Source organism: Erithacus rubecula, assembly GCF_903797595.1.
Source record: "Erithacus rubecula genome assembly, chromosome: 10".
Taxonomy (NCBI): Eukaryota; Metazoa; Chordata; class Aves; order Passeriformes; family Muscicapidae; genus Erithacus; species Erithacus rubecula.
The window spans coordinates 5742131-5952576 of NC_136662.1; the positions used below are offsets into that span (position 1 = coordinate 5742131).

Sequence of the window (210446 nt, forward strand, 5' to 3'; positions counted from 1 at the left end):
CCTGAGAAATGTCACAAGGATCTGTGACCCTGACTTAGGGACTGAAAATAGACTTTAATCAATCTATTTTATTGTGTGTGTCAAAGTGGGCAGCTCTTAGTAGCTGGCTCTGAAGCCTGAGAAAGAGAGGGCATTTAAGAAATGTGTAACTGAGTTTACTGCTGGTGATTGGATTTAAATCCTGGATCATACTCATGTAAAAAAAGAACACAAAAAGGTAGTTGTTTTTTCTTTTTAGGTTACCATATTTTTGATAGCATATAGGTAAAATAGATTGAAGCAATGCAAATGGCTTCTAGAGTTTTTGAACAATTGTATATATTGAGGGAAATATAGGTTACTAATACTGTAGTTAATTCAAGATGTTCTGCCCTTCTATCCAAATCTGAATTATGCAATCTACTGTAATCAAATTATTGGGTTAGGTTTTGATATTTTGCTCAAAACACTTGCAAGGTTCTCTTTTTGATTAATCACTTTAATTACTGACACTCTCTGGGATGTTCTTTAGTGATGGATGGTATTGATACCTAAAATTATTCAGGTAAAACAAACTTTATTGGAGGGAGTTAGAGAAGCATCTTGGCAATGATAAACTGCTCCATTTCAGCTTCTGAAGGTGTTGCTGGTCCTCAGCATTGAGGTGCTGAAATAGTCCAGCCAGACACAGTTCTGCCCTGTCCCCTCCATTCCTTTTCAAATGTCTGCCATGACTCAGAGACTTGTCATCCCCAACTGAGTTTATCCTCCCAACCATTATTTTTATTCTCCTCAATAATAGTCTGAGGTTGGAAGAAGAAAAAACACTGGTAAATATATATATATATTTTTTATTTTTTATTTTTTTTTAAAGGGTGAAGGAGGATGAGGCGTTTATGGAGCAAATGCACAGTAATCCTTTTAAAGAGTCCTGTAACATGAGTAACTTGTATTTATTGTCCTTTCAAGGCTGGTATTGTCTGGATGGCATTCAGGTAATTCAGCAGACATGCAAAAGGCATTTTGTGTAAGGTGTAGTCTGGGCTGCAGTGGAAATTCCCTCTCTGCAGAGTTTGTGTGCTTATTTTTTATTTGTCTGTTGGTTTTACTAAAGGGTTAGGCAGGCTGAAAAAATTGATTGGCTAAAAATAATAAATCAGGCTCATTTTGAGGGTTTTTTTTTCCCCAAGTCTTTCTTTTTTAAAAAAATTTATTTTTCTTCCCCGTAATTAAGAAGCATTCAGATGGTTTTGTTGCTATTTGGGAACCTTGGAACTCACATTTCTGCCAGGTGATCAGTTCTCAAGTATATCTGTGGCTTTGGGTTTAAAGCTAGAACTAGAGTACTGACAGTGCTGGCAGTCCAGGGAACAGTTCTGCTGCCTCTGGCAGCTGAATAGAATATTTAGGGACTCAGCATTTGGAGTTCAAAAATTATTTGGGGTTTAGATTAGTAAACTGTACTTCAATAATATTTTATTTCCTTTGGCCGTAGTTTCACTTCCAAAACAGTCTGTAGAAAAAGCATCATGACTATATCCATTAAAATGTTCCTAGATGGAAGTCTGAAGAGTCCTTGCTGATAAATACTCTTTACATAGAAAACTGGATTTCAGCATTAAGAAAGGTATACTTCTCAGTTAGAAAGCAACATTTTTTTTTACTTTTTAATGAAATTTGTTACCATCAGTTTTGGGGTTTTTTTTCCCTGGGGCTTTCAGACCATCAACTGCAAAAGTAATCTGAAATCTGCAGTATAGGTGCCTTATCAGTCTAAAATTAGGTGTGCTAGACTGAGTCTCAGCATCCTGGAATCTGAATAGATCTGAGAGGCTAAATCAGATCAGGAGCAAAACCTGATGAGAGGTGTGTTTTGAAGACACTCACTGTTTACCTACCTTGGTACAGGATTGTTATTTAGTGGTGTGGAGTGTAGGACTAAAGACTACATCAGTGAATGTCTGAATGGATTTAAACTTATTGACTGCAATTTTGAGTTTTTAAAACTACTGCACACTGATAATCCTTAGTGATGGACCTTGGCCAGGATGCCAAAGGGGACATTGAGTTGGAGGAGGGCAAAATGACTTGGAAGTTCTGTAGCCTTTGGTTTACCCAGTATTTGTGCTTCTTGAGGCTGAAGGAGAAAGCAAAGGGAATATTTGTAGAGCTCACAGCACTTTCAGATTGTACTTTTAGATCCTTACCTCCACAATATCTTGTTCTTGCACATTTTCTTCATCTAATCTAAAATACAATTTCTTAGGCCCACTTTGTGTGTCAGTTGCTGTTGGGTGAGGGCAGCCTGTTTTATCTTCCCCATTTTTGTGACCATAACACTAAATCTGCTAGATCAAGGAGCAGCTGTTTATTTCCATTTCAACTCCAACTGCATGGGCTCTGCCTTATTCTCTTCTGTCATTTCCTATTCAGTGGTTACTTGTCTTGCATCTTTCCCTAATAGCCTCTGTTGGCAGACATTATAATGTGAAAGCATCATCATTTTCTTACTTCTCCCTTGCTGCAAAGGAATTGTCACTGCAATCCCACTCTTCCCTTTCACATCCCTTTCTTATAAAGGCCTTGCTAGAGAGTTAGGGCAACATGAACTTGCTGGGTTTATCCCTTTATTTTGTTTGCTAGTTCAAGCATACTTTTGTTACACCTTACTGGATTCTTGGCTTTGTGGATAAGGCCCATTTTTGGTTTATTCTCAATTTTACAGTATAGTCTGGGGTTGAGATCTGAGTATTACCAGATAAAAAAATGACAGCGTAGCCCTGTAAATTTCTGCAGAAAGAAATGCTTGTGTCACCTCCTTGCTAGGTAGGTAGCTGAGTTGTATGCTGGACTGGTAACAGGGAGAGTTGATGGTAACTTTAATTGTCCTTTAGGAAAATGCAGCCACTGGGGGAATACTACTGATATGTAATAAAACTTTGAAAAAAAAAATCATAATTTTTTACAAGCTCCAGACTGCTCTATGCTGTTTTTTGTTTTTTAAAGGACTATTTCTTTCTATGCAAGTTTTACCAGTCTTATATGCCTTTAAATCTTTATTTATCCTATTTACTTTTTATTGTCTGTTTTGCATATCTCTTTATTTAATTGTCTGATATGCCTTCCAGAGTGCAATGCTGCAGAGTTTGAAATTGTTTAAACTTCAGGAGAAAAAATGTTCTTGGAGTCCTCCTATCTTTCCACTTAATGCCTGTTTTTTTTAAATGGCTGCACAGTAGCAGTCTGTTCTCCTGGCATGAAAGGTTTGATAGTGATTCAGAAACAGTAACAGACTGAAATAGCCCAAAGTGAGAACAGAGTTTTAAGGTCACTGTAAAGCTCCGAAGCTAGGGCAGAGAGTGAAATGAATGATTTCAAATGTGATAATTCCTCTGAAAGCATTAAAAAAAAAAAAAAAAAAAAAAAAAAAAAAAAAGGAGATGTTTTCATGTATCTAATTTAACTGCAGTGTTGGTAGGTGGAAGGCATGTTTTCCATTGCCCAGTGAGCAGGACTCTGCACTGCAAGCACGATCTTTAGAGTTGTTCCAGACACAGGGCATCCAATGTGACCTGATCCTTTTATTCTTCTGTTGTGAGCCATCACAGAGCAGATCTGGAAGGGACAGTGCACATTTCAGGGCCACAGGGGGCCTGGTGCCACCCAGCCCTCTGGCATCTGTGGTGCCCTGGAAAGGAGCTGTAGGAACAAGGGAACAGCAGCACTGCGTCACGGGCGAGCAAACTGCTGGGAGTGGTGATAACCTGGGAATTGCCTTCCAGTACATCTTCACTTGGCTGCGAGTAGGAGGACTGACTTCATTTAAAAGTAGGGTTACTGACAGCTGCTTTTATATAGGAGGAGAACATCTTTTTTTTTTTTTTTTTTTTTTTTTTTTTTTTTTTTTTTTTTTTTTTCCATGCAAAGAACATCTTTTCAAGTAATTTTCACTTCACTTTTTAGTATAGAGCACCAAGGCAGGAGAATGAGGTGGTACTTAAGCACTAGTGATGAGAAGTGGGTTTATATTACTTTTAGAATTGGACATGATCTATCTCCTGTCTAAGCACGTGCTGTTATCTAATTTACCTTAGAAGAAGTTGAAGGACTATTCCTGAAGAATTCCTAATACTGTGTTTCTGTATGCAAGGATGCTCCCATGACCCATTCTTGGTCAAATGGCCTGAACAGCAAAAGCTTTTAAGACAGGAATGCAAATTCTGGCATCCAGACCTGCTTGAGAGTGCCTGTGCCACAGCTGATCCTGTTAAAGAGGATGACAAACTGCTAGGGAGTTACCAAGTGAGCTCTGAAATGAGGGAAGGGCCAGTTTGGAAAGAAATGTATGGGACAAATGAAATTGGAACTGTGTGTTCAGCTGTGGGTGGGTAGGTGCACAGCTTTGCCTGCATGATTACAACTTTGGGTGATTGTGAAGAAAGGTTCTTTATTTATCATATGTTTAATAACATTTTGTTTAACAGCACATTGCCCATGCTGAACCTGGAAGTGTATCCCACTGATTGCTGGTTAATTGTGTTCTATTAATAAATCAATGAACCAGTTTGATTATTATTTGGTTTAAATGAAGTAAATTGTGCAGTTTTTCCCTGTCACACCCTTAAGTTGTGATTGTAGCAGTTATGTGATGTATTCATGTAATTATGACTTACAGAAGTTGTGTGCCAGTGGGAGGAGAGACAAATATTGAGGTTGCAAAGACAATCTCACTATTAATACAGTGGGATAGGGCATTTTCATGACAATTGTGGGGCAAAGCAGTGGCTGATGCTTCTGTGAGCTCTAATTAAACTCAAGTGTGACAGCAGCATGCTGTTAGAACATGTTGAAATTGTACTGGCCAGAGATGCTGTTTCAGCTGTGGCTAATTAAGCTCCTATTACTAGTTATCATTAGCCCCCTATGGAATACATTGACTTCCTCAGACCTGTTTTCCTTACACAAATGGCTTCCAAACACTGTTTTCAGAATTATTCTGGTTTGAGCAGACACTCTAAACTTGATGTTAAGCCTCCATGTTGAGTAAGGAACTAATAAAAATCTGAGTAACTTATTCTGACCTCAGAGTGACTCTGCTTTGTGGAGGAGTTTTGGGAAAACTAACTTGCAACCTGTGCTTTCCTATGCTCTCACACCTTGACATGCAGTTTTGCTTGTACAGGGAATATGTGGTGGTATTGTGGCTGTCTGGCTGTGTCCACAGCAGTATTTTGAGTGCAGCCACACCAGTTCTCAAAGCAGTAGCTCTGCTTCCTTAGATAAAATCCAGCTGTCTTTGGTTGCATAACTACTTAGATGTTTCTGCCTTTCTCATGAGTAGGAGGTAAACTCTAAAGATGAGTTTTTTCTCCTTGCCTTAGAGGTCCTGAGGCATGGTTTTCCTGTGTGCTCTGTTTTGGAGCAGACTGGAGGTGGCTAATAAAGTGAGACCCAATTAAAGACAATTGATTTTGAACTGATAGCCCATGGAAAAGGTGAGGAAGGAAAGAATTAAGCTCCTGATTCTATTTCCATTTGCCATGGGTAAGTTTAAGACCTAAGAAGATCATAAACCAAGACTGGAAAGAGCTGAGTCTGTCCCTTGCTTTGTGATTGAAGATGGTTTCTTTGCATAGGCCTGTGTTATGCATATACAAATATTCCTTCAAAGCTTCACCAGCTGAATCTTCTAATTTTCAGCTTGGATTTATTCACAGACATTCTATATCTGCTTTTGCATGCTGATGTTGTATTTTAGCTTAAATAGTTTTAGCAATGCCTGTATTTATAGAGAGCAGTCAGGAAATGTATGTTACCATTTCAATTCCAATTCTGGTTCAGCTGTACCTGAAAGTATCTTTGACTGTATTTCAAGCCAATAATTATTTGACAAGTGGTTTAATAATCCAAAAGCAGTTTGACAAAACCTGTTTGAGCTTGATGACATCAGACTATTTAATACTTAAAACTGCAGAAATTGCAACTTTGACAGGTGCATGAAATATCTGATAAGGTGTGCACCAGTAACTGCAAACTGGATGCAGATCGATGATCACAGGGTCATGGAGCACGGTGAGAGTTCATTCTCCACAAGAGTCATTTGTCAAGGGGAAGGGAAAGGAAGAGACATTTTGCTCTCTGAAGTCATTTCTGTAGGAGAAACAGCTGAATGCAAGTTTTTCTTAGACTGTTTCTTAGAACTGGTGACTGAAAACACAGCCTGAAGTTAAAAATTTCCACCTGAATTTTATGAAGAGAAAAAGTTTTAGCTGCTGTAAGTGCTGAGGAAGTCAGGTTTGATTTGAGATCTCGTTTTTATCCTATGGCAGCACACTAACTAAGCTAGTGATTTTTAAGGATATGTTATGTAGGTTTTTGGAAACATATGTAAGATGGATGTGTATTCCATCCAGTCAGACATCACCACTGTGGGGCATCTGGCCCGTAGCTGATTTATATCCTCCTCCTATGAGCACTTTGTACTATTACATTTTTCCCCCTAATTCTTAGTCTCAAGTAATTCTCTTCATATGATTTACATTTCCACTCGAGAGCACTTGTAAAGCCAAGACATTTCATGAAACTGTTGATAAGACCATTGTTTACATAAACCCATGGGAAGTTCCTTTGTTAAACATATAGTTATTTTTGCATAGTTTTTTCTTTTTCTTTGGAAAGTTCATTATCTGTGATACAATCCATTCAAATCTTCTCCATCTTATCATTTCTCATGTGATACTGAAGTGCTTCAACATCACCTGGGTTTATTTAATGAGGAATATGATCAAATACATTTCCTTTGCTGTGGGTAGTTGGTTATCTTCTATAAGAACCAGTGAGTGACCTGTAAGTCACTCTGTGCTTTTGCCTGCTTTTTGATTGTTTGCAACATATATTTTGAATTATATGTGTAGAGAAGTTCATTTTATACACACAATTAACATGAATATGTTTTCTAACTAAGCATACAATACACAAGGAGTTGCAAAATAATTCATTTCTACAACTTTTAGGTATCAAATCATATAACCTTATATGATCATGGAAGGGATAAATTTGGAAAAATGTGATGCAAAAACAAGCAGACCACAGGGAAAGGAATGTGTCGACCTAAATTGCCAGGCATTTGTTTATTTATTCATTTAGCAAGGTTTAGAGAGGGGGTTTAAAAAAAAAAGAAACACTTGTGTGTTGCAAGAGGTTTAGGGGAAGTGACTGCTGTAATCAGAGTATAAATGTTTTGCAAGGTCAGTCCATGGACCAGTTAAGTAAAAAAAGGATTGGAAATAACACAAAGTAATGGAAAAAAAGTAGGCCACAATACTGGATGTGTTTGCTGAGTTTTTGAATCTCTAGAATGTCGTTCTTGGGCTACACAGCTCTGCTCCTGTGTTGGCTGCATTGTGCTGCACAGAGAGGTAAGTTTAACTCCTGTCTTGGGGTGCTTATGGAGGTGGTAACTAAAGCAGTGTGCAAAGGCATTGTAGGGTTTTTCCATCAACTTCTGGCAATAATTGGCATTTCTTCTGGCAGCATTCAACACTTCTAGTATTTAGTGTCCTGTCAGAGAATTGCTTCCACCTATTTATTTGAATAATTACTGCTGTTATTAATCTGTTGCTAACTTTTTAAATGATTGGTGTCTCACTATCAACTGAGTCAGACAACTAATTTTCTATTAATTATGTTTGCTAATTATGCTAATATCTAAAACCAGGAAGCAACTGGTAGATTAAAATAGAAATGCACATTTATGAAATATTTTGTTTCTGTCTGGAATAACCAGTGAGGTGATCTGAGGAGGATGAATGATTACCACATTGATGGAAAAACTCCTAATATATCTATTTACTGACTGATTTTAGTCTAAGAAAGGAAATAAATATATACAGGTATGCTTTTTCATGTTTAAAGATGTAGGTAGTGTTCTCTGTATCTTTTCAGAAACCTTTGATGCTTTCTGTTTATCTGTTCAATGTATTTTTCTTGGTTTGTGTTTATATTATTTAGTGTATCCTTAGTCATTTGTTTGCTTTGTGTCTGAATTCCTTTGCATAGGATGTTGTGAGGAGGGTACTGTGTGGTTTTGAGCTAGTATGTCTTTGCTTGGTGCAGGTTGGTTTTAATTTTAGTTGAAAGTTATGAAGACCTTATTAATCCAAAAGATCCAATGGATTTTGCTTTGAAAAACTGAAAAATCGGGAAATAAATTTATGTCCTGTCTTAATTAAATATAAATAAATATTGCCTCAAAGCAACTAATAGTCTGTTTTGTTTGCAAAAATGTGCAGAAAATCCTGGAATTTTAAATTAAAGTTTGCCTGAATCTTCACTTTTTCACAATGCTTTCTTTAGGTCAGGGAGATTGGAAAGAAATGTGAATGTAGCAAAATTTGATTTATCCAGGGCAACTATTACCATGGGTCATGCAGGATTCTTGTTTAAGCTTCATGCTGCAAGTCTGTGAGAGTTGTTCTCAGAGCTGGGTTTTGCTGAGGGACTGAAAGCTGCTTGTACCTGGATTTGTAATTGTGCTTGTACTTTGTAGAAGCTGCTACCAGCATATTATGGGCAAAAAAAAAGCAGCTTGAGCTATTTCTAACTGATGTCAAGTCACATGTAAAGACTGAATGAGTTAATTCCAGCTCTCCTGGTCTGTCAGTAAAGAATTTGAAGGTATCCATTCAGTGCATGCTTCTTAATATAGAAATAAAACCTTCCAGTATTGGTGAGTGCATGATGGAATTAATATAATTTTGAAGTACAACCTGCCAGTAGATTTCTTCACCTCAGGCCACTGAGAAACTGCATACACACACACACACACACACACACATATATAAATATATAGATATGTATATACATAGTCTGACACTTGATGGTAACACACCATCAGGGCAGGAGTGGGGAAGAGTTGAGCTAAAACCCAGCAAGACCCAACACATCTTAGAAATGATGAAGAGACTAAGGAGATTTTCTTGTCTTGTTTTTGTTTTTTTAGTGCAAGCAAGGAAGAGTTAAAAGGCTGCATTCTGCACAACAGACAATAAGAATATTGTACAGTTCAGAGGGAGGAATAAAGAAGTTTTCTCTGTACTCAATAACCTATTTTTCAAATTATAGATTTCGGTGCATGCTCTCAGCTTGCAAACTGAAAGTGCTAACTCAAACAAGGTCTAATTGAAAATATGTGGAATTAGAAGCATTCTTTTTCTCACCATTCCAAAGGACTTTTTGGGTAAACTAACCATTTTTAACACACTTGAATGAACCAGCTAGAGGATTCCTGTTGATTTTGTTTTTTCCTACGTTTTGCAAAAAATGTTGTTAGAATTTGTGTCTGTCTTTTCTTGCTAAAAGAAGTCTCTCCTACATTTTCTAGAGTAGCCTAGTACCCTCTAGTGCACAAAACCAATAATTTTTATTCAGATGTAATTATTCATACAAGGGAGAATACTTATCAAGCTAATTGGAAAATATGTGAATGTATGGGACCTTCTTCCTTTAGCACATCAGCAGAATTGTCAGTCTGTCTAATTCTTCTGGCTACTTAAAACAGTCAAACTAAAGTTATTAGTTACAATTAACATTATTTTCTTTATATTTTCAAAATGCCATACTGAGCACTTAAAATTATACAGTTTTTCCTTGCAACAAATATTTTTTTTTCCATTTAAAAAAAAAAAATTATAAAATTATGCATCTAATTTGGTTGGTACTCCCCTGACTGAAATATGAGTGAGTTCTCACGGGTGTGTCTTTGTAAACTCAAGCAAAACTCACTTCCCACACTTTGGGATTTCTAACACAAAGTGAGCAGCTAAAATACTCCTCCTTCCACATCAGCTATTTATTGTGTGATGTGATCTCTGCAGTGCAGTTCAGTGAGCTTTAACTCCACATCCCTCACACCAGGAAAGATCCCAAAGATTTTTCCTATAGTCCTTTTTCCAGGCAGCCCCTGGGCAGCCCGTGGGGAGGTTTCAGTGATGATATTTCTTTCTCAAACCTGTGGCCTTACAGCTAAACTGGGGAGAGGATATCTGTGCCAGGTCTCTGCTGAGTAATGAATCTGCTCACCAAGGGATTTCCTTCCCTGGTGGACATGTCTTCTCCCATTAACTTTCTATAAAGAGATTTAATTCCTTTTCCAAGGCTTTATTCCTCAGGGCTTTTTTTATTTATTCCTGATGAATGCTTTCATGTTCAGATGGAAAACAGAGTCCATTGCATTTAATTAACTAGGCTGGTCAGACTCTTACCCAGAGTGAGGCTTCAGCTTTCAGAATAGGCACATTTCAATCACCCAAGCTCCAAAATCATAACAATTATTTCTTGGCAAAATCATTTAGTCTTCCATTAAGAGTCTTCCAACATTTTCCTCTTTACTTCTCATTCTCAAGGAGTTGAGGAACTTCTTAATAAAATTAATTTAGGTTTATTTGTTGTAGTTCATATGCACTTAGCTGTTCATTTCATGTGCACTGAAGAAGGCCCAGAAAGGAGCTTTTGAACAAGGAGTGTTAATATTGTGCTGATAAGAAATACCAGACACCACCATCCACTCCCCAAACTGAATCAAAAAGCTTGGAAGCTACAGGTCAGAGTGAATACCCAGAATTAATTATATTGTGTAATAAGGAACTTGTAGGTAAGGAACACGGGGAAATAAGTTTTGGGGTATCAGGTGATGTGGGCCTGGAGAGAAACTTTAGGCAATGTAAAGATGAGAGAAGGTTTGGCAGAACTTAATCAAATGACACGTGAAATAACGTCAGTAAAGGTAGTGGTGGGTGGAGAAGAAAATAGTTTGGAAGGGAAGTCCAGAGTGCACAGAGTTATTCTCTGCCCTGGAAGGACAGGCCTGGAGCAGCTCCTGCAGATGGAAGGGTAGGAGGTGAGAACTAGGACACTGATCTCCTCTCAGGCTTTATAACTAAAATCTAGTTCAGGAGCCACCTGTGTCCTGGCTGTTCCCATGTCCTTCTATTCACATTCCTACAAAATGTGGATCCTTGCCAGTTTCCTAATGTGCTGATTCTCTAGAAAACACTCTGGTTTGATCACAAATGGCTCCAGGATTTCTCCCTACATTTCCTATTGCAAGATTGTTTTGGTGTTTGTAGCATGTATTACAGTCACCAATGTTTTAATTTAAAATTTTTAGCTTGTGAAGAACCTCCTCCTAGGAGGGTAAAAGAAGTGCCTGCTAAAAGATGGGACAAGCCTCCCTATCCACATGGGACTCAAGCAACATACAACTGTCGGCCTGGATATGTAAAAATGGGAAGAGTTGCGTTTCGGTGCACTGATGGAGAGTGGAAGCAGATGCCCCCAGCGGCAGAATGCAGGAGTAAGTGTTTACACAAAGTACCTGCAGACATTTGATCAGGCTGACCATATTCCTTGCCAGTGATGTCAATGTGAAATTGTACCTTTGCTTGGAAATTACTTCTTTTTGCACTTTTTAAAATACCACGTTAAAAAGGATGTGTGAATAAGGGAGCTTTTCTAAGTTCCTTTTCTCCAGATCACAGAATTTGTTTTGTTTTCTTTTCAGAAGATCTTATTCTAGGCAATGTAATTACATTACATTATTAAAATAAATTATTAAGTTCTTAGAATCTGCTTTCAAAATTTTTTAGTAAAGCACAAACCCAGCTTCTAAATGTGAGTCAAGAGACAGTTTCTTCAACTAGTTCTATGAAAGATATCATTTCTTGCAAGTGGGAAATTATTTTTCCCTGCCTTTTAAGCTGTAATTCACAATTAGGATGAGAGCTGCTATTTATTATCTCTAGCATACTGTGCTGAGAGTTTTCAAGTATCTCACACCTTCATACAGACTTCATTACTGAAGAAATTGAAGTTTGTTATCATTAGGCAGTAGATACTTCTTTTCTGTAATAAATGAGCTTTAAACACAAAGGAATTTTGGAAGCAAGGTGTTATGCTTGTGTATCTAACATACAACATTTTTACTAATACAATATAAATATTTTATTTGAGACTATAAATCCTGGATGTTGTTCAGAGGTTGATACATACCGTGAGTAAGAACTAATAAATTACTAAAAGCTTTTTTTACATTTTTTTACTTTGTCTCAGCGTTTAGATTTTGTTGTGTAATTAGTCAGTGAACACGGTGAACACAATATTGAATAAAGCACAATAGTGAACACCATGCACAAACTTTGGTGTGGTTTGTAGCATGTTTTAGCAAATGCTGCCACCCAGTGAGAGCTGCTGCCACCGGCAGGGAATGTGCAGGGAGGGAGGAGGATGCTGTGCCACAGGCTGGGGGAACATGGTCCCACGGCAGGACAGAGGACAGACACACTGGCCAGGGGTTTCCACTTTCTCTGAGTCCCACTGGACTTGTTTAGGGCCTACCCAAATACATCTCCATTGTTAAAAACAGAGGCCCAGGAATTAAATTGCCTTGCTTGACAAGAATCAGGAAAGGTTTCTGCTGAGGAGGGGTAATAGGTTTGAGCTATGCAGTTTATTTTGCAGCCATACTGTGAGATCAGATAGGGATGAGTGGGAGGGATGAGTGCTCAGCTTTGCCACTCTTTTGGGAATCCAAAACAAAGAGTTAGGGAAAGTCCTGTGGGGAGCTTTGTGCAGCAGGCACTGAGGACCAAAATAATTCCTGTGGCTTCAGATGGCCCCACTTCACTTAGCAGAATCCCCAGCAGATATAGGAAATTTAATTTCTAACCATAGACTGGAGGTTTTGGATCAGATTATGTCACAAATTGTGTGAAAATTGCCATAAATTTGTCATAAAACAGAATATGAATCCAGCCTTTTTAAAGGAATAAGGCATGCTAATTTGTTTTTGGGGGTTGTTGTAGGTAGGTAGGCTGATTTTTTTGTTTGTTTGTTCGTTTTTAAATAAGCATATTCCAGCATGTTAACATTGAAAACTATGAAAATAGTGATAAAAAGGAGAGGTTAATCAAACTTATGCTGAACATTTCTGAATTTTTGAAAGCCCTCAAAGACCCATACTCACTACTAATCACTGGAAAAATGTTGTCTTTCTCTTTGTCACCTTCCTCTGTATGGTATAAGTAAGGCTTTTTCCTTTTTTTTTAATTTTTTTTTTTTTTTTTTTTAACCAGATAAGCCCTGTGGACATCCTGGAGACACTGAGTATGGTTTCTTTGAACTTACCATTGGAAGTGAATTTGTGTTTGGTGCCAGAGTTGAGTACAGATGTAACGATGGGTAATATTCATTTAATTCAATATATGGGAATTGACAAAAGGTGTTAATTATACTGACAGTTAGAGATTTGTTCTCTGTAATACAGCTTACTAATATTTAATGCTTGCTTATGTGCTGTAAAAAAATATTTGACAGAAGACACTTCTGGCAGACTCATTCACATGTCTTCACTGAATGCTTGAAAGAAATCCTCTATCCATCTCCTCCAGTGAAAATTGCAGCAAGTCAAATACATGGTATTGTGCCTGTATCTGGATATTTTATTCCTGAAAAGCAAATCAGCTTTGGTACAGAGCTTCAGCCATGCTTTTGCAGTTGGAATCTAGCCTGAGTTCCACAAAGAGAGTTCCAAAATCAATATTCTCCTCAATCCCTTCAGTTCCTCACTGTCATTTCAGAGTAGCTGTCCCTCCTCTGAGTGCATTTGATAGAGCAAGCCAAAGCTTGCCATCTCTGTAATGAAGAAGCCTTCTTTCTTATTTTTTCCTACTCTCTGATTTGAATTTATATTTTCCCATATGCAATTAAAAGAAAGCAAATAGGGAAAACACAGCTAAGAAACTACTCAGTGTCATCACATTTTGGTTATTCTGTGCTGGAACACCTGAAACCCTCTTCCTTTGCTTCAAAACCAGCAGCACTGTTGTTCCTGTCACATAATGAAACTGTATTTCAGCATTTTTGCTTTTTATTTGGTAAGATACCAGATGCTCAGCCAAAGGAATTACCGTGAGTGTCAGGCAGATGGATGGAGCAATGATATCCCTCATTGTGAAGGTAAATGGAGTTTGACATTCAATTCTCTATCAAATTGTCTTTTATCTGTCTGATGCTATCTAAAATAATCTGTGATTGCTTTACTAGTATTAATTCAACTATGTTTAAATTCAAGTTAGGCAGCAGTGAAGCTCTTAGAGTGACTGCTCAGCTCTTTTAGTCCAATGAGCTTTTGTTAAAAACCCTTCAAGAAGTGGAGTCCTGTCACTTCCAAACTGGCTCAAAGCTCTTCCTCACCTAAACACCCTGATAAAGTAGTTACCTGCAAAACATGGTTGCAAATGACATTTGGGATGATGAGTTTCCTACCAGTGTGAAGGCATGTGTGTTTTTAGCTACTTTCCTCCTCCATCTTTGTGAAAATCCTAAGCATTAAGATTTTGTTAAGATCTCCCTGTTAGACATTCAAGTAAGAGTGACAGCAAAGGGGACACACACATCAAGACTTAATAGACTGGGTGCCTCAGATTATGGTTTTAGAAACTTTTTTATCAGTTTCAAATTTGTATGATCATGAATATAAGGTTCCTGTTCTTCACAGGGATAATTTTTACTGCTTTATTTTAACATATATGGGCAGCAGTGACATTTTTCTTTGGGTTAAGCTTCTGATGTCAGGAAAGGGTCTCTAAGAACAAATGAAAGTAGATGTCTTTACTAGACCTTGCTGCCTGTGGTTTGATTTTCCTTGGATTTAGATACTTTGCATTTATTTTACTGAATTTTGAGGCCCCTCACACTTGGGTATTGAGGTCTGTCTGCACCATATGGAACAAGGGTTTTCAACATTTTTTGTCATGTCTCACCAAGATACTTCAGTTTCAAAGTCCTCCTAAGTTATCTCTGTAATGGTTGAGTTTTCATTGAAATATGATTGCCTGTGAAAGAATGTAGAATATCCTAAATGTGAAGAACCCAAGAGGCAGAATATGAGCTCATGGAAAAGGCAGATGACTTTTAAGATGTCAAATGTCAGAGAGAAGTAGCTTTGGTAGACAAAACAGAAGCCACTTTTGTACCTGCTCAGTGGTATCCATGTAAGCATCTCAGAATGAGCTTTGATAGTCATTTCCTCCCTTAATAATACATATCTGATGACATAAATTAATTCTTCTTTTTTTCTGCAGGTACAAAACTGGGAGGTACAAGAGCTCTAATTAATGTCTACCACTGTTTGTTTACTTTAGTAATATAATTGCTCCAATAACTTTAATTAGAATTTCAGTTAATAAAATTTAATTGAACTGTTGTAGGCAGTGTGTAATGGAGTGCTGTTCCAGATTTCTGTCCATAGCAAACTCAGTTTGGCACAACTCTAAACAAAGTCAACTGATTTTGGCCAATTTTAATGGTGTCAGTCAAGGCTCAGCTAACCATTCATAGAATGCAGGATCCTGGGATAATTTAGACTGGGTGAGGTCATCTAATTCAGTGGATGTTCTGTCTTTAGCCTTCAAGGGTGGAGAAGAGGATTGTGAGAGAGGGTTTAAAAGCTTTTTTCTATGTTATGCTGTCTTTTTGCTTAGGGCTTTGTATTACACTTGCTGCAAATGGTATCTGAATACATAGCTAGAGTGTATATTTTTTAAATATGTAAAGAAATTAGAGTGATTTTTCTGTATTTTAACTTTGTGTGTCAGCTTATTTTACAGACTAGATGTCAAAATTACTGGGATTTTTTTTTTTTTTTTTTTTGCCTTTCCTTGTTTTGTTTTTCCAGTAATAAAGTGTTTACCTGTACAAGAACCTGAAAATGGAAGGATAATTATGACAGGTGCATTTGAGCTAGGCCAAGAATATTCCTTTGGCCAAGTTGTAAATTTTGAATGTAATGCAAAATACAAGCTTGTTGGAGCTGGAGAGATTGTTTGCTCTGCTAATGGAAAATGGAGTCATGATGTGCCTCAGTGCCAAGGTAAGAAGGACACTATTTACTGTGTGTCATTAAGAAGCTTTGTTCTCACAGACTCCTAAATCATGGTTGCCATATGGGAAGCCACAAAGTTTTCACTTTATTTCACAGCAATTAAGCATAGTTTATCTGTAAACAGTGTCCACTGCATATATGAAAAAGTAGGATAAGAAAGAAATATAATAGTATTGGATACTAATATGATGATAATAGACCATCTGTTTGTTCCACATTTTTCCTACAAGCTCTATCTTTTGCCAGGCTGCAGTCAAATTCTTTGATATGTCTGCATAAGAGTCAACCACTTCAATGTTGATTTAACCAAAGTAATCAGAAACAGCTCTGAATCTGTGTGAACCAAGTTTAGTAAACAAGCAGGATTTTAATTCTCAGGGTATATAGAATAATAATAAAAAGTTTGATTTTTCTTTCCTCACACTAATGTGTTTGGAAAAGTTGGAAGGTTTGTGTTTGGTTTTTACAGAACCCCAGTATCAGTGAGGTGGTGTGGGACTTCTGAAGGTCCCTCAAAGCAATTAGCTGGGGCAAGTTCCTCAAGAATGTATTCAGTCAGTTTTTGGTATCTCCAAGGATGGAGATCCACAGCTTCTCTGGGTGGCTCACTGCAGTGGTTGAACTGTTTTCAGTAAAAACTGAGAAGTGGCATTTCCTGTATTTCAGTTTGTGCCCATTGCTTCTCACTGTATGGCCAGTGAGAAAGGTCCAGTTCCAACATCTTTACTTTTGCCTGCCCTACTGGAGCCAGGAATTTACACATGTAAAAAAGCCTGTCCTTCCTCCCCCAAGCCTTCTTTATTCCAGACTCTCTTAAACCTCTCTCTATCTGTCAGTTTTTCCAATCCCTTTATTATCTTCCTGTCCCTTGCTGGATCTGGTCCAGCATGTCCCTATTCTTTCCTCTGCTGGGAGTTCTGACCTGGAAAAACGTGGAGGGGCAGGATCACCTCTTTTGGTCTGCTGGCAGCATTTTTCCCAGTGGAACCCAGGGTGTTTTCTTTGCTGCAAAATTCCACTGCTGGCCCCTGTCCAACTTATCCATCAGGACCACCAACTTTTTTTCTGCAAAACTGCTTTTCAACCAGTCAGTCCCACACTGCCCTGCCTGCAGCTGGTACTGGTGGATGGGATTATCCCTCCCAGTTTCTAAACAAAGAGTGGATGGGATTGGATTGTCAGGGTATGAAAATGAGTCCCAGGAAGATTATGGTAACAAACACTTAAATATTCAGAACATCAAGTTTCTTAGATTATTTCTATGTTATTTGATCATGAAGTATGTATTTAGAAGAGCAGAATACACATGTCAGAATAGCAAATACATTTATGATTTGTTCACAATTCCAGTGCTGCATTTTGCTGCTTTGAAACCCCCAATTATTATATTTGTACAGCATGAAGTGGAATTAAACATTTATGCTTGTAACATTTGCAGAATATAATGAATTTCATTAAACAATGACAGTTCCCATGAACTATATTTCATTCCAAACATAAAGTAAATTCAGTAAAAGAATGCAAGAGAACTCTTTGATGTCCTATTCTGTGACCTAGGAAACAAAACATTTAATAACTTCTGGCTTTATTGAATGCATTTTTAGGAACTGCAAGATCTTGGTGATTTTATTTGGTTTGACAAGGAACTGGGAATATTGATGTTCTTTTAGAGATATTAAGCATTCTAGTATCATTTTTTCAGATACTGTAATTATTTTCTCCTTTTGATGTTATCATTTAATTCATAACCTACTGGCTCTGAGAGCATGTGAGGTCTGTTGGAAATCACAAAGAAATTATCTGAAAAATAGAAAATCCTAAATTTCAGTAGCCTAGTGTCTTATTTTGGAAGGTCTTCTGCCTTATCTCTTGATTCTAAATCCATTAAAGTCCAAAGCAAAGCCCTGAAATCTGTATCATGAACCAATTTGCAATTGAAGCTGTGCTGCACCACATTTTCCACCTGAAGCCCAGAATCAAATAAGTGCTCAAATAAGTTTCAAGCAGCTTCCAAATGTGAAAGTTTTTGTGAATTTAGATGAATACTCCCCCTCCCCTCACCAAAAAAACCAAAAAAAACCAACAAAAACCAAACAACCAAGAAATTAAACAAACCAAACAAAAAAAACCCCTTAAATTTTATTGTCATATAAATCTATTCTTAGGAAGTAAAATTAAAATACCTGTATTTTTGCCTGTTTCAACTTCAGAAATTTCCTGTGACGTGCCAGAAATTCCGAATGGATATGTCCGTTCTCAAAGGAAGTCTTACAAGGAAAATGAAATAATGCAGTTTTTCTGTAAAGATGGATACAAATATGGTAACAGAGCAGATGCACTGTGCACTGTATCAGGATGGAATCCACCTCCCGTTTGCACTGGTCAGTCTTGCCTAAAATGGTTTTGCACTTAAATTGGGTTTGGAAATAATTTTAGAGATTAATAAGTTCATTCATAACAAAATAAATCCATCCACATCATGAAGATACTCATGAACACTGGAAGGATTAAGTTCTGAGGAGACCAAAAAACTGGGTAAGAGTTTCCCATGAAGGGCAGTAGCAAAACCAGAATCTTGTTGTGAATCTTTACACATTAATATATTTACAATGCTAAAGCTCCCTGTTGTTTGTTATCTCTCAAATGCCTTCTGAGCAGTTCATGTGACATGAACATGCAAATCCACAGTTCCTGAGGCTAGTCCTGTTTGACATCAGCCCTCTGGGTCATGGATTTTATCTTAGTTTAATTCAATTACAGCACTTGAAGGCTGTATTTAAATATCCAAATATGCACATAATATCCCAACTGAAACAGTTTGATTAAATTTTGGGGAACTTATAAGTGGCTTGAATTTTCTTCAAGAAATTGCCAAAATCTTGAAACTGAAAAAAAAAAGTTGGCAACAGGACAACATTGTAGGATTTTATGCACCACCCACCTTCCTGGGACCTCTTCCAGAAAGACTCCTTTAGAAATAAAGACTTGTTGTCAGTCTTGGGGCCCACTCTGTCCTTTCTGATTCAACATTAGTAATTATACCAATTAATATGCATTGCCTGCAGTTTTACAACATACTGCTTTTGAGGAGTGCCAAACAAAACATTCTTCTAGACACTGGTGTGCTGGGCTCTGGTACTTGGGGTGTACTCAGTGGTTCTGGGTCCTACTGGTGTTATCACTGGACCTAGAGGATTCAGCAAGGCATGCATGAAAACTGAGTTACCCATCCTCACTCCACAGCAGAAACAACCTGTAGTTACCTTACAGTCATCCCCTCCCAGTCCTCAGGGTGTTGGTGGTGTTTTATGTACATAAAAAAGCCCCAAAAGACAGGCTCTGGTTTATAAATATAAAAATATATTTATAAATATAAATGTTTCCCTGACTGCTCTGGACATAAAGATATCTTGAGTTTTCTAGAATAAGATTCTTGACTTTTTTCAGTTGTTGAAATACTTCCAGTGTCAATAATAAGGACACTAATCTTAATCACACAACCTTTGAATGATCAGTTCCTAGTCAAGTATAATTTTTTCTGCAGTTAGGACTTGCCAGTGAAACTGCCCTCCTTTGGGACAGTGTCCATAAATGAGCCCAGCAAACCCAGCTGCAGAATGATCTGGGAAAAAATTAGGTTCAGTTTAATGGCTTCCAGTTCTTCCTCCAACCATTCTCTTTGCAATTAAGTTTTAATCTTCTAATTAACATTAGTAACATATGTCACTCTTCTCTTACAGAACCATTCATTTCTAAGAGTGAGGAAGAAATGTAATCTTTTCTTTAATAAAATTCTAACAATTTTATGCTGTTATGACAATTAGACCATGAACTTAACGCAATAAATTTAAACATATTCTTTTTTTTTCTCTCTGTTTTTATTTAGAAATTATATGCTTTCCTCCAGTAATTTCCTCTGGGAGCTTCAGACCTCAAAAAGACAAGTACATACTGGGTCATACAATCACAGTGGAGTGTGAAGCTGGGTTTCATTTTAAAGCAACAACTGGCAGCACCACAGCTGAGTGCACCAAGAATGGCTGGCAGCCTGAGCCAGCCTGTGTCCGTGAGTAGCTCTCATGAATGAAGTCTGGAAGTATCTCAGACAAAAGAAGTTAAGAGCAAAACTTGAGGAGCATTAGATACCACACTTGTTTGTTTTTTTGGTTTTTTTTTTCTTTGTACTGTAAAGCTTAATTTGATGCTTTAGAAAAATCACCTGGAAAAACAGTGGTGTAATCCAGATTTGCATTGTGTTTATTAACACACATATTAGCTCTTACTGTATTTACAAATCTGTTAAAACGTGCTACAGTCAGCTCACCGTCAGGAAGGTTTGTGCTCCATCTGAGGAATAACATCCCAGTCAGGATTAGAGGACATGGGGAGTTTAAAGTAGCCAAACCACAGGTAATGACTGGAAGATGGCTTTCCTTGTAGTATCACAGCTCTAGATTTTTACATGGTATTGTAATTTGGTATTATGGACAGTCACTGAATTTTATCTATTTCATAATCTGTCAGATAACAAAGCAAAGAATTCTTGATGGTTGATGAGTTCTTTCTTGGGTTCAACTTCCCATAACTGCTATGATAGTTTTGCCTAGTAGGCACAGTATAAAAAAATAATTATGTAAATTAGCAGGTAGCTTCATAATTTAACACTCTTTGATATTTGATCACTGAAAATAAAGCTTAGAATGTGAGAGAAACCCTGATGAAATCAGTCTTCTAAAGAAACCTTTGGATAAGATGATTTGAGCTATTTCTGAAACATGTTCTTTTAGTATCTGAGGTAATGTTTTCTCTATATCAGTTGGGTTCTAAAATTGTGGTGTCATTCTGAGCCCACTTCACTCGTTATTGAATGGTCTGTCCAGTGGGTGATCTGCTCTGCCCTGGCATGTAGGCTCTGGGTCAGAACATTTTGGGAGGAACCTGGGTTAACTTGCATGGAAGCTTCTGAGAATCTCCTCCTTCTATCCTAGACTTGCCCCTGGAAAGGATCAGTTATTTTGTGGAACCAAGCAGAGAAAATAAAAGTGCTGCAGCTTTAAAATAAAAATGAGAAAAGGAAGAGAGTTTGCTGCAGGATCCCAAAACCTATAAATGGAGATGGCAGGAGTCATCTCAATTTTAAGAGTTCACAGTTCAGTTTCTGTATCTGAGCCAGATGACTGGCTCTCTTTATGGTCAGAACAGTAAATTTAATCAAGACCCTCTACAGTGTAATCACAAATCATCCTCAGGAGTCTGCTGAGACTGCTGGCTGGATTTCTGTTGGTTGCAATGCAATTGAGGGAAGTAACAAAGGCACTGACAAAGACCCCAGGAGCAGAGCATGATTATTCCTGCACCTCTTAGGATCTGCCAGGGTGTGCAGTCCTGGTTCTGACCATTTCTCATAACACTCAGATGAAGAAGCTGAATCTGAATTGTGCCCTGAGCTTTCTATCATGCATGTGTTATATATATTGTTGCTCTTACATTCTGTTTCAAGGGAAACCATGTGACTACCCAGTCATAGAAAATGGCAGGTTGAGTAGTACCTATGAGAACTACAGACACCGTTACTTCCCAAAGAGATATGGACAGACTGTAGATTACTACTGCCTTGATGGCTATTCAACCCCCACTGGAGATTCCTGGGTTCGAGTCACCTGCTCTGAAATAGGCTGGTATCCACAACCAAAATGCCTGAGTAAGTGCATTTCTACTATTTACTTAATTCTGGTTTAATTCACTCTGATTTAATCAAAGGTCTGTTCAGCAGAACTTGTTCTGATGCAACACAAGATGAAAGTTTCTGGAAGTCAAACTGCTTTAGTTGACCCCTGGAACTGCACACAGGCTGTCTCCCTGTCTGCAGAGCACAAACTGTCAGCTGGGGACACTGAAATTATGCTTCTGGATTTTGAAGATTGCTTACTCTTGAAAATATTCATTAGAGTAAGAAATGCATAGTAAACCTTCCTCTTCTCTGGCTTCTGGATAACATGCAAGCACATACTTTCATCTACACCAGAGCTGCACACACAGAATTTCTACTCTATATATTCTCCCTTAAGTGGCTTAGGCACTTTGGCACTTAGTCTCCATCCTCTCTGAGAAGCTATGCCTGGTCCCTTTGGAAAGCTTTTAGAGCTGAAAAGGTGTCACACTTTTGCAATAAGCTGAAATTGATCATGCTAACAGCAAGAGAACCACATACACTGACTCAGACTTAAAATTAATCAAAAACAGCGAGATGAGCCCTCCTCCCACACATCTTCAGTCACAGCAAAGCTCCTACCTACTGGTAGGGCACAAAAGTGGATTCCAAAAGGTTGCTCATTGCTTGTTGCCCTCAGTGGAGTGGTGATCAGTGCAGGAAATGAGCGGAGCCCTGCCTGGAGGAAAGGAGCAGGCACTCAGATAACACAATATAACATTACTTCAGCCATCTGCCTTATGTCTGGGCTCTTGGGAACAGAAAGCCTTAGAACCAGTGTGCTAAGCTGCTGCTAAAGTCTCTGGAATTAGTTTAAGAGGCTGCTACACTTCCATAGAAAAGATGAAATCTGCTGGAGGCAAATGCTGGAGTTAACTCTGGGCATACATCAACATTTTAGAGATGTACCAGAGCATACTGATGTGAGAAGCACTGAACTTATTGCTTGTGAACACAAGTAAGAGATTTTTTGCTTACTAAACCACCTCACACCACTTTAAGTAGTAACTTCCACTTCTATTTCTGTGGTCCATTAATTACAAAACATGCTTTCATTCAGATTTGCACACAAGTATGTTTTTGCCATACAAGGCTACAGAAACGTGCTTGGAGGCCTGTTTGTTAGTAACACTTGTTAAGAATTAATTTCCCTCTGTTCTTGCTGTAGAAACCTCTGTGGTTAAATGTACTTTCCTTCCCTTTTTAGAAAAATGTTCCATCAGAGTGCTGGACAATGGATATTTCACAGGCCGTGGCTGGAGCGATTTTTACAAGGAAGGTGAAAAAGCCAGATATGTCTGCTACAATGGCTACCAAGCTCAGCATCAGGAAGTCACATGCACCAGGAATGGCTGGGCACCTCCTCCAAGATGTATCCCTAAAAGTGAGTGTGCTTGCCCTTTGGTGAGGTCTCCATCTGAAACTATTTGTTGTAGTGGTAATTTCTGAAAATGAAGACTCTCCTTCACAGAATGATTTAGCAGTAAAGAATTTAACATACTATGAAAGTTTTCTCTCAGAATTTAAGATTGAAACATCCAATCAAGGCTTACATCCATTTAAATAACATATTAACATGTCATCCTTCTGCTGTGATTTTTATGCACCTAGTTTAGCAGTGCTTTACTTGGAAGAAATCTTGTCTGTCTCTTTCAGAAAAATGCCAGAATATCGGTTTTGAGAATGGCTCCTTGAACACAAGGAGGACAACATTTGATTTAAAAGAGAAGATCCCATATCAGTGTTACCCTGGTTTTGTGACTCCAGAAGGACAAGAAACAGGACACACACAGTGCCACGAGAGTGGCTGGACTCCACCTCCCAAGTGCATCAGTGAGTAGCTAAAGGTTTCAGAGCTCCCTGTTGTTGTCACCAGTGTGTTCTGTGGCTTCAGAGATTTGTCACCTTGATTTGTAGAGGCTTCTTACTGGGCAGAGGGATACTCAGATAAAGGGCTGATCCTCCAGAGATTAACCTCTCTCAGGCTCCAAGAAATAGAGAGAGAATGTAAAGGATCTTTTTGTATCTCTTAGAAATAGAGAGAGAATGTAAAGGATCTTTTTGTATCTCTTTAGCACTGAGTTAATGACAATCACTGACCCCTTCAGTAGTTCTTACCTGGTGCCAATTTATGAAGCAACATCTGTGAACTGAGGCATTCTGCCAATCAGAACTTTATTGAAATGTAACCAAACTAGAGAAAAATAGGATTCATTATTTCCAAATTCCTTCCTCTCCTGAACACTGGTATAATACAGTAAGAGACTTAACCTTGAATTGTTGTTTGTTGGCCGTAGTATTGACCAACTTTAGCTGCTATTTTATCTGGTCCTTTTGTTTCAGACTGCCTTTACCTAGGATTTTGTGGCTTTTTTCTAACTCTCAACTGATCATGGGAACAGCAGTACAAACCATTTGCTATGATGCCTAAATTAATAATGATGCTAATAATATGTAGCAAAAGGAAATAATTGAATCTAAAGAAGAAACATTTATCCTAAATATTACTTCTTGACAAATTTTGGAAGATTAATACATTAGATAATATGTGAATATTATGCACATTCTACAATAATATTCTGACAATGCAGAATTATTGATGTTTCCAATATACCTACAGGGATGCTGCTTCCAAAGGGCAGCATTTCTGGATAACTAAATACACTAACTTTGTTTTATTCTACAGAATCATGTGAACGACCAGGCTATATTTCAGTTCACCACACACAAAAAACTGTGTTCATGCCTGAAGATACAATTGAGTATTCATGTTTGGAAGGATACAAAACTGTAAATAATATGCCAACTGATACCACAGTGTGTGGCAGAAATGGAGAATGGACTCCAGAGCCCCAGTGTCATGGTGAATATTTTTGTTTTTTCTCTGTCTACACTCTGTGAAGCTTTTTTCTTCAAGCCTTCCTTTGGTTTTGTTCTACCCAGTAGCATTTCATGTGCTTTCTGTGGATTGTCCACTATAAGTTAAAATATTTTTTCTCCATAGAAATCAAATGTGCACCACTGCCATTGAGTGATGGAGATTTCTCTCCTAAAGAGAGTAAATACTTCAGTGGGGATGTTGTGAAATTTACCTGTGCAAAAAACTTCATAAGGGTGGGAGCTGCCTCCACTCAGTGCTACGACTTTGGATGGTTTCCACCACCACCAGTGTGTCAAGGTAATTCTTCTGCAATGCTAAATTGAGCTGGTAAATGGATTGCATAAAATATTAATCAGGTTATTGACTTTAGTGTTTGGAAAACTTTCTACTGTTCAAAACTCTATAAATAATGTGCAGCATGGCAATGATTAATTTGAGTAGTGACCTCTCTTATTGTATTCCAAAGGTCCTAGTTTTCCCTTTGCCTGATATTGACACCCATGAGATATTGCATCCTGTGTTCTTTTTTTTTTTTTTTTTTTTTGGTGTTCACATGAAATTGAAAGAAAAAATGGTATTGGAGATGACACAGAGCTGGACCCAAATAAAAGAAACCCAGGGAAGGATTTTCCTGTGAAATCATTTCCCTTTCTTCTCAGTCAATCAGCTTTTTTTGTGACTTTTACTCTGTCATCCTTTTTGCTCAAAAATGCATTTAAAAGCAAGTCTAATTTCATATATTTAGTTCTTTAGCTCAGGAGCATTTTAAGCTCCCCTAATAGGGACTTCACCCACTGTATCAAAAGTGAATTCCTTTAATATACAGGGTATGTATGTGTGTATGCATATATATATTTAATATTTTTTTGCTGTTGTTTAGGACATAGATTATCCCTTGCAGAATTGTCAATTTTCTCTTAAAACTGGGTTGGTTTCATCAACCACTTTTCTCAGAGCAGGCATTGACAGTGCATGGAAGTGTGAGACAAGAGTGAGCCTAAGTCACCTGTATCTGTGATCTCCAGCCCAGCATGAATCCAGATATTCAAAGGCATAAATCACCTGCCTGTTTAACCTGTTCCACTGATTTTTCTTCACTTTAAATGATACATTCCATTTGTTTTATGTTGTACTTAACATATAACTGTGGTGAAAGTGTGAGTTTTGATCTCTTGATTTCAGCCAGTGTCAGAGGCTGTGGACCTCCCCCTGAGATTGCCAATGGAAGTTTTGTTAATGGCTCCGTGGAAGAGTACCAGCATGGGGACAGAAAGCAATATGAATGTGACAACGAATTTAAGTTGGTTGGATCAAAGGAAATAGAATGTATTGATGGACAGTGGTCATCTCCTCCCTCTTGCATTGGTAATCTACACAGCTCTTACTTCTGAGAAGTCAGTAATTCTCTGCAGGCTATTACATCATAGATATTTTCACAATTAAAAATACGTATTTGCAGATGTAATGTTCTGTTCAAGATAAAATTGCATGACAAGCCATTACCTTGCGCTGTCATTACCACTGCAACAGTGCCAGTCCAAAGCAGGAGCTGCAGTTCTCACAGAGAGCACCTGCAGATGTGACAGCTCTAAGAGACTTTACAATGGGTTTCAGTTCTTGTAATAATTCTGACTGAAAGGGCACGTTGCAAATATGCAGGTATATGATCAATTATAATTTTATCTGATCAGAATCAGTGATTCAGGTGACTTGAATTAATTGAAATTCTTTTTACCCTTTATCATTTATGTACCAGCAGTTTGGGAATGTACTGTCCACTGAAACTACCTGTGGATCATGCCAGTGTTGGAAAAATAAGGGAAAAGACAGGAGAGCAATTTAGCAAACTGGAGAAAAGATTTACATACTCCAGTTGTGTTGAAATTTAGTTGCTACAATTAGTGGGTGTAGGCTTGTTTTACCAAATGCAAATATAGCTATTTTTATTTAAGTTTTTTTTTTTTCAGCTATTAATACGTGATTGATGTATTATTGTGGAATACTTCTGCTCTTTTCAACAGAAGACAAACTGCCATGTGAATCACCTTCCTCTATCCCAAATGTTGTTCTGCATCAGGCAGACCAGACCCACTATTCACATGGGGATGAAGTAACTTGTGGATGTAAACCAGGCTCTGGCAATACTGAGGAAATGAAAATAAAATGTCTTAATGGAGAATGGAAGCCTTTACCTGTTTGTGCTGGTAATCTGTTTTCATAATATTTGAGATGTGAGTGTAGCATAGTTGTATACAAAATTTGAAGGACTTGAGCCATCAGTATGCAGCCAGATATGCTATAGTTTCATGTATCAAAACTAAGGGATTTTAATTTACTCCTTTTAAATAGAAGCATGACCTTCATCCTGGACAGACTCTGCACCTACAGCTTTGTAAAGGGAAGGAAATAGGCACTAGCCCAGTGGTTGAAGTCAATTATTAAAAGGAATTCAAAGTAATATTAATAGCCACAATGTGTTAGGCATGTCCCACCCTAACCACTTTTATGTGGGTTAGTCCTTCTCACTGAGTCACAGAATGAGTAAGGTTGGAAGGGACCACGGGGGTCATCTGGTCCAGCCTCCCTGCTCAAACACCCAGTAAAGTTCTTCCTCAAATTAACACAGAACTTCTGTATGACTGATGACATCTTCATCAGTACATCTTGTCTGATCTAAATCTCTTTTTAAATCTGTTTATTTTTTTCTCAGATGCATCCCCTCAGTGTGTAATTCCAGAGGATGTTGAGCTGGTACGCTCTGGCCAGTATCCCATGCCAAGAAGGAAGAATGGGTTCTATAAAGTTATACATTACAAATGTATATTAACTGATCAAGATGTTAAACAGGCAACTTGTGTGTCTGGGAGATGGACACCAGAGATTGCATGTACAGGTGTGTTTTCACATTTGGATCATTTCTTTTGATACAGGCATGATAAATGCTCATTATTAAGGATTCTGAGCATTGCTGTATCACTAGGCTGGAATAGAAATATTTACTTGATCATATGCTAAAGGGTAGTTGTGGCCATCATTTGAGCAGTTAAGTAAATTTAGATATTCACCACTTCAGTAAGGCAGACTTAATGCTCTCTACTCTGACAATTGGAATGGTTGTCACTGGCACTTCTGATCTGAGAAAAGAGAAATGATAAATTTAAGCTCAGTTCTTCAAAAGGGCTTTGCTCTGATGCAAAACAGAGAGCACGAAATTCAAGCTCCAGTCAAAGCTCCTTTATTTCCTCTAAATATTCTAAATTTTTCTATTCTGTTTTTTTCTCCATTTCTCCAATTGCTTCCTAGTGAAACAATGAGAAAAAAAGCTGAGCTGGCCAGTGAAAAACCACAGACCCAGAGGAGGCTTTCCATATGTAACACACACCAGAGATCAATGTCTTCAGGGCTGCCTTTATGCATGGCAGAGCAGGATATTGTCTGTAGAAATCATGATTGTAAAACAGCCATTGCCTCATTCCTCACTTTGGTACACCTGATTTATGGGAGATGATGGCTGGAAGTGGGAGAAGTATGGCAATTGCTGTCCCTACCTGTTTTCTACAGCCACTAGAAACAAGAAACCAAGCTCAGGAATACCCCTCAGATCTCTGTCCTAGATCATTCTCTCCTTTACTTTCCTTTGGCAGAAAGAATCCTTCATTCCTGGAGTGAAAAAACTTCAGCCTATTTCTTACTTTCCTTTTAGCTTTCTCATTTAGCTCTATCAGCTAAGTCTGAAGAAAGAACTCCAGATGTTGGTTTAGTTTTCCTAAAATAGTTCATTATAGAGAGAGGAGCAGGAAAAGCACACAAGACTGTGCAGCTGTGTGAGAAAGAAAGGTGGGACTACAAGGAACTCCATGTTATCTTGGTGTAGACAACTGTGACTGTCTTTTCTATGCCTCTGAAAGCATATGAGCACCTGAAGGCAGCTCTGTTGTTTCTGAAGAAGAGCAAAATGATCATAGTATTAATTAAACTGAGGTAGCTATTGGAGTTATCTAACATCTGTGTTGTCTTGGTTGTGCTGTAATCTCTGCTGAACTGCTGCACTCTCTCTCTGTTCTATTGTAACATGAATGTGTGTCCTTAGCTGCAGAAAGTGAGTGCCCACCCCCACCTCAGGTGTCTGGTGCTCAGCAGACAACAGCAGGAAGAAACTACAGGAGTGGCAGTAAAGCAGTTTTTTCATGTCTTGATGGTTTCCAGCTCGTTGGTGCAAAGGAAATAACCTGTACAGAAGGGAAATGGCAATCACCACCTCACTGTGTGGGTCAGTACTGGCCTATTTCTTTTCCATCATTTTGTTATAATATCTGTGTTACTCATTTGCAGTCATCATGAGCAGGAGGCTGCTGTTTAAGATGTCCAGGTGCAAACAACTGTAGTCTTTTCATTTACAGACTTACCTGAGATGGTGTATACAATTTTCAGGTAGTCCCTCAAGAGCTGTGTGCTTACTTTGTTTGTTTTTTTTTTTAATATATTGCATAACAGAGTCTCAGTTTTGACTGGGGGCCTTAAATAGTAATCTGCAATCTGTGAATTATTTATTATTTAGTTACAGTTGCAATATTGATTATCTTGCATTATTGTTTATCTGTGTTATCTGTGTTTTTTAGAAAGACCATGTTTGTCACCACCATCTGTAGAATGTGCTGATGCTCCCAGGCTGGAAAATCCACACTTAAAAATTGAAAGAGAAGGGGAAACAATTTATCTGGCTGGTGCTAGATTTAAATATGTTTCTCATTCTGGATACATGTTAAATGGACCGACAGAGACAAATTGCTCTTTGGGAAAATGGACTGAAGCTCCTTCATGCTTGGGTAATATCAAAAATTACTGGTTTTTAAATGCATTTAGCAATGAAATGGAAAAATTTTAAACTGGAGGTTGATCAGTAAAAACTGATTTATTTTCCACTCTATATTTTCCATATTGGAATCTTACCTTCCATCATGGATGTCTTCAGAACAATCCTGACGGCATGCAAAACTGACTTTCTGAATGCAGCTTAATTTTTCAATATTCCTTCATGTTCTTGTAGCCTTTGTTCAATTCATATCTCTGCCAGATGAGTCCTAGGCATATCCTCCTGATCCAAGGATCTCTTTTCTACAGAGTCCACTGACAACTAGAAGTTGCTGTGGTGCCTCAGGGATGGAAATCACATCAGTGTAGCAAGGGAAAAAAAACATTGAGTAAAACTTTCTGGCATGTTTAGAAACAGAATTGGTGTATTTCAGCAGCTGAAATCTGTATATTTGGGGGAATGACTTGTCTAATCTTCTGTATGCCACCTTTTATACAATTATTAACTAATTATAATTATACAATTATATAATCCACTGTCAGATGACAATGCTGGTGTTAGGAACATTTCTCTAAAGCACCTGTTTGATGGAAAAAATACAGTTCTTCAGTGTGTATCCCAGTAGCATAAGCATCAAATTTCTGTTACCTTTTCAGAAATGCCATGTGGAAGTGTTCCAAAAGTTGCCAATGCTCAATTTGAAGGCAGACAGAAGACTTCTTATGAGCCTGGTGAAACAATCCGCTACCAGTGTGATTCAGGGTTCCTGCCTGTTGGTTCCCCTGAAATTATCTGCAGAAGGGGAAATTGGACAGCATCACCCTTCTGTGAAGGTAGAGATTCTACTTCTGAGTAATCCATGATCCTTCTTAGCATTTCATGTTGCGAATTAAAATAATTTTTACTTGGGCATGCAGGTGAGTCAGGTCAATAGAACCAAAGGTGACTTGCTTTGAATGGGCTGCCACCACACCTGTTTTTCTGGCTTCTGGGAAACAACAAGCAGGGTAGATCAGCAAAGCAAGCATCTTCCTGTGGGCTGGAGCTGGTAGCTGAATCCTGGCTCTCTGTTGAAATCAAGCAGGCAGATATGGAGGAATGTGTGCTGACTGCAAAGAGCAGATAACTGTAGGGTAATGGATCTTATTTTCACATCACTAAGAATGTCAGTTGCTGACAGGCACCTTCAAATAATAAATAAACTATGCCACTCTCCAAACTGGTGGCACACGATGCTGTGCAATACAGCTGGCTGATCCCTCTTTTTGGTTACTTTAGGTAAACAATACTGGATGCTGAAGCATTGCAGAATGAACCATATAATATATCAGAATAAACCTTCTTTTTCTACCTGTAGAAAATAATGTGCATTACTCAAAGTGCTTTTGCTCCCCAGGAGCTCTGGAATGCTCTGCTGTGTGAGTCTTTTGTCTCTCACTCTCCTCTCCTCTCCTCTCTTTGCAGATGTCAGCTGTGGAGCTGCCCCTGAGATCCCCAATGGGCACATTGCAGACTCTCTTCAGGAGAGGTATCTGCCTGGGGACATAGTGCACTATCAGTGTGAAAGCGATTTTCTGATGATAGGTGGAAATTACATCTTTTGTTCAAATGGTCAATGGTCAGAACCACCAGTTTGCAGAGGTAGGAATCTGTGCTCTCCCTTTGCCTGTTAACATGGAGGCAACCAGCTCTCCACCTAACTACTCTGAAGACTTTGCCTTTTTTACTTGTCTTCTTTGGCTACCCCAACTCTGAGCTTGCTATTAGTCCCTTGCACAGCACTTTAATTAATTCTTTAATTTAATTCTAGAGATACTGGGAATATTTCCATCAATAGCAGAAATGTTCCTGAAGCAGCAGGCCCTAAAATGTGCTGCTCTGTCATTCTCCTGGGTATTTCCCCAGTGTCCACCACTTCAGTGACTTTCAGTGGACAGACATGTAAGGGTTTCTCTCTTGTGTTCAAAGCTGAATGGAAGCAGCTGTAGGACAGAGAAGCAGCTTTCCTTCTGCAGTGCTCTACTCTGGCCAATGCAGACCCCAGCAGAGAGCCAGATCTAAACCATGTAAGACCTGCTAGGGCCATGGAAGTGGATTGTTCCTGCGACAAGGAACATTCAGGAGCTGTCCCCCCTCGCAGTCTGTGTCTGCAGGGTGAGCACAGCTCTGTGGAGCTGGCTGTGCTTACCCAGCCCAGAGCAGCACAGGCTGACAAGCTCCTCCAGCACCACCAGCCCTCCAGAGCTCTGCACTTCAACAGGGAATCAGTTTGGCTGCTACCCCTGTGGTTTCCAGGAAGGCCAGGGCTCCCCAGGGAGAGACAAGGCTGGTGTGGTTCTTCTGCATGAGTACAGAAACACTGGCTTTTTCTAGAAACTCCTACTGACCCTGCCATTTCCTGAGAGTCCCAGTGTTCTGTTGCCACAGCCACAACTCGTTACCTTCCCTATGGTGAACTTGTGACCCACCTGAGGCAGAAAATGTATACAGAAATTATAGCAAGGCTAATTCCTTTTACTTCTGGTTGTATAGATGAACATCTTAAAATCTGCAAAGGTAACTACAGCCATATCTGTTTTCAGATGTGACATGTGGACCTCCTCCAGAAATTGCTGGTGGTAGAATTGAAGGCATTAAAAAGTCCAGCTATAGCCCTGGGGAGAGTGCAAAGTATCAGTGCTGGCAAAATTTTAAGATGACTGGGGATTCCACTGTAGTGTGCCAGAATGGGAACTGGACAGAGCTCCCAAAGTGCAAAGGTAATTTCTCTTTCTCTTTCTATTCAGTCTGCTGTCAGTGATAGCATCATAAAGCTGCCTCATTGTCATTTAGCATCTCTGTCCTCATGATTCACAGCTGCCAAGGCTCTGGCACACTCAGGACAAGGCTATTTTCCCAGGTCTCTGTTCAGATGGGATGTTTACCAAGCTGTATGACCCAAGTGGCTTCACTCAAGAGGGCCCATTGCCACATTTTATGCAGGGCAAGATGAAATCCTGCAGCCAGTTGCAAGCACTTAAGCTGTGCTCAGATAGAGTGAGCTGGGAGTTGTGAGCCTGAACATTGGAGAAATGAGAAACTTACTCCTGCCAGCTGTTTGGTTTTCTCTCTGCTTTCCTCTGCTTCTCTTAGTAGTGCCAACATAGAGTGGGTGGGATTTCTGACCAGACTTTCTCTGCAGTCAGACTTCCTCTCTGACTGGGAAATTTCTTTCAGGACAAGCTGGGAGGTGTGGTGCACCTCCATCTATTCAAAGTGGAGAGCTTCTTGTCTTCCCCTTGCAAGAATATCAACAAGGAGATACTGTGGAATACAAATGCCCGAATTTCTACAACATGAAAGGACATGCAACAATCACCTGTCTTAATGGGCAGTGGACAACCCCCCCAGTTTGCCTGGGTAGGTGGGAGCCTGTGCTGGATGGCCAGAGGCTGTGTGACTGCTCCTCTTGTCTTCTCAGACCCCTAGGGCAGCGCTGGTGCTGGGGCCACAATGCTGGCAGGGCAGGATGGCAGTGAGCCCTCCTGTTTGTCCCAAAGGAGTTTCTTCTTAAATTCAGCTCCTGAGTGCTCTGGGGCTGGGGACATGGCTCCACCCAGCAGACTGTAAGCTGGGAGGATGGGTCTGCATGTGTGGCAGTGCTGGGGAAAGCCAGAGGTGCCTCTGTGATGAGAAAACAAATTTAGAGAAGTACTGAGAAGAAGACAAGGAGGGATCTCAAAAAAATATATGGGGAAGTTCATTGGTGCCTGGTGCCTTCCCCACCTGTGCTTCATTCTTGCCCTGACTGTCCCTATGACAAGACTGCTCCCAGGGCTTTTCACTTCTTCCCTTTAGCTTGGATGTGAATGTCTTTACTGTTGCAAGTAACAGTGCTTCAGAGCACATATTCAGAAACATTTTTTGATGTGAAGAACTCCTGTAGGCTCTAGGGGCATCAATTACATGTGATATGTCTGTATGAAGTGCTGAGACTCTTCTCATGACTTTTTCAAGCGGCCTGTACGGCATCAGAAGAAGATATGGACATCAACAACATTGAGCTGAAATGGGTTGCACAGAACAAGCTGTACTCCACCTGGGGTGACTACATTGAATTCCGCTGTAAACCGGGATATTTGCCAGACCCGAGCATTTCCAGCTTCAGAGTGCAGTGTGTGCAGGGGACCCTGCAATACCCACGGTGCACAGCAGGAAGTAAGTCCTGCCCTCTTCAGCTTTGCTGCATTCTTAGTGCTGAAGGGAAGCAGAAAGCCTTTCCTGGCTGAGCCAGCGTGGGGCAGCCTCCTGGAAGCTGCAGGTGGAGGGGCAGTGCTCCCAAGGAGTCAGGGGCCAGCACACCTGAGCTGGGAGAGGCCCTTGGGGCACTCAGGGGGTGCCAACAGAGCATCAGTTGTCCAGTGTGAGATCCACTGGCTAATATCACAAGTATTATTTTGCAGGGAGCTGTGTCCTGGATAGGAACACTATGGACGAGAACAACATTCAGTTGCAGTCAACCCGCCAGCTGAGCCGCTCCTATCCCTCAGGAGACTCTGTTGTGTTTGAGTGCAAGAGAGGGTACCAGATCTCCCAGATAGAGAAACTCAGAGCTCCGTGCCTGAATGGAGTCGTTACATATCCCCAGTGTTTTAAAAGTAAGTGCTTGCTGCCAGAGACATGGGGCAGGGCTTGCAGAAGGCAGTTCTGCTGAAATTGCCTGCTCACTGCTCTGAAGAGCCCTTGGGGTCTGTCAGGATTGGTATTCATGTCTTTCCCCCCTTTTTTTTCCTCTTTATACAGAAAGTTATTGGTCTGGGTAAATGGAAATGGCAGGAGGGAGCCCAGCTCTGGAAATGGAAGAGCCCTCAACAAACCCGGTGATTTGAGCTCAGTGTTTCCTGGTCTTTCCCATTTTGCTGTGCTTTGTTTGCAGCTTAGCCAAGCTTTTGTCTTGGAATTTGTTCTTGTTTTTATTATTGGATGGTTGTGTTTGCATATTATCCACATTAGATCTAGTTTTGTAAATGTATTTACATTTTATGCAGCCTAAGGGTTGTGCTTGCATTTTATCCATTCTATACTGATCTCACTGTTATTTTATTAACAATTGTGTCCTGAAACAGGCTTGCTTTGGTGGCATACTGAGACAAGAATTAAAGCTGACAGGTAATTTGATTATCAGCACACAAAGCGTGTTTGGCCTTGTCTATTCCTACCTTCTTCTCCATGCACTTGCTTGGGAATGAGCCTGAGCAGAAAGAGCAAGTGGAGTCTCCTTTGAACAACTTGTGGAAGGCTCTAGCCAGAACCAGTTCTTCTGGGGGAACTTGAGCCAGATCTTGCCTGCAAAGGCAAGATGTTGGGGTGCAAGTAATTGGGATATCTAGGTGACAGTGGGGACTAGCTCCTGGTCCAGGTCCTGGATGCACCAGTCTATGCTGCCCCATCTGCCCTTCACAAACAAGGAGAAAGTGCTGTGGAAAACAAAGGCAGCCTGGCTGTGGTAGCCATGGACTAATGCACTCCCTGCTTCAGAAGGGAGAGAAAAAAGCAAGTACCAGAGTACAAATCATACACCTTAGCCAAGCAGACTTCAACTTGTTTAGGAAAAGAGGAGATGGGAGTGCTTGGGAGTCACAGGAGTCCAGAAAAAGCTTAGAGGTCTTGAAGCACAGAATCCTGCAAGCACAAGATTATTCAGTTCTCATCTTCAGGAGGAAATCTACCAGTCCATCTACCTAGACTGGCATATCTCATCAGAGACTTCACAGAGAGCTCTGAAGCAGAAAAGAAATCAATTTACAGGGGACTGAGGCAAAAACAGGCTCCAAAGTGAGCTGTCCATGACATTGATGTGGCATGCATGGATAATGTTAGGAAAGATGAAGCTCAGAGTGGCACTTACAAGGGACATCAAGGGTCACATGAAGATATTCTATTGCTGCACTAGGATTAAAACAATAAGAAGGTGGGGCATGTCACCAAAAAACAGATAGGTGAGTTTGCAGCAGCAGCCCCACATGAAGCTTGAATATTTGATGCATTCTTTGCCTCAAAGTTTATCAACAAGATGCTGCCTTCATTTCTGCAATCTCCCTCATCCTGTGCTGTGCTCACAGCCACAGCCAGTGTTGTGTGCACATCCAGAAGTGATGGAAGTGATGGGGGTAAATGAATTCTACTTCCAACAACTGTTCCAGCAAAGGCCTTTTAGTCCCTTTTGCTCCATTTCCCTCTGTTTGCTCTGTAAGAGGAAGGGTGTTGCTGTTATATACACTGTGTAAAGTGTTTTTATCAACATTTTTTCGACCTATTGGTCACCTGGGTTTTCACTAAATAAGCAGAATTTGTCTATTCCTGAATGCTTTCCATTCTTTTTCTGTCTTATTCATTACTGTAAGCCTTGGAAACCCACAGAGAACACCATACATGCAATGATTTTACAGACAGATGAGACATAAGACACAAGACACCCTTAGAGCTGCTTTTTTTATTAAAACAGACTAAAATGGATGCAAGGCAAACATTGTCCATATTCCTGGGTTTTCTTCATAGATGTAGCCACACTTGTTCTCAGGCAGAACATTAAGAGTTCAATATTTAAGTGTCATAGGAAATCATACAAAGTACTTGGATTTTAATATTCTTAAAATAATTTTAAAATAATTAACATCTCAGTAAATGTGTATACTTCTAGGTTTAAAGTAGTTTTATAGATCCCTTAAAAACTTATTTTAATACTTGCTGTTTTCTGTTGTTCCTTAAGCTCAGTCCTTTAGAGCTCCTTCCCTGTGAAGGGAGACATGATTTTTGTTAAGATGTACAACTCCCTCCTCCAGCTTCCTCCATGTGCATGCCAATATTGCATCCCTGTGCTGCCCTGCTCATCCTCATCCCTGCTGTCCCCCTGCAGCTCAGACTCAGCACTCATTTCCCAAAACTGAGTGGAGTGACCTGGAGAACATGAGGCCACCCTAATTCACCTGTTAATAACAGATAAAGAATGGGTACATACCTTTCCCACAGGCTTTCCTCAAGTCCATACTTGCTTTCCTTTTTCAACACACCTTGGATATGCCAGCTGTCCCCTCTTACACTGTACTTGAAATAAAGTTGTGCCAGATTCTGCTCCAAAATGGTTCTCTTTACAGTAAAATCCAACATAATCCCCGTGGTAAAAGTAAGCTTGGTCTGCATAGAATGCTTGCAGCAGCACATTATTTTTCTCCATATCAGTTTTTGATAAAGTGCAGGGCTCTAGAAAAGAGACACTTGATTAGTGCTAATAAATTTATTATTTTAGGAACAGAATATTTTGACCAGGCTACACTAAAATTGTAAATTATTTCCTACTATCTTATTATACTGCAGGCATATCATAGTTATGGAAATGAGCTTAATGAGCAGAATGAGCTTAACTTGCTTCTATTAAAACTTTCATATGTCACTGAAGACCCTGAAATTGAGATTTAAAAATTCTAGCTGATAATACTCAATTTATAAATTGTATCTGCTTTTAGAGACAATTGGGGCAGTTCAGCCAGGCAAAAGAAGGATTGAGGGAGACCTCACTGCACCCTTCCAGAACCTAAAAGAGGCTTATAAGAAAGATGAAGACAGACTTTTCAGTAGAGCCTGGAGCAATAGGCCAGGGGGTTATGGTTTTGAACTAAGAGAGCATTGGTTCAGCCTAGATATAAGGAGGATATTACCACCAGTGAGAGTGGTAAAACAGTGGAACAGTTTTCCCTGTTTTCCTTTTTTCCAGAAAGGAGTGGTTGCCCCATTCCTGGGGCAGCCAAGGTCAGGCTGGACAGGGCTCACTGCAGGGCATTGGACCAGATGGCCCTTACAGGTCAGTACCAGGCTGCTCCTTCAGACTATGGACTGTAGAGAGAAATAACTGCTTATTTATCACACCTACCTATACAAACTGGTGGAGAAGTCCATTGTCCTTCAGAGCAGTAGATTCTCTCAGAGCCTTGCAAAAAGTGATAGTCAGAGCAAATATACTGAACTGAAGAACCATTGTCATACTGGGGCAGCACTGGGAGAGTAAGAGCTCCATTTGCAATAGAGGGTGGAGAGCCACATTTTTCTGCAGCAGCTGCAATAACAATAAAAACATTTAAGAATAAGAAACTAACAAATTGACACCTTTATAATAAATCAAATTAACATGAAGGTTTTCTTTTACAGCTCTCTTTCTACAGAGCTTTCAGTTTCCTGGGCTCAGAGAAGAGCTTCCTCCTCCCTTCTCTGCCCAGCAAAGGAAGGTGTAGCACTTTTCCAAGCTATATTCAACAAATAGTTGCCTTGTGCATCTATATTGTTGAAGCCTAAGCACTAATTATTTACAACAGTCTCCAGGCCCATGCTAAAAGCAAAGCAAATAATTTCTAAATAGGGCCAAGATGGATTAATTAAAAATGCAATAAAAAATTCTTGCTTTACCTTGAATAACACATTTTGGATATTTCAGTCTGCCCTGGTCACACTGTGTCCTCCCAGGAGATGGAGTGGCAGTCTGGAGAAAACCATATCCCTGTTTACATTCAAACTCAATGAGATCTCCATGTAGGAAAATTAATTCTTCCCGTCTCCACTTCAATGTTAAGTTGTTGCTGTCCATATCAGTTACATTAAGAATACATGGTTCTAGGAAATAAAAATGAATCTTGATAAAAAGCCACCTTAGCTGATTTCTTAGCTCCCTTTTGTAGGAGTGAAGAAAGAGAACCCCAAATCAATAGTTCTAAAATGTTTCTGAATCTTGCAAGGCAAAGAACTACAGATGCATAAAAGAATCCAAATGGAAAGAAATGGTCTGAAGTGACAACAAAAACCAAATACATGCAAAAGGAAGGGAGTTTTTCTGACAGGTTCTTAAAACCCAGTGCCAGGATCACATCAGGGAGTGTAGCTTTCCATTAGATGATTAACCTTGTGTACTTCTGAAACCACTGTTCAACATCACTAAAGCCTAGCAGAGGGTCACCTACAAAAATAAATTTCTGCAATGAGAATCATTGGCTGATTAAAGCCCTTAGTGATGCTTTGCTGAGGGCAAGGCAAGGAGAATTCAGTTACTGGCAGTCTGTGTAGCACCAAATTCACATGGAATTTTCCTGAAGCTAACATCAGCTTGTGCTCTTTCTGGTCTGATTAGATGAGTGTTGAAAAGAGACCTCAGAAAACATGCAAAGGATGATGGGCTTATTGGGATACTTAAGAGACAAATAATGCCCACAGAAATGAGATTTCATTATTTCACAGCATTTGTTAAGTTTGAGTAATCAGATCCAAAACAAAGACCTGGACCTTTCAATTTAGATGAGGTAACTTCTGCTCATTTAGAAATAAGCAATTAAAACTACACTGATTGTGTATTTTCATTTTCATGGTAGATTACAAACTGAAAGGTGAGCCAATTTAACAAAGGATGTTAGTAAAATCAAATTATTTCATTAGAGAAAGGAAGGAAAGATAAACAAACAACACTTGTTTGTATTCCTGCTACCACTGGTAATTTTCTAGTGGGAGTTTTATACATTGTTTTGAGCAGGATACATAAATGCAGCACAGAAAAAAAATTTAAATGTCCAGGCCAGGATGAAACTACAGATATAAAAACACAATTAAAAAAAAAAAAAAAAAAAAAAAAAAAGCCTGAAAGTTTAAAAACAAAAGTTCAAGAAGTCATTGCTAATTTTTTTTTAATTGCATCTAAAAGCCATTTTGGGAATGGCCACACCATTCCTTCTAATCATCTATTGAAAGACAGGAAGAAATTAAGTGAATAAACAATATGGAGGAAAGAAATTGGAGAATCCTCCCAGGAAACAGGGATAGCTGTATACTAGAATAGCTCACTCAGGAAACAGAGGAATCTATTTAATTCTGTGGTTTTAAGAACAGGCCAGAGGATACCCAGCAGGAGAGGCCTGCTTAAAAATCTAATTTTGGTTCATCCTCATATTTCTGGAATCTTTATTATCTCTGAGAAAAGATGGTAATGAAAATATATTTAGAGGTTGCTTCCAATTTTCCCTTTTTATATTTCATATTACAGACCTTGCTTTTCCTTCCAAGACTCACCTAAGCAGGTTGGTGGCTCTGTCCAGTTTCCATGGTCACAATAAACAATACTGGGCCCATCCAAAAAGTGATAATGCTGACAACCATATTCTACCCAGGAACCATTTCTGTAACTTGCCAATAATGGGCCCTGGACACCCCCATTTTTAATCACAGGTGGGGAGGCACACTCTTGCTGCATTTCTGATATGGGATAGAGAGAGAGGCAATTAGATCTTGATTAGATTACAGCATTGTTAACACTGCTGAAAGGATTAGACCAATACTTGACTGAGTATAAAAACTTGCAAACAAATAGAATCTAAACCAATATAATTCCTTTCCTAAATTTCATTTTCAGAAACTCTACACTTGCCTTGCTGAATTGCAGACATGCATTTAATTTGCTTCTACACTGTACATCTATGCCTACTTTTGACTCTTGCTGGTTTACATTCAATACAGATTAGATCTTTTTATGTCACCCAGACCATCTTATTTGTTAATTGAAATGTTTCATCCATATGAGGTTCAAAAAAAAAAGCAAAAGAACCCTCTTTGGAAGTATTAATCAAAGGAACAACAAAATACTCATGAATTTGCATGTCCAAATAATGTTAAAGGCTACAAAATGACTGAAAGTGCTCTGTATGAAATAAAATTACAAATACAGAGCAGGCTTATTGGTGTAATTGAGAAATATGCAACAATGGCCTTTTATTTATTGGCTCCATTGACATCTGCAGCTCATGCAAGCATTCTCAAGAATAAGGAACTGTCCTATAGCAAAAGAATAAATGTAGTGATAAAATGCCTCTAATTGGATTGGAGAGTCCCTTTTAAATAGAAGAGCAATGTTCACCTACTCAAATCTTCATCATGACGTGTTTGGCTTGTCCTTATTTCTGCACCTGCCTCAAGTGGTGGTGATGCCCCAGATTCCTGTTTATCCACAGCTCCTGTAACCATAGCAGAGACTCAGAGCTATTTTAACAAAAACAGCTCATTTTAAAGTACTAAAACAGACAGACATGATGCACTGTAAAATTTAATAATCCCAGTTTTCCACAGAAGAGGTCATAGGTGGCAGCTGGATTCACCTACCTCATCCTTTTTAATCTGGGAACCAAGGATTGCCTGCAAAATATGCAGCACCTTGCCTCTCAAGCCTTTTAAGAGAGGAAGGATAAGAGTTTTGCAGATACAGAAACTGAGACTCTCCAGAAAACTAAGGCATGGTTTGAAGAATCATTTCAGTAGTCAGCCTCCACAGAACTCACCAATGCAGATGGAGGGTGATGTCCATTTTCCTCCTTCACACTGGATTTCCTCAGATCCTTTCCTTCCCAAGGTACACTGTACATGAACTTTGTCTCCATTATGGTATGTTCTTCTGGCTGTGTTGATATGGCCATGAGGGAGTGGTGGTGGAGGACATTTATTTTTTACATCTGAAAATAAAAAATTGTTTTCTCTCTTACCAAAACCACGTACACAATGAAGCTCACCATACACAATGTAAGCCTAGCACTCTAAAGGCTTTTTTTGGCAAAGCCAGTCATATCTTAATAAAATTTTCCTAATTTTTCTTAATACAATGAGAGACCTGAACAAACAAGTGATTTTGCATTCCACTAATATAAAATAGAAGTACTACGTCACTGCTATAAACAAATCTGTAATTTCTCCACAGAGACTTAATAAAATGTTCTTTATAGGACTCCAGGAAATAGAGATCTCCCATACCCTCCATTCATATAATATTTAAAGCAGATTATGTATTAATTCTAGTGCCACAGAAGAAGCAATAATCATAGTCCATTTCCTATCTCTAAATTAGGTTTGTGATTACTGTATCCTCAAAAGTAGATTTAGGCCTTGTTTTCAGGCTCCCCCTGAGCATCTCCACCTTCTCTGCACTCACTCAAGAAAGTTCCTGCTGTGTCATGAGAATAAGCACAAGGCTGGAGTCTGAGCTGTAGTAAAGGTTGTTTTGTGCTGCTTTCTGCTCTGTTCTATATCTCAACTCTTTCACCTTTCATTATTTTGGAATTTCCCTTACTAAGACTCTCCATTATCCCTCAGTGACTGCAGAAGTGACAGCAATTGCTAAAGATGTGTTTCTGTCCTCAGGACAATTTAATTAATTAATTTACAAAACAAGTAAAGTTTGGGGAGGCTGCACAACTCTGAAAAGAACGACAAGCTAAGGAGGACCTTGTCACAAATTTCATTTTTAATGCCTCTCAAGAGGCACATCCCCATCCCATGAGGCAGGATTAAGCAGGTCTGGTTAAACCTTTCTATATTCTGAACAGTTATTGAGCTTCAGAGTCTAAAAAAATTTCCCTGCAACTGTTGATTCCTGCTTGTCCAGGATACAACTTGGAGAAGCAAGAGTAAGAGACAGCATCTGCTCTGCTGTCAGAGTTCATTGAAATGTAGTTCCAATTACCATTGCCTCCCTTCCTGCTACCTTGCTCCCTCCCCTTTGACTGACACCAGATTTACATTTAGGCTACAAACTGGTACAAACCCTATATTTTTATTTTGCATTCATAGAGCATTTCTTAAAAGAAGTTACAAGCTTCTGAGAATTTGACACAACAAAACTATAGAAACAGGGTACCTTCACACACCGGAGGGTCTGGATACCACCCAAAATTATAGCATTGAATCAAATCAAATCCAGTGAGAGAATAAAGCTTGTCACAGAAAAAATGAACCACATCTCCTTCTTCATAGATCTTCTTCACAGGATAGAACCCTCCATGAGCTACTTCACTCAGAGTGGAGCAAGTTATTCCTGGAGGGGGGATGAGAACACAGCAGTGAACCAGCGAGGGAAGGGTGCTGGCTGATTTTGGGGCATGGTTTTGTTTTTGCAGGGTGACCTACCGGGGCAGCCGAGCCCCGTCCCGTGCGGCCGCTCCCGCCCCGCGCAGCCGCCGCGCACCCGGCCGGGCTCTGCAGGGACAAAGCACAGCCTGGTAACTGCCCTGCCTGCTGGAGCCATTCCAGAGTTTCCTTAGAATCCTTTAAAGCGGCTGTATATAATGAATAATTACAAATATAGTTGTTGGCACAAGTTTCCCACTCGTCATTAAGAACAGAAAGTTTGTACGGCAATGGGTTTATTTGAAACTGTGATTTCATCTCTGCTGATTCATTTTACATATATTTTACATACCTTTACAAATGCACCAAACCTGGCAATTTTTTTCCCCAGAGGTACAGCTGAGAACCTGCTTTAGGAGTACTGGAATGACAGAGGCAGCTTGGCCCTATATGTACAGCAAAGACAGTGAAATTATACACATCTGGAATAGATTAGAAAGGAGAAAAATGCAGAAATTACTACCAAGTTTTTTAGTACAGCTTGGCTGGAAGGACCATCCTTGTGGCTGACACTGCACTGCATCTTCAGCAGCACCGCTTGGGGTGTGGTAGCCTGGGTTACATTTGTATTGCAGTTTCTCATGGATTTTGAAGTCCATTTCTGTACTGTAAAAAGAGCCATTTTCCAAAAAAGGCTTGGTGCATTTTCCTGAAGGAATGAAGACAGCTTGATCAGAAAGAAAGAATGCAATACTGTACTGTATTGATCTAATCTGATTTCCTCCACCTATTGAAGAAACTCTGCTCCAATCATCAAACAATACATCAAACCACCAGTAACCACATGGGATACAGCCAAGGAACCAAGAGCTAGGGAGACTTGGGAAGTTATACATCTAAACTAATAGTTTTCCCAGACTAAGAAACCTGGATAACTTTATATCCTTATAAAAAAATACAAATAGTAAATGCCCTTAGGATATTTATTATTGTAAGAACATTCCATATATAAACCTATGTAGTCTCTGCATGAATAATTGATTGCACCCTGTACATTTTATCCCTTCTGTTACTCAGCTTGTATGTCCCAGGAAAAGCAGCCAGGAAATGTTCCTGCTGGAAGCAATGAGATGAATACAGCTAACTCACTGTAGCATTGTGGCACTGGAGACCATCCTTCTGCTGTACAAGTTATTCTTCCCTCTTGAGTCCCACTTTCAGTTGTGTAACCAACCACACAAGAATAGGAGAGCTTTTTTCCTTTTTGCATAGGGAAATAGTAATTTTTGAAACTGTAATAGTACTGGGCAAGGTTTCCATTTTCAATCTGTGGCAAATCACAAGGTGTATCTGCAAAAAGATCAATATATTTCCCACTAAAATTTCAGCCCAGATATTAATGGTTTTGCTTTAATGTAGCTAGTATCAGCTTGACTGATTCAGGCTTTAAACAGGTACAAAATTCTGAATACTTACAAGCATGAAGGGCCTTTTAGGACCTGCTGAAATGAAGATATACTACAATTTTATCAGCTTTTCTTCTTAGGGTTCACAGAATATCAGCTGTAGAATAAAACCTCCTAATGTGAACTGGGTAAAATTGGTGCAGGGCACCTTAACTTTCCTCTCTTTTGCCCAGAAGCATGACAACCCTTTGCTGCACAAACACACCAATGCCTACTGTAAAATTCAGTGACAAGTGTCAGGACTAGCAGTGCCTCAGCTCCTAAATTCAGAAAATGCCACCAGAAAAGTAGGACAAGCTGCTAGGAGGAAATATAAGTGTTAGGCTTGCTTAAGGAAAGGAATTTAAGAACAGTCAACAGAAAAGAAAAAAGAAACAGATTAAGGAAAAAAAAAAAGTGGAATGGCAACTAAAAAAAAAAAAACAAAAACCAAACAAAACAATCCCCAGTAATAGGAAAAACCTTTTAAAGAGTAGTGCTGAATATGACATTAGGTTACTTAAAGAAACCTCAAAATAACAAAACAAACAAAAAACTCAAAAACAAGTAAAAGAAGAAATCAGTGCTGAAAATAGGGATAGAAAATGCAGGACCACCCCAGATTAACTTCTGCAGGTTCCATTTAACTTCCACTATTTTGCTTTGTAACAAAGTGAAAATATTTAAATCCCAAGACAATTCAACATATAAAATGTTTTAGTAGTACAAACTTCAAATTGTTTAAGTGCCTTGAAATAGCTCAAAGGCATTTGTAAAAAATTTTTTCTGAACTAAAATCTGAACATTTCAATATGACAACTTTGAGGCTTTGACAGGACAGTTTAGCAACAGCTGAATTGTGATCATCAGCCATGTCACAACAGAATTGCATTTAAATTTATAAACCAGAGTTTACTCAGTAAAGAGATAAAAGACATTGCATTTAAGTTACCAAGATTGCATATTCTAGATTCAATGTACAATAGAATTCAGTGTATTTACCTTCTGCAAGGAGTTTGCCTGAACACACCATAACTAAGAAGACAAAATAGCTTTTAAATCTCATCTTCATTATTCTCTCCATCTACAGTTTCCATCACCTGTGAAAACTCCCAAGTATTACTTTTGTAAATAATTAACTGAATTTTCAAAGTTATTCAACAAATGCCTTACTGTCTATGGTATTTTGTAACAAGTTAATTCACTGGAAAAACAATTTTTATTTATACTGGTTCTCCAAAGATCTTAGCACTTAGACTGGCAGGATTCTACTTCCATTTGACACACTTTGCCATTTGTAATTTAACATTTTACAGTGAAATCAGGCAACGAGTTTATGAAACAATTTAAATTTGCTGATCACTCTTCCCCTCACAACCTCCAGAGTCCCAGGTTTAAAGGGCATTCTGTTATCAGATTATTTACCTTGGCTGAAATCAGAGGAGATAGACAATTCTCCCATCCTCCAGCCTAGCCCCTGAGTAAACCAGGCAGTCACATGCTATCAAAATTCATGACTTTGGAGTTTCTTACATGAATAACAGTCACTAGTATTATCTGTCTGAGTTGTGTTGAATACAGCAAGCCTCTTCCATGCATTTTTTTTGAACAAAACCAAAACAAAAAATGAACTTCATTTACAGTCATCTCACTGACTATATATATATATATATATATATATATATATATATATATATATATATATAAATAGCTATCAGGTGATTTAGCATCATTAGAGATATAATGCTTAAATTTGTGAATGGGAGGGTATAATTTTACAGTTTGCATTATCTTGGCCTTTCTCTAAGAAAATGCAATTCTGAGAATGAAGCAGAGAAGAGAAAGAACAGGGATGCTGTGATGAACAATCTATTCAGCCAGAGGAGATGCTTATATGTATTCCTCACTTGATAGGAAGAAAAAACTCACAGACCACCTCTCATAAAATATCAGGTGAGAATTTCTAAATTCACCCTTACAACATCACTATCTTGCAATGTTTACAAAACAGAGAAATTGTATTTTCTTTTCTTGCTGCCATACATGTTCCTTCAAGTCACTACTGAAGAAGACTCAAGCTCCCCAAAACCAGCCAGTTTTGAAATCCACAGCCCAAGCCTCCCTTTATACACCTCTCTAGATCAGACATTACTGTCTCCCACAAACAACTGCTTTTAATAGAATTCTACAATATCTAATCAGAGTGAAAAATGTGTTTGCAATATTCATAGTTGTGTGACAACAATATATTAGTGCACCAGTGAAATTTCCAGTAAAATCCAGTTTTATTGTACAATTTAGTTTGATAGTAGTACAAACCAGGGTTTAAAAACTGTATGTAATACAAAAAGTTACCAAAATGTTAATGACAATCTGGAAAAAAACATTTCCAACAGTAGTTTAACAGTTATTTGGTTTTTTTAAAATCATTTATCTATTTTACTACATACATACTGTACAAATATATCTTCTTATACATCATTTACATTTCAGAAGCAGGCAATACCAAGCGTGTCCATCACCATCTCAATTGCTTGCAGAGGATCCACGACTTCTTGCACTTTACCTTTCCTCAAGACCCAATCTGGTTTAATCCTGTGAAAAGATTAGTGGCTTGCATTAAAATATTTCAATGACACCAGAAATAGAAGACTAATTTTTAAGCACTTACCTTGAAACTGTTTTTATTCTTAGAGGAGTTACTGGAATAGAGCAGTTCCCACCTAAGGCAGTGTTTGTTTTCTGCTTCACAAGTGTTCTCTCTGCATCCATCCTGTACTTCCGAGCTGTGAGTCTATAGAGGCTCTGGATGCAAGGAACAGTTCTTGGCATGCCTCTGATTTCCTGAGGAAAGGTGAAAACAACACACAGTCAATACTGCAGCTTCAACAGCAGCTTAAATCAAGAAAATATGAGTGTTCACCATCTTGAAAATACGTTTTTTTTAACCAGAGTTTAGTTGAAATTAATATTACAGCCATATCAGCTGTGGGAGAGAAAGAAATTACAAACACCACCAAAAGATGCAAGAAAAGGATATTAAATTAAACCATTAAGCCCAAAACATTTAGGTCTTACCAAAGCTCTTTTTGAGTCCTTTGAAAGGATGGCCAGCAAACAACAGGTCTTTGTGAAAATGCTTCCTCCTTTCTCTGAAACTTTGTCCCCAGCTTTGCTTCTGTACATTTTCAGTAGGTCTAGTAAAATGTCTATAGAATTTTCAGCTTCATAAACTGCTCGAGTAGTTCTTTCATGCTGTTAAATAACAAAGAGACAAGAGAGCTTCTATAGACAGATCTTTAAAATATCCTTAGTTCACAGATTACTATTTAGAGGTTAGAGAAAAAAAACAAAGCTCATATTCTCCCCTAGAATAAATTTGTAGCTAAGCTGGTATCCAAGCAATACCAATTGCTTCTGTATTTACACAATTGTAACAGATTATGAAAACGTGCCTTTTGTGTTTCCTCCATTGTTATGAAACCACAGAATCTCATTTTATATTTAAAATAAAGAAATAACAGTGAAAAATCAGAACCTATTTTTATTCAGAACTACTACTTTTGTTGCTCCAGATTTATACAGAAATTTTGTAGATAAACAAGTACTATAATAAAGTAGCTTATTGTTTATAACCTGCAAAAGAAAATATCCAAGTTACCTTTGAAACATTGAGTAGAACCTGAACTGAGTATGTGATCACATCCATGCAGGGAACACTTCGGTTGCAGCTTTGAATCAGAATGAAAATACTGAAGATTGCTCTGCTTTGGGCCATATTTTCACAACACACTGGGGACAGCCTGGTAGCCACCTCTAAAACAATTAAAGAAAAACAAATAGAGAAAACTCTGAAGTTTGCAAAATTACTGTAAATCAGGATTTTTCTCTGTTTTTAAGTAAAACTGCAAAGTAAAAACCGCAAGTATTGATTTAAGTAAGTGTTTCTAAAGCAATAGTTCTAATATTCCAGACTAAAAAATTAGGTGTAGCACTACAAGGACTGACAGGAAATTAGAGTAATCATGCAGGATTTCCTTTCTCTACATAACCATTTGAATATTGTTCTTAAATCAACAATCTAATTTTAGTCTGGAAACCCCCCCACCCTCGAATGCTCACATTTTATAGTCATGCAGAAAGCCCAAATATCATTATGAACTCTCCTCAGCTGAAAAAAAAAAAAAAAAAAAAACCAAAAACAACCCAGTTTTTATCATTCTGAAAAAACATCAGTTACAATAAAAGAAAATACTGACCAAGATCCTTTAGTGCTGCAAGAATGTAGGAAATATGTTTGTATTTTAGAAGGCGGTCAATTGCAATTGCAGTTCTGTTGCCCAGTTTGTTTTCTTCCGTGCACTTTTCATTGGCCTTTTGTAAACTGCATCTTAAAGCTCTGGTTTTTGCTGTGTCAGTCTTCTTTCTCCAAGAATATCCCCTCCACAAAGCCTATGGAAAAGGAATTCCACAAAGAGAAAAAGTTGCAAAGGAGAGACAAGACAACTTCCATCACCATTCCAAATCAGTTTTACCCAAGTCTGACAAAGTATTGAATGACCTTAGGTATTCAATTTTGTCATTGACACTCAGTGTTTATCTTTCAAATACTGGACTTTCAAGACAAAAGGCAAAAAAATCCCATGCATATCATACTCCCACCTCTGATCTCAATCATTATCTGCTTAGTATTCCTTCATTGATCTGTTTGCCTCCAGCTTTCACGGCTGAACCGCAGCTGACTTGACTGATAAAGTGAACACCAAAGCAAAGACCTTTCCTCTCCCCAGAAACCCATGAGGGAAAAAAACACCCAGACAACAAAAATAACCAACCTCAAACCTGCTCTTTTGTCACAGGAGGTGTTACCTGCAGTTTGGTGGCTGCCGCCGTGGCGCGCGCGCTCCTCTGGATGGCGGCGGCGGCCGCGCCCCGGCGCCCCAGCCAGCGCCGCACCGCGCGCTGCAGCTCCACCACCCGCCGCCAGTCTCGGACAAACCTCCTCCTCTGCATTCTTCCTCTGAACCATCTCTGTTTGAAATGAAAGCACCTCTCTCTCTTTATTTGGAACTCTTCCCCTACGCTCCCGTTTCCCACCCGAAATGAGCGCTGGCGCAAATGGAGTGTTTTGACACGAGCGTAATAAATGTCACCAGTCACAAATAAGCTCCGTGACTCTTACTGGCCTTGTGGAGCTGAAATGCAGCACTGCACAATGGAATCTTAACCAGGAGCCTCTAGGGAAGCATTCTGAGGAGAGCAGGGTAGAGGAAGGGATAGACAGAATGGCTTCAGTTAGAAGTGACCTACAATAATCATCCAGACCAACTGTCTGACCACTTCAGGGCTGACCAAAAGATAAAATATGTAACTCTCCCAATTTATACTTGTGTCCAGCATTCCTACACCCTGAGTTCTCTTTCCCTTGGTTGGCTTTTAAGGAGAACCATGACTCCACTTTTCTCATTTCCCAGCTCTGTTTTTTCCCAGACAGAGTACTGTGTTGCAAATCGGAGCAAAAAAACCCTTTTCCATCCATTCTCTCTTGCCTTAAAGGTAAAATCTAATTTATGGGGAGAAATAACAGATTTGTATATACGGAGAAGTAGAAGGTCAAATTTTGCCATGACATCCTTGACCAGAGAACAGCTATTTCAGAGCTCCTCCTTCAGCCTCTACATTTATCCAGTGCTGGCCTCCCATACTGGAACTAAGTTAATGGTCACTTTGGAGACCTGAAAATGATTTGTACAATTTGGTAGTGCTGCAATACAGACTTGACTTTGATCTTGTTTTTAGATAAGTAAAACCTGGTTTTATTAAAATGCTGCAATCTATGCAGGCTCTGGTACCACTGGCAGATCAGAATCACAGTAACCCAAGGGATTTGTTCATTTAGGGAGATGCTCTACATTTCACAAACCTTACAGGTTGTTGTGGCTGGTCTTTTCTACCTCCAGTAGGATATAAAGAAATAGGCTAAGACACCACTCAGATTTCTTTAGCAAGATTGAGAGTTAATGGAATGAACAAAATTAAAAAGAAAAATATCACATCAACAGGAACAACTTTTAGGATTTCCATATCTAAAATACTAAAATTATTTAATTTCTTATAACTAGAAGATATTTTCAAAAGCAAGTGAAACATATTCAGGGAAATACCACAAATGCCACTCTTTAATGTTAGTCTGCAAAAATAACTATATCGTGAAGAAACAAATACAAGAGATTAAAAAACTCAAACAAACACCCAATAAAAACCACTTTTATGATTACCTGAATTGTAATGGCAGCTTTTGTCATTTGATGGAATCTGTGTTGATCAATATTTCGCATCTGATGGGCTCTGTAATGCTGCTGTATTAACACAGCAGAAAACTTGCACAGAAGATATTCCTGTCTCTGAATAAATCCACAGAAAAGACAAACTTGGAATATTTCACCACTGGCATCGTATCAACTGGGAATATTTGCATATTTCTATGGACAACTGCACTCACTGGCTTGTTATAAAAACAATTATATAAATAAACATATTTCCAATGTCAAAACTAATAATTTTTTTCCTAGCTTTTAAGGAAACTAACCATCCTTATATTGTTTGGGATGTAAAAGATAAACATTCAGAAAATAACTAAGCAGCTACCAATCCCCCCAAAAATGAAGGATGAGTCCATCTATCAGTTAAGCAGAGCATGTGGTCTCCAACAAGAGGGTAAAACCAACCCAAGAAATTCTCAGAGAATTCTAGAATGGTTTTGGTTGGAAGAGGACTTTAAAGATGGCCTAGTTCCAATCCACCTAACATGGGCACTTAACATTAGATCAGGCTTCTCAGGGTCAGAAATTATTATGAGAGACAGTTTATTTCCCTTTTTTCCTGGATTTGGGGGAATGTCCCTCCTTACACTCCTTTTCAAAATGTTAGTTAGCCACTCTGATTAGTCTAGGGCCAATTACTAAACCTAGGAGGACTAAGATGATTGATTTACTCACACCTTCCCAAACACTAGTCCTTAAGAATGTAACAATCGTGTTTTTTGCCATTTATGTCACTTTATACCCACTACCAGTGCCCTCTCATAAACACCAAGACAGCTTTCTTTCATACTCCCATCAAAGAAAACATTCAGCCACTAATATTTAGAGGTGAAATTCAGTTTTCTCAGAGAACCTTATTTCTGTGTATTGTGGCAGTAAGCTTCATACACCTGCTCCACAGTACACTCTAGAAACTGATTCTACTTTAGCTTTAAACTGTGGTTTGCAAGAACAGTAAATCTTTAGAACATCTACAAATGAAAACCAAAGCACCCAAATCCCAGTATCATTCACTCAAAAGTACCTGAATTTTGATTGTGCTGTCTTTCATTTTGTGAAACCTCTTCCTTTGGATGTATCCTCTGACTGTGGCCTGCATGAGGATAATGCTGCTCCGGGTTTCCAAGTAAGCCAGTCTCTGGTGCTTCACAGCCAGGTGGGACCGGTAGTGCCTCTGCAGGACAACTGCTGCTCTTTTATAGCTCATATACTGGGATTTACATTTATACATTAAGTAATAGGATTGCAATGTAACAGCTGCTGCTCTCAGCTGGAGGTATTTTCTCCGCTCCACAGCCATCCGAAGGAAAGACTGAATCTTTCTTGCAGCTCGTAGCTGCCTTGCTGTTCTTGCTTTCATAGCTCGGAATGCAGACTGAATAACTACAGCTGCCTGTGTTTGAGCCAGGTATTCTGCCCCCTGTGAGGGAGCCCTGAGACAGGGGCTGTGTCTCAGCTCAGCTCCCTGCCGTGGGATGGCGCGCCGGATCGGCACGGCCGCTGCCTGCTGTGCCAGAGAGCGCCTCCGCTCCACGCCCATCCCCAGGAACCACTCAGTGTGCCCTGCAGCAGCGCTGGCTTCATACAGCTGCCTGGCTTTCCTAGCACGAAAAGCAGCTTGGAGGCAAATGGCAGCCTTTCTTATCTCTGCATAATTTCTCATGGCAGCTTCTCTTGCCATTTTGGCTCGGAACCTCTGCTGTGTGACTGTGACAGCCCAGCACAGCTGTTTGTAATACCTACGTTGCAGGTGCATGCGATAGCTGGACTGTATTACAACTGCTGAAAGGTGCAGGACTTTCAGTTCCTGCCGTGCCTTCATGCCTCTGTATGCTGCTTGAATAACAAGAATGGAATTCCTCATTGTCAGATACTTCTTGCGTTGGTTCTTTCCTTTCAAATAGGCTCGATAGTGGTTCTGTATAACCACAGCTGCAATTCTCACATTCTGATAGGCCCTTCTATCCCTGAGCATTCTGTAGGCTGCCTGTATTGTAGTGGCAGCAGAGTGCATGTGCTCGAGACTCCTCCTCACCCTGACACCTCTGTACACAGCCTGGATGTGAACAGCTGCTCTGCGGAGAGAGCGATATTCCAAAGCACGCTGCCTTGCCAGAGCCAAAGCTCGGTACCTTCTCTGAAGGACAAGAGCAGCTGCTTTAAGAGAGAGAAATTGCTGATGCTCTCTGAAGGCTTTGAAGTTTTTCTGAATCACAGTTGCAGCACGGTGCATTTCTCGCTCTAGTTTTCTCGCTCGCATGTCTCGAAAAGCCCTCTGGATACAAGTTGCTGCTTTCTTTAATGAAGTGTAATGCTCAACAGCAATTTTCCTGAGCCTGTGGGCTCTGTACCTCCTCTGTATTAGCTGGGCTGCCCACTTAACTCTTCTGTAATGACAGTACTGCCTATACATTCGGTAGTTTCTCTGTATTATAAGTGCAGCCTCATGTTGTCTCTTCAGGAAGCATCTTGTTTTCATTCCTCTGTAGGCAGCTTGAAGAACTAAAACAGAATTGTACAGTTTTAGGTACTTTTCTTTCTCACGCTTCCCTTCTCTGTAAGCTCGATAACGTTGCTGTATGACTACTGAAGCAAGCCTGAGAGCTCGATAAGAAGTGTAAATTTTATGCATTCTAAACATTGCTTGAATAACTGTAGCAGCTTGATGCATTTGCTGCATTTTTTTCCTTACCACAAATCCTCTATAAGCAGACTGTATGATAACAGTGGCATTAAGGAGAGAGATATATTTTTGACGCTGAATATTTGCTAGTTTTGTAGCTCTATATTTTCTCTGAATTACAACAGCAGCTGACTTCATGGAAAGAAAACGTTTTCTTTCAAGGAAAGTTCTAAACCTTCTTTGAATAATCACAGCTGATTGATTCATGGTTCTGATGAGTCTTCTTGTTCTCATACCACGGAATGCAGCCTGGATGTGTAGTACTGCATTTTTCATACTCACATACTTGTGAACTTCTGCATCTCTCTTCTTACAAGCATGGAACCACTGTTGAATCTGCCTTGTTGCACGCAACAACTTTCTGAAATCCCTCTGTTGCTTGTGCATCCGATAATAGGACTGGATTATTGCTGCTGACTGGTGCATAGTTTTTAAGTCTTGTCGGACTTTCATGCCTCTGCAAGCAGCCTGGAGGATAATAACAGACTTCTTTAGCTCCAAGTACTTTTTGCGTTGCACCTTACCCAAACAAAATGCTCTGTAATGCCTTTGAATTCTTATTGCTGCCATTTTCATTGACTGATATTTTTTGCTCATGAAATACATCTTAAATGTGGCTTGGATGCAAACAGCTGCTTGGTGCATACACTGAACCTGTCGCCTCACTCTTACACCTCTGTAAATTGCCTGCACTTGTACTGTGACTCTTTTTAAAGACAAATACCTCTGCCTCTCACATTTAGCATGAATTACTGCACGGTAACGCCTTTGAATGGCTATAGCTGCAGATCTAAGTCTTTCATATTCCTTCTTGGCAAGGTAAGATTTGAAGGCAGCTTGTATAGTTGTAGCAGCTTTGTTTAGTTTGTTCAGTCGTCTCCTCACAGTCATCCCACGGTAAGCAGACTGCAATACTAACACAGCTGCCTTGGTTTTCAGATAAACTGCACGTTGGGTTTTCTTCATACAGTAGGCTCTGTAGTAATTCTGAATCACCAAAGTGGCTTGTCTTAGTTTCTTGTATTTTAGTTGATTTATGTGCATTCTGTAATAGGATTGAATAATTGTTGCAAGATGATGTTCCCTCTGAATTGCTCTTCTCACAGCTTTCCCCCTCCATAGTGCCTGAAGTTGCACTACAGCATTTTGCAGCTGAACGTATTCTTGCCGTTGTCTCTGGCCTAGAACCTTGGCTCTGTAATGCCTTTGGATGGTTAGTACAGCATGCTTCACAAGCCTGAATTTCTTCACAGCCATGAATCTTCTGAAAGTAGACTGTATCCTAGTAGCAGCAGCATGCTGTCTTTGAATCTGCTTTCGCACCTTCCAGCCACGAAAAGCTGCTTGTAAAGAAAGCACTGCTGCTCTTGTCATTAAGAAGTTCAGTCTTTGCCTCTTACCACCCTTACAATTTCTGTACCACCTCTGAATCACAATGGAGGCCTGAACCATTGCCTTGTATTTCACTCGTGCAGCATGAGCTCTAAAAGCAGTCTGAATTTTAACAGCAGCTCTGCATTCCAGTTTCAGCCTTTTGCGTGTTCTATAACCCCTGTAGGCTGCCTGTAAGCACACAGCTGCTTTTCTAACTTGCAAGAACTGCTGCCTGTGATGCCGGCTCTCTTTGCAGGCACGATAACGCTGTTGAATGACAATGGCAGCACTGTAGATCCTTAAGTACTGTTGCTGGTCCCTTTTCATTCTGTAGCAGGCCTGAATTAATATTGCAGCCTCCCTCCACCTCTGCATTTGCTTCCTGACCAAATAGCCTCGAATTAGAGCCTGAATTCTTATGCAACCTCTCTTCAACTTCCTATAATCTTCCTTCACTTGAAGAGCATGTCTCTGAGAGCGATACCTTCTCTGGACATAAAGCACTGCTGCCCTCAGAGCACAGTAACGCTTACGGACTCGCCTCATCTTCGCAAGGGCTTGAATCTTCACTGCAGCATCTCTCAAGCTTTTAAATCTCTTCCGGGCGACATAAGCCCTGAAACTGGACTGAATTGTGATCACAGCTCTCAGGATCCGAGCCTGCCTCCTGGCTTGCATCCCCCTGTATGCAGCCTGGAGAACAAGGGCAGCCAGGCGCAGCCTCTGGAAAGCAGCAGCTGCTTTTTTAGCGGCCACATGTGCCCTGTACCAGGTTTGAATTATGGAAGCAGCGCTTTTAATCTCTTTGTATCTTTTTACTTGTTGGTATTTTCTCACGTGTGACTGCAGTGTAATAACAGATTTTTTCAACTGCAGGAATCTTTGCTTCTCTCGTTTCATTCTCCACAGTGATTGAATAACACACGCTGCTTTTGCTTGTCTGTACTGCTCCCGTGCCTTCATGCCTCTAAAAGCAGCTTGGAGAATTATCACTGCTGCACGCTTTTGCAAATAAGACTTTCTCTCAGCTTTGCCCAGTTTATAAGCTCTGTAATACTGCTGAATTATCATTATTTTTGCCCTGTGCTCCTGGTAAACACGTCTGGCCAGCTGACACCTGTACCAAGCCTGAATCTTGATAACACTTTGCTTAACATGCAGATAGTGCTTCAGGTCTCTGTGCATCCTGTACCAACGCTGTATGACAAGGGCAGCCCTCCTCCTCTTAGCCAGTTTTGAAGATTGCCATTTTCGGAAATAACTCTGAATCACCAAAGCTGCTTTAATTTTCTGTTGAATTTTGTATCTTCTCCATCTTCTGAATGCAGACTGAATAGTAAGTGCTGAAGACTTTAGCATTTCGTATCTTTGCCGATCTATTCTTGCCAACTTAGTCCCACGCAGACGTGTCTGAATTGTAACAGTAGCCCAAACAATTCGTTTATATGCTGCAACAGACCTTACCATCCTTATTCTGGCTTGTACAAAAATAACACAGTGTCTTAGTTTTAAGTATCTTTTCCTTGCAGAGTATCTCCTCCAATAAGCCTGCAGGTAAAAAAAGAAAAAAATACAGTATTTTCTTCATAATATGTTAAGCATGAATGAGGACTGTCATCTTCAGACTTCACAAGATTTCTTATTCCTATACTTATGAGAGTACCACAGAGTATTATTCTGAGTTGGAAGGGACCCACAAAGATCAAATCCTACACTTGACTGAATGGCCCATATCAAGATCAAACCCATGACTTTGGTGTTTCTGGCAGCATACTCTAACCAAACTCATCTCTGTGTCTTAATCCGTCCAGAAATCTACTTTAAAAAAAGAGAAGGAAAAAAAAAAACCAAAACAAAAGCTAAATGGTTTTTAAGCATTTTAAATGCTTGGAAAAGCCTCAATTTGCCCTGGCAAGAGCAGATTTCTTTTTACACTATCTGATAAATGAGTAATTCTTTAATATCCATTTTAAAAAGTCTTAGGAGTGCAGTATTTATCTCTGGGTAACAGTGGTGAAAGTATCTTGAGAAAGTGAATTAACTGCCCCAACTATCATTGCCATGTCTGCCACTCAACGCCCACTGCAGATGACACAACACTAGGAGAGTAATTTTAATTTTTTTTTAAAGTTTCTTTAAGCAATGTTCAGCAGCTGAAAAGAAGAAAACCAACACAATCTCATCACTCCTTACATTAACTGTTTAAGGTCCTGTATTTTAATGCTTATTGAAGTCCAAAATATTCACCAAGAAGGAATAATGGTTAATTTAATAGCACATTACCATATTTTTCTAGAGAGAAAAAACTTAATAAACCTCTCAAAAGCAAAGGGGGAAAAATAACAAAATAAATATTACATTTCATGACAGCATTAATTGCTGCAAGCAGCACAGATGGTCCTGAGTGAGGTTGTTTCTTAGAAAGAAAGGTTCTTTCAGGGTGTTTCCTTGCTGTGCAGTCTCACTTCAGATCGCATTACCTGAATGACTGTGGCAGATTTATTTTTGACTCCCTCCAGCTTTGCCTTTTTCAGATTGAAGAGAGTCATCCTGGCCAAGTACCCTCTCCAGTGCTTCTGGATTAAAATGGCTGCATTCTCTTTCCTCAGGATGCGTCGGCGAGCCAAGAAGTTCATTGCAGATTTTTGAATTATCCGAGCAGCTCTGTCTCTTTCCTTCAAAGAGTTGAATTTCCACTGAACATTAGCTATGGAATTTTCACTCAAAGTTTTGATTTGAGTAACTATCTACAGCAATGTCATAAAATTATAATACATATGCACACATTGTAAGATTAATTACTAAAAATAATGCCTGCAATTTTTTAGTGGTTTTGGTTTTGATTCTTTCTTTGCAGAAGTTTAATTACTCCTCTTATCTTATAGACATTAATAGGAATTAACTACCCTTCAGTTTTAAGGTAACAGTGCGACTATTTGATATTTGAAATATTGGGAGAAGAGTTTAAGGGGTGACACACCAAAAAAACCAGTAGCCTCTAAACACCTGCAATTACTTCAGAAATCTAAAAGAGAAGTGAAGTTTAGTAGATTACACCACCAAGAAGGCCACATATTTTGCTGACAGAAATGGCACTCATTAGTGTAAATGCCAATATTTGTCCAACAAACTTGTATTTTCCATTAAATTTATATTCTCTTTTTTTTCTTAATGTAGAAGCTTTGAATATTGCACAAGCAGAGTACCTGAAAGAGTTTCAGCTCGTTTTTCAGCCTGTAGTTCCTCCAAGCAGCCTGAATTAATCGTGCAGCTCGAGTTTCTTGGCGAAGATCGAGAAGCCGCGAACACAGAAATGACAGGTAGGTGATGACAACCTACAGAAACACAGAACACAGCAGGGTAAGGGCTGCACAAAAGAGCAAGACACATTCACAGGAGGGCAGAGCATGCTTATATCAACTCTAAAGGCATTTTACCTTCTCATCAGGAATTGTATTTGACATGTCTGCATGATGAATCATTGCTGGTATCCCACCTAGGTCAGAAACTGCAGCATTGATCAGCTGGAAGTTTTGCTTTTCATTGTCCAAGAGTTCCTTGTAGAGGACTGAGGGAGTTGGAGCTTTGCAAAGACAAAACATTAGTCAAATCAAATTGTGCAAAGAAACAGAAGTAAAATGAACTTCTGTACATCAAATAACTCACTTTGATCAGACATTTCTTCCACAACATTCAGAGAAGTGTCAGACTCAGATGAGGTGGAAGAGTTTAGTCCCACTGTAACAGTTCTTGAACATTCCACAGTTTGAGTTGTTCGTTGGCACACAGCTTCCAAAGGCATGTAACAGGGGTGATAGTGATGAATCAAATGACACAAGACTCTGCCATCTGAGAAACAAACTGTGAAGTTTTCCACCTGTTAAATAACATAAAATACGAGTTTCTTGAAATTTTGTTACTAGTCAATTGGTATAAACTTGACATAGAATTTCTTCTCTTGTACCTTTATATGACCAAGAGCAAAAAAGGAGCTAGTGCTTCCTTTGAACATTTACTGTACAGTGACATACAGCTATGAGAGCCCAGAAACAAAAGAGGTGTGAGTCATTATCCAGTGAATCTCCAAGGAAAACCTTTATGAAACCAATCTTTCTACAGCAAGATCTCAAATAAACTTCTATAGGTACCTTTACACTAGGCTTCAATGCAGAAATAAGTTCTGAATTTGCATCAGTCCTAAGAACTGTTTCACCCTTCAGAAAGTCTAGCAGCTGCTACTGTATTCTGACCAGTCAGGTCTCTGACCAGGGCTTCCCTTCTTGGAATGAGCAAACACATCCCCTCTAAACAAACATCTCTGAGGAGATGAGCTGACCTTAGCCCAAACATTAGTTTAATTCTCAGTTTTTATAAACACTGAAAATTCTACGCACAATAACTTTTTTAATGGAGGCCCAGAAAAAGTCCACAAACAATTTCCATTCCAGCAAAAAATGTTAAATTTTTAAGGAGCATTTTTTTGCACAAGACTAAACTTGAAACAGAATTTTTTTGCTCAGATTTGTTTAAAAAGAGACGTGCAGCTAAACTCACAGAACGATTGTTATTTCAAATCAAACAAAGTCGAGAAGAGTATTTACAAATAATTACCATTCACTTCTACTAGATATTTGATGGTTTGAAGAACTCTGTTCTGTAAAGAATAACAACAGCAGAGTGTACTTATGGAAGTGTACACAGAACTGTTTACCTTCATATTGTAAAATCTACAAACAGCATTAACCCATGCCATCAGCAGCTTCACATTTTCACTGTAAGTCTGAGATGAGAAGTTACTACTGTCTTCCTGTACTTTAAAATCATTTTTAAAAGTCTTGACAGCACCCAACAGTGCTTTTCTCTTGTATGTGTTCTTCAGAAACTCAATTTCTTCTTTTAAATGTTCCACATTCAGAAAAACATCCACCTGTTGGGAAGAAAAACAAAACAATGGACACATTAACAGTCTGACATGTCCTGCCTGCTTTAGGCATGGCATTTCAAAGAGAACCCACACTCACTTCTCAGCAGTACCTGCCACACAGAGTAGATAATCTGGACTTGCCAGCATAATGGTAGATAAAAAAACCCTAAATCTACCCTTCCCACTGTTCTGTGTAAAACACTTACTGCATTAGCTAATAGTTGAGAGAAACAGGGAAATTCCCTGTGTAATTTCAATGTGCTTTCAGGGGAAGAAACAATTTCTGAGTCCTGCCTGCAGTTCCACTGAGCCCATGTACCAATCCCCCTCTTTAATGGATTCCAAAAGGACTTGAGCTGGTTGGAGAACAAGCAGCATATCCACAGGGCTTGGATAAAGCCACTACTTACTCAAGCTATTTCTCTAATCAAAACCAATGCAACTATGACACATGCATCAGACTAATTAACTGAAGGAATTTAACTACTTAATAGTGTAACAGCATTTAAAAAAGAAAATAATCACATTTGCCTTTTATTATGTTGTTCTATTTTACTGATAGTTCTGTGGCTGAAGTTTTTAATTCCTTCTTTACATATACTTAATTGCACTTACATTCCTGAACTACTTAGTAGTGAAATTCCACCTCAACATTTATCTTATTTTGCCTTTCATACGTTATGTTCCTTCCAACTGGATTGGTCAGTTGGATACTTATTTTTAAAATACCTCTGGCTCAAGTTAGGGAGTATTTTAAAATACCCTCTAACTCTTAAAACAGTCTTAAGAAACCTATTTTTACTTCTTCTACTAACTTTTGAAATGTCATTGCAGTAAGGCCTAAGAAAGCTTCATTCTTATCTCAAGAATGTTTCTTCAACTCTTTCAGGTAAAAGGAAGAAAAAGTAGAAGAGCTATAGCTTCAGAGATTCCTCTATATTGTCTATCAGTGTAACCCCAAAATATCCTTTTAAGTTGCTAAGTCTACCTGTAGTTTGACATCAACATTATTTTACTTTTAAGTATTAATTCTGCTACTATACAGCATAAACTCAGAAGTTCATTGTTTTTTTCAAAAGCTTGAACAAAATGTGTAAGAAAAAGCACAATTAAAACATCCAAGCTGTATTGCTAGGGACTAATCAGCAGTTTAGTAAAGTTTATGTGGAGCTTTGAATGTACAAAGCAAATTATTTCTGTCTAAAATTTGGTTAGTAGAGGCTTTCACATACATCAAATAATCCTGAAAGAGTGGTGTTTTCATTATTACTCATTTGTAACTAACAAAAAAACAAACAGAATCAGCAATTGAATAGTACCTGGAAGGCAAAGACGATTTTCCACAGCAGTGCTAAGGTTCGCTCCCTGTGTCTATCCACAATATCCCTGGAGTCAATTGAAGCACCTATCAAATAAAACAAAGGATTAAAGTATGCACTAGCTATCTGGTGCATTTAGAATAACCCTGATTTCTAGGCCTCACCAGTTTCATCTTTCAAGTGCACTCCTCGCTCTTTAAGGACATTGAGAACAATATCAACATTATGCATCTTCTGTAGCCGGCTTATGGCAGGAACTCTCAGTTGTTTTGAAAGGCTCCAGTTTTTGGTTAGAAGCTCCACTGTCCTCCTAACAAAGATAATGGAATGGTTTAATGCCTCTGATGAGCTCACATTAAGTATGATATTAAAAAAAAAAAAGTATTTTAATAGAATTCTGTATGAACGTACACAAGACGAGTGCCACATTGTAAATCCACAGCCAGGTTTGTTACAGCAAAATCAAATTCATCCAGTGGAGTTTGAATATGGCTGACAGGTAGTCCCAAGAAGCCCAGATGGCGGGAAAGGTCACCTTCACCACTCAGGAAATCCCGGGAAAATGCAAGCAAGAGGTCTTTGCTAGCCTAAAGTTTAAAAAAAAAAAAAAAAAAAATCTTAAAAATATATTATTTATCAATCAGAATACAATTTTCACCCCTTGACGCTCCCAAATTACATTTCATATTTCCTTGTCTAATTCTCAAAATTACATATTTTGTTTAAAATTATTTTAGCAAGTCAAATAGATTAAAAACAATTAAAAAGTCAATACTGAGTCTGAGTCTTAGAACAATACTGGAGGGAGACATTTCATCACAGCTCTCACCTTGAACTCTGCATCTTTACAAAAGAGGCAGGGGTCATGGTCAATTATTCTGGACCGTTTGGCACAATCCAAAAAGCAAACCAACAGCAGCAATTTTTTCAGTGTGAACTTTGACAAAGCTTCCTCATGACCTAAAATGATAGAACTCAATAAGTGATAGTTTAAAAATTAAGTGCTACAAAAATAATTATTTTGGAAGTAGTCGTTACCTTCCCGGTAAAGGTGGGGCACGACGGGATGTCTGTACTCAGCTGCAATGTCAGGGTTCCACAGCAAGCGATTAAGGATAAATATTGCTAAACCCATAACATCACTATTACTCTCCAAAGCTATCAGTTCTCCATAAATAGTCTAATATGAAAGGAGAAAAAAGCAGAAGTAAGGTTTAAAAGTTACTTTAAATACTATGCAATTTTTTTTTTAACAATATACATTTTTTAACTTCTGAACTAATAAATGGCAGTTGGTGTCTAAATATCAAACACAAGTGAGTCCCTGGAAGGTAAAGCCAAAGGAAATTTCAGATCTATTCTCATATCAAAACATGTCTGATGATCATCTATGTCTGAGAAATCAATCAGAAACTTCTTTAAGACAACCACATTCTTCTTCAGTTCAGTAAAGTGAAACTGAAGGGAAACGCTTTTGTGTAATTGGTCATAGAATTATTTTCCGCTATCCTTGATTAAATATTTTCCTTCTTAATAAGGTAATCACTTTTTTAAAGCAAGTATGTTGTGACAATTTTAAATATATATGCATCATGCTACAACTGAATTCTACCTACATGAATTAGTATGACAGAAAATATAAAGAAACCCAAAACAACCTCTACTAAAAAAAAAGTTAAATATCCATTAAACTTATACTATGGATTATAGACTACACACAATGCACTTACCTCCAGACCTATACGCAGCCATAAAGGGTTGTAAGATAAAAGCCAATTAAGGACTTTCTGCCTTTCTCCTGCAAGAGAGCATCTTTTAATATTAAATCCAGCAAACATTACATATTAATGCAACAATTTCAGACCGAACAAACTCAGAGCGTGAATAACCTTTTTCCTATTTACAAGAGCAGAGAATGCCAGGTTTCAGCCCCCTTACCTATGTCTTTCCAGAGGTGCCTGTCCCTGCGGACCAGCAGGCGCCTGGTTTCGATCTCCCCCTCGAGTTTCTGGATGGCAGTGACCATGGCTGCCGAGGTGAACAGCTGGCACGCCGCGCCCCGCAGCCGGTTCAGCTTGCGGCGCGCCGTGTACGCCTTCAGGGACGCCTCCTCCTTGGTGGGTGCCTTAGCAAGGCTCCTTTTGTGATGGGTCTCCTCCCCCAGGATAAGAGCAGCTGCATTCACTGTTAAAACACGCACAAAAACATGCATTTATATCTCAAATCAGCTTTGCACACCTCCTTTACTTTTCTCCTCTTTAAAGTTTGTCAGCTGTTGTACTACACGTATGTTGACAAGTACAAGAATACTAGTCAACTATTACATATAAGAACACTTACTCAGTTTTAAGATACAAATGAAGCTAAAGATAGAGCAAAAAGTAGGCTATACTTTTAGTAAAGTGGCAGCTATAATATTTTCCAGCAGGTGGAGATTCCTCACTCACCACCCACTGAGAAGTGCCACAGGCACTCATTCCAGTGTGTTCTTATTGCAGAACACCCTCTCCATGCAGGGGTCTGCTCTGTTTGCCATGAGCACATCATGAGCACACAGTGAGCCATCCATACTTACCAGAAGGGGGAAAATATGACAGCATGATTCTGAAAAGGTTTAGTGTTAAATGAGGTCTACTACTTGTTAGTGTTACTAATATATTGCATAAAGCTTAAGAAAATGAGAAGACAAAATTACTGTACTCTTACCTTGTGAGGTATTTGTTTTCACATTGAAGTCATCTGGGGTAAGTACAAAATTTAACCACCAGGTGAAACCTCGTTGCTGCTTCTCCTTCCAACGTTCATCATAAAACATGTTTTTGGCAGCAAAAGGCATTGGGTGCCGAGGGATGACTTAAAAAAATAACAAAACAACAAAAAATTTAAGTCTTTGCAGTTTTTGAAATGTCTGATAACCAATATACATTTCACTGTGGAAAGGATTAATGTTTGACATTCCATTTAGCACTACAGCCAAAAAAGAAGATTGTTAAAATCTTCAGTGATTTGCAGATCAAGGACTATTAAATAAATTTCAGCCACATAATATGGCTTGAGTTGTTGCAGTGCAAGAACTAAGACAAGTTACCTAGAACCCAGGCCATTTGCAATGGTGCAAACCCAAATTGGAATGGATTACATCCGGGAAGAACCATTTTATAGATGCATTTTTCTGATCAGATCAACTTAGTATTCTTAACTCTGCAGAATTTTTATCTTGTAGGGAAAAAAACTTTCTCTTCTGAGGTATTCTGTTGTTGCCTTAAAATGTTTTCAGATGTGGAAGAGGCATTTAACTAATAGCCATCAGTAAGCTGGGAGCAGAACTGTAATGTAGCTTTTACACTTAGAGGCCAATCTGGAAAAAAGTAACATTTTCTTTTTGATGGCTATTGCAACCAATTTTCTTAAAAGTAGTCACAACAGATTGTTTTAGTAGGTATGTTCTAGTAGGTATTTGATTCATTTCAGGTACTATCCTCTATTTTCTCTCAGCTCTAACCAGCTAGGTCTTACCTGACACCAGCAGTACAATTGTGACATTCTGTTCAGTGTTTTAACAAAAACCAGGAGTCTGCGTACCTGTTTTAAGTGGTTTCACAAATGTCAGGTGTGACTGGGCCAATCCAGGGACAGGTTTACTAATTCTCTTGGTAGCTTTAGATGCCTTCTGAAGAGAAGAACCTACAAGCATTAACACACAAATATCAACAGACAATATGTCACTGAAAGTTAATGTATTAAAGTTCGTATCACTCCTCAAGTACAGAACTAGAGTAACTCCCTGTGAACCATTCAAAAGATACTGATGATTTTAAAAGGGAAGGAAGGAAGATGTGTGAATGCAGAAAGGATTAATAAAAATAACACACCTTTTCCTGCTTCATACTAATACTTTCAGCGCATTGTTTTTATGCAGACCATCTTTAAAAGCCTGACACTGAAGTGCATTACTGAAAACTCCAAATGAAATCCAGACCACAGAACAAATCATTCAACTGAAGAAATGAGCATGTGCTATTTTGATCTGAAAGCCATGATGAATTTTTAATTTTGCAAATTAAATGCATCTTTAAGTTCCAGATCCTCATTTATTTCACATTCCAGAGCATATATGGTGTTGGAAGAGTTAGAAAACCCAAAATAAACTGAATGGAAGCCGTCAGCATTTTCTGGTCTTCAAGCAACAAAGCATCAGGAAACAGTAAGGCAGAGACAACTACACAAGACTCACAAGTTAATCAGACAGTGAAAAGCAGGCAGAATGTAAAAGACTTAGGAACTTCTCCACTGGAAGGGTGGTTAGGAATTATCACAGGCTGCCCAGGAAAGTGGTGGAATTACCATTTCTAAAAGTGTTGAAAAGGTGGATGGATGGGGCACCTTGGGATTATGGGTTAATGGTGAACATGGTGGTGCAAAGTTAATGGTTGGACTCAATGTTCCAAGGGGTCTTTTCCAACCTTCATGATTCTACTTTTGAAAATATGTGACAACAGTAACAGAGGCAAACATTCACAATGGTAAATGTACATGTGACAAATACTGTTCAGTAAGTTTCCAGAAAATTTGATGAATGTAACAAGGTCTCTGCTCAAGAGCATTTAGATACATCACCTATTATTGTCATTAACAAATTAGGAATAAAAGCAAGTTTGAAGCCTATTACATAACCAAAACTCTTAGTTTTCAGTTTTTTAAAGCACAGATACCTAACAAATTGCAAAAGCCCAGATTTCAGAGATATGAAATACTGCTGACTGTTGCTAGACAGTTCAGTTTTCTGTACACACTTCCTAATCAATGGCACCTCTTAGAAAATGGTAAATGAAGGAAACAGTGCTCACCAGCTTTCTTTCTGTGCCCTGTTCTCTCTCCACTCATGGGTACAAAGGCCTGTGGTCGTCTGGTTGTACGTGTTTGATTGCTCATGCTAGATGTGAGAGCTCTTTTCCTTTCCACTTCTTCCACATGCACTGGAGCTGTAATTCTACTATTTTCTACATATGTTTCACTTTTCCTCTTACGACATAAAGAAGTTGATCCGGTAGGAAGTGAATTTACCTTGTCATTCTGACACTTATTTTCAGATGACATGGGAGCTGTGACTGGCAGCTGTTTAGATGTTTCTGACTCCACATACACAGGCACCATATTAGCACATCCTATTATTGCTTTATTAAGGCATTTTTTAGATTTTGGCTGGCGGGTTTCTGTTCTTGTCTCTTCAGTAGCAGCAGGTTTACTTTTTATGACAGTGGCAGAAAGAATTGGACGCTTTTTTCTTTGCTCTCTCTGAGGATTGCCAGTCTGAAGCTCCTTTGCAGAAGTAAAACTGCAATGAACTTCCTTGGATTTATCACTATCAAATGCCTGTGATTTTACATTGTGCAGCTCCAAGGCTTCATTTAAGCCATGTTCTACGTGAACCTGTGTTTCTGTCTTTACATCTCCATCTTTTTTCCATTTTGAGGGTAGAAATCTCTTAACAACATAAGTCTCTGTGGTGGATGATATCAATGCTGCCTCAGGTTTAGGAGTCTTTGATGGTTTATCTGACAAACTGTCCTTCACAAATTGATCAGGGGACAGTATTGGAAAAGGCTGTTCTATTACATCTATATCCACTGGATAATTGTCATTTACAAAAGCATCTGGACTTAAAATTCTCCTTGTACTTAAAACAGGTGCACAGGCTGAGTGTTCCGGAGTGGAAACTGGTGAGAGGGTGAAATTAAGAACTCCTCCATCATTTGAAATTGGCAATTGTGCTAATCCAGCAGAACTGGAGGCACTTTCAGGTTGCAATTGATTGTGTTCAGTAACACATTTATTGACGTTACAGATGTCTATCTTGGGCAACAACTCTTTATTTCCAGAGGCAGCAATATCCCCAAATGTAGTAGACCTTCTCAGGGCAAGTGGTGTGTGAACAGTATTGCCATTTTCCTCTGGCACTGGTGCAATAGGAGATGGAGGCAGCTGATTTTCTGAGCCAGCAAGAGGGTCATTTCCTTGGGGTACACTATTCTGCACTGTGTCCTGATTCTCACATGGCTGAAGGGGATTTCTAAGTCTATCCACCTTCTGAGAAACTGTGAATGTTTTATTAACATTTTTGATTTCTAGAGTACTCTTCTTAACTTTTATTGTAGATGTTCCTGAAGAGTTCTTCTTTTTTATTGTATCCCAAAGACTCTTCTGAAAAAGAAGCATCCATAAAAGTCAGTGTGCTGACTTGCTAAATTCTTCTACATTTAAAAGTAAACATTACTAGCATACCCAAAGTTCAAAAAGTCTATAAAAAGAACTCCTGATCACAGATTCACAATACCTTATTTGCAGGCTTGAAAACCATGTTATGTCATGTTTCAGTTTTATTTTTTAAGCTGTAGTTTATCAGTACCTACTTTCTAAGCCAGCTAAAAAAAGTTGAGGACAATGGGCATTTCCACATTTCCATCATTTATCACTTTATAGTCCTCCTTCACTGAATTTTCTAGTAATAAAAACAATATTTGCATCAGAGAAGCCAAAGGAACAGAATTAGGATATGATAAACACACATTCACCTTTTTCTTTGGGAGCTGCTCAGCAGCACCAAGGAGCACAGCTTGATGTTTTACAACATCATTAACAACAAAAGTCACCAATTCTCTGATTTTTCCATCTTCTAATGGTGTCCACGTGACAGAAACAAATATTCTTTGTCCTGCCTATTGGAGAAAAAGAAATGCTTGATATCTAGCATTTAGGTACACTCAGATAACATTGAAGATCAAGTAATCAACCAAACAACAAACAGCATATAGAAGTAATATATATTATGACAACATGAAATTATGTTTTATCATTGTTAACATTATTAAATATTCAAATGTCATTTTCCCTCTTTGACATGTACATTTAAGCAACTCCTATCAAAAATGCTGTCATACTAAAAGGTTCTATACCTCTGAATCAAACCACTATGGAAAACAAGAAGATATATATATATATATATATATATACATATGTATGAGAATAAATAGAATATAAAACATAATAAAAGAAGATTTTAGTAAAGGTGAGTAGAAGAAATTACATTTTTTTTTGCACATATTAACCAAATAATTCCTCTAGGATAATTTTGAGAGTGGTATGGTGGGACAGATAATCAGAGACTGATTAACTTAGGACCATAGCTGACCCTAAACATAAGTGCCAATTTTTTTTTTAGTCAAATTTGACATACAAGTCCTTTGAAAAAAAAGTAAGACAGTGCAAATTATGAAGGAAGTAATAAACCTTTCTATTTATTAATTCCTAGAGGAACATATTAAGGAAAAAAGAAGCACTTTTCAGTGAGACTTTACCCTGGTTTTATAAGCCCAGAGTTGCAAGAGATGCCCAGTGTTACTTCCTCTCTCACAAACACTCCGGACAGTCTAGATAACTGCAGACGTGTTTGTCTAATTGTTCTTTTAAAAACTTGCATTGACTGGACTAGGCACAATGTACATTTCCTTAGCTATCGTAAATGTTTAATCCTCTTTTATGCATGTCTTGCTCTGTGTTGAGTCAACATGCAGAACAGTGAACTGGCATCCTCCCACCGCAGCCTTTTTCCTAAACACATCCCCTGAAGCGTTTTGACAGGTCTCTGTCTTTAAAACATCATTCCCAAAGAAGAGGTAATTCCATTCCATTCCATTTTTTTATGCTCAGTGCAGACACCTCTCTGTCGAGCCAGGCTGAGGCTCCTTCGCAGCGCTGACAGCCCCAGCCCGAGGGGCCCGGCCCCGGTTCCCGCATCCCGGGGAATAAACACTGCCTGTCCCGGGCAGACCCGCATCCCGGGGAATAAACACTGCCTGTCCCGGGCAGACCCGCATCCCGGGGAATAAACACTGCCTGTCCCGGGCAAACCCGCATCCCGGGGAATAAACACTGCCTGTCCCGGGCAAACCCGCATCCCGGGGAATAAACACTGCCTGTCCCGGGCAAACCCGCATCCCGGGGAATAAACACTGCCTGTCCCGGGCAGACCGCCATCCCGGGGAATAAACACTGCCTGTCCCGGGCAGACCCCCATCCCGGGGAATAAACACTGCCTGCCCCCGGCAGACCCACACCATGGTCGCCTCACATCCCAGAGGATGCCGCTGCCCACGGACGGTGTCGCTCCTCCCTCGCCCCTCGCCTCCCGGCCAGCAGAGCTCCCGCCCGCCCCACGGCGTGCTCCCTCCCGTACCTCCACAAAGAAGCGGCGCTGCTCGATGCTGAAGCCCCTGGCAGCGGCAGGAAAGCGCTCGATGACCACGTCGGCATCATCGTCGTTGGGGTTGTCAATGCACAGCAGACGCGTGCGGGAAGCGCCCACACGCAGGCGGCCGAAGCTGAGGAAGGGCGGCCGGGAGAAGTAGCTCAGGACCAGCACGGGGTGCTCATCCTCATCCTCCTCGCCGCCCCGCAGGGCCCAGCGCCGCCGGCCGGGGTTCTTGGCGGGGCTGCGGTCCCGCTCCCCCCGCGCCTCGGCCATGTCCGCACAGGCAGCGCTGCGCCAACCGCCGCTCGCGCGTTCAAACCCAGAGCTCCGCCAATCCCCGCGCGGGCCGCGCCCTCTGGCCCCGCCCTCTCAACCATCGGCCAATCCCAGCGCGGCTCGCGCCCGTTCCAACCCGCCCCTCGGCCGCCCGCCAATCAGCGCGCGGCGCGTCATTTAAACAGCCCGAGCCGGCGGGGCCGCGAGCGGGGCGCGTGGGGTTGGAACCGAGAAACAAAACACGGGCGGGAGCGGCTGCGACACAAACCGCCGCCGGCTCTGCTGTAAATCAATTTCATTTACAAAATATTGCCAAGGCAAAAGTAGAATGAGAAGCACGATCCGATTAAAACATCGGTCTCATCTGTTTCTATTTATGATCTTTGAAATAAACACAGAATACTGTGTTTTCATGATGTTTAAAAACAAAAGGGGGCAGAAATCAAAGACTAGCACGAACACCCCTGCAAGAAATCCTGTGAAGCACACAATGTTAAGACAAAAAAACTTTACTTTTCCATAGCAAACAAAAAATACACATAGGACTGAGTACTTCTACATTTACAGTACACTTCCTTACACTTTTCCTTACAGCAAAGGATTTCCCCTAAAAAGACAACTTTAAAGACTTCCATCTAAAATACCAACCTGTACAGATCACATTTAAAACACATTATCTCAATATACCAGTGACAAAATATTGAGTTCTTTTCACCTCATTCTTTCATATAAAAGGACCAACATTTAACGCGATCAAAATGGTTATGCGGGATTCAAAAAAATTTTGTCATTTTAACCTTTGATCCATCAAAATCTTTTAAACCAAAACATTTCTAATGAACCATGAAAAAGACCCTTTTGGCCTTAAGCAAGGTACTGCCCTGCATTGTGTTCTGCCAGTGACATTCTTTGATGCACATGGTGAAATAACCAAACTGCTGTGAGATGTGCTGTAGAACAAGATCCCACGGGACAAGAGGCACAAGGATTTACAGATAAATGCACTCTGCTTCCCTTTAGCCTCAGGCAGATGGGGAATGCACAGTCTGGGTCAGGTGTGCTTGTGCGTTCCACACAGAAAAATTTCACATATTTTATTGTTATCAGGAAAAAAAACCCAAACATTAGTCACCTACAAAAGAATTCATTCATAATTCTACATTCATTAACTCCTAAACAGAAGTTATTTTGAGAAACTTGAGGGTCATTTATTCCTTAACAGTCCATAACACGTTTCATGTTCCATCAAGCACATTGTGAGGTGACCCCTTGGAAGCGTTCTTCAGTTCTGGAGGCTCTTTCACATTTCTTATTGGGAAATAAGCTCAGCTCTTGGGTGACACCAAATACATCTTCTGTCATTGTGGCCTGGCATGACCCACCTTTAGAAACAACTACTGGAATTATAATCCAGACTATAGTAGCGCTATAATTTTAAGGAAACCACCTCCTTACAGAAAAAATATCTTTACCATTACAATGATTGATATTCAGCATGAAAAGAACCCATGAGGGATACACCTCTGTAAGAAAAGTGTCAGTGCTCAAAGAGGAAATTCCAATACAAATAAATAAACTGAACAAGGAACCCACTAAAAGAATTAAAGGCAGTAACTCAGTCTACAGCCAGAAATTTTATAGCAAAAAAATTACAGAATTTAATGTTTGAACAGAACTAGTGCAGTTCCCAGAACCATGCAGCAGCCTGGAGTACCAGCATGGACTCCACTCTTCCTCCCAAAGGTCAGTATGAGGAAAAGACCAACTTTTTTGCAATATGCCACTAAACAAACACTCTTTAGAGATTCTTTTAAGAGACATCTGCCTCTTCCTTCTTTGGCAATAAACACTAGGAACTGCCAGATAAAACATTGAATGTAAATGCCCCCTGCACATCACTCTCTGATGAGCACATACTGAAATGGGGGGAGCAGACACCAAAAAGTTCCAACCCATGATCTGTGAGGTGCAGACCTCTGCCCTTGACCCCAGTCTTCCTAACAGGAACCGTCTTCTATCAAACCAGATACTTTCACCTACCAAAAGAAGCCCCAGTCCATGAAAATTTACTTTGCTCATATATGAATTTTAAGTAGATGTAAAGCCATACAAATTATAGCTCATGATATTAAATAAAAATAAAAACTATGTATCTAGCACATAAGCTTTCCTATTGTCTTTCACTGTCAACTGGCAATGATCCAGCCTGACCAGCAGGTACAAACACTAACTAGTAGGGTTATCTGCAAACAAAAGAACACCAAAGAACTAGTAGGTAATTTTTTCCAGGAATGACTAGTAATTCTGGTCACCCAAACAGCAAAGAGCACGCTCGTTTTTTCTGAAAAACGAGTCCTTTTATAGTCCATTTCTTGTTGGGCATGCACAAACATGGAGCCCTTTGAAAGTTATTTACCTTAATGTTTTCTGAATAAACAACTCAACTAGAGAAAAAAAAGCCATTCTTTAGAATAGATTAAAAGGCACAATTATGAAAGAATTTTTAAAAGGACATTATCAAGTAAATATGCTCCAAATTCCATTTCAGTGTTTTCCTAGAATGCCTTCCACACAGACTGGACTTTAAAAGAAATAATTATTTACCAACCACTTTGAAGCTACTATTTTCTCAAAATCCTACAATACTTATTTCTACTGTAGGACAGAAAATACAAGAAATAACAAAGAATTAGGCTTTTAGTCTGAGCACTGCACTGACATCACTAATGTTGGGTTACTTTCAACAGTACAATTACAAATGCAGCAGAAATAATTTTTCATGTGCACATGAATAGTGTGAGTATGATACACACATGTAGACTTGAAAACTACACATAAACCAGCCATTTTCAAGCCATGGAGTGTAGAGGTGACAGAAACAGTTTTATTTTGAAAGGAGATGAAAGGTGGAGTTAAGAAAGCAGGAAGGGTAGTACTTGATAGTGTCCTTTCAGAAGGTGGCATTCAATGGCCTTGTTATTGCTGTGTATTTGCTAGTCTTCAGCTTCTTCCCAGATCTATTTACAGCATGTCAGTCTGAACATTCCCAGAGCACAGCTCTAAATTTTACTTTAGAGATACAAACATAGAACAGTTAGTAGTCCTGTTTTAGAAACTGAACTTTTAAAGTTTAGGACTTCTATTGTGCTTCTTTGGCTAAGTCCTATTTAAATATTGGTAACATTTAAAGTTCTATAACTCTGCCACTATTTAACAGCTAACAGAAATCTTTGGTGTGTTTAGGTTAAGAATTCATTAGGATACAAGCTTCAAAATATGAACATTCAGGCAGTTCTGGCCCCTCTCCTGCAAACTGCTCAACACTGAAGTAGATGATTAATAGAATCTAACACCAAAGTATCTGAATACAATCTCAAAGTATCTGTACCACTTGGGAGTTTGTAGAACTGTGATAAGAGTCATCTTATCACCACAACTCCCTTGTGCTCAGGTGATTTAATAAATTTAACAGTTACAACAATACACATAAATCCAGTTTCCCATTTTAAAGATTCTTTGACATAATAATTTAAGAATAGGGAAAACTGGGAGAAAATTTCAATCTGAATTCTCATCTTAATAAGAAGAGAATCTTATTATGCAATTCTTGTGAGGAATTATGAAGATTATAAAATTACTTCAGATACTTTCTTTGGCATCATATTCACCAAACAAACACAGAACAATTATTTTTAAAGTAGACTTAAAAGAGAAAGCTAGATAAGGTTAAAGTATACTAGATTTCATGGTGACACCAGACTTGTAGCTCCAAATGGGTTTTTTTGAAAAAAACCCTTATGTCTAGTAAAGAAAGAGCTAAAAATAATTAGACATAAAATACTCTCAAGAATTTAACTTTGGTTTATAAACACAGTACAAGAAAGTGAGAAACAAACCAATTTAATTAGCAACTCACAAGAGATTTATAATTACTGATTTTTTTTTATAGAAATTAAATACTGTTCTGGAACAGTCTTTAAATTTCTCCTCTATCACAGATAACCTGAAAATGGGCACATTAATGTGGGACCCTGATATCATATATGCTCTAGCAAGGGTAAACCATGCCAATCCTTTGTGATTGTTCATGGATTAAAATGACCTTGCAAATACTCCCATTTCTTTTGAAGTTAGAGTGTGGGGTACACTTTAGAAGACAAAGAAGATTGAAAAAGCAAGAAAAAAATGCATCTTAAAATTATATAGAACTAAGTGTAGAAAATTAGACAATACCATTGTCTAGCTTTTCCCACATTATTCAACATTAGAGATAAAAGAAGAACTAAGAGGCCAAATTTAGGCAGCCTAATTGTACTCAGGGGATTATCAAACACCTTGTTTAGTGTCTTCGTAAAGTGTCATAAATCACTTTTCAGAAGAACCTAGTGCCTGTGTTCACTGGCTAGGCTCCAAAGTCCAGCTACCTTTAAAACCTTCCAAAAATGCCTCAGGTTCAAGGAAATTATATATTAATTTTGCTGTGTGAAACATACTTCAAAGTTTGTGTTTCATAGCCCTGCCTGCCCTTACAAATTTTCATGAATTTTAACAAGTCTTCATTCTTTTAGAATGCTTTCTATTCCTCTTGAAACATTAACTCAAAATGAGATGCAGAAAGGCAAACAATTATTTTTTAAATTAATAGCCAGATATGTAATTACATTTTCAGCCACTATCCTTAAAACACATTTCAGAGCATTATTTTTAAAAGACCGTCTATAAGATTTTTTTAAAAACTCTTAAAATCACAAGAAACACTCTTTCGTATGCATCAAAATGTGCCTAAATGTTCAAATATCATGTAAACAAATTGTTTTCCCAAAACTATGCAGAAGATTTAATGAGTCCAAATAAAATATAAAATATAACTCTTAGTTGCCATAATCAGCCTCCTGGTGGCCGATGGCTTAGCAAATTCGGTGGAATGTTATGGTCTGATCACGAATGTTCGTTGTTTGAAATGTTCTGTACAGTGGGAGTTGTATCCAGCCCCAGTAAAGTTCCAAGATAAGACTGGTCTCTGGGATCCAGCATCTGCTCAGGCCTTACAGGATGAACAATATTTGCAGGCTGTGGAGTCAGGGTGTATTTCTCGAGGAAGGAGAGCTCTGCTGCCCGCTGATAATCCGGCTGCTCCGGCTGCGGGGGCAGCATGTGGGACTGAGCACTGTGCTGCACCAGCTCTGCTTGGGGGTCTGCCATGGGAACAGGGACCAGAGTCACAGGCACACACACTTCTGGGGATACATTCTGCAGCAACGTTTTGGCTTCTGATTGATATGCTTTGGACTGTTCCACATACTGTTTAGCCTCAGCTTGGTAAACTTTGTCATCAGAGGTGTACTGCACTGGCAAGGAGACTAGCTTTTCCTCTGGAGAAGATGCCAGTGCTTCCTCTGCAGCCTTAGATCCATGAACGTGATCAATATGATACTTCAGCTTGTCTTTCCGTTTAAATGTTGCATTGCAGTGCTGGCAGTTAAAAGGTCGAGCATCTGAATGAATAACCATGTGTTTTGTTAATGTCTTCTTAATTCTGAAAGACTGATTACAGATCTGACACTTGTAGGGCTTCTCACCTGTAAAGACAGAGAAGTAACTGTTAGTTATTCTGAGTAACATCAAATCACACATAAATATGTAAATACCTGCCATGGATTACCAGCATTAAGACCTACTATGAAACAATTTTACTGAAAACAAACTGTAAGTTCAGCATCTATTCTGGAATCAAGAGAGTCATCAGGAATTTGTTTAGAGGTTCTATTGGCATACTCTTCTTACATAAAACTCTTTCAATGCTCTGGACTCATGTTAGAATACAAACTAAATTAAAAAGAACAGTCTTTTAACTGTTGTGACACTGGGATTTCATGAGCTCAGTTTGTACATCTATACACTTCAAAAGACAATGATTTTCCTAAACACAAGGCAGGATAAACAAAGTCAAACAGAAAGGACATAACCCTTTCCAAAGGGAGTTCACTCCTTGTTTAGATTACCACTAAAATGCAGTAATCTCTGGAGCACAAAAACATTTAGAAGGTCTGGGTAAACTTGGCAAGAACACACATACCAGTGAACTAAAGGAGGAGGTGCAAAAAGTGTCCCACAAACCTGAGATTATCACTATTCCAGCTAAACAATCATAAAACAGTATTCAGGAATGGGCAATATATGAAAATGAATAAAATCTTGCTGCTTTTTTCTACTCTTGTCCTGAATGCTCGACAACCATAACGAATAAAATAACTCAATCAATACTGAGGCATAAAAAAACATTCCTACATATTTTGTGGTTTAGTGAGGGTTTATTTTCTTTTTACCTGAATGCGTCCTAAAATGCATTTCCAAACTTGATTTCCCTTTAAAAACTTTCTTACAGACTTCACACTGGTGAAATGTTGCTTTATATCTTTAAAGAAAAAAAAGACATTTGTTATTTTTTTTGTAACCAACTAACAGTAAAGTTATGTCCACAGTCCTTTCTGAAATCTTTAACTGCAAAATATCTAAATACCAAACTTTCCAAATTTCCTCACTTTTGTTCCTTTTTTCTGGTATCTACATACTAATAAGATTATTTTCAATATTAAATTATTTTCAATATTCAATTTTATTCTCTGTTGGGATGGCACTAAATATTCAAAGAACAAAAGCCACTAAAACTTCCTTTTTAACCCCAAAAATCTCCTTAAGTAACATATTTTTGCCCAATACTAACAAGAAGCTTTTACTTTGACAGAATTACACCCTAATAAGGTTTAGGAATGGCAGAATTTTTAGGTAGGCTACTGCCTACCAAGAGAAAAAAACAGAGTAAGTAATGTACTGTACTTTTAAGTCAAACACATCTTTAATGGCTTCTACACAACACCAGTGAGTATCTACAGCTGAAACACATCATTTGAAAAACAACAAGAGCTGTTTATTTCAAATCTCTGAGAGGTTTATTTTTAGAGCTCAAGAGTTTTAAAACCCTATTGCATTTTCAAGTTAGAGAAACAACTTGGGTTTCAAAGTTTTTATCTCCTTTCAGAGCCACTAACCTGCTGCCAGCTTCTAAAATACCTTATATGTGAGATAATTCTCCCAGTGTTTGCAGGATGACTAATAATTCAGTTTTAACTAGTCTGCAATGAGAATATTACAGCAAACCATCAATTAAGAACAAGAATCAGACAGATAATTGACAAATTAAAATCTGATCCTTTTTAATGCTTTTATTTACTTAATTGCAAATAAATTTTCCTCCAAAGGAAATATCTAGCTTAAATCATGGAGGCAATTTTCTGACATCTCTTCAAACTGTAATATCTCTATAAAGGCTGAGGTACAGGCATGACAAACACACAGATTAGCAGAATTCTGCTCACACATGCAAGTCCCAACAAAATCAGTTACAGTACAGAAGTACTTATGCAGTTAGAAAAACCCCACACTTACTTCTGCCAAACTTTTTCTCCTAGATGAACACTTTTATAATGAACAGTAAGGTGATCTCGACGGCCAAAACATTTTCCACATTCCTCACACTGATGGGCTTTTTCACCTAAAAGGGCACAATTCAATAAATTTTGGTTCAATCTTTTTGGAACTTATTAAATGTCTATGATTCATAATCATGTTCCCAAAGTTCAGCCAATCAAGCTCTTCCACACCTCACTTGGAGAAGGATTCTCTCTTCCTAAGGAAGAAAATTTAGGATGATTGGTGGTTCTATCAGAGTAAGGATTTTACCACTTGCTATGTAGGACTTGTCCATATCATTCCTACAAAGAACTTTATGTTCCAAGTCAAGAGAGACTTCCCAAAACACTCACTGCATGGGAGGTACAAGTCAATGACTGGGAATGTACCCTCTTAATTATCACCTGAATTGTGGTACCTTCAATAATTCAGCTGTTTTAAGGAGAAGCTTATTGAAACATTTACAGCTACTATTTTGTATAATTTAAAATTACACCTCAGTATTTATTATTTTAATCATCCTGATGGACATAGTTACCTTTTTGTTTTATGCTGCTGTTTAAAAGTATCTTGATGCTTTTTAGCCATCTTGAGATCTTCCACAAAGTGGCACAATATTTCTTCTCATGTAAATAGGGGTGTGGACAGTCAAAGAATGTAACTTTCTAGAGGGGGGAAAAGCAAATAGAGCAGAAAAGAGGATTTTTTTTTTTCCTTTTCTTTTTCTTTTTCTTTTTGTACTTGGAGTTTTCAAAGATTTCTTTATTTCATAGCAGACAGTATGATTTCAACCAGTAGGAAAGAAGCTGTCTTTCACAAAAAGACTCAGGAAGTTTAGACTCTGATCACTTTCATACTTCCTAGAAAGTATTTTGCCTCCTAGAAGGTCATATTTCCAATTCTGTTGTGAAAAAGTCACTGGTGAATCTTTGCTCTTCCTATACATTTGATAATCTTTTGGTCTCAGAGCAACAGATTTTTCTTCCTCCTGATCAACCCCATCTGTTCATAGGGCTGATTTCCTCAGCCTTCCTTCCCTCCTTCCCACAAGAGAAACTTCAGAAAAACCTCTCTGATGTTCTTACATTGATGTGATCAGTGTACAAACTTTGACAGAGACTCTGACAGCTTCTTCTGTGTTGGGGCAATAATGTTTCACACAATTGCTATTAAGAAAAAGAAATCTGAAATCATTAAAAAAATCCTCCTTTTTCACTTTTGCTTTTTGTATTTATGATTGTTAAATCAATTCATTGTTACATGTTTTTGACTGTCCCTTGGCTTTCTAAGGTATCATGGAGGAAACATTTGGCTTTTAATCCTATAGAACATGTAAGCTTAATTCTACTTTAGTAGACCTTATAAAGAGTAGCAGGAACTTCTATCAGGCCTAAAACATTGCAGAAAAAAACCCCCATAATCAACTTTTTATTTGGTTTTATTTCAAAATAATAAGTTTGAAGCCAATTTCCAAAGAAAATACCTACCTGAATGTATTTTTTTGTGTTTTGTCAGATGGTCATGCCGAATAAATGTTTTCCCACATTCTTCACATTCATATCTCTTGTCATCATGATGCACTCTTAGATGAAGTCTGCATATTTAGTCATAAACATGACCAAAAAATGGGATTTTTGTTAACATAATCTGTACTGCCAATTCAATGCAAAACAGCAGAAAGTGCAGTCTTTAATGCCTGATGAGATGCACCAGAATTGTTCTCAGAAATCAAGAGAGAACTGAGCTGAAGTCTCTTACGTGAAATTAATTTAATGAAATATTTTATTCTTCTGCTCATTTTTTTTCTTTGAATAACAAAAACACAGAAATTTTACGTGTTCAAAAAACTCAACTTTGAGAAAAGATTTTTAAGCCACTAATGTCTTACAAATTAAATGAATTCTCACACATTAGCAATATATTCTTAAAATTGAAACATACTTAGAACATTTACTAATGCTCTCAGAGGTGAAATACATAAAGCACATACACTACAAAGAACTATGTCAATAACATGAATGCATATATATCACCAAATAAGCAAAACAGTTTAGCAGCCTGTTTAATAAAAATCTATACCTGTAAGAGCTTCCATGACGAAAACTCTGTCCACAGATACTGCAAAGATGAGGCTTCTCTCCACTGTGAATTCTCAGATGTTCTTTCAAAGTTGTTCTGTTTAACAAAGGCAGTAAAATTTAATTTTAAGCCATTTCCCTGCCACTTTAAACTGAGGCATACTATCATTCTCTCCATTTCTGTTACTGTGATGGATCATAATGCATCCAAATGACTGTATAAATCCAGATATACACACCAACACATGCATTCAAAGACAGTCTGGCAACCTATTTACTGAACCAACTGGGTCTAGAAACAGTATCAGGAAAGAAATAAAACACTGTCCCAATGTAAATTTGGAAAACATACATTAAAGAAAATATCTTTCTCAAAAAATTGCAAGATGTTTTTGCGCAACAGAGAAACTTAAGTTTCTTAATGATAAGGAACTTAAGTGAATGAGAAGTAAAACTTTTCTTAATATATCTTTACTTCATAATTAATTACCTACAGCTGTCACCCTTAATTTTACAGGTGATCAAAAAATCCCACCTGTGTCTCTGACACTACCTTTTAATACACTAATGCTCTGCAATGGTGTCATTAATGTTAAAAACTCCAAGCATATTCAACAGCAACCAAAGCATGCTCAGTCTTGCTGTGTTGTGCTGAAGTTCAAGTAGCCAGCTGAGCCCTTACCGTTCCCTGACAGATTTCCCACAGATGAAACATGTCCATTTCCTCTTTCCCCCATGAGTACATTCGATGTGGCGTTTCAGATTCCCTGTGTCATTAAACTGGCGGCCACAAATATCACAAGGAAAAGGCCCTGCAGGAGACAGACACACAGAGTAGGATGGACTCCCAGCTAAACTGAACAACAAGCCCAGACTGGTTACTTTTAAAAGCCTTCATCAATTTACAAAGCAAAAGTTTTGTCTAACAAATTATTCATCTTTAGTACAGCCAGCATACTTTATTAGACTTTGTGAGCTTTCTGCTAAGTTACTTCTAAGATCTGGCATTTTGGCAAACTTCATGACCAGAAAGGAAAAATTTAGAATTCATGGTCAAAAGCAATTAAGCCCACTTGGACCACTTGAAATAAAAAATTCTTATCACCCATCTAGTTCTTACCCAGCAGAGATAAGAAGTAGTATAAAAAAGCCTGCAGAATGCTTCAGGAGGAAAGAAAAAAGGTCTTTCGAAAACTTCAGGAAGAATCTGACTCCCTAGCTGAGAATCAATTTTGTGCAAAAAAAGTTTCAAACCAAACTAATCTTAACTCTTCTTCCTCCTCAAAACTCTGACTTTTTTTTTTTTTTTTGGGTACAAGAGAATGCCTCAAAAAGACAGCTGAACACAGAAGTAAAAACCCAACCAACAAAAAGCCCTCAAACAACTCTTCCCCAAAAGTGGAAGAGAGAACTGTAGAAGGAAGTGGGGTGGAAAGCAGACTGACCAGGACATAAAATAGTAGGGGAATGTTTTACTTTAAATCTAGTGTTTACATGTCAGAAGGAAGTTTCTATACCGAGATGGAATTTTTCTTGATGTTTCAGTCTTGCAAACCGTGATTTAAAATGCTCTTCACAGTAGGTACACTTGAAGGGTTTATCCTGAGAGTGAAGGATCATATGCTCTTCTAAGTGAGGTCTTCGAGTGAAAGATTTCTTACAAATCTGAAATGGTAAAACACTTTGTCAAAGATACATCAGTTACAGGCAGATTCTTTTCTTATTCATAAGAATAAACTCTCATGAGTTTATTTCATCTGTTCTCTGCACCAATGTAAGATTAAACATGTGTTCTTCAATAACCTACTTTATGCCAGTATGGGACACCTTGCAGTCAACATCCAAACCAACCTGTGCTCTGCATAAGCCACAGTGGACTGTCCTGCATAGATTAGGATGCAGATCCATGGCAGCCTCAATCAACTACAGAAACTCCTGCATGTAACTGTATATTCCTCCCCACTCCTCCTTTCTACTCCAGCACTTCCCAGACTCCCTTCCTAGGGTGTTTCAACAGAGTAACTCAGCAGAAAATAACCCAAAGGAAAAAAAAACAAATAGCTTTGGCTTGGTTTTGGATGCTGAATCAGTTTAGTTGGACTGTGGTAAAAACTGTTGCAGTAGAAGCTGTTGTAGTACCAGAGTCATATCTGTTACTTTATTTCCTCTGACAGCAGGCATTAAAGAGAAAATGCCAATACCAACAAAGAAATATAACTCAAAATACATTTTAGAACTACAGGACCATCTCAAGCCTAACATTATGTGTGCTTTTTAGTACTGCTTTCAGATTAATCAAAACCTAAATGTTCAAGAATTATTAGCAATGACTCAAGTAAGAATGCAGTACAATTACAGAATTGAATCCACAGCTCAAATTTAGGCATTTAAACCAGGTATTACAATTTATCATCAGGGTTCTATGCTGCAACATAAATCAACAGAGTGCTCACACATTTCCCTGTGAGACTCCTGCTGCTGTTTATGATAGCTCAGCTGAGCACTACAACTCCCACACATGAACTCCAGCACTGTTTCACAGAGCACACATGAATAAGGAAATCAAAACCAGCAGCTGCACTTGATTTAAATTAATGTTAAATATAGGTGTAAGAAAATCCTGTATTTGTACAAAGTATAATAGCCCTCTTGCTTTTCCTTACTATTAATATCTATTGTCATGTAGATTTGCTCATATTCCTCAAGGATTAAAATATGGTCAGCAAATCTTGTTGTTCACAAACAGATTGAAGTATAAACAAAGAAGCTAAGTGAATCCTGCAGCTTACCTCTGTGGCACCTTTGCCCTCAGAACACAAACTGAAAACAAAGTCATAGCACAGCACCCAAGGGTGCTGTCAATATCCAGCTGCTGTAAAAGTTGGAATTCTAGCTGCTTTTAATTCAAGTCCATTTCCAATGCATGTGAGTTGTACAGGAGCAACAGGTCACTTCTAAAAAAAATTCTAGTTACAATTCTCAATTAAAAAAATAAACCCACAAAGCAGGAAGTGGAGTTTATCAAATCACTGATCCGGTAACACACTTTCACCAGAATGAATGTCAACAATGTTGCACAATTGATTCCCACTATTAAAATGTTTCTTATCTAGTAACAACCAGAATCTGTGACACATTCACACAATACAACTGCACCTGGAAGATAACATCCTCTGATGAACCATATAACAACCTTGTACCATAATCCATCTCACCAGCTGCACAATGAACAATACAAATTCCTACAGCTGCTATCTCCCAACTTTCTACTGTATGTTTACAAGTGAAAATTCCCAAATAAAGCAAGGTTGGTGATTATGTTACAGCCCCTAATATTACAGACATAAAGCAGCATACAAAACCTTGCATAAACAAAACAGCTGCATGAAAAAACAAAAAGGAAACTAATTCCTGTAAAAAAAGAACAAAAACAAACCCCCACACCTTAAAACATTATTTTGCAGCATTCACATAGAAAATGGAAATTCTACAAACTCTTTAGAGCATATGTAGTTTCACACATATACCTCTCCCAGGGAAAATCAAGGGAAGTATCCTGTGATTTTACAAGTAGAGATAAATTTAGCACAAATTTACAACTCTGCTGACATGTATATGCAGCTAAATGAGAGAGTGTTTAACATGTATTTTCCTCAGAACTGAGAGATCCTTCCCATAACAGCATACTTTATGGTCAGGGCTTGATGTGTGTAATTAACAGGACAGCAAATATTGTTTTTAAAGCATTCATAACACTCAAGTCTAACCATCTGTAAACTGATGCATTTGAAAAGATACTGTCCCTAACTATTTTAGAATTCAAAATGGGATTATTTATCCAACCAGAGGCTGTCCATATAGACAAAGTTCAGTTCTTAAATCAGCAGATAGAGCAAATGCATCACTCAGAGGAAAACCAGAAAGCTTTCAGAGATTTCACAGAAACAGATGCCAGATTTTCATTAAGGTTCACAAAAAGTAAACCTTGTATGAAAAAACCAAAAGTACTGAAGGATTACTTACATCACATTTCCAACCTTCACTCTTTGTCTTCTTGATAGAAAGAAATTCTTGTACATTCTCTGGATGAAACCTAGGAGGAAGACAGAAGTTATCTATTAAGGTATCTATTTCTAAGTTTTATATGTCATGGAAGTTGATCACCACACTGGCAGAACAGAATACTGATGCTGAAACAATTCTAATGACACAAGTACAACTGGAAAGCAGCACTGATTATGGACTCCTGCAGAACCTCATACAACATGTGATAAGACAGAAGGTAGTTTCAACTTATGGGTATTTACAAAGAAAACAGAAAAAAAGAAGTATGCAAATAATAACACCTTATAATTAGACCTGCCATAAATTATTTATCTAAAAGAATCTGCACAGAAATGGTTTAGACAACCATTATCATCAACAGTAAAGCATTGACATCTAAAATAAAAGAAGGTATTTTACTCTGCCTTTAAATTAAAAGTAGTCAGATAATTTTTAAGCCTGATGTGTTCTGACTGTGCTAGCTCATCTGAAAGATTCTGAAATTTATAATAAAAACTTTTGGCAGAAGCCCCATAGAAACACTACTGCTATTTCTTACAAAAGGTTAGGTGACACTGCTAATCCCCATGCCCCTCAAAAAGGCAGTTATTTGAAGAAATAGTTATAAAAATACTGCAGAATATGCTGTGTTTATAGATATGCTTATCTTCACTTTTAAAATCTTCTTCAGAAATGCCAGACACATTATGTCATACTTACCTCTTCACATGCTTTGCTAAGGTCTTTTTGCTTGCATGCAGCTTGTTGCAGTAGGGACATTTGTGTTCCTTCTTATGGAAGTCAGTGTCACTGGAGTGTTTCTTTCTGTGCACTGTCAGGTTGGACTTGGTTGAGTAGCGCTGGTGACAAATATCACATTCAAAAGGCTTCTCACCCGTGTGGACACGTGTGTGGCTCTCGTATTTTCCTGGACAACAAAGCAAAAGGTGTTAGCATGAACTGTAACAGGTATCACCTGCAACAGGCATGTTTGGGGTTTGCTCTGTAATCTCTCTCATGTGTAGTCAAACTCTAAGTACCCTCTACATCCATCTAGAGTCCTACTTGCTTACACCACTGAAAACTGCCCAGTCCTCACCTATGTGTTTGGTCCAAGGTCCCTTCAAACACTTCCATCTTGCTGCAAGTCTGTGCAAGCCTTACTAGTCACTCTTATTCAACCCTGCAGCTTAGGGTTCAACCCTACACCTGTTCTTAAATACTGCAAGTTACAGTCCTGTTCTTTCACTACGCTGATCATGAATACCTTTGCAGAATGGGAAACATCCTCACAACAAACTGGTAATCTTAAGGTATTTTCAAATAGCAGAACACTGAATGAAAGATACAAACCCTTGCACATTTTACCTGTACTTAGGATCCAACACACTGCCAGAAATAAAAAGGCTACTCTCTCACTTCTTTCACATAGCTTGTATTCCCTCTTCTGTTTGCCAATTTTTTTCTGAGGACAAAATTCTGTCCAGTGGATAAACCCACCTCGAGTCAATAGCAGCCTCTCTGCTTTGTACTAGATCTTACCTTTTTCTCTGTAGAACATACATGCATGCTGCTGTATACTACTGTAAATTTATGAGCTGCAGAAGCTCATACTTTAAACATATTAGTCAATTGTCCATTGTAATACAAGCTTATAAAGAAATACTCTATGTATTGCTTGTTTTAATGCATGCTTGTCATGGCTTTTTTGAGCACAGAACTAGTATTCTAAGTTATTAAAGTGCAAAGAGAAAAGGGCTTCCAACGTGTGCAGAAACCAAAATGTACCATTCCAACCTGAAACACTCACAGGCCATTTATTTCTCCACAGCAGCTGTGCTTTTACACACTGCTAACAACCAGAATCCAGAGCAGTGGAAAAGAAATAAATGCAGTATTTGCAGATTTTTAAAATTATGTGCTCAGATAATTTATTGAAACTATTTAGCACCACAGACATAAAAACTTAATACACTTTGAGAATACAGCAGCACACTGGATCAGTGAGATGATCCAAAAATTCTTATATTCACTCTCCAGGATAGAGAAAAAGCTTGGTTTATTTCCCACACAAACAGCACCATCACGAACAAGATCAACCCAACTCACTCTTACCTATTCGATCAAACTTTTTGTCACACTTGGGACACTGCAGTAGTTTTTTGCTACTGCTCTGAATGATGACTGGAGCTAAGCCTTCAGGAATATTCCCCATTGAGTCAACTGCCTCAGAACCCTCTTCAGCATCATTCTGTTCCTTTTCACTTTGCTCTTCGGATTCTGAATCTTCACCTGACATTTCCTCTTCCTGCCCGTCCTCATCCACATTGCACTCACTTTCACTGTCTTCAAATTCACTTCTCTCAGATGTCTCCTTGTCAGAACTGACTTTTTCCAAATTGCTGTCAGAGGCATCGCCGCTTTCATTGTCACTGATATCGAATTTCACGGGACATTTCCGGCTTCTGGTGGAGCGTCGGGTGGAAAAGTTGCTTTTCTCAACCATTTTTAACCCATGCTTCCCCTCCAGGGAGAGGGCTCGGTGGGCTTTAGCCACGTGATTCTCTAAGGACTTCTTGTAACAGAAACTTCGGCCGCAAAAAGTGCACTGATGACTATTTAATAGTTTTCCTGTCAGTTCACTGAGTGTTTCTACTGGTGTAGGAGCATCAGTTACCACATCAGTCTGTACAGTGGAAACACTTTCATTATTTAGCAACTTCACTGCATCTATGATATCTAAAAATTTTGCTGCTTCCAGCACTAATGGAATTTCATTTTTATACACGAAAAACTCAGAAGTGTAAAGAAACTCAAGCAAATGCTGAAAGACAGAATGAGTTACATGATCTAATGTGACAACATCAGTGCTTGGATTTTTGCTCAAGCAGGCATGAAAATAGCTACTGCCAACAGCCACAACAACTTTGTGAGCACTAAATTCTTTTCCTTCTACAATTATGAGTAAATCACAAAATGATGGATGTTTCTGTCTATCATCATTTAAGTATTTAAGTAGATTTTTGTTATATTGCAATGAGCTTAGGAGCTTTCTTTGTTCTGGCGATGGTGAAAGTTCCTGGGAAGATTCGAGCTGATCTGCAGGAGCTATTTCTGCAGACTTGGAGACAATTTGTTGTGCACAGTCCACTACAAGAATCTGTTCTGAAGTGTCTTTCTCATGGCCAAGATGAACCTTTTCGTTTAGACTTGCAGCGAGCCGTCTCCTTTTCTTCATTGCAAAACTGCAACTTCAGGATCAGGAGCTTCATAGGTGATTAGCAAAGAAATCCCGTGAAGACTTGGTTCTGCTCCGGACCTTAAGAAAATATGCAACAGTAATTTCATACTCTGCAAACGAATTATGATAAAAATTACTCTTGGCATTTAAACATTACTTCAATGTTTAATAACGCTTTCTATATTTCACTGTTAGTTTTCTGTATCTGCATAACCGAGGATTTTATTAAAACACTAAAATCCCTTTGCGTTGCAGACCACGGCATAACGTGCTGCGAGCCAGCGAGCAGACACTGCCTATTATTAGCTGCAAGGCGGCGGCCGGGCTGGCTTCGCTCGGCTCCCGGCCGCATTTAGCCTGTGCCCCACTCCGGGACGGGCGTGCACTGTTATTATTACACCGAAGCTCGTTCTGTTCCCGTCTCAGCCCAACGCGGCAAAGCGGCCCCGCTGCCCCTCAGGCCGGGCCGGACCCGCCCTGCCCTGCCCGGCCCTGCCGCGCCTGTGCTCGCCGAGCGGCCGCGCTGCCCCGGCCCGGCCCGGGGCCCAGGACACGGGCCCAGGACACCGCCCCTGTGCCCCTCCGAGGGCAGGGCGGGCAGGGCAGGGCGGCCCGAGCGGGATCAGCGGCACCGAGCGCAGGGGCACCGAGGTCGCTGCGGTCCCGCGGCGCTTAAAATGGCCGCGCCCGCCCCGCTGTCCCGTCCCGTCCCGCGCGGTTCCCCCGCGGTTCCCCCGCGCTCCCCGGCGCGGCCCCGCTCTCGCACCTGCGCGGCGCCGGGCGCTCCCCGGGGCCGCTCGGCCGCCCAACGCCGCTGCCCCCGCTCCGGCCCCGCGCCCGCCGCTTCCGGGCCCGCCGCCCGCGTCAGCGGGGTCACGGCGGCGCTTCCGAGCGGGGCGGGGCGGGGCGGGAGCGGGCCCGGCGCCGGGACGTGGCGCGGAGGGCGAGCGCAGCGAGCGGAGCCGCAGAGCTCGCCCCGACAGGCCCGGGGCTGCCGCCGGCCCCGCGCCGTGGAGGCGGCCCCTGCCTGGAGCAGTGCACTTAGCGGCTGTGAAACTCCCCGCTTTCGCCGTTCCCGGAGCTCTGCGCAATAACACGAGCTTTAATTTAATAACACATGAAATTCCCGCTCCCCGGGTGGCAGGAGGAGCCCCTGGGCTCGGGTGCCGCTCCCCAGCCTTGTGTTCCTCCATCGCTCCTCTCTCCCAAGAGTGCCGCTGACAAAGCGACACCGAAAACCAGCTTGTTTTCCTGACAGCCTTAAAGAAGGATTAATGCAGGATTAAACTTTATTCCTCGACATGCATTCTACACTTAGAATCTGTAAATGGATACTGAAAAAAGTGTGAAAGGTCTTGCATTTTTAAATAAAAATACAGTAAAAATGCTAAAAGATCTTAAAGCATTTTTTTTACCTACTGAGTGTTGCTGTTCTGCCTGTATTCACAGCCCTGCAGCTTCCTTGAAATCTACAAATATTTGACTTTGGGTTTGTTGGTTGGTTTTTTTTTTCATTTCAATAGTATATTAAAATCAAATTAATTCAATAGCAGATTGCTTCAAATAATATTCTAAATAGTATCAGTTCTTTTATTCAGTTGTTCAGTTGTGATGGTGTCAATAACAATAGAGCAATCATGATTACTACGGTTTTCTTGCACTAAAGACAAAAATCTACTTACCTCTCAGCCATCTGCTCTTTTAGGGTGTTCCTTGTGCATGCCCACCTTTTATTTCTTTAGAATAAACTGTACATAAACTGTAAAAATAAGTTTCTCTATTTGGTAAGTTTCTCTATTTTGATTTTGCATGGAAAAAGAAAGTTCTAGAGCAAGGCACTTTAGATTTTAAGCTGATCCTTACATTTCATTCTAATCTGAATAGCAAGCACATAAAAACATCATTAGTGGGTAATTGGCTTCTTGGGTCTTACTGTTTCCATAGCAAATCCCTCATTTGGAAAGTATAAAACTAAATGCTTCATCAGTTTTCATGAGTGAAATACATAAGGAAAATGCAGCCTTGATGAGAACTATTTTACCAGCAAGCATGACCAAGCTAGGAAAGTGCTCCCTGGAACAGGCCTAAGGTTTGATTAGTTTTCTTCTGCATTATTGGGGGGCTTGGGGAAGGGTTTGGGTTTTTTTTTCCCTAGACAACTACCTGATTTTTTATTTATTTGCTGCTGCTGCTATTATTTAATCTCTGTTGGGTACAGTGTGGTTTCTTGGCAGCCCAGAAAGGATCTACAGCTTGTTGCCAAAGTGTGCAAGTTCAGTGGGCATTTTAACTTAGCACAAGCCTAGGTAACACTTTTTTTCTCTTGCTATTTTATGATACATGAAGGATTTAGTTCAAAGAAAAATTGTACAGTGCTAAGTGATCCATTACCATGTCTGGCATTGCTGCTATAATTATGCTCTGGAAACAAAATGTCCTTGGAATCTCAGGTCATTATGGTTCTTTCAGCGTTATGTCTCCTGCAGTTGGTACAAAGTACAAGTGGTACAGACAAAATTTAACTATATTAATCCCTTTTGTTCCAATCCTTATTCATGCTACATTTTCTTGCCAGTTAATAGACTATCCAATATAGGTTATAAAGCTGACTTTTACTTTCATTAAAGACAGCATCAATCAAAGAATAAGCACTTGCTCACCTACTGTACAGAATTTTCCAATGCAGCTGCTTTGATTTGTCCAGGAAAACAGTATATGTATCAAATAAATGGTTTTAAATTCTTGGAAATTAAGAGTAGCTTTGTGCAAGAAGGTTTGGTGTTGAAGGAGGTGGTTTCATCTTAAGTACTTGTTCTCCAGCTGAAAATCTTCCCTTCTGAGATACAGTGAAACTAGAAAGGACAGATACTTGAATCAAATACTGTTTAAACAATAAGCAGATAGGGAATCAACTCTTAAGCAGTTAGCTGCCAGCTAAACAGAACTAAAATTACATTAAAATAGCATGCAAGTTGTAATACCTGGCTGAGTTATTTCAGTTCATTGCCAGTATATTCCTTAAGAACTGATCACTGTAAGCACCCAGTTATAAATCTAGTAGCACATACAATCACATCCTCCTTCAAACAGCTGCCTTTACTTTGGCCACAGCATTTTTGCTAAGGTAAATGTCTCTCTCTCTCTAGGAATTTTATAGCTAATTTGCCATGGGTTCATGGTGCATGACACTGCTGAAACATGACCCGTGCTGTCATTCTTCCTTTTTGTATCCCAGATGTGTCAGTGATGGGTGGGACCTAGGGAAGAACCCACAAAGCCTATACTTCCTCTAGTCTGAGATTTTTCTGTATTTTATTGCCAATCACCACATACACACAAATGTTTTAAATTAGGCTGTGAAGTGAAAGGGTTATAAGATTGCCTAGAGACTCCAAAAAGTTTTCTGGCCAACAGTGCTGAATAAAGTCCATTGCTGGAACCATTGCCAAGAAATTCTTTCACATAGGCCATGAAAAGACCACCCTGGTCTCTCAATTCAGCACTCTTTGGGGCACTAATCAGCTGGAGGCTGCTCATACTGTTATGGATGTTTGATGTGTGAATCATGTTGATCAGGCTCTTCCCTTGTCTCCTCTCTGAAGTAAAAGGTACTGCCTCTCCCAATATATCTTCCTTTACTTATTGCCTTAGATCACCATAACTGCAAGAACTTTATCAAACATTCAAGTAAAACAAGCATAACCAGACTTTCCTGTACAAAAACAATCTTGGTTCTCAAAAATATATTGTGAAAACGTCTAGAGTAAACAACATTTCTCTGTGTCTTACACTGCTGCATTTCCATTGCAGTCCCAGAGAGAGACCTGTAAAGCTGCCAGAGCAGCCTGAGTGCTGAGGCCCTGTACGAGACAACAAGAATTTCACTCATGGAGGGTGGCAGGGAGCTGATGTCACTGTCACTTTTTTCAGTCAACCAGAAACCAATTATCCCTGGCTGACAGGCCAAATTAAATCATTGGGTAGAAGGAGATGCCAGCTATCCTCCCCTAGATTAGGTAACTGGGGCTTTATTACACTCAGCCCTGGTGCTGCTTGTTGGGCCACAGAATGCACCTAAGAGCCATTCTGGGCTGTCTCTCTCTTCCCATCCTTTCCATAAGCATTAATGCATTTTTAATCCCCAAGGAAAGCCATTGCCTTTTACATTACAAATGCTAATCTTTTCATATATATAATATTAACAGATTCTTCTATTTATCCAAGTTTATAGAGAACATGAAGTTAGGAAGACTTCAGGTGGCAGCTTTGTACTGATTTGTACTTGACATCCCAGGTTTTTATCTAGTACTCTTGCAAGGATAGAAAGTTTTAAGCTTATACTTCTCTGGAAAATAAAAGCATGTTTGATGTAGTATCAAGCTGATTTACTGAGGGGCTGCCTAATTCACTGCATGGATTGTTTGGAGCAGAAGTAAGGCACTTAAGGGTGAAAGTCCACTCTAGTTCAGGTTAGCACCTAGTTGTAGCCCTCGGGTCTTCAGGAACACATTGCTTGCAATGACATAAAGAAGTGGTACTGAACTACCTAGTTAATTTTAATTACCAAGGTTAAAAGCTTCTTACATTGTCCAGTAGAAAGCAGAATTTGGTACACAGGGTAAGATACAACTGTATGTGCATGTAGAAACCTGGGTGTACAATGTGCTCAGTAGTTTTTATTCAAGAGGAAAAAAACACATTTTCTATTAAACAGTTTTCAGAAATAGAGTATAATGCATTGGAGTTTCTGAATGGCATAAAAAAATTGGAAAGCTGATGGCGGTAATTCGTTGGAAGGTTAGCACATGAAGCTGACAAATTACCAGCATCTATTGAGCCTTTGTGCCTTCAGAAAATATCTGCTGTGTAATTATAAGGATAGCTAGAAGCACTATGGGCTATCAGCTCAGTGTTTATCAAGGCTTCCCAGAGCTCTTCTCCTTCCCTTTGTGATGAACCTTGACATGGTTACAGTTGTCTGGGAACCAAACTCCATCTCTGCTAGAGAGGCAGGGTACTTCAGGGTAGGAGAGATTAAAATGCTATTCTGCACCCTCCTGAATCACTATCCATGCAATTTGTAGAAGCTATTTGTTTTGAATTACAAAGTCAAAAGTAGGTATCATCTACAACACATTTTTCCCCAAAGACATACAGCTGCAGAAATTCAAGGATGTTTTAGTGTTAGATGAGCTTTATAACTGCCATTCTTTATTTGTCTGAATCTACATATTCCATGATGTATTGCCCATTTACTCACAGTCAGGATAAAAGGCTGCAGTTATGAAGTTTGCCAGCCTTGTGTAACTGCCCACTGTTAAAAACAAACATTACATAATGAAAGCATTATATCTCTTTCTGGGACAACTCTATAGTGTGAGAATTTAAGGACCCTATTTTATTTTAGGTGACATTCATTATCTGTTCTCTTAATTACATTTGAATAATAATTACAACATTTTCCTAAGAAAGCATAATTAGATTCTGATATCAAGAGGCAGACTACAAATACATTAATTAGGCTTTGAGGCCACTATTAAAAATCTGGAGCAAGACTAGACTAAAGTGTTTCCTGTCAAAAAAGCAAGCACACAACACAGAAAAAAAATGTTTTAACCAAAAAAAAAAAAAAAAAAAAAAAGGAAATACAGAATTCTGCTTTGTTAGCAATCCAATGCATATAAACAGCCAGCTTGCTCAACAAGTTTGTACAAGAAATGGCTACAGGAAAGTTATTTTTGAAGAATTATACTAACCAAAGTAAAAAACCTTAGAGTTAAATGACTACTGAGTTAGTAAAATGTCTGCATAAATAAATGCAGTAGCAGGAGAAGAACTCCTTTAGTCATTCTAAAGTAAGCATAACCCTATGAAATAATCCTCTAACAATCCCCTTGTAACAGTGACATTCCCAAGTGAAAAAATGAAGCAAACCCACCTGCTGCCTGGGGTGTCACTGGAGCTAAACCTCTTCAGTGAATTTTGGTATGTTATAAGGGGCTGTACATTGTCTCTTTTGTAGTTTGCTGCTATCCCAAGAGTAATGTTATTTGGAAAGAAGCATTCCTTTCCAGTAAAAACAGTGGAGGGGGAGAACCACTTGGTAAATTAATTTCCTTTTGTTAGGCAAACTTGATGGAGCACTGAAGCCTTTCAAAAGGCTACTTGCTTTCCTTCTGGAGCAGTTATGGCTCATTCCTTCCTGTGGTTGAATTTTATGCCACTCATCCATTTGCCAACCTCAGCCACAACAACCATGGGTGTTTTTAGTGTTGTTAAGTTCTGTGGCAAAAGGGCTGACAGGAACTTGGGTGCCTTTACAAGCTAAAGATCTGATACTGCTTTTCTCCTTCTGAGTGGTTTTTAAATTTTGTTTCCACTGGTGCATGTTATTTGAATCAAGAAAAGGAGAAGAGACTTCAAAGTAAATCTGGGAGTAAAATTACTTTCTTCTCCTTTGAAAGTATTTATCTTTTTCTGAACTAAACCACAGATTGAAATCTTTAATATTTGTTTATTACCTTGAAAATATGTGATATTAGAAGTGGCTTGGATTAGTTGAAAGGTTTGATTGGAGGAATCTTAATTTATGTTTCAAATTTTTCAAAACACCTAAAAATTATTTTACTTGTTCAAAGGAAAAAAAATAGCAAGAAGGTAATACCTTTTAAAATTGCCAAAACTGCTTTTTCAGCAATTGTTAAATAAAATATGCTTTAAAACCCTCACAACTACACATACACAACACATAGAAAAATAAAGTACAAAACCTCACCCTCTCCCTTCTGAAAGGGTTCAAAAATTTCTGGCCAGCTTCACTTCAAAGACCAGGTGGTTTAGAGAGACCACCATCTAACTCTGAATTTCTGCTCAATGTTGAGAAAAGGGCTCTCACATTTAAATGGCATACAATACAAGACAGTTGCACTTAATTTTGGTCATGATAAATGTGAGTGGATAAATTCATCTATTATTTCTAGAGAACATGTCAAATTTGCATCAGTTTGGCCTGATAGAAAGTTTTCCTTTCCTGTCATGAATTACTAGTATAACACTTATTTTCAGAATCACTGTGGCTTGTGACACATGGAGGAATATGGTCCAAAAGAAATGCCAAACTGTTAGAGAGTCACACTGAGTGAGCACAAATGGTGCAGTCTGCCAGACTTGTTATTTCCAGAGGTTCTAATGGAGAGAAGAGCAAATACAGTACATCCTGCATGCCCAGCCTTCAGAAAGTTAATTCCATTTCTTGAACACTTGTGATTGCCATGTCAGAACACAATTTGGTATCATTCTCGTGGGTTATTGGTTTCCCAGCTTATTTTAAGATGGTGTTTTACAAGGACATGTTACATGAACCTACTTCACCAAATTAATACTCAAGTCTGACTTTGCTGCTGCAGGAGTTGAGGGGGTCAAGGTTAACATGGCTCATATTTATCCATTCTTCAGTAGTCAGATGCTGCCAGAGACTGTTTCATTCACTCCAATTAATCTTATTTTGGACTAGTGAGCTGTTTGAGCTGTGTCTTTAGACTACAGTCATTTAGCAGCTTGCAGGGCTACATTTCTAAAAGGCCTCATCATTTACTGTTCTTCAGGCATGTGAGTCATACCTGTAGGTTTAGCTGAGGATTAAAAGCCTTTCCAAAGTGCTTTGGGGGTGTGTAGCTTCTGTCACACCAGTGGACACTTGAAGAATATAGGTCAGCTACAGTTGTAATGTCTTCTCCTTCCCCCTTTCACATCCAACATAATGTTTAGAGGTCAAAATGTGCCCCCTCCATCCAGGGGGTTTTTTCCTTTCACTGTCATTGGAACATGGTGATATCACATATGTCATCATCACTGAGGTCAGCATCACCCCCAGTGGCTGAAGTAGGTGTGAGATAATCACAATCAGCACAAGTTTGGAAGCCAGAATATTTCATTTTACCTTGTGAACAATGTAATTCAAACTGACAAACTTTCAGGATTTAGTTCAGTACCAAACTGCAGCCTTTGAGAAAGGCATTGGCATTAAGATGAATGCTGTCTTACCCAATCTTAGCAGAAATTTGAAATCCCTTTGGGGCACCTACCACTGCTTATTGTTCCCATAATATTATCTAATACTTTAACACAGAGGCCAAGATTTCCAAGAGGAATTTAATGCTTGCCATGATCCACACTGAGACACTTCAGAGATGCCTACAGGGAAATTTTGCTTTGTGCTTTCTGGAAGTCACATCCTTCAACTGAAAACCTGCAAATCCAGGAGATCCAAATCGTCAGAACCTTGTCATACTCAATATACAACGACTGAATACAGAAGAGGGGAAAAAATTGTAAGGGGTATTAGACATCATGAAAAATTAAGAAATTTCTGAATTTGCCTGCTACAAAAGTTACTTTTTGAGTGTTATGATGTTTTGCATTGCAAATTTAACTACCTCAAAATGATCTATCACTGCAAATGCAGCAAAGAAAACCAGGGAAGTAATTAGTTTTATGTCCCTCAGCCCAGTGTTTGACCTGTGAAATCAAGTGTGTTGCCACCTTTCTCTATTTGCAAAGACCAAAATTCAAACAGTAGTTTTAGAAGCATCTCCTCCTTCCCAGCCTTTCCACTTGACATCATCCTGCCCTGTCCCTAAATGTTTACATGCAAAGTGTGTGTTAAAATCAAGCATATTTATTTACTAATCCTGCCTTCCTGAGCCTTGTTCTTTCTCCTCCCCTACCTTGTTTCCTGCTGGAATTGTTGGGTCTGAATTCCTTCTAAAACCACTTTGTATTGATCAGATGAAATCATGCTACATACCTATGTAGATCTTTTCTAAAATACCTTTGAAACTGTGGCTGAACTATACAACTATGTCCCCTGTAACAGACAGGATTTTCAATTTAATTCCAGTATTCATGTTTAGATCTTTCTGGTTGGTAGTCTGAGTTACCTCCCTCTGAAGGAATTTTAAAAAGAGAATTAGAAGAGGATTTTAACAAATCTAGTCTGCTGAAGTGAAAAGCATAGAGGGAAAAATAAATGTACAACCCATTTAGAACTTAATATATCAGTGCTTTCATAAAAACACAATTTGCCTCATTTTCTCAAGCACTCCTTTAGCCTTGGCACTCACATGAGGCTTATTGGTACAGACATAAACTTCCTGATTAGATGGTTCATTAGCAGCAAGGTACAGAATACTAATTGCCAATTTTCATCTGCATTGACAAGGCCTGACCTAGCATTCATCTGATTGAAATTGCTTCCCTGGTAATGCCTCTTGCTTCCTTGCTTCCTGATTCCCAGCTATACACAATATGATAAAAACATGTTATTTTATAAAAATTCATCCAAGATGAGTGAATCACACACTTTATTGACTTCTGCAGGTCCCAGGGGAATCCTGTCCTACCTTGCACAGACACTTTGTTTTGCCTATCTATATGTTAAATACTCAGGAAAGACTTAATTTTAAAACCAAAACAGCTTTTATTGCTCCCACTATTTCTATCACATCCAAAATTAGAGATCTCTAAGCAAATCAGCTTGACACTCCTGTAATCTTTGGTTAAATTTGTATTTTAGGTTGGCACATAGAAATCCCTCATTACTCAGTAGGAAAGTGGCTACCATAGGAATCAAAAAAGTAGTCATCATTTCAAAAAATGTTTTACATTTAAGAAAGCAATGTGCTCGGCAGGTCTTGCAAAATAATTTCACATTTTTAGATAAAGCCCTTCAGTTTCACAAAAACATTTGCAACCTGAAAATAGGCAGAATAGGCAGGTTGTGCTCTGGTGCTTTACTCTGGCTGAGAAAGACATAAAAGGAGCAAAGCAAGAGTTCAAACCCCCAAATATTTGTACACCCTAATAAAAAGGAAAAGAAAGCTCAAAAGAGGTAACTTGTTAGTTATAGACTAACAAGTTAAATATAGTCATCAAATATTTGCCTCTGGAAAAGTACAGGTTGAAGGAAATTCCACTTCTCTCTTGCCCCTTTTTTGATTTGTAAACTTTGCAAGTGTTGCAGGAAATCAATGCAATCAGAGTTGTTCTTTGCAAGGAGCCTAATTAAAATGCAAATAGATGTATAGTGGTTTTGTTAATGAGGTAAACAACTTCCTCTAACAATGCAACTCTATCTACGAGACCTTTCAGCCATCCCTTACCCACATTGGTTTCTCCATTGCCTTGGTTTGTCCACTTGTAATTACCCAAACTGCAACAAGCTGAAGAAAAAGATTATCTGTCAGCTGTTCAATGAAGAGGTACATAAAGTACCATAAACAGGAAGATGATCTGGACAACTTGTTTTCAATAAATACTTCAGAATGTATTTTAATGGCCAAACCAGGATGTCAGACAAGAGTGACTTCATGCTTGAATGCTCCATGGTTTTTTATAAATGAAGTTCTCCCATTGTTGAAGTGGGAACACCAGTGAAATTTAGAATCCTAATTTCATCCCTGATGAAATTCAACAAGAACTTAAGAGAATATGTACACAAGAAGTACCATTGAATACAAGTAAGAAAATGAAAGACCCTATGGAAAAACAGGGACTATTTTATAAATAGAGGCTTTCTGCATTAGGCATGCAGAACTAGGGACTGAGCTAATATAGGCTGGTGCTTGTGCAGGAAATCTAATGCTGTAGGAAGTCTCTATATTCAGAGAATCAGGAATATATGGTGGGAAGGGACCACCTGCCCAAAGCACATCTAGTTAGAGCAGGTTGCAAAGGGCCACTGTCCAGCTGAGTTCTGCATATCCAAAACCTTGCTAGGGCAAATGTTATCTTCAGCTCAGTCACTCTTCCAAGAAATCAGCCACCTGCTCCTGACTATTACCAGTGCCTTACTTGCCAGTGAACAAAGGGATTTTTAATAAAAGCTTCAGGTTTGTCAGCATCAGGCATTTTAAAAACTCACATCTTCCACTTGCCAGACAATTTTACACCTTACGTGAATTACTGAACTATTCTAATTTCTGTTCATTTTGTAGTTTACACTAAAACTAACAAAACATTGGAAAAGAAGTGCCAATTACTTGGGAAAATCACCTGTAAATATATCTGATCTAGAAGGGACAGGATGGCATCAATAAAAATTACACTTTAAATTGGAGCAACATTGAGCAATCAGAAAACACGCCTAGCAGTGAGAAGCAGAAGATACACAATTAATTAGTACTGCTGTCATCTGGAAATTGAAAACACTGCTTGTATCAGGAAGCAAAAGATGTTAGATAATGAAATTAGTTGGACAGAGTTGCATAAAATGTCTTAGAAGAGATGACACTGACTAGTGTAGTTTGATACCCCACCACTGTCATTATTGCACGGAAGCAATCAGAACAGAAAAGGCAGCATGTAAGTGAAAGCAAATGACAACACAAACCCCTTTTCCCTTAGAAACTGGCATAGCCTCTGACTTTTGTGACTGCAGAATCTCATTACAGCTAAGCTGTACTGAGAAAGCATAAAAATTACATTGAGATGTTATGTTTCACTGTGTACAAATTATATGCATGCAGACATTCAAATTTCCTCCTGTAGGCAACTTCAAGGAATTAGGACGGTAATAAGTTAATTTAGTTTATTCCCCATGAAATTCTGGGATATGAATAGCTCACAAAGAAGAAGAAACATTTGAAAAAAGGCATTAGGAAATGCAGAGTTAAGTTTTAAACAGGTTAAAAAAAAAGCAGCTCTTTTGATTATTCTGAAAATTATTACATTTTAATAACTTTTAAAAGACCTAGGAGGTGTTCATATACTGCTGAATATTTTGTAATTACCACAGAGTTGCAGCAGAGTAATTCCAATGTCAACATATGTGTTAGCACAATACATTTAAGTTCTCAGATTGGTGGCATATCCTGTCTAGGAACTGCTTAGTTTCCTTAGAGTACAGATTTTACTTGTACTTGTACATTTTTCAGAAAAATAACCAGATTTAATAGATGTGACCATTTTCTTGAAGTACCTACCATATATTCCTCAGAATTGAAAACTTTGTATTTGCATACATTTGGGGTCTATCTTTCTGAATACTCACAGGATTTCTTTTTCAAATTGACTAGAATATGAATCCAGAAAACATTGTTGTTCTAAGGAAGTTACATAGTGACAAATATAAATAATAATGCACTGAAAGCAGGCAATCAGCACTGAGTTTAACTGCATAATTTAGCCTGACAAAAGAATTCCCTGATGACAGTGGTATTTTCATGCTCACGTTGTAATGATTATATATCTTACTGCATAATTTCAAGAAGAAATGAAGTAGACAGATGGCAAGGAGAAGAAAACATCCAAACAACCGCAAATGTAAATATAAAAGAAAGGGGATTATGAAAAGTGAAAGAGTTGAAAACTACAATTAGCAATTTAATTATATTTAACCTGATAGTTATCTAAGTACTTTCCACTGGGACCCCTATTCATCATAACGTTCATAGCCCATGACGTTGGGCCAGGAAATCCAGCCTGGGTTGTCATCAGAGAGATCAGAGCTGGTGAATGGAGTAGGGAGGCTCAGGGAGGGTGGAGGCTTCCAGGGAAGCAGAGGATGGAGCACTGCTGGTGCCAGGAGAAGGGACAGAGGGTCTGCAAGGATGTGCCACAGGGTCAGCAGCGGGTGAGTGCAGCTACACAATAGATGAGATGGGAAAGAACGAGGAGCTTTGCTGCAGGAGAAATTTTAAAATCAATCAGTTCACGGAGCTTAATGAGTGATACCTATTATAAACAGCTTTAGTGAATTCATGTTGGCATCAACAGTCTGCTCCCTACTCATCTGAGGCCTTCAGCACACACTTGACTTTCAGCTTGTACTTTGTTCAGGTAAGTGTGCATGTAAAATTAAACTCATTATCAAAAGCTTCCTGAACCAGGGATTAACATTCTGCTGCAGTGGGGAGGAAAAACACAATACCAAATGTATTGCTATATATTACCTGTTTGACAGTAATATAGTGTAGCGATAACCAAGCAGATTTTTCAGGCTGTTTCTGGGTTTGGGAATGCCTGGATTCTCACTGAGACAAGGACAATGAGTGTCAAGAGCCAAAGACCAGGAGGACTGGTAGAGATGAAGGTGGTGGAAGGAGGAGATCCAGTGCAAAACATGCAGCTCCTCTCTGTGCTGGCCTCAGAGCCAGAATGGTGCTGTGGCACAGTGTCACCACAGAGGACACACAGACTGGGTTTGGGAGGTGCCACAGGGCCAGAGTTTGTACTGGTTTGGGATGTGAATACAGCTGCTGGGGCTGCTGCTGTCTGCCCTCACTTTCCCTTCTGCTAGAGCAGGACAAGGATTTTCCTGTGCTTTGTCTGTGAGGCACAGCCCACAGACAGCGCTGGGCAGGGACAGCACAGTGCCTGTGCCACAGGGTGAGGAGCCACCGTGGCAGCTGGGCCGGGCTCCCCAGGCACAGCAGGCCAGTGGTGCTTCAGAGCAGCTGTTGCACACCAGCCCTGGCTAAATCCCAATGGAGCCCATGCCCTGCTGCCATCCCTTCTCTTACCGACACCTGGTTCTGACAGTGACTGCTTCCTCCATGAGCAGCTCAAGATTACAGCACAGCCTGCTGAAGCTCAGAGGTGCTGTGCCAGCTCCTAGGAGTGTGCTTTTCAGTCACTGCAGTGTAAACAATACCAACAAGACAAAAAATATTAATACCGAGGAAGAGAGCGGGCTAACATCTCACTAATAAAAAGACTCAGAGTGTGGATGTTTCATCCTTTCACTTCACGTGCTAACGGTGTAACATAACAGAGGAGATTCAGGAAGGAAGGAGCAGGCAGGTGTTTGCACAGTGGCTCGGGAGTGCGGTGTGGGCAGACAAGCAGCGCACAGCTCTGGGCTCGCTGCGGGGACAGCCGGGCAGAGCACAGCGCACCAGCCCCAGCCCGAAGACTCCGCTCCAGCTCCGCGCAAATCTGCACCAGGTTTGAAAAATCGCTGGGACCTGGCGAAGTCAAACCTTAACAAGCAGCAGTGCCTTGTGCAGCGGCGTCTGCAGCGGGCAGGCGGCGGGGGGCAGAGATGGCTCGCAGGGGGCTGGGTGCCCCGGCTGCGCCCTTGGCTCCAGACACCCGGAGAAAGCTGTGAGCATCAGCACCAGCCCTCGGACAACGGGCAGCTCGGCGGAGGATGTCCTATCAGGATGAATATGGCTCATTCAAGAATTAACTCTCTGCTCGTCTTCTACCTCAATTTTTTGCTGCTCATCCATTTAAAAAGTAAGATTTGCACTTTTTATTATTGTTCTGACATGTCCTCTGGGGAGATGGTTAGACGTTCACTTCTAGCAGAGAGCTTGTGTTGTCAGAAGGCTTTAAAAATTTGATGGAGATGCCAAAAAAATTTGGTCCACGAAACTAAGTTGTATCAACTCATTGCTTGATGGCTTTCCTGATTTCCATGCTTCATTTTTGGTTTTGGTTTTTTTTTTTTTTCAAATAAGGAATGCAACATTTTGTTGCATTTTGTTGCTTCGTGTATTCAAGGTACAACAATAAATTATTTTGCTAAAACTGTACTTATACTTTAAAGTCTGCTTCTTGGTACCACTCATTCAGTAAATCTAAACCTTTTTGATTGAAATCTAGACTAATTTATCCTCTACTTAAAATGTTCTTGTTATGTTTTTTTACTAGTATTGCTTTATTATAGGCACTTTTCTAACTACAGCCTCTAGAGAAAGCAGTTATTAAACAACTGTGATGTATTTAGTGTTGTAAAATACATCCATTATGAGGGAGTATGAAAGTCCAACTACTTTTATAGAGAAAAAATGTCCTGAACAAACTTCCACATAAACAGAAATGTGCAAAATAGTGAAGTCACAATGGGTTTCCTTGATAATTGTGTCAGATGGCTGAGAGTAAATACAAGCCAAGGAGTCTAAATGGTCTCAGCTGGTGAGGCTGCTGCGTGTGTATGAAAAGCAGCAGCTCTTGAGCATGTTTAAAATGAAGATCTGCAGGATGTGTGCCTGAGGAGCCTGCTTGATTTGTGTCTGTGGGATGTGAATAGCAATAACACAAAGCTTTGAGCAGCTGCCATTAAACAAGAAGGCTTGGCATTACAGTGTTGTGTAATCTGGGTCACCTTCTGTTGCTGCATCACTCAAATTGTTACTTGGACAGTTTACAGCCCAACATAAATTAAAGACTAAAAAGCAAACAGATGCAGTTGAATCAACCAGCACTGAAAAAAAAAAAAAAAAACAAACCTAAAAATCCCACATTTGAAAATATATGAAAAATACAGAATGTCATAGAAACATAATTCTATGCTAGGAATTTTCTTTTTGGGGATGTACTGTTGTGAATCAGGGAAGCCAAGACTGGATGTCTAACTTTCACAAAGCAGTTTGCAAAGTCTACATCCTTTAGAATGCACAACCAGAAAGTCTCTAAGACAGAGTCTGCTGTCTAAGTAATAGTAGTAGTGTTAGTTAAGAAAATTTCATTTATCCATGAGGCAGACAAATCAGAACAAAATATAAAAGGTTTGGGAATGGGAATTAAAAGTTAAGTTCTTATAAATTAAGAAGGTCACATCAAAAACATGATGCACAAAGAAAGCATTGCTAGAATGAAACCAATAAAAAAGCCCCCAGGAATCAGTTTAAAGAAAGAAGATAAATACATGTTTTGGCTTTCACCTCAGGTGAGCTTTGCTCAAATCAGGATGCCAAAGGCGAGGAAAGTAATTTCATGTCATTTCACGCCTTTTTCTTAGCTCACCTAACTGGAGTGGCATCTCAGATGTGGCACAGGTTTTCTCTGGGTTATGGCCAGTCTCAAGCAAGGGGCTTTTCAGTCTTGGGAAACTTTCTTAGGTAGAAGTGTGTCTGTTGCCATAGTATGATACAAACTAGTATACCAGGATGGAGCAGCAGCTGCACCAGGAACCAGAATCAGGCTCAGGACCATATCTCTGTCTCTCAGTACTGTATATTTAATTATCTTGATAGGTATTTTTCTCTTTAGAAAGTTTGTACCCCATTTGAAACTGCTAACAGTTTCTGTTAATAAAAACATAACTGTGAACAGATTAGACAGAAATAGAAGCAGAAGAATTGACTGTAATTACTTCCCTACTTAAAAATTAAAGCTAAGAAAGTCCAAGACAGAAAAGGTGAGGATAAAATGGAACAGAGGTGAGTGAAGATATTTATAGAAGTTGTATCAGCCATTATGTTTTTAAAATCAATTTACTGGATTTGTCTTTCCCCAAAGGAATCTAATCTTAGGTCCTGCTTAAAGGCAGACTGTTCCTTATAGTGATTTATTCTAAACTGTTTGGAAAATAGTATTTAGAAGCCATAAACTCTCCATATGCAAGCATTTAATACAAGTTGGGTTTATATGGCATTTTGTGAACATCATTTCTTTCTACAAATCATGCCCAATGAGCTACTCACAGAAAATTAATCTGAGGGCATCCAGAGATGCCCAGCTCTGTGTGAGGAGGGACCATGAATCATCATGTACAACAGGAAGCATGTCCCAAATTCAGAGCAACACTGAGAACTCATTGCTGCCGTCCTATTGTCTAACAGGAATTACAAGCATGAAACTGTGGGCAGAGAGTTGCTTATGAAATAGAGGAAGAGAAATTCTGATAAATACTGGTATATTTACACATCAGTTTTGGAAGTGATTCTGTCTGAAGTCAAGTCCAAAATCTTTTGATTTTGATTCAAGTACAGATTTTTTAAACAAATTTTACAATGGATTACCAACCAGTACTGCAGAATTGGCCTCCTTTTGGGAAAAATACAGAAAAATAATATTTTAAGGCCAAAACTATTGCCCATATAAGCTGTGGATGTCCCATCTCTGAAAGTGTTCAAGGCCTGGTCTACTGGAAGCTGTCCCTGCCCACAGCAGGGGTGTTCAAACGACATGATCTTTAAGGTCCTTTCCAACCCAAACCACTTGTGTTTCTATTTATTTTTTCCATTTTCGTGACCTTTCAACAGAGCTGATAAAATGTATTATTTACTCCAAATTAATTTTTCATAAATTGTTCAAGTCTTCATAAATTAAGAATAGAAATTCACTTGGGATTGCTGTTAATGTGAGCAAAATATCTGAGTTTTACTTGCAGCCTTTTTCCACCTCTCTGAGATGCTGGCACTATGCAGTTTTTCCTCATGGACAAGAACTCTTAATTTCGCACAACGATTCCCATTACTCACGAAACTTCTAATTACTGCTTAATTACTGTGTTAGGAATAAAGCTCTGCTTATAAAGAGATTTGTGGTTTTGCTCACACTGCTCATCCCTCATGCACACTGGGATGATGTGAGGAGCTTTCCAGCAAAGTCTTGTTAGTGTGGTTTGATGAATTCACGGCCCGTTCTGCTGCTCCTCATTAGCCCTCCGTGGAGCTGAGCCTGTCAGAGCTGCACTCTGCAGTTCTGAGCACAGGCACCAGCAGCCCTGCCTCTCTCCTGGCTGTCACACATTGCATCTGGAGCACTGCAAAAGTGAAACATCCTTCAGATGTCTGCCATCACCTCCAGTAAGTTAAAAGCAGCAGCTTCTTCACCCAGTTGTAACAGTGCTGGGTTGGGGTTTTTTCCTTTTCATGTATATATTTTGTTATGGATAATATCTCCATCTCTAGAATGAAATTAAATCTTAAGAATGAAAACTAGTAGCCCTGTAACTTTAAAAAAAAGGCAGTAACTTCTGCAAGTTAAATGTGCAAATGTGCCATTAAGAACATCCCAGCCACAGCTGTACTTGAGCTACTCAGTTCAAATTCTTACAAATTCTTAGGGTGCTACACCTGCCATTCCAAGAGCAGAGTAAGGATCCAGGTTACAGACCCCCTCTCTGCTGTGTGCTCTGTAACTTGGGAACTGTCACGACTGAGAACCTCTGGAGATTAAACATTTCCCACATCCCATTTTGTCATTCACAAATTACAGTGTAAGATATCAGCTTGTTCAAAAATGTACCCCTCAAGTGACAGTGATTCTGGCAATACAAGACAAACCACTGAATAATGTATTCACAGTCATGGGACAAAAAGGGAATTCTGCAGCAAGGACACAGATCAATCTCTGTAAGCAGGTTGTTTGTGACTAATCACCTATTAGGAAAGAGTCTGACAGGCAGGAAAGGAGGTTGTGCAAAATGGTGTTTTATCATTCATGCTTAACCAGCAGCAGAGACCTCACACAAATCTTGAAACACTGATGTATGTGATCGTGAATCTGTGATAATGCACTGGGAAAACTGATGCTGTATGAAATCTGCTTAATTTCATACAAGCAGAGGATATAAATCTAAACCTTTCAAAGGTGTCCCCACACAAAATTTACATATCTATCTATCCATCCATCCCTCCACGGTTTTTTCTCTATGTGTTATTCTGATAAACTTAAAGCACCTAGTGAGTCTTTTCCTTGTGCAAATCTCTACACCTTTTCCTCTCTGTTAGAGGAAACTCGGAACAAAACCAATCCAATGCTGTTTAGAGAGTGCTCAAATTTTGATGGCCAAATTGGGCACTTCTCCACTGAAAAGTTACAGGGAAAGGCAAATAATATTTCGCTGTTGTGTGTTGACAGTAAAATGACTTGTAAGACACAGGAGAGCAATCAAATCACTGTTCAGTACTGGCTGTGTCCAGTTTTGAGTGCTGCTGTGAGCAAGAGAGAGGCAATTAGGAAAATGCTGGAAAGGGACAGCAAAAATAGAAAGACATTTAGAAAGATGTGCCCTCTGAGAAAGGGTCACAGAAAAAGAAGCCTGAGGGAAGACATGATTACAGTCTTACCTCCACAAAAGAGAATGGCAATCAAGGATGGTGATGAGATCAGTTGCTCCCTGTCACCTCTAGAAGGGCAAGCTCTGGAAAATAATAGATTCCATGTACATCAGGGAAGATTTGTGTGAACTTTCTCAACTGAAGGATTATTAAGACACTATATCAGAACTTTTTAATGCATGGGTTAGATAAATATCTGCCAGAGATTGTCTAGACTGCTGTCTCACAGCTGGTGTTACACAGACCACGGGCAGTCAGCAGCTCCCTGGGGGCATCTCTGAGGGTCTCAGGGGACAGAGCCCCAGAGAGGCACAGGTGGGGACTTCCCGAGGGCTGTGGTGGCACTGAGGCTCAGGACAGCTCCAGGACAGCTCAGGCATGGCTCTGGGGCAGGGTGAGCAGATGGCTCCCTTCCCTTCTGCACAGCTGGGGATTATGTGCTGTGCAAAACAAAGGCAACCCTGAACCCAGCCCGTGTTGCAGCAAAAGCAGAATTGTTGCCTAAATTTCAGTGAAAAAATAGATTACTCTCATTCTTTGATACAACAAGAACTCTTATCTTTTGGTACCCTAGACTTAAAATAAGCACTTTGGCTATTAAAGGCACTGATTACAATGAGAATAGAAAGTACCCCCTTGCTAGAGATCATGTAGTTTGATTTTGGAGTGAAATCACTTATATTTTTACTTGCGTTTTGAGTATACTTGATAAGTTGACAGTATGATGCAAGAAAATATAAATAATGAATGGATTATCAATATCAAAATTTTCATGGTCAGAAACCTGAAAAGGAATGGAAAACATGGATTGCCTGCTGAACCTGCCAGCTTCTCACTTCATATTAAAAAAAAAAAAAACTTGCTGCACAAAACCAAACAGCAGTAGATTCCTAGGAAACTGTTCTAATTGGCCATTCTGGATACAGTGCAACAAATTAACACTGGACTAGGAGATCTGCTTCATCTAAGAGAAGTTTAACATTTTATTTTGATGGCATCAAAAATTATTTATTTATGAAATATCAAGTTTTAAATATATATATCCAGCCAGCTACAAAGCATTAAATAAATCTTAGTCCATGTTACTTAACTCTCTCTAATAAGTAAGTTAGAGAAACAGCAACCTAAGTGCCTTTGATCCTGCCTACAGGGGTTTGCAGACAAAGACCTCCCAGGGATACTTCTACTTTTGGGTTTGTTTTTATAATTCACATCCCAGCATTAAAAAAATTTTTTAGACAATGCTTCAGTCTCTAGGCAACCTGGAATACTCCCTTTGCTCTTTGTGGTGGCCCAAAAATGGAAAAAAGGTCCTGATATTTACATTTTCTAAGGGCAGCCTTTAAAACTAATTGACTTATCTGGAGCAAGGAGGTAAATGATACGTATTATTTTCCAGACTGATGTCACAGATTAATTTGTTGGTTTTAGGGACTGATATGCTTTGTCAGTTCTCACTGTATAGTTACTGTACTTCTCTGTTTCCTCAGCCATTACCAGTGCTATCAGGTATGAAAGCCCTCTCACACCAGCAAACAGCAAAAAACCCCAACAACCCTTTCCCAATGAGATTCTTATGTTCACTTTATATTGATTATATCCTACTCACCCATAAAATGGGTCAAGAGGAAGCTGCTCCCATCTTTTGACAAAGACTGCAGCTGACAGGGCCTCTGGGCAGGCACCACGCAGCTGCCACTGCAGCTCTGCAGGGCTCCCCCAGGCCCAGCAGAACATCCCTCTCCAGGCATCAACAAAACAAGGCTGCTGCAACTTCAGGGTTAGGGCAGCTTCTGCCTGCCTGGGATCTTATCAGCGGGGACAGAAATCAGAATATTTCAAGGGCTAAATATTTCTGTGGGTTGAAGAGGGGCACAGGCTGCTAAGCCATTACAGTGTCCCCTCTCCAGCAGCTAAGGATCAGGGCACTTGCCTGGTGCATCCTTCTGTGCTGGGAAATGCTCTGCCTGAATAATTGTGGCCTGGGTGGATGCTGGCAGGCAAGGGGAGAAACTCCTTGCTTCTTTTTACTGCTCTTGCTTGCCTGCCCAAGGCTGAGCATCCTGGCAGCCTAGTCCCTTAAACTTTTCCTTGAATAATGAGACAGACAAAGCATCTTTAACAGAGGCTTTGCAGACAGGGCACATTTTTTCAAATGCCCTCAATCACAATGACTGAGATCAAGGCTGTGAGTAAACAAACAAAACATTGTACCTCTCCCTCAGAGCTCAGCCATGGACACAATGGCCTGACAGTTCCTTTGCTGAGGTTTCTGAGAGGTACAGCTTTGTTCCTACACTGTGGTGCTACCAAAGTCTGACTGTCCTCTGAAATAAAGGCCAGAGATGCTCGAACTCACATCCAGGCTGCCAGGGAGGCTATAGGCAGCATAAGAGGCAGCATACACTGGCCACACTCTTCCCTTGACAGTTTCAGTCTTCCTTGTTGGGGTTTCCAACAGGATGATACAGAACACTTCATTAGCTCTTTCTTCCACAAGGAGGGCTCTAGCTCTGAATTTCACTGTGACACATTTCTTTCCTTCTTTGAATGTGAGCTAGAGGACTTTGAAAACAACATGATTTGACAGGAAGCCAAAGCAAGGACTCAGAATGATAGACAGTCATCAGTCTGCAAGGACCCAAGCAACTGCAATTTAAGTAACCTGCCCTGACAGGTTACTCACAGCAGGGAACCCAGAACTCTCACTGAAAATGTAGCCTTGAAAAGACATCTGTATACAGCAGAGGTGTTTAGCTAAGCTTTGTGGCAATTTGTAGGTGTTTCCAAAGCAGCTGTGATACCACCTCAGATATGGCAAACCATCCCTGAGTGTGAACACAGTGAGTGTCCATGCAGCTGAAAGAAGAGATCAGGCTTTGTTATCTGCAGTGAAGAGCCTGCAGTATAACTCACCACCCCCCAACAGCTGGAAAGAGAGCCCCTGAGAATGTGTCTGAACAAATACACATCACCTTTCTGCTCCTTGGGCATCAGCCACCTCTGCTGCATGAAGGGTGCAGCTGTGCTGGCTGTAAGAAAGGCAAAAACACTACAGAGGTCTGACACGGTGTAAAGAAATCCTAACTGTGCCTGCTCTTCTCCAACAGCCCCTTAACTTCCTTTGATAACCTCAAAAATAAGATGCAAAGAGAGAACGCACCAATCTTGTGAAATAAGCAAACAGAGGCTGCATCACAAAAAAGATGTGCAATGCCAGAGAGAAGCCAGGAAATGACACTGATGTATCAGAGATTGCATCTTAAAAGAATTCTGAAAGCCAGCCTCCGCTGATTCCTACCACAAAATGTAGGAAAATATCAAAAAAATGTTAGTGGAATGATAATCCAAGCCTTTATGATCCCTCTCTTTATATATATTTGAAGCAGAATGCCAATAGGTGCCTCTGTAATGCAACTGCAAAAAGCAAATATCTGGTCATCATTTTATAGGACTCACCAATTCAGTTTTTCTAACTAACCCATCCCTTCCCTCTCATTAAATACAGCTGACATTTGTAATTCAAGTTGTAATACTAATGGTAATGAACATTGTGCAAGCCTCAATCCATGTAAAAATGCCCTCAGTTTGATATAACAAGAACTATCTGTTCTGTTTTCTCATGAGTATGTCTTAAATGTCTGATTCAATTTAGTCTAACATCTTCCCATTTTGGAGTTTGTGGAAAAGTGCAGGAAGATTAAAGCTACTAAAATCAATTGCCATTTTCACATTCAAAAGGCTATTGCCAAGGAATATTGTATTTCCTAAAACACAAGTGGGCAACTTGGGATTGCCATCATTTTCCACACTAGTGAAGTGACAAGACTGAGAGGTGTTTGGAGCAAAACTTCATGGAATTAAGAAGGAAGGATTGACACTGAACACCTTTGAAGGATCGGGCTATAAAAATCTTTCCGGCAGACTGACCTAATGATCTGACAAGTGATAGAAAGAAATAAAAAGGGGATAAATGCAGTTCTCTGCACACAGCAGAACAAAATCAGATCTATTATTACAGCACTTCTATTAGAGCCTTTAAGCCATAAACACTCCATTCTTCATTTTGTTTGGGGAATTGCCCACAGACCTATGCAGGTACTTTGTGTTCCCAGAGATCTCTGTCAGTGTTCTCACTGCCCAGGGACCAAGGAAAATAGCCTACAGTGGCCCTCTTCTATCCCCAGCCAAAACCCCTGAGCTGGCAATGGTTTTGCTGCAATTATACAGGTATATGTTGCCCATAATTCTGCTATTCAACAAGGAACCTTGAGCAGAGTTGATTTCAGTATCATTTTTTCTGTTTAACTTGCTAAGTCCACTCATTTCAGTGAAGATGCTGTGTAATGTCCAGTGAGGACCAGCAAGTCAGGGGTGTAATCAAGAGTGGATTCTTTCCAAGGAGATGGAGAATGATGTTTTTTGAGATATTTGAGATTTTGAGATCGATACTTTAATTGGCTGGCAATAATTATTCTGCTTGTTATATTCCAGATTTTAAACTAAACTTTGAGGGACCCACACTCTTCAATCCTGTTAGAAGTAAATGGAGACTGTTATTACACTTTCTGAGATTTTTGTGCAAGAGAGAAGCAGCATCACAAATGTGCTTGTATCTTGAATTGCACAATTTCTTCTTTGGACTAACATAAAAACACGTTCTAGAGGGCACTCACACAACAGCTGCCAAGGCTATTTAATTGTGCTTTGGTTTCAGACATCTTGTGTCAACATTTCTACAGACAAGGGAACCCTTTCCTTACTTTATTAACATAACTGCAAACACCCAGAGAGCTGAGAGATGGTTTTTCCTGTCTTTTAAACCTGCATGTCTTTTATGCAAGGGCTCTGAACCAGCCTGAAGAATTCTGGGTCTTCATGGGTGACTGCTTCTTTTCTGCAATCCCTGATGAGCAACCAACACTTTCATTAACCACAGGCATGTGGTTACACATGCTTACAGTAAACCTGGCTTTCTAAAAATAAGAAATTTGTACTAAATCATTACAGATAGTTCCGAGAAGTAGTCACATCATAGGCAATGGGTGCTGAGCTTTCTGCTCTAGTTGATGCAATGGCTTGGATTACATGATCACCAACAGTCCCTTTCAACACTTTCTGTTCCATGTGAACCAATTGGGTTTTAGCTGAATACTACATTACTACAATGCTGGTAAAGCAGTCACATCAGGGAGTGTGCCAGAAGTGCTGTCTCACCAATTCTGATGCATTTTTTGCCATTCAGTAATAAAAGGTCTTTAGAGTTTGTTGGAAGCTGGTTAGTGACAGGAAGAATTGTGAAGTGGAAAGGTGGAGGGAAGAGACTGCAATGTATATTTCAGACTCCTTTTGGAAACAAACAAATAAACAAAAAAAAAAATCAGTTATTAGATTTATTAAGAAAAAAAAAAAACAAAACAAAGAAAAAGTCTCCACTGTGTTACCACTGTAGTGCAGACTCAGTTACTATCTCTTCAGGACCTCCTGCAAAGCCGTAGGAATGTGAATGTGACCCTGAATAAGACACCATGCTCAGAAATATATCCAGATATCAACAGATGAGAACAATCTTAACACAGAGAAAGCTCCTATGTGCACAACAGGACTTGAATTCTATAATGAAAGCTCAGCTACCACAGGGACTTGTCACTTGCCATTAAAAAAAGTCTAGTGTTTTTAAAATCTTGACCTCGATGAAAGGTCCAGTGATTCAGCCTTTCAAACTGCAGCCATGCCCTATTCCAGCTATTATATGCCTCATTTCTGTTAATCTTCTCTAATTAGTTCTGCTTCTCACGTGAAGTCTTAGAATCTAACATTTTCCTGTGCTAATGCCAAGGGCTCTGCCTTCATGTTCAAGGTCAGTCCAGCATTTCACTTTGCAAAACCCATTTGTCCTCCCTGCACTTACACTTGTACATTGAGTTTAGACATCAGTTTAGACTCTCTCAAAGACATTTGATGACTTAAAGGTATGGTCATGCCCATCAGAGTCATACAAATGTGGAGGAACAGACTTCTTTAGATTCTTTCCCTTGCAAATATACAGAGAAAATTTCTCCCATGAAAATAATGTCAGCTTTTTCCTTGTGATGTTTTTTTCATGTTTTACAACACATAAGCAGATTGGGCCTCAGAGCCTGCAAGGAGACACATGACAGTTTTATAGGTGAGAATGCTAAGCTGAGAAGGGCAAGGTGAACACCTTGCTTACAGTGAGAGAGCTGTGAAGTGAATCCAAGTGATTTCCCTGTTCAAATCACTAAATTAAGATCTTGTGTTCCTCCCTTCATGTGTTATACACACATTAATACAGATATGTATTAGCAGGAAGACACACGTACAGTTTTCCAGATTTTCCTTGTGCCTGAGAGATCTGTAATTCGGCAAGCATTTATTTTTTAAAAATGGCATTATTGTTTACTCACTCTTATAACAAATGGAGGCACTTTTTGTGTGTGCAATTTCCATTGCTGACAGTAAGAATTTACATGTCACTTCTTTAATTTGATCACTCTTAGCTGCCTCTTTTGCAGGGACCAGGTCACTCTCTTGCCATCCCACAGCTCTTCCTTTGTGAGGATTGGAGAGATCCAGCCCTTCCTAGAGGCACAGGATGGCTGAGGTGTGAACACTAATGGGAGGAGGCATCTGAGCCCCAGGCAAGAAACACACTTCTCCAGCTGATGCTCAATCCAAAACGGCAGACTATTTTCAGGTTAAAAAGCCATAACTGGGCAAGGGGCAAAGTCAGCCTTCAGTGATATACAGCCTAGGCTACAATCAGTTTAAGCAGCTTCCTTTGAGCATTGCTGCTGCTGCAGCTGGGGATAAAATTTGCAGTTCATCTAAACAGGTCACCCAGGCTTGATGCTTTTATACTTAATGCTGTGATGAATTGCAAATAAGCATAACCCAGCAACTGGATAATGGTAGAAAAGCAAACATTTTTATGGCTCAGTTATTTCATATGCAACAAGTAAGAAAATCTGTTAACAATTCAACCTACCTCCTTAAAAATAAATTATAATAAATATGTAAATGCAATATATAGAAAATACTTGGCCTTTTCATTTTTGAATAGTTAACACTTAATTCTTGTATCTGAAAATTTAATCCCTGAAGAATTTGGTGGAGTTTATGGAACTATTTATAATTCAATTTTTCTTAAACCTCTCCAGTGGGTTTTATAATGTTATTTAGAAACCATTGACAACAGGGTGTCTGTTTTTCCAGAACTGCAATATATTGACAAATGTCCATCTAAACCCTCTTATATACAATTATTCTGATGTCCAGAAGAAGGACAGAAATAGTAGAAAACCCTTTCATTCTCCCCATCTCTAAAGCCAAGGAGGAAGGAACAGCACATGCACAAAGATCAAATGCACAGATTTTCTGAAAGACTAGCTCCTAATTTTAAAACCTGAAAACTATTCTAAAAGTTAAAACCTCACTTTGCACACCCCTTCAGTGGAGTTGCAATGTAGTACAGGGCTTTGGTGCCAGAATTTAGCCCCAGATGAGCTGCACTTCTGTACTTTGCTCATCCTTGTGACAATGTGTCATCTTTCCAAGGATACTTCAGAAAAAAAAAAACACACTGTGGAGGTAAATTGTGCCTTAACTCTGAACTGGGAGCAGGACACTCAGCAGCTTTCAGTGCTGACTATCCACAAGCAGAGGTCCTGTCTCATGACTCCTTATAAAATGTCTGGCAATCACACCAAGTGGGGAAACCCTTCACCTTCCCTCAGTAGGCAAAGCAATGTCTTTCCTCCCTGAGGTACACAGCTTAGAGAGAGAAAAAAGTGTTAGGGAGCATCATCTAGGAGATTATATGGGACAATTGTAATGGACAAAAGACATCCTCACAAACTGCTTTTCTAAGTTCTTCTTTACCTCCAAGTAGTCATCCAGACATGTTCCTAGTGCAGTAACTTAATTACCTCCACTTTATTCTCTCTTGCTCAGCGCATGGTGACAATGGTTTTATCATAGAAATATTTTCTCTAGAGAGCACTCTGAGTACTGACAGCTCTTTTCTCTTTCCCTCCTTCACACTGTCACCCTTCTCTATTTGCCTTGACACTGTCTTCACATTGTCTTGACATTGTTCTGACAGTTAAGAAAACTCAATCACTTCAGCAAACAGCCATGGCAGTGTGGAGAAGAAAAAGGAAAAGTGTTATGAAAATTGTTGAGGAACTGTGATGATTTACAGGCTAGTGAAAACAAGATTTTGCTTTTCTGAACCACATTCCCAGTGAGTTCTTAATAAAAAGCTGATTTAAGAAGGTCTTCAGCCAAGGTTGGCAAAAGTCATCAAAGGCAATTAGCAGGTATGGGTTGTGTACCTGAAATACAGATGTTCCTAGATAGCAATCCTTCTTTTACTGCCATGAGTTCATGTATATTATGGGAGACATTTCAGCCCATCTCCTGGGGAGCAGGGATTCTTAATTACTGTGAAATGCTGCCTTGGAACTCTCCAGCTACACTTTCTCCCAAACTGGAACTCCTTTTGAAGGCAACCAGAAAAGAAAGAAGGCCACAGAAAAAAAAGAGATCAGCTTAGCTGGACCTTGAGTTCATTTTGCTAATAATAAAATAGAATTTTGTTTTGTTGGCTCACAAATTAGAAGGGGGAAGCTTAGAAAGAAAGCATTGCAATCAGTCTGACAAATGCCAAATATTGTGATAACAGGTAAAAAACTCAGCACATGTGGGGTAAGTTTAGTATCTACTTCTTTGCTTGAATTAAACTCCTGAGCAACTCCTTAATTGGTACAGCATGGACATACAAAAGTTCTGTACTTGACAAGTTCAGCTTTGTGATTCAACAATTTGACAAAATTACTGTTGATTTGAGTAGGAATTCTGATCACCAGGAGTGATGTGGAGAGGGTTGATGGGTTTTGTTTTGTGGTCTGCATATAGTTTTGAAACTAGTTCAAATCCTTAGTAGTTACAAGAACACCTAGATAATAAAAAATTACCTAAAAAAATTTACTTTATACTACCTTGGCATGCATAAAATCCACATCTTACCTGAAAAGTGCAGTTAAAGTTCATCCCTTGCAGATGAGGTCATCTCAAAGGGATGAAAGAGCAGAAGCTCATCAACGTTGCTCTGTAGGATATCTGTGGTGTTCCCTGGAGGTCACACAGGCACTGCTTCTCCAGGAGAAGCATCTTTTCCTCTCTCCTTCTCCACTACCACAGATTGCTGTCTTCTCCCTAAATAAATCAGGGAAGGGAGCACCTGAAGCTTGTTCCCTTTGCCTCAGAGCCCCTGGGCACAGCAGGGCTGGTGCCCAGGCACTGCCCCTCTCCTCACAGAGAGAGGCTCTTTTCCAACACTTCCCAAACTGCAGGGCCATCCTGGCATCCAACAGCCAAATGAGGTGGCACAGGCACAGCCATGGGCTCCAGGAGACCTTGGCCCAATTCCCCTGCAGATCCCTGAGCCAGGAGGGGCAGGGGCTGATTTGTAACCTGCTGTCAGTCCTGCCCCTGCATATGCACCCCAACAGGAATGTGACCCACCTGGATGGGGAGAGAAACCCTCTTCTTTCTGAGAGGTAACATATGAATGCAATGTAGTAAATCCTGACTATATCTCTGTGACACATCTCCAAGATTGCAGTGTGAAGAAAATGATAGTCAAAGCTTCTTATGAGACCAGAACTTAGAGAAACAAACCTCTCAGTCAATTAATACAATTTTTTGATGACAAGGATGAATCAACACATGCTAAGAGTAAAGTGAACATGCACATATGCAGATTGATGCTCAACTGGTTAATTTTATATGGCTAATTTCATATGTTTAATCATAAGGACCACAGCACAGGAAAGACAAAAGCAGAACAGAGGCAAAATTAACCTAAAGAGCCAAGGTAGAAACAATATGCTTCCATTTATCCAGAGAGAAAATTAAACTTCAAATGCTTTTGCCTGAATTCACCTGATGAAGCATGGTCTTGATACAATTTAGAAAATGGCATAAAATAAAAATCTCCACATAAGTGCAAACACTTCTGAACCATAGAATATAGCATTTATTCTAAATGCTATGTTGGATGGTTATACTCCAACTGCTCTGGCAAGCTGAATGACAAACATTTTGGTGCTTCCTTCCTACACTTTTATGTCTACAAGGTCCGTTTATTATTAATGGCATAATATTTGCTATAGTAGGCTATCATGGTCAAATCAATACCAAAGTGCCTTGGAAAGACACCAGACCTGAACTCCTAATTAAGTACAATATTTTGTTCCTTTTAAATGAGACACTGTTTGAGGAGTACAGTAACAGTGCTTTGTTCTGTTCAAGGTATCTATAATTAATAACCCAAATGATCAAAGGAAATGTGATCCTAAGAGGAAATGGCTTTTGAGGATCCCTAGGTATTAAGTACTGAGAACTACTTCTCAATCTGTTCTGCAGCCTCTCAGCACACTATGATGTGTGATGCCCTTTGGGATCATAGAACAAGCCCCATCATAGATCTCTCTGAAAAAAATTACTCCCAGCAAGATAGTCACTAGATATTTATCACTTATTCATTACTGCCATTAAATCTTTCCTAATTTTTTTTCCTGGCCAGAGCCTTACAGGCACACAGATCTCCTTTATTTATTTAGCACAATTTAACATAAGGCATGTACCCTGTACTGGCAGGTCTGCACTGGTACTGTGACAAAGGCCCCTTCCCCCAAAACAGGGTATTCCTTTTGGCTTTTTCATCAGTGTATGGCACCAAAGTTTCTTGAGATGGAGTAAGGACCTGGATGTCATGCCATGGAGGCTTTAGTTCCCTGCTCCTGATTGCTGATCTTATTTTCCATTCCCCAGACACTGCACCAACAACACCCAGAAATTACCATACTGGTTGCTACTGGTGAATAAACATCCATTCATTTATTAATGGTTTAAAACTTTTCATTTTACTGCTAAAAATGGTACTGGTCTAATTTTGATAAAGGCTTTATAGTTACCTTTTACTTGTAGCAGGCACTTAATGCCCTAGTGGCAAGTGTTTTTTTATTCTAAAGCACGCCATCACATTAAGCTTTAACAATTTTACTTTTAGTAATATTCTTCTAATATGGAAGGCTTATTTCTTCCCCAAGGAAGGCTCCTGGGCATACTCTGATTCTGGTGAATATTCTGGTTTTGTTTTACTTCTACAATGGATCATCTTAAAAAGGTTTAAGAGAAAGGTAATCCCTAATTATATAGTGGGTTTTCAATACCTACTTTTCTTTTGGGTCAGTCACTCCTCCTCAGTGCTTCTGAATCTGCTCTGGGAATAAAAAGTGGTAGAACCATGAAACAAATTCATTCTTGTTGTGTTACAAGTCAGTAGAGTTTTTAGGATGCTACAATACAGTCTGCAGGTCAGGAAAGCTGCCACAGATTTTGTATGAGAGCCGTGACAGTTCCCTTTCACAGGCCACTGGAACTAGTGTTCAAAAGGCCAGCCCTCTGCAGATGATAATGACAATTTCACATGAAATTATCACATGATCATTTCCTTCTGCTGGGCCTGGGCTGATTTCTGTCTTTATGAAGCTGGTGAGGGCAACTTGTGCAGCTCACAGTCACATCCCAGTGATGTGTTATGCCCTTGGCTCTGAGGGGAAGCTGCCCTCAGCACAGGGGCTCAGCAGGACAGCTGGGGAAATTCAGGTTGTGCCAGCTCCCCTTGACACTCCAGCCTGTCCCAAAACACAGGAGCTGCGACTTTCCCCAAGCAGTCTTGAAATCCCAGTTGGTAATTAGTTCATGCAGAGCTAATTGTAGGTGATTTCCATTGAAAATAATTCAGCACATAACAAAAAGGGCTGGAATGTGAACTCTTCTACAAAGTTCATGCTGGAAAAGCATAGCCTTGCTTTCTCTACTTACTGCCCATTGTAGCCACACTGAAGTATTCTTCTGAGTCCTGTGGCATTTAAAGCACAGTGCACTGCATTTCCAGCCACATAATGCTGATCTGTCACAGGGCTGATTACTTTTTTTAAGTCTGGGGAGACAGGAGAGGAGAGGCAGCATAATGACTTTGATATGTTGTAGTTTGATGTCATCAGGAACATCTAGTCCTCACTTGTGTTACTAAGAACCTACTGCAGGCAATCTTGACATCTGCACACATCAGAACATGGCTTTACACCAGAGACTTCAAAAGGGTTGCCCCACATTACAGCCTGCTATGATGCACTTCTAACAATCAGGGCTTTAAACTTATCCAGTTAGGACTCACAGAAAGAAATCCTACCTGGCTAAGTGTTACAGACATTTGAGGCTACATTTTAAAATCACAGCACCTTTATGTGCCACTGTACTATCAGAATCACTGCTTCATGCTCTTTTCATATTAAAAAAAGAGGAAAGAAGTAATGAATGGCAGAACCACAACTAAAGGAGACTGAAGAGGACATTTTGTAATGCCTTTCAAATGCAAACAACACATGGACCCAGAATTTGGACATTAAATAAATTTTGTACTCAGTTTTTAGCCCCTCTACTGGAGGGATTCTTAGCAGCATTTGGCAGCATTTCTGAGTCCCTTTCATCTCCTGTCTTAGAGGCTGAGCACAGTAGGAGCCTGGCTGCTTGCATGCTCTCACCTACACCAAACATCAGTACTGCAAGTGGCTGGTCTGCTTGAGGGGCATCACCCCAGGCTCAGCCAAGCCCTCAGCTCCTTCCTGAGGCTGAATTCAGGAGGAGCCAGCAGCTCAGTGCCAGCTGGAGGCCTCTTGTCTTGCAAAAATGCCTTAAACTCTTTCCAGACTCCAGAGAAACTGTGAGACCTTGTGTCTCTCAAGGTGAGATCTGTCCTCTTCAAGAGACAAACTTGACCTTTGCTCCATATTTTCCATTATTTGGAATTCACACAGAAGCAGGAGGAACTGGATTTTATCCAAACTCACAAACTGAGTTTATTTGCTGTGTTACTCCCTCTGTATTCCTGAAATCCCCCCCAATGCAGAGAAGGAGACCATGCTTTGGTCTTTCTGCAACCCTTTCTAGCTCTGGCACCATTTCCCTTATTTTGCCAGGTGTACACTTTGTCCTTCCTTCCTGGCACAGCTGCAAATACAGCTGGTATCTTCCCAAGTGCAAGCACTGCCTTCATCTTTCCTCTCCCCCAGCACAACCTGCAACCCTCATTGTGTTCTGATATTGGGTTTAAAAACAGCAGATTGAGCTTCCATTATTTTTACACGACTTGATGCTTTAGCAACACCTCTTACAAAGGTACCACAAATCCACCCATCTAGGCATGCCAAGAAACCTCACCAAAGGCAATCCAGGATAACATTTTAAAGTGTGAGACCTCATTCACACACCTAACTAAACCACTAAGGTTTTCTCTCTTTATTTCTGGCAAAACCTTTCATCTCACAGAAGAGATCTTTACACACGTGGCTCTGTATCCTGAGTTACATGCTGAGGATGTCCCCAGCTTTAATGAAGCCTTAAGAGCAGTTCAGGCAGGAAAGGTATTGATTGGATCCTTGGTACAAAGACATTTAACCCACAAAATCACCAAATCTCTCCTATAAGCAATCAAGCTTATTTCCTAAATAAAATTGCTCCAGATTTTGAGCAAAATAATTTTTCTATGTTCTTTACCTCTGAAGAGCTGATAGAAAGGCAAGTTTGAAGCTTTGAGGCCAACAGGTTCCCACTGCCATGTGTTGCACTTGCTGCTCACCTGTCTATCTCCTACATCCCTGAGTGGAGCCCTGTTCTGTACTATTAAGAATAAATTCTGCTGTGTGACCTCAACTGAAAACAAAAATTCAGCACTTTGAGAGGGACAAGGAATACTTGTGTTGCTTCTCTTCTGCAGATTTAGAAGATAAAAATGAAGACAAATATAAGGAAACACTTAAAGGGGAGAGCTACATTCAGAAGAGTGTGTAGCAAGGGTTGCACAGAAGAATTCAATTCAGTTTCTACAACTGTGCCCTATCATTCACTGCAATGGATATCAGCTGTCTCCTGGCCTGATCAGCCACTGTTCCAGATCTTAGACAAACTAAAATATCTGTGTACAGTAAAATCAGGATGATCACTGTACACTACCACCTGAAACTGGAGTGCTGTAGTGCCAAACATAAAGAAGCAGAGCATAAAATCTTTCATCCTTATTAGAAACCAGTCTATTTGCATTGCTGGTAGCACTGTGCCTTGGTGTCCAATTGAACCAAAAATCCTCCAAATTCAATGCATTGGAGCCCTGTTGGGCTCCTGGGCCTCATTCTCCTCCTGTTCCCAGCACAAGAACAAGGGTATGATACCAAATAAAGTGAAAGCCAAAAATTATTTACGTTTAGAAGAAGGCATTTACCTAATTTTTCTTTATTTGGGAGAGCTTGTGCCATTGCTGTGGTGCTCAGTGCAGTCAGTGGGGGCAGCTGCAAGGGCTGCTGCTGATGCAGTGCTCTTGGGGTAAAGGAGTCAGGGGTGGCACAAATGTTAAAAGACAATGAAGGACAATGACAGCCAGCCAGAGAGTAACTGCCTTTATTGTCAGGGACCAGCAGCAAGTCAGTGTGAACAGAAAAGTTTAGGGAAGAGTGAAATGCAGACATTGGTTTAATAACTAGTTCAGTAATTTCAATCACAAATAGCTTTAAAGTGTTGCCTAAGCATCATTTTAAAAATGTAATGCTATTCTATTGTTACTCTTACATTAATGTACCATACTTTTTCTTCAGAAAATAAGTTAATTTACTTTCCTTGATTTTGCTGATACAAATGTACCTAAACCCAAATTTGGATTTTTTTATAGCAATGGAATATTTGTGTAACCTCCCTTTTTCTTTTCTGCCTGTGTGTGGTGCTGGTTACTATGGTAATAAACGTGACTCAAGATTTAAAGCCTGGAAGTGGTTTCTATAACAACATGCTAGGATGTTTTGGACACACAATTGAAGTTAAAGATTCAGGATTAACTCTTTATGACCACAGTATTTGCAGACACAACAAGTGTTTGCTGGTTTGGCATAAGTTTGATCATCCCTTCCCAAAGCAGGATTTTGAATTGAGTAGCTTGAGTAACAATGATTCCAGCTGTGGAGAGAGCAGGTAGGGTCTGGGGGCTGGTGATTTCCTCTCAGGTGAAGCTTGCAAAGGACAAATGGCACCACAGTAACTACAAGCTGCTCATCACAGTGAACAATTAAGATGGTAATACAAATGTATTGGGAGATGGTGAAATACTTAGAAAGTTTGAGACTGTATGGAAAAACAGAAATTATTTGTGGCCCTGGAAAAGCTATTTTAAGATAGCCCCTTACCTGGCTCTGTTTTATCCAGAACATGGTTTCCTCTCCTTTCCTTCTCCATCTGCCAAATGCTGATGCAGGAGTGCATCTCTGCCTTTCAGTCCATGGTAAAGGCACCTGGTCCCAACCTCTGTCCCTGCTGATTATGCAGCTGTGCTTATCTCTTCCCCAGTTCTTCATGATACATAAAGACTGAACATTTATCTGCACACCCACAACTTTCTAGGGCTGTCTTTGCAGGGAAGTTATCATCATAGTGATGAATTGTATTTTTTGTGTCATGGTGCACTGCAGATAAATGGAGAAAGGATTAGTTACACCAAAGCCACAGCTCCTCAATGCAGCAGTAAATGCCTTGGGCAATATTTTAATATTTCCAGTTAAATGATAATTATTTCAAGATCTCAATATAGTAACAGAGCTTGATATTTCAGCGACACAGATTCACACACTTGTTTTAAGATCCCAAGGGCAGGTTTCAAACAAGTAATGAGCACGTGCAATGAAGGTTCATGTTTCTGACTCCAGCCACTGGCCCATCTACACCCTGGCTACCATCATGTTATCCTGTGACTTTTTTGGTGAGCTGATGTGATCACCATGTAAGCCTTTAGCTGTGAACTAATGCTGCATGCTGGTTTTGATTCAACACAATCCAGACTTAAGTAACAGTACTAAGAGAAGCAGTAGTTGCTTCATTTATGATCTAGTTTTCTTTCTAGTGACTGATCACCACCAAGATTTCAATTATATATGCCATCCCAACAAATTAAAAAAACAAAACTGGAATAAACACCCCCCCCAAAAAAAAAGAAACCCCAACAGCAAAAACAAAACAAAATAAAAACAACAGCAACAAAACCCTCACAGGTAATAGATTTTCTGATGTTGGAGTTGGGATGTTTTTATAGACCCAAACATCTTGCAATTGCAATTCAATCATTCTTTGCTTAAGAGTATTTTTTATATTTAATCTGTCATCTCACAGACCAGGGTTTTTTTGCTATCCATTTTTTCCCAAAATGTATGACTTAGTAAAAAGTCAGGTTTTGTTGTCAACTGCTTTATCTGCACTAGCTGGTGTAGCTTTCTAGTTTTAATTCAAACGTATAAAGCAATAACTCTCTGTTAAATCAAAAAAAAAAAAAAAAAAGGAAAGGAAAAAGTCTTCAAAGCACAGTAAAATCATCACTGATGATGACTATATGGGTATCAAGAAATTCTCTACCTTATAATAGATTTTTTTCCTGGCTCTGTTATGAAGGTCAGAAAATCTTGCAGCATGTGTAAAAGATTCTGAAGTTGTTAGTGATGAGAGCTTCTGTGAAGCTCAGAGTCCCCCTTCAGGGGCAGAAGGAACATTTGAAGATCAGCACTGCAAATTACAAGCAGCCTTCAGGCACAATGAGATGATTAGTAAAGTGCAGGCATGGCCACAGCCAAGTGAACTCTGGTTCATAACAGCGTGATTAGCAGTGATTGAAATTTGAATTTAAATGCTGCCACTGATTATGATATTTCACCACTCATAGGAAGAGTCATGTCCTGAAAGAACAAGTCTTTGCTGAAAGACATTTCTGACACAAAGAACTCAAAACAGATTGAAAAGGAGTTATTTGGGGGCTTTGTGTGGCTGAGATAGCTAATTGTCAGAATCTGGGATCATCAATTCACCTTACTTTTGATCTTTTCAACCTAACTTAGAAGAATATTTTGAAAAATGGACATGAACTCAATAAACCTCTGATTTACTGCAAGATCTAGAAAAAAAAACACCTCAAAATTGTCAGGAAAGATATGCAGATAAGCTTTTCAAAATTCCCTGCTTTACTGGGGAACAATAGTTTAACAATCATATTACCTGTGCCAAAATGCTTTGGCCATTTCAAAATCCCTGCCCTGTTCAGGATAACTTTTCCATAATTAAATTTTGGCCTATCCTCATTGACATACATTTTTAGCATCATAAAAATTGTTTTGTGTCACTACAATAGTTTTTGATCATTCAGAAGCCTTTACCAGCCAAACATTTTACCAGCCAAAATCATGCATTTTTAGTGCTGATTAGCTGTTTAAACTCAATTATTCATACACTAACAAGATCACTTCAATAAATTTAAATAATCTTATCCAAGAGCAAAAACCCAAAGCTAAAACTGTCTTTTTTTTGGCATTTCTTATATCATTTGTGCCAGTTCCTGAAATAGCTGCAGGTATGGCCATGTTTCTGGTAATATGGATGATGTGCCAGTAGATGGCAAAGAATTTCACTGCCAACCATCTCATCTGCATCTCAAGGATTTAACCATGGGGCAAAACGCTTGGCACTAAATCCTCTTGTAATTAGATTAAAGTACCACTGTTTATAAAGAGACTGATAATTACCTCAAGTGTCAGTCAGTGTAAATCCAAAGCAATCAGCATTTTGTTTCCATTTTTCCTGATGTTGCATACAAGTTTTAAGACTGTCAGAAGAAGTCACTGCTGAAGTGACTTTAATTGCTTAGGAATGAAAAACTACTCCTCTGCATATCTGAGGTAGAACATGAGGCTTTTCCTGGTTATCCTTCCACAACCTTGGCTGAAACTCAAGCTCCACTGAAACATTTCTGTCCCTTTACAGCTTTTTCTGTGAATCCAGAAGAGAATATTCTTGAGGCATCTGCTCTGAGACAGTCTTTGCATCATCACACTGCATCACAGGGCATGTAGGAGCTTCCACCTGCCATACTCTTCATCCTCCTTCCATGCAGCTCTCAGCTCAGGAGGTTCCCAAATCCATCCTTCCTCACCACTCCAGAGCAGCAGGGAAACTCAGTTTCCACAGGGCAGCAAGGGAGGTAGTGCAAAAAACTTACCTGAAATAGGTGGAAAGTGGTGTTTGAACTAGCAGTCCAGAATCCAAGGATTAGCTGAAGCACTCACATTTTCAGGAATATGATTAAAAAAAAAAAAAAAGTTATGGAAATGTCCAGGTGAACTGCCTACCATTTGATAACCATGGTGTGATAACAGCATTTGAGATGCGCTTTTTGAGATGCAGTTTTGCTGCTGAGACAAATTGCTGTAGAGCACCCTTAAATTCTTGGTCTCGGCCTTTAAACCACAGCTAAACTAAAACTCAGCTAAGACCTTCAGAACTGCTGTGTTCCTCAAAAACTATACAAATAATAAAAACCATGGCACAGTGTATTAAAGACAGAATGCCAAAAATGTTCCTCTTTCACTATAAACTTCTTGTACAAATCAGACAAGAGTATCCTGTAGAGAGTATTGGATTTATTGAATTGTCTGCATTAGAAACTAATTTTCAACTACAAAAGTTGAAATTAAAGTACTGCTTTTCAAGACATCCAGGAAAGGTTTTCTGTTTTGTGTTTTTCCCAATATGATGTCACCTGGAGACAAACTGGTTGCTTTCACTACATACAGACAGTGCTTTTAGGGCTGTCTTTCTCCTTCCCTCATTTTCTTTCCACTCTTACTGGAGAGCTATGAAGCTTTTTAACCAGTTCACACAGCTACTCTTGCTATCAAAACTGCATATTGGCAAACACATCATGCCCTCACACAGTCATTATAACAAACCCAGCCTGTTGCATGCAAATTATCTCTGGAAAAGCAGTAATAATTAACTAAATTGCTTCTTATGTCACCGTGGTCCTGTGTAAGAAAGCACTTGAATGATTGACCTCACCTCTTGTAGCTTACACAGTAAAACAGTTAGACAACATTATAACTTGGTCATAATTAATTTCTTCAAATTTGCAGTGTTTCCCCAAACATGCATTTTAATGAATTTTAAATAGGTACACAGACTGAAAGGAAAGCTCTCTAAAGTTTTGTAATGAAAATACAGGATGCAGAAGTTCCTAAGGAACACAGTTTTGCTCATTTTAACTGTAATTAATAGATTGCAGTAAGCTCTGTAATATCCAGGCTAAAGAAAAAACATAAATGCATAGATAAAGCACAAAACTATGTAAACCAGGACATTGAAACATATATGAGAGTGTGCTGAGGAAGAGAAGGGTCTGAATTACTGCTGACAGTGGTGCAGGTCAGTTCATGTGACAAATGTCTTTAATTTTTGCTCTGAACTGGAGCAAGTGCAACCAACACTGCATCAGGATGAGATACCTGCTCCCAAAAATGATAATTAATAGGTTTGGGGATGGTCATTTTAAAGGCAGGCTAATCCAAAAGTACTGTTTTTGTCCTGTTTCCCTTCAGAGAATATGGTAACACTCCAGCTCTCCTGCTAATCAATGTGTAGCTTGCTTTCTAGGTAATCAATTAGACCACTGTTGGTTTTAAATCATGGTGTCACTGTTGATATCAATGTTACTACATAAATTTCTATTTCCCTTGTTCAAACAAGTATTAATTAGTTATTTGGCTCAGTAAATGTACCTATTCATGAACATCAAATTCATTCAGACTGGTGCTTCTAATTCTCAGAGGCACTGCTGCTCCTGTGTGCACCTCAAGTCAGAAAGCACAACAGTCATGCACAGACAATTTTTCAGTCTTTCCATTTATTATCTTAGTGTCAAATCTACACAAAGTTAGTTAAACCTTCTAATACTTTCTTCTTCTACTTCCCCCTTCAAGGAGAAAACCAGATTAAATTGTATTATATGTTAAAATGCACACTATGGAAACACACCACAACCAGTTTGTATTCTCTGACACTCCTCCATGGTTGGTTGCTTGGTATCCTCAGGTGACCAATCCTTGCCTCTCCCTTTTCCAGGGATCTGTCCCAGGCCTTTATCAGCATTGGTCTAAATCCAGTTACTGGAGTCTCCATCACTCACTACTTCTCTTTCAGTGCCCCATCTCCATCTCTACAGTGTCTGCTCTCCCAAATCTCAATTCAAGACTTGGAAAGAAATTAGAGACTGCTGGTAGATGGGTCTGAATTACTCTGAGAAATTCAGCTCACCCACAGCACCCTGTTTGCACAAACACACACAGTTGTGCTGCTGTAGAAGACACATACCCTTCATATATCCAAACAAAACTCCAGATTAAAAGTATAAAATGAATAATAATAAAAAAATATGTTTACAGGGTTTATATATAGATAATTTAATGCTACTTTTGTGCTCTAGCTCATGAGTATTTCTCTTACAAATTGCCTTCTTTTCTAAAGCAGCATTCAGCTTCATTTCACACAGTCGTGGTCCAGATATTTCAGTATATCTCAGAGGTGGACTCTGAACAGTGCTGGTAACAGCTCACCCTCCTTGACTGGGAAGTGAGAAGTAGCTCTTGTTACTGTATTCTTTACAGCTGCAAGGCAACTCCAAGTGGCTTTTAATTACTGACAGAAGCTTAGTTCCCAGAGGGCAAGGGAGTAAGGAACGTCTTGACACCATGTCCACCGTGTCCTTCCAGCCTCAGAGGTTGGAAGGCTCTCACAGGTGTTTGGTAGATTCTTTGTGGTAGAGATACTGTACACCTGTGAAATTACTATTTATCATCAGCAAATCAAAATCAAGATGCCTGATGGTTTGAACTGTTTATTTGAGCTATAAGTGCATTTGAGTAACTTAGCTTGTGAAACCCAAGGCAAAAAACATCCACCACAAAAGAATGGTACCACCACAAAAGTGGTATTGAACTACAAAAAGTGGTTTATCTCCTTTCTCTAGTAACAAAAAAAGAAAAAACAAAACAAAAAAACCAACCAAACAAAAAAAACAACCCACATCTTAAATATATCTAAATGTGTTCCATATTGTTGTGTATCAGTTGACAACAACCAATATTGTCTCAACTATACGCTTAATATAGTGTTAAACAATCCTGACACTCCAGGCTGTTGAAAGAGGCAAGAACAGGAAATTACAATTTGCTCAAGTTTTAATACTTGTTTTCATTTTACATTCATTAGTCCACTAATGCATCACACAGTTGCCACTCCTGTTTCCTTCTCAATAGCCAGCATTTGGAGCCGTTGATTTTGAAGCACAGTAGAACTACACTTCTTTCGTTGTTGGTTACTCCCAGTGCTGTGGAAGTCCTCAGGATTTTTTTGTGTTTCTTTCCTAGAATCACTTTGCATGAGGAATGATTCCACGTGCCTGTCAAACTCTTGCCAAAATAACTCTACATGCGTTGCTGGTCATAAAGATGACCCTTGCCTTTGTGCAGACGCATCAGCGGACAGTGTGGAGGAACTCTGCAACAAAACCTCCAACCCTTGCTCCTCGAACCCATGTCTCCAAAACGCTACCTGCCTCGGCTCTGCTGGAAACCTCAGCTTTACCTGCCAGTGCCCCGCTGGGTATAAGGGACCTACCTGCGAGAGGGCGGAGGGCGGCTGCGAGAGCAACCCGTGCGAGCACGGCGGGACGTGCCAGAGCAGCCGGGCGGGAGCCGCCTGCCTGTGCCGCGCCGGCTACACCGGGGCGCGCTGCGAGCGCCCGCTGGAGCGGTGCATGTCGGAGCCGTGCCGCAACGGCGCGCTCTGCAGGGACGGCGCGGATGGCTACTCGTGCTACTGCGTGCCGGGCTACCAGGGCAAGCACTGCGACCTGGAGGTGAACGAATGTGCCTCGGAGCCCTGCCTGAACGGGGCCATGTGCCTCAACCAGATAGGGCGCTATGACTGCATCTGCGCCCTTGGCTACACAGGTAAGCCTTGCTAGAGCAACTTTTCCTTTGGGTTGTGTAGAATTATTACTTTTTGTCTCCTTTTTTTTTCCTCTTCAGTCAGAGTCAGGATTAAAAGCACGAGAGATGGAATTTTGTATTTGGACTCAGTTGTTTACTAATTCTTATCTATAGTACAGTGAGTGTTATAGCACTTCTAGCTAACAAGCTAATGATGAAGAAATGGCGATGGATCTTGATCCTTACAAGGTCTTTTAAGCATAATTGTCCAATTAAAAACTAACATCTAAATTATTTTTACTTTTGACCCAATGACCAAACACCTGTGACCCACAGTGCAGCATTTTCTATCCAATTAAATGTACTACCTAAACCCAAGAAGAAGAAGGTAAAGAATGACAGAAATTTTCTCCCTAAAACCTCCATCTTGTCCCATACCTATTACTGTTTTCTAAAACCAAAATTTCAAACCCTTCACCATGTCATATTACACACTTCTATTCAAACTACACGCCAGTGATTCTAGTTCTATCATTCAATTTTTGAAGCCTTCTCCAAGGCCTCAGGTCAAAAGCAGTGTTCTTTTGGGGGTCAGTGCCTGACAGCACAGAAAGCTCAAAACCAGTTTCCAAGGTTCCAACTTAGAACCATCATAACTCACATTTCAGGTTCAACCCCCTTGCCCACACATGTATTTAGCCATATCTGTACTGTCACCTTGCCTTCAGCTTTGGCATTAGTGGCTGTTGGTACATTGCAGATAACCATATCACTGTGAACAACTAATAGCTGAAAGAGAAGAGATAACCATATCACTGTGAACAACTAATAGCTGAAAGAGAAGGATTAAAAAAATCTCATATTTACCAAAATCTATACAGCAGAACACCAAGATGTGTTGCACAGCTAGGTGGACTTTGCTTCTAAAAGAAACATTCTCAAAATGCTCTCTTCAGAGTGCTATATCTAGTTTTTTTCTAAGAATCAAAACCTATGTCTGACAGATTTAAAAATTAGATCCAAGTAGACAAATGCTACCCTTAAACTTAGACATTTCACATCACATTTCTCTCATCTGCCCTTCCCAGAAACAAAGGGCATTTGCAACTAGAACATTATGTAAGTTACATAGAAAAGTGTTGTCTTCCAAACTGCCCATTTTTTGATAATCCCGTTTTATGTAGTTCCATTTTTAAGATACAGGTGTGATTTTTTTCTTCCCTACTTCCTCTCCTGGAAAGCATATAATTCTTTTTGGAAGACAGCTACCTTCAAATTTCAAAGCTATATTCAGGGTAGGACTGTGAGAGGTAGCACATTGAATCATTAAAAGGAGAAAAGGGGAGGCATTTTAGTGATAGATTGCCAGTCAGGTAAGCAAAGGAAAAGAAATAGTCATACAGCAAAAAGGGGAGAAAGAACAGCTATTGCTTCAAGTGATTCAAATGAATAAGAAATAAGAGATGTGGTTTACAGCTCCATCCCCAAATCCCCATGCAGGAGGGGAAGTCAGAGGTAAAAAGCAGCTTTCCTGTGTCTAACACAGCAGCCGTTGGAAGGCAGCCCTCGGTTAATATCCCTTATGAGCACAGAGAATGTTATTTGAAGGAAGCTTGTTACCTTCCTGCCACCCTGCTGCTGCCAGGGGGTGTTGGAGCCCAGGCCAGCTGAGGAGAAAACTACACAACTGGGGAAAAGCCGAAGAGCAGAAGGAAGGAAAAACCTATTAACAACCAGCATGGTTACTCTGCAACGATCAGACTCAGCCCAGACCTCCTGTTGTATTCAGGAAACTGTACTTGTTTAACTGGCGCTCTTAGTGGGGTCCAGACCTGGATCCACAGCCCAGAAACTTGGTTTGAAAGAGTCTGAATATACACCTTAGAGACAAAGAGAGAGAAAACATAATGAAATAGTAAAGCCCAAACAAAAAGAAATAAAAATTTAAGTCAACACAAACTGCTGATGGAAACTCGCTCTGCTGGAGTTGCTCCACCTTCATCATAAAATTCTGCTTTTTCCAAATTTGATGCTCTTTTCTCTCACCAAAAAAAAGTCACCAAAGCTCCACATTCTGCACAAGCAGAGTTAAAACATGAGGAGAGGACCAAGGAAGGAGAAGAGGTCTAAAATACACAGCAGAAGGGTCTTCAGTGTTTTTACATACAGCTCTGACACCACTTCCAGCAGCAGAGACTAATCATAGGAATTCTATACAGGAGTAGCAGCAGACCATTCCTCCAGCAGTAAAACATCAGCTTTAAAAAGCTACTTAACAAAATGATTTATCAGAAGCATCCTTTTTTGTTGCTTTTTTTACACCTTGCTGTGAGTTGTGCTAAATGCACAAGCCAGAGGGATTACTGGATGAAAGCCTCGAGGTGTCCCCAGTGGCAATAAAACCCCTCATTTACCCTGTCAGGGGACCTTGCCAACCATTATTGTCCTGGCCCGACACCATGAATTACTGTGGGAAGTCACCCAGCCTCATCTCATTTCCCTAAGAAGTAAAACTGGGTTATATCTCTTGATATGCAGGTAAAGAAGGTATAGTAAATCTATAGTTGCAATGTTAACCAAATGCATGAGTTACTGGTTGCTGTTGCTACTTGTTTCATGGTCTATGACTGCTATTTTCTGTGATTGGTATGCTGCAGCACTTCTTAAAATAGCTGAGAAATGTCACACATAATTCTTACACAAATGGAAGAGGTTAGAACACACCAAGAGCCAAAGACTGCAAAATTTAGCATGAAATCCACAGTTTCTATGATAATGTTCTGCATGTGTGAAATTATTTACAAGACATGTGTTACACAGCTGTTAAATAATGAAGTTCAATTAGTTTGTTGAAGTTTTGCTAGCTACCCTAATCAATTGCATTTTCTCCTCCATTGGACTAATTGCACTTACTTTTAATTCACCCCAACAGAGCATGGTGTAAGAGCCTGTTATTACCCACAGCTACATGCATTAATTACCTAGCAGAAGTCAGCCCTCCATTGCCAGTGAACATTCCAGTGTGAACTCTCAGGAGTGGACGGCATTTCCAAAACTCAGTCTTCAGTCTAAGACAGCAAGAGAAAGCATTTCAGTGGCAGACAAAATAGGTGCAATGAGCTGGATTTGTTCTTTGTGCAATACCTTTTACTATGAGGTAACCATCGCTGTGATGACGTCTGTAGAATTTGAGGAACTTGCCCCTGATAGATCTCCAAGTATTCATTCAATATTCTCATCCATAATGTATGTGCTATGCAAATAGTAAAAATAGATGCATCATAAATAAGTCTTAGGAACTTAAAGGTAAGCAGAGGCACAGTAGTTCTACCCTGAGATGAAAAACCCCAAGTAGAGATCTCACTTCCCAACAATCATGTCCATGTCATTGTGGATGGAAGAGCAAACAACATGCTCTGTCCAACAGCAACAGCCAGCAGTGCAAAGCCTGTTTGCTTCCTCAGCTTTCCAGCTCCAAACCAGCACCCCCACCTTGTGTCAGAGCCAGCCCAGGTATTCAGCTTTGCTGAGATGCCCAAGGTCAAAAGGGACAAGCCTTGATCAAAGAAACACAACTTCTCCTTCTAATTTTTGATGTAACTGTCTTGCTGTCACTTCAAGCCTGGTTCCTATAAAACAGCCATGTGACACTCTCCATTCAAATAATGGCACACAAGATTATACAGAATGAGAAACTTGGGGACAGCCCTCTGGACCTGCTGGGCCTGAGTACAGCATTTCAGGAAAGCAGAAAGGGTGACCTGGTTACCAATTTCCAGCCACACTAAGAATGTTCAGACCCTCATGGAAGTATACACTGAGCCTTCAAATGCCTAGTTTCTTTGACCAGAAAGTGATTTTACACTCTATCTGTAGGCATGCAAGTTTGAAAACATTGGCTGTGTGTCCTTCATCCTCACTTGTGTTTACTTTTTATTGACTGGGGCTGTAGAAAGAAGTGCACAGTAGGACTCATTAGGAAAGCAAGCAGTATAAGAAATAACCCTGGTTCTTCAGAGAAACTGCAAAAGATACCAATGTGGCTTCTCCTCACCTTCCCAGCTTTTCAGTTCAAACCATTTGTGTGGTTTGGTACATGCTGGGATGCTCAGCCTGCTCCAGGACAGCCCGGGGTGCCTCAGCTCATGGTGGTGCAGCCCTGTGCAAAAACTGCGCTGGGGCTCCTTGGCGCGCTCCTTCCCGCCTGGCATATGATATTTGGCATACAGCATATTTATGACAGAATGTTAGACTGAGGTGAAAATGCAGATCTAATCTTTTCATCTCTCTTCTACACATCTAAGAAAGCCTGACAGGAGACTCAGCAGAGGCTAGGAAGGGATTCCCCCTGTCTGCATGGCAGATCTCATTGGCTGGATGCATTATGCAGGGAGAAGTTTTCTTCTGAGGCAACATTGCCCAAGGCAGGTTACTGGGCTTGATAGATTAAAGACATGAACCAAAACAACAACGCTATGTTCTCATGTTAATTGTCAGGCTGTTCTCAGGCCTGTAGTTTTAAATTTGGCTGAGTTGAGGATCAGTTGAACAGGGCTTGTTTTGTCACATGATTTTTAGTGTTCACAGTAAGCTGTTAACAAGCTCTGGCAGATTTACGGTCACTAGACACACTTCTGCAAACACATTGTTTATAATTACAGTGAATTCACAGGGCAATGACCACAGAGGGACTGCTTGCTATATCTGGCTGTAATGTACATTACCATAAAGCCATAAGAGAGCGTTCCTGTGCTGGGTTCTCGTGGCAGGCTCCTGCTGAAAGTAGTGGTTAGCTGAGCAGTGAACCTTGAACTGGGGGCATGCCACTGGCAGATTCCCCATCCACTATGTGGTCTCCAGGAACTATTTCTCAACTGCTGAAAACAGGAACTTGCACTTTAATGCTTTAAGACAATGAAAATAGTTATGAGTCAACATCTGCAATTTTTTGGTTTGGCATTTTAAGATATTTCCCGGTACTTTTCCATAGCACAGATTTATTCTTTTAAAACAAAGATGCTCACAAGCATCAAAATAAATTATTAATGAAGTAAAAGTGCTAAATATTATCAATGTTATCTGTGTTTTAAGAAAGATGTTCAGAGTTATAATGTACAAATTCCACAAAGCTGACAAAATGAGCATAAATAAAGAATTAAAGGAAAACTTCTAAATGAATTGCAAGAATGATACCCACCATCAAACATGCCTGTTCCATCTTTTAAAAGTCTATCCTATCATCTTGTACTGAAAACTTCACTTTTACCAAAAAAAAAGGAAAAAAAAAAAGAACCTTTCTCAGGGCTGCAGTTTTTCTTTCAAGTAGGAAATTCTTCTGTAAACTTTTCAATATTGCTGCTACTTCAACAAGCCAAATAAAAAATAGGGAAATTAACTTCAAAACAGCTTATTCAGTATAATTTGCCACTTTGCATATTTTGTGGCTGCTAAAACAAACTGACTAGGCAGTTGAAAATAATTTGAAAATATTACTCTATTTTCAAAACACTAAATAAGTGCATAACCATACAAAACCCTGAAATAATCAAAGCTGCAAAGCATTAGTTACTAGATTTTCTTAGTGTCTCCTGGACTGTGCTAGAAGAAAAAGGAGTGCATATTTAACCTGCCAACTATCACAAATAACTGTAAGGTCATATTAGAACTGATTTACTGCCAGCAATTATCTCTGAAGAGCAGCTCCAAGATTTTGACCTGCTACAAAAATGGCTCCACATACCCATTTACTTGCACATTGATAAGCCTTAAAAAAAATAGGCAATAATCCACTGCTAAACAAGACACTTCCCAATGAATTCAATCAACTGTGAATTGTCCATTTAAAGGCCAACTTTATGTGATCAACAAACTGCTGGTCTCTTCTGTATTATGTAAACAGGATAGTAGCATCATTTGAATAAATTGAAAATTAGTTTGTCCTGTTTCCATGTTCAAGCTAACAGAAAAAGTTATTTTACCTATTCTCGTGAAAACAACTGGCTTGTTCTTTTGCAAATTCTGCCAAGCCTTGAAAAAAACTAGTCGTGCAAAGCTCATGGAGGAGGAAATGCCAAAGAAAAAGAAAAAGGTTATGTGACTATTGCCTTCAGTTCTTGCTGAGATTTCCAAAGCTGTCTCCTAAACCTGGGGTTTATTTTCTCTGCTTTTGAAGGTACCAACTGCGAGGTGGAAATCGATGAGTGCTCGTCCCAGCCATGCCAGAACGGGGGCACCTGCCACGATTCCCAGGGGAGCTTCTCCTGCTCGTGCGCGCGGGGCTTCCTCGGGGAGCGCTGCGGCACCGACGTGGACGAGTGCTCCAGCCAGCCCTGCCTGCACGGGGCGCGCTGCGCCGACGGGGCGGGCGGGTACGTGTGCCAGCCCGGGCAGCTGCCCTGGAGCCTCCCTGCACAGCGCAGCCAGCCCGGGCAGCTGCCCTGGAGCCTCCCTGCACACCGCAGCCAGCCCGGGCAGCTGCCCTGGAGCCCGGCTCTGCACACCGCAGCCAGCCCGGGCAGCTGCCCTGGAGCCTCCCTGCACACCGCAGCCATCCCGGGCAGCTGCCCTGGAGCCCGGCTCTGCACACCGCAGCCAGCTCGGGCAGCTGCCCTGGAGCCTGGCTCTGCACACCGCAGCCAGCCCGGGCAGCTGCCCTGGAGCCCGGCTCTGCACACCGCAGCCATCCCGGGCAGCTGCCCTGGAGCCTCCCTGCACACCGCAGCCAGCCCGGGCAGCTGCCCTGGAGCCTCCCTGCACACCGCAGCCAGCCCGGGCAGCTGCCCTGGAGCCTTTCTGCACACCGCAGCCAGCCCGGGCAGCTGCCCTGGAGCCTCCCTGCACACCGCAGCCAGCCCGGGCAGCTGCCCTGGAGCCTCCCTGCACACCGCAGCCAGCCCGGGCGGCTGCCCTGGAGCCCGGCTCTGCACACCGCAGCCAGCCCGGGCAGCTGCCCTGGAGCCTGGCTCTGCACACCGCAGCCAGCCCGGGCAGCTGCCCTGGAGCCCGGCTCTGCACACCGCAGCCATCCCGGGCAGCTGCCCTGGAACCTCTCTGCACACCGCAGCCAGCCCGGGCAGCTGCCCTGGAGCCCGGCTCTGCACACCGCAGCCAGCCCGGGCAGCTGCCCTGGAGCCTCCCTGCACACCGCAGCCATCCCGGGCAGCTGCCCTGGAGCCCGGCTCTGCACACCGCAGCCATCCCGGGCAGCTGCCCTGGAGCCTGGCTCTATACACCGCAGCCATCCCGGGCAGCTGCCCTGGAGCCTCTCTGTACACCGCAGCCAGCCCGGGCAGCTGCCCTGGAGCCTCCCTGCACACCGCAGCCAGCCCGGGCAGCTGCCCTGGAGCCCGGCTCTGCACAGCGCAGCCAGCCCGGGCAGCTGCCCTGGAGCCTCCCTGCACACCGCAGCCATCCCGGGCAGCTGCCCTGGAGCCTCTCTGTACACCGCAGCCAGCCCGGGCAGCTGCCCTGGAGCCTCCCTGCACACCGCAGCCAGCTCGGGCAGCTGCCCTGGAGCCCGGCTCTGCACACCGCAACACTACGGGAGCCTGCCTGACCTCCCAGCTCGTTTCCTTCACTCCTTGGTCCCGCACTAATTTCAGTTTCGATTTGAAAACCGTTAAAAAGTGCCAGTCTGGTGTCAGAGCCAATAGGATAACACAATATTTATGATAAAAACTGACCAAGAAGTGTATTTTTCATATTTGTACTTTAAGTATTGTTAGTACTGTCATTTACATACGGATTCTGTTTCTAATGCTTACCAAACTTTAGTTTCCAAGAAATATGTGAGACTGTATAAAACTAAATTTGCTAACAGCAGCTGCCCACACTGACAGACAGAAGGATTAGAAAAGAGAGGCAAAGAAGAACTGCAATAACTGTAACCATAGTAATAGATGTCATTAACAAATCTATGTCAGAAATTTTACAGGTATATAGTACAACAGTCACTTGTTCAAAACAACCTGTAATCCATGGGCAAAAAAATAACAATACTAATTAAAAAAAAAAAAAAAAGAATACAATGCAATGGAAAAGTGAGATTCTCCACGTACTGTTACTGGCCCCACACAGAGCTCCAAGCAGAGCTCTGGCATTCACTCACCAATACTGGATTTTCTGGCTCAGCATGAGCTTCCCAAACTGAACACATATGTATATAAGCTCAGCCTTAAAGTTCCCCAGTGTATTCATGCAGGTGCACCTCTTGCCAGTATAGGATTTGTCCTTTATTGTGTATTTTCCAGTTTTTATAAAGCAATTTTGAAGACTCTGGTGCCCCAAAAATCAGTCCAGAAGTCATGTCAGCAAAAGAAGTGCTTTCCTTGAGTGAGGGTGTAAGAGATCACATTCTGGGAATGAATTTTTGTGCAGTGTGGTGACATGGCACCAGCCTTGTGGAGCTTCTTTTCAGTAGTGCTGAATGGCTCTGAGTAGGACAAAAGAATTTATTATTTCCCAGTGTAGCTAAAGCATGACAGCAGTGAGAGGGGGTCACCTTGGACCTGACTCACTCACAGACCTGTGCAGCAACCTGGAAGCCTTTTGAGGATACATCTGTGAGGTGAGCAACTGGGGATGCTCGTTCAGGCCAAACTTAATCCTGCTTATTTCTCCCCTGACTTTTAAATCTGAGGTACATGCAATTTTAATTGGCTTGTAATACTGCAGGGTATCTGGAGAACAATTGGAGCTCTTTCTGCATTTGTTATGCAATGAAAGGAATGGACAAAAAAGCATTTCAAAACAGAAGGGTGTCCAGCAATTTCCTTTCTTTTGTGTATTCTTGGAGAAGAATGAAAAATTGTGGTATTCAAGCAGGAGTTTTCCTTTTCTGACTAATCTACAGTTCAGCTGAAAGTTAGGTGTCTGCCCCCAGTTCTCACAGAGATGTGTACAAGGCAATGGATTTGGCACAAAAAGCTTTAAATACAAACATTAAACCAAATTCTCTCACAAATTTCAGTCTGACCTTCCAGTGATGTTTCATGAATGCAGTAAAGTATGAGCTGATCTCTTAAAAAAAAAGATTTTCACATAAATAAACATTCTTATTTAAACTCAACAGTTAAGAGACTTAGCTAGAGGATACCTCTGCAACCATGTCTTTTTTCCTCAGGAAATATTCCCAGAAGCTCCAGTGTCCATAGGAGATTCTAAAGGAAAGAATGCCTAAAATATTGCTTTCTGCAGATTGTGAGAATATCAGGAAGTCAAAAGGATATGCTAGATAGAGCATCTGAATTATCACTCTTGCTATAAAAAGCCATCTGCCAGCTCAGCTGTAGCCTGGTTGTAAGCAGGGCACCATCCAGAATCCCTGCATGACAGCAATGCCAAATGCTAAAAGATAACCAAGAAAATGGCACACAGGTGGGGCTGCATATCAAGCAGTGAGTTCTGGATATTCCTTCCTGCTCCACAATTCTGAACCAAAGTGAAAAGCAGCTTGGACACAGGCAGAAAAACAAAAGAGCTTTCACCACAAAGATGAACAGCACCAAACTGAAGGTGCACGGGAGAAATGTGTGAAAAACTCAGCAGAAGAAGGAGACTTTAGGTTTGAGAACATAGCTTAGAATGAAAATTACTGATTCACATCTTCCTCATTACTTTTTATATCAGAAATTCAAATGGCACCTGGTCTAAGTAATCTCTGATTTTGATTTAACAATAATCCATACACCAGTAATAAACTGGCCCACCACAAGTTTCTGCTTATGCACACACTTCAACAGTGTAGTAAAAAGTTTACACTTTTTGGTCTGTTAGGCTGCAGGAGCCAGTTGTTCTCTGATGTTGCTTTATGTTCAAAAATTTCACTTTCTCTTCATATATTTACTGCAAGGCTAAGACTTGGATATTAAGCACAGAAATTATCAAATAAGCATACTTATATCTTGTTCAGCAAGATGCCCTATGAATGCAATTGTACAATAATGGTGTATCACTTCAATGTAAAAGAAAATAGAAGAAATGTTTGTTTCCTATAATTATTTTTAATTAATCATACACAAGATCATAAAAGCCTGCACAGTTACCTTGTATCTTGCAAAAGCCAGTATTTTCATATGACATGTACGTGTTAACTTTATACTTGATGACAAATAGCACTCAGCTCTTCTGAAAAAAGTGCAAACAAAACTTCCCAGACATTACTGATATCTGCACATTGCTGATTTCTATATATACACTAGTTTGTTTACTTATATTGCAGTTGCATTGCTACCAAAATGAGTTGTATTACTATTGTCATTAGGACTAAGCAAGCAATTGACATTTTTGTTCTAACTTAACAGTAAAGGACTGGTTTTCAAGAAAAAAATCATTTAGTTGAGGAAAAAAAGTATTCCTTATTTTTCTGCCAATCCAATTTTTACCAGTCCAAGAGGAAGAGATACTAACACACTTACTGCCTCCCCTGTTTTAATTTTGTGAATGATTAATCTCATCCCCCCTAAAAAAAAGCATTGGAAATGCCACAAACCTTTTTCTCCCAAAAATTAAATAAGAAGAAAAAAGAAGGATCAATAATTCTTAGGGTTTTGTCAAAACCAATTCACAAGCAGTTCTTATTCCCCAGACAAAACCACATACTTCAGGGAAAAGCTCATTGTTGGTTCCCAATTTCTGTGGTTTCTCCTAAAGCACCAGATGGTGGTCTCGAGCTGGACTCAACCCTGTAACCTGCGAGCCAAGGCTACACAAGAAGCCTGTGTATGTTTAGGAACAAAGCCCAGAGCTCTCAACTTCCAGCCTGAGTGAAAATTGCATTCTGTGTTGCAGGTACAGCTGCAACTGCACCGGGACAGGATTTATGGGCTCGCACTGCGAGACCCGTGCTCCCCTGTGCTGGTCACAACCATGCTACAACAACGCCACTTGTGAGGACCATGCTGACACTTACACATGCCACTGTTGGCCAGGTAAGCTCCAAATTCTCCTATAAATATTCCTTGAGTGGTAGTAAAAAGTTTGGTTTTTTTGTTTTTTTTTTTACCCCTGATACAATAAAAGGTCGAAGCTCCATAACCTCAAAAGTCCTCTATGGCCTTGTGTTTACATGGGCTTCACTCATAATAAAGCAGAGCCCTTTGGGAAAGGTGCTTGCTATTCCAACTAGGAATTGATTCTCCTGTAGAGCAGAAGTATGCAAAACAAAAGGCACTGGCATTATGGTGTGAGAACAGGAGATAAATCAAAGGTGGGAGCCATCTCCCAGTTCCTTAATCCTTCAAACCATGTGATAGATGCATCACTGCTGCAGCTGATGCTGTTTTTAGTCTTCATTAACACAACCTTTAAACCAGTCTAAAATCTTCTGTCTGGCAGTGGGCAGTGAAATCCACAGACTGTGTTCTCTACCAGCTGTTTGCAAACAGACCCCACACCCCAGTGGGGACACAGACCCTGTGCTCTCGAGAGACTACACAGCTCTATCAACACACAAACCACAAGTCTGTCCAGGAGTGTATTACACCACAATGCAGTGCCTTGTTACCCACACAAATCTCCCTGTTACTGCCTAAAAAAGACCCAAACGAATCTTTTATGGCACAGCTCAACTCACTAATGTAGAGTAGCCAGTCCTGCTGCCAAGGCCTAGCAGGGAGCTGCAAGGGAACATTCACACCTTCAAGGAGCTGAGGAAAACTTTCAGCACATGACAAAGCCTAAAGCCCTGCACAGCTACTATTCAGTGTATGTTTTGGGCTCAGGAAGGGAAGAATAGCACATGGAATATAGAACTGTAGAACAGTTTGTGTTGCAAACCACGTTGTACATCATCTAGCCTGCTCCTAAAAGGAGCCGACAACAATATGGAGAGGGAATGTGGTGACAAGGGGGAATGGTTTCAAACCAGGAGTAGGTTTAAATTAGGTATTAGGAAAAAACTCTTTAGTGTGAGGCTGGTAAGGTTCTGGCTGCCCCATCCCTGGTGGTGTTTCAGGCCGGGGGATGGAGCAGTGAGCTGTCCCCACAATGTCACCGTGCCCTTACGGTGTCTCCGCAGGCTACGCGGGCTCCCGCTGCGAGGAGGACATCGCCGAGTGCCGCAGCAGCCCCTGCCTGTCCGGCGGAGACTGCCTGGAGCGCTCCTGGGCCGGCCTCTACGGGCTCGTCCCGGGGCTGCCGCCGGCCTTCCGCTACGACCAGGCCGAGGGCTACGTCTGCCGCTGCCCGCCCGGCTTCACCGGTAAGGGCTGGGGCGGGGGAGCTGCTGGGCCGTGCTGGGCTCGAGCCACAGAGAGCTTGGTCAGGGCTGGGCCAGATCAGGGCTGAGCCTGGGCCCACAGAGCACTTGGTCAGGGCTGGGTCCGAGCCACAGAGCGCTTGGTCAGAGCTGGGCCTGAGCCCACAAAGCGCTTGGTCTTGTTGGCCTGGGCTGGGCCCGAACTCACAGAGCTCTCAGTTTCATTAGGCTGGACTGGGCCTGAGCCCACAGAGCTCTCAGTTTCATTAGGCTGGACTGGGTCTGAGCCCACAGAGCTCTCAGTTTCGTTAGGCTGGACTGGGTCTGAGCCCACAGAGCTCTCAGTTTCATTAGGCTGGACTGGGCCTGAGCCCACAGAGCTCTCAGTTTCGTTAGGCTGGACTGGGTCTGAGCCCACAGAGCTCTCAGTTTCATTAGGCTGGACTGGGCCTGAGCCCACAGAGCTCTCAGTTTCATTAGGCTGGACTGGGTCTGAGCCCACAGAGCGCTCTGTCGCGCTGCTGGCACCGCTCTGCAACTCCCGCTTGTGTGCACAGCTCTGTCCTCACAGCGAAAGTTGGATTGACAGCAATCCGTAATCCTGAACGAGATTTTATTCTACTTTATTCTACCACAGCCAGTGCTATTTAGCACAGCCTCAAACCACTCGGGTTTGGATTGTGTGTGTGTTTCTGGGGCTGCAGTATTGTTCTGTCAGCTCCACCCGCTTGTTCCTTCTGAAGGAAAAAAAAATAATTAATAGCTGTATTAATTTGACCAGCCTTCAATTTCTCATTCCATTCATCTCCTGAGCAGCTTATGAACTTCATAGCATGTGAAATGCATGAGTGCTGTCTCCAACATAACAAGCATGAAAGCTTAAGGAGACCACAGCTTTCACTCTGAATACTTATTTTTCTTCAAAGTGGCTTCCAGACTTGTTTTTGTTTCAGCCCTTCCCGTTAACTGTCCTTCCCCATCCTGTCACTAAGTGTTGCTGTTGTTCTTTAGTTCTGCCTCAGAGACCATAATGTGAGGTTTCTACCCAGGCTTTCAGTGTCTCCCAGGCTGTCCCAAGCACCCTTACCTCTTCTTCTGCCTCTGCTTCCTCTTCACCTCCTTTCAGTGATGTCCAGACCTCCAGTTTCTTCTCCTTCTGTCTTGTCCTAATTTGAAAAGTTCTAAGCTCTGTGAGACAAACAGAAAGGTGTGTTTTGTTGATTAACCATCCTTTATCTTCTTATGTCCTTCTTAATTGCCTTCACCTGATTTGTGTCCTGATTCTATGGGTTTTGTTCATACGGAGGACTTATGCCCCTCTGTCTGAAACTCTTAACTGGTCTGAAAAAAAGTGTGTCAGAATGTGTGTAAATACATCAATCTTGAATCAATTTTTAAATCCATAATCTCACCATTCCAGTGCAGGACCTTCCAAAGCATGAGGGAGAGAAAGTATTGGACACCCTGAAATTTATACTGACTCAGTATGCAAATTAAATTACAGTTTTAAAAACAAAACAACAACAAAAAATAGTTATTCTTGATAAACAGTCTGCCCACATCTTGGCAGGAAGACATCTTTAACAAGACACTTAGTAGCAATAGCACTGCATATTTCTCTCTGGTCTTTCTCCTTCTCCCAGGTAACCTGAAAATAAAAAGTGCTTAAAATGTGCCTCATCCTCCTTGGATGTCAGAAACTGCAGCACAAAAAGCCTATAGGTAGGACTGGAAGTATAGCAGTAGTATGATTCAAGGTAGTAGGTGAGTCCTTGATCAGGACCATTTGCTATATGGTGCATATCTAATGGAGATGAACTAACAGCCACCTGGAAAAAAGGTCAGATCCTTTCATCTGGGTATCAGTGTATTTCACTGACACTACAAATCCTACATTTCTGATGCTGGAACTCAGGAGTTTTCCCAGCCTTAACATCTAAATTGTTTTATGTGCTTTAGATATAATCCCTCAGATTCCTATTGCAACAGCACAGAGATTTTATTTAATAAGCCACATTAGTTTTATTATGCCTCTATCCTCAGTAAAACACTCATATAACAATATAATCATACTTCACCAAAGCAAGTCATATGCAGAAATAATAATTCACATACCCTGTATTGCAAGGGCCTGATCCAAAAGCCATTGAAATCAGTGGAAAGATCTAATCAAACTGAGGATTGTTGCCAATATGTAACAAGCATCTTTGAACTTACTGGATAAGATTGCAAACAAATTAGTGTAACTGAAATGAAAAACTGAGAATATTCACCTTTTGGGCTACAGTTTTAAATCTAAGGGCAGGAGATAACAGAACATAAACACATGCCTATGTCAGAATAAAATATTTCCCTCACAAACTAGGAGGAAGGAATAAAGAGTACCTGGCAGTATCTTGTTACAGATAGAGATTTTTCAGGTGACTTGAAAAACAGTGAGTCCTACTGAAATTCTTAAAAGGATCAAATCTGCAACCAAAATTATTTAAACAATTTGATTCTTAAAAATAAATATAATAATCCCAATCTGGAGGCTTTATCCCTGCTAGAAACTCTTTGAGGACATTAGATATTCCTTATTCAGATCTAAGACAGAAAATCTCTGCACAGGTTCTACGAAGGGTTAAACTTCTCCCACTCCCTTTTAAATCAGTGTTTGTGGATACTCAGATTTCAAGAGGTGTCAGTACTACTGCAGTAGCAAGCCTTAGCTTTTTTTATATTATCTTGGCATGCTGGCCCCTAGCACAACAGTACTTTTAATAAATTGGGCTTTCATTTAAAGGTCTTGTGATTTGTTGCTGCGAGGTAAAGGCAATAGTTACCCTAGAACTGTGTCCTTTCATACTATGGATATATTGTATTGCTCCAGCACTGCACATTTGTTAAAAAGGCTGTTATTTGAAAGGTTAAACTTTTCACTTCACTCATGAAAACCTGTGAGAAAGGAGAAAGGCAGAGCTATGGATTTGGTAGTGACTCATTTCACCAGGTTGTAATAAACTTAACACCATGTCAAAATTAGAGAGCTTCTGTACTTGCAGGGTCTACCAAGTGACACATTCCAGAATGGAGCAGAGCCCAAGGAGCAGCGAGTGTGCCAGGCAGGCAGGTCCTGAAAACTGGCAGTGCCTAAAAAGCTGTGCTGCCCTCAGTCCCCAGGCAGGGGAGACAGTGCCAGGAGCAGGGATGAAACCCGTGGATTTTCCATCAGCACAGAGGATGAGAGCTCACTCCAGTGGCTGCAGCAGGGTGCCTGCTGTCACACATGAGTGCTGGCTGCTGGGGGCCTGGCCACTGCTGGTGTCTTGTTATCTGCTGTGTGCCAGCTGTGCCACCAGCACTGCTGCTTGCTTTGGCATCAGGAATTCCTAAATGGTTTTTGGCCTTTTCGTTTGTCTTGTTTTCTGTTTTTCCTTTTTAAATTTCCTTGGCCCTTTTCCCAGCCTGTTGGACTACTGCAAGAGAAAATGATATGATCAGACTGGTGTCGTATGCATACTGAATTCCTGCCATATGCATGGGGGAAAGAAACTGTCTCCCAGAGCCAGAAGATGAGGCAGATAAATGGCCAGTATGGGAGAGTGCTGAACACTCAGCTAAGTCAAGAAAACCTCAAGCCAGACATTGGACTGGGAACATCATGGGAGCAGTACTTCGAAAGTGAATTATTTGGGCTCTCATTCTGCAGTTAAGCCAGGGTGACAGAAACACAGAGCACCCAGAGCTTCCATCTCCCTGCATGGCTGTAGGTGCTGCTGTGGGCACAGCACCCATCAGTGTGCAGGGCAGACTGAGCCAGCCATCCTCCTCTCCCCTGGCCTCTGACAGTGTGGGACAGACATAAATATTATTTATGGGTAGTGGGTAGGACTGTGGGCACATTACCACTAACTTGGGAAGCTTAGAATACATGCATTGATTTTTATAACTATAAAAAAAACTATGCACCTTCTTCATTTTTTAAACCTTAACCATAAGCACAATGATCACAGAGCTGCCATCCTCAGCTTCATAAAGCAATATGACTAGCAAAAATTAAATCAAGCAGATGTATAATAAAGATCTTATCTCTAAAATCCAATTTTTTTATTTTCTGTTATTTCCTCACCTGTCCTTCAGCTGTTCACACCATGGTAGTCAATCATTCCTCCATTACACCAGGTTAATTTGTGGCCTGTCATCACAGTTTAAAAGGTTATTTTCTCTTAATTCTGAGACTTTAGAATAAGACAAAATTCATCAAGGTAAAAATGAGGATACAAATGGAGAAAAGACAGAGAGAAAAAGAAATTTTAAAGTTAAGCTTTCAAGAGCACCACTCCTCTTTTCAGTGGTACTCAGACTTCTCCTGCACGCAAGACAAGCACTCTGAATTAACAGGTCCAGAGGAACTGTTAGCTAATTATTATTCCCATACAAGCAAAGCCTCAAGAAAGAAAATTTTCATACCAGGAAATATCCATCAAAATTAGCTGGTTTAAGGAAAAATTCCAAGTACATTTGTGTGTACTACACACATGAATTGCTGAAGAAATTGAATTAGGGTTTGAGATCTCTCTTGCACTCTCTCTCTGAACTTCTTACCACTCTGAACCTCAGAGAGGCTGTAATTGGCATGCACACACCCTTCCTCACTGCCCAAACTCCATTCACTGTCAGTGCAGGATCCCTTTTTCACTGGAATATGTTCCCTTACTAAACCAAAGACTCAGCTGATCTGTCGGGCAGATGTGCAGCACCACATGAAAAATGTGGCTGTTTTCTGAGCATGGCAAAGTTACTGCTTTCCTGGAGAGACTTGTACAGCACTGCCCTGTCTCTGCTCCAGCCCCTGTGATCTCCATGTGTCCCTGGGTTCAAAAGCACAGGGGGAAGGGGAAGGAGAAGCTCCTGTCCCTGCTCCCAGCCAGTCTCCAGCAGCTCCAGCATTCCATGGCCAGTTCAGGCATGGGCTGGACTAATACAGGATGCCCTCAGGGCCTGGCAGGCACCTGCTGTCTGTAAAAACCCTACACCAAACAGACAATTAGCACTTTAAAGTACTTTCCAACTCTGCCAAAGTCTCTGATCTTGAAAGAGTGCTTGGACAAGCTTTTAATGATTCTGCCCACTAATACTATTTAACATTTCTTCAGTCAGTAGCATCCTAGTAAGGAGATGTTCACATTGTCATCAGAATTGATTCCTTCTGAGTTGGCTTCTCCTCTATTTCTGCCACAGAGCTTTTCCTTCTCTCCTTTTTTCTTGATTTTTGGAAAGGATCAGAATATTTTCTCAGAAAGACAAAGTGTGTCCTTTATCACTGGGCTGTGCTCTGTGCCAAGGGGCAGCAGATGTTTTCAGGCCCCAAGAATGAGGCATGCTCCCTGGTTTCTTGCTTGTCTCTTTATTCACAATCAAACTGCTTTCTTGGCAATAATCACTAACGATTTGTCTCGTGCTTAGCTCCCTGACCAAGCACACTGTTAGGCTGGTGTGATTATTCTTTCTGGATACTTCCCCAGAAGGAAAGCCAAGGCTGAGCTCACATTTCACTCTGCACAGCAATGGCCATGCAAGGACAGCAATACCTCAGAACATTGTGGGCAGCACTGAAATTGGCTTGGAGCTGGAAGAATTTATGAATCTGCCATTCCTTTATCAGTTGCCATTACAGAACTAGTGGGACATTTCAATTTCATTTCTACTGCAGGTACTGTTCCTCTTGAACAATTTTAAGAAATACCATTTAGTAAAAGAAAGTGTAATTTTTGCATTCTTTCACCATATAAATCACCACAGCAACTAAGACTGACTTGTGTTTTTCATGACAGCTCTTTCCTTAACAGCCCATATCTTGAGACACTTTATGAAAGCCTAGTAGCTATTTTTTTTTTTTTTTGCAAAAATTAATCTTCTTATGACTTAACTTGCCCCCTGTATGGCAGCAGACTTGCTTGAAGGCATTGACTCTACTTGTAATGGCTACCTAGTGTTTACCACTGGTTAAAGAATCAGAACAGAGTAGCCCATGTCCCTAAGTGTTACTAATAACACCTGAAAACATTTCTGTGATTACAATATTCTGCAGTTTGGGCTACACCTCACTAGAATCTGAAGATTTGTATCTTATCCGCTCTTCAGAAAAATAGAATAAGGTCCAATAGGATCATAATGAATGACATTACTTTGGTGAATAGTGGAATCTCTCAGCCCATAAAGGATATGTTTGTACATCATTATCAGATCCAATTACCACAATTAATGTGCTCCAAGTAGAGACTGAAATAGTTTAATAACCTAGAAACAAAATTTTAGATCCTAGAAACAAAATATGCACCAAGCATGGTTGCTGACTATGCAGAGGACGCATTTTACTGAAATAAAATTCAGCTGTATTGAAAATTTCAGCTTGTCCCTGTTGTTCCTATTATACAAGGGAAGCTTTTGATAGAAAAGTATTTTTACTGGTAATGCCTCTCACTGTTAAAATTGTGTAAAACTGAACCATGATTATTAGGAAATGAGCTCTTGAGCTTTTCTTGACAACTCTTTACAGAATTAGCTCCCATACCTAGTTTGTAGCACTGGGGCTGATATTTAGAGCCCTGATATACCTGTGTATATTTTTAAATGAGAAATGTGAATTAAAATCTCTCTCCTTGTTGCAAGTTGCAACTAGAAATGCAAAGACATCTTAGCCATCACTTCTGCATTATTCAGCACCAAAGGAGTGCACAAAGGTCAGGTGTTTTGGGGGTTTTTATTTAGTTAGAGATATATGATATTCAGACTTTAGGAAGCATCTACCATTATTATTTTCAGAACATGTATAGAGTTTTGTGCTTTCAAATTTGACAACTGACCCATCATTACTATGATCTATTTTCTCTAGTTGCCCTGGTATGTTAAGTTGTATAATGTAGTCCAGTGTGATTGACAGAGCCTGGAAGCAGTGGATATTTTGAATCTGGCACATCTCTCTGTGTTAAATAGTGTTGCACATAAACACTTTTTAGCATGAAAAGCTTTTTCCTTGAAGGGAAGGAGGAGGGGATGAATGGCTTTTAATCCATAAGCTCCCAGACCTTACAACACACCAACAGACAATGTCCTTAGATTTGATGAATTAGTGTGTCCAGTACCTGGCAGAAAATGCTTAAAGAAAAGTAAATTAAACAAATAAGTCAGTTAGATATTGTTTGGGATCAGGAATAATGCTTTTTAAGCACCTCTTTTTTTCTGACACTCATTCTTGGTGGGTCATTCCATCATATGATTAACTACTTGTTAAATCAAGTCTATCCAGTAAGAATTTTCCTCCTGGGGCCTTCTTCAAGCACTGTCTACTTACCTTTTTGATTTCTTTTTTTAAATCTCTGGATAAACATTTCCTGACCTTTTTAATTGGCATAACTCATATATTTATAGCCTTTTCACAATCCAATTTTGCCACCTCTTGACTGAAGTTTTGAACCTGCTCAGTTCTGTCTTTCTCTATTGAAGAATCTCTCTGGCCCTTTCATTTCTTTCTTGTTTTTTCCCAGCCCAGCAGCATTACACATCTGATGGCACAGGCTGCCACTAATAAGAGTTGAGTTTAAAGTGTGATCTAGGTGACAACTATGCACAAACCCAGGTGAAATCAAACTGACAGCAGAACTTTGCTCATCTCCTTCAGAATTGGATTGTGCATCTCAGGAATTACTTTACAGCATGTGCTTTTTAGCACTGCTTTTGGTAAGACTGCATTGTTTCAGTTCAGTCAAATTGCAAAGTTAAGCAGATGCACAACTTCTGCCCATACAGAAAGGAACTTCCTTTAAATCCACATAAATCCTCCAGCTCTCACTGTTCTGGAGAAAGTGCTTGGCAAGTAAAGGGAAGACCTGTGTTATGGGACTAATATATTTTACTTTCTCAATACTTTTTAATTTATGGCATATTTAAGGTCAAATGCCAAGTGATAAACAAAATGACCTGATTTAATAGTTCAGTATTTTGTTCAACAGATGATTTCAAAACCAGCCTTAATAATGTCACCATTGTGAACCCCATTAAAATCTAGTTTATTTGAAATACACTAAATTATACAGCCAAACATTTAGGAGGCATTACTTCTCTTTCCCTACATAGCAGAGGAACTCATAGCAGAGGAACTACTCCCATGGGTAGCATGGGAGAAGCTGGTGAAGCTCAGCCAGAAAAAGCACATGGACTGGTAGTTCTGAACCATGTGCATGTAGAATAAATGTGTGTTCTCACACATATGTGCTAATACACAAAGCAATACACACATATGTAAATACATACATAACAGTTAATTCAGAGTCATTTATTGCTCTGCTCATAAGAAGCCTTACCAGTTATAAAGGTCCCCAGATTTCTTTTTTTTTTTTCTGTTTTGAAGGGCACAGTTTTCTGGCTAGATTCTTTTGAAGTGAGAATTAAGAATTCCTTTCTGCAAAATTTGCAGCATGAGGGCTAATAAGGACAGTTTATTTCGTTCTTCACTATTAAATAATTATTTTGCATGCCTGGCTTCTGACAGCGGGAAATGCATGATCTCTGCCTGCCAAACCTGCATGTGTTTGCTTTGAAGACAGTATTGACCTACATTGAGATAAAAAAATTAAAGCCTGCAGGCTGCTGTTAAACTTCAACAGCATCAAATACAAATGGTATAATGCCATTCATCACTTTGCTTAGAAGTTAAAGTTTTTACACAGCTTAGCATAACCTTGTATTATCTTGCTAAAAAAAGTACCAACTGCTGTGAAAACATGCAATTTGTTTGGATTGGAATCAGCATTTTGGTACCAGCAGAGCTCTGAGAACCAGTTCCTTGTACCCCTCCTGTACCTGAGAGCCAGCAGAGGGTGTGTGAAGTGCTGTTCATGTCCAACATCTGTGAGACATCAGTGAGTTCTGCCATGGCAGTGCTGTCATTGCAGCCTGATCTGGGAGAGGTTGCTTCCCAAAGATTTGTGATGAACACTGCCAGTCCAAACATGATGAACATTGTTTGCCAGTCCAGGTTCTTAGTGGCACTTTCCAGCTTTTGCATCAGCAGTTTGGTCAGCAGGATCTTCCAAGTGAAGCTCAGGGATATTGGTCTGCAGCCAGCCATGGAGAGTCCATCTAGGGCTGGAAAAGCTATGGAAAAAACAAGCACCATGGTTTTGAGCAGAAAAGAGTAATTTGATGACCCAGACAGGGCTATTTCTAGCTAAAATTTCTTAGCACATTGTAGGCTTGGCTGTCACACAAGAAGAACAACAAATTAAGAATTTTACTAATTATGCCAGTGGTCCTGCTGACAGACTATTGGGCTGAAGGGAGGCACCCACATAGAATTTTGTATTTCTTCTTGACAAAAAAAAGAAAAAGTGTTTGACACAGGAATTGTGCAAAACGTTAATGTTTTCCTCTTTGTACTTAAACATCAGCAAAGGACTATTTCAGACCTTTACATAAGGTTCCCATAATGCCAGTGGCAGGAATGACATCAGTTTTTAAAGCATAAAAGGCACCTCATCTAGGCGCAGAAATGTCAGTAGTAATTACAAACTTTGTTTTCAAGTATAATCAATTCTTTATTTATGGTGTGAAATGTTTTTTACCCTTTTGAACTTTCACCATTCTAAGCCAAGCAATATTGTTGGCATGTTCCTTTAAAAATAATTGCTTCTGGACTGAGAAATTGAATGTCAAGTTCCAAGTTGATGTAAATTAAATGGGTTGCATTAATAGTCTGGCCCATGGTAGGAGTGAGTGTTTCGATTCTGGGTTTGACTTCAGGACATGACCTCTTGATCACACAGGTCAGCACAGATGGGAAATATTGGAGAGGTACCTCAGGCTGACATGGGGAAGAAAGTGTCTAGAACTAGGGTATCACAGACTGGCTGATCCATTAAACAGAAGCAATGTCAGGCTCCTCAGAGAATAAAGCTCAGTTGTCAGAGGTTCATTACACTCTTCAAATAAAGGGTTGGTAGGAAAATCACCATGATGGAAATCCTCAGGGCTGTCATGTACACATAATCTTCTAAACCTTCCTAGATTAACACTGCCAAGCCTGTGTACAGGGGAATGGAGCAAGCAAGGAATATTCTTAACTTCTACAGCACAATTATGTGCCAGATTTCTCACCTGAGGCTATTAAAAAAAATTATTTTACAAGATACAGCATTTTGAAATTGAAAGCAGGACATCTTTACAGCTGAAATTCACACTTATGTGACCATGTCTTGAGAAGAATTCCATCCATGAGAGCAACCACATTCACAAGGTCATGCAATACACAATTTTTCAAAGGGAGGGAACCTGTGAATTGAAGTTTATATATTATATTTTAATAAGGCAGGCTATCTCCTGCCTTTAAAACTGGCTTGCATTTCAACTTTGAGCAACCCCAGCTCTCTCAGTCTCCTCATGACAGATCTTCCAATTCCTTAACCCCTTCAGGGCCCTTGGCCAGACCTGCTTCTTTTTTGTACCTGGGGAGAGCAGAGCTGGGCTTGGCATGTTCTCCCTGGTGCTGAGCAGAGGTGCAGAGTCACCTGCCTCGACCTGGTGACAACACAATTCCCAACACAGCCCAGGAGTCTGTTGGTCCTCTCTGCTGCCAGGCCCATGTCTGCCTCATGCCCTCCTTGCTCAGAGCATGGCAGAGCTGCTCTCCAGCCAGCTGGCCACAGCTTCTTCTGCTGGATGGGCTTTTCTGTCCCCAGGTGCAGGACTTGGAGGGAGAGCCCCTTTGCAGAATTTCGTGTGCTTCCTGAAGATTACCTGTTTCCCCAGCCTGCTGAGGTCCCTCTGGATGGCAGTACAAACCCTCAGGTGCATAAAGAACTCTTCCTAATTTTGTACAAACACACACACACATATTTGTATACATATGCACATATACAGTTCCCATTTTAATTGTTAATAAATTTTAAAAATCGCTTTTAATGCTTTTGTTGGGTTGGACTCAGGAATTTTGCAGTTTACTGGCAATTAATTAGGACTGATGAGTCCCAGGTCTAAGGTCTTCTCAAGGAAATAAAGAATATGTCGGGATTTTGAGTAATAAAAATAAGCTGATAAAGTGAGCACTGAAACTAATTTTATGTGATATACTACATAAAAGCTCTTACATTAATTGTTCCCTGTAGCATCTAGCTCTTAATTATACACTGTTTGCTAATAAGAGGAACAAGTGATAAAGCCCAATATTTTTATGTCTGCTCATTGGCACTGTTTGAAATAAACTCAGAGGTGACTCTAGTAAGGCGCAACCTGCTTCTGCTTAGGTGCCTGGACTGAATTTTTCAGGTACCAGGAAAATTTCAAAGAAGTTAAGCTAGCCTTTTATGGATGACCTGGTTGCTGATCCCTTTAAAAACATTCAAATTAACTTTGAAAATTACTTCTGTTGATTGTGTAAGGAGAACCAGGTTAAGGAAAACACTTTCTTTCCCTGGCTGACATTGAACTTTGCACTTTCAATAAACAGTCTTGGAGAGAAGAATAAAAACCTGGTATAGCCAGCTAATTTATGCTGATAATTAACTGCTAGGAGTAGATTTGGTGGATCTGATTCAGATTGCTCTCCCACTGCTATAATTCTTCGAGTCTGGCTGTGCTAACAACATGACACTAATACAGAGAATTCTAATGATCAATACAATTATGACTGTAATCTCTGTCCTGGTGCATTATTTTTTCTTAGCAGAGAGGGTTCAGAATCTGTTATTAGACCTGCTTGTGAGGCCAGAACATCATCTGCCTGTAGTAGCAAATAAAGAAAACTATTTAAATGCTGTACTGTGGAAAAGTCTGCATAGCTAGGGAACACATAAAGACATAGAAAGACTAGATTTAATCTAGCTAAATCTCATACCTGTAATATACTCCAGGAAATTCCCCATCAGGCAGCCAGGGTTCCACAGCAAGCACACACAGTCCTAGCTGAGGTCCATGCTGCCATCAGGATTGCTATGTGACCAGGCAAAAATGGAGCTAGTTTGGGTCTCAGCCTCGAGAGGAGTTAAGCATATGAAACCTTGGATGAAGAAAGCCCCCACTTAGATGGGTTTTCACACTATAGAGGACTAACACTGCAGGGGATGAGGGGAATGAGCACTGCTGCTGAAGTGAAAAGATGTATGATCCTCTGCCCTTCCCACTGACATGGAGTGGGACTGAAAGGTCATAGCCCAAAATCTCAGGTCTTCTGCATCTACATCTGCTCTAGAGCAAGCCACAGCTTACCCAGGAAAGAAAACACACATAAAATAATAAAAAGTGGATAATTAAGCATAAAAAGCGTGGATATTTTTCTATATTCAAAGTGATAAATAAAGTAAATATATACACTTTAGGAATAGAGAAATGAGATTATACACAGCATGACAATGCTCTTTATACAGTTGTGCTGTGCACAACTCAAAGTATATGCAGCATAAACATATTATGTGCACTCACCCATTCATATTTTACATTTTTATATTCTCACATCTCTATTATCAATTAAACTCTATAGGCCCAATTAAAACTATGATTTTCTGGCCTTTTGGCCATTTCAGTTTGTTTCAATAAGGACTGACAATGAAATTATGTAACCACAGTCACTTTTGCATGTTGTGGAGTTTCACATCAGTTACAGTAAAATGAGAAAATCCTGCAAATGACTGAAATTTTCCAGAGTGCCATTTCCAGGGCAGAAGCTGTTTCACACTAGACAGCACAGTGACTGTGCTTGCCTAACTCAGTTAAAACAAATAGGAAACAGCCAACAAGAGACAAGGTAGAAAATCCCTTTTAGACACTGCACACATTTCTCAGTGGGTGTGTTCATCAACAGCAAGCACTCTTTTAAAGCCCTTCAGTGTTTGTAGGACAGAAAATTAATTTGTTTTCTAATTCCAAAGTGCTCCAAACAGATTTTCAAGTCAATGAATCCTTGTATGATCTAATTAAACAACTCAAAGGTACTGGTTGTTTTAAGATCCCACTGGATATACTTCAGTTCAATTGGACATCATCTAAATGTACAAGCTCATAAATCTAGGGAAAATGCAAATCAGATCATTAATGCTTTGAATTTGACAGTCTTGCCACTGTTTTCTAAAAGGTAATACATGAAAAATTCCTGAATTACACATACTCTTTTTTCCAACTTACAGAGCATGCCAAAAAAACCCTTTACTGGAAAGCAGAGCACCAAATGTCTTTCTTTGGCTTCTAAATACCTGGTCCAAAATTGGGTATAAAATAACAAATTCTCCGAAACCTGTTATTAAAATTTCTTCTCTGGTTGATGTTCTGACCCTTTGAGTAGAGCACTGGACCAGATGATGACCTTTGAAGGTCTCTTTCAATGGAAATTTTTCTGTTGTTCTGTCCTAGTTATCTGTGTTTTGTGAAATGACTTCTCTGCTCTTACAAAAAAAATACTTATGGCTGTTTTTTTCCTAAATTTTTTGTCTCTGGTATTGCTCCCAGTATCCTTTTCCTACTCTCAGTTTAGCCCAGATCTCTGTGTAGACTTATCTATGATCAGTCTTTCTTAGCATTGCTCACAGATCCTATATAGATGGATGGCCATACACATGTACTCTGCTCTCTTAACCCCAAATGCTCACATGTCCAACAAGAATTCTGTCTCAAATGCCAACAGAAGTATTTTCTGGGCTACCATTGATTCCCATATTTTGATTTCTTTTTCCTCAGTCACATCTTTCACTACTTCTTCATCTCTTTAGTCTCCAAAATCTTACCTACTCTTTTTTCCATCCCTATCTCTGCTTTAAGCTGTCACATCCTATTATGCTTTCCCTCCTCTCTGCTCCTCTTCCCATCTCATACCATCAGCATGGCCATAGCTACAACACGTTTGTGCAGCCAGAAAACCCACTCCAGAGGGATGCTGCCTGGGAAAACTGGGCTGCCACCATCTGATTTTCTCCCATGCCTCCATCACTCAAAATGAGCGCCACGCAGGGACGTATTTCTTCCATGAGTTTTTCTTTGTTCCAGATTCAGATCCTAATCCCACAATTGGATGCACGTGGCTGTCTGTGTAAGCTGAAGGAGGGCTGGAGGTGCAGGCTGCCCTGCAGGCTGTGCCCTGGCCCTGGGCAGGCAGTGTCCCCTGACCCTTGGCTGTGCCGCGCGCGTGGCTGCGCTCGCTGGGGCTGCAGCCCAGGCACCTGCTTCCAATATTCCTAAAATAAAGTAAACACACCAGATCTCACTAAACAACTAATCACCTATGGCATGTACATGGTTTTCTTCTTCTCTATTTTTTTTTTTTCCTTTCCAAATGAAAACTATTTTAGGTGTGACAAAACGTGAAACAAGTGGAAAAACATTTCCAAGTACTTTTGCTCTCAGAAAACCTTTACTGATTGAAGAGATTAAGGGATTGGGGGTTTTTACTACTTTAAAGAAATTCATTTTTACTGAAAATTCAAACTAGTCTATGAAGCTTCGGGCCAGCAACATTTAAAAAGATTGAATTACAGCATGCCATTCTGAATGTAGCACATTATGAATTCCATATCCCTCAGCTAGAGTGACATATTTAATGATTAAGCCAAGCCACTCAGCTCTATTTCTATTTTAATTTTTTTTCCTAGCCCGTATTAACTTAATACATACATTTCAAATGGCAAGAGAAAAAATAGCAGAATAGTGAAGTTGTCTGTAATAAAGGAATAACTAGCAAGGTCTTACAACATTATGAAATTAGAGTTCTGTGTGAAAGGTATCATGTGCAAATTAGCCCAATGTTAACAAATGCTTATTATCCTACTATTTTAAAGAATCCTGTTTTCCATGTGCTCCAGCTCTGCTCTGTGTTCTGTCCTTCATTTTATACAACCTTTTCCTACCAGGAGAGCAACAGAAATTGCCATGCAAGATCAGAGCACTATTCACATTAAGTTAAATATCAAATGTAAGCCAGTTCTTTACTGAAAAAAAAATGGGTGGAAAAAAAAAAATCCATTTAAATACCCTTCACTTGCTCTACACTGAGGTACATAAGAGTAAAACTTCCTTCCTGACCTGCATGGTGACTGATTTATACCCACAAGCATGGGGTTTAATTACGAGGACACAGAGATGGCCAATTTATTTCCTTGCGCTTACTCACTCATGAATGTGCATTTCCTCCTTCCAGCAAAAAGTAATTATCTCTTTGCAATTATCTGCACAGATGTGGCAAAGTTAGAATTTTCATGATTGTCTGCTAAAACCTGGGGCCCTGAAGAATACTCTGCCAGATTTTTCTCTTGGCCTCAGGATGAATGAGTCTCTTGAAGAGAGAGCTGTTTGCACCTGGGGTAGGATTTTATGACAGACATTTCCAAAACTCTAAAGTACACATGGAAGAAGTGCTATTGCAAACTCTTTGTCTTCTATAAAGTGTTTTCTAAAGGGGGTGGTACAACCTGAGTTTCTCCAAGGTTTACTCCTGCTTGCATTTGATACATGTAAGGGTAGAGAGACCTGTATGTGCAGAGATATAATTTGTATAGTTTGATACACCCACAGCTCAATTGCTAGGAATTATTTCATTCAAGGGAGGCACAAAACCATGGAAAAATATACTTGGAAGGGACAGACATGCAGGTATCATTTGGACTGTCTAAAGGTCTAAGGTAGTATCTGCTGGCTTGTGTCTCACTCCATTTTTGTCTTTAGACAATATTTAAGGACCCACAATAGATTTTGTGGATGTCAGTCGGTATCATATGTAAAGGCTTTGTCATCTTTTTTATCATTAGAAATATTTTCTTAGAGTATGACCTGGGTATTCCTTTTGCAAGCCAAACCTGTGACTTTTTTACCTGTTTGCTGTGGTCTCGGGGCACAGAGTGCTCTTTTCTATCCTGAAAAACTCTTACTATGTCCCATTTCCTCTGCTTGTCTTTTGACTGAACAGTCCTACTTTTTAAATCTTTAATCATAAGCCATTTCTTCTTCATCTGTGGTCATTTTCATTGCTTTCCTTGAATTCTTCCTAAATTAATCCAAATTTTCCTTGCAGTGCAGAACTAAAAGTGGACTCAGTGAAACTGAAGCATTGTAGACTGAAACTATTGTTCCACCTGATTGCTGGTTATTCTGGCCTGAGACTGTAGAAACTGAGTGAGCTCTTCCAGAATTGAATACAATCTTTTTCAGACCATTTCTCCAAATCCTTATGTTCACCTATAAATGTCATTTTATCTGTTAAAAAAAAAAAATCAAACATTTCACTTAACCTTGCTTTATCAGACAACTTACTAGGCAAGCTTTCTGAGCCAACATCCACATCTTTAATGAAAACACCAACCAGAGCAAAGCCAGGACAATCCCAAACCATAATCAAATCCCAGTTTGACAGGGAACCTCTGACAATTAATTCCTGGGCAGGATTACACAAGGTTTATATCTGCTTTATGGTGGTTTCACGTGGAATTTTCTCCTTGGTTTGTATATGAAAATGTTATTAAACACAATGTCTGACTGTAATTAGAGTGTCTGCTCCTGGCAAGTTTGTTCAGTCTCCCACCATTGGTGGGATATTTGCTGAATACCTGCTCTGAAGTTCCCCTGTCTCAGTGTGCCACCAGCCCCCTGTGATCACTGAGCTGTAGGAGCAGATGTCTGTCCCACCTGTTGGCTCTGTGTCTGTCACAACCTTCCCTCAGAGTCCTGCTGTCACAGTCACACTGCCAGAGGAATGGCTGTTACTGAGAACTTCCAACATTTTGCAATATTCAAAATAAAGTGCTATAAATATCAAAATATTCAAAATAAAGTGCCATGAACATTGAACATCAAACTGCTTCACAAGATGTCTGATAAGAACTACTAATCAAATGCATTCACACTAACTTACCAAAATTAACTTTACTTTGTTTAAAGCTGCCTTACTCACCTTTCCAAGAGTCTGGGTGAAATTTTCACCCTTTGGTATTTAAATGTATTATAGGAAAACTCACTTGATGCTTGTGTCAGAGGCTGGAAGAAGCAGCAGCTTTCTGAGCATCTCCATAAAAGCAGTTGTGAACTGCAGATTAAATTAATCCAAAATTGTGTTTTGTGTATGTCTTTTGGTGAACCTAAACCCAAATGTGACACAAGGTCAAGAATTTCCTAATTAGTGAATAAATTAGTTAGAAAAAGGACTTGATAAATCTAAGTGACAAAAATAATATCTGCTGCTAAAATTATCACAGAAATAAGTAGTTAAATCTCCTGAACTCAATTTTCCCCTCATTAAATTTGGTCTAAATCAAAATGTCTTGCTCAAGAGCTGAAGAAAAACAATCTTTTAGTAAATAACTTTACATGTCAAAAAATCTACCCAGACTTCCATTAAGTAGAGAGATCAAATGGAACAAAAATACCTCATAAATGAAGAAATGGGATCAAATTTTAGATCATTTCTATCTGCTTATTGAGATGTACAGTTTCTCTGAATGACAGTGACCATGATAGAGTTGATCTGGATTAACAAACCTCTTGAAAGGAAAAAAAAAGTCTTAAAAACAGCACCTTGCAAAACAAAACAAAAAGTGACTAATCAGTTTTGAATGGATTCTGATAATATGAATTTGTGTGAAACACAAACAACATTCAGAGTGAGCACGAACTTGGAGAACAAGAATGTAAATAGGATACATATCTATTGTGTAAGCAGTTTAATGGGTCTTACTTTAAGCCTTGTTGATCTGGCTTGAGCAAAATACACCATCAGACTACATCAGCAGGTACAGAAGTGGAGCAAGCTAATCCTGGAAAGGAAGCCTTTATACTAAGAACTGTTGTGAATTCTACAGAAATTTATCAACTGCTTAAGTGCTAAACGATCTTTTTCTTTCGGAAATTTTCCTGCGGAAAAAGATGGTTGCAACTAGGATACAAGTTTACATCATTTTAATGACAATGTTTACAGGTAAATATTTTCTTTTTGTGAATTTGAATGTGCACTTAGACTGTAGTGAATGTGTAGCACCTATCCAGATTGCTTGCCTGTAGTTTCTCGATATTTATTTATTGAGTGTCAGGGGACTGGAAAGGCAAAAGGTTGTAAGCAGTAAGATTTCTAACCAAAGGTGTGTATCAAAAGTGTCACTTGGATAATACATTTATAATAGTTTAATCAAAGTGAAAATTGGTGACACTCAGCAGAATTATGCTTGAATAATTGCTTTTGTCATCCTGCTTCTGCAGGAAACCTTTGCTGCTAAATTTGAAAGAGAGTTTAATTAAGAGGTGAACAGTTAGAAAATAGCCACCATATAGTAATAATGTTAAGTGAACAAAGGAAACATGAGTGATGCTATCAAAGTGAATCAAAGGAACTGTTTCATTCCTGTTTAGAAAAAAACAAGCTTCACAGGTGGGAAAAGTAATCATCTTTAAAAATATTCACATTTTCTGAAATCTTATGTCAGTGTGTAATATATTTAGAAGATAAAATGCTATATGATTCTTCTTTACTTTTTCCCATAAAAACACGAATATGCTGAGTTAATGTATGTAACCACTGAAAAAGAAAATGATTGCGTTTGCACTTGTTTTGGTATGTCTTACATCTTTTGAGAATTCTTTTCCTGCATGTCTCCAGCCTGAGCTATTTGAACTGCTTATACAGTTCTATAAATATTGACTAATCCTTTTATCTAGAGTGCTTTTATCTTGACTGACAGTGGTCTTTGCTTGCATAGCAATCGGCAGATAACAAGTAATATCAGCACCACTTACAAAAACAGCTGATTTATTTATTCTTGATATGAAAAAGTGACTTATTATTTGTCTTTTGGTGTGACCTATATTTGTGTTTGTGCTAATCTTATTATGAAATAGTAGGCCTATATATGTAAGTGCATACATGTGCATATCTATATGCACAACCCAATAAAATAATTATTTTACAATGTATTTTTCATATCATTACTTAAAAAATAAGCATTGTGTTTAAACACAGAAATGACTATGAAATCTATGTATTTAAGTGGCTCTATAAAAGTCACTTGATATTTAATAACTGATGCTATTAACTTTCTACAGGCAAAGAATACACTAATAATAACCACAACAACAACAACAGCAACAACAACAACAACAACAACAACAACAACAATAATAATAATAATAATAGTACCTTCACGTGAAACTAATTTGATTTCTTCGTTGGGCATTGATGATTTATTTTATCAAATGTCTTGTCTAAATTTAAAAATAGAAATATATACCATTTCCAAAAAAAATTTAGCATTCTCATTCAATAATTTTGTTAAATTTATGTCTCATCTGATGAAGTAGAGAACAATATAGACACTAAAGATTATTGTAAAGGTAAATGCATCTGTATCATCCTTTTCATTATTGCAAAGTGTGACTTGGACCACAAGCTACAAGGCAAAGGAAATATCTGGAAGGTGCTGTAGGATAATAAAATAACACACAGAGAGTCACCACATATTACTGAAAATGCAACAGCTAAGGACCTAGCCATTCACAATGCTGATTTTTTAATGAAAGGTTTCACAGGGACTCCCAGTCCCTAAACCCTTAAGCACAGTCTGTCCACTCTGAAGCCCTATGACAAGGCTAAGCACAGCTTGAACCAACTGCTTGTGGGCTGGACTAATTTTTATCTTTGACACAAAAAAAACAAAGAGACTTGAATTTCTACAGCATCATATTAAAACTGAGTTGTATAAAAGACCCAAGGACATATTCTTCTCAATGGCAGAGCAGGGAAGGGAGCAGTATCAGGCAGGAGATGTTCTAAAATATTGACCAAAACAGGAAACAGCTCACAGTAACTTCACTTTTCATATGCAGGTATAACAAAAGGAGGACAAGTTGCTAACACTGAAATTGTCACAAAGTGCCAAAGCAGAGCTGGCTGTGGCCCCCAGTCGGGAATGGTTTGGGAACTGCACTTCACTTGGAGAGAGTCAGTCCCAGTGAGTCACATTTCTGCCAGATGCCACTGCACATTAAGGTGTACACAGACACCTCTCATTGGAATAAAGATGAGCCTGGCTGGAAAACAGAGAGAGACTGCTGCAGCAAAACCCCACTGCCAGGCCAGGGAGATGGCACTAGCTGTGCTCAATAGCCTGAAGCTTGAAGGGAAAAGTCAATGTATGCTTTAATTGAGGACTGATGAGTGGGTTGGATGGCTGCAGAGAGAGTCTTTTGTGTACCTGCTATGACCACTTCACTCAGGTTAATCTTTTAACCAACTCTATCCCAATTCTCAGTTCCCTCCTGGCTCTCCTGTGCTTACCACTCTCCCAGATGGGTCCAGTTACAATTGTGATTGAATAAAGTGGACAGACAAGGAATTAGCCTGACTAACTACACTTATCTACTGCTATTTGAAGCAATTAATTGTGACTGACTGCTGTTCTGTAATTTTCCATGAGGAATTGCTATGTTTTGTTATAGAAATAAAGCCTGATGTGAATTTGTAAGTAAAGCTAGGTGTGCTGACTGGTACACCCAGCTGCCACTCCATGAGCCTCAGCACATCTTATTACCTGATTTACAGGCAGTAGTTTTGCTGTGGGGATGGATGAAAAGTTATCTATTTAATTTGTGCTGGTGATACTAGTTTGAAAACTATCTGCAAAATGTTTCTCTTTCTTCTCTAAAATAACAATGAAGTGAAGTAGAAATGTTAAGAGTTGCTCTTAGCATGAGTTATCAAAAAAGTATTTGGATATTTTGGCTGTCTTCAAGGGAGATGAGAAACAGATTTTTCCTGATCCACTCCATGCATATTGGTCACTTGATTGCTCAAGGGAGAAGTTACTGTAATTACTGCTTTATAGATGAACAACAGTGCAGAGGGATAAACAGATTAGTTTTACAAGGGGAATAGATTTGTCTTTCTTTGTGAAGTGTGATCCAGCAGACCCACTTAGACCACATCTATCCAATTACAGTGGAGTTGAGATGAGGAGTTCTCCTTTTACCAGATATATCAGAAGCCAAGCATTATGTGGAAGAAGAGGAAATATGAGATGTATTGACAATCTCCTGCAGAAGTGCTCTCATCACCAATCAAGCTCTGACATGTTTGAGACAATATTCTCTTCATCTTTTCTTGCTTTATATTTTGTATAAAGGAGAGGTACAAAAGTTCCCCTGTAGTACTTTTTGCAGTACATATGTTTTCAGGCATGTTCCCCTACTTGTCAGTCTGACCATGTCAAGTATCACTTGTAAGTCCTGTGACTCTCCCTTGAAGAGTTTTGCTCCAAGATAGGACCAGGAACATTAGTCTGTAGTTCTTATACTGTTTGAATGAATAAAATAAAAAAAAAAGGAATGACTAGCAGATCATACTCCAACTCATGCCCATTCTATATTATGAACAGGAATTAAGCAACAACTCTTGCAGTTTTTGTATGTGATAAACAACTCAGTTCATTACTAAGCATTCTAGATTTCCACCACAAGATATGTGGGAAACAATTTTTTTATCCCATCTGATGATGTTTGTCCTGATGTCATCACATTATCCATATCAAAACTGTCCATGTTTGGTTCTTTTCTCCAAAATGTGGTTAGCATTTAGGTGTTTACATAATACTTTGCACAAGGAAACCATGACAATTGAATGGCCTTTTTATATTTAAAGTATTTTTTTTAACTTGTCCATCATCTATTTATCAAGGCATTCCCATTTAATAAAAGGTAATTTAATAAAACACATTATTTAAAGCGCAATTTCAGGCTCCAGTTATTCAAACCAGAATTCCTAATTCTTTGTTTATTCTTCAGGTACTCACTGTGATGAAGACATCAACGAATGTTACACGAACCCTTGCCAAAATGGTGGGATCTGTGAGAATTTTCCTGGAAATTACACTTGCCATTGTCCACCTGCAGACAAAGAAGGGATTTTTTATGGTGGCTGGAACTGTACAGAAGTTCTGCATGGCTGTATTGATCATCAATGCCAAAACAATGGAATATGTATCCCACATTTAAAAAATGGCCAACATGGATTCAGCTGCATATGTTCACCTGGGTATACAGGCATACACTGTGAAACCATAACCACATTTTCTTTTCAAGGAAACAGTTTCCTTTTGTTGAAGAATCCCCAGACCCATAAAAAGGATTTTTTCTATAATATAAACCTGAGGTTTCAAACTGTGCAACCCACAGCTTTTCTGTTTCACCGAGGGGAGAAAAACACCTTTGCAAAGTTGGAATTACTGAATGGCTACTTACACTTATCCGTGCAAGTCAATAATCAGCCACAGGCTCTTTTGCATATTCCACATAATGTCAGTGATGGAGAATGGCATTCAGTGGAGGTAACCCTGGCAAGAGCTGTTGTTCTCAATTTGCTTGACAGCTCCTGTGTAGAATCCTGTCTCAATAAAACATCTGCTAAGGTAGATAACGAGCTGGTGATGTTTGCGTTTCAGAACACGTTTTTGGGCGGCTTACCAGTGGGGAACAGCAACTCTCTACAGAACACCTTTAATACACATTCTGCACCTTCATTTGTAGGCTGTCTTCAGGATATTGAGATAGACTTGAATATTATTACTCCAGAGAATGTATCATCTGGATCATCTTTAAATGTCAGGACAGGCTGTGCTAAAAAGGACTGGTGTGACCCCCACCCGTGCCAGAACAGGGGACGCTGCATCAACCTGTGGCTGAGCTACCACTGCGACTGCTACCGGCCCTACACAGGGCCAGAGTGTGCAGCAGGTAAGGGAGGAGTGTGCTGGTGTTTGTGTTCCATGTGCCTGCTGAAAGCATGGCCAGAAACAATCCTGCTCACCTGGCGGTGCAGCAGCATGACCTTTAGGATCTCTGGAGCTTAATGTCAAGTGGTAAGCCAGTGCAAGAGGTTAGCAGTGGCACACCTTGGCTACTTTCTAGCTAGTTTCACAGGAAGGCTGCTTTTCAGCCTGGCAAAGAAAAAAAAAAAAAAAAAAAGTCAGGCTAAAGTGGTGGATTCTACTCCTCTTGTTTTAAAATCTTGTCAGTGCTCTTAGCACTCCATAAACTCTGAGAAACTGTAGTTCACTGGAGGTTATCCACGCTGAGTCAAGTTTAGAAAGCAAGCAAGTCACTTGGAGTTTAAGACTTATTTTCAGAGCATTCTTTGAAAATTTTGTCCTCGAGCTCTCTAAGCTTTTATAAAGAGATTCATTTAAGGCAATGAAAGGCAAGCAAAAGTACTGCAAGTTGCAAAAGACAGATTCCAATTAAAAAAAAATGAATGAGATTATACTCTTAGCTAAATCCGATTAGCCCAGGGAGCAGGCAGGGCTTCAGCAGCTGGAAACGGGTCCATTCATCCCTCAGCTGGTCCCAAGGCAGGGCTGGGCAATCCAGTGCAGGCTGCTGTTCCCAGAGAGCTGACCAGAGGGAAACATGTCCCTGTCTGGGTGAGCAGAACTCATCTCAGCACACAGCTTCCATGGCAGTGGTGAGCAGGAACACAAAAGCTCCAGATGCCTGTAGCACATTCCCTGCTACAAATGATCTTTGCAGGGCAGGCTGGGGCAAAGTGGAAGGACAACAGGAGGTCTCTGTCCAGCTCCCTGCTGCATCTGCTGGGTGAAGCCCCCTAGAGCTGTAAACACATCAACCCTCAGGAGTGCTTTAGGGTGAGCTCTGTAATCCTTCACCAGGCAAAGGGTGAGCTCTATAATCCTTCACCAGGCAAAGTTTTAGGGATTTCAAACAAGCAGGTTTTTTTGAGAAAATTGCACAGGACTAAGACTTCACACCATGCCCTCAGCCTTCCTCACCCATGGTCAGCAGAACAATATTTGGGGAGCAAGAAATACATATATACATACATGTATACAAACATTAGTATATCTATGTAGATACATTTATCAAGTAGACTGTAAAAAATTAAACACAACAGCAGAGCCATGGTGAGATTGGAATGGACAGATCCTAAAGTGGTGTAAAGTGGCGTGGCTGCAGTGCTGCCAGTGAAGCTACATTGATTCACATCAGCTGAACAATTGGCCTCAGGGGTTGTTGAATGCACTGCTGCAGAAAGCTGGGCCTTCAAATACATTTCAAATGTTTGAATACAGCTTCATTTTGCATGCTCTACCTAATACTTATCAATACCTTTCAATAGTTTATCCTTTTGGTTTTATTGCAAAATGACAAAGTCTGAGAGGTAATTGTAACAGACTTCTTTGAAGTGTAGCTGTAATTTATCCAAAGATTTGGAAGGCAACTTTTGAATATAGGACAACATCTGGGAAATATGTTTGCCTCCTTATATGAAGCAAAATTAAAACCATTCAGGGCCAGGAGCAGCTTATACTGGCATTAGAACTGTTGAGAATGATTAGAAAGCTTTTTTTTTTTTTTTCCTGCTGACCACAATATTCCTTGTTAATCGGGGCACCGTGCCATTTTGGTACATAGGTTCTAGATATATGTCACATGTAAAAGAGTGTGGCAGGTTTCTAAAGAGGCAGAATGGGAGAGACTTGTGGTAAAGGATAACATAAGAAATGCTGGTGTCTTTCTGAAGAAAAGTTGCTGCCAAATATTCCATTGACAAGAGGCAATATTTTCTCTACATATACAAAATAACAAACAGATGTTGACTCATTTTGATCAACATCCAGATGTGGTGACCCAAGAGGTTAATATTAACCAAGGTGATGCTAGTCATCTCATCAAACAGATCAGGCTGATGATATATGTGTATAGTTATAAATAGAGAGAAATGTGACAAGGTAATTGTAAACATGAAGTGCCTTTCTGGAGATCAAGGCTTCTTTCTAATACTGCAGTTGTGGAATCCTCAGTTCAGCAGAATTTTTCTTTTTTCCCTCATGAAAAAAGTATCTCAGTCTCCAGTACCACCTTAAGAGAAGATAAAGCTTAAAGCTCTCTTATGTAGAAATAATTATTTGTTGGAATTGGTGTTTTGAGGCATTAAGTCTGTTTAACAAGTAGATGTAGATGTATAGGCAATCTTATTCATAGAAATACACTATTTCAAATTAAATTAATAAATTATATGGGATTTATTCCTGTTGCTAAATAATATGACCATACCACATAGCAGTACAGAGTGGTTACTGAGAGTCTATTGAGGTTTCATGGTCAGTCCCCTATTTTTCAACATTTTTTTTAATGCAGTCACAAAAAATTAGTTCTGCAGGCAGAAAGTTGACCCATGACTGCTCCAGGAGTTTTACTGCACAACAGACAACTGAATCTTTAGCTATGATAGCATTTAAAAAAAGCTTGGTTTATTTTTTCTAGGAATTTGATATATAAAAAGTAGCTCCTGAAACTGTTTAGGCAGGAAGTCTGTAATATTGAGGACAAGATCACAAAAGTTATGGTGTAAAAATAGAAACACTTTGTTCTTTAAAGAGATGATTTATCAGAATAAATTACAGTTTTGGCTGCATATTTTGTATCCTTAAAAGACTGAAAATCATTACCAAAAATAAGGGGTAAAGGATGGACAGATGGCTTTGGTTTAATCATTTTAATTGCTAAACACAAAGAAAAAAAACTTAGTTGATCTTGGATCATGTTTCTCCCAGAGCAGTGTGGGCACTCAGGGACTGAGCAGGATTCATGACTGGATACAAGTTGATGTGGGTGAGTCCATGTTGAGCCCCAGCAACAGAGTCTGCCAGAGAACTGGGGAGCCCATGCAGCACCCCACAGGTGATCTATTCACACAAGGGCTTTGCCCAGCAGCTTTCTGTGACTGAAATCTGTGCAAAAAAACACAAAATCCCAGAAGTGCATTAATTTCCATGGTCATCAGAGGATTAAAACAGGTAGGTTCTTACCAAAATGATCTTTCTGAGGATCAATGCAGAAAACTGTAGAAATCTGTCCTTGTTTAACTAGTTGAAAACACAGCATTATAGAGAGCATGATAAAGAGGAAAAATGTGCCCAATTATATAACATCTGGTCCTGCACTGGGGCTTAATGCTACAGCCATGGAAGCCAACAGGAATTTAGAAGCAGAAGCTATTTACAGCTGGATCAAGTCTTTATTCATCCATAAATACAAGCACATCTTATTACCATACATCAATATCACCAGCAGTAGTTATTTAATCATTGCATTGGCTCCCTTGTCATTTAGCCCTAACTATTTTATTTTTCTCCCTTCTGTTCTTTTTTTTTTTTTACCTTTTCTCATATCTCTAACCTCAAGAGTACGTTCCAGGCCGGTTTGGATCTGAGGACTCCTCAGGCTATGCTGCTTTCCCTGTTGATTCCACTCTGAATGAGAACTTCATCATATCAATGTTCGTCCGAACACGCAAATCTTCTGGCTTGCTACTGGCTCTGAGAAACAGTACTTACCTCTACATAAGAGTCTATTTGGAAGGTGGGAAACTCACCATGCTAGCTCTAAATTCCATGAAGTTATTAGGGAAACACTCTGTGAATGATGGAAACTTTTACTTAATAACATTAAAAATAGAACCAAATAAGGTGGAGTTGTTCCAGTCCTCTCACTACCTAGGCTTTATTTCTACTCCAGCACTAACCATCCAAAGGAAGGATATTCTTTACATTGGAGGCCTACCAGATAACAAAGAAACTGACAGAAATGGCAAATATTTCAAAGGCTGTATCCAAGATGTCAGAATGAATAACCAGCCACTGGAATTCTTCCCCATGACCAATCCACCAAATTCTCTTATCAACCGAACTCTGATCAATGTCACTCAAGGCTGCACTGGTGACAACCTCTGCAAGGTAAGAATGACATTTTTCAGAGCATTTTCACATGCTTATAGTGGGGAATTAATTTTATGTTTTTAGTACGTTCCCACGCATTACTTGATTATAATGACAGATTAAGAAAACATGCAGAAATACTAGAAAGAGCAGGTTTTGTTAAGCTATACTACATATGATGAATATCAGAAGCAAAATGTATTTGCATAGGAAAGAATCAAACTATTTTGAAATTGAAATACTGTTTTTCACTAATTATTGAACACGTTGGACTGTCACAGTACTGATATTTATCCTTTTCCAGCTGAAATAAAAAGAAAACTTCCTTTTGCCAAGCAGTCCCCCATGCCTAGGGTTGGGTGTCCAACAGCCTTGACTCATACCAAGGTTCTCTCTTCTCCTTCCCCACAGTCCAACCCTTGCCACAATGGTGGTGTGTGCTATTCCATCTGGGATGATTTCACCTGCACATGCCCTCCCAACACGGTGGGGAAGGCGTGTGAGGAGGTGAAGTGGTGTGAGCTTGGGCCCTGTCCTCATGAAGCACAATGCCAGCTGGTGCACCAAGGATTTGAATGTAGGTACATTTCAGTTATTCAAATCATCTTTGGATATTAGCAGCAATAGGCATTTTCAGCAGCAGTTCATTGAAACAAAGTATTCACTGCTTTTAAAGTTCATTCAAATGCTGTTTCTGTACTAAAATAATAGTTATGTCAGTTTTAAATAGTGCTAATGGGTTTGACCTACCAAACCCAGCAATTGTCCCCCAGACCCCCTGACTCAGACACTGATGTTTACAGGAAATTTGGTTTTGGCTTACTCAGCCCAACTAGTCAGGTTGTCCAATAGACCAGTACATTGCCCTCACACTTCCACTGCAAAGACTTAAGAGGATAACCAGTGTTGGATTAACCTTGGCATGTTCTCCATCCTCCTGAAAACACAAGCTACATAACTTACATTGCATAATTTGATTTTCTTAAATCTTAAATAGCTTTGGAGAAAGTCACCTCAATACCTGCAGCACAGTTATTCAAGCAGTGCCTTCCTAAGAAGCACCTGCATGCCAAGCTGTCCATTTGAAAACTGATGACCATTAGCTGCCTTAGGATCACTGGTCACTCTGCACATCTCTTTCCTTCTCCACTTTCCTTCTCCTTCCCACCCTGGAGTGGAATTGAAAAAGACAAGTAAGGATTTTTATGATTTTTTTTTTCATTTTTCTACCCAATAAAGCCCTGACAAAAGGCTGTGAGAGAAGGTAAATACCCACTCAGTCTGATGGAAGCTGTCAGAATGGCTGACTCTTAGGAAAGGGAAGGCTGGTCAACAAAAGGTCTCTATCATAGACAGACCAATATATTATTTTTATGCAGATTGTTAGGATCAGCATTGCAGCTGTAGCTACAATGTAGCTGTAATTAAAATAATTGTTCCTTCTCTCAGAGAATATTTAATATTAACATCAGAATACATTCTCTTATAAAACTCACTATTGCATATTAGGGTAGAACAGAAACACTCCGAGACAGTGAAGTGAAAAGTACCTGAACTGTTTCCTTCTGCTGAAGTCAAGTTCATTTACACTTTCAGTTACTCAAGGTCATCCCCTTTAGATTTCTGTGCTGGCTTACATGACAACAGTAGGGAGTTTCCCTAACAGATATTAAAATATTCCTGTATGACAGGACTGCATTTTTAACTAGTTGTATTCTTAGCTACAGGATAAACTTCTTGTTCAACACAGGATAACAAAACAAAAGCTTTCCTAGGAGGTGAGTTCTCTGCCTTGTGCCTTCTGCTAAAAAAACTCAGCAGGCTTGTGAGATATTTGAAAAAAACAGGAATAATCTTGAAAAACTCAGATTCTCCTTTTAGTATGATTTCCTCAGAGGAAACTTTTTCTATGAGAAAGACACCACATTTGATAGACCAGAAAATGCAGTTACACCTCTGCTGCCTTGGCATCAGGATATGAAGCCAATAAATTCATACTGGGACTCCCAGGGTTCTTTTCCTTAAGATTTACTAAGCCCAGAGATAGTACAGAAACCCATCTTATCTCAGATCTTTCAAAGCAATTTTTTTCTGAAGTACAGACAGAAGACATTCCTTCCTGTCTCTCCTCCCTGTCTATAATCCTCAGAACATTTAAATTTACAGCCCAGTAAGTAAGTGCATTTTAGTGGAAACCATGCTAATGAAAGGTGTCAAATACCTTTGTGAAGATGTCCATAAAGCTGCCACAACGTTGCCCATCAATTTTCACTCACAGCAGTGTGAGCTGAGTTCTGCTGCCCTCCCAGTCCCACCAGCACAGGGCTGTGGCAGTGCCTGCCCACCAGGAAAAGCTGGCTTCCTACATGATATGCATGACTCTGCTCACAGGGATTTCAAAGGGCTGTCCATCAACTCATTTCCATTAAATTAATCTTTTTGCATCGGTGAGGTGAAATTGGCATCCAATCAAATACTTCATAAAACATCTTAAGACACATCTAAGAAAAAAGGAACTGGGAAGAAATGTTCACCCTATCCAGATCTGTCATGGGGAGTAACTAGCTGTACTTACGAAACTATTGTAAAATGAAAAATGTATGTCTTTTTCTGAAATAGAGAGGTAAGAGTAATGTAGAATTGTATATTAGAGTGATAACCTGAGATGATGCAAAGCAGAACTCTGGATGTCATTATAGCTGATGCTGGCACTGCCCTGTAGTTTCCACAGCCATGAGGGGCAGACCAGGATAACTGAAACACTGGTGGGATTGGCTGTCTTCCAGCAAACCCCAAGGCAGTTATAAATGGCATGAGCACCAGAGAGGCATTGCTTGGTGTAAAACTGGCCTGTTTCTGCATTGCTGTCCTGCTCAGGTCTGGCTAACGCGGTGTTCAGCGGCCGCAGCAGCGCGATATTTTACAGAAGCAACGGGAAGATCAGCAGAGACCTCACCAATGTCGCCTTTGGCTTTCGAACCAGGGACACTGACGTGATCCTGCTGTACGCAGAGAGGGAGCCCGAGTTTGTCATCATCAGTATCCACAACTCCAAACTCCTGTTTCAATTGCAAAGTGGCAACAGCTTCTACAGGCTGACCCTTGCGAGTTCAGTGCCTGTGAGCGATGGCAAGTGGCACCGAGTGATGGTCTCCATGGTGGAGCCCCTGTCCCAGTCCTCCAGGTGGCACATGGATATAGACAACAAGAAAGACACAGCAACCAGCACAGCTGCTGCAGGAAGCCTCAACTTTCTAAGAGAAGAGACAGACATCTACGTGGCTGACAGGGCTTTTGACAGCCTGGATGGCCTGCGAGGGTGCATGAGCACCATAGAGATCAGCGGCATTTATCTCTCGTACTTTGAAAATGCTGACATCCCTACTAAAAAACCTCAAGAGGAGCAATTTCTCAAAATATCTGCAAACCCTGCTCTCACTGGCTGCTTGCAGGCAGATTTCTGCAGCTCTGACCCCTGTATGCATGGGGGAATATGTGAAGACTCGTACACTTCCTACCGCTGCGTGTGTCCCGATGGATGGACTGGCACCTACTGTGAAGTCAACATTGATGAGTGCTCCTCAAACCCCTGCATCCATGGGAACTGCACAGATGGCATTGCCTCCTATGAGTGCAGCTGTGAGCCTGGATACACTGGGGAGAGCTGTGAGGAGGACATAGACGAGTGCCATGGCCACCAGTGCGTGAATGGGGCCACCTGTGTGGATGAGATTAATGGATACTCCTGCCTGTGTGCTGCCAACTTCACGGGGAGGTTCTGCAGGTAATGTAAACAAGGCTGATCCACAGGATTCTTGTCAAGTCTCTTCTGAAGGGCTCTTATATTCCCTGATGTCTTTGCTTTAAACACAGATGTTTTGCATCTGTATCTGTATTAATCATGGCTGCAGAGTCGATGTAGGAAGAGCATAGAAAGTTGTACAGATCAATTAGATGTGGACTGAAACAGTGGAGAGCTGCCAGCTGAGGCAGAGACTGATGAGCCAAGGATTGAAAGAACAAGGCAAAACTCTCTTCCCTATTCTGCTGCCAACATTGGTCCTGTGAACTCGCTGATGACAAGATTACAAGTCTCCCAGAGCTTGAAAATACATGCGCTACATCTTATTTTTATAAAAAAAAAATCTGGAAGTTTTTAAATCTCTAAAATGATACTTTATAAGAGTATATAGCTCTATAAACACAGGAATTCCAAGTCAGTATGAGAAAATAACAGTAGGAAAAGAAGTTGTTTTTCTCCCCACCCACAGGATCTTTTCTGGGTTGGTCTTTTCCTCCCAGCTTACTCTCAGTCCTGGTGGCTGCAAACACCACACAGCCCACTTTTGTTATTGCTTCTGACACTGCTCACATGCTATTTCCTATTCTTCCCAGACTCTCTTCTAGAAAGGCTGTAGACTTATCCCTTTAACTGCCCTTCTTTGCACACCCATAAAATTCTCCCCTCTAAGGATGTCCAGTTCCTCTCCAAGAAGGCAAAATCCTTCTCCTTCCTTCAGAGGACTCCAACAAAGGAGGCAGACAGACAGTCATCTTCATGCTACTGAACCACAATCTTTTAGGATATAATTACTAAAATTGACATGTTTTGTTGACTTTTTCAGAGTAGTGAGAACATCCTCAGATTTAGAGATGCCTCACGGTGGCCCAGTATTTTTTATCTTGTATGTTAAGTCTGTCTCTTTTGAATTTTTATACTAAGCTGTCCAGGTATGACACAGAACTACATTAATAATGTAAGTAGAGTGATGTCCATTTTATTTTTATTCAATGAGAAATGAATAATTAATTTGCCAGTAAATACTTGGGAAAAAAAAACCCAACTAAATTCATCAAATAAAAAAGTTAGGCAAAACATGTTCTGGGAGTCCTAAATCTGAGTTCCAGCTGTCATTCCTTTGGGCAATACCCTGCTTCCCTGCTGCAGCTCAGACATCCAGAAACAAGGAGAGTGCAAATAACTGCTGCTGCCTTCTTGTTTGCCCAGGTATCGAAGATTACCTTACACAGTTTGTGGGAATGAAGAGAGGAACCTCACATGTTTCAACTATGGCAACTGCACCGACCTTGGGGACGAGCTGACCTGCATGTGCCTGCCAGGCTTTGTGGGAGAACGGTGAGAGCCTTTGTCCTGCACATCTTTGGGGAGCACCTCTTCCAAAAGCTCTTCCACACCTCTGGAGCAGAGCCCTCTGGCAGAAATACAGACAAAGCAGCTGTTTAAGTGCAGCAGCTCCTTGCCAGAGTGACTCTGAGGGTGTGAAGTATTGTGGTTTTAGACCAAAATCACAAATTAATGCAGCCAGGTTTAGTCCAGTGCAGCACCAGTAATCCAGCCCAAGATATTATTTCTCAAGCAGCACTGCACACTTGCTTCTCTGTGCCTTTTTCTGCTGCTGTGCTGAATTTTCATGTGACAAATCAAAAGGTTGCCTTTCCATAGGTGGGGACACAAACACACATATCCTGCTCATACACATAAACTGCTACATGCTCTGGCACATGAATATGCAAAGCTGTTTCATTTGCACATGTCTGTGCTGTGAATACACAGTCTGTTCTATCACAGGGGTGGTAAGAGGAGGCATACCTGGTGTCATGGTGTACCATGGTGTACTCACTGAGTGCTGAAGGGTGAAAACAGAATGATGGCTTTTAGAAGAGGTTAAGGAATACTTTGCACAATTTATTGTTTAGCCTAGAACAAAGGGACCTACCTCACAGGGATATTTGTATTTTGTAGCACAATTCACACTTAATACTGGGCTTCAAAGAGCTCTGGAGCAGGGAGGGCTTAGAGCCTCAGGGCATCAGGTGCTACAGAAACCTAGGAAGGCAATGTCCCAGTCATAGCCTGAACAGGTAAGGGCATTTTAGATACAGAGACAGGAAAAATTGTACACACTCCTGGTGAAACTAGCATTCTGTCAGAGTATAATATCCAAAAGTTCAACAGGACCAAGTTGTAACACAGAAAATTTCCCAGCAAAAGGTTTTCATCTTCTCAAAAACTAATGAGCCCACTGATTTTGTGGAAAGAGTAAAGTAGGCTATAAAAGACTTGAAATGAAGATTTCCACCCACTCAATGCACAGTGTAGTTGGCAGACACACTTGAATTGCACTGTTAACAGCCAGGTCACCTGTGTACCACCTCACAATATTCAACAAGGGGGAAAGCATACAATACAATAAAATTTTAAGAATTAAAGCATATTCATAGCCACTTCTGCACTGTGCATATTTCTTGGGACTTCAAGGCAGCAGGAAAGCACTTTTTCCTTCTCCCTTCCCTGCCAGCCTACTTGCTAACTGCAGCTTTGGGAATGAGCCTTCCTTCCCTCCATGCACAGGCTGGCAATAATCTCTCTTTACAGCTCCCAGGGCTCTCATACTGAGCAGCAGTGCTGTGCCCAGCGAGCTGCACGGGGCTGCCTGGGGCAGCCAGGCACTCTTCTCCAGCCCTCAAATCCACCACTTGGCCTTTGTTCCTCCAGCCTGCCAAACCATAAACCAGCAGTGCTTCCATGCTTGGAGGTCTCCCCTTTTTTTAATTTTTTTTTTTTCAGAATGAATTCAAATATATATCCATTAATAAGAAAATTAAAACTAAACCCCTTTGTATATTTGTATATCACATTAAAAAAGCCTAATGAACTTAATAGCAGGCAGAAAGGTAAATGTGTAAAGATTAATCTCCATAAAAGAAGGTAGAGCTCTCTCTCAAAAACAAATCTGTCATTTAACAGGCTGGAACTTTTAAAATTACATAAAGGGAGTCAGGTTTTCAAGGGTTTCTGAAACTCAGCTGGATTCAGGGACTTGATTCTCTGGAAGATTTGAGAGGTTGTTGGTTTTTTAAAATTTGCATAGGTAATTTCATAGCTATACAATTTTTATACATTGGATAAATAACTTAGCTCATGCAGTATATGAATATAATTTACCATTTAAGGAAGCTATTGAAAGAAGTTTAGATTAAAAGAGTAAAATGTTCAGTATAAAAAATGCTCTTCTCTGATGTAAGATTAAAATTGTATTCTTGGTTATGAATATGACTGAACAAAGCAATTCCTTATAATTCAGAGAGAGTTTCTTCTCCAAGTATATATCTGCATTTTTACCTGGAAAAAGTAGGATTAACTGTTGGCATTATTTGATAAAAGAAAGCAGGGAATTAAAAGGGAACATTGTCAGAGCAGAAAATCACCAAATTAGTAGTTTTCAGGCAATCTTACACATCCCTCATTATCCTTCCATTGGCTGCCTTGAGAAATTATAACCCAAATTTCCTGTATCACTAGAATTAGCTCAAAATAATTTAATAATACAAATTAAGGCTTTTGAAACTTGTCCTGCACCATTCTTACCTTTTTGGGGCCCATCTCAGAGAGACTCGATAGGAAATTGTGCTGGGATCTATTGGCACTCCAAATTGAGGGAAGAAATAAAAAGGTTAAAAAAAAACCAAAACAAAAAGCAGGTGAATATTTCCAGGAGCACTCAGCTGGGAAAAACACACATTTGTTGGACTTATATCCAGACTAATGAGAAGGAAACTGTGCCCTCAGCTTCCTGGAACAATGAAAAGGACAAGCAAGCTGTCAGCAGGACTTGCAGCAGAGCTGGCTCTGAAATTATATAGGAACTTGCATTGCACCTTGCTAAGCACCATTAACCATGAAGTTCTTTACAGAGATGAAATCACCTGCTTAACTGTCTGTGCTTGAAGGCCACAGAGGAAGTTCAGGATCTGAGTGGGGCTAGTTCAAAAACCCACAAACACGTGTGGAAATACCCCCCAGAGCATCTTCCTCTCCCTCCCTCCCGCACCAAGGGTCTGAATTAGAGAAGTGCCCGCTCGTTTCAGAGCTGACCTTGCATCTCCCCCGCAGGTGTGAGAAGGACATTGACGAGTGCAGCTCTGACCCGTGTCTGAACGGGGGCCTGTGCCAGAACCTGATCAACAAGTTCCACTGCCTGTGCGACGTGAACTTCGCCGGCGACCGCTGCGAGATCGATGTAAGCGACCTCTCCTTTTTTGTCTCTCTGCTCCTGTGGCAGAATCTCTTTCAGCTTCTCTCCTATCTCATTCTGCGAATGGATGATGAGCCAGCAGTCGAGTGGGGTGATCAGGAAGACTATTGAGCAGTCTTTAAACTTTTGTGTTTTACTGCAGCAGAAGATGCCTTGACTAAAGCAATACATATATCAGAGTTTTAAAACTTGTTTTCTATTTCTTGGAATGGTTTTTCTATGAATCGCTTCAGACCTGGTTTAGTTAATTGATTTAGTTTTAGAACAAATGCTAGCAGATATTACAGAGCATCTCACCACGTGGACACTGCCAGGGTGACAGTGGGACAACTAACAGGCAACAGAGCTGTCACATTACTGAGGGTGGCATTCAAACCCTACTGCAATGAGTGGCAAAGACTCACTGCCTTCAATAATTCTAATCTTAAATTAAATCTTCCAGGTAGTCACTATCTCTACATCACACACCATGTTTATTGGTTTATCATACTGTTCCTTTAGCAGTTAGGCCTGACACCTGTGAAATCATGCAGGATATTTCTGGATAATTAGGTAATGGTTTGGATTAGCAATTGACAACATGCTGAGGAGGCTCCTACATCCATCTGAATTAGTGTCAATCCTGCACTGATATCACTAATCCTGATCCTCTGCTCCAGTAGCCTCTACACCTCCAATGTATTATATTGAGATAAAATGCAACCATCTTAATCTTTACCAACATTTCCCCTTTCAAGAATGGCCCAATGAATATCTCAGATTTGAAAATCACATATTTGTTGTTTGTTTAAAGATTGCTATAACTTTAAGTAAATCTGTTTATTTATTAGTAGAACAGTGTCAACAGGCAAAAAACAGAGACGAGATTTTTCCTTCTTAAGAAACAAGCAAGGTAATGGGGTTGGACATACATAGATCCTTAAAGGAATGAAAAAAAGGGATCTGAAAATTATGAGTGCCAGGAGGTTTAGCAAAAATATTATAGCAAAATATCTTTGTAGTTGCCTTTGAGAGTGCAGACACAACTGAAATTCATTGTTCAATACTAAACATTTGTAAAAAGTGAGATTTGGGTTTTTTAAAAAACATTCATTAAGGCAAAACCCCCATTTATGAATGATGAAATAATTTATTTGCATATTCACTATTTTATTTGCATAGATCATCCCTGTTAGTCATTTGAATAGTGTCCTTGGGAGAGGATTTGAAGGAATAAGCCTGTATAGGGTGGTGTTGTGTTATTCAGCTGTGTGGCAGGTAGCAGAGTTATGGGGAAGATTAACCCATACTGGGAGGTTTCTGACTCCAGAGGGAACCATTTATCATTTGGGGAAGTCCTTGAAATCACTGATATCAGTTTCCCCCACTTCAAACCTGATCCTGTTCCTTCATCAGTCCTGCCTAACTCACAGTGGGCTGGACCTGGAAACTGGACCTGGATTGGTGCATCCAGGAAAAGCCAATCTCTGGAAATCTCCAGTGACATCAGGACACCCTGAGGTGTCTGAGTACAATGTTAAGGTTTCTGTTTTGCCACAGAAGGATATGGATCACACATTAATCAAGACTATGTTTTACATTCCACCTTTACTAAATGCTCCCAAGTCTGGTTTTTTTTAAATTTTTTTTTTCCTGAGTACCATTCAGCACAGAATGCAGCAACATTTGTGCTGTTAAAAACCCTACTCCTATTTTAGGGTGCAGGAAAAAAAAATATACAAACTTTTGCACATTTGTGGAAAAAAGTTATGATTCATCCCTTTCACATATTCCTGTTCCTAGTATCTGCCTTAGTATGAAAATTAAGAATATACCTATGAGAATTGTACACAAGGATAATTTCTTTGCTGGCTTTCTCATACGTGAAAACTCATTAGGGAAATTTTTTTGTTGAACTCTTATTAAAAATAATTATAAATAATTTTATATTATCTATATTCACAAATTTAGCAAAAAAAATTTTTCCTCTTCATAAGCAATCAATAAACACTAGATGGGAATGCACTGGAGATGAAATTAATGTAGCAGTGCAACCAAAACAAGGCTGCATTTTGGATTTTTTCTATTCCAATGAAAATAGAGTTTTGGAAAATTTGGTTTGTATGGGAAAATTTAAAATAATAACATTGTATTTGGAACATCTTTGGAATTTAATTCCAAACTGTAGCTTTCATTTAATCATAGCTAAAAACATTATCAGTATTATTGAAAGGAAAAATGAAAAATGAATCACGAATTAGTTGAAGTAAAAACTATCCTATTTCAAAATGCTTACTGAAGACATAGAAATAAGAAATGTTAAAAATTCAAATGAAAAAAGTTCTGATACTAATCAAAGTTGTTCAAACCATTTTAACAATTTTTTTTTTTTCTTAAACAACCATAATTAAGAAAATAATAAAATTTGGTTTGGTTTTATTTTCTCACTGGGTTTAGTTCAGTTTCCACATAATTAAATTGAAACATTATGTACTTTATAGAATATGCACTACAGGACACACTAAGGAAAAATTTCATCATGATCTTAAAACTGAAGAAAGATAGAAAACAATAAATGTGATAACAGTATGTCTGACATTAGACTTATATCCAAAATGTGAAAACAAAAAGAATTCATTTGTATAGAGATTCCAGTGCTCTTTCTATTCAATATTCACTTGATATGAGTCTTTATGCAATATTAAACACGGGTTTATATGAATTTACAATATGCAAGTCACTAATCTAAACTCTATTAGCAGGGCATCAGTTCATTCTTTCTCTTACTGAAAACACTCACCTGTAATTGAATTCTTTCCTTCCTCTAATGCCTTGTCATCATGAGACATCCCCTGGCCTCAGAAATGCTGCTCTCTTCCTCTTTGTATTTCTGTATCCTCAACTGCATTGTGCACGTGTACATAAATTTCCTACCTTTATATACCAAATAAACCTTCTGCCTTTGTCTCTATGTCTGCTCCTCATTTCCTGCTGATGGCTCTGTTCATTTGCTTTCAGTGTGCCATGTCTTCTGAACACTTCACAGGAGCACCTCACACCAACCAAGGCTGCTTCATCCCAGAGTTTTCCAGGAGTTCTGGAAGGGCAGAGCCAGGCAGGTGCTTCCCCCTCAGCCACCCCAACCACTCCAGCTGCAGTCCTGCAGACTTGATATTTCTAGTTTCAAGAGTCAAAAAATAAATGTAAAAAATTCAGATTAAGATTTTTTAAGAGATGTGGGTGTCAAACAATTAAAGAGAAACAGGTATAGAAGCAACCATTAAAAAAAGCTGGATGAATAATGACACTGAGTACTAACCTTTTTGTAAAAACATCCATTGTTAGGATTTTTTAGAATCCAAGATGGTGGAAATACCACTATTCATGTTTGATATTCAGATACAATAGCAAGATCTTCATGCATCTCCAGTATTGCAATTGTATTTCAAATCTTTTAATAGTTGATTTTTTTTTTTAATTAAGAACAGAAACTCCCTCCTGAGTTCATACTTTTGTGGAAAATTAGTATTTATTTAAAAAAAGGAAATGTCAAAACACACTCCTGCTAACTTGGGCATTGAGAAGAGGTTGGGAAATCATCATCTCAACATACTCAGAATGAGAGGAGGGATACAAGACATGTACATGAAAGAAAGTCAAAAAGCAAGGTCATGATTTTTGGATGTGATGCTCCATGCTGGTAAAAGATCCCTCTGTGATACTGAGACTCAAAGTGTTTTTCAGATGCCAGTGACTGTCATTCATAAAGCTGGATAATGAGAAGTAACAGTGTTTGGGCTTCAGGCAGAATTAAGATTTCTGAAAAGAGGGGGAGGACAGCAGTGATGGATACACTGGAAAGGAGAGCAAAGGGATTTGCATCAGCTGTGGGATGAATGGAAGCAGATTCTTCTCTGTGTTTGGGAGATACACGAGGGGTATTTCACTGAGCAGGTGTCTCCAGGGAATGGCAGATTGCCTTGACTGACCATTGTTCTTAATTCTGGCCCTTAAAAACCAGGCTCTGACTGAGCCCTGTCTGCAGCCACATCTTATGACAGCTTTAACCACAAAGAGCCCACGTGTTTGTGAATTTGAAAATATCCTTCATGCATACTTATTTAGACTTCCTTACTCCCAGATTACTGAGGAAACTAGATCCAATAATCATTTACTCACTGCATGTGACTACAGTACATTGGTGAACCTAAAAATAGGAAAAAATCTGCTTCAAACTAAGAGTGATGAAATAAGATTTCATTCTTTCTTTGCAAATATTTTTTCTGTCCTGACAGCTAAAAGTTCAGCCAAGAGGGCATTTTACTTGTTTCTATTAACTTTCAGCAGTTGAACTTACATATTTATATCTTGAGTTAGTGATTCTCCCTAAAAATAATGAAACTCTTGTTTGCTATAAATTATTCAAAATTTCTACTTCAAAACCCACAAGGCCTGGTTCTAAGAACTATAACCCTAAAAAGGCAATGAAACAAAAGCTGCAGCAAATCTTCTTTCTTTACTGGGATTACTATCAGTTGAAATGGATCTCCAGGGAGTAAAGACAAAAGCCAGGGTTGGGTTGTGTGTTTCAGGAGTGCCCAGAGCCCCATTAGACTGGGAGCACATCCTGCCAGGGCTGTGTCCTGCTGGTGCTGGCAAACAGCTCCAGCTGAGCTTTGAAACTGCTCCTTGAACATTGTCACCAGCAGCACCTTTGGGACAGCACTCTGTCACTAAACACACCCCCTCTCCTATTGTACATGTGAATATACATGAGTCTTCAAAGTGGAGGTGGATTTCATGTCCCAGAGTTAAAGTTCTCCTTGGTTCACAGAGCTGCTGCTTCCCTGCTCTCTTCCAGCTGGTACCATTCCATCCTCCTGGGCACAAGGACAAGCATCATGCACTGCAGGTTATGATTCACACTTCATGTCATTAAAAATACACTGATAAGCATGTTGGATATGTTCAATATTGAATCTAAATTCAATAAAACTCTCTCAGGCTTCCATAGCACAGACACAGGGAATTTTGATTGAATCTGCTCTACAGTGATTAGCTAATGTATTCATTAACTGGAAGGGTTAGTAATATGAACGTAGCAAATGATACTTAATTACAATAATTAATGCCTGGTGATTCATGAATAATGCATTCCATAGCTATTTACATATTCATACTTATGAGGCTATTAATGGCTAATTATCATTTGACTAAAAGACATGGACATCAGGAATGTAACAACCAGACTGTTTTCCCCCAGTCTCACTGTGGCTTTACCTGCCTGTCTTGCTCTTGCACACCTCTAACTTGTACTTCGCACACAAAAACATCAACAGCATTTTGTTTATAAGGCCTGTAGAGTGATCTAATGGCAATTACAACCCATGCAGGTGAAGTTTCCACTCTGCACCAGTTCTAAGCCAGCACTCCCATCAGTTTCTGTCTGGAGATTGCAAAACTTTGAAAGCACTTTGTTCTCTTCACCATCAGTATAGATTTATTCTTGTCCTGGATTTATGCTCTTTCCTACTGTGAATGGTTAGGACATGTTCATATTTTAGATTTTTTTAATCTGTGAGATTAGGGTAGAAACATTGGAAAAAACAGGAAAATTGGAAAATTAGTGTAGCTATGTTGGAACCTTCAAACTGAAAAATTCTACCCCAATATCTGGTATTTCTGCTCCTATATACATATTTCAGCCTCTCTATAAGCTAGACCTTGCTAGACTTCCCAAGAGAAGACCTTGAGAGCAATAGCTGAATAAAAATAAAACATAATTAAAAAAAAAATTAATAAAAAGTCATATTAAATATATGTTAAGGCATTTCAGCTGCCAGCCTCAGCAGTGTGGTAAATGAACAAGTTTACTTGTTAGCTGGGTAAGTCAGCTAAACCTGAAAAGTGCAGCCAGCCTGAGTTTCAGTGAGTTTCACTCACCTGCTGCTCATCCTCAAGGAGCTGTGGGTGCCCCAGGGAAGGGAAGGAAGAGAAGGAAATAAACACCCTGGGCTGTGTAACTCACACCCTGCAAGGCTGCTGCTGGCAGCATAAAGGGCATTTCCTGGCACTTCTGATTTACTCTCTGTAGAGTGAATTTATCTCTTCTGATTTACTCTCTGTAGAGTAAATTTATCTCTTCTGATTTACTCCTGTAGTGCCTTCCCAGGTTTGAGAAAACCCTCGTCAGGCAACTGTTTGCACAGCACAGGTAAACTTGTCACAGGCTGATGGCAGGCTGTTGAAATAAGATGATTTCAATGACTGAAGTAAACTTTCAGAATCAGCATAACTGAGCTGGGAAAAGGCTGGAGTTGATTTGTTTTCACATCATTTGTGTGGTTGCAGATTACTCACCATGGCAGAATTGTTACCACTGATGGTAGGAGCCAGAGAGGGCTCAGCTTTATTCCAGTGCCAGGTCGAATGTGGGGTAAGAAGAAACATCCTTAGATTTATAAAATGAGCAGCTCTGCTCTGAAAGTCATTGGAAATATCACAATGCCATTTTTGCAGTTGTTTTTCAGAGCAGAACAATGCCTTAATACCCTTTGCTATTTTGTATTAGTCTGCATTCAAAACATAGGATTTAACTAAAACTTCTAAAAGGATATTGCATGAAACATATTTAATGTGTGTCACAACATAAGGTACAAAAATATTAGGATGCAAAGACAATAAGGTTATCAAATGTGTCCTAGCTGGGAAACACAAGGAAGCTCTTCACAAGGCCGGGATTACTGCATGCCTCAGTGCAAAGCAGCTGAATATTTAATGTGCATGGTAAATATAAGCAGAAAAGGGAGCCCAGATGACATATGACAGCATAACACTCTGCAGTACAGGAATCAGCTCAAGCACAGTGTTCCCATAACACTTCAGCATTCAAACTAACACATTTTGTCTGTACACCATCCTTTCTGTTGCAATGGCATTGTCTTCTCTATCCTCACCTTCTGATGTTTGCCCTGTGGACCCACATCACATGGGTATTTACTTCAGTCATTGCTCAGTTTATAACACATTCATGCACTCTGTGCCTGCATTGTTCAGATACTAAATTTTATGTCTTTTTTTTTCTTATATGCTTCATGAGACCTAATGCTCTCTTCTATTTTTTCAGTTCTTGATATGAAACTCCATTCCTAATCACATCTGTAAAAAATTACACACTTTACTAGGCTTATGGAATATTACTCTACTAAAAAGGAATAAAAACAATTCCTGCTCCTGAGAAACTGAAAAATATTTTGGTTTCCAATGATCAAGAACATTTATCTACTTTGATACAGAAATGAGAGGCACAGCTTATTACACAGATATCTGAATATTCTACCAATCTAAATGTTCAGCAAACAAAACAGGCATTAAATCTATTCAAATCATATTTGGTTGAACAAATTATTCAGTTTTCCAAAAAAATAAGGGCACTGAAGTAAAAAATGTGATACTGCTGTAATTCAAAGGACAAGGAAATCAGCAGATTTACAAATCTTTGTAATTAGTAAGAGTGAAAAAATTTTGCACCAGTGGAGACTGCTTTGATTGTTGGTGGTCCCTGGGAAATGGTAGGATAGAGATTCTGGAGGTTCTCAAACACATTAATACTTTGGGGTTTAATTTATCCATTACAGAAATAAATGGAAATACTTCTCTGTCTGGGGAAGCACAGGTAACATCACAAGCTGTCCTCTTACCTCCAATGGACAGGACCCTCTGTTCCCTCTTCTCCAAGCATTAAGCACTTGTGGGTGAATTAAAGTTGTGGTTGTTTCCCCCAGCTCCCTGTAACAAGATCTTTTCTCCCCTGTTGGTTTTGTAGCAGTTCTGCAGGAACAGGATGCACAGTGTGAGCACAGCCTGGCTGACACCTGGGAGCTGATAATCTTGGAACAGCACCAACAAAAAAACACAACAAAAAACCACAACCAGCCAACCAAGAAACACCCAACAACACACAACAAAAAACACACGCGCAAAAACCCCAACACCCCCAAAAAACCTCCCAACCCAAGCCAAAATAAACTCCAAAGAAAAACCCAAACCTGCTCCCAATTAAAATCAATGACAAACTAGAGAGTAAGCTCTGGGAGGGCCTGGCAACACCACCTCTTCTGCAAGGCTAATTTCCCTTTGTATTCACCAATGCTAATGCATGTGTCTGTTTTATCTAGGCTCACTCTAATCCCCCAGTGAAATGGCAGCACAGGCACAGAGTTTATACAGGGATGTCACTGTTCCTTTTTTTATCCCAAATGCTACCATTTTGTGAGCTAATCAGAATATTGCACACGAGAATCAGGAGGACACTGTGCTCATGGAAAATTGCGCTTGGTCCTTTCTTATTTTGTTTTATTGTTTCCTTTAATTAAATACAAACCTGATTCAGGCTGAAAGAAAACACTTGGTCAAGGTAGACCTAATGCCAGTAATAAAGTGGTGTCTTCTATCACTTTCTACAGGTTTGGAAGTTCCTATCCCACCCAAATTTTCCCCTGTGCTTTCAGTAGTTGATGCTGTCAGTGGAACCCCAGTGATAGCTGTGGGTTCTACAGCCTGGGGAAAGATGAGTCAGTGCTGCCTGTGCTGCCATTTCTGGAAACCACCAAAAAGGTGGTTCTGAAGGAGATCCTGGAGGTACAAAGTGATACTGAGGGAAGTGAAATTACACAAATAAGGAAAATCATAAATTAAATGGATTTGTAAAAGTCAGATGGGGACAGCACTGACCACTTGGGGCTGTATCTGAATACAGGAAAAATCACTCCATTAATTCAAGTGAATTCTTGGGCCACCTCTGTAAGGTGCCCAAGTGTTGTTATCTTGTTCTTCACCAGGAACTGGACAGAGAGAGAGAGCACAGTCCACCCCAGGATGCTTTAAACACTTTAAAACTCTTAAAGCATTATTGGTAGAACCTGCTGCTAACCAATGATCTCCAAAACACTGAAGTTCTCTAGATGGAGTATTCAGGAAAGCTGAATCTTCATTCAGTATCAGCTACTCACTCTGCCTTGGAGGAGCACTCAGGCTGCTCAGACTGCAACTGGCCTGGACTCAGAGACCTGAAACAACTTATTTCACTTCCAGAAAGTTTTGAGTCAAAGATTTCTAACTTTGGATCATTTCTTCTTATCCTCTCCTAAAACTACTTACAAAGGAGGAAGCAGAAGTATTCTTTCAGGAGAAAACACTAATGTATGAAACTTCTGGCAAAATATATATAACTTGCCTGATTTTCTGATTACTTTGCTAATACATATAAATTTGGGAATATTTTAAGCAGAGATGCAAGTATCAACCAGAAGAGTAACTCAGAGCCATACAAAAAAGCATTTTGGAAATCACTTTAATTGAATTAAATGCCTTATTTGTGGTATGAAAAATATAGATAGACAGCAAGCAAAATGTCAGGTCTGAGAGACTTCAGAGTGGAACTTTGTGACAGAGGGTGAACAACCTCCAAGCACTGCAGCACAACCACAGCCAGGTGCTTTAACAGATGGGTCATCACTGGTTTGAGGCAGTTACCAGTGGTGAGGCTGGTGGAGCCAGATCCTTCCAATATCTGAAAATACATAAAACCAAAGGAGGCTTGAATCTGTAACAGTCCCACAGGGCAGGGGAAGAGCCTCAGGAAGAGAGGAGTGAGGACTGTGCTCAAGGGTATTTTCCTGAGAGGAGTCACTGCCTGGGTTCCTGGGAAGGAGCACCTGTCCTGCTGCTCAGCCAATAAATAACAACAGGTCAGTTGAGGTGGAAATGTGAGTTTGGCCTAAGTGTAGACTGTAAACCCATAGCAGGCACATATGAGGGATTTATTACCAGTTAAAATGCAATATTGCAGTTTAAACAACAGAGAATGCCATACTTCACTCTAAAAAAAATATATCATACTGTAAAAATATCTGGTGGCAACAGCTCCATGAAAGAGCAGCTGTCAGGCCAAGTTCTCTTGCTCAGGGCTTGCTGCATCACTGCACCAGGAACTGCACAAATTCCACAAGGCAGAGCCTGCAGGGCACACCCTGAGCCACTGCTGGAGCTGGGCTGTGCTGCCCTGCTCTGACTGACAGGCAGAGTTTAGGCAGAGGGAACAGAGTCCATCACCATTTCCACTATGGTCATGGGCTAACTGTGTTTCTAATTCATGCCTCAGTCCCCCTCTCTGGCCAAAGCTGCTTTAAGGCACTCTCCAAACTGGAATGGTGTGTAAGAGATAAGGCATCAAGGATGGTGCTGAGGAGGAGCCACTCAGGCTGCCTGTGAGACAGCAGACACTCAAATCTGAGACAGGTGCCAGAAATGCCTCACACCTACAGACAAAGGTGCCCTGAGCTCCTGCACTGTAGAAAATGCTGCTTTCAGCCTGTATTGAGGAGATCTGAGTTAATCATCTGAGTCAAACAGACCTGGGTGAGTTGCCTCAGAGTCAGGACACCTTGCCTTGGAGGACCAGAAGTAAATTCAGTGAGCTGGGTCACCAGATTTTTTTTTTATTTCCAAGAAGGATGATCATGAAGAAAATATGAAAGTATAGGAATTATTCTTAAAAGAAAGACATTGATAGGGTTGCCATTCCTTCCCAGCATATCAGGGTAAAACTCTCTAATCTGAAGAACAATGTATTTTCTGTTAGCTATCTTTAGGTGGCAGTAAGGTAAAAGCATGGAATAGAAAGTTAAAAGAAATTTCTACTGTATTTTCAGAGACCTTTCTCTCATGTGCTGTGCTGGCTGTAATACAGAAAGAGACTTTCTAAAACATTTGCATCTTCAGCAGATACCCAAAAAGCAATTATCAACGTTGGCTTCACCCAGCTCACATTCAGATGCAAACCTGTTGAATAACAGCAATATTAATACAATTATATTAACACATTGATACAATGATAGATGTTATATTAGGTATGCAGTACTTAATCCAAGAATCCCTGAGGACCGTGGTGAGATTCAGAGGTAGACACACACTCACAGAATTCTATCAAGAAAATGAAAGAATACTTAAAATAAATTAAAAAAAAAAAGATAAAAAATAACTCTGCTAACAAATAAAAAAGTCTAATCAAGTATGAATAATTATTAATACAGCAGTTTTTAGAATTTTTTTTTTTACACTTTAGCTACTTGCACCTCTTCCAAAGTCTCTCCTGAGCTAAACCATAATGATTTTTGTTGTGTCAAATCAACTTCCTACTCGAAACAAAAAAAAAAAAAAAAAATCAGCCAGTGGGATAAAAACACGCTGGAATTTTCTTGAGGAATATAATTAGCGAAGTAACGCGCCCGTGTCACAGAGTGTGCTAAGGCAGGAGCTGTGCAGCCACCAAAGGTCTATCTGGAACTATTAATATTTACAGTTGGAAGCAGGAGATGGCTGCAATCGAAGTGCTGCTCCCAGCAAAGGCTCGCTGCTGACTCGATACCTTGCTGTCTGACAGTGTGAAGCAGGCACAGCGCTCCTTACTTCATCACCACTTGACAGCATCCTATTAATGGGAGGCAGCAGCACATGGCTGGTTTGCAGGAGCTCAGCACCAAGAACACAGAGGAATTTCATGGAACAGTTTTGAGATCGTTGGCTTCGTTTATTAGCGGAGAAGGAGGGATGGAGAAGCCTGGCTGTAATAAAACTGGGCAGGAATTGTGACTGTGCCATGCACAGCTGACCCACCTGCTCATTGTGCAGTTTCTCATTCCCACAGAAAGCAGGGACAGGCAGTTTCTGCACCTGCACAGCAGAGCCAGGACCTGGGGCAAGAGGAGCAGAGCCTGCTGCCCATGGTCACAGGCAGGGACCACAGCCCACTGCACCCTTGGTGATGCTGGGCTCTGAGAGCAGTCCCACCGACCCAGCAAAGACCTGACTACAAAAATAAAAGAACACCCACCACTAACATCACTGACTGAGAAAGAGATCTTTAACCTCAACTGTCATGTGCTGGAAAGTGTAGATTAGAGAAATTCCACGGTGTGCAGGTCCATTAAAGTTTATTGAGACTGATAATTCCTGATACAGGCAGATCATGTCTGGTGAAAACAATGAGCAAGGAAACACTTTAGTGAGGAGAAACAACAAGCAGGTGTTCATCCAGACAGGGCTTCCACATGGCAAATACCTCAGCAAAATCTCTCGTTTCATTTTTTCCTTGTGCTGAAGAGATGGAAATCTGGAATGACTGATAAAATATACATGGCAAAACTAAGGAAAGCAGAAGTTTGCCATAGGAATGATTTAGTTGCTTCCTTAACTTAGCCTATATTACCCCATTCTCTTCTCCAAATATCATTGCCATCAGCCCCATCTTGAGCGTCACAACATCATCCTGCACATGCTGGTCTGACCAACATCTGTGCAACCAATGAAGAAGGCAGTTTTGAAATCATTCTTCTTCCTTATCATTTTAACTATTTCAACTCTATCTACTGAACCTCACACATCTCTTTTCCTTGGAAACTGTCCTGCCCTCATCTTCAGCACTGTAGCATCTTCTCTTACTCTTCCCCTCTTTGGGGTTTAACCTACTGACCCCTTCACACCCACCTCACTCTCCTATAACATCAGACTTCCTCAAAAGGCCAAAATGCCAAATCCCTCTTCAGGTGCCATTTCTACTGTGGCAGCTACAGGGCTGCAGTAAGCTCAACCTGGCCATGTGCAGGGGAAACCAGAAAGTCAGTGTTTTCACTGATAGTCTTGAGTTTAAATATCTCCCATTTCTTCCTGCAAGATGCTTGCCTGGTGAGTCTTTTATCCACCACCAAGATGTACTCACACAGATTCTGCTGTCTGAGAGCTGCAAAGCACTGATCCCCTGTGAAGAAACACCACCTGATACACTGTGGTGGCAGCCATGCACAAAAATAATTCTGTATGATGCCCCAAAGCATTTCCCAAACTGGAAAAGGATGTTGCACCCCAGAGACTGACACCTTTACTAAAACATTTGTCTAGCCTGTGATATAGCAGCTATGGGACAAACTCCTCCTCAGCATGGTTTGCCTGGATTTGCACCAGCTATAGATTTTTCCCTCTTATCCTTTCAGATTGCAGCAGATGGTGAAGTTCCTACACCAGAGGCTGTCGATAGAATTTTAAAAGGCATCTCATAACAACACATTGGAACTGCACATTTAATCTGTGCTGCACCACTCAGATGATCTTAAAAAGAGCTGGAGCACTTACAAAATTAGCACTGGCAGTTGCTGCAGAAGGACAATCGAGGAGCCTTCTCAAAGCTCACAGCTTAATGAGAGCTGCCCTCCCAAACTGCAGCCCAAATCACTTCTCTCTGTGCAACCAGCACTCTGCTGCCTAAAAGGCATTCAACAGTCTGTGAGATACTGATCCAGCAAAACATCTGATGCAGATTTTAAGGGGCTGCTTATGTACTTCTGGCTCCTTTGGGACCATGGCTGAGCTCATGCATAGTATGGTGGCCAAAACCAGGACTATTGTTCCTTTTGCCTAAAACCATCCAGATATACTAAACTCCTCTGTTTGCATGTCTGGACTGCTTGAATTAAACAGTTAATATAAACCAAATATCAATACCACAGGTAGTTAAAGAAATTATAGTTACTATAGGTAGCCTGTTCTCTAAAGGTTAATTCCTGAAAGTGAGCCTTTTGAGCTGGAAAAGCTTCTTGGCCAAAAAGCCAATGCTGCCAATAGAAGGCGACCTAAGCCACACCCTGCCACATATTGAGGCACTGGGAAGGGGGCAAACTGCTCTGATTTAAACAGAAAACTGTTTAAAGTGGTCTGGGAATGGTCCTGCAGCCCAGTGTGGGGAGGGAGCTGCTCTGGGTGATCAAATGTGAACAGCACCCCTGTTTCACTCAAGTCTGCTTTTCAACAATTTAGTTGCAATGTTTCAGAAAGCTCCATCTCCAATCTCCAATTTCTTGCTCCTCTATAATTAGAACAAACTTCCTCATTAACTTCTGTAGTGTCACAACAGTGCAACTTCACGTGCCAGGAGGGAGGCTGTCAGAATTTCTTAATGAGGTGCTTTCTCTGCAAGCTCAGCTGAATCCTAGACTTCAATCATCTTCATCTTCTTCGTTTTCTCACAGACTGCCACAGATAATTCTTCCTTCATAGTAAAGATTGCATTTTTCTGATCTACAACTGGTCAAGCCAGATGACCAATTTATCATTATAGCAGCTAACATGAATTCACTCTGTGCTTTCTCCTTGATTTCAAGAACTGTCAGAAAACTAGAAGTTGACATTTTTCAGGACTAAATCAAATAAAACTGTCAGGTGTCAACTAAGACAAGCTATTCAAACTACATTATGTGAGAAACATACTATAAAGAGGTTGTAGTGAACATAATTTCTTCAGAGGCATTTCAAGAAAATATTCAGACAATAGCACCCACAAGAAAACCAAAAAAGAAATCTAAAAGATTACCTAAAGTCTTTCTTGAACTGCCTAAATACTGTGGATATTCTGCACACATCAGATTAATCACCTAAGTCTTTTCTTCAGCAATATCCACAGGACAGGACTCAGAGTCTCATTCTTCTTCAGGTGTTCAAGTGGTGTCCACAGCTGAATCTGGCCCTATAAACAGTCCCTTTTCTTACTCATAAAAGAAGCAAACCTAGAGAAAATCCTTGCTACATGTTCCAAACTCCTGCTTTCTGCTCCTCCACCTGACAGAATTCACTTTTCTTACCATAACCAAATGAAAAGCAAAACCCAGAGCTATAGTGAAATGTCACTCTGTTCAATGGCTTATTTTATGCAATCTAAATATTCTAAATAATTTAAACTTAATCAAAATAACCCTAAAAAATAATCAATTTTGATGTGAAACCACTAGTAAAAAGCCACAAGACTTGATTTTAGAAAAAGACAAAGATTTTTTTGCCTGCATTTTCTCCTGTCTTTGCAGATGAAACCATCCTCTACATGAAAATGAAATTCAAACATGGTTTTGTCTTTCCTTTTTAAAAAATTTTGCCAAAATAAACTTGCCTTGCTCCAGCTGACATCCAAAGGTATATAAATAGAACATCCTAAAAAATAACAGATAGCTTTGCAATGGTAGCAAACCTCATTTTGTTGGTGTCATCTTCCCATCAGCATCCATTACCACCAAGGATGCAGCTGTTACTGGCAGCTCCTCTATCTTAGGAGCTCTGAAATGTGTTCTTTGACCAAATACCTCCTAAAGAGGCTCATAAGGTAATTCAGGTTGGCCTCAGGAGGTGTTTCAGTGCAGCCTCAGACTGTAATGAGAATCTCCAAGGTATTGCCCAGTCAGTTAATTAACCTTGCTTCACTTCCCTTGCATATATTTAGTTATTCATAAGCAGTCTGATGTTCACAAATAGCTGTGATCACCCCGTGTTATTTACTAGTAAGAATTATTTCTGAGATAATCAAGATGGAAGGGGATGAGAGGTGTCTCTTAAACTTCCCTAATAACAAAGGTTTTCAGCAAAAAAAAATCAGGAACCTGTTTCTCTTCACAAGCTTCCAGGTGTCCTGTGGTGCTTGTTTTGTGCCAAGACAAAATGAAGTTTGTCTTGCTCTGTCCATTCCTTCCCAGAGCTTTCCTCTTCTGCTTTTGAAGCTCTAGGCAAAGAACACCTCTTGCTTGGCACTCTGCAACAAACACACCAAAAATCTGTTTATGGCCACCTCCCAAGAACTCAGAGCAAGGCCAGGTCTTAACCAGTTAATTGGGGAAGGGAATTGTGACATGAAGCTGAAAAGTGACATTAGAGTGTGCTGCTCTAGTCACCCAGGATGCCCCAGACCCACAGCCAGGGCTCTGAGAGGAGCAGCCACACACCAGAGCAGCCCCAGGGCACTTTGAAACATCCCAGATTCACAGCCCAGACCCTCCCATGGTGGAATCACCTGCCAGAAAACCCTGAAGCACTGACACAGGACCTTCCACTTCAAACTGCACTTGCAGTGACCCCTCCCTTCCATTCTGCAATGTACACAGCGTGGTCAGTGACACAAAACCTCTTCCCCTGTTTCAGCAGCACCAATGTTACTAAAAATGCTGCTCAATCCTTTTATTTTTGGAATCACCAGTTACAATTATTTCAGTCTATCATCAGCACCAAACATGCAGTGAACAGACTGAGATGACAGGGGACAGAGCTTTTCATAGTTTTTTTTCCAGATCAGCCAGCTGATTTTCCAAATTAATTTAACAATTCAGCTATTAATGACTAAAGAAGCAGTTGATTCTGATGGGACCAGACTGCAGAGCCTTCTGGCAGCTCTTGTTACCAGTTCAGTGCAACTGCTAAGGGGGTGCCTCATATTGGAAACTTCAGCAGGGAGCTGGGGGCTGATAAACCAGAGCACAGCACTGGAACATCAGGGGGTTTTGATCAATAGAATTCACCTCACAAGATGAAGTAAGGGCCTTTTTTCACATTTAGAAATTAGAAGCAATACAGACATAGCAATAAAGTTAGCTAATGTATCTGATCATGGCAAACCCCCAGCTCTCCAGGTATTAATCAGTGGGGTAACTTCTTTTACATCTTGGCTCAGGGTGGGTAAGGTTTCTCTAAGAAGTAACTATTGCAAAATTAAAACATCCCTGTTAGGATGAGTTTAATTTGAGAATGACATTTAGATGTGTGACTACATTTCAGCAAGTTACAAGCTTTTCCTTCACCTCAATTCTTTCTAAAAAGTTCTTCTTCAAGAAATCAAATTAATTTGAAGGTTATCATAAATGAAAAGATAATGAGAGACATGCTGGCAACAGGAATGGAAAGAGTATGGGCTGGAAAACTGGAGACTGAATTCAGAAATTTCACATACCAGAGGTGAGGCCATACCATCCATTTGCCTGTGGTAGTGAATTTCTCTTGCAAATGGCCTGCTCAACCCTAGGATCAGAGTTAACCTGGACTGTCTTAGTCTTTATTTTCCCAGAGCAGGCAATGAAAATAAAGGAGAGCTTCTGAGAACAAAAATTCCATTAAAAGTCTTCTGCCTCTGAGACAAGAGGAACAAGGGTCATATAGTCCAACAGAGTACAGAGCAATACTAGGATCTCAAATATGTCTGTAACACCATCCAAAGATAAAATAATCTTCCCAATCCAATACAATTTAATAGACCAACATGCTTCATTGCACCTTGTTTTAGAGCAGTAGTCATTTGGTCTGACACCTGCATTATATTATTTTTATTGGGAAAAATGTATTTAATATCACAGGGACCATATATTTAGCCATCAAGGACAGAGGAAAATATCCTAGTCAATCATTTATCCCCTGGAGAGAATCCCTGAGCCAAACTTGCTTTTACTATTAGAGCAGGACCTTTTACATCAGTGTGGAATTGGAGAGAGGAGGATTGTTCTAATGCTTCCCCTCTGGCATTGCTGCTCTCTGGCAAAGGCAGGAGTGCAGGGGATGCACTCAGAGCACCCACCTCCAGTGCACCCCCTGCAGAGTGCAAAATCATCCTCCTGCTCTGCACTGGGATTGCCCTTCCTGAGAAATGACCAGTAAGCAGCTCACTAAAATATCCTGCAACAGGGAGATCTAGCTGGGAAACAGGCTCTGACCTGCTGCTTTCTCTTTCTAAGGAGTTGGGGATTTGAAAGTTCAGCCTCAAGCACGTGCTCATCTCGGGCAGTTCAGCTGCCACTTGCAATACAAATCAAAAGATGATGGATGGCAGAATCTGCCCAGAAGTTCAGTTCCTGCTAGGGTCATTCTGTCCACAGTGACCACTTTTCCACACTAACCACATCACTTCATTGCTCTCCTCACCATAAGCATTTTTTTTCACATGAAAGTGCATACACAGATGTGTACAAAACGTTCATCTACCAACCACAACATTTCTCTGGTCTGAAGCTTTCCAGCTGACAGATTGGTTTATGTGCACTCTGCCTTCTGACATTATTACATTTCCCACTGCCACATGAAAACTGAAAAAACCAACAACAACAACAAAATCAGAGCATCCTTACATTCATCCTGTACAGTAGTGCTTATGTTTCTGCAGATGAACCTATGGACTCTGTATGTGGAAGAGCTGCATGAATATTTTAAAACTTACTTGTGAAAATATACCGATTATGCTCTCTTGTGCAGCCTCTACATGCTTATTTTCATGCAAACGTGCTGGTAAGAAATTTTACTGGTAGGAATGTTTGTAGAAATACTACATTTTACAATATTGAATGTAAGCAAAAAATTTATACATATATATATATAAATATTCATATAAATTTCACTCCTTCAGCAAGATAAAGATAAATGTAACTCAATATAAGTTTAAATTAGCTCATGTTTAACTTGCAGTAGCAAAGACCAGCAATAGTGTGTTCACAAGCAAACTAGGAATGATTAATTTTTATTGAAGTGATTAAATAATTGCAGAATTACTACTTCAGCCCATATTAGACATATTAAATTGCAGGTTATTTTCAAGGTAAGGAAGTTGTCAAAAGAAATGAATCCTTGCATGAAGTCCATCTGTCTTGAGCTCTGAGCATCCAGTCTTATTCTGAGGAGTCCATAGAACAAACTGGAGGGGTTCATGTAGTTCCCCACAATAAATGGTGCTTGAGCAGCAACTCACCCATGTAGAGCCCTGTACATAGAATGGGATTTTTCTGTTTTTCTCCTGGGGTAGCCCCAGTGTGTCTCAGTCTGCTCCTGGCAGAATTTCATTGCAGTTATTTCCAGTTTCACTGCAGTTTCTCCCCTGCAGCAGTTTCAGTGCAGTTTTCCCCCTGCAGCAGTTTCACTGCAGTTTCTCCCCTGCAGCAGTTTCAGTGCAGTTTCTCCCTGCAGCAGTTTCAGTGCAGTTTCTCCCCTGCAGCAGTTTCAGTGCAGTTTCTCCCCTGCAGCAGTTTCAGTGCAGTTTTTCTCCCTGCAGCAGTTTCAGTGCAGTTTCTCCCCTGCAGCAGTTTCAGTGCAGTTTCTCCCCTGCAGCAGTTTCAGTGCAGTTTTTCCCCCGTGCAGCAGTTTCACTGCAGTTTCTCCCTTGCAGCAGTTTCAGTGCAGTTTCTCCCCTGCAGCAGTTTCAGTGCAGTTTTTTCCCCTGCAGCAGTTTCAGTGCAGTTTTTCCCCCTGCAGCCATTTCAGTGCAGTTTTTCCCCTGCAGCAGTTTCAGTGCAGTTTTTCCCCTGCAGCAGTTTCAGTGCAGTTTCTCCCTTGCAGCAGTTTCAGTGCAGTTTTTCTCCCTTGCAGCAGTTTCAGTGCAGTTTTTCCCCCTGCAGCAGTTTCAGTGCAGTTTCTCCCTGCAGCAGTTTCAGTGCAGCTTTTCCCCCTGCAGCAGTTTCAGTGCAGTTTCTCCCCTGCAGCAGTTTCAGTGCAGTTTTTCCCCCTGCAGCAGTTTCAATGCCGTTTCTCCCCTGCAGCAATTTCACTGTAGTTTTTCCCCCTGCAGCAGTTTCAGTGCAGTTTTTCCCCTGCAGCAGTTTCAGTGCAGTTTCTCCCCTGCAGCAGTTTCAGTGCAGTTTTTCTCCCTGCAGCAGTTTCAGTGCAGTTTTCCCCCTGCAGCAGTTTCAGTGCAGTTTCTCCCCTGCAGCAGTTTCACTGCAGTTTTTCCCCTGCAGCAGTTTCAGTGCAGTTTCTCCCCTGCAGCAGTTTCAGTGCAGTTTCTCCCCTGCAGCAGTTTCAGTGCAGTTTTTCCCCCTGCAGCAGTTTCAATGCCGTTTCTCCCCTGCAGCAATTTCACTGTAGTTTTTCCCCCTGCAGCAGTTTCAGTGCAGTTTTTCCCCTGCAGCAGTTTCAGTGCAGTTTCTCCCCTGCAGCAGTTTCAGTGCAGTTTTTCTCCCTGCAGCAGTTTCAGTGCAGTTTTCCCCCTGCAGCAGTTTCAGTGCAGTTTCTCCCCTGCAGCAGTTTCAGTGCAGTTTTTCCCCCTGCAGCAGTTTCAGTGCAGTTTCTCCCCTGCAGCAGTTTCAGTGCAGTTTTTCCCCCTGCAGCAGTTTCAGTGCAGTTTCTCCCCTGCAGCAGTTTCACTGCAGTTTTTCTCCCTGCAGCAGTTTCAGTGCAGTTTCTCCCCTGCAGCAGTTTCAGTGCAGTTTCTCCTCTGCAGCAGTTTCAGTGCAGTTTTTCTCCCTGCAGCAGTTTCAGTGCAGTTTTTCTCCCTTGCAGCAGTTTCAGTGCAGTTTTTCCCCTGCAGCAGTTTCAGTGCAGTTTTTCTCCCTGCAGCAGTTTCAGTGCAGTTTTTCCCCTGCAGCAGTTTCAGTGCAGTTTTTCTCCCTGCAGCAGTTTCAGTGCAGTTTTTCTCCCTGCAGCAGTTTCAGTGCAGTTTTTCCCCTGCAGCAGTTTCAGTGCAGTTTTTCCCCCTGCAGCAGTTTCAGTGCAGTTTTTCCCCTGCAGCAGTTTCAGTGCAGTTTTTCTCCCTGCAGCAGTTTCAGTGCAGTTTTTCCCCCTGCAGCAGTTTCAGTGCAGTTTTTCCCCCTGCAGCAGTTTCAGTGCAGTTTTTCCCCTGCAGCAGTTTCAGTGCAGTTTCTCCCCTGCAGCAGTTTCAGTGCAGTTTTTCCCCTGCAGCAGTTTCAGTGCAGTTTTCCCCCTGCAGCAGTTTCAGTGCAGTTTCTCCCCTGCAGCAGTTTCAGTGCAGTTTCTCCCCTGCAGCAGTTTCAGTGCAGTTTTTCTCCTGCAGCTGGCTGCTGACCTGGTCTCCAGCGTGTTCACGGCCATCGGCTCGGTGACTCTGGCCCTGCTGCTGCTGCTCTCCGTGGCCTTGGTGGCCTCTGCTGTCACTGCCAACAAAAGGGCCACGCAGGGCACCTACAGCCCCAGCCACCAGGAGAAGGAAGGCTCCAGGGTGGAGATGTGGAACATGGTGCAGCCACCACCCATGGAAAGGCTGATCTAGAAGAGAGCAAAGCCACTCCTCCATCCTCAGACACGGCTGAAGGGGACGTTGTACATATGTTAGATATATTCATTTTCCTTCTGACAAACACTGCAATGATTTTTTTCACTGCTTCCCTTTGAAGTTCAATAGTGAACCAATGACATTTATCATTGCTCTGGACCAGCCCATCCAAGGACAATTTCTATTTGCACTGGAAACTCCAGCCTTGATAATCAGCAGTAGGATTATGGACAGAAATGGCTCCTGGGATAAATGTAACTCCTGTCCTGGACACCACATGGATAACAGCTTCTCCTTTGGCTGCAGAAAGATGATGCAGATAAAGCAACTAAGCCTGTACAGTAAAGACATTGCAATTCTGTTATCAAAGGGTACTAGAGCTGTGTCTCAGTGTGTCTTTTTTCATCTGTTAATCAGGGATTGAAAACTCCAAAATAAATGCTTCAAATTTTTCTTCCTTCTGGTTCTTTAATTTTACTTGCAGCCCCTCCAAATTCTACTAAAATGAAGGTGAAATGAATTTCAGTTCTCACAAAAGCACATATTTCTCTTAGGATAGTGGACACAACCTGGCCTGTTAAGAGACATGAAATGTAAATATTCTACACAAATTGTGTGCATCCACACTACTGCCTTTTTCCTATTACAATATTACTCCATGATTCCTTTTAGAAAATTATTGCTTCTCATACTGCAAACATACATTGGCTGCCAAAAAACATGCTCAGAAACATTTCCTAAGGATCATGGAAAATACCAGGAAAGAGACAGAAGTGGCCTACAGGTAGAACATTGGCTTGAAAATAACTTGGACAAACTTGGTGTTTCTCCTGGAGCTCAGACTTCTCATAAGATCATGGGCAAATAAATTTTTATGCCTCAATTTTCCTCTTTTAAAACAGGGATAATCCTATTTAACTACCTCATAAACCTCAGCAGCAAAGGGTTGCTTTGTCAAAAAAGAAACAAATGCATGAAATGTGATGGAGAAGCTTGGAAGAAATCTTGTAATGAAACAGACAATTACAAATATGTAATAAAAATCACATTGACATGTAATGCCATGAAACAAACATTTGATACAAAGAAATCTTGTAATGAAATAGATATTTGAAAATGTAAGTTAACTGCTGGACTCAATGATCTTAAAGGTATTTTCCAGCCTTAACAATTGTGATCTGTGTGCCAAAAATGCTCCCAGGTCAAAGGGGGTTTTGGAATGTAGAGGCAAAATTTAACTGTAACTCATGCAGTCAATTTTCAGATGTAGCCAAGTAACTAAATCACAAACATTGCTCCCACACAAACTGAATCCACAATAAGGAGGCATCAGAGTGGAAAGTCCATGAAAGCATTTCCTTCTGCACTTCAGCTTACATGTGCCCACAGTGGTGAAACATCCCAGACACAACAACAACCCCCAGATGATTATTCCAGGAGTTGTATAACAGAGCACACACACTCAGTATCCAAGAGTTTAACTCATCTTTTCAATTAATGATCAATTCATAATTCATTTTGGGTGGCCCCTTAAGGGATTACTGCAGATCAATGCCACTCACATTTATTCTTGTATTAGATGATTAGCAGGAACTATGATAATAAGCACATTCAAAACTTTTTGCAGTCCTCATGAATATCTTTCAAAACAGGCACTAGAGAGAATGTGAGTGGATGGTTGGATTCAAGCTGAGTTAGAAGAGCAGAATGTAGTCACAGCAAAAATGCATGACAGATTTTATTCCAGCCAAATTTGCAGCTTTACTACTGAAGCTTATTATTTTGAATGCAATCACTGTTGTACAGCTGCAACCTAAATTCAGAGTTCAAAAGACAACTGAGGAGAGAGTGGAAAAATAAGTTACTAAAATTATGATAAGAGACAGCAGAAACTGTTTTCTCTGGATTTTTTCAAATCATGGCTTTATGTAATTACAGATGCAGCAGCCTTTAATTGAAGCTTGATTTAGCCCAACTTTTGCCCCATGAGACACTGCTGGGGCATAATAAAGTACATCTAAAATTTGTTAGGTGTGATCATTTCTAGAAAGATACATAAACACTGGGGGGAAAAAGGAAGCAACTGACTCAAAGGGTGTCCAGTTTGAGGCAGCAGATACCAAGAAAATGAGACAGCAGAGAAGAGCAGCATGTGAAAATGAGAGACTACAAGTGAGGCAGAAGCTGTTTGTGTGGATTCTTCCATGTGAGTTTTGCCTCACTCACAAAAAAGCTGTGAGAGAGCCAAAGACAAACCATGACAGAGTGGCCAAGTGGGCAAAGGCATGAGAGGCTGTGACACCAAGGGGACAAGCAGTGAGTGTGTGAGGAAGGGAAAAGCTTGGGGACAGCAAGCTCTGAACAGCAAGGCAGGTCTGGAAGAATGGATTAGACCCAAGCAGCAGAAGCAGCACTGGAATAACAAAGTGGATGCAAAGAAGATGCTTCCACACACCTGCTTCATGCTCTTGGTCAATGAGCTCAGCTGAGAAAATTGATAGAGATCTTAGGGAATAGCAGAGATGGAGAAAGAAAAAGAGAAATTAGCTCATATCAGAAATATCAGTAAGAATGGTTACAATAAAGGTCTAACTTTGAAGTCTGCCCTTATTTGAGCAGGAGGTTGAACTAGATGACATCAGCAGGTCCCTTCCAGGCTTAATTATCACCTTATCCAAAGAAAAAGGACAAAGGGGAGAAAGCAGCTGAAGATAGAGGCAGTTTGCAAGGAGAACTAACTTGAAGGAAAGCACAAGAACAAGAACAAGGAAGTAGCTGAAGAGTTCATCTGCTCTTCTCCGTGGTTTGACTTTCTGGATGAAATTTGGGAGACAGTTAAAAAACAATCTGTAGAGATGTAATAAAATATTCCAGAAAGTGTTGCCACAGAGAGAATCTTTAGGGCTGAGCAAGATACCCAGGAGCGTGTACAGAGGAAGGAAGAGGCAGAGAAGATGAAAGACAGAAGACTTTTCATACAGACCAAAGAGAGTTCAGGAGGAATATGCTCCTAGAGAATTAAAAAGACACTCATAAAAGCACAACAAAGAGAAAAATCTCACAGTGAAATACGAGTGGGGTTTGTAGAAAGTAAGTCAAGGAGACAGAAAGCAAGGGAAAAAACCTTTAAACTAAGATTAGAGTAAGTTGTGATTGCTGTCAGCCTCAGTGGAGAGGAAGTGATAAAAGTAAGAGTGGTGGAAATTCACAGAAAAATGAGAGAAGAAAAGAAAATGAAAGTACATGGTACTTGAGGGAGGTGGAGGCAAAAGCTGGATTGCACAAGGGGGAAGCTGGACTTTCACAGCAGTGAGGCCAAAGAAACAGTGGGAGGATGATGGTGAGTCAGGAATGAGAATCACCCATTGAAACAGATCTGCCCAGGGTAACACAGGGAGCATGTTTGACTTCAAATAGCCATTAAAATGTGAAATGCTCCAAACTCTATGATCTTACAAGCAACAAACAAAAAAAAAGGCCCAGAAGGCAACAAATGTCATTTCCAAACACTCTTCCTGAAAATCTGAATTAATGAAGCAACACCCAAAGGCAGCAGGGAGGTAGATGCTGCAGCTGGAAATGCTCAGTGGCAGCCTGGACAAGCACAGAAAGTCCCAAAGCTGTTGCTCCATGATGCTATAGCAACCATCATCTGCATGGTGAAGAAGACTGACCCTTCTGGGGCATGTCTCAACCAGGGAACAACGACTAAAACAAAAGAGAATCCATTTTAAAGAGTGTCTAGTAATATCCCTGGTGAAATTTAACCCACAGATTAAGACTGAGATAGCAGATGCCAAGGTATTTCCTGCTTCTCAGCCTAGGGGTTTAATAGAATGCATAGAAGCACAGACATTCAGGGACAAGCAGTAACATCTAGGAGCTGTGGAGAGCATGTGTGCTGCTGTAAGGAAAAAATATTGAAATTGCTTTCTGGTTCCCAAAAAAACTCTGGTAACCTCTACTACTGTGGCAAGATCTCCATATAAAAAACTTAAAATATTTCAAAATTCCATTTGTTTAATCTCTCTCACTATTTGACTCAAAAGGTTGAAGTATAATATATTATTCATGATCACTTGCAACCTATATATTCAATAAAAAAATCTCAGAATTCTCCCAAGCCTTACATATTTAACCTTTTTACAAAGAAGAGAGGTTAGAACACACAGTCTGTTCTGCACCAGATCCCTCCAAAGATACTCAGAGGCAGGTGAAGCAACTTACCCCCCTTTCATGGTCCATTCCCTTTTCCTTGGAAAAGGGTGCCATCTAACCTGTGAAACAGTGAGCATTACCTTGCATATTGTGCCTTCTCTGTTTTATGTAAAATTAACTGTTCCTTCTCTATATGTACATAATATGTTCATAGTTTAGATGCTGTATTCATATTACTGTTCTGCTCTGTACAGGATCAAAATGACCAATAAATAAGGATTACACTGAAGCCTGTATTACTTTTGCTTTGTAGGATTCTTTCATCATGCAGTTGCAAAGGAAATTATTCCTAGATCAGAACTGTATTTACAGTTCAAGAAGTCAAGTTTGAAATCAAGTGATCAAGAAACATTTTCCATACTTGGGAATGAGATGAGGAGTGGGGGCTGCCAGCCTCACACTGCAACCACCACCACCATGGATTTGTTTCACCATGCCTTGAGGAAGCACAACAATTCTTACAATTCTTACAATTTCAACAAAATAGAATTATCCTTCTACTGAGTACAACTGAGTGATCTGAAACTTTCAGAGTACATTTCACAGCTACTTTCCAGCTGCAGCCAGCCATTCTCAGGTGGGGAATTCTCTCCCTTCCCACCACCCTAAAATACACCCTCTGGTCCTGGAGGATGTGAGGAAGCATCTGACCCCTCCAGGTTTCTGGCCAGTGATTACCTAAACCACAATTTTTGTCATTGCCTACATCTGGCTAGTGATTATTGTTCCCACAGATTCTAGTTAATAATAAACTTCATCTGATTTACAGTATTAAACACAGAAAACTGTTGACACACTTTTTAAAATATCCATAATATATACAGTCCCACAGCAGAAATCTTGTCTCCAGATAAGAGACAGCAAAGTCTTTTTCCCAGCTCCAAATGTCTGTACTATGTTTTATTTAACATAAGCCCCAAGTGTCACTGCAGGACAAACCTTACATGTGTAATGTCACATAACATCAGGAATCACGGATCAGAGGATTTTGGCCAAGTTCCTTTTCCTGTGCTATTCAATCACCTCTCAGCTAAAGAAAACTGACACCTCTGAAAACAATTCAAAAAAAGAGCATCAGATTAGGCATTGTAACTCAATAAAGTTGAGCAGTGAATAGCTGACACCACTAGAATTTTGCCTATTGCAAGATGTCACAGTTGAATGAATGGATGGGGCTTTCATGCCCCACTGAAGCATGCACAGCCTTCAAACTACTGGCATGTGTCAAGATGCTGCAAAACCTAACATTTATAAAAGATACATCTGGTGTGCATTTATTGGGAGCAGAGTGAGGTCTTGTTTAAATTGCACACATGAATTTGATGTGGAGAGCAGGCAGTATCCCAAGCCTCACAGTAAAAGCATGTTTTAACCTAAACTCCTCCATCTATAATGCATGCCATGAGGTGTGAAGGCCTCTTGCACAGCAAAAAGCCAGAGCATAAATTATGAATCAAGGTACAGGTGAAGTACTGAAGGACAGGCAGAGGTCTCAATTCAGCTGTGATTTTTCTGAGTTTACATTCTTTCAAATTATATTTATTGGATAAAAATGTATTGGGAGATTTAATATTGCAAGCAATTTCAGCAACTTTGCTGGGTTTTTTACTTGGTTTCACAAATGTTGCTTTTAATTTCTGATTTTATCAAGCCATGATTTTTCTTTCCCCAGAGACACTTGACAAAGCAATTCCTTCCCCAGCAATCCATCTAACATTGTCAAGCACCACGGGGGTGGGCATGTCCAAACCATGGCTTTAAATCATCTTTTTTGATCAGAGAAAAGCCACACAGGCCTTCATCTGGTTCCATGCTCCTCGTGGCACCATTGGAAGCATGCCATTCTCCCCAGCTCAATATTGTGTGTGACCTTTCAGGTTCCACCTGTAGCTCCAGCAAAAGTGCAATTTCCACTGGCACGTACTGTAATAACCACGCTGACAAAAATGTGTGTTTCCAATTTAAACCCACTCAGTTTCACTTGGCACCTGCACTAACCCTTCCTGGCAGCAGAGATCCGGCAGGAGCAGCAGCAGGGGAGGAGTGGGAGGGCTGTGCAGGGTCACCCCAAGGCAATGTGACCCTGCTGGCTGTGGCCCTTGTCCCCTGTGCCAGCAGCTCCAGCACTGCTCAGTGCCCCCAGTGCCCTGGCACGGGGCAGCCTCGGGTTAGAAATTTGTTAGGCTTTGTTAGAGCTGCTTTCTGCCCTACAAAATGAACAGCTGAGTGTTTCCCACGCAGCTGGCACACAGAAAACAGCTGGCACACAGAAAGCAGCTGGCACACAGAAAACAGCAGTTCCAGTGCTACCCCTAGGTAACTGCACAATTGTGAGGCAGATTAGGCAAGTGTAATTCTTCAGGGAAGACCTGAGGAGAGTTTCCTCAGTTTTGCTCAAAGGACAGAACAGTTTAAACAAACAGTTTATCTCTCCTCAGCAAGCAGGGAGAGGATGCCCATGTAACAAGCTGTGGGCATCCAGTGGGACAGGGCTCCCTGCCTGGAGCCCAGGTGTATTTTGGAGGAAAAAGCATCAGGCTCTCCTTCCTGGCTGCCTGCAGGACCACTGTGGGAACAGTGCTTCACACCTTGGCTATAACGACCTAGAAACACCCCACAGAATGACCTTGACCTAGATCCACTGAAAAGGAAAAGAATCAAATCACAAGAGCACGAGGTGCACTGCTCCTGTCCCTCAGTTTCTGGCAGTGCATCCTCACAAGTCAGTGACTGCAGCTCTTCCAGAGATTTAAATACTCCCATGGGCACAAGTGAGGGTCATTTAAAGCAATGCAGCAGTTTGAGACTGTCCTTCTAGAATGTATAAAACCTCAATGCCCAGTTGAACAAGCCCAGTGCCAAGTCTTTTCTTCCAGTGGGATTTGTGGCAGGATCACAGATAACTGTGATAAACCTGACCCCAGGGGGAAGGAAGCTCCAGCAGGTTTTTGCATGAGAAATGAGCCCAACAGAGAAGATGCAGATTTGCCTTTTGGCATGGCCCAGTGCTAGCACAAACAATCAAACCAGTCTAGAGAAGATCATTCTGGTTCAGAACTATGGGTAGCAGTGGCCACTGGCCAGAAAAGTATGTGCCTGCACTCAGGACCTGTACTGACTGAATTAGTTTGTGTTTGTCACTCAGTCCAGGGATGCATTTTTCTTGTGTAGTCTGCCTGAGATGTAGAAATGGCTTGTCAAATTTTCTGACATTGGGGAGAAGAGAAGTAAGGCAAAAAAACCAATTACACAAATACTGGTCTGTTGACATTTAAAATGAGACAATGATGAGCATTAAAAAAAAAAAAAAAAAAGGTTAAAAAAAAAATTCTGGGCCAGCAACCCAAAGGACCAAAGACAAATCACAAAATAGGATGCAACTAATTAGGCTGAAATGCCAACAATGTTCAGTATATTGCTCAAATATCTGTGGTGTCAGACTGCTACTGTGACCCCCAGTATGAATGTGCCAAGGGGAAATGTAGAATAGGACTGAATCAGATAAGTTAAATACAAATACTATTTTAAAATGACATTTTAATTTCTACCTCACCGTTTTAACATTTTCTAAGTTGTTAAATAAGCATGTCACCCGTGCTCAGAGCAGGCCAAATGTCAGATGTTTGTGTGTATTATTCAGATGAACATTTTAAGTACATAATCCTCATTGCTAAACAGGTGGTACTACATTAACAGGTTATTTTCTCAAAAGGAACAGTGCCCAGAACACTGCTGATCCATGCAGTGGTGTGTTACTGAATGTGGAGCAATGCAAGGATGGAACTGAGCTGAGGTCTGTAGGCAGGACTGAACTTTCTGCTGTAACTACAACTTCTAAAGCACATTTAAATACAGTGCCACAATTTAGTTGAGTTATTCACAGAATTATACACAGCTGGAAAACAAAATTTTGTAGGCAATGAGTATTGTGTAAGCTGTACGTGGCAGATGACATCTCTACTGTCTCATCCATAAAGTTTAGAACAATTAAAAACAGATAACAGATCTAATAGGAAAAGCCTTGCAACCAAGTTTAGCAGATTCATTGTAAACCACACTGTACCTTTCTTTTTCAGTTGTATGGTGGGGTTTGTTGCTCTTTGTTCCCAGCCTTCCAGTGACTACTATTTGAGAGAAGAAGTGGCCCCAAAAATAAAAAATAGTGGAGCAGTGCACACAGGAACCCAGCCCTTCAGCTTTCAGGAGGAATATGAAACAGACAGCTACAGAAAGGAAATAATATACAGCCCATAGCATATTCCAAACATGCTCCCAAACTTTGCTTTTAGAACCAGTACTGGTTTATGTTTCATACAGAATTTCCAACAGGACTGACTGCCTCTGGGCTTTTGAAGTGCAAGAAGCTGTTAGCATTTTTTTTCTGACTGGTAAAATCTGCAGACAGACTCTACTCTGCTTTATCTGAATACCAGCAAACCCACAACAACACTCCAGGCATTGCTTAGGTTTTTGTTGTTGTTGTTGTTATTGCTTGTCACATCAAATAAAAATCTAAATCCCTGAATTTGATACAGTTATTTTTCATTTTGTGAACATGAGGTTAACACACAGTGAGTTCTGGAATGAAAATGAAATGCTCTGTCCATCATTCAGGACAGGCTGCAGCTGCACTGTGTGAAAGTAAAAGTGAGTTGCAAAAGCAAGTCTCATCTGCTTTTGAAGCACAAACAAGAAGTTACTAATGAATAGAGAGTTTCTGAATTCTCCTTCTAAGTAAGTCCCCAGTAAATCAGTGTTTTGAGCTGCATTCTTCCCTCAAATGTCACAACTCCTAATACAGGAGCCAGCTTTCATACCAGGTACCATGTGGCTGGTGCACCAAACCTCTCTGAGTTTTTCTCAGACCCTTGGTATTGTCTCAACAGAAAGAGTCCTGCTGTACCCTCTCTGTAATATCTGCCAGCTTCACTTAGACTGCCTCTTCTTATTACCTGCTCTTTTTCAGTCCTTTCTTGTTCTTGGATTTAAAAGAACTTAAACATCCACAGAAGGCAAGTTGCAACTATACCTTAAGTGCCTTGAGATAAAAAACTAAGGAAAAGAGAACTGTACCTGAAAGGCTCCATCCCTTCCTGCTCCTTCTGCAAAGACTGCTTTTATATTGTCCTCAATTGACTCATAATCTGGACCTATGACAAAAAGGTTGTTTTCACAGCTATCATTTTAACAGGTGAAAAAATGTGAGCATATCTAGTGGAGAATCAAAGGAATGACTACAAGATGTGCTGTGCTTAATCTGGCAGTGAGGATCCCTTTGCTACCACACTTCACAGCTGGCAGCACTCTGCTGGCTGTAGTAAGCTAGCACAGGTCTAATGGCAACTGTTAAAATCACACCCTTATTGTTTCTTAGCAAGATAATGGTATAGTTTTTATAATTTAATAGTTTTATCATCAGTCGTGGATTGACTACAGAAATATTGAAATCATAGTCTCCATGGTTTGTCTGCATAAGGTATTAAAATGCTTTTAATAAAGAAGAGAGGGTGAGCAAGAGTAAGGGATGCCCAGTTTTGCAAAAAGGGGAGATGCCAGCACCTCTCAGCAGCACAGGCTGACCCCCCATCACATCCCACCACAGCTCTCACTGCAGGCCAGGCACCCCTCCCCTACCAGATAATCATCCAATATTATCCTCTGATAATTCCTGGCTGAACAGCACAAAAATACTTGGTGATCACAATTATTACTACTTTTCTAAACATTTAATGTGAAAGAACAACAAACTTCAAACCACAGCACCCATCAATTATTACTGTACCTTCTTCTTGCTTGTTTCTCCTTAATATGTTGATTTTTTAACCTATAAAAAAAGATAATATACATACTTTTTTGGCAATCGTTTGAAGATCTAAAGCCCAAGAAAAGCTGTTTAACAAAAAGGAATGATTAGCTATGGTTTTTAAAATACCACTGGAATTTCAAAAGACATCAACATTTAACATTTGAACTAATCAACTAATTATTGCATTCAACAAAACACATTCTGCTTTCTCTATATTTGAGAAAATGAAATGTTCATTCAATGGAGAAAAACTTTCAACATAATACAAGATAATTTTAATTTTTATGCCTGATAAGCATGAAAATGCTGCTCAGATCAACCTATCAAACAAGAACCTGCATCACCCAAGGAATTTTGATACTGTTAAATTTTATTTTATAGTACAGTGTTGGGCACTTTATGGTAATGTGGAATTCACCAAAAACTTCTACTGATGCCACAAACTTTGGAAGGAAAAAGAAAAAAACAAACCACACCACACATCACAGCTCACTTAATACATCTAGACAGTGCACTACTAACAGTAGTCTAAGGTCAGAATTACAGTTCTCAAGATGACTTTGAACAGCAGTCCAGAAGGTGCAAAAGCATGGAGTAAATTTGGCTCTAGTTTTGTTAAAACGTCAGTAACTAACTAAATTTTTAAAACTTTAAGGACAATGCTGGTTGTTTGGTGAGTTTTTTTAATCTCACAATCATGAATAAAATTTATGCCTCTCTTTAAAATATTAAAGGCTCACAGTAAGGGACATTATTTGGAATGGTTTTCAAGGGTCACAAAAAAAAATTAAAACAAATTAGAAGCATCAAGATACATGATGCTGCTTTGTTCCATGTTGAGGCATTTCTCATCATATCTGACACAGATTTAAAATTAACAAACACAAACTGACAGTTTGCCAAACATCTAAGCATTTTAAATTGCTCTTCCTCCTCAAAAATCATGAAGTAACAGATGTGATGTGCTTGTGTGCAAGCTGCATCAAGATTAGCTCTTCCACAGTGCTTTATTGCCTCATTCAAGTATATTAATTTAAAGAAGGTCTCAAGGAAAAAACAAAGGTTAAAAGAAAATGTACATCAATATACAAAGACATTAATTTACAAAAACTTAAAAGGATACTGGCAACATTAGAAGATGTTTTAAGTAATGACTTATGATAATTAGGGATGTCACAAACCAAATTCTTGTGGCCATTGCTATGAACTCTCACCTCACTGCTGGTCCTGAAAAGCAGTGCCTAACATCTCAAGTTTTTATCCATGATAAACAAGTGATCAAAGTATAAACTAAAAATAGTAAGTTCTAATAGTTAAGCTTACTTCAATTTAACCAGGTTTTACTTTTAAGAGTTATCTGGAACTGCTGGTATGTAAGTACTGGATTAGGCCTTATTATCAGAATGTGACATCCATAATCACTCCCAGTCACTAGAAATATACATTTGCCTCATTAGAATATATTTCTTCATGTTTTTATCATACAACCATATTTCAAAGCTACATGTAATTTTACACAATTCTGAAAAATACAATTTCATGGATCTGCTTGAAAGCAGATGTGCACTACTAAATTACTTTGAAACAAGGAGACATATTGCACAAAATTCACTGAAGATTTGAAAGTCAACACATTTCCCCCTCCCAACCAAGTTTCTCCCTTATTTTTAACATAAAGAATGTTAATTCACACAGAATCATAATAAATTTCAACATACTTAAACTCATTTTCCAAATGCTAATACTGTTACTGGATTCTAAATACAGGTGTCATTAGTATTGACCTAACTAATAGTACAATTTCATTGAGTACCCTTTGCTGCAGTACACCTTGGAGCAATTCCAGCTGTGTTACCTGCTTCATACTCCAACCCAAGGGGATGGCAATGGCCCTGCCAGCCTGTGGGCTGTGGGTGGCCCTCTAGACCAAGGTGGCTGTGGACTCACCAGGAAACTCTAAAAGAATAAGTGAAGCAGCTTTCAGAAAAGTCAAGGACTTTCAACTGGCCACTGACTGAAACCGTGGAACAGATATTGCAAAACAGATCAAAAGAGGCTTTGCACAAACAAACCCCATCATCCCTTTCCATTCCTTTGTGTTCACCACCCTGAGGAACATGGATTCTAGGCCAGCTGTGGTCCATGTTCCTGATGAGGAACACGTTCTGGTCAGCTCAGATTCTGCTAACAAGTAAACAACACCTGGCAGAGACAGACATGCCAAATAGCAGCAGCAAAGTTACTGAAGACAAGTCACATCACCATTCACTCTGGTTCTGCTGGTGCAATTATTTCTACATTCATTCTTCAAAGATTTACTGCAATACCATGGGAACAGACAGCCTTCACCATCCTGAGCTTTGCAATAATGAAGCTGTTTCAGTTCATTAGCTACATTTGCCTAACCTGAAATTTCAGGCTGTTGGTATACACTTGGCTGGAGTCTCACAGCACCTGGACTAGAGGCTGGTGCCAGGGGAGAAGATGCTAATTCCTGGAAATAAAGCTCCTCTTGAACTCTCCCTGAGGAATCAGGGAGGTCCATGGTTAGGGGGTCTTCCTGCAGAACAGGGTACAGTCAGGATTACACAGGGGCATTTGCAAAAAGGCCTCATGCTGGCACTTGATTATTGCATGAAATGTTTCTTTGATTACTTACATGCATAGAGAAAGTATTTTAGATGTTCTAGTAATTCTGTTAGACAGATGCACCAACAAAAAATTGTTCTGTGGAATTGAGTATTATTGACCGTAGGTGGATAAAGAGAAGCTGTTTTAAATGCTTGATTTAACTGTTCTTTTGCCTAGACTTTACACTGGTTACAAGAACACGAGGTCATAAACTAGCTCATCCTAAAACCTGAAAAGACATCTAAAGCAAAATGTTAAGGTCTAAAACACTCTTCTAATAGATTGGGTGGGATTTTCAGAAGCACCCAGCACTTGTTTAAAACTCTGCCTGAAGTCTGTGTTGCAATGCCTGAGAGGGGACTTCAGCCAGTGTCAAGTGTTTCTGATGATCCCACCCCAACAGCAGCAGCACCACTGAAATGCTAAATGACAAGGAAGGGTTCAGTCAACAACTTCTAGGACAACTTCTACAACTACATTTTTTCTTCAGAACGAGTCTATTTTTCAGAACTACATGATGCCCAAATATGTGAGATGGAAGAGCAAACCACTGCCTACTCTACACAGACTGCCCTCTGCATGCATAGAGGGTGGGTAGGGATCACCTCTGCATCCACACTCCTTCCCTGCTACCTGCAGTGTTCCTCCTTTCATCCCTACACGAGGATGGGAAGGCTTTGACTGGGACAACAAATCATCCATTCTGCCAATCCCACAGGGAGTTAACTCCACAGGCAATATTGCTTTTACCTACATGACTGAGCTGGGACCACTGTAACTGAGCTAGAACTGAAACCTGGATTTCTTCAAAGCTATTATCTCTTCTGTGGACTTCCAGGCTCTGCTTCACCACACTGCACTGGAACAACCCAGGAATCCCTTTGTCTTTCCACTGCCCTTACTTTTTCCATCTAAACCAGATGAGTGATACGGCTCATTTTAGGCAGACATCTATGCAAAATAAACTCAAAAATATTCATTTCAATTCCTGGTTTGACTTTCTACATCAGAAATTTGTTCTTATGTGTAAATAACAGACCACAAAGCTTAATCAGATAACCTGGTATCTCCCTTAAAACAGGAGAAATGGGAAGTTTTTTGAGATCCTGAAGAAAAGAAATGCCTCTGAAGAAGACCTCAAGAGCTCTGACTGAGAAGAATTCAGTTCTCACCAGCATCTGGTGATCAATGTTGATGATTTTCAAAGACACTAGAAGGATTTTCACAAATAAAAAGCATACAAGTATAAAACTTGCAAAGTACTGGAGCTGGAAAATTTATCTTAATATAGAACCCACTGTGGTACTAAAAATACTGCATATGTAGCCAATAAACAGTTTTATGTTATCACAAGGACAGAGAACAAGAGTGTTGAACCAGAAATATCAGTTTGGAGTCTCAACTATTTGGTAACTGGCAATTCTATTTAAATAAGGCACAAATATTAGCCTTCTTAAAAGATCACTGATAGTAAGTGGAAAAGATTCTGTATATTACAGAGTAAAAAATGTACCTACAGTTAAAATCAACATATATATAAGACTAAGCTATTTCTGAACCCATACAAGGTTCAAAACCAAAAAAGACACACTATTTAATGATTGTAAACAAACAATGAGCTTTGTGAATAGAAAGGAAACAATGCAGCATAAGCACAGAAACATTTTGACTGAAAATAATTCTAAGTTGAATATTACCATATTTTATTTAATCTGTTTATTTATTTTCAGCCTGCATTTTCACTCCATGAAGCAGTGAATTATTACTACAACGCCTCAATTTTGAAAGATTTCACTATCAAACCTTCCATTTTATAATCCTTATAAAAACTTAAGAATACTGGCACTTTCACATGGCTTCCATATTTATTCCACAAAGCTGAAAACGGGAAAACCTATGTGATTATTTGTTCAGTGTCTAACCCTCATGTAAAGCCAGTAAGATTTATGCCTGTACTACACAATAATTTTTGAAAACCACCTTCTGGCAGCATTCCTGGACTTAGGTGTTTGATGGTTTTGACAGTAATGATGGCCATAACTTCTGGGTTTTTTCTATTTTCCTCCTTAAAACACTGATACTGTTAACTATCTTTAATAAATGAAGGAAACAAAGCAACAAAGATTGAACCACGTGAGGTGCAGGGGAAAAGAAAAGGTGAACCTTGAAATTCTCATCACAAAATGCAAGGAGATGAATGGAAAGGAGTGAAGAACAAAGAACAAAGGGAGAATGCCCTCAAGTCATTAATGCTTTAAACAAGGAACTATCAGGCTGCTCTGCAGCTTTGTCATCTGAACAGCATGAGCCACCTGCTCTGACCCATTTGGAAAATTGAAAGTGATGATTTTCATTATTTTTATGATACTTTCGATTTCTAATAGTGCAAAACATATCACCAAGTAACAATTTTTTGTTATTAAAAAAGTTCACAACGTATCATGCTGATGCACTAGAGGAAACCAAAGGATAAACAAATAGTTTGGAGTACAGAGCTTAACTCTAGAACACAGATTCTCCAGCAATGCAAATGCCCTCCAAAATGTTCATGCTTGATCAGACACCAATATTTCTGCAAGATTGCTACTTCTACAAACTTTGAGCTTTGCTGCACCAATTAAAAAAAAATAAATTCTGGAGGCTCATCCTCAGTGGTAAGGACTGGCCCAGTCCTCCTCATTCTGGAACAGGATGAAATTTTGCACTAACAAACCCCAGGTCTCACTCTACTAAGCCTGTCTGGTGAGGTTCCAAACAGTGCGTCTGCCATGACATGGAACAATTCCCTTAGGTCAGCTGCCTTGTAAGAAAGCTGCCAAAAAAACCCTTTCCATTTGTGTCAGCTAGAAAGAAAAGTAATTAGTAAATCTCAGTGAGGCAACTGATTTGAAACTCTGCTACAAACTACTATTAAGATACTAAAGCACAGTATGATCCAAATATCAGCCTATGCTGAGATTAGCAGAAATCATTCATGCCAAAGAGGGAAAGAAAAAAGCTTTCATGACTTAGAAGAGCAGTAGAACATTCTTCACAGGTGGGCTTCATTTTATACCTATGTGCTATTTCTACCAACTTTATCCCAAATATCCTTCAAAGCTGATAGTTCCAATTTGCTGAAACTGATTGTCTTTTCTGTCCTGAGCTGTTGTGGAGACAAGGTATGTATGGTGAGGTGGAAAAAGAAAAGATGAAGATTTTTTTTAAAATGAAAGAGCTGTTCCATAGAGCATTAAAAATGTTCAGAATTTAAATATCTAAGTATTCATCAGGAACACTGCCAGAAGGAGGACAAATGCTTGTTCTAAATCCATTATACAACAGGACTATTTATTCTCCACTGAATTGAGAAAGAAGTTTTTGGTTTTTCAACTTGGCTAAAACGAGAGTTGGATACATGCAGTCTCAAACTGAATCTGTTTATTTAGCTTTCTAATATTACAAATTAGGCACAAATTAGTTTTCCTACTATTAAACTGTAGAAAATAAAAAAAATAATAGAAATCTATCAATTCCACTTACACTTTCTTTTCTAGAGAATTTTTAGGTGAATTAGTCTACCTAGGGAAACTGATAATGTGTCTTTAAAGTGTCTTAGTTGTAAACAGAAGTCAATA

At 40.0% G+C, this 210446-nt stretch overlaps 5 protein-coding genes across 7 annotated transcripts; 2 read left to right on the forward strand and 3 right to left on the reverse strand.

Annotated features, from left to right (window-relative positions):
* Positions 1-7188: 7188 nt before the first annotated feature.
* Positions 7189-34495, forward strand: CFH (complement factor H). The gene is made up of 24 exons (XM_079313480.1): positions 7189-7397; positions 11147-11332; positions 13110-13215; positions 13916-13992; positions 15713-15907; positions 18130-18300; positions 19806-19985; positions 21420-21620; positions 22837-23013; positions 23286-23462; positions 24316-24492; positions 24634-24807; positions 25693-25875; positions 26532-26714; positions 27221-27403; positions 28601-28780; positions 29130-29336; positions 29980-30156; positions 30788-30964; positions 31906-32082; positions 32540-32722; positions 33320-33520; positions 33766-33960; positions 34106-34495. The coding sequence occupies exons 1-24, from the start codon at positions 7337-7339 to the stop codon at positions 34123-34125; spliced, it is 3948 nt and encodes a 1315-aa protein (XP_079169606.1). The 5' UTR covers positions 7189-7336; the 3' UTR covers positions 34126-34495.
* Positions 34496-34554: 59 nt separating this feature from the next.
* Positions 34555-45299, reverse strand: LOC306805596 (coagulation factor XIII B chain-like). Its single transcript, XM_079313514.1, has 11 exons — positions 44668-45299; positions 43370-43570; positions 42744-42929; positions 42012-42188; positions 40663-40833; positions 40249-40341; positions 39404-39586; positions 37760-37963; positions 37230-37412; positions 36302-36562; positions 34555-35955 (listed from the first exon to the last, which is right to left on the reverse strand). The coding sequence occupies exons 1-10, from the start codon at positions 44747-44749 to the stop codon at positions 36339-36341; spliced, it is 1704 nt and encodes a 567-aa protein (XP_079169640.1). The 5' UTR covers positions 44750-45299; the 3' UTR covers positions 34555-35955; positions 36302-36338.
* Positions 45300-46047: 748 nt separating this feature from the next.
* On the reverse strand, positions 46048-68809 carry ASPM (assembly factor for spindle microtubules; the record flags this gene model as incomplete). The annotated part of the gene is made up of 25 exons (XM_079314041.1): positions 46048-46260; positions 46337-46509; positions 46744-46920; positions 47327-47481; positions 47925-48117; positions 48535-48774; positions 49944-50095; positions 51003-55593; positions 56526-56720; positions 57252-57380; positions 57483-57628; positions 57712-57922; positions 58757-58972; positions 60289-60374; positions 60453-60598; positions 60700-60875; positions 61118-61248; positions 61327-61468; positions 62019-62086; positions 62227-62472; positions 62995-63141; positions 63871-63972; positions 65136-66489; positions 66861-67004; positions 68522-68809. 25 exons carry the CDS (start codon positions 68807-68809, stop codon positions 46155-46157), a joined length of 9714 nt encoding a protein of 3237 aa, XP_079170167.1. The 3' UTR covers positions 46048-46154.
* Positions 68810-69305: 496 nt separating this feature from the next.
* On the reverse strand, positions 69306-86547 carry ZBTB41 (zinc finger and BTB domain containing 41). Its single transcript, XM_079313732.1, has 11 exons — positions 86412-86547; positions 84520-85723; positions 83125-83332; positions 82384-82453; positions 79878-80025; positions 79043-79172; positions 78362-78457; positions 77770-77876; positions 76259-76364; positions 75139-75227; positions 69306-74391 (listed from the first exon to the last, which is right to left on the reverse strand). The coding sequence occupies exons 2-11, from the start codon at positions 85640-85642 to the stop codon at positions 73751-73753; spliced, it is 2718 nt and encodes a 905-aa protein (XP_079169858.1). The 5' UTR covers positions 85643-85723; positions 86412-86547; the 3' UTR covers positions 69306-73750.
* An 11742-nt stretch (positions 86548-98289) lies between these two features.
* Positions 98290-194726, forward strand: CRB1 (crumbs cell polarity complex component 1). 3 transcript variants are annotated; one of them, XM_079313477.1, is made up of 12 exons: positions 98290-98482; positions 125811-126395; positions 132547-132742; positions 137163-137302; positions 138391-138573; positions 160345-161292; positions 164761-165311; positions 165705-165870; positions 168171-169077; positions 170302-170430; positions 173209-173335; positions 193956-194594. In XM_079313477.1, exons 2-12 carry the CDS (start codon positions 125822-125824, stop codon positions 194169-194171), a joined length of 4137 nt encoding a protein of 1378 aa, XP_079169603.1. In that variant the 5' UTR covers positions 98290-98482; positions 125811-125821; the 3' UTR covers positions 194172-194594. The 3 variants fall into 3 exon arrangements, with proteins under 3 accessions (XP_079169603.1, XP_079169605.1, XP_079169604.1); XM_079313479.1 differs by lacking the exon at positions 98290-98482 and adding an exon at positions 99493-99883 and having other exon boundaries at positions 193956-194726; XM_079313478.1 differs by lacking the exons at positions 98290-98482; positions 193956-194594 and adding exons at positions 99533-99883; positions 181155-183306.
* The last annotated feature ends 15720 nt before the right edge of the window (positions 194727-210446 follow it).

Bases quoted from the DNA above. Each gene is read 5' to 3' on its own strand.
- CFH (XM_079313480.1), top strand. From the start codon at position 7,337: ATGTCGTTCTTGGGCTACACAGCTCTGCTCCTGTGTTGGCTGCATTGT. The intron at 19,986-21,419 runs GTGAGTAGCTCT...TTCTGTTTCAAG, and splicing joins GCCTGAGCCAGCCTGTGTCC to GGAAACCATGTGACTACCCA. The intron at 30,157-30,787 runs GTAGAGATTCTA...CTCTCTTTGCAG, and splicing joins AGCATCACCCTTCTGTGAAG to ATGTCAGCTGTGGAGCTGCC.
- ZBTB41 (XM_079313732.1), bottom strand. From the start codon at position 85,642: ATGAAGAAAAGGAGACGGCTCGCTGCAAGTCTAAACGAAAAGGTTCAT. The intron at 80,026-82,383 runs GTAAGTAATCCT...TTACCATTTCAG, and splicing joins GTGAAGGTTGGAAATGTGAT to ATTTGTAAGAAATCTTTCAC. The intron at 76,365-77,769 runs GTAGGTATTTTC...GTGCCCTTTTAG, and splicing joins ACACAAAAAAATACATTCAG to GTGAAAAAGCCCATCAGTGT.
- CRB1 (XM_079313479.1), top strand. From the start codon at position 99,808: ATGAATATGGCTCATTCAAGAATTAACTCTCTGCTCGTCTTCTACCTC. The intron at 99,884-125,810 runs GTAAGATTTGCA...TTTCTTTCCTAG, and splicing joins GCTGCTCATCCATTTAAAAA to AATCACTTTGCATGAGGAAT. The intron at 165,312-165,704 runs GTAAGAATGACA...CCTTCCCCACAG, and splicing joins CTGGTGACAACCTCTGCAAG to TCCAACCCTTGCCACAATGG.
- LOC306805596 (XM_079313514.1), bottom strand. From the start codon at position 44,749: ATGGAGAGAATAATGAAGATGAGATTTAAAAGCTATTTTGTCTTCTTA. The intron at 42,930-43,369 runs GTGAGTTAGCTG...TCATTCCTTCAG, and splicing joins TCCAGTGCCACAATGCTACA to GAAAATGCACCAAGCCTTTT. The intron at 37,413-37,759 runs GTAAAGCAAGAA...TTGTTATTGCAG, and splicing joins TCCAAAATGTGTTATTCAAG to CTGCTGCAGAAAAATGTGGC.